Source organism: Onychomys torridus, chromosome 8, assembly GCF_903995425.1.
Source record: "Onychomys torridus chromosome 8, mOncTor1.1, whole genome shotgun sequence".
Classification (NCBI taxonomy): Eukaryota; Metazoa; Chordata; class Mammalia; order Rodentia; family Cricetidae; genus Onychomys; species Onychomys torridus.
The window spans coordinates 43,222,769-43,510,361 of record NC_050450.1 but is presented as its reverse complement, the minus strand read 5'-3'; the positions used below and the strand labels follow the sequence as shown (position 1 = coordinate 43,510,361).

Genomic DNA, 287,593 nt, shown 5'->3' with positions numbered 1-287,593 from the left:
GACCCTGTTTTAAAACAAACAAACAAAAACAACTGACTTTAGATAAACAACTTTTAGGGAATTCAGATTTGTTTTGGCTCCTGGTCTTAGAGGTTTGTTAGCCCACTGCCTCTGAGCCTATAGTGAAATAGCATGGTGGTGACAGGTCGGGGATAAAGCAGAAACACAGAAAGGGGTGGCCCCAATATCCCCTTCAAGAGCTTGTGTCCAATGACCTAACCTCTTTATACTGGGCCCTGCCTCCAAAGCATGCCACCCCCCTACCCTATAGTTCAACGTGTGAGCAAGCCTTTAGCATATGGGCCTCTGGGGGACCTCCTGACCAAACTGCAACCCTGGATCATCAGTAGTAGCCCATGGACCAGCTAACATAACTGAAGATGGAGATTGGGACCAGGACAAGATAGGTAAGACCCAAGGGGCACGTGATAATGGGTCAAGACAATCAACACATCTTTGTTGATTCCTTATAATTTTTAGGCATCTTGCATCTTGTGATGGCCATGAGATTTGGTTCTACACCATGACATGTAAGGGGAAATCAACCAGGAACATACAACACAGTCGACATCACCCTGCCTCCTGCTTTCTGTCTTGAAAGTGAGGAGAGAAGTATCTGGAGCTTCAGTAGCCATATTGTGAGCATGAGGCAGAAGCCAAAGGAATTACAGGGACCAAGTCCTGACATTATGTAGCCACTGACAAAATTCCTATAGCTGTCTGCTTGTGTACTTCCTGTACTTTGATAAAAGCAAATTCCTACTGGAGGCCATGGAGCTGGATGATCTGGTATTTACAATTAAAAAAAAAAATTAGCCAGACATGGTGACACGTGTCTTTTATTCCAGTACTAGGGAGGCAGAGGCAGGCAGATCACTGAGTTCCTGGAGAGCCTGGACTACAGAGTGAGTTCCAGGACAGTCAGGGCTACATAGAGAAACCCTGTCTCAGATAGATAGATAGATAGATAGATAGATAGATAGATAGATAGATAGACAGATAAATACATAGATATAGATAGATACATAGATACATAGATACATAGATACATAGATACATAGACAGACCAGCCAACCAATAAATACTTAAATACATAAACCCAAAAACTTCCTGGGGTGGGGGCTGGAGAGATGTCTCTGTGGTTGAATGTTCAATGCTCTTGTAGAGGAGTTCATTTCGCTTATGTGGAATGTCGTGATGTCACTGACCCAAAGAGCAGATGGGAACAATAGCAAAGAAGACACTGAATAATGTTTACTATAGCAAGCCATGCCAGGGGTGTGCTTAGTTACTATATGGTAACAGCAAGGAGTAGGGGCCAGAAAACTGAGCACCAGAGGCCTTTTGTCAAGACCACACAGCTGATCACACTGCAGACACAACTGTTTCCGAGTGGCCACCATGTGTCCCACTGTGTATTTTACTTGTGGGAGGGCATCTTGCTAGAAGTGACCTGTTCATTTCATACACCACACAGGCTCAGTTATTCAACAGTCACTATCATAAAAGAGAGAGACAGAAAGGCCCCTGAAATAAAAGACACCCAACACCATCAACAAGGGAAGATAAAACACACAAAAAGAAAAGACATGGTTTTTCCATACAGCTTATCATAGGCCAGCTTCTGTTGCTGTAACAAAATACCCAAGGCCAGGCAATTTATACAGAACAAAAGGTCCCAAAGGCTAAGGAAGTCTGAGAGTGTGGCACTGGTGTCTGGTGAGGGTCTGCTGTGGAATAACAGGACAGAAAGCCTCAGGCTAGCCTGGAACTTGAGCACCTGGGAGTATCTGTATGCTCTTTCATTCTAGTAATGAACTTGGGGTGACACCTTCAAACCATAGCAGGACTAAGGCCTCTGTTGACCTAAAGCTGACTCCAGTCACGGCAGTTTTATAACGGCCAGTATGATCATGAGACTGGGATGTGGCTCTGTGGATAGAGGGCCCACCAAGCCTGTAGAAGGCCCTAGGTGACACATCCTGAGCATCACATAAACAGGGTGTGGTGACACAACTGAAGTCCCAGAGCTCAGGAAGTGGAGGCTGGGGAATCAGTTCAGTCTCAGCTACAGAGGAGGTCGAGGCCAGCCTGGGCTACATGAGCCTCTGTCTCAAAATAAGGTAAGAGACAAATACACGAAAGGCCATTCATGTATTTATCTCTTACCTTATTTTGAGAAAACAGAAGGAGGAGACACAGGGCAGAGCTTGAGAAAGTTGAGCCTGTCAGTCAGCATCTCCCACTGACAAGACCAGCTCACAGAATGCTCCAGAAGCTCAAGGCAGCTGAGGACTGCATTTTACATTCTAGTACATTCCCCCCACCCCCATGTGTGTGTGTGTGTGTGTGTGTGTGTGTGTGTGTGTGTGTGTGTGTGTGTGTGGTTTGCAGCCCCTGCAGAAGCCAGAAGCGTCCTGAGCCACCCTGCCTGAATCATCCTTCTGTGCCCCCAGCTCCCTCCTCCTGGTTTCCTCAAGGCCCAGTGCCCTGAGTACCAATCCCTGACTCACTCACCCTGTCTCAATCCAGAACTGTGGTTTGCGCAAGTCAGGGCACAGCCTGAGGTGGGGATGGGGGGTAGTGGTGGTGGGAAGAAGGAGGTCACTTTCAGGTAAGGACCAGGAAGTGATTCAGGTGTGGGCTGTGTGTCTGGACTGAAGTGCCAGGACTGTGTACTGATCAGAAGCCACTCTAGGCTGTTTGTAACCAGGACCCCCTGACACTGAGTTCTGTTTCTTCTCCATTATGTTGTCCCTGGGGGTGGAGAACCTCTGGCATTCAAGACAATTACCTTCATTTCTGGGTCATAGTCTGAACCTCCTACATCTCAGTTTCTCCTGCCACTGTCAGCTTCCTAGGCCCTTCCTTGCCTGGGGTCTTTCTTCCACAATGGCACACTCACCTGAGGGTGGCCTGCAGGGGCCAAGGCGATGCTTGTCAAGAAAGCCTAAAGGTATTGCAGGTTGGAGTAGTGCTCTGTGAGCTGCTAGGTATAGCCACTGTCCCTGAGTGGGGAGGAGGGGGAAAAGGGGAGAGGAAGCAAGGAGAAGAGAGGAGAGGGGAGAGGAGAGGAGAGGAGGACCAGGCAGGTGGCTGGAGCCATAGGCACCAATGCATTCTGTCTGTGCCCCATGGCATTTAGATGCAGTTGCCCTTGTTCAAGAGTGTATGAGTCTCCAGAAGGCCAGTACCAGGCCAGGTTATGACAGTGTCTAAAGCATGAGACTAGACCATGCACCAGAGAGCCTGGGTTCAGGCCAAGCCCTCCCCGGATAGGAATGTCAGCTCTGGGGTCAGCCACCTGGCTTCCAAAACTCAGGGACTTTCTAGTTGTGTCGATCACTCAATGAGCGTCAGCTCCTTCAGCTCACACATGAGGCCATCCTCCAGCCCTGCCTCCCTGTGGAACAGCAAAGGGCACACCAGCAAACTTCAGGCCAGAGTGAGTCTGGGAGAAGAGGGCCTCAAGACCCAGAATCCTCTGTGGCAGATGGGAGCAGATACATCTGACACCTACCCAGCACCAGCCTTAGTCATGAGAGGTACCCAGGGCCTTTACATCACCATCCATCAACTGCCTCTTGGACTACACAGTCAATCAAATTCCACTTCCTCAGGAGGCTCAACATCTGTTCCCCTACAACCATGCTGACATCTGGAAGGCTCTATCAATTCTCATGCCCTTCTGGTCCACTCCCATAAAAGTCCCACACACATTTCTCACAGTCAGAAATCCCATAAACTCCAGTTCAATGTACAGGGACAGGACAGATGGATTGTTGTCCTCTCTTAGAGGCGACAGATGATGACAAGTGTCCCGACTGTGTGTTCCCACCATGCTTATGTTGACTTGGTCCACAGCTGCACCCACCCCTAACAGGTAGAGCACTGTGGGGCACCTTGGAACAAACAGTAATTGCTTATCTCCCCACTCTCCATTCTCTTCTGTAATCTCTCTTTCTGTGTGTCTCTCTCTGTTTTTGTATCTTTGTCCCTCTCTCTCTGCCTCTGTCTGTCTGTCTGTCTGTCTCTCTACACACACACACACACACACACACACACACTCCTGCTTTTACCCTTGGTGCCTGTGACTATGGCCAGAAGAATGGGTGAATGAGGAACTTCTTCAGAGCTGAGGCTCTCAGGAACTAAGATCATGTCTTCAATGAACAAATGAGTGAGTGAGTATATGAATGAATGAATGTCTCTGGAGCACTATGGCCACAACTCCCAGAAATGTTGGGGTGCAGAGATTACAAAAAGCTATACAAAAACTTTGATCCGGAACTATTTTCTTTGTCTATTTTTAATTTATATTATATTATATTATATTTATTATTTATTTACTTCCTTCCTTCCTTCCTTTCTTCCTTCCTTCCTTCCTTCCTTCCTTCCTTCCTTCCTTCCTTCCTTCCTTCCTTCCTTCCTTACGGGAGGGTACTCAACCCACAGTGCACATGTGGTAGTCAGAGGACAAACTTGGGAGGAGAGCTGGTTTTTTCCCTTCACAGTTAGGATCAAACTCAGGTTGTCAGGTTGGTGACAGGTATCTTTACCCATTGAACCATTTGCTGGCCCCTGGTGCCATTTTACAGAAAGGAAGTCTTAATGTCACCAGCAAGGAAAAACTTGACACATGACCTCTCCTGTGTAGCTCACAAGGAGGCCACCCCTCAATGAATCCCCAACTCTGACATTCTATGACTGGAGACAAAGTTTCATATTGGCTTCTTGTTTCCAGGACTTGTGACCCATATCAGGTCAACCCTGAAGATTTCAAGGCAAACGAGGGCTCTATCTGTGAGGCTCACGCCTGATTTTTCCATGTCTCTGGCTTTGCTCCTTGCTTAGCGTGACTGGCTGTCACTGTGTTCATGGAGTCACCTGTCCCACCAGCCTTCTGTCCACTGGGCTTCTGGCACGCCCTGGAACTGGGCCATGGGGAAGCTGGTAGGGGGCCTGGCATGTCACTGTGGGTGCCCTGGAGAGCCTGGCTCTGCAGCCCAGGCTGCAGCCTTCTCCTAAACCCACATACAATTATTGCAGCCAATAGATTTTGGAATGAGTCAGACCTGCCTTGTCATTCTGTCCTTGTCCAGCTTTACTGTGGGCATTTGGCCTACTTTCTCATTACCCTGAACCAGAGCCTCTCTAGTCATCAAACTTCAATGGTAGTAACTATCCACTTATTTATCTGTTTTATTTGTTCAGCAATTCACCTCTGTTAGCTAGGAAATAAACATTCAGTACCACCCCATGCCCCCACCTACAAAGGATTCAGCTGTCAACAAGCCAACGTAGTCCCTCCCCTCATAACACAGTGTAACAGAGTGTTGGCATGGCCCACACCATGGCCACTTTGTGCTCACAGCTGTCAAGCATTAGAAATGTGACAAGAACAACCGAGGAACTAAAATTTAAAGTTCACCTGATTCAAATTAATTTAAATTTTATATTATTGTTGTTGTTTGTAAGATATATTTATTTATTTTATGTGCATTGGTGTTTTGCCTGCATGTATGTCTGTGGGAGGCTGTCTGGTTCCCTGGAACTGGAGTTACAGACAATTGTGAGCTGCCATGGGGGTGCTGGAAATTGAACCCGGGGCCTCTGGAAGAATAGACATGCTCTTAACCGATGAGCCATCTCTCCAGCTCCTGTTGTTGTTGTTTAAAAAACAGGTCTCAAGTAGCCCAGGCTGGCCTCAATTATTATATAGCTGAAGCTTCTGATTCTCTTGTCCCCACCTCCCTAGTGCTGGAATTACCTGATTTATTCAATGCTAAGGATGGAACTAAGGGCTTCCTGCATCCTAAGCAAACACTCTACTGACTGAGCAATATTCTCTGCCTTAATTTTAAGTTTTTGTTTTGATTTGGTTTGATTTTTCTAGACTGGGTTTCTCTGTGTAGCCCTGGCTGTCCTGGAACTCTCTCTGGAACCAGGCTGCCCTCAAACTCAGAGATCCCCATGCCTCTGCCTCTGAAATGCTGGGATGACAGGCGTGCACCACCATGCCCTTAATTTTAAATTTTCAAATAGATATTGACTCACTTTTAAGCCTGCTTGAAATGACCTGAGGTGAAGCTACCTTTTCAATCATGAATTTTAGGAAATCTAAATATGGATCAAGTGTGGCTGACAGGAGTTTAGTATTAGAAAGCAGATATAATTGAAGGATATTGAAACACACTGGATTTTAAAGATAATAAGGAAAAGAAATGGAAAAATGTCTCACCAATAAATATTTAAATATCAATGATATTTTGAAATAATAAAAGTGGGTGCCTTAAGCAAAAATAATTTCACCTTTGCTTTTTTTGTTGCATTGTGTAGCCCAGGCTGACCTTGAACTTTAGGTTGTCTTCCTGTCTATGGTTCTGTAGTGTTGGAATTACAGGAACGTGCTACAAGGTTTGGCTCTTTTTATTGATTTTTTCTTTAACTTATTATATATGTGTAAATAAATAATATAATATAATTAATTAATAGTTTTGAAATTGGCTTAGAATGTCCAATATTAAGCAAGATCACACAGTCTCAGAAAGAAATAAACTGCATGTTCTCTCTCATATGTGGAATCTAGCCAATAATATCTGTATGTATGTAAACAAATGCACAACTCCACCAAACGTAAACTCACTGTCTTAGGGTTTCTATTGCTGTGAAAAGACACCATGACCACAGGAACTCTTATAAAGTAAAACATTTAGTTGGGATGGCTCATTTACAGTTTCAGAGGTTCAGTCTATTATCATCATGATGGGGAGCATGGTGGTGTGCAGGCAGGACATGGTGCTGGAGTAATAGCTGAGAGTCCTTCATCCTGCAGGCAACAGGAAGTCAACTGAGACACTGGGTAGCATTCTGAGCATAGGAAACCTCAAAGCCCATCCCCATAGTGAGACACTTCCTCCAAGACCACACCCACTTCACCAAAGCCACACCTCCCAATAATGCCACTCCCTATGAGATTCTGTGGGCCATCACATTCACACTACCACTCCCAACAAATGTGGGTGCATTATAACATGAAGAAAATGGAACAAGAAATGTTAAATGTAGGGGGACAAGGAAGGACTGAATGCAGATAATGAGTATGAATTAGGAAAAGGAATAATTGCTAATTGCTCTTCTGGTTCTAATTCTGTCATGGTTTTGGTAGTAGATAATTACCTAAAAATATATTGTACACTGAAAGTGTACAATTTAATGTGAAGCTCCACAGCTTCCATTCTGAACGCGTACTCTGACTGTATAGGAGTTCATCAAGTTGTATAGACTGGTATAGGCTGGTTATTTTTGGTTTGTGATGTATTTACTTATCTGCAACATTTTTATAATAAAGTTTGTTAAAAATGATAATTTTTAAAAAAGTTTTGTGTTTAATTGTGTGTGTGTGTGTGTGTGTGTGTGTGTGTGTGTGTGTGTGTTTATATGCACAGGTGCCTGTAGAGATCAGAGCTTTGGAGGTCCAGGAGGAGCTGGGGCTACAGGTAGTTGTGAGGCATCTGAAACAAGCGCTGGGAACTGAACCTTTGTCCACTGGAAGAGCAGTACATGCTCTTAACTGCTGAGCCATCTCTCCAGCCCCAAATTATTATTATTTTTGAGAAAAGGTCTCATGTAGCCCAGGCTGATCTCAAACTACTTATACAGCTGAGGCTGACCTTGAACTCCTTATCTTCCTTCTTATCCCTTCCCAGTGTTGGGATCACAGGCATGCACTACCATGCCTAGATATCTTTTTATCTTTTAAATGTGGCTCCTGGTAGTGTCAAATCACATGTATGGCTCTCAGACAGTTTTGTGTTGGGCAATGAAACAGGCAATTATAGTGTTAACTCAAGGGACCGTGGGGAGCATTAAGTGAGATGCTACAGGCCAAATGCTTCGTTCAGTTAGTATTAGTTTCAGCCATGCACTGGAGTCTCCTGGTCTTTTATACAAACAGAGCAAGCTGTTTATATAAGCAACAGGTTATACAATCCTGACCAACTCTCCCCCACCCAGTTGTTTAGATGTTCTGTGGTGGATCTACTATAGCTCAGACCCAAGGGCACCCCCTGGCACCCCCTGGCACCCCATTCTAAGCAGTGCATGATGCTTCTTCCTGAACTCTGGCCACTTTCCAGGGACTTCTAGAACACTTTCAGGTTTTACAGATAGGTGAAAATTCCCTGTGATTTTAGAGATTAGATGCCCATCCCTACCCCCCACCCCTGCCCGAGAAATGCCTTTAAGGGTAGAGGAGAAGGGAGGAGGAGGAAGAGGAGAAAAAGAGGAGGAGGAAGAGAGAAAAGTAATGAAGAGAGTGTCTAGTCAGCTTTAACCGCCAACTGTTTACAACCTATAAATCATCTGAGAGCCTCCAGTGAGGAACTGTCTAGATCAGACGGTCCTGTGGACATGTCTAAGGAGAATTATCTTGGTTGTTAGTCGATGCAGGAGGGCCAGAGGGCAGCATCCTCTGTGGGTTCTGCTGCATTTTGTTGGCTGTGATGGAGTTCCGGGTCAGAAGTCATGTGTGGCATAGCAAACCAAACTGCCTCTGTTCCTGCCCTGACTCCCCTCGGTGACAGACTGTGATCTGGGAGTGTCAGACAAATATATCCTTTCCTCCTCTGAATGGGTTTTGGTCAGAGTGTTTTATCACAGAAACAGAAAGCTAACTAGAACAGAGGAGGGATGGAGAAAGGGAGGGGAGGGGGGAGGGAGGAACGGATGGAGGGAGTCATCACCAACCTCTAACACTTTATTTTATAAGAACACTTGGAGAAGGGCCTGATGTGGCAGAATTTGGCAAGCTAATTTTATAATTCACATATAAATGTAAAGGGCTCAAGAAAGTTAAAGCAATCTATTTTTTTTTCCTTTGTTTTGGTTTGTTCATATGTTTGTTTGAGATAGGATTTCACTATGCAGTCTTGGCTAGGCTGGAACTCTTTATTTAGACCAGGCTAGCCTACCTCTGCCTCCCAAGTGCTGGGATTAAAGGCATACGGCTCCATGCCTGGCTTATTCTTGTGCTTGTGTGTGTGTGTGTGTGTGTGTGTGTGTGTGTGTGTGTGTGTGTATGACAAAATTTCTTGTAATCCAGATCAGCCTCCAACTTGTTATTTAGCCAAGGATGACCTTGAACTTCTGATCCTTCATCCTCCACCTCCCAAGTTCTGGGGTCACAGGTACGAGCCACTATATCCAGTTTGACTAAAAGTAATCTTGGAAAAAGAGCAAAGTGGAGGACATGTTGTTCCTGATTCCAAAGCTCACTACAGAGTTCTGTGCTGACATAAGAAGAGCAAACAGTCCATGGGACACACCCAGAAGCCCAGGAGTAAACATTTAAATCTGATTTTGACAAGGGTGTCAGGACGATTCAATGGGAGAGCTTGGTCTTTTTCAATAAGTCCCTCTGGGACAACTGCATACACAAATGGAAAAGGACTATTAGGACACTGTTAAGCTCAATAAGGAGCTGAGCACAAAAGAGCAGACTGGGTGCATCCATTTCTATGAAATGTCCTGAACAGCAAAGCTGTAGAGAAAGTGGATTAGTGGTCACCTAGGGTTGGAGTGAGGGATAGAGGTTGTGTAGTGACTACCAGCGGAGGTGGAGTTTCTCTCTAAGAAGATGAGAACGTTCTAAAATTAGCTGTTCTGTAATGATTGCATAGCTCAGAGTAACATAGAGTCCATTGAGTCACTTACTTTAATGGGCAGACTTTACAGTGTGTAAATTATACCCCAACAAAGGGGTTAAACATCCAGGGGCATCACACATAAGAGCAGGGCTCTGGTGTCCCAGGGCTTCAGTGAGTTCTGGCTATCTAGCACTTTAGCTGTGGTGCCTTGGGCAAATTCATTGACCTTGAGACTGAGGAGATAGTTTATATGATATAGCACTTGCCTTGATAGCTTGAAGACCTGGGTTTCATGTTCAGAACCAACATACAAAGCCAGATGAGATGGTCCATAGGTAAGGGCCTGTTGCCAATCTCGAAAGCTTGAGTTCACCATCTTCTGACCACCACATCAGTGCTGTGGCACAAGTGATCCCTAGGGTCTCTCTGTGTAGCCTTGGATGTTCTGGAACTTGATCTGTAGACCAGGCTGGCCTCAAACTCACAGAGATCCACCTGCCTCTGCCTCCTGAGCACTGGGATTAAAGATATGAGCTATAACTGCCCAACATATTTTTTATTTTTTTAATTTTTTGATTTTTTTCAAGAAAGGGTTTCTTCATGTAGACCCAGATATCCTGGAACTACATAATAAATTGAAACAGAACAACAATAAAATGCCAGGCGTGGTGGTGAGAAATCCTAGCATTGAAGAGGCAAAGACAGGCAGATGGATCCCTGGGCCTCACTGGCCAGCCCCCACTCAGTGACGTGCTGTCTCAAAAAAAAAGAATGTGGACTGTTATTTTAAGGTGTGATACTCAAGGTTGGCCTCACACATGCCACAGGTGAACACACACAGACACACACAGACACACACACACACACACACACACACACACACACACACACACACACAGAGTCTTTAAATTTTCACTGACCTTGACAGACAGCAGTTTTCTGAGTTAAAAGATTGCCCCTCCCCCCAGGGTGTTGTCAGAGTGAAATGAAACGCAGGTGGAACGCCTGGGGTGCAGCTGGTGGCAGCCTAGGAAGACCTCACTTAGCGTCCAGCTCCACCTCTGGCTCAGGTGCAGTCCTTTAAACTAAACAAAGTGAGACTACCTCTCTGCAGCTCACCCTGTTTCTCATTTCCTAAGAAAGAGCAAATGTGACTTAGCTGGCCAACGGCATGCTGGGGTGTCAGGATGCTACCCACCCAGAGTCTGTGCTGCCTGAGAGAGAAGTGGGGGGGAGCAGGTCTGGAGGGTCACATGGGTCGCCAGTCCAGCCACCAAACCTCTTAGTAGTAGATCCTCCATAAAATTAAAATCACAATTATGAGCCAGAGGTGATAGCACTTTTTTTTTTTCTTTTTCTTTTTCGAGACAGGGTTTCTCTGTAGCTTTAGAGCCTGTCCTGGACTAGCTCTGTAGACCAGGCTAGCCTCGAACTCACAGAGATCTGCCTGCCTCTGCCTCCCTAGTGCTAGGATTACAGGCATGCACCACCACTGCCACCCGGCATTTTTGTTTGTTTGTTTGTTTGTTTGTTTGTTTGTTTGTTTGTTTTTCGAGACAGGGTTTCTCTGTGTATCTTTGCTCCTTTCCTGGAACTCACTTGGTAGCCCAGGCTGGTCTGAACTCACAGAGATCCGCCTGCCTCTGCCTCCCAAGTGCTGGGATTACAGGCATGCGCCACCACCGCCCGGCAGCACATTTTTGATCCTAGCACTTGGAAGGTAGAGGCAGGTGGATCTCTATAAGTCTGAGGCCAGTCTGGTCTGCAGAGTAAGACCCTGTCTCAAACAACAACAACAACAACAAAATTACAATAGTAGGAATAGCTGAGCATGACCGTGTTCCTTGAGTAACTGGGAACACCAAAGGTACTTAGCATCTCTCTCTCTCTCTCTTCCCCCCCAGGAAAAAGAGCTCATGTAGTCCAGGCTGGCCTCTAACTCAACATATAGCTGAGGATGACCTTGAACTCCTGATCCTCCTGCTTCTACCCAGGGCTAGGATGACAGGCATATACCACCACACCCAGTTTACCTGACACGGGAGATGAAACCCAGGGCCCCATTGCATGCTGGGTAAGCACTCTACCCACTGAGCCGCATTCCCCATGGTACACCTATCCTCTTGAGGCACATAGGGTGGTAGTTAAAAGAGATGGTGTGGAGATCACGCACTTGCTCCTCCCTCCTCTCTAACTTTGGAAAGTCTATAAGCAGCCTCCTCTGGGAAGTGGAGAGTCCGGGAAGGAGAGCACACTAAGGTCCTCTGGAGTGCTTTGTTAGCTCCTGTGATCCCCACAGTGTGGGAGGGCTCCAGCTTCATTGTCACTGACAGCACACCTCCTCCCTTCTTGTCAGAGGGCCAGACGCTGAGCTGTAAGTGAGGGCCTTGTAGCTAGAGACAGGGCCTGAGTCTTAGTTGCCTCACCTGCTTGCCTGGTGGCTCTGTCCCCAGGGCAGTCCCAAGAGGCCCCTCTGCAGAATTCTAGGTCCCTGTGCAACAGCCTCGCTCCACCACCTCAGCTCATTCTCCATCGTCCATCACACAGGGAGATATGTGACGCTGCTCAGAGTCACAGTCACTCAGAGGCAGGCACAGGACAGGGACTCATGTGTTTCTGTCATGTTTGGGGTCCTGAGGTGTCCCTTTGGCCTCAGGGGATTGTGCAGCTGCCAGGACTCCCAGGTGGTGCTCCCTTCCTCCTCCCCTAGTCTCAGAGATAATCCCATAATGAATTAAATGGAGCAATTATGAGGGTTGGGGAGCCTGCGCTGCTTTTGGGGAACCAGTTGGCATCTCACTTACGTTCAGTGGTGTACTTAAGCATAATCCTTTTTATGCTCTCCTCTCCAGTTCAAGTCTGCAGTCCCTGAGGCTGAAATGTGAGCCAGATTTACCTGCCTCTGCCTCCTCTCCGAGGACAGTGCTGCAAAGAATCTCTGTCTAGTTCAGGAGGGACACTGGGCCTCTGTCTACTGCTCCAGGAACACCGTCTACTGCGGCACAGGTCACAAGCAAAGGTCACTTTGTCGTTCTCTTTGTTCTGATTGAAGGGCAGAGTGCAAGATCTTTTGAAAAACTCAGTCCCAGCTGCATCCTTCCAACTGGAGTGCCCCTCTCTGATCTGTCTGTATGTCTGTCTCCTTATTCGTTACGGTCATCTGCTCAGAAGAGTCATCTGTGTAATAATCTGGAGTTTTGTTTTGTTTGTTTGTTTGTTTTTGAAAGCACATTACATCCAGGACTGGGGAGGGATTTGTAGGAGGGGTTTGTAGGCTGTGAAGTCCAAGATAACGACTGGGCTGGTGTCTGCTGGGATTTGATGAATGACCCTGTTATGATGCAGATCAGAGGCCCATCACGACAGGTCAGCATGACTACATCCCCTGAAGCAGCCTGAGGCAGGGGTCTGTCTCGCTGAGCTAATCGTGTGCTTATTCTTAGCACCCCACTGTCTGTGACCTGAACCCCACATGTATTTGAGAACATGTTGTCCAGAGTACCTAAGCCTCAGTTTCCCTATCTGGAATGCTTTTGGGTTCTAAGCCTGCCTCTCCAGCTATGGAGAGCTCCTGGGTAAGGAATAGATGCCTCTAAGCATCAATTTCCAACCTCACTCCATATTGACATCACCTAGGGAGGCTTTGAACAATCAGCTGCCTAGGCCTTTGCCACAGCGCTGTTCATACAGACTCTCTAGGGTGAGTGGACAGCAAACCCTTTTAAAGCTTTCGGCCTGGGCTGGGAGCAGTTGCTCAGAGCACTGCAGGGTTACAGTGTGGTGGGTATTGTGTTCCCTGAAATATTGTATGTTCCCCGAAATAAACTTATCTGGGGTCAGAGAGCAGACAGCCACTAGAACAAAGCCAAAAATGGTGGCTAGAAAATGGGTCAGAGCAAGCCATAGCAGAAGTTGGGCGGTGGTGGTGCACGCCTTTAATCCCAGCATTTGGGAGGCAGAGCTAGCCGGATCTCTTAGTTCCAGGCCACTTTAGAAACAGTTAGGCATGGAGACACAGCCTTTAATCCCAGAAACCCAACCTTTAATCCCAGGGAGTGGAGGCAGAAAGGCAGAAAGATTATATAAGGCGTGAAGACCAGAAACTGGAAGCATTTAGTAAGTTAAGCATTTGGCTGGTTTAGCATTCAGGCTTTGGAGCAACAGTTCAGCTGAGAGCCATTGGGATGAGGACTCAGAAGCTTGCAGTCTGAGGAAACAAAGCCAGCTGAGGAACTGGCGAGGTGAGGAAACTGTGGCTTGTTCTGTGTCTCTGATCTTCCAGCGCTCATCCCAATAACTGGCCTTGGGTTTGATTTTATTAATAAGAACTTTTAAGATTCTGCTACATTACAGCTCTACTCTGTTTGCACACCCCCATAGCCTCAGGCCTGGGACACCCCTGTGTGGACAACACAGCAGCCTCTACCTGGGCAGCAGCCAGGTAGGTGGAGCAGCAAGAATCAGGTATTTCACCTCAGGTTCTAGAAGGATCCCTGCTGAAGCATGCTGGAAGCCCGGCGGCTTAGCACAAAATCCTCAGGCAATTTGAGCGACTTGTATCTGGGAGCTGCTGAGGAATTGGCAAGCTTAGGGCATAAGGCCACGGAAGGGTCATTTGGACTGTGTCTTTGCCTCTGGGCAGAAGGCATTGATAGGAGCCTCCAAACAGGCAGCGGGAGAGTTGAATCAAGTTTCAACCCTGCCAGGCACCAGTCACTTGAACATGGATGAGGGGAAGACTGTCGTGGAGTCAACGGGTATGCACTGAGCAGCCCTGGTGTACCAAACATCAAGCCAGCAGGCCTCTGCCTGGATACAGCGAAGCACTCCCCTGACTGTTTCTGAGACACGTCTCATTATGTAGTCCTGGCCATCTCAGAACTCACTATGTAGACCAGGATGGCCCCAAGTATAGTGATATTTTATTTGTATTGAAATGTGATTTTATTTGTATGTCAATAAAGTTGCCTTGAGGTCAGAGCAAGCCAGAGCAGAAGCCGAGCAGTAGTGGGGCACGCCCTTAATCCCAGCACTTGGGAGGCAGAGCTAGGCGGATCTCTGTGTGTTCAAGGACATAGCCAGCATAGCAGACACACGCCTTTAATTTCAATACCAACCATAGAAGACCTGGAGGTCTGTACAAACAGGCAGTGACGAGGAGGTCATGTGGCTGGGTTACAACCAATGAGGGAGGAGAACAGAAAGTCTTTAAATAGACAGGACGCACAGAAGTAGGTCTCTTGTGGAGAGGAGGAACCGCAGAAGCAGTGAAGGGTAAGGTTTTCCGCTTTGGCTCTGACCTCGTGGTTTTTAACTCTGCAACTGGCTCTGTGTTTCTTATTTAACAAGCAGGATACATCTACACCCAAGCTTGCAGAGATCTGCTGCTTCTGCCTCCTGAGTGCTGGGATTAAAGTCAAGACCACCATCTGTGGAGATGACTCATGAATTACACTCTGAGGACAGCTGCCCTAGCCTGACCTCTCATTGTACAAAACAGTAACCTGAGGGTCAGAGAGGGTAAGAAATTGTCTAGGATCACACAGCATGGCAGCGTAAGAGACAGGCCTGTATCCCTGTCTGGCTCTAAGATGGTGTCCTGTCTCCTATACTGAAGGGAGAAGGAAACTAGGAGACTAGAGGCCGGGGTGGGTGGAGACAGAGTGTGAGGGCCTAGGGCACCACTGACTTCTCCAGTCCTGGAGACAGAGTGCAGTGGGGTGAGAAAGGAGAGAGATGTGGGCGGTGATTCTGCCTTTAAGGTTCCTCTGCTCTGTCCAGTTCTCCCTGTCTGGAATTTCCCACAGTGGTGTGGTTTGCCTCATGAGTCCCACTTGGCTTTCCAGCTAGGGAGCGTCTGGGAGAGAATCCCGCAGCCTGGTGGCTTAGTGACCTTGGGCCATCCCCATCCCTCTCTTCACCACAGCTTCCTCATTGGCACTGTGGGAGGATTCAGCACCTTCCGGACTTGGCTTTGAAAGGGTTCAAAAGTTTGTTTAAAAATGCGGAGTCCAGGCTGGGTGGTGGTGGCGCACGCCTGTAATCCCAGCACTCAGGAGGCAGAGGCAGGTGGATCTCTGTGAGTTCAAGGTCAGCCTGATCTACAGAGCTAGTCCAGGACAGGCTCCAAAGCTACAGAGAAACCTGTCTCGAAAAACCAAAAAAAAAAAAAAAAAAAAAAAAAGCAGAGTCCAGGGGCTGGAGAGATGGCTCAGAGGTTAAGAGCACTGACTGCTCTTCCAGAGGTCCTGAGTTCAATTCCCAGCACCCACATGGTGGCTCACAACCATCTGTAATGAGATCTGGTGCCCTCTTCTGGCCTGCAGTCATACATGCAGGCAGAACACTGTATACATAATAAATAAATAAATCTTTTTTAAAAAATGTGGAGTCCAAGGGTTGGGGAGACAACTCAGTGGGTAAGGTGCTTGCCCTGAAAGCATGAGGATCTGAGTTCAAATCTCAGAACCCATGCAGAAGTCAGGGAAATCCTCTGACAAAAATAAAGTGGAGGGGAATAGAGGCCAGTATCTGCTATTAACTTCTAGTGTTAATACTGGTTCACACTGGTTCACACATGTATATACTACATACCACACCATACATAAACACACACAATGCATCTATGACTGTGAAATGCAATCTATGGACTGTGTAATAATGAAAACCTGAATTTTGTCCTCAGAACACTCATCATAAAGCTGGGCATCCAGTCCCAACAGATACATCTGTTAATATAACACCCACACCCAAGCCTCAGGGACCATCTGGGAAGAGGGAGTTGTAAGAGCTAGAGGATCAAGAAGTTTGCTGTAATATGATGTCTCAGAAGTGACATCCATAAAGCCTCACCAACATTACCTCCTAAACATGAGCTGAAGCAAGGGTGACATCAATAGACAAGCCAGTGGGTGGGGCTTACCAGGCCTCAGCCCTAGACAGAGAATTACGGGCAACTAAGGAATACTAAGATTGGGAGGAAAAATCTTCCCCAGGGAGGAGCACACCAATTGGTTATCCATTACCTAATGGTCAGCTCTGGAAACATGCATAGAAATAACATTATACAGACTGAGCAGGTTGTATTTATATATTTAGGAATATATACATACATATATACAAACGTGTATGTGTGTGTGTGTGTGTGTGTGTGTTTATAACAACAATTAATTTAAAAAGCATTTGAGAAAGCATTGTCTTAGGGTTTCTATTGCTTTGACGAAACACCATGACCATAAAGCAAGTTGGGAGGAAAGGGTCTATTCAGCTTATACTTCCACGATCAAATATTGCTGTTCATTATTGAAGAAAGTCAGGACAGGAACTCAAACAGGGCAGGAACCTGGAGGCAGCAGCTGATGCAGAGGCCATGGAGGGGTGCTGCTCACTGGCTTGCTTTCCCTGGCTTGCTCAGCCTGCTTTCTTATAGAACCCAGGACCACCAGCCCAGAGATAGCACCACCCACAATGGACTGGGCCCTCCCCCATTAATCATGAACTGAGAAAATGCCTTACAGCTAGATCTCATGGAGACATTTCCTCAGCTGAGGCTCCTTCCTCTGGTGACTCTAGCTTGTGTCAAGTTGACACGAAACCAGCCAGGACAAGCATGGATGAGTTTGGAGGAAGGAAATAGAAAGGGGAAATAATATAATTAAATTATAATCTCAAAAAACAAAAGAAGCAATAAAAAAGGCTGGGCATCATGGCATGTGTTTATAATCCCATCTCTGGGAAGGCAGAGACAGGCAGAGCCCTGGGGCTCACTGGCCAGGGAGCCTAGCCAAATTGGCAAGTTTCAGGTATCAGTGAGAGACCCTCACAGCATCTGAGGCATGACAGTAAAAGTTGTCTTTTGGCCTCCACACACACATGCACGCACATGAACACTCACACACATGCACACTCACACATACACACAAGTGGGCCCCTTCTTGGTGGGGACAGGGACTGGGAACGTGCATTTTAATACCCCTACACCAAAATATACACAATTTGTGGCCAAGTCCAACAAACTGTGAAGGTAGAAAGCCCTGGGCTACTGAATTTGCTTCCCACTAGGCCGGAGGCTAGTCTGCACCCAGGAGGCTTGCCTCTGAAGTTTCCCTCCTTGAGGGAAGGCTCTTCCTAACCAGACAGAATATGTGGATGTGACTCAAGGGAGACAGGGCAAGCAAGGTGGTGGTCCTGCTTCCAGGACTCAGGGAACAGAGCAATCAAATGAGGGTCCTGGGGCTCTGAGGCCGGGGAATCTTCACATGCCTCAGTTTCCTAATTTGTAGGGCCGTGTCCTACAAGGTAAAGATTTGAAACCTGCAGAGCCATCTCGGACCTGCAAACCCTCATCTGCTGCAGTGTGTGAGCACTCTGTGAAGAGCTGTGGAAGCCATAGATGGTTACCATGCCAGACACGGGCGGATTCAGAAGATGACCTTCTGCTTCGTCTTGTTGTTGTTTTTTTTTTTTTTCCCTCAGGCTTGACGCTTAGAGTTTCACCTCCTTCATCTTCAGGACAACTCTTGTAAGATAAGGACTGTAATCATGCCTGTAGCTGACAGGAGAGGAAATGGCTTTCTAGCGAGGAAGCCTTGTCCCACACAGCGGCAAGATGGCGCAGCCAGGTACGGCCCTCGTCTGTCCAACTCTGGCAGGTCCAAGTTCCTCTCAGGTCTACTTTCTGGACAAGCACATCAAGGGGCGAGGCTTTCCACATCTCTGGGACCAGTTTATGTGACAGGTTGGCAAGAAATCCCCCAGCTGCTCCTGGGGAGTGGTGCTAGAGGTTGGGGGGTGGTGCTGAGCAGGCAGCCTTGGGGTGAAGCTGTTGAGGCTGGGGGATGATGGTTCAGGTGGACAACCAGTGCAGGCAATGGGTTGATGAAGGATGCTCGACTGAACCTGGGAATAGTGGGCCATCCTGATCACAGAATGAGTCAGGCGGTGCATCCAGAGACACAGGGTTTTTCTGGACAGAGTCAAGGGTAGGGTCATTGTCAAACTGTAGGTGTGGGGCTGGAGAGATGGCTCAGACAGAGAAGCTTGTCATGCAGTCATCAGCGATGTGGGATATGTGTACACTGTGTGAAGATATATAGCTGTGATTAGTGTAATAAAAAGCTGAACGGCCAATAGTTAGGCAGGACTCCAGGGCAGAGAGAGAACTCTGGGAAGAAGAAGGCGGAGTCACCAGCTAGATGCAGAGGAAGCAGGACACACAGAAAGAGAGGTAAAAGCCATGAGCCATGTGGCAGCATGTAGATAGATAGAAATAGGTTAATTTAAGTTATAAGAGCTAGTTAGAAATAAGCCTAAGCTAAGACCAAGCTTTCATAATTAATAAGTCTCTGTGTCATTACTGGGGAGCTGAAGGTCCCAATGAAAAAGCCTAACTACTCATCAGGACTTGAGTTTGGATCCCAGCAACCACATCTCAGTGCTGTGAAGGCAGAGACAGGTAGATCCGGAGCCCAACAACCAGCCAGCCAACCTTATTAGTAAACCCTAGGTTCAGGGAGAGACTGTGGAGACACCTGACAGTGACCTCTGGCCTTCATATACATGGGTACACACATACGTGCTTACATGAATGCACAAATTCATACACACAAACACATGCCCAGACACACAGAATATAGGTGTGGGGTCTAGGGAAGCAGTTCAGTAAGCAGATGCACCTAGCATTTGTAAGGCCCTGAGTTCAATCTCCGGTACTACAATATGTAATTTAATCAATAGATTGGTTAATAGGCAGATGAGTCCTGCATGTGATTTGGTTGGGGCATAATGTAAGGGTTTGGAACTAAAGAAACACATTTTAAGCTCTGACCGCACTGTTTGAGGCCACACTGACCTCAGACAAGCGGCCTCCACTGGTCTGAATCTCAACTCCTGCAAAATGGGAATGGCAGTGACAGCCCCTCAGCGGGGGCCATAGGGTCAACATGAGGACCATACACAGTGGCTTAGTCCATTTTAAATCTTTGAGTGTGTGAGTGTGTGTGTGTGTGTGTGTGTGTGTGTGTGTGTGTGTGTAGATCTGAGGACAACCTCAGTGTCTGCCCTTACTTTCTGCCCTGTTTGGGCAGAGTCTCTTGTTACTTGTTGCTGAGCAATACCAGGCTAGTTGGCCCATGGGCTTCTCTGCATTCCCCTGTCTCTGCCTTCCATATCACCAGAGCAGGCCTGTTATTTAGAACAAGGGCTAACACATGTGCTTTTATGTAGATTCTGGAGATCCGAACTCAGGTCCCCAAGCTTATGCGGCAAACCCTTCACCCACCAAGCCATCCTCTACAACCTGATGCTTAGTTCTTAATGAATGCTAACAAGAATTAGACATTACTGAAGTTACCAATGCTGTTGATACTACGAGATGGGGAGAAGCAGGAGATGATGTTGGGGATATTGCTCATAGTACCAGTATTTACAGTATCTCCAGTGCCTTAAGTCAGGATCACCTCAGAGTCCTAAGAGAAAGGGAAGGCGGAGGCAGAGAGCAGATCATAGGTCCTGTTTCAGGTCCCCAGAGTGGCTTGCTAACTCCCAGGCTTCTAGGAGGGTGACCCAAGCAAGGCTAGGGCCAACAGCCCGACAGCCCGGCTCCAGCAGCTCTCAGCGGTGGGGGCCCCACCCACTACACCAGCCTGGGGCAGGAGGACCAAGGATAGGATTGGTGGAAGATGAGCTCATGCCCACAGGCCTGGCCTACCAGGCTGGCCGCTTCTCACAGCAGGAGCCTGTCAGCCTTGTTGGCTGGGGGTGAGGATGAGCTGGTGCCCAGATGCCCATGGCCAGCGGGTCTGCTGAGTGTTTGATTACATTCCCGGGCACCCCACGCAATGCCAAGGCTGGCTATTCCCACTCCTGCTGGGGCCCGTCTGTCTGAGGGAAAGCTGGACTTCCAGGCCCAGCCCCCATTGCCCACCTGCCTTCTCCCTTCTGTTTCTTCCTCCTGCCTACAGCCCTCCTATGACCAGGTGGCCTCATCCCCTATGACTTCATTCTCCTTAAAGGCATCAGGTCCCTTTAACAGTCAGGCCCTGGACTCTGTCCTGTCCTCAGGCCCATAGGCTGACCAGGTCTTTGCACTGTACCTGTCTCCCAGTTCCACTTTCTTCCCATTATACCGAGAGGGACCCCAGCCCTAGAAGGGACAGCCTGAATTTCACGTTCATTGAACACATTCCCCAAGATGACCAGTCTGACAGACAACTGTCCTTAATCAAGCAATCTTCAAAGGCAGCAATTGTCTCACCTGGCATGTCCCAAGAGCCGAGGTTTCCTTGACTGTCCCTTTTACTGAAGGTGTCACATTTGGAGAAACCCCTTAGTCCCGAGACAGCCAGGATTTTGGACAGCCACTCAGCAAGGGCATCTAAATCAGTGGTTCTTAACCAGTGGGTCGCGACCCATTTGGGGGTCACATATCAGATATTTACATTATGATTCATAACAGTGACAAAATTACAGTTATGATGTAGCAATGAAATCATTTTATGGTTGGGGGTCACCACAACATGAGGAACTATCTTAAGGGTTGCAGAAGGTTGAGAACCACTGATCTAAGTCACATTGCCTCTGGCTTGTACCTCATTTGCCATAAATGAGCTTGAGCCTAGCTGTTAGCTTGCCCCAGAAGGAATCAGAGGGATGAAGAATATTAAACTTGGAAGAAAACTTTCTATGCTTCCAGACTTCACCAGTACCCTGAAATTGCCAACCATTACTCACATGGGGAACATGACCATGTTCTGTAAAAGAGACAGCCAAGGAGGAAGAAAAGGTGTGAGGGAGGGAAGGAGAGAGAGAGAAAGCTCTCTGATCCATGAGAGAACACACAATGACTCCTCCCTAGGTCTGTCTTGAGAAGTCCCTGCTAGGGCTTGCCTTCCTTTTAATATTACATCACAGTGGCGTCATCTACATAGTTCACACTCAAGAACCACAGAATCAAGTTACATAGAATAGTTGCAAAAATCATCTCATAATACTTTAAGTAAGTGTTCGATTTTGTGTTGGGCCATATTTGTAACTGTCCTGGGCTGCAGGTTAAGGGTTAGATACCCATGTGGACCAGATGTCAAAGATCTCAGTTCAGCCTTGGCCTCACTGGCTTGGAGACCTGGAGTTTCAGGGAGGGCATGCAGAGATAGGCCCTGTACAGGGAAGCACAGGCATCTGGACTGTGGTGATGCCCCGTAAGGTGTTCTAGCTATGAGTCCCTGTGTAGTACCACTGTGTAGCCTGCATACAAAAGCATTTTCAGATACCCATAAATCCCCAAGGAGCTCAAGACAAGGAAATCAAGAGTCAAAGTCAAGAGAGGCTCATACAACACAAAGGACCACACAGGAGGGTCAGCAGAGGATCATGGGGCAGAGAAAGACACATGCAGTGCAGCCCAGAGGTTAGGAGGACAAGGGCTCAGACAGACAGACCAGGGCTTGCACATCAACTTCATCTAAATCACTGACCTTGGGCAGGTAATTAAAGCTTTTCTGAGATTCAGCTAAGCTACTGTAGCCGTGACCAGAGAAACAAATCATCTTGGGAGAGAGAGGGAAAGCCATGGTTAGGAGCTTTGGAATGAAAAGATTCAGTGCACTCTGGGGCACATAGAGACCTATTTCCTCAATGCATAGAACTGAAGCCAGAGATCTTCCAGAAAAGTCTGGGGGCAGCAGGGAGATGCACCAGACCAGGGAAGACAAGGCAATGGGAGAGAAAGGATGGATGCCCGATGCCTATGACAGCACAGAGCTCTGTGGTTCACCCTTACCCTCACACCTCCTTCCCTGTCGCACTCAGACCAGAGCCCAGCCTGAGTCAGAGGGGGCCCCAAGGAAGACAGCTGACTGCCATTTTGCACATGACTGGTCAAAGGGCTTGCGGGGGCACCCTGTCCTGCCTCTCTGGTTAATGTGTAATCGTATCAGATTTGGAGACTGGATGACAGACAGCCAAGAGAATTACTGTCCAGAGTGGCCTCCTGCCATGGTGACCACAGGGGCCTCACACTGGAAGCCCCTGGCTCCTCTGTCCATCAGATCTCGGAGAGGAGACTTCAGAGACTCTCTTGTGACACTCTGCACTAGTGATCTGTCCCTGAAGACATGACCCACTGTAGCTGCAGTGGATCATTGGATGAATTCTCACCTAGAGCCAGGAAATAACAGAAGGCCTCCTTATTCCCCCATTTTCATATGTGTGTGGTGGGCATATGTATGTGTGAATGTTTTGCATGTGTGTGTGTGTGCATATATATGCGTGCATGCACATGTAGGCTGGGGTTGATGTTGGAAACCATCCTTCATTACTCATCCACCTTATTCATGGAGTTAGGTTTCTCAATCAAACCCAGAGCTCACTAACATGGCTAGTCTTGAGAGCTGGCTTGCTCTGGGGATCCCGTCTCCACTCTTGGAGGCCACCACATCCACCTGATATTTATGTCAGTCCTGGGAATCTGAACTCTGGTCCTCACATTTGCACAGCAGGTGTTTTGGCCATTGAGCCCTCTCCCCAGCCCCAAACAATGGGTTTCATTATGACATTTCAGAGGTGAATCCTTGTACTTTCCTTTATGAGCCCCGCTGCCACTGCTTCTTCCCTATCCCCACAAACAGTTCCTTCCTGCTCCCATACCAGACACACATATTTATGCATGTCTACATACCACATAGAAAAGAAAGCAAGCAGAATTTGTTGCTGCCCTATTGCTCTTCCATTGGCCCTCTTCCTTCCCCCTCTTCTCTTCATCCTGCACCTGAGAGGAAGCGTGTGATAGCTGCTTTTCAGAATCTGCTTTTCTTTGTTTAATGTGGTTGACTTGATTAGTTTTTATTGTCAACTTGACACAGCCTAGAGTCACCTGGGAAGAGGGAATCTCAAATGAAGAGTTGCCTAGATCAGATTGTCCTGTTGGCATGTCTGCGGGGCATTGTCGATTATTAGTTGAGGTAATAGGGCCCAGCCCACCGTGGGCAGCACCATCCCTAGGCTGGTTGACCTGTGCTATAAAAGGAAGCTAACTAACTGAGCGTGGGTCTATGAGTGAGTCAAAAAGCATCGTTCTTCTGTGGTTTCTGTTTCAGTTTCTCCCCCGACTTCCCTCAGGGATGGACTGTGACCTGGAAGTGTAAACTGAAATAAATTCTTTCCTCCCCCATGTTGTTTGGGTCAGAGTGTTTCATCCCAGAAACAGAAAGCAAATGTAGACAGTGGTGGTCTCTCGTTTCATCTGTTTTCCTGAAAATGACATGATTTCATTCTTCATGGCTCACTAAGGGATCGTAATATTCTAGCTCAGAATCCTAGCCAACCAAACCCTAGCCATGGGATCAGGCCTCAGCGCTTGTCATATCTGTCCTGGGTGCCCTCTTCGCAGGTGGGACCCTATTTGACAAGCAAGACAAAGTGGCTGGGGATGTAGCTCAGTGGTAGAGCATTTGCCTTGCATAAGCCAGGCCTTAGGTTCAATATCAATATTGCAAAACTGGAACAAGTGACCAGCAAGACCTCAGTGAGTAAAGATGCCTGCCTCTGAGCCTGACCACACGAGTTTGATCCCAGGTCTCACATAGCAGAAGTCGAGAAAAGAATAAATGATTTTGACCTCCAATCTTATACCATGGTACATGAACACACACACACACACACACACACACACACACACACACACACACACACACGACAAATAAATAAATATGAAATACTTTAAAAAAACAGAGAGAGAAAAGAGAGGGAGAGAGACAGCGCTCTGTGTGATGACTCAAACTTATAATCCTAGCACTCAAGAGGTTGAGATAGGAGCACCAAGAGTTCAAGACCAGAGTGGGCTACATGAGACCTTGTCTCAAAACAAAACAAAATAATAATAATAAGAAGAAACAAAAACAAACAAACAAACAAGAAACCCAAGATAGACACTAAGCAGATTTAAGCCATTTGCTCTGGATCATGTGAGCTAACTGATGGTGGGAACAAGGAGGGTCTGAAGAGCTTTTGTTTATCAGCCAGGTTCAAGGTCACTGGTCAGCTGAACATCAGTTAAGACTGCTGTGTCTGAGCAGGTTGCTGGGGAGGTAAGTTTCTGTGATCTGAGGTATTTTCCAGGGATGCTGGAAAGGGGGCTTTATGACTCACCGAGTAGGGGGAAGGTCGGGGGTGCCAAATGTGGATAGGATGATTGCACAAGACTTTTCCAGCTGTGTGAGGAGGGACTATCTTCCTCTAGTTTTGAAGGGCCAGTGGCCCATCTCAAACAGCAGAAGCACAGGACTTCTTCAGTGAAGGGTGGCAGCAGCCAGGGATGGGATGGGGGAGAATGGTAACTCCTGTGAGTCTTTTGTTTTCCCTCAAATATGGGTCCCCCACGTAGGCTGTATGCCGGACTCATCCAAGTAGCCAGAGCAGAGGGGTGCCCTGTAAAGATGCTTCAAAGACAAGCTGTCTTGTGTCTGGGCAGGTTGTCAGACAACTAGGTCCGGAATCGTACAACTTTCCCGACCAGGATTTCCATGACCCCCCGCTTTACAGATGGGGATCCCAGGTTTGGAGGGATTAGCTCATGCAGCCTCGTAACAGTAAGAATTACCTTTTCTCAACCTCTGCCTTTTTTGTTTTAGGAGGGGTTGAGACAGGCTCTCCTTCTGTAGCTCAGGCTGGCCTGGAACTCACAGCAATCCCCCTGTCAGTCTAAAAAGTGCTGAGATTTTCAGGTGTGAGCCATACTGCCTCATTACAACTTTTTTTTTTTTTTTTTTTTTAAATCTTATTTAGTTCTCAAAACCCATCCAGAGAGGTAGGAGCTATGGAAAAAGAAAAGAAAAAAAAAAAAAAAAAAAAGGAAATTGAGGCTCTCGTTAGTAGCTCCAAGGCTACTAGTTAGTAGCAGTTGGCAGTGCCGAGGGGTGTGTGTGTGTGTGTGTGTGTGTGTGTGTGTGTGTGTGTGTGTGTGTTTTCTGACTTTGAGGGGGCACAGATAGAACACTGACCTGAATCCAAACCACCTTTCCCACCCTAGTAGTCTGGGGTGACTTCAGGTAACACTACCTGCCCAGGGACTCAGTTTCCTGAGCTTCGAAACCTAGAAGAGAGGTGGCCAGGGGCCATCATCTTCCCTGACTCCATCCCCACCCCGTTGTGAGTTCTGGGCGGCAAACCAGTTGGCTTCCTTGCTTTCTCTCCCTGCAGTGAGCCAGAGAGCTGGCAGGAGGGGAATGATCCGCCTCCCTTCTCCCACCTCTCTCCTCCTCTGTGGGCCTGGACACACCTACTCCAACTTTCTCGGCCAGCCTCCGGGCTGGGGCTGTGCTGAGAGCCTTCCTGCTCGGCTCCTCTGTACCTCCCTCTGGAGCCTTCAGCTAGGCCCTGGGGACTGGGACCCCCAGCCCAGCACCCCCTCCTTTCAGGCACCCCTCCCTCCCTGAGGAGCACAGGTAAGAACTAGGAAGGGACTGGGAGGTCGGGGCTGGGATTATAAAGTGAATTTGTTTTTATGTCTGGTCTCAGAGCAGGCTGGCACAAGCTCCTGGGAGGTGGGGAAGGAACCAGGAGCTGGCAAGACAGACAGACATAGAAGGCTGGACAGGGACTCACGTCTCTGTCTCCCTAGGTGTACTGGTGACAGTGATGCGGCATTGGTCAATAGGACCCTCTACAGGATTGTCAACAGATTCTGAACTTGAGGAGGAAGAGGAAAGTTATCTTTGCACGTGGGGATGGCTGGACTTGTATCCCCTGCCTGGGTTTTAAGGATGAGGCTTTATGTTATATGGACATATCTCACGTAGTTTTAGAAAGTGAACTGAGGCAAGGGACTAGCTTCTTATGGGTCTGAGGGGCACAGAGACCCTACGGCAGAAGAAGCTACCTGGTAAAGTGGAAGGAAGCCTCAAGAGGGGGGACAGACAACAGGGCCACCCATGCTTCACCCTGTATTCCTTAAGGGTGCCTTCCCAGACCCTTGGCTCTCCTGGCTGTGCCGTAGGGGCGTCTGTTATGACTAAATACTGGTGGTGGTCTGAGAGGCTCTGGTGGTAGAGCTGACTCAGAAGACTGCAGAGATCAACTCTGCGCTCTTGTCTTGGGGGAGCAGGACCTGAGGCCGGAGAGCCCAAGTGGAAGGCTGAAAAAGGGGTCTCATTTCAGCCCTCCATGAGAGAAAGATGGTATGTTCGCCTGGTGTAGGGAGCGGCAAGGCTGTGCTGGGGCTTGCCAGGAGCTCCCGAGGCCACCTCTGCCCCAGTTGGGATCCAGAGCCCATGTTTGGGCTCAGGGAAGAAGAGGGAGGTGGAGAGAGAGAGACTCAGGGCTACGAGCTTTCTAGTCTTCAGCTTCACTAGTCAGGTAGGGGGCAGGGGACCGGAGGTAGAGCTGATTTACGTGCCCGTAGCCTGTGATGGCAATGATGGTCATCACAGCCAGCATGTACTGTGCTCGTACTGTGTGCTGGGGTCTGTGCTGAGCATGTTTGCGTGGTCTTCTGAGCTTTCCTAGCAGATGGTATGGTGGTATGAAAAAAGAATTTGTTCATCATGCTCCCGTAATTTTCATGCTGTGTGGCTTGGGACAGGGTTGTGCCTCTCTGGGTCTACATCTCCACAGATGCATTCAAGGTATTGAAGGGCCATGAAGATCTCATTTGTTTTACTTAAAAATTGATTTACATTAGGGGTGTGAGGGGGGAGATTTGCATGTCACAGCATGCCTGTTAGAGGTCAGAGGACAACTTTCAGGAGTTGATTCTCTCCTTCAACCATGTGGATCCCAGGGATAGAACTCAGGTCAGCAGGCTTGGCAGCAGGCACCTTTATCTACTGGTTATCTTGCCTATCCTGTTGATTCCATTCTCCATTGGTGCTAGGAATGTAGCTCAGTGGGTAGAGTGCTTACCTAGCATGAACAAGGTCTTGGGTTCTGTTCCCAGCACTATATAAACTGGCCATGATGACACAGGCTTGTCACCCCAGCATTAGGGAGGTAGAGACGGGAAGATTGGAAGTTCAAGGTCATATTTGGTGACATAGTGGGCTCAAGGCCAGATTTGGCCCCATGAGACCATCTATCAAAGATAAATAAAGATTGTTTGTTTTTGGGTCAATTAGCCCCACAACCCCACTGGACAGACTGGACAGAAGAGGAGTCTGCTGGCTGAACGTCCCGTGTTCCTGTAAGAGGCAGGTGTGACACTTCCCAGAAAGCTCTGCATGGAGCACCTGCTAGAATTCTCTCAGGAAGATACTGAATCCCCAGTGCTAGCTAGTCCAATAGATGGAATCAAGCAATGAGCCTCCTCTTCCTGTGCCTCAGTTTCTCAGCTGTGATCTGAGGAAGACTGAAGAACCAGAATAAATCTGGTCTATTGTCTGCGGTCCCTGTGATTCTGATTCTCAGCATCTAGTCCTTAGGGACCTGGGGAGCCATATGCAGGGCACCTGTATTCTCCAGCCATTACCCCGCAGCCATGTCTGACGTCTGTGGGCTGGACCTCCTGGCTCCCCACACCTGTCCTTGGGAGTGGGGTTGCTGTGTCTCACACCCAGCATCTTCTGCCCTGGTGATTTAACTCCCTTCAGCCTGGTGGGGGAGAGAGGACTTCTGTGGTAGACTGAGGCATAGTAGCTACTCCTGGCCAGACAGGGCTCCAAGGAAGAGGCCAGCAGCAGGTGCTGAGCCTCAGGGAAAAATCATTGTATGCTCAGGGTGTGGGTGATGGGGACCTTCTGGTACCCCTTAGGTGGGCATGCCCTCTGCAAGCTTCATGGTCTTGGGTCACCAATACCAACCAAGCTAGGGCAGACCAGAACTCCACTGCTCCGTCATTGTGCTAATAATTTCATTTACAGTGGCAGATTGAAGGTAGCTTTAGAGAGAAAGGTGCAAATCTAAATTCTGAGTGTTATTGGTTGTGTGATTGACCTTAAACTTCTCTCAAAACCTCAGTGTCTGTATTTGAAAAGTAGGGACAGTCATGGTTCTTTTCTGTTCATTCCTGTGTGTTTATGGAGTGTGTATACACAGGGATGCACATGCATGAACAGGCCAGAGAACATCCTTGGATGTTGTCCATCTTGCTTTCTGAGTCAGGGTCTCCCACTAACCCGACACTTTTTAATTAAGCTAGGCTGCCTGGCGGGTGAGCCCTCATGATCTGCTGGTCTCCACCCACTCAGTGCCGGGATTACAAGCATGCACCAAGCCCAGTATTTTATAGGGGTTCTGAGGATCGAACTCAGGTCCTCATATTTGCAAGGCAAGTATTTTACTGGCTGAGCCATCCACCCAGTCCAATATATCCCTTTCCTCGGAGACTTGGTGTGAGGAGTCAATGAGGGCCCTCTGATGGCTCGTCTCTCCTCCACCTGGGTCGGGTCATCTCAGGACACCTTGAATCCATCCTACAGCCGAGCACAGTGCAGGCTGCAAGGTGGGAGGTTGTCTCCTAGAGTGACAGTCGTGGGACTGTGTTGCTGGAGGCAGAGCCTGGTGCATTCTGTATGGGATGTGTGAGCAATGAACTCAGGAGAGCAGACACTATGATCTTTGTTCTGCTCGAAGATGAGAGGGTCTGTGAGCTAGCACAATCACAGACAGCTTAAGGACTCTCAGAGACCATGAATGAGACAGACATAGCACAGAAGGCTGGTGACTGCACCAGGGTCACACAGTAAAGCAGGGAAGGCCTGAGCTGGACCACATCTTTGCTTCCTTCTGACTCACTCCGTCTCAACCAGTCTGGGGATATTTCTAGTCCTGGATACGAAGTCCTGGGTCAGATTTTACCCAACAGCAAGCCATTTGCAGTCATGGGATGTGAATGAGGAGGAGAGGATGCTGGCTCACTAAACCCTCGGTGTATGTCTCCAGGCTAGACCACCAGATACAGTCCTCAGCACAGTCACTCTCGCTGCCCTCTCCTGCCTCTTCCTGCCACCTTTGTTTTCACTCTGGGGACAGACCTTCAGACAGGTCAACTCCTTCCCGTACACCACACAGTTTCTGTAGTCTAAGCATCACTTCATAAGGCTGAGGAGGCTAGCCTGGGCTACATGAAACCTTGTCTCAAATAAAACAAAATGACAAGAACTGGTGGAGACAGGCCACACACAGATGGTTTAACATCTCGAGGTAGGCAGTAAAACAGGTAAACTCAGGGGGGCATGGGGAGCAGAGGGACCATTGTACCTACACTGTTACAATGTAGCTTCAGATTTGATGGCGGCTTCACGGCTTCACGCAGTTGACAAGGAAAGGCAGAGGAGAACACATCTCACAGAGAGAAAGCAGCCCATGCAAAGACACAGCAGGAAGCCTTCAGGTGCGAGACCCTTCATGCTATTGGGGAGCACTGGGCAGCTGTCCCGGGAAGTAGAGTGGGCTGGACCGAGAAGGGACTGAAGCTTGCTTGCTTGCTTTTATGTGTTGAGACATGGTCTCTCACCATAGCTCAGGCCATCCTGGAACTCACTATGTAGCCCAGCCCGGCCTCAAACTTGCAGCAATCCCCCTGCCTCAGTCTTCCAAGTGCTGAGATGATAAGCACGTGCCATCATTATTGTTTTTGAGACAGAATCTCGCTATGTAGCTCAGGCAGGCCTCGAACTCCTGACCCTTCCACTTCAGCCTCCCAAGTGCTGGCATGACAGGAATGGGCCACTATTTTAAATATAGATAGTGAGAAAATTTTCATATATACAAAGGCCCCTCATCCTCAGCCTGTAACAACCATGCCTTGCCCAAGCTTCTGGCCCAGGTTATTTTGATGCAAATCCATTTGGCTGAGTCCACCTGGATCTTTGCATTACATGTTTATGTATTTATTTATTGTGTGTGTGGTCAGGGAGTGCCACTGTGCACATGGTAGTAGAAAGATAACTTTCGGGAGTCAGTTCTCTCTCTCTCCACCATGTGGGCTTTCGGGATTGAACTCAGGTCATCAGGCTTGGTGGTGGGTGACTTTACCCACGCACGAGTCATCTTTCGGGGTCCCATCCCCACAGGTCTAAGAGAAGGAGGATGTTATGCCGCAGGGCTGTGTATGACTTACACTCTATAAATACTGAGAGATGATGAAGGAGCTCAGGTCCCACAGTCTTGCTAGGCACTTCTCTCTAAGAATGAAAAGACTCAATTGAGGCAGCGGTCAGAGTCAAAGGATCAGGTATCTTGTCTCCCCTTTGGCTAGTCCAGGGCCTGACATGCCATGGTCACCCATGGATCAACTCAAAACTTGTCTCTAAATCTGTTCCCTTCCACAGTCCAGAAGAATTCAGTGTGAGCATTTAGTAGCTTTGGAGGACAGCAGCTCCTTCCTGCCCCGCTCCCAATTTTCTTCCTAGTTCTGAGGTCACAGTGGCCTATGCAAGGCCACCAGTGTGGCTAGAGCACAGTAGGGCTCTCCCCACACAGGCTTGGTGGGAGCTGCTGCTGCTGTGGGAGCTCCACCAGCTCCCCGGGCTTCCATGCCCACGGCCAGGCTGAGCAGGATGGTACACGCCAGTGTGGGATAACGTCAGCCTGCGAGAGTGTGCTGGCTTGCCTGTATTCACGTGCCTAGACTCAGAGCTGCTGTCTGTCCCCTCCCCTGGGTTCTCTTGACACATTTGGGACTCAAGGGGCCTAAACTGCATTGCTCTGGACCCCTGGAAGGTCAGCTGGGGAAGCAGAGAGGTGGTGTTGGAACAGTCTGTGTGTGAGCTCTGCAGCCACTCCTGGCCTGATCATCACTGTCCATCTGTAGTCCAGGACATCCACTTTCACCTCAATGGTGGGGGACACACTGCCATTACATTCACATGTTACAGGTAATAGTCACCAGCTCATGCTAATGGAACACCATGTGTCAGCAGCTATAGGCAAGGAGGAGATCCCGAAGTCTTGGGAATTGATTCAACTCCCAGCATCTCAAATTCTTGGATTCAGACCAGTAGCCCAGCCCTGCTGGACCCTTGCATGGAGTCCTGGCACAGGGCCTAGCCAGTGTCTATTATAACTTTTTAAGTTCTCTACGTAAACTTTCAAAAAGGGCACACGAAGCCCATGCTGTGGTTGCTGAGTTTTTGTAAAGTAAAAGCTCCCAGAGGCTAGGTAGAGCCAAAAGGAGATGTCAGCCCCCAGGAGCCCTCCTGAGGTGCCTTGCCATGCTAGCTGCCTCTTTGTATTGCGTGACCCATGTCTAGCTGGCCACCTCAGGATGACAACACCCCCCTTTTCAGGCTATGCACTCTGTCTCAGTGCTAACAATGGGGGAGGCCCAGTGAGTGTATTTAAAGTTGCTAAACTAAACTTGATCTTTGGATTGCTTTGCTGTGACCCTTATTCTGTGGCCCCAAGATGAGAGTGGAGCTCTCCAGATATTTAGAAAGGCTGCCAGTTCTAAACGTAGAGGAGCGAAAACGTGGCCAGGGCTCAGGAAGTAGATTTTCATGGGCTGTGAGACTCTAGACATGGCACTGTGGAGCGTGAGTTTCCACAGCCCTGCCTTGCCTGCCTGGCACTGTTCCCATACAGCTTGACTTTGAGAACCACCTCCTTCCTCGTTCCTGGGGGGTAGGAAGAGTCCAAGATCCCCAAGTTAGAGAATGCCACTTGGTCCACAGCCACTCAGGACTGCTGTCATCATTTCTATGGCTTCCGCCCGATCAAAGTCACCCCTGAAATTCTTACTAGGGCTTAAAAACCTTTCTAATGAAATGCGATATTCACATAGAAAAGAGCATGAACCGTAAGCACTCAGTTCAGTGAAAATAACCAACTCCAAGATAAACAGAACATAGCTTCCACCCAGAACCCCCCCTTCTTTCTGTGCCTTTCAATCACCAACTGCCCCCACACCTCTGAGGGTAACTTTATCCTAATCTAACCCATACCTTCAATTTGCCTCTGTTAAACTTCATGTACTAGTTGTACTACAGCGTACACACACACACACACACACACACACACACACACACAGCTCCACATCACAAACAAGATCCATCTATACTGTTGCCTAGAACAGCAGTTCCCCCTTCTTTACTGCATAGTACTCCATTAAAAAACCACACCCCAAATGATTTAAGCATTTGGCCCTGGTTCTTTGGGCTGTTGGATGGAGAGAATGATGATGAGTCATGTCAATCCTGTGAGGAATCTCAGGTGAAGGCTTCTTCATGCTTTTTGTTGGGCCCTGAGCTGTGCATTCCTGCGCAGAGGGCTTCCATTTTCAGGCTCAGTTCTACTTATAGCAAGCAGAGCATGCGTGGTTCATGGGCTGGGACTGTCTGAGGGTGGGCAGACTCTGTCTGCCTCAGGGAGGTAAACAATTGCACCTGGGGCCTGAACATGCATGGATGCAACAGGTACAGGCTCAGAATCAGGGGGAACTTCAGATGCATGAGGCAGGCTACCTTCTCCCACCCGGCCACTCTTCTGAGCCACCCACCATGTCTGCTCCACAAGGTCCTATACCCCCCAAGAACACCCAGAAGATCACTCATGGAGATGTGTCTCCACTTGAGCAACCCTAGCCCATGCCCCTAGCCAAATCATGCTTCTCAAAGCCAAGGCCAAGGTCTCCAACACACCAATACTCAAATATCTTGTTTAGCCTCAAAAATCAAAGTCTTTCACCTCCTCACATGGCCCCACCTCACTGAGGCCCTACAGGGAATCTGGACTCTCAAATGAGGCACGGCACAATGAAAGACCCTAATGAAAAAGCCATGTGTCTTGTGCAGTGGATCTTCAACACCAGCCACACCAAAATCATCCAAGAAACTTGTTAGACTCCTGTTCCTGAGCCCCACCCCTAAGGATCTTGAGTCAATAGATCTGGGGTGTGGCTGGAATATTCATGTTTTAACCCCTGGTTGATACAGCAGCCTGCTTCTCGGAGCACAGGCTTGCCCGGCAGATCTGTTGAGTCTTGTGTCTGCAGATGACCAAAAAGAACATTCACTTAGGGCGGACAAGGGAAATTAGGGTGTAGAGTCTTGGGATAGAGGGGGTGTAGTCAGGGGTCCAGCACCTTTGGGTCAACGGAGAATCCTCCAAAGTCACTCCTCATTCACCGGCGTCTGGCCCTGCATGCAGTCTTTTCTCGTTGTTAAAAGACCGCTCTCTACTTGCTGTGACCTGCCTGCCTGCCTGCCCGGCTCTTGTCCTAAGCTGCCCTGCTCAGGGAAAGGACAGGACAGATGGACCAAAGGCTGGGCAGGGCCAGGCTGGAGAAAAGGGAGCTCAAGAGAGGATTGGACATAGAGCCTTGGCTGAGAATCAGCTGGTGTGAGCAGTCCCATGGTTTTAGAATCCCTGGTGTGGGGGAGGGACCACAGAACCTCTCCCTTCCTGGTGGCTCTTTCCAACCCATGGGCATGAACAGACAGGCCGGGCAACTGTTAGACACATAGGCAATGTGAGTTTTACTCCTACCTTGGCTGTGGGATCGAAAAGGTGGGTCACCTGATTGAGTCCCATCAACGTCTTTTGTATGTCTGTGTTTGCACATGTGCACCACTGCCTACACGTGGAGAGGCCAGAGAACAACTTGCAGAAATAGTTTCTCTCCTTCCACTGTGTGGATTCTTGAGCTCAAGCTCAGGTTGTCGGGCCTGGCAGCAAGCACCTTTGCCTGACGAGCATCTAGTTGGCCCTCATCAATGTCTTTTCCAAAACAAAGCTAAGCTCAGGGGTGCTGGAGATGAAGTGGGTCACATGCTCACCACAGTTCTAGCTCAAAGTAAACGTTCAACCGATGCCATCTTCCTCTGAGAGCTGCATATCTCTACCCTTCACTGGTCCTCAGTGCATCACTAATGATGGCTTAGGGGACAGTTGACTCAGAGAGTAGGAGAACAGGGGTTCATCCTACGGATGTTGGAGTGTACAGACTTAGGGACTCTGCTCAAGGATCATTCAATCCCTCTGATGACAGCCATGTCACTGGAGTCAAAACAATGACCTCACAAAAGTCCCAGACATGGCATTGTGATGTCCACATTCCATCCTTCTTTGGTCTCCTAACAGCTAGATGCTTATTTCCTGTCTGATGTATAAAAAGACTGAGGCCCAGTCTGGTCCCCTCATTGGCTGAAGGTCACCCACCAGCCATGGGCCAAGGCAGGACTTGAGTCTATACATGACCACCACAGTATACTTCCCTGGCCCTACCTGGCACATATGCCAGAGTTGAAATGAGAACCTGGCAAGGAGTGGCCACACCACCAAGGGGCTTGTGGGCAAGGAGCAAAGACAAGACACAGCAATGGCTGTAGGATTCTGTGTCTGGGTGGGGGTGGGGGAGTCAGTGGCTCCAGAGCACATTCTGTTCTGGACATACAGTGGGATTGTACTGTGTCAGCTCACTTACAGATGATGGAAATGGACCAGAGAGGGCACCCTGCATATCCACAGAGAACACACAGGGTCAGGAGGGTTGTCACTGGAAGCCAGAGTAATATTCCTCCCCTCCCTTGCCCTCCCCTCCTCTCTCTTCCCATTTTCTTCCCCTCCCTCCTCCTTTCCTTCCCTTCTCTTCCCCTTTCCCCTCCCCTTCTCTGCCCCCTCCCTCCCTCCTCCTCTCCTCTCCTCCCCTCTCCCCCCTCCCCTCTCTCCCATTCTGCCCCTCTCTTTCCTTTCCTGTCCTCTTCTTCCCTCCCCCTTTCCCTTTTTCTTTCTGAGGCTGGAATTCAGGGCTGTGCACATGCTCATCAAGGAGATGAGACCCCAGTCCGGGTCTAGCACCTCCTCTTTTCATGCCCTTGATTTTCTGTTCCCTCTGAAACCCTAGAAGAGTTCCTATCTCTCAGGCTGCATCTTCACCTTTGAAACAATTCACGACAAAAAGAGGAGTGTCGTCGGCCTGCAGGTGTGTGTGCGCGTGTGCGTGCACGCATGTGGGCGAATGTGTCTAAGACTGCTCCCACAAAGGGCTCCTGGGCACATTGACGGCCAGTGATGTGCAGAGAATTCCGAATTCCACAGATTTTTAAGCTTGTACTGTGATAGTTCTGACTTTACCCTGTCAGCTGCTTCAGCAGCCTGGCATCTTGCCAAATGCTTGTCATGCTAACCAGTCAGGTCCCCAACCCCCAGGGACGTAAGTGGGAAAACGGAGGCTTGGGATGGCAGAGACTGAGGAATCAGAGATGCTGAAGAAGGCAAAGAGGTCCACTCTCCCTCCGATTTCTTTAGCATAGTCTTCCCAGCAGTTTACAAATGCAAAAGACAGTATCCCGACAGCGATGTCAGTGTCACTCATGTACGAAGTTCAATGTGAGTCAAAGTTCAATGTGAGTCGTTCGTGTGTGCACTGAGCACTCCCATGTGTGTGAATACGCTTGCACATCTGTGTGTGTGTGCACCTGGAGGCCAGAAGAAGATGCTGTCACTCTCCACTTTATTTATTGAGACAGAGTCTTTCACTTGAACCCAGAGTTTGCTAATCCAGGCAGGTTAACTAGCCATCTTGCTCCAAGGATCCCTCATCAACCTTCCAAGCACTGGATTACAGGGGGAGGGGGCTGTCACATCTGTTGGACATTTATGTGGGTGTTGGGGATCCAAACTCAGGTCCTCACATTTGCAAGGTAAGCATTTTACCTGCCTAACCATCTCTCCAGCTTGGATCTATTTTTCTAACGCACACACAAACACACACACTGTGTTTTCTATTTAAAAGAAAATTCTGTGCCTGTGGGATCAAATACGGTACTTTGTGCATGCCAAGAAAGCACCTAAGTCCTATTTTTAAAAAAAATCAATAAAACTAAATGAAGCTATTTAACACATGACATGTTTTTGTAGTGCGAACACGTGAAACCTATTCCTAGTAATTTTCACGTACATAATTTGTGTGTGTTGGGGCACTCTATCACTGAGCTACACTTCAGCTCACTTTTTATTATTTTGAGACAACGTCTTGCTAAGCTGCCCTTGAACTCTCTGTACTCCAGGCAGCCCTGGAACTTGTGATCCTCCTGCCTCAGCCTCCTTAATAGTTGAGAGTACAGATGTGCATCTCCACAAACAGCTCTAGTTTATTAAGAGTCACCCGTTGCACAGTGGATCTCCAGAACTCACTCCTAGCTGGTGTCTTCTGACCAACATTTCTTTTTTTTTTTCCCCGGTCTCGCACTTCATTGCTCCCCATCAGGCCTTGACTGCGTACTTGCGCAGTGGGTACAGCCTCGCCTTCCGCTGCTGCTTCTTGGTCTTCAGCTTCTCTTCATGCTTAGTGAGCCGGTGGCGCATGGCTCTAGTCCTCTTGGGTCGCAGGTCCAGAGGCTTGTACTTCTTGCCCTTGTAGAATTTTCTGAGGTTTTCTTTTTGAGGACACAGGCAATGGATTTGCTGACGACTCGTATCTTGGAGAGCTTGGACGCGGCGCCGCCTGTCACCTTGGCGACGCGAAGCTGGGACAGCTCAACCTTCAGATATTCCAGTCGTTTTAACAGCTCCTCCTTCTTCTTGCCGCGCAGGTCCCGAGCCTTAATCTTGGCCATGGCTCAGCTGCTCACCACCGAGGCCAACTGGTCCGAGCTGACTAACATTTCTTGCCTCCCACACTCGGGGCTTTTGGGAACAGCCATATTCCACTCTGGGAGTCTGTTAGTTCAACCTTTCTAGAGATTCCTGGTGAGAGAGAGTGCTTCACTGGCCTTCATGTCTACTTTATTTCACCTAGCCCCATGTCCTTCAGCTTTGTCTGCCTTGTTAGGAAAGATGGGGCTTCCTTCTTTGTTTAAAAAAAAAATTGTTTTTCAAGACAAGGTTTCTCTGTGTACTCTTGGCTGTCCTGGAACTCATTCTATAGATCAGGCTGGCTTCAAACTCACAGAGATCCGCCTGCCTCTGCCTCCTGAGTGCTGGGATTAAAGGCGTGTGCCACCACCCGGCAAAATCTTATTTGTTTTTTTAATTTGATTTTTTTTTTGAGAATTCCGTGTGAGTACTTTATTGATATCATTTCCACCCTCCCTCTCCTCCTCCGACTGCTTCTGTACCCCCTCTAACTCCCTCTCAGATTCACAACCTCTTCTTTAATCACACACACACACACACACACACACACACACACACACACACCCTAGCCAGTCCATCTAGTGTTGCCTGTATGTACATGCATTTAAGGCTGACCACTGGGATTGGATAACCTGTCAGAAAAGATAACCTGGAGAAAAACAATTCTCCCTCACTCATCAGCCATTGATTACCTGTAGCTCTTCATCTATGGGTGGGGCCTCGTGAAATTTCCCGTATCCCTGTTGGTACCTCAGATGGTGTTGTCATTATGCAGGTCACACTTGCAAGGGGACAGAATCTTCTAGACATCACAGGGAGGCTGCACCCATGAAATATCAACAATACAGTTCCGTAAAATTTTATCTTATCTATTTATTTTTTCATGTTAATTTCATATTTATTTATTTATTTATTGTGTGTGTCCATGCATGCCGCAGGAAGCATGTGGCAGTCAGACCACAACTTTGTGGAGTCAGTTCTCTCCTTCCACCACATGGGTCCTGGGGATAGAACACAAATCTTCAGGCGTGGTGTCAAACATCTTTATCTGGTGAGCCAGCTTGCCAGTCCGTCCCCACTCCCTCCCCCTCCCTCCCCCTCCCTCTCCTACCCCAGCCCTCCTGCCCCACATGCTTTTTAAAGTCTGAGTAGTATTCCATCATGTATACAGACTACATTGTCTTTATCCACTCATTGGATGATGGACATGTGGGTTGTTTCCATTGGGCATCGCAAACGTGCTGCGGTGAACGTGGGTGGGCAGACTGATTTCATTTCCTTTGGATGCCCGCCCAGAGGTGGGATTGCTGGGCCATATGGTAGTTCTATTTGTAGTTTTTTTTTTTTTTTTTTTTGAGGAACCTCCCTGCTGTTTTCCATCACGGCTGTTTCCATCACCGGCAACATGCACCGGGCTTCTCTTCCTCCACGCCCTCCCCAACCCTTGTTGTCTTCAGTCTTTTTGATGACAGCCTTCCTAACAGATGAAGAAAGACAGGCCTACCGATTAAGTTATCCAAGGCCACCCAGGTCGGAAGCTGAGGTCTGTGTGTCTGAAGACTCAACACGTTTGCCGAGGGTTCTGCTGAATCAAAGAGGCGAGAAGCAGAGGATACATGGCGGCCGGTTCGGCAGGGCTGGCCCGCCTCTGTTTTACTCTGTTCTCTCACTTTTTTTCTCCCCTCCCTCCCATCTTCCTTCTTTTCTTCCTCTCCTCTCTCTGTTTTGTTTTGAGACAGGGTCTGATGTAGCTCAGGTTCGCTTTGAGTTCTATGTAGCCAAGACTGACCTTGAACTCCTGACACCCCCGCCTTCACATCTCAAGTGCCGGGGTGCCACTGTGCTGTGCACTAGATCCCCTGGACTTAGTCTTTCTAGCTGAACTTTGTGTGTGCCGTCACAACTGGCCTCTGTGCTCTTTCTAACAAAGCTCTCAGTGAATGCTGTTCATCCCAGCACTGGGAGGTAGAGGCAAGCAGCTCTCTGGGAGTTCGAGGCCAGCCTGGTCTGTGTAGTGAGTTTCAGGCCAGGCCTGGTTCCATAATGAGAACCACATTCTCCCCCGAAATAAAGCTCTCCTACTCCTACATAACTGGTATATCTCATTATTTCAAGGGAATTATGAGACAGACCTCGGCGTGTCCTGGGCCCTCTGGTCATTTCTTGGTCAGATGCTGCACAGTTGAAGTTGCAGATGTGTCTTTGAGTCCAAACTCAGACCTCAGAGGAGAGGCTCTCTTCATAGGGCCTTGGTTAGCACATCCTAGGTAGGCCTCTGCAAGGCATGACCTCAAAAATAACTGTCAGTGGAGTTCCACAGGGACCTGAAGGGGCAGGGATGGCCAGAGGAATCTGGAAGGGCATGGGGGTTGGTGGCCAGTGAGTGGGGTGGGTGGCTCTCCGGGGTCCTTCCCCCTCTCCGCAGACCAGCTAGTCCAGGCTTCACCCTGGCTCAGAGAGGTTTAGCTCACACACAGATGCTCCTCTCTAAGAGGCAGTAATCTCAGTTGGGCTCCTGGGCCAGAGGGTGTCTAGCTGCTGCAGGAAAGTGGGTGGCCCTCCTGGGCTTGGCTTTCTCCCATTCAGGTCTGGCCCTGCTTAACTTCCATGATCAGATTTGATTGGGCATGTTCAGGTGGTGTGGCCATAGCCAGGCTCTTCCCTCTGCTCTAGTTGAAGGGAACACAATTTGCTTCTCTTCCACATGCAAACTGGCTTTAAGGAGGAGCGCCTGTAAGTGGTCCCTAGAAGCATTCACCACTTAGTTTCAGCCAACTGGAGCCACCCAAGAGCCCAAGGCCATGTCTTCCGGTTTTGAAAAGAGCAGCTGAAGTCGAGGTTTGGGGGAAAGTTTCCTAGAGCTGTGTGAATAACTCACCATAAAACAACAAAATGGTGGATTATAAAAACCACAAAACAGCAGGATGATCTGTCACAGGCCAAAAACGGGACTGGATCCCACCAGTTGGCTTCATGGGGTACCTTTGAAGGTTGTTTATTTTAATCTCTCTCTCTCTCTCTCTCTCTTTCTCTCTCTGCACTGCATGTTTGTTTATATGGAAGTCAGAGGATGATCTCAGGTGTCATGCCTCAAGACATCATCTACATTGTTAGAGACAGGGTCTCTCAGTGGCCTAGAGCTCACTGATTAGACCAGGCCGGCTGGCCAATGAGTCTCAGAGGTTCATCTCCCTGCCTCTGCCTCCCAGGGCTGGGATTCCTGGTGTGCTCCCTCAGGCCTAGCTTTTGAGTTCAGGGCTGAGCTCAAGTCCTCATGATGGCAAGTACTGAACCATCTCCGCAGTCCATGCATGGTGCCAAGGCACTAGCCCACGGCCCCATCCCTGCTTTTTCCTCTCTGTGTAACTGCCACTCAGATCCCACAGTACCATCCCCCTCTCTCATATCTCTGGATTCAAAGGCTTTGAGCCACCTCTCTGCTTACATAGACATTCTCATTCCTTGATCCCTCCAGTGCCCCACAGGACCCCTTACTCCTGCTCGGGTCTGTGCATGACCTGTGTCTTTGTCCAGGAACTCTCTTCCTTAAGATAGCCACATGGCTATCTTCCTCACTCTGACAGCATCCCACACCCAGGTCACTTGTCCTTCCAAGTTCCCTTACCAGGAGAAGACTTCTTCCCCCACCCCACATGGTTTCTCTGTATCTCACTTTTACAAAACGACACAGTGAATATCATCTCCCTGTACCCTTTCTACAAGAAGGCATTTGCCCCCACAAGGATGAAGTCCCCCACGGTGGAAGATCAGTTTCTCTCATCCTTTGTTCTAGAACTCCAGGTAGAAGGTTCTTCTTTATGAGCACTGAATGAACCAGTCAAGGAATCTAGCAAAGCAAACCCCACACAAAAACTCACATTTGCACCACCTCCCATTTATCCTTTTTCTTCTCCCAAACTCACATGCCTGGGAGCACTTAGCATCCTTTATATCCCCCTTTTGCATTCTGACTCTTGAGGCTCCCAGGTATAAAGCCACTGGAGGCCTTTTCTGTTAATAACAATTAAAATAACTATACAGTTATAAACTAACTGTTGTATTTTTAGCATAACATTGGTATAAGGATGGGTATTTTATTGTCTATGAAAACACTATTTTGGGGCCTGGGAATGTGGCTCAGATGGGGAGTGCTTGCCTAGGATTTATGGAGCTCTAGGTTCAATCTCCACCATCATATAACCAGGTGTGTGTGTGTGTGTGTGTGTGTGTGTGTGTGTGTGTGTGTGTACTCCCAGCACTCAGGAGAGGGAAGCAGGAGGATCAGAAGCTGAAGGTTGTTATATTCAGCTAAATAGTAAATTTAAATCCAGCCTGGAATACATAAGACCCTGTCTCTAAATAAATAAGCCCCCCAAACAAAACAAAAACCTGCTATCTTCAACCTAAAAGTTGATTTTTCTTTTCCTTCAAACTCTGAAGAAGCTCATTTGTGGTTCTGGGGATGGAACCTAGGGCTCCTTACAAGCTGGGTGAGCATGCTACCCACTCTGGCAGCTTCCTTTCGGGTGCTTCTTCCTTCCATTCTCAGGGGTGGGTGGATCTTATCCTGAGACAGCCTCTGGGCATGCTGCAATCTCACACATTGCTGGTCCTAGAGGGTGCCACCTGCCCCTTCCCTCCGCACATCATCTTGTCATTTTATCTGTCCTCCTGCAGCCCTGGGAAGTGGGTCAGAAGAGCTCTTATCATCACCAGCTCGTAGGTAAAGTAAGGCCCACGACAGGTCCGGTGGCTTTCTCTAGGTCATGTGACCCACCTGTGTGGTTTCCAGCCACTGGCTGTCTGCTGTGCACGTGCACCGAGGGCCTTTGGGTTTTATGAGAACACTCAGGAGTGGTTGCCTGCAAACTGACGGATGGATGGAGTGTTCCTCTGGGGCTTGCGGATGAAAATTGCCTTTGGCTCAGGTGACAAAGCAGGAGCTCCTGCCCCTCGTGCAGAGGAAGGAGAGTCTTGGTCTGGTGGTAGATTGGTTTCCCTAAAATGTAGTCCTGCTTCTTCTCAAAAACATTTGATGGTTCTCTACTGCCAAGGAAAAGAAGGAAGGAAGGAAGGGAGGAAGGGAGGGAGGGAGGGAGGGAGGGAGGGAGGGAGGGAGGGAGGGAGGAAGGATGAAAGAAATTAGCCTTCCTAGCCAACAACTATGCAGAACTCAGAGTCTCCAGTCTGTTCTGAAGGCACACTCCCAGCTCATCGTCCCCACCCCACAAACAGAATACAGTCAGGATTCCCTCTTGAATGCCGCTAGAACCATCCCTAGCACGGACCGTCCAGAGCAAAAGAGACAGGAGGAGGAGGAGTGAGGGGTGAGGATGTGGCAGCCCCGAGTTCGCTGCCGTGGCACTGGCTTTGGGGATAGGGAAGATAGTCTCAATGGTGCTGAGGAGTGAAGCCAGGGACCCATCCTTTCTTGAAAGGCCCTTCAAGTTCAAACAGCACCTGAGCAATCAGCCGGTACTCCTGCAGCTTCGGTACATAGATAGACCAGGTTCCAGAAGTGGGGAGTCTGTTCAGGGGTCAGCCCCTGTTACAACTGGGGAAGGGTGTCCTGGGCAGCCATGCTAGCTTTTTTCCCTTCCCTGAGAGCTGGAATAAAAGGCAAGTGTCTTCCTATTTCCCTTCTCTCCTTCCTTCAGTTCTTAACATTTATTCCACAGCAGGTGTGTGGAAGTCAGAGGTCAATTTATGGGAGTTAGTTTTCTCCTTCTATTGTGTGGGTCTCAAGGATCGAACTTAGGTTGTCAGGCTTGGTGACGAATGGCTTTACCCAGTGAACTGTGTTTCCTTAGGAGCTTTGGGACACATGTGCTGAGTAAAGGGAGCTGTTGGCCATTGGAGGGCTACTCAAGAAGTCTCTGCTTTTGTCTAGGTCACAACACATTTTTCCCTCTCTCCTCCATAATGATTCAGAGTTTCGGGTCTTAGGCTAAGGTCTTTGATGCATTTGGAGACAATTTTCACGCAGAGAGATGGCGAGAAACGTGGTATCACCCTTCTGCATGTGGATATCCAGTTTTCTTTTTCACATGACCTTTTTACCCCTCCTGTGATTTACCCAGAGGACTGAGTCTGTATGTCACAGACACTTTCACACCATGATCACTGCAGCAATATTCACAGGGGCTGAGATGAACCAACCCAGACATCCATCAACAGAGAACAGACAAGGAAAATGTGTGCACGCAAATGCATGATTTTCAGCCTTAAACAAGAACAAAGTTATGTCATTTGTAGGGAAACAGATGAAATTGGGGATAATCATGTTAGAAAGTAGGGTTTTCTCTCACTTGTGGCTCTTAGATTTTAATATAGTCATAGACTATATTATATAAAATAAAAGTAGGAATGAAATTGTCTAGAAGTCAAAGGGAACAAATAGAAGGTATGAAAAGGGAAGGTGGGAGGTGTGGAGGTGAGGGCCACATGCTTGACATAGACTGCATACATGTATGCAAACTTAAAGATTAAAGTTTAAAAAAGGGAGGTGTTGGCCGGAGGACAGGTGTCCCTCTGCTCCATGCTGGGGTGTTTCTGGGAAAGACAGGAGCATTTCCTGGTGTTCCTTCGGCTGAGGCTTGGTCTGGCTTTGATTCCTTGATCTCCTCATAGGAAAGACATTCATCAGAGCCATAAACTCCTGGGTTTAAAGTGGCACACCACACACGGGCTGCTGCATATGTTGTCACAGGCATGAAGGTCACAGCACACCTGACCAGATGTCCCCAGACCTCTTCTGACAGGACCCAGGATGTTGTGCGAGCAGAGCCAGCTTGCCGGAGTGGAAAGGACTCTTAGGGGTCCTCCGGCATGCTGCTCAGCCCTGAGTTCCCTATCGGGTGATGAGCAGGGCTGGGGGCAGGGCACAGGCACCAGCCCTGTTTTTAACGACGCAGTCATCTTCAGTCTGTATGTTTATCACAAGTCCAGTCCTATTCTATTGGTTTGGCCTTCAATGTAAGAGACAGCTCTGGAAGCACTGAGCCACCCCCACCTCACTGCCCCTGATAGACACACCACTTACAGAGACATCTGTGGGGTGGAGCTTATGTATGTGACTGAGACCACACAGTGGATGGGTGACCTCAGACTCCAAGCTGCTGGGGACCCTCTCAGGGCTCTGACCTAAGTATTGTGCAGTGTTGGTAGGTGTACAGATGGGTCCATGGCCAGGGACATCTTTCAAGACTCTGGGAGATGCTTTTAACACTGGATGGAGCTGCCTCTGTGTGTATAGTTCAAAGAGCCATGCCTGAATGAGCCAGAGGGACTTTACTACTCTATATCTCCCTGGAATAGAACATCCTCCACAAAGTGTGGCTCAGACTGCTTGCTTTCCCCAGGGACAGGAATCACTCCATTTTCTGGGACACTCTGCATCAGTGGTGACAAGTTTAGTGCCACTAAGTTTTTGAATACTAGAGCAGTGTTCTGAGGACCTGGGAGCTGAATCACAGGATGACCAGAATCAGGACTTCTTAAAATCCTATCCCAGCAGGGCTGGGGGTGTGGCTCAGCTGGCAGAGTGCTGGCCTAACGTGCACAAGCCCTAGGTGCCATTCCCAATACTGCCTAAACCAGGTGTGACGGCGCATTCCCATGATCCCAGAATTTGGGAGGTAGAGGCAGGAGGATCAAAAGTTCAAAGCCACCCTTGGCTACAGAGTAAGTTTGAGGCCAGCCTGAGCTACACGGGACCCTGTCTTATAAAAACAAGCCAGGGCAGGTGAGATGGCTCAGCACGTAAAGACACTTGCTGCCACACTTGATAACCTGACTTTGTTCCCCAGGACCCACATGGCTAGAAAGAACCGGCTCCTAAAAGTTGGCTTCTAATGTCCGAATATGTGCTGTAGCCTCTTCTATTCCCTCCCCTCCCCCATTTAGTCAATCAATCAATCAATCAATCAATCAATCAGTGTAATAGAGAGATTGGAAATTTTAAAAATAAAACAGGGGTTGGGGATTTAGCTCAGTGGTAGAGTGCTTGCCTACCAAGTGCAAGGCCCTGGGTTAGATCCTTAGCTCCACAAAACAAACAAACAAACAAACAAACAAACAAATAAATAAAACAAGCAAGCAAACAAACAACCTTGTGGCATTATGCTGCATGCTGCAGACGCAAATTCAGGATCAGTTAGGGCAAGGCAGGACCTAGTACCTAAAGTCTTCCTTATCCACAGACCATCGTTACTGGGATGAGCCTGTCACTGAGACATGCTGGCACTGAAAACCAGGTCTCACATCTATGCTCTCTCTGACTTCATTCTCATTCATTGGGAAAACTGAGGCTCAGCGAAGGCAAGCGTTACCTGAGGCCACACAACTGGTCCCTCTTTTGCGAAGCAAGGCTGGGATTCATACATAGATCCTCACAGGGTTTTATTCATGAACAGGTGTGTATGACTTGATGATCCCCATGTGATAGTCCAAAGTGGGCCCCTCAGCCTGTGTTCCCTTCCTGTCTGTCTGGGCCTGGGCAGCTGGGGAGTGTCAGGCCCCACCCCAGACAAGTACCTGCTAGCAGTCTTCCAGAAGAGCATGGAGTGGGGCCAGCAAGCTGAGAGTTGAGCGCAGACCTGCTTCCTGTTCCAATGGGGCACAGGCTGGACTCTCTCCAGAGATGCCAGTGGGCCCCAACCTCACCCTAGCCCAGGCTTTGTTTCATTGAAAACTAAGCACTCACCAGGTTGTACGCAGGTGCCAGGCACTGTGGTCAGCGTGTTCATGTTCACAATTTTTTTTTTTTTTTCATTTTCATAAAACCCAGTGGGTAAGAAGCTCTTACCAGCTCATCTTCCAGACAAGGAGAACAAGGTTCCCAGAGGTTAGGTAAAAGACCCAAAGCAACACAGTTGGCTGAGAGATGGTGCTGGGACTGGAGCCCTAAGAAAACACAGCATCACTTTTTGATGGTGCAGATGGAGGAAAGTCCCTGGCTGTCACCTGCACTTTGGGACTTTTTTTTTTTTTAATTTTCCTCCCTCTCCAGAAAAAAAAAAAGCCATCTTATTTTTAGTTATGTGTATGTCTGTGTGTCTGTGTGGGTTTGTGCTCATGAGTTCAGGTGCCAGTAGAGGCCAGAAAAGGGTGTCGGATCACCTATAGCCAGAGTTACAAGTGGTTGTGAGCCACCAGCTCTGAGAGCCAGGAACCAAACCCTGGTACTCTGGAATTCTGGCAAGTGCTTTTAACCTCTGAGCCTTCTCTCGAGCCCCATGCTTTCCTGCTTATGGAAGGAGGGGACCATCTCCAAAGGTTAGTTCCGTTTTCTTCTCTCCTGACTTTTCCTAGGTCCAGAACCTTCCATTTTCAGCTGATATCGATTGAGCTGGGCGTGCACCCAGTACTGATCCCTGCACACAGCGGGGATCCCATCGTGAATAAGGAACACAAAGCCCTTGGCTTTGTGGAACCCAGGGTCCAGTGGGTGAGGATAGTCATTGGACAAACAGGGTGCCGAGAAAGACCCTGAAGTGACACAGGAGGTATTGGGTGGGTGTTTGAAACGGCTTAAGTAGAATGAGAGGCTTAAGTAGAGGAAGCCACAAAATCACGGGTCTTGGGGCAGCTCCCATTCAAGGCGTTTGCCGAGGGAAAAGGCCGCTCCAGGACAGTAGCAGCTCAGAGAGTGATGTGACGGCATCACCAGGTGGTTCCAGGACATTTTACGCCATCCTAAGGTGATTAGATCACAATCTAAGATTTATGGGAAACTGTTAGAAAAAATTTAACTGGTAAATGATAGGAAGATATGAATTGCTGTGTATTTTTACAAGAAGTCTCATGTAGTGCTCCTGGGTGTGGGAGGCTCGGAGGGTGAAACAGGGAGGCCAGGGTGCCTCTACGCCCTGCGAGCATGCTCACCTGTTGGGACCAGGTCCCAGGAAACAGCCCTGTAGGCACAGAGTCCTCCTTTCGCAGGCTGCCTGCACACTGTGGCTCTGTGGGTCCTATACTTTGCATGTGGGCACATGCATCAAGCTACCACCCCACGGTGCATCTCTCTGCCTCTCATCCCCCAGGGAGACCCTGTGGCCACCTCATCCCTACAGAGCATCTTAACGGGTCGGGTTGGCGCCTATGCCGGCTGAGCCTGCTCTTGTTGGGACCTGCCCATTGCTGGTGCTGACCCAGGGGAACAGGAAGCGCCCTGCACAGCGGGGCAAGCAGAGCAGCCAGGGCGGGCTGCAAGCACCTGGCTCGCAGAGCTGAGGATAGGATCCGATACTGGGGTAAGGGCGCTTTCCTTCTGGTATTTCAACTTCAGGGATCACGCCATCCTGTGAGAGCTGGGGCCTGAATGATTTGGGGTCGACTCCTGCTTGTGGGGCTGGAGGGGTAGTCCTGTATGGTTTCTGCCTGGGGCTGCAGGACAGAATAAGGTAAGAACGGGGGTGGGCGGCGCGAAGGGTGAAGAACACTGGTTTGGGGACCCCCAAGTGTGGGTGTCTGCGCTTGTCCGGTATCCTTTTGCTGAGGTGCTTGGACTCTAGGCACCCCAACAAGGTCTTAAGTGACAGACTGGGGTGGTGAAGCTCAAAGGGTGGTCTAGATTCTGCCCCTCTTCTGCCCCAGGTTTCCAGAACGCGGCGCAGGTGGGCTTTTCCGTTCCCGCCTCCCATCTCAAAACATTTCCTGCAGGCTGTCAGGGAACTCTGTGCCCTGTTCACAGGGACTCTGAGAAGAGGTGGCGCCCTGCTCCTTTCTCCCTTGCCCTGGAAGTTTAACTATTCGGTGCCTTTGAAGAGCGAGATAACCAGAAAAACGAGTCTGTCTCGTCTTACCCAGGAATGCTCCACACATGGCCCACAGCCAGGGTGTTCCTGGGAATGGGGTTCCCAGGGGCAGAGCCAGCTTCAACCCTCTCAGTGGACTCCCAAATCAGCTTCTACCCCTGGTTCTTTAGCGCAGGCTCAGCTCTAAGGGACAGAGCAAGCCAGCGGAGAGGACAGAGGAGCCAGGAGGTTAGTTCAAGGAGAACCAGTTTCTTGGACTAGTTCAGACCTGGCCACTCACCATGTCAGCTGGGGGCAAGCAGCATCCCCAGAATGGGACTCTGCCCGTTTGCACATGAAGACAGAGTCCCTTTGAGATCCATTTTGGCTGTGACATTCCCAGAGTCTAGGAGCTGTGACATTCCCAGAGTCTAGGAGTTGCCTATCTGGAGTTAAGCTCTGTCTGCAGTGGGTAGGGGTGGCCTAGGTGTCCTTAGGCCTGGGACAGGGGAAGCAGCCCAGCTTGTGACTACAGAAGCTCCTTTCTAGTTCCCACTTTGCCTACTGATGGGTGCAAGGCCCTGGACTTACACTTCCCATTAATAATGGCTAATCTTTTAAAAACTTACTACCATACTGGATCCCTGCTAGATCGCTCACCCTTATTTTCCCCTTCGATTTACACAAGATTGCTGTGAGACAGAACCACCCCCACACACTGTTTTTTAAAGATGGGGTTGCCCAGCCTGGCCTCAAACTTTCTAGGTAAACAAGGATGACCTTGAACTGATCCTCTTGCTTCTACCTCTTCAGCTCTGTGATGCCAGGCATGCACCACCCCACACCTGAGTGTTAGTAACAAATCCAGAGTTTCATGCATGTTCAGCAAGCACTCTACCTGCCTTAGCAGTATCTTCAACTCTAAATAATAACATTAACATATACATTAAATGTTTTGTTTTTAATTATGTGTGTATGGATGCATGGGTCTGTGTGTGGGTTTATGCAAGTGAGTGAGGGTGCCTGCAGAGGCCAAAAGAAGGTGTCAGATTCCCTGGAGCTGGAGTTAGATGCAATCGTGAACTGCCTCCTGTGCACGCTGGGAGCCAAACTCTGGTCCTCCAGAAGAGCAGTACATACTCTTAACCACTGAGCCATCTTCTCCAGCCCCATCTAGATACTATTTTTATCCCTGTGTTATGGAATAGGGAATCAAGGTTCACAGAGGTCAGAGACTTGCTGGAGGCCTAACCACTTAGCAAATGGGGAGCTGGGGTTGAGATCCAGGCAGCCTGGTGCCAGGTCTGAGATATTGACGACAATGCTTTCCTGTAGTCCCCGTGTGCATAGATACAGTACAGTTTGGCTCTGGCTCAGCACCAGTGGAGAGGTCTCACCAAGAGAAACTGCTAACCTTGGATCCTTGGCTAAGAGTTGGAACAATTTTACTTTCCACAAGGTATCCGCAGAGGTTTCTGGGGGGGAAGAAAATAAAGGAGCCAATGAGTGATCAGAACTAGAATATGTCCACAGGAGGCCCAGAGAGGATATTTCCAGCTGTCTGTGTTCTGACACAGGATAAGTCAGACGGCAGCTCTGTCCACAGCAATGGGTGGGGAGCGGGTATAACTATGCTTTTCATCCCGCATCCTCCCTTGAACTATTGAGGAAGGGGATCTGGAGGAATGAGAGAGGAGGAATAAAAGAGGGTAAACATGATCACATACATTATACTTATGTGTGCAAATGTCATAATCAAGCCAGCTATTAAATACAATTAATATATGCTTTTACAAAAGAAAGAACCACAGTGATAGGAGCTGGTTCCTCCCTTACTTGAACCCTTTCCCTTTTTTTACTCAGGAGCTTTTCACCATGACTCTTGTCCTGCTGGGTCTAACCATTCTGATGCTCCACCATGTGGCCTGTGAGAAGGCCCTAGAAGAAGCAATTCCTCCCTTGGCTTGGCGCTTCACACATTCCCTGTACAATGCCACCATCTATGAAAACTCTGCTCCCAAGACCTATGTGGAGAGTCCGGTGAAGATGGGCATGTACCTGGCGGATCCCCAGTGGGTGGTGAAGTACCGGATCATCTCTGGAGATGTGGCTGGAGTGTTTAAGACTGAGGAGTACGTGGTGGGCAATTTCTGCTTTCTCAGAATAAGGACCAAGAGCAGCAACACAGCACTTCTCAATAGAGAGGTGCGAGACAGCTACACACTCATAGTGCAAGCCTCAGACAAGAGCCTGGAGTTTGAAGCAATGACCCACGTGGTGGTCCACATCCTGGACCAGAACGACCTGAAGCCTCTCTTCTCCCCACCTTCCTACAGAGTCACCATCTCTGAGGACATGCCCCTCAAGACCCCCATCTGCAAAGTGACTGCCACGGATGCCGATCTGGGCCAGAACTCTGAGTTCTATTATGCCTTTAATGCCAGGTCAGAGGTGTTTGCCATCCATCCCACCAGTGGGGTGGTCACTGTGGCCGGGAAGCTGAATGTCACTTGGCGAGGGAAGTATGAGCTCCAGGTGCTGGCTGTGGATCGCATGAGAAAAATCTCAGAGGGCAATGGGTTTGGCAACTTGGCTGCATTGGTAATTCATGTGGAGTCTGTGCACAGGAAGCCCCCAGCTATCACCTCCGTGGTCTTGACTCCACCAGATGATGATGAAGGTGCCATCTATGCCACTGTCATGGTGGATGCAAATGGCTCTGGAGCTGAAGTAGAGTCCCTGGAGGTGGTTGGTGGTGATCCTGGAAAGTACTTCAAAGCTCTCAAGTCCTATGCCCAAGACAACAAGTTCAACTTGGTGGCAGTCAGGGACATTAACTGGGCAGAGCACCTTCATGGCTTCAACCTCAGCTTCCAGGCCCATAGTAGGAGCAGACCTCCTGCCCACTCCCCCATTAGGGCTTTCCATTTCCCACCCTCTAGGCTGACCAACCTCAGATTCGAGAAGGCTGTTTACAGAGTGAAGCTCAGTGAATTCTCCCCTCCTGGAAGTCGTGTGGCATTGGTAAAGGTCACCACTGCCCCCCCTGCTTTGCGATATGCTCTGAAATCATCCTCTGGGAACACAGTATTCAAGCTCAATGCTCGCACAGGCCTGATCACCACCATGAAACTTGTGGACTTCCACGACGGAAGCCAGTACCAGCTCCATGTGAAAACCTCCCTGGGTCCGGCCACCGCCACTGTGATCATTGACATTGTGGACTGTAACAACCATGCCCCAGTCTTCAACAGGTCTTCCTATGAAGGTACGTTGGATGAGAACATCCCTCCTGGTACCAGTGTTTTGACTGTGACAGCCATAGACCAGGACGATGGGGACAATGGACGTGTCACCTATTCCATTGTTGACCCCAAAGCTGTCCCATTCTCTATTGACCCTTACCTGGGGGTCATCTCCACCACCAAACCCATGGACTATGAACTCATGAAAAGAATATATACCTTCCGGGTCCGGGCATCAGACTGGGGGTCCCCTTTTCGCCAGGAGAAGGAGGTGTCTGTTTCTCTGAGGCTCAAGAATCTGAACGACAACCAGCCCATGTTTGAGGAAGTCAACTGCACTGTGTCCCTTCGTCAAGATGCGCCAGTCGGGAAGTCGATAATGGCTGTGTCCGCCATAGACATGGATGAACTTCAGAACCTACGATATGAAATTGTGTCTGGCAACGAACAGGACTACTTCCATCTCAACCATTTCTCGGGGGTGATATCTCTCAAACGCTCTTTTATGAATCTCACAGCTGTTCGACCCACCATCTATTCTCTGAAGATGACAGCCTCTGACGGCAAGAACTATGCCTCCCCCACAACTCTGAAAGTCACTGTGGTGAAGGACCCTCACTCTGAGGTCCCTGTACAATGCGATAAAACAGGAGTGCTGACCCATATCACAAAGACCATCCTCCAGTCTGCTGGGCTTCAGGGCCAAGAGTCGGGTGAAGAGGAATTCACCTCCCTCAGCAACTATCAGATCAACCACCACACCCCCCAGTTCGAGGACCACTTCCCCCAGTCCATTGACATTCTGGAGCAGGTTCCCATCAACACCCCCTTGGCCCGCCTGGCAGCCACTGACCCAGATGCTGGCTTTCATGGTCGTCTGGTCTATGTGATTGCAGATGGCAATGAGGAAGGTTGTTTTGACATTGAGCTGGAGACAGGGCTGCTCACAGTGGCAGCAGCCTTGGACTATGAGACCACCAGCTTCTACGTCCTCAATGTGACTGTGTACGACCTGGGCACTCCCCAGAAGTCCTCCTGGAAGCTGTTGACGGTGACTGTGAAGGACTGGAATGATAACCCACCCAGGTTTCCTCCGGGTGGGTACCAGCTCACCATTTCTGAGGACACAGAAGTTGGAACCACAATTGCAGAGCTGAAGACAAAAGACGCCGACTCAGAGGACAACAGGAGGGTCCGCTACACCCTGCTAACCCCCACAGAGAAGTTCTCTCTCCACCCACTCACTGGGGAGCTGGTTGTCACAGGACACCTTGACCGGGAATCCGAGCCTCAGTACATACTCAAGGTTGAGGCCAGGGACCAGCCCATGAAGGGCCACCAGCTCTTCTCTGTCACTGACTTGATAGTCACATTAGAGGATATCAATGATAACCCTCCCCAGTGCATCACAGAGCACAGAAGCCTGAAGGTGCCAGAGGACCTGCCTCTTGGGACAGTTTTGACATTCCTAGATGCCTCTGACCCTGACCTGGGCAGTGCAGGTGAAGTGAGATATATCCTGGTGGATGATATCCATGGAACCTTCCGGGTGGAGCCGATGACTGGAGCTTTGAGTCTGGAAAGAGAGTTGGACTTTGAGAGAAGAACTGGTTACAACCTGAGCCTTTGGGCCAGTGACAGCGGGAGGCCTCTAGCCCGCAGGACCCTTTGCCACATAGAAGTGTTAGTCCTGGATGTAAATGAGAATCTCCATGCTCCTCGCTTTTCATCCTTTGTATACCAGGGCCAGGTGCAGGAGAACAGCCCTGCAGGGACCCAGGTGATGGTAGTCACAGCCCGGGATGATGACAGTGGATTGGATGGAGAGCTCCAGTATTTCCTACGGGCTGGCACTGGCCTGGAAGCCTTCAGCATCAACCAAGACACAGGTACTGGGGTGAGGTACATGGGGTGCTGGGGCCTGGAAAACAGTGGGCTGAAGGGAGACACAGGAACAACAAATATTTTAAATTTGTCTTTATGAGGATTTTCACTGCAGATTTTTTATATAGGTTCACACAAATATGCACATGTATGTGTAAAATACATATTATATGCATGTAATAAACATACACATTCCATTTTATGAAAGTTATACATGATGGTTATATATTTTTCTTTTTTTTTTTTTTTTTACAATTTTTTGAGACTATAATTTAATTATATTTCTCCCTTTCATTTCCTTCCTCCAAACTTTCCCATATACTCTTCTTTGCTCTTCTTCAAACTCATGACTTTTTTTTAAACTAATTGTTATTGCATGCATATATGTATGTGTACATACATGTATATTTCTAAATATAACCTATTCACTCCATATAATGCTACCCATATGTATGTGTATATGTTTTCAGGGCTGACCATTTGGCACTGGACAACCAATTAGTCTGCTCTTCCCTAGGGAAGACCACCTCTTCCATTCCCAGCCTTCTTTAGTTGCCTATAGTTCCGTGTGTAGAGACCTCATGGCTTTCTCTCCATCATTTGGCATGTATGTTCATTGGTGTCCTTGTTCAGCTCACATTTAGGTGGTCACATTGGTGAGACACTGGGTGTATACTTCTAACTTCTAGTATACTACTAACTCAGTCTCACTGCAAACTCCTTGACCTCTGACTCTTATAATCTTTCTCCCAATCTCCAACAAAGTTCCCTGAGCTTTAGGTGCAGGAGTGTCTTGTAGATGTATCCAGTGGGATTGGGCTGCACAACTCTGTGTTTTGTTTGGTTGTGGTTTTCTGTCGCAAAGAGAAGCTTTCTCGGTGAGGGAAGAAGGCTATACATATCTGGGGATGACAGGACAAATGCATAGATTGTTGTAGGGGATTATGTTGGATTAGTAAATTAGTGGTTGTCAATTCTCCTCCAGTGTCCATGGCTTCACTAGCAGTGAGTAGTCAGCTTGGTTTCCAGTACCAAGCACTGTCTCCCTATTGTTGAGCAGGTCTTAAGCCCCATTAGAGAGCTGCTGGTTACCACCAAGGTATGCTTGTCACTACTAGGGTTATTGTGCCATGATGTTTGCTGCTGTGGTTCAGAGGAATTGTAGCTGGTTAGGACTTGGTTGCCTCCCTCCTTTGGAAGCTTGCATGGTGCCTTCTGGTACTATGAAAGCTAGTTGTGAGGGAGGAGGCTTTCAAGTCAGTTCTAGCTCAGGGGGTCTCTGGGCCCTGTTTCGGAAGTGCGTGGTGTCTTCAGTAATAGGGACTCACCTTCCACCTCCAGGAAGTAACCAAGGGCAACAGCAATAGAGTGTGTGTTTTGAGAGTCTCTGGGACAGTCCTGGCCAACAACTTAAGAGAAGGCTTCTCATGTCTGGTGTTGGAGTTTTTGTTTAGATGGTCTTGGCTTTTAGAGGGAGCACTGTCAGCCCAGATGACAAAGGGTCATTAAAACTTTACATGAATATACATATGGTTATTTTGTTTGTTTTTGGTACATAGTTAAGGGTGTGATTCCTTGTGGCTTTCCAGACGTCTTTACTCATTATTTTATCCGCTTCCCTCTTTCTTCTGAATTAATCCCCCTCCTCCCTCGCTAAAAGCCCCTCTTTTCCATTTCCCCAGATCCCTTGCACCCTGCTATTCTCCTTTGCCATTCTCCCACCTTCTTCTATATTTACACCCCACCACCACCCCCAAGAAGCCTCCCTTTCCCGTTTCCCGGATCAGACCATGTATACACTACTATTCCCCACTCTATTGCTCCCCAAGCCCTGTACTCTGGCAATGATCTGGGTTCGCTCTCCCAGTTTCTGTGGTTACGACAGGCTATGAAGATTTGGAGCTAGGAGCCTCCAATAAGAGAAAATGTGTGACATTTGTCTTCCTGGGTCTCTGTTACGTCACTCAATATGGTCTTTTCTAGTTTCATCCATTTACTTGCAAAGTTCATTATTTCCTTTTCCTTTAAAGTTGAATAGTTTTCCATAGTGCATACGCACCACATTTTCATTATCCACTCATCAGTTGTAGGACATTTAGGCTGTTTCTATTTCCTAGCTATTGTGAACAGAGCAGCAATAAACACAGCTGAGCAGGCATCTGTGGGATAGGATGTGGTGTCCTTTGGGAATATGCCAGGAGTCATATACCTGAGGCAGAGAGTAGATTTATTGTAGCCTTTTGAGAATTCTCCGTACTGATTTCCATAGAGGCTGCACCAGTCTGAGTCCGACCAACAGTGAATGAGGGCTCCCTTTCCCCACATGCCTTCAACGTTTGTCATCAATGGTCCCGGTGAGCTTTGCCATTCTTGCTGGTGTAAGATCAAAACTCAAAGCTGTTTCAGTTTGCAGCCTTCATTGCTAGGGATGATGACTATTTCCTGAGCATTTCTTAGTCATTCTCTCCCATCCTGTGGGCCTCCTCTTCACCCGGCTGACTGTTTCTTTAGCTGTGCAAAAGCTTTGTAGTTTTTTTCAAGTCCCACTTGTCAGTTCTTGGCCTTAGTTCTTGGGAAATGGAGTCCTATTCGGGAAGCCCTTTCCTACACCTGCATCCTGTAGGTACTGCCCCTGTTTTCTTCTAGCAGTTTCAGTGTTTCCGGTTTCAAATTTAGGTCTTTGGAGTTAGTTTTTATGCAAGCTAATAGATATGGGTGTAGTTTCATTCTTTTGTGTGTGGACCCCCCCTAGTTTTCCCAGCACTGTTTGTTGAAGATGATTTCTTTTCTCTAGCATATGTTTTTGGCATTTTTGTCCAATATTCAGTAGCTGAAGTTATGCGTATTTGTGTTTGAGTCTTTGATGTTGTTTCTTTGGTCTACATGTCTGTTTTTGTGCCAATACCATACTGTTTTACTACTATGGTTCTGTAACATATCTAAAGGTCTGGAATTGTAGTTTGTTTCCAGAGTGAAAGGCAGGGTAGTATGGTGGGAAGAGTTTCCCATTTAGTAGACTCTAGACCCAGCTCTCTCAATCTCTCTTTCTTTTTCCTCCTCCTTTTCCTCTTCCTCCCCTCAACCTTCTCCTCCTTCTCTCTCCAGGGTTTTTCTGTGTAGCCCTGGCTTGCCTGGAACTCTCTATGTAGACTAGGCTGGCCTCAATCTCACAAAGATTTACCTACTTCTGCTTTCTAAGTATTGAGATATTAAAGGTGTACATGATGCTCAGCCCAGTGCTTCCTCTTACTTGCTATATAATCTTGACCAAATTTATGCTTCCTATCTGGGCCTCAGTTTCCTCACTTGTTACCTCCGGCCTGCTCTGCTCTGATTGTGAGTCTAGACTCTGCCCCCTTGTGTAGACCCTGTCAGCTGAGAGTGATCTGTGAGAACTTAAGGTACAGGCTTCTTGTGCCCACTGTTAGAGCCTCGTGTTCTAGAACAGAGCTGGCCCTTACAGGCAGTTTGTCGAGTGAATAAACTAAGCACCTAAAACCACGAAGTGATGAAGTAGAGAACAGACATATATTCCTCAAACCTCTAACCTTTAATGTGAGGGTCCACCAGGATTGAAGGACTGTCAGGATCAGGTGAAGGCCAACTGTAGGACATCCTACTTACAGACTGTGAGGTGACCAGCTGGAACTTGGGTTGAAGGTGTTGGGGACAGCTGACAAACTTCCACTGTCTTCTGGAAACCTTGTATATGTCTGCATGTCAGAAGCAAGGGCCTGTTTTAGCAAAGGCTGGGAGGTTCTACTGTATGGACATCAATTGCCCCTGTGTTTAACTCAGCATCTCCCACCTCATACTGACAGCCCTATTCTCTTTCCCTGGGTTGTCTGTCAACATCCTTTTCACAGTACCAATAAGTGGATGTTGGGTAGGGTGATTTTTCTTTTTATTCAGTGTGTGTGTGTGTGTGTGTGTGTGTGTGTGTGTGTGTGTGTGTGTGTATGTATATCTGAATACATGTTCCTGTATATGTGCATTGTATATACATGTGTGAATGTGCCCATAGACATGTGAGCAGGCACATAGAGGCCAGAGGTTGATGTGAGGTTTCATCCTCTGTTGATCTCCACTTAATTGTTTGAGACAGTCTGATACAGAGCCTGAAGGCTCACTGATTCAGCTAGATTGGCAGACAACAAGACCCACAGACTCCTCTGTCTCTCCCATCCCTCCTCCCAGCGCTGGGGTGATGGGCACACTCTGCTATACCCAGCTTTTCTGTGGGTGCTGGAGATTTGAACCCAGGTCCTCATACTTGTACAGCAGGCACTTCAATGAGCCCTCTCCCCAGCCCTGGGTAGGGTGGTTTCTAAAGCCTCTCTGAGATCTGAGTATATTTGGTTTGGTCACTTGCTGTCCCCAGGAATGCTTGAGACTCTGGCACCTCTGGACCGAGAATTCATGCCCTACTACTGGTTGACGGTACAGGCTGTGGACAGAGGCTCCGTTCCCCTCTCTGCTGTCACTGAAGTCTACATTGAGGTTATGGACATCAATGACAACATACCCTGCATGTCTCGACCAGTGTTCTACCCCTCTGTCCAGGAAGATGCCCCCTTGGGTACTTCCGTGCTTCAGCTGGAGGCCTGGGACCCAGACTCCAGCTCTCAAGGGAAGCTGACCTTTAACCTCACCAGCGGGAACCACATGGGGTACTTCGTCATTCATCCATTCACAGGTGAGGCCTGGCAAGCTGGATGGACAGGGACATATAAATCTACAAGGTGGTTCTTGGAGTGTCCCTGGGGCATCATCTGCATCACCTGCAGACAGGTCAGAAATTCCAATTCTCAGGCCCCTCCCTAGACCTGCTAAATCCATATTCTGAGGGCAGACTCTGGAAATGTATGTTTTAGCAGCTCAAGCATAGCTTTCTTATGAGTGTTAAAGTTGATATACTTTTCGACCGTTCCTATATAGACAAGAAAACAAGAACATTGAAATCTTTCTTGCCTTGGGATCCAACAGGTGACCCAGAGGTCAAGCAAAGATTAGTTTAGGTCTTCGAATGCTCTCAAACTGACTCTTCTTCCCCCAAGTCAGTCATGGCCAGAGCCATCATTAGCTGCTCTACTTTCTTTCTGTTGCTGTAGTAAAAAACATTCAGATCAGAAGCAACTTAGAGGAGGAAAGGGCTTATTCAAGAAATGTATTCTATTGGCTTATACTTCCAGGTCATAGTCTATCACTGAGGGAAGTCAGGGTAGGCACTCAAGGCAGGAACCATGGAGGAATGCTGCCTGCCTCTCTGGCTTGCTCACAGGCTTCTGCTTAGCTAGCTTTCTTATGCAGACCAGGACCATCTGCCTAGGGAATGGTGCCACCCATAGTGAGCTAGACCTTCCTGCACCAATTAACTGTCAAGCCAACCCTCCACAAACATGCACACAGGCCAATCTGATTTAGGCAACTCCTCCACTGAGGCTTTTCTTTCGCATGACCTCAGGCTGTATCAAGTCAACAGCTCAAACTGACTAGGCAGCCCTTATTGCAGACTGGTCTCAGATGTGCCCATGAAGCAATAACAATTGTGATGCCACCCATACCCCATCGGCCTTCTCACAGGCCAAGGATGAGAGACAGTTCAGAGGAAACCAGGGGTCATCCCGTGGCAGCAGTGAGCCAGGGAGAGCCCTCCAAAGATATTTGGTTTGACTCACACAAACTTTAAGCACACATTTTCCAAGTTATAGTCCACACTGGCAATTCCACAGAACATTCCAGATCTCTGGATGCTCTTCAAAAGGAGCATGCTCTGACCACATTCTCCTCCACATTCCCAGAGGGCCACAGTATACCAGAGGCTGACCCAGATCACACATTCATTCTTTGGTCCCCAGAGCCCCTCCCCAATCCCTGTGGTCTTAGTCCCAGCCTGCTTCCTCCAGCTATGTGGACTACCACCCTTGTTCTACAGGATTTGAGAGCTGCTACAGGCCTACTGTAGGGAAGACTGACATTTCCACGTGACCCCATCTTTCTGACCCCACAATGTGCTCTTGCCCCAGAAGGACAGACTATAGAGGGTAAAGGGGGGTTACTGATAGGTTTTCCCAGGATCCCTGAGGCAAACAGTAGGCAGGGAATGCCAAGAGTCTTTGACACTGAAGACTGGAGAGAGTACCTTGGGTTAACTTTTGACCTCAGGCTGTAGCTACATCCTCTTCTCTCTGAGTTGAGGGAGCTTTTCTTCTGGAAAACACGCCTAAGCAAGTTCACCTCTCAGGCTCACCCCATGTCCCCAGTGTCCTGCCCCTACACTGCTACTCCTCACTCCTCTTTTCAGAAGAGCAAGGAGATCCCTCACCTAAGGCGTGAACTCCACAGCTTCTCCCAAACCCTCTTCTACTTACTGTCAAGAGCCCTCTGGCAGCGGGCCTGGCAAGATGCCCTTGCGGGCAGAGGCACCCCCAGCTTCCCTGCAGCCAGGCAGAAGAAATCGTGACTAGCGTGATGAGCGTGAAGCCCCACTTTTAACATAATTATATCCGCCATCAGCCCCCAGCCCACCTTCTTCACGTGAGTCATCATATCATCCATGTCTTCACCACAGAAGCCTGGAAGGTTTCTCGGTGTCCTTGAGATGAAGTCAGGGTCCCCTGTGCCCCACAAGCTGGTGCCTAAACTGGCGCCGCTGACCTCTCTGGCTTCACCTTACCCTCTCACGGGACCTCTTGTGGCTCCAGCCACATGGTTATCAACATAAAAACCACAGTTCTCATCCTAAACGGAATAAGAGATGGTTTCTTCTGGAGCCATTATGAGTGACCACAGCTGGAGAACACAGATTTAGGTTACACCAATCAAATTCCACATTCCAATGTGGATGCAGTTTCACTTGTTTGTTTGTTTGTTTGTTTTGTTTTTTTTTAAATAGTTTTACAGAACAAAGAAAGCCATAAACCTAGGCAACTATAAAATATATTGGGTACACCAGAGAGGCAGATATATTGAGATGGGAAAACTTTTTTATAAACCCAAGATGCTGTCTGACAACATTCTTAGCTCTTGGATTGGTGGGAGCTAGTGTTCTGCTAAGTTAATAGCTTCTAAGAGGTTTTTCTTTATTATCACAAGGTGTTATAGTTCAGATACAGAGTGAGGCAAGGAAGGCTAAAACCTGTCCAAGATCAAGTAATTCATCTCTGAACCTACAAAATTCTAGTTTCTCCACAGGACTGAAATTCCAATTGGTCCATCAGTCTCCACAGACACAGACTCCTTCCAGGAGATTTTGTTGTTGTTCTTCACACCCAGACACTGTTTCTTCAGGAATTTTCTTTCATAGCTGCTTCGGACTATAGAGGCTCTTAACATGGAGTTTGGTACATGCTACTGTCCCAATCAGGAGTCACTACCCCCTCTCTCACTGTATAGTTCTGGTTGGCCTGGAACTTGCTGTGTAGATCAGGCTGGCCTTGGATTTGAGAGATCTGCCTGCTCTGCCTCCTGAGTGCTGGGATTAAAAGCTTGGCTGCATATCAGTCTTCTCCTTTCTTTTTTTATCTGTGTGGCCTCTAGTCTCCCACAGAGCCCAGCCAGCTATATTTCCTACTATTGTAACACAATTGCTGGTACTGCTAATGTACCACACCGCCCACTGTACTCATTCAAGTGATTGTTCTCCTAACTCCCCATGTCCACTGGACTTCCACAGGCCCCTAAAAAAGGAAAGCTGACTGCTTTCCCCTGCCTTAGTGTCTTCAGTACCTGGCAGTACCATAGAGTACAGTAGAAGCTCAGTAAGTAATTGTTAAATGGATGGATGAGTTCTTGTTTGTGATCCATGCACTTACCCAGCAAATGCTTGAAGAGGTTACCCCCATGAGGCCTTAAAGCAATGTGTTTGTAGAGAGATAGAAAGAGAAATCTGATCTTGTTCTAGACCTTGGGAAAAGTCAGCCCATCGGGAACATGAATATTTAGGGAGCACAAAAAAGTAAAGTATATACAGGTAGATAGGTCCTGGGGCTGCTCATGGGAAGGAAAACTCTGCTGGGTATAGCCAAGCTATAGAGGCCTAATGAAGGTGCGGGGCGGGGGGTGGGATAAGTAGCAGTCTAAGAGGGCACAGGACAGGGAGGGTGGCCTGAGAACCTCCAGGTGGGAGAAGATGAAGATCTCATTGTGGATAGGGGTCATGGTCTGGAGACAGCCCATTCCCACCGTGTATACCTGGTGAGGTCTTGGAAAAGTTTCTGGCCTGCTGTCTTAGACCATTGGACATTGCTATAACTGAGTGCCACAGGCTGGGTACTTGATAAGGAACATAGGTTTATTTAGCTTGTGGTTCTGGAGGCTGAGAAGTCCAAGAGCATGGTGCTGGCATCTTTCGGGGGCATCTTGCTGTGTGACATCCTAGTAGAGGGCATCATCTGGCAAACAGAGTAGGTTAGGTCAAGTCTGTCCTCTTTCTAGAAAGCTACTAATACCCTTAGGGGGACCCCACTCTCATGACTTCATCTAACCCTAATTACCTCCTGAAAGCCCATCTACGAATCCCAGTCAGCTATGGATAGGGACTGGGTATGATGTCACATGCCTATAATCCCAGCATTCAGGAGGCTGAGGCAGGGAGATCAAGAATGCAAGGGCAGTCTCGGCTACAGACAGCCTGGGTTATACAGAAAGGTCCTGCCTCAAAACAGTCAAAGCAAATCATAGACAATGATATAGGGATCGTGGTTCGAACACAAACACTTTTAAAGGTAACATCTGCACCACGCCTTGGCCTGTGTCTAAGTCTCCACCAGTAAAGCTTGGTGGTTTTGGGTCCCTGATGAATTAGTATGTAGCGCTACAGAAAGAACTTAGAAGAAAGCCTGGCATGTAAGGGGTCATCAGTGTTGACTCTGTGATGTTAGAGAAGGGAGGAGGAGGGATATTTGAATGAATACCTCTCTGGGGAGAGACCTAGGCTGTGGTGGATCAGGGAGTGAAGGAGTAAGAATCCTCAGAGGAGGGCTGAAGAGATGGCTGAGAGGTTAAGAGCACTGACTGTTCTTCCAGAAGTTCTGAGTTCAATTCCCAGCAACCACATGGTGGCCCATAACCATCTGTAATGAGATCTGGCGCCCTCTTCTTGTATACATAATAAATAAATAAATCTTTAAAAAAAAAAAAAAAAGAATCTTTAGAGGAGACTCAGCATCTGTGGATAAACTATCTGGGGGCAGATGGAGAGGGAAAGGGGTGACCTGAGGTGGAGTGACGGGAACTTGGTTTGGAGGAAAAGGAATACTAGTTAACTCAACAGAGGGTCACCTTAAGCTGGGAGAGGTAGGGGCTTCCACCACACAAGTTTCGTGGGTGCTTCCCATCCCTATTCAGGGCCTCAGCCATATCTCACCTTCATGGGTATTCCCTGGGAATCCAGGCACAGACGTCAAAGAGAGACTCAAGGGTAGACAAAAGGGCAGCAACTCAAGATGTTACAGGGCAGCGCTTTCAGGAACATGGGCCCTTAAAGGGTCAAGGAGCCATGGGAAGAGGACATCCAAAGCCAGAGACCAAGCAAGGCTGAGCACAGTGGTTGTATACCAACACTCAAGAGGCTGAAGCCCACATCTGGATGGACAAGCTGATGATACTGTGTGGTTGCTGAGTTTTGGGCCTATTACTCCTGCCTCAAGGTGAAAGTGGGCTTTAGTTAGCAAATTCTCTGTTCATGTCTCCCACCTCCTCACCATCTCTTCCATTTCTCCAGAGCTCCAAAAGTTTCCAAAAAACCCAGGGTTCTCATCTGAGAGTTGTGTGTGATATTGGGCCTTCCCCTTTGTTCATATCTCTGTCCACCCACCCCTTTCCAGGTCTCCTGTCCACTGCCAGACAGCTGGACCGAGAGAGCAAAGATGAACATGTCCTGGAGGTAAGTGGTGGAGAGACTGGGCAGTGCCTTCGGAAGCCCCGGAAGGATGCTGGGCTATAGGCAGCCAGCTGCGTGGCTCCAGTGCTGTGGCTGGGGTTGGGTGTAGGGCTGAGGTGGGACAAGATGACCTATCTCAGTTGAGTCTTGTGACTGATGGTAAAGATCCTGAGGTCTTCACTGGCTCTTTAGTACTGAGGAGGAAAGGATTCTGAAGCCATCCATACCCCTGCAGGGCAGAAGTCTGGGTTAACTAGGAATACCTGGAGGAACCTGGAGTAAGAATATGTGCTTGTCAAGTCTAGTTTTCTAGCCCATCCCTCCTGGCTTGGGGAAAGCAAACCACTTAAGGGTCTTCTGCTAGGTTCGATGCAGGGCCAGGATAAATGTTTTTGTTTTCTGATCTGTGTCTTTCTAGGGTGTCTGATCTGATCTTTCTAGGGTGTCTTTAAGAGTGCCTGGGCACCCCAGGTGTTCACCCTACTACAAGGTACCCACAGTGCTCTAGAGGGGAGTAAATTAGCAGAGGTTACAAATCTAGTTTACTTCCCCTCGTGAGCAGTCATGACCCACCCACAGGCATCCCTTCTGGGCTTAAGGGTACTGGGAGGGCAGGACGCATATTCCTTAGCAGGTTGGAGGTTATATTTGCTTGTCTATGCTACAGGCCCTGAAATTCTCTTTCCCTGTGATCCCAGCTGTTAGGAGGAGAATCTCAAGTTCAAAGCCATTCTGGCCTACAGAGGAGTTCAACTTAGTGAGAGACCTTGTCTCAAGATGAAAACAGAGAAAAAATGAGGGTGCAGCTCACTAGGAGAGCATGCATGTACACAGCGTGCCTGAGGCCCTGGGTTGGCATCCTTGAACAACAACAACATCAACAAAAATAAAAGAAAGAAAGGAAGGAAGGAAGGAAGAAAGAGCAAAAAAGAAAGTAAAGAAAGAAGGAAGGAAGGAAGGAAGGAAGGAAGGAAGGAAGGAAGGAAGGAAGAAAACAAAGAGAGAGAGAGAGAGAGATAGAGGGGAAGGAAGGAAGGAAGGAAGGAAGGAAGGAAGGAGAGAGAGAGAGATAGAGGGGAAGGAAGGAAGGAAGGAGAGAGAGAGATAGAGGGGAAGGAAGGAAGGAAGAAAGAAGGAAGGAAGACAGACAGACAGACAAAGGGAAAACATTAGTCACTAAGTGGCCTTGAGTTCCCAGTTCAGTTATCTTTAAAGTCTAGAACAGCAGTTCTCAACCTGTGGGTCACTCCCCCTTGGAGTCAAATGACCCTTTGTCACCTAAGACCATTGGAAAACACAGACATGTACATTGAGATTCATAACAGTAGGAAAATTACAGTTAGGAAGTAGTAACAAAAATATTTCATGGTTGGGGTCGCCATAACATGAGGAGCTGTGTTAAAGGGTCACAGCATTAGGGAGGTTGAGAACCAATGCTCTAGAAGTACTTTTAAACTGCTTCTTTCATGTGCAGAGTAGGGATCAAACCCAGGACCTCATACATGCTAGACAAGTGCTCTACCACTGAGCCATGTCCCAGCCTCTGAACTACTCTGAGTGGAAACACCTTGTCTCATATCATTTCCTCAGGACTATGGATGTGTCAGGTTAGGTCTCTGTGCCAGTAGAGCATGGTTCTGAAGTTAGATTTTATATCATGTATCGGGTGGTGTGTCTGACCCAGGTTTCACCCATTCCTGCAAAATGCCTTCTAACCCAAGCAGAGAACAAAGCTTCTATCAGTCACAAGCCAAATAAAATGATGATGATGATGATGATGATGATGATGATGATAGCGATAATGATAATGATAATGATAGAAGAGGCCCTGGGGTCTTCTACACGAAGGCCAGGCTTTTACAGGAGTTTCTAACAATGACTTCTTCTGCTTCTCTGGTTCCTTTCTGTTCTTGCTGTTCCAAGGTCAGATTATTGCAGTAAGAGCAATCAGCTCTAACAGTGGCCACTGGAGGGCTGGTGGAAGCCATGGTAAGACTGTGGTAATACTAGGCACCTCTTTCCAGTGGCATCACAGGAGTTCACACACCATTCTGTCTACAGGTGACTGTGCTGGATAATGGGGAGCCCCCACTAAAGTCCACTTCCAGAGTGGTGGTGTGCATCTTGGATGTCAACGACAACCCACCTGTGTTCTCCCACAAGCTCTTCAATGTCCGCCTTCCTGAGAGACTGAGCCCCTTGTCCTCGGGGCCTGTGTACCGGCTGGTGGCTTCAGATCCAGATGAAGGTCTCAACAGCAGCATCACCTACAGCATTGAGGAGAGTGACGAGGAGGGCTTCAGAGTTGACCCTGTTATGGGGACTGTTTCTTCTAGCAGCACTTTTGCAGCAGGAGAGTACAATATCCTAACGGTGAGTGGCTGAGGGTTTGCAGAGTCGAGGGGGGGGTGGGGTGGCTGATGACTCCCTCCCTCCCTCTCTCTCTCTTTCTTCCCCTTCCCCTTCTTCTTCTTCTTCTTCTTCTTCTTCTTCTTCTTCTTCTTCTTCTTCTTCTTCTTTCTTCTTCTTCTTCTTCTTCTTCTTCTTCTTCTTCTTCTTCTTCTTCTTCTTCTTCTTCTTCTTCTTCTTCTTCTTCTTCTTCTTCTTCTTCTCCTCCTTCTTCTTCTTCTTCTTCTTCTTCTTCTTCTTCTTCTTCTTCTTCTTCTTCTTCCTTTTCTTCTCTATTTCTGTCTGCTTTATCTTATAAAGAGGTGGTAGAGGAGCCAGGCTCACTCCTGAGAGACACTCACAGCCTGCTCTGCTGAACCAGCATTAATACATTCCTGAGAGATGCACCTCCAAAGACCATCACTAAACTTCACTTTGTGCACGTGTGTGCGTGTGTGTGTGTGTGTGTGTGTGTGTGTGTGTGTGTGTGTGTGTGTACTTGTGGAGTTATATGGCTATGCATCCATTATCTCTCTTCAGGTACTGTCTTATTTCTTTTCTTTTTTTTTTCCTCCTTATTTATTTATTTACTTACTTTTTGAGAGAGCATCTCTCACTGACCTGGAACTCACCAAGTAGGCTAGGGTGGCTGGTCATCGAGCCTGTGATTCACCTGTGTTTGCCACCCCGGCACTGGGATTACAAACAGGCATCACCATACCCAGATTTTTTAAATTGGGTTCTAGGGATAGAATTTGCTTCACGTGCTTGCAAGGCAGGCACTTTACTCACTGAGTCATCTCCCCAGCCTCTAGACTCTACCTCTTAATAAAATGTTATTTATTAATTTAGTTTATGTATATGTATATTTTGCCTACATGTATGCGTGTGCACCTTGTGCATGCCTGGTGTCTGCAGAGACCATAGAGGGCATTGGATCCCCTGGACCTGGAGTTACAAATGGTTGTGAACCTCCATGTGGGTGCTGGGAGTTGAACCCCAGTCCTCTGAAAGAGTAGCCAGTGCTCTTAACTTCTGACCCATCCCTCCAACCCCTTGGACCCCACCTCTTGAGAAAGACTCCCAAACCTCAGCACCACTTCATTAGGGACCGAGCTTGCAGTACACAAAGCTTTGAGGGACACACACAAAACATCTCTAGCAGGGGTGAAGCAGGCAAGGAAGAGCCTGGAGGGTAGTTGTAGACCACTGTAGGGGTAAGGAAGATGAAGAAGAGCCTGGAGGGTAGCTGTAGACCACAGCAGGGGTAAGGAAGATGGGGGCAAAGAAGAGCCTGGAGGGTAGCTGTAGACCACAGCAGGGGTAAGGAAGATGAAGAAGAGCCTGGAGGGTAGCTGTAGACTTTTTGTGAGGGTGCAGGAGATGGGGGACACCAGTAACATGAGGGGAGTGTCTCCTTTCTTGCCTTCCCTTAGAGAACCAGGGAGTCCCCACGTTCCCCCTTGGGACAGAATTGTAGACTGTGGATTTTCTCTTTGAGGACAATATCCTTTGTTCTTACAGGTAACAGTCTAGCAAAATTAACCATGGTCTCAGAATCAAGATACACCTGTTGGTTGTTTTGTTTTGTCCTTTTAAGATTATTTTGTTTTTAATTATAAAAATGGTTTTTAGACGGGTCTTATTATGTAGCCTTGACTTGCCTAGAATTCACTAAGTAGATTGGGCTGGCCTGGAATTCACAGAGCTCCACCAGTCTCTGCCTCCTAAATACTGGGATTAAAGGCAGGATCTACTTTCTCTGGTCTAAATTTATTATTCTTTTTCAAAGGTATGTGTCCATGTGTGTGGTTGTGTGTACCCGAATGCAGGTACCTGTGGAGGCTAGAGGCATCTAGAGCTGGCCTTACAGGTGCCTGTGAACTACCTGAAATAGGCCCTGAGGGCTGACCTCAGGTCCTCTGCAAGAACAGCAGGTGCTCTTACCTGCCGATCCATCTCTCTGTCCTCCAGTGCCTGGGTTTTCACCCAACCACAGCCATATGGCATCTGCTAGGCAAGTGGTCTACCACTGAGCCACAGCCCCAACTCCTAAAACCCTTTTAAAATCCTGAACCATTTCGAGTGAAAATGGCCTGTCTGATAGCACACACCCCCTTGGGGCTGTGGATTCGAGGACCAGTTGGCCCTCAAGAGAGTACACAGAGTAAGTTCTCATTCTGAACCTGTCTTGGTGCATTTTCCTCACCCTGGATTTTATTCACGTCTAACCCAGAAGGTTCCAACCATTTCTGTATAAGCTTGAGGAGAACTGAGGCAAAGGCTTCTGGGAATCATGAGCAAAAGTAAACAAGTTGTCTTTTATACATGGGCCTTCCTGGGTGAAGCACAGCAACTTCTCCTTGTTAATTCTGACCTTGACTTCTTTTCCTTCTTTAGACAAGTCATTTCAGTCTTTTGAATCTCTATAAATTGAGGCTAAGATGCCAGTGTGTCAAAAGGCAGGTCATGAGTTCTCACACCACACCACTAAACTGAACCTAGCCTTGTTGCTGGCGGGTCACATGACTCAGGGTATGAATTTATTACATGGAGTCCCCATTTCTCCCTACAAAGGGAGACAAATTATTGTAATATGTCTCCCAGGGATACAGCGAGGGTTAAATGCTTCACCCAGAGCTTTTAGAGTGAGGACTAGTCATCGCAGAGCTTAGTGAGTCTGGCTCATTATGTTTGTGTGTTGGCAGCAATATGAGGTCTGTGAGTATAAAATTCAACTTAGGAATTAGTATGCAGTAAGATACAGTGGATGTCTTGGTTAGTCCTTCTCACCACCATGATCAAATCCCTGATAGGAGCAGCTTACAGAAGGAAAGATTTATTTGGGTTCACAGTTTAGAGGATCTTGTCGGTGATTTCTTCACCACGCCCATTTGAGCAAATGTCATGGCGGTAGGGTTATGTGGCAAAGCAGAAGTATTCACTTCCATGGCTGACCAGGGAGCTGAGAAAAGGAGATTCAGGTGGGGACCAAGGCAAGATATAGTCCCTAAAGATGTGCTCTCCAACTCAGTCCACCCCTACCTCTCACTAGCTCCCATCAATCCATGCTACATACCATGAACCCAACAAGGGACTGGCTTATTGATTAGGTAAGCTCCTTTGCAATCTAATCCTTTCTGGAACTGCTATCAAAGATATGCCCAAGGGCATGCCTTACTAATCTCCTAAGCATTTATCAATCTAATCGTATTAGTTACTTCTGTTGCTCTGAAAAAAATACCACGACCCAAAGCAACTTTCAGAAGGGTTTGTTTTAGTGTATGGTTCCAGAGGGATACAGTCCATGGCAAGGAAGGCGGGGGCAGCAGGAACAGGAAGCAGAGAAATCACATGTCATCTACACACAGGAAGCAGAGAAAGAGAACAGGAAGTGGGACAAAAAAACCCGGTAAAATCTCAAAGTCCACCCCCAGTGACATACTTTCTCCAGCAAGGCTGTACCTCACAACCTCCTCAAACAGTGCTGTCTACTGGAAATCAAGTGTTCAAATACCTAAGCCAAAGGCAGACACTTCTCATTCACGGCCACATCAGTCAAGTTGGCAATCAATAGTAACTGTCCCAATGGGTTTTTCCCCCCCACTAACCAAGAGATTCTAGAACACAGGCTAGGTGTTTTTGCCTAGTAACTAACAGAGCTCTTGTCTGTCACTGTCATTCAAGTGTGTGCCCTGTGGATGAGTGAGTAAGGGAAGGCCACTTCCAAGGTGACTCAACTTGACTTTCTGTGTCTTCTTAGATCAAGGCAACAGACGGTGGGCAGCCAGCCCTCTCCACCAGTGTCCGGCTACACATCGAATGGATTCCCCAGCCTCGGCCATCCTCCATCCCCCTGTCCTTTGATGAGCCCCACTACAGCTTTACAGTCATGGAGACAGACCCTGTGAACCACATGGTAGGAGTCATCAGTGTAGAGGGACGGCCTGGTCTCTTCTGGTTCCACATCTCAGGTGAGGACCAAGGAGGGCAAATCCCTCCATTTTTATAAACCCCCCCAACCTGGTGCAATATTCTCTCCCTCTCAAGGTCATACTCCCTGACATCTCCTCCTTTTGTTCTGAGTGGTAATTGCTTCTTCCCTGGTTGTCTGGGACATTGTGTAGAAATAACAGCACATCTGCCAGGTCTCTTCTGTTATAGTTAAGACCTCAGCTGGACCATCTGGGATCTTACGGGTGACCCTAGTTATTCCAAAGGCCCAGGAGATCTCAAATGAATAGTCCAGCATGACTCAGAAGAGAAAGCGCTGAGTCAGTACAGAGCTAACTGTATTGACTGAGCCTGAGGTTAGCATGGTGCTATTCTCCTTCTGCTTGTCCCATGCACTGTTCTTACTGGTGTGTCTGCATGAGTTTGAACCCAAGACCTTATTCTCTGTCCATGATCCACATCCAACTGCATCAACTCTCAGTCATTCTAACTGGCTCTTGGATCCAGGCTCTGATGGGTGGCTCTGCTCTAGCATTCCTTTTTGTCAAGGTTCTGGTGTGTGTGTGTGTGTGTGTGTGTGTGTGTGTGTGTGTGTGTGTAAGGAAAAAGCCAGAACCCTTTGGGAAATTGAGGAATGCTTGGGTCTCACTTTCATATATATGTGCATACTCACCAATCTGTATATAAATATAGAGGGTTTTTAGACTCTCTGACATCTGTCCAGAGATTTAAATTCTAAGATCTCCATTTCAGCACTTGCATGGACTACGGAGTCCTGTTGCAGTGTGGTCCAGCTTGGGTCAGGGGCAGAGGAGGACACTCACTTGGCCCAAGACCTTTGACATCTTCTTAGTCTTGCTTCTAGTTCTTATTCTTGGCTCTTTTCATTGTTTTTTTTTTGGGGGGGGTTCCCTTTCAATATGTAATTAATGCATGAATCAAAATAACGTTTTCAAACAGCAATGCATACAGAGAAGAAAACAAACACCACTGAAAGTTCTACCCATCCAAATGTGATCCACTGTTAGCATTTGATGCATTTGTAATGAACACACACATGTACACTGGGGCTACATTAAAATATGACTTTATATTTAAGTGTAATACATTGTGAATATATTTTTACATATCTAAACAGAATTCTGTTTCGGAGATGTTTAAAGAGCTTCAAGCTGTTCTATAGTTTATTTATTCATTTGATCATTTTATCAATTGATTCATTTTATAAATTTTAATATGTTAAAATTCATGCTTTGTAACTTCACATCCTTCTTAAAAAATATTTTGTGTATTTATGGCATTTTCTTTAACTTAAAAGTCTTTAACTGTTAATTATGTGGATGTGTGTGTACATATTTGTGGATATGCCATGTGAGTGTGGGTGTCTGCCGAAGCCATTCGGCTTCTAAACCCTGAGGTTGGAGTTATGGACAGTTCTAAGGCATTCAGCACTGGGATCTGAACTTGGGTCCTCTGGAAGAGCAGCAAGCCCACTTAACTGCTGAGCCATCTCTCCAGCCGTCCTGGCATTTCCATTCATGCTCAGTTTTGTCTAGCCCTTTGATATACCCCATCTTTCTCCTCCACCCCTAAACCTTTCTATCTGGATTTTTAAAGAAAATCAATTTCTTCTTGTTAAGCAGACTTGTTTTCACTTTCGTCTGTCACAGGCAGTTTGCACAGTCTAGTATGAAGCTATGAAGTCTGGCTTCATTGTCCCTGTGTCTTTTTTTATACCCCCGCCCATGGATGTCAGGTCCCCTGGAACTGGAATTACAGACAATTGTGAGCTGCCATGTGGGTGCTGGGAATTGAACCTAGGCCCCCTGGAAGAGCAGTTAATGCTCTTGCCCACTGAGCCAGCTCTCCATCCCCATCCCCGTGTCTTACTCCCTATATTAGTTCCTTTCCTGTTGTGATGAAATCTCAAGAGGAAGGAATTATTTTTGGCTCATGGTTTCAGACTCTTCAGCTCAGGATGGCTTGGGCCCATGGGCTCCAGCAGACTATCATAGCAGCAGGAATGTGTGGTGCAGGGCTGCTGTTCACTTTATGGCCGGACAGGAAGCAGAGGGCGAGACAATAAGTACCCAGGGATTCCCCTAAGGACCCATCTCCCGAGTTTCCACACCCTCCCAAAAGAGTGCTACCATTTGAGAACCAGACATTCAAATCGTGAGCCATGGAGCACACTACATGTTCAAGCCATAACACTTAATTAAAGATAGTCTGCCACAAGGGCTACAGTGGTTATGGGTCATGGGGCTTTCAGCTTCTACTCTGACTATTGTGTAGTCATTTTGCTTAAAGAAATGACCCAATGAAATTGTTCTGGTTTGTTTGTTTGTTTGTTTGTTCCTTGGAATCTTGCCAGCTAAAGTCAGCGAAGGTTGCATTTACCATGTGCTCTAGGTCTGTGGCCAAATCCGGGTTAGGCTACAGCTGCCTAAGTCTCTGATGTCATATCTGCTCCTTCCCTCCTCCAGATGGGGATAAGGACATGGACTTTGACATTGAGAAGACCACGGGCAGCATTGTCATAGCCAGGCCTCTTGATACAAGGAGAAAGTCAAGCTATAACTTGACTGTGGAGGTGACGGATGGGTTCCACACCATTGCCACCCAGGTGAGAGGCCTTAGTCAAAAGCTTCTAGTTTGGGAGGAGATGAGAGGTGAACTTGGAGTAAGGCTATCAATGGCTGTAAGATTCCTCAAAGAAGTTGGAGTCTGAGTTCTGGATGCCAGTCTTACTTGATACACATTCCACTTGGTGGTTGTGGGAGAATTCTTCCCCATTCTACATCTCCATATATTGAGAGAATTTATGCAAACACTTTTAATTAAAGATAGTCTGCCACAAGGGTTACAGTGGGTATGGGTCATGGGGCTTTCAGCTTCTACTCTGACTATTGTGTAGCCATTTTGCTTGAAGAAATGACCCAATGAAATTGTTCTGGTTTCTTTGTTTCTTTGTTTCTTTGTTTCTTAGTTTTAGACAGGTTCTCTTCCTATGGCTGTGATAAGATACCCTAACAAAATCAGCTTAAGAAAGATGGGGTTGATTTGGCTCCCAGTTCCAGGTTCCAGGTCTTCAGTGAAGGGAGCTCAGGCTTCAGGAACTTAGGAGCAGCTGGTTACATTCTATCCAAGTCATGAGCAGAAAGCGATGAATTAACACATGCATGCTAGTGTTTGCTTGCTTTCTTTACTCTTACATAGTCCAGGATCCCTTGCCTAGGGTATGGGTTGGCTTTCCTACCTCAATTGATATAATCAGAATAATACCTCCCAGACATGTCTACAAGACAGCTAGTCTGGACAACACTCCCTTGAGACTCCTTTTCCAGGTGATTCTAGTTTGTGTCAAGTTGACAATTAACACTAACCATCACAGGGACTTACTCTGTAGCCCAGGTTGGCCTGGAACTCACCATGTGGCCTCAAACTCATGGTAATTCTGCTTTAGACTCGCATCTATTGGAATTACATGTGAGCACCACCATGTCTGGTTTAAATAATAATCTCAACATTCAGGAGGCAGAGACAGGGGTTTTCTGAGTTTGAGGCTAGCCTGACCTACAGAGAAAATTCCAGGACAGCAAGGACTGTTACACAGAGAAATCCTGTCTCGAAAAACCAACCAACCAACCAACTAAACAAACAAACAAACAAACAGAATCTACTAGGCAATTTGGTATTGGAAAGCCTGTTATTCTGAAATGCTACCTTGTCTTCAATAGCTATTTACTGACTGGAATGGCTGCTTTCCAGACACTGCCCACATGGATGGGACAGTGAAGTCCCAGCAGGTACTACCCCTGGGCCTGTGCAGTTCACAATCGGCCTCTTTGTGTCTCGTCCCCCTTCCCAGGTCCACATCTTTATGATTGCCAACATCAACCACCACCGGCCTCAGTTCCTGCAGGATAACTATGAAGTAAGGGTCCCCCAGGACACACTGCCTGGGGTTGAACTCCTCCAAGTCCAGGCCACGGATCAAGACAATGGCAAAGGCCTCATCTATACCATCCACAACAGCCAGGACCCTGGAAGTGCCAACCTCTTCCAGCTGGACCCAAGCAGTGGCGTGTTGGTGACAGTGGGGAGATTGGACCTGCGCTCCGGGCCTTCTCAGCACATTCTGATGGTTATGGTGAGTAAACACAGGAACGGATGAGGACTGGACTCTTGCTGGGTTCTTGTTATTGTAATGAAATACCCTGACAAAAGCAAATTAAGAGAGAAAGGTTCAGTCCTTCATGGCAGAGAAGACATGACCTCAGGCAGGGAAGGGAGACAGCAGAAGCAGGAGGCTGGCTGGTCACATTGCATGTATAGGAAGCAGAGAGTGAACAGGAAGTGAGGCCAGGCTATAAAGCCCCAAGTCCCACCCCCAATGACCCACTTCCTCCAACATGCCTTCACCACAACCTCCCAATCTAGGTACCAAGTATTCAAACACATTTCACATTCAAACCACAATGAGCTTGCATGCACATAGACAGAGTGGCAGCATGCTGGCCACCTACTGATGGGCCAGGTATGTAGACATTCATAACATAAACCCTGGGACAGAGGTGCAATGTTTCACAGCTGGCCAGAGGCACCTTCTCTGAGGGATGCCTGGATTGAAGATACAGTAGAGAAGTGGGTTGGAAGGAATCTCCTGCCAGCCTCAGCTTTCTCTGGACTCATCCCAAATATCTACAGCAGATCTTTGCCCATTCTGTCATTTTATGGCTGCCCTATAGATTCATGTATTGTCAGACCTGGGAGAGACTCAGAGACGCTCCAGCCCAAGGCAGAGACAAGAATCAAGCAAGCCTGTAGGATGTAACATTTCAGGAGGATTCACTGTCTGGGTCATATGCCCATCCTTCTGTGACTCTGAGAGTGAGAACCTCCTTGAATTTTGCACCCTATACTCCCCATTTATCCAAGGTCTGACCCTGCCCATTCCTCTTACCTATACCTGCGGCCCACAGGAGAAGAAAAATTTGCTAACTACTACATAGTTAATCTTGAGAAAGCTGGAGTCAGGATTCACCTCCTGTCTCAGGGTCAGGATTCTTGCATACTAATTTATTACCCTCTGGGAATATTAATGTACATTGAAGGATTTGCGAAGTCTTGCCACCAAGAAAGCCCTTTGGGTCCACTTAGCCCAGTGTTCCCCAAATCTGTATGACCACAGAACATGTTAATGTGTTAGCATCCTAAAGAGCTCCAAGCCTGAGACCTGCTGTGTTTCTGCCTGTTGTGCCTTTCTCCTAAAGTGGAAGTATCCATAGAAACAGCGAAGACCAACAATCAATAACTGAGACATCTCTAAAAGCATAGACGGGAGAACCGTATCAAGGAATCCACAGACATTAGGCAGCCTGTTCATTGGCATTCTGTCTCTTTGACCTGACTCTGACTCTTACCTCCTTCCATTCTGTTTGTGGCTCACTCTGCTAAACCCTGTGTTAGGTCCGAGACCAAGAGATGCCCATCAAGAGGAACTTTGTGTGGGTGACCATTCATGTGGAAGATGGAAATCTCCACTCACCTCACTTCACTCAGCACCATTATGAGGCAAGTGTTCCTGACACCACTGCCCCTGGTACAGAGCTACTGCAGGTCCGAGCTGTGGATGTTGACCGCGGAGCCAACGCTGAAGTCCATTATTCCTTCCTAAAAGGTGAGGGCCAGGCTGTGAGCTTAAGGGATGAGAGAAAGGTCTGGGATAAGGGTCAATAGGAGAGGCACAACTCTACAGATTACTCAAGTACCAGCTCTCTAAGCAGTGACAGATGACCATTCTAGAACATTCCGTGTATCAGTCTTCTTCCAAAAATGGTTAAAAAGAGCAAAGGTGCTCTCCAGTTATGGAGAAATTCATGAATAATATGACATAAGCCACCAGAGACCATATAGAATGTGTTTATAGAGACTGTAAATGTGTTAGACTGTGATGACTTCATGCACCTGTGTGAGAAGGGATATGAAAGTGTTTCATCTGGTTCAGGACATCGTTTTAGGAGTAATCTTTATTTTTTGCTCAAACCACATATTGACTTGGCATCTGTTATATGATTTTCTTTCTCTAAAACCTGGGAATATCACCTTTGTTATAAGGCTGTAAGAATCGAAAGGAAAATGTGTATGTGTCATAAATAATGAAATGTGCAAATGCCAAGGGTTTCACTGTCATTGAGAAGTATCAATTATTTGTTAATGTGGGGTGTACTGTTCTTGCAGAGGATCCAAGTTTGGTTCTACCCACATTGACTTCTCACCTGTAACTCCAGCTGGAGAGAGGGTATCTGATATTCTCTTGTACACACACACACACACACACACACACACACACAGAGTAAAAAAAATAAATCTTTAAAAAATCCATGTGATGTGACAAAGTGATAATATCCAGTATCCTACAAATTGCTAGTGATCATTTACAAGATAAAATGTATAATTAGTGATACTTTAATCATTATTTTTCATGATGCTATTTCACAGAAGTAGACACTATGGAAAAAGAAAGATAATCAAGACTTACTCACTACCCTCTCAGAGCCGAATGCTGGCTGAGTGGACTTCCAAATATCAGAGATTTTTAAAAATCCCCTTTTTGGGAGATATTATTACCCACATGACAGACGTCCATCATAAAGAAGAATATAAATTATGATACATTCATTGTTCATTTTCTGAAATAAATATTATTTATGGAATATAATCACATAGTTTATCTCAATTCATCTCATTGGCATCCTTCATGATGGAGATAGTAGTTTTATTTCACAGATAGAGTAGTTTTAAGGAGCCAGTGAGATGGCTCAGTGGGTAAGGGTACTTGTCTATAAACAAGATGTCCTGAGTTCGCTCCCTGGGACCCACACTGTGGATGAATTAATTGCCATAAGTTGTCCTCTGACCTCCACAGCATGTGATGACCTTCAAGTATCAGGCACATGCAAAATGAATAAACGTAATAAAAATTTTAAAATATTAGCTTTAAATAGTCTTTGGATTATAGAAACCACTCAGGTTCATTTTTGAAAACACAGGAGATACAGGAATGAATAAAGAATATCAGGTGCATCCCTAAATGCCAACACCCAGAGGTAACTACAAATGTACTTCCTGTCCATCTCTTCTGAGCATCTTTGGTAGCGCTGAGGTTATAATGAGTCTATAATTTTGTGCCTTGACTTTTTTTTTAAATCTCAATAGTATAGTATGAGAAATAGCTAGAATTATATTTAGATAGTTAACTTTTTGTTTGGTTTCATTTTTGAGACAGGGTCTTAAACTCACTATTGCAGCCAAGGACGATCTTGAATTCCTCATCCTCCTGCCTTCATCTCTGAAGTGCTGGCATTGCAGGCATGTGCCACCATGCCTCACTAACTTAGCTACATTTGATGGGGCTACCTAAGCCTGCTGTGACTCCTGCACCCCATAGCCACTAACCATCCTGGGAGAAGGATCTGAAGAGTGGAAAAGTCAGCTGGGGGGGTTTATGATGAAGCTCAGCTATTTGGCCACATAAAGCATATTTGATATAAAGAAAGGGAGCTGCCTCTCTGCCTCCATGTGGGACCTGTGCTGCTGCTGGTAGTGACCAAGCCAAGCCCCTGTCATTCAGGTGTTCTTGCAGAGAAGAATCACATTTTGCTGGTTCCTACTCATACTTCCTGATTAAATTCTGATACAAGCCTTGTTTGTTTGTTTGTTTGTTTGTTTGTTTGTTTTTTAACCAAAGACAGAAGATAGGTCTCAGGCCATATACTTTATAGTAAGGAATATCTTTTATCTTTTTCTTTTTCTTTTCTTTTCTTTCTTTCTTTTTTTTTGGTTTTTTGAGGCAGGGTTTCTCTGTGTAGCTTTGTGCCTTTCCTGGAACTCACTTTGGAGACCAGGCTGGCCTCAAACTCACAAAGATCCGCCTGCTTCTGCCTCCCAAGTGCTGGGATTAAAGGTGTGCGCCACCAACGCCCGGCAGAATATCTTCTTTTAATAGAGTTTAGTACGACTTTTTCACTGACTAGCTTTTATGATAACCCTCTGAGTTACAGCAGAAATGGTTTTCTTTTTAAAAAGATCTATATGAGGTTGCCTTCTAAAAACATGTCAAATCTGGAGTGAATATATCTAAAGGAAAGCATTCATGAAACACTATTATAAAATAATTGACCAATGGCTAAATATTGAAAAGAAATTATCAAGATGATGTGAGACTGGCAAAGATTAGGAGACATGGGTGTGGTGGGAGGCACTGACGCAGAAGCCTCTTGGTCTGGCTACTGGGCATTTCCTCCCCACTCACCTCCTGATTCATTCTTCAAGCATGGTGAGAGACTCTGCAATGGGAGGCCATAAAGGGAAGAGTTGCTTTTAAAGCCCCTGTCAGTGTTGGCAGCCCGACTCCATGTTTGCAGATCCACCTTTTGAGTATGTAAGCAGAGCTATTGAAAGCCATTCAAGGGATGCCTTTGAGTGCTCAACCATACAATTGAAGCTCTTCCTGCAAAAGGTGTCAAGGAAATTCAGGGTGAAGTATGCTTTCCTTGCAAAGTGTAAGTCCCCTTTCTTGGCTTCAAAGACATATTGATGACAGCTTTGGTTTGTAGTTCAAGTTGTATCCCAGGGACTTTCTATCCTTGACACTTCTATTTAGAAAGCAACTATGGTGGATGGCATTCAGAACTGTGTAGTGTGCATTTACTATATATATGGTATACTAAATCCAGGGTAACTGAGACGCAGATTTTTATCTTGTCCCTGTTTGGTCCCATGGCCTCTTGACTGACCTAAGACGCCTGGCTGGTGTCTCTTGAGAGTGTGGCAAACTTCAATTTGTCCTGTTCTCTTTTTTAGGTAACAGTGAAGGTTTCTTCAATATTGACGCCCTCCTAGGCACCATCACAGTAGCCCAGAGACTTGATCATGTCCATCACACTAGGCATACATTAACTGTGAAGGCGGAAGACCAAGGCTCCCCACAGAGGCATGACCTGGCTATGGTGGTCATTCATGTCCACCCCGCAGACAGCAGCGCTCCCATCTTTTCAAAAGAGGAGTATTTCATAGAGATCCCAGAATCAGTTCCTGTTGGCTCCCCGATCCTCCTCATCTCTGCTACAAGCTCCTCTGAAGTCACCTATGAGTTAAGAGAGGGGAACAAGGGTAGTGTGTTCTCCATGAACTCCTATTCTGGCCTCATCTCCACCCAGAAGCGCTTAGACCATGAGAAAATCTCATCCTACCAACTGAAAATCCGAGGCCGCAACACAGCTGGTGCGTTCAGGGATGTGGTGGCACTTGTCTACATCATCGATGAGAACGACAACGCTCCTGCATTCCTAAAGCCAATGTTCGTGGGGCACATCAGCGAGGCAGCTCCTCCACACAGTATGATCCTGGATGAAGACAACAGCCCCTTAGTGATCCGTGCCTCTGACAGTGACCAGGAAGCTAATTCCTTGTTGGTCTATAAAATCTTGGAACCAGAGGCCTCAAAGTTTTTCAAAATTGATCCCAGCATGGGAACTCTAACTATCACATCAGAGCTGGATTATGAGAACACACCCTTGTTCCAATTCAACATCTATGTTCACGACCAAGGGACACCCATCTTATTTGCACCCAGACCTGCCAAGGTCGTCATCCATGTCAGAGACGTGAACGACTCTCCCCCCAGGTTCTCAGAGCAAATATATGAAGAGATGGTTGTGGGACCCATCCACCTTGGCATGGAGCTCCTCACAGTACAAGCCAAGGATGATGACTCAGAAGTCACCTATAGCATCAAAACTGGCAACACCGATGAAGCTGTTGCCATTCATCCTGTCACAGGCCAAATATCTGTGGTTAATCCTGCTATTCTGGGGTTTTCTCGGAAGCTCACCATTAGGGCTTCTGATGGTCTGTATCAAGATACTGCGCTGGTAAAAATATCTGTGACCAAAGTCCTTGACAAAAGTTTACAGTTTGATCAGGACATCTACAAGGCAAGAGTGAAGGAGAATATGCCACACAGAAAGGCACTGGTGATTCTTGGTGTCCATGGAAACCATTTGAACGACACCCTTTCCTACTTCCTCTTGAATGGCACAGACTTATTTCACATGGTCCAGTCAGCAGGTGTGTTGCAAACCAGAGGAGTGACATTTGATCGGGAGCAGAGGGACACTCACGAAGTGGCGGTGGAAGTGAGGGACAACCGGGTCCCTCAACGGGTGGCTCAGGCTCTGGTCAGGGTCTCTGTAGAAGATGTCAATGACAACGTCCCTGAGTTTCAGCATCTACCTTATTACACAGTCATCCAAGATGGCACCGAGCCGGGGGATGTCCTCTTTCAAGTATCTGCCACTGATAAGGATTTGGGAGCCAATGGGACAGTCACATACGGGTTTGCAGAAGATTATGCCTACTTCCGGATTGACCCCTATGTTGGGGACATATCACTTAAGAAGCCCTTTGATTATCAAGCTTTGAATAAGTATCACCTCAAAGTCATTGCTCGGGATGCAGGTAGCCCACCCCTCCAAACCGAGGTTGAGGTACATGTCACCGTCAGAAATAAATCCAACCCACTGTTTCAGAGTCCTTACTACAAAGTAAAAGTCCCTGAAAATATCACACTCTATACCCCGATTCTCCACACACAGGCCAGGAGTCCAGAGGGACTGAGGCTCATCTATAACATTGTAGAGGAAGAGCCTTTGATGCTGTTTACCACAGACTTTAAAACTGGTGTCCTTATGGTGACAGGACCTCTGGACTACGAATCCAAGAATAAGCATGTATTCACAGTAAGAGCCACAGACACAGCTCTGGGGTCCTTTTCTGAAGCCACAGTAGAAGTCTTAGTTGAGGACATCAATGATAACCCTCCTACTTTTTCCAAGTTGGTATATACCACTTCAGTTTCTGAGGGCTTACCCGCTCAAACCCCCGTGATCCAACTGTTGGCTTCTGACCAAGACTCAGGACAGAATCAGGATGTCTCCTATCAGATTGTAGAGGATGGCTCAGATGTTTCTAAGTTCTTCCAGATCAATGGGAGCACAGGGGAGATGTTTACCATCCAAGAGCTAGACTATGAAACACAACAATACTTTCACGTGAAAGTCAGGGCCATGGATAGAGGTGATCCCCCACTCACTGGTGAAACTCTTGTGGTCGTCAATGTGTCTGACATCAATGACAACCCCCCAGAGTTCAGAGAACCTCAGTATGAAGCCAATGTTAGTGAGCTAGCAACCTGTGGCCATCTGGTTCTAAAAGTTCAAGCCCTTGATCCTGACATTGGGGACACCTCCCGCCTGGAGTACCTGATTCTTTCTGGCAACCAGGATCGACATTTCTCCATCAATAGCTCATCAGGAATCATTTCTATGTTCAACCTTTGCAAAAAGCAGCTGGACTCATCTTACAACTTGAGGGTAGGTGCTTCTGATGGGGTCTTCCAAGCAACTGTGCCAGTTTATATCAATACCACAAATGCCAACAAGTATAGTCCCGAGTTCCAGCAACATGTCTATGAAGCCGAATTAGCTGAGAATGCAAGAGTGGGAACGAAGGTGATTGAGCTGCTAGCCATAGACAAAGACAGTGGCCCCTATGGGACGGTGGATTACACCATCATCAATAAGCTAGCAGGGGAAAGGTTCTTCATAAACCCCGGTGGTCAGATCACCACGCTGCAGAAACTGGACCGGGAAAATTCAACGGAAAGGGTCATTGCTATTAAAGTTATGGCAAGGGATGGAGGGGGGAAAGTGGCCTTCTGCACAGTGAAAATCATCCTCACTGATGAAAACGACAATGCCCCCCAATTCAAAGCATCTGGGTACACGGTGTCCATTCCATCCAATGTCAGCAGAGACTCCCCCGTCATCCAGGTACTGGCTTATGATGCAGATGAAGGTCGGAATGCAGATGTCACCTATTCAGTAGACTCAACAGAGGAGCTTGCTGAAGAGATCATTGAAGTCAACCCAACCACTGGTGTGGTCAAGGTGAAGGAGAGCCTGGTGGGGCTGGAAAATAGGGCTGTTGACTTTAACATCAAAGCCCAGGATGGTGGTCCTCCTCACTGGGACTCTCTGGTACCGGTACGACTGCAAGTGGTTCCTAATGAAGTACCTTTGCCCAAGTTTTCTGAACCTCTGTATACTTTCTCTGCATCTGAAGACCTTCCAGAAGGTTCTGAAATTGGGTCTGTGAAAGCAGTAGCAGCTCAAGATCCAGTCATCTACAGTCTGGTTCAGGGTACCACTCCAGAGAGCAACAGAGATGGGGTCTTCTCCTTGGATCAAGACACAGGAGTCCTGAAGGTGAGGAAGGCCATGGACCACGAGTCCACTAAATGGTACCAGATTGACCTGATGGCACATTGCCCTCATGAAGATACTGACTTGGTATCACTGGTCTCTGTCAATATTCAAGTGGAAGATGTCAATGACAATAGGCCTGTATTTGAGGCTGATCCATATAAGGCTTTCCTCACTGAGAATATGCCGGGAGGGACCACAGTCATTCAGGTGACAGCCAATGACCAGGACACTGGGAGTGATGGACAGGTGAGCTACAGACTGTCAGTGGAGCCTGGTAGCAACATCCATGAACTCTTTGCTGTTGATAGTGAGAGTGGTTGGATCACCACACTCCAAGAACTTGACTGTGAGACCCAACAGACTTATCGTTTCTATGTGGTGGCCTTTGACCATGGACAGAGCATCCAGCTGTCTTCTCAGGCCTTGGTTGAGGTATCCATCACAGATGAGAATGACAACCCCCCTCGGTTTGCTTCTGACGACTATAGAGGCTCTGTGGTAGAGAACAATGAGCCTGGTGAACTTGTGGCCACTCTAAAGACTTTGGATGCTGACATCTCTGAGCAGAACAGGCAGGTCACCTGCTACATCACAGGTAAGGATGCCTATCATGGGTTGGAGGCATTACGATACATGAGAAAGCCCAACAGGAGGCACTCTGAGATGAAGGTGACACTTTTTAGTCACGTGTTCCCCTAGGATCTCAGTGGTCCCATTGAGAGACTTGGCATGCCTGTTATCACTCACCTTGCAGGGATACTGGAAAAACTCAACTGGGGGAATCTCCTAAAGTCACCTATAAGTTAGAAAGTACTTTGTAAAGAGGTGGTCATCATTCCTTTAGGTGAGGAGATGGGATGAAAGGATCATGCTATACCTACCTGTCTTAGTCATTATTCTATTCCTGTGAAGAGACACCATGACCAAGGCAGTTCCCATAAATGAACACATTTAATTGGGGGATGGCTTGCAGTTTTAGAGGGCTAAGTCCATGATCATCATGGAGGAAAGCAGACAGGCACAGCACTGAGGCAGTAACTGAGAGCTTTGCATCCTGTTCTGCAGGTATCAGGCAAAGGGAGACTGGACCTGATGTGGGCTATTGAAAACCCAAAGCCCACCCCCAGTGACATACCACTTGCAACAAAGCCACACCTCCTAGTCCTTTCCAAACATGTCTACTCCCTGACTAAGCCTGTGGGGCCATTCTCATTGAAACCACATTACTGTTGGGTGTCCTCTGAAGGTGCTGAGCAGTTATGACTCATAAAAACTCTGGCAACTGCCTGTCTTTGTGGAATTGTATCATGCCAAGGACAAGTTTGAGACAGGGTTCTCACCAAGAGTATATTAGTCACATCCCTCATTACTATGACAAAAATATGTGGTCAAAGCAACGGGAGTAAAGAAAGGCTTATTTGGCTCGTGGCTTAAAAGATGTAATCCACGGCGGCAGCAGGAGGACATGACAGCAGGCATGTGAGGCAGCTGGTCACACTGCATCCAGAGAGATGGATGTTGATACTCCACTTGCATCCATTTTTTTACTCAATCCAGGCCCCCAGGCCATGGGCTGGTGCTGCACACGTGCAGGGTGGATTTTCCCTCTCCAGTTAGACCTCTGTGAAAATGCTCTCACAGATACTCACAGAGGGTCATTCCCTGGGTGACTAAATCCAGCCAATATGAAAATGGAGATGAACCATCACACGAATGTCCTTGTCTTCTCCTTCCCAGCACTATGTCCCTCTGTGCCATAAACATTCTGCCAGTACAGCTGTTCAGGGGAGCATTATGAGTCTGACATTCCAACCAAGAAACCCAGACTTCCTAAGACAGAGTCAGAACCACTTGAAACAGCCAGAAAAAAAAAAGACAGTTACAATCCTGTGACATCAGACAAAGTCTTAAAAACCCAGAGTAAGAGAATAATGGAGGATGACAGTCAGCTCTTATAAGAGCAGAATCATGGGGAAATCTTAGAGTCTCCATCTGTCCACACTCTTGTTGGGAGATGATCATATGCCCTCTACTTAGTGTGTGCCTTTAGCTGTATAATAAACCTTAGAGTTAGAATCACTGAACCCTTCCCTCCATGAGCTGCAGCATTGCAGCAGAGTCCAGACATTTCTTGTACTGATTGAAATTTGCCTCCCTCGGACTTCCCTCAGAGATTTCCTGATCACAAGAAATAGACGCCTTGTTCCCCCTACCAGCCACATTTGTACTGGTGCTTCTTGTAGAAATCATCTCACTTCATAGAAGATCTTTAAAGTTGGGAGAGACGTCCTAACTTTGCAAAACAGACCCAGTATAGAATTGTGGGTCCCTAGTTTAGAGATAAAAATTCTGCCTTTCCCAGCAATCCTAAAAGAAGAGTCAGGGGTGCAGCCATGTAGGACACAGAGTCCAGTTCATTCCTGTTCTTGGTTCCTGATAGCTGCACCCCTTCTTTTTAGAGGGAGACCCCCTGGGTCAGTTTGGCATCAGTCAAGTTGGGGATGAATGGAGGATCTCCTCAGAGAAGACTCTGGACCGAGAGCACATAGCCAAGTATCTACTCAGAATCACAGCGTCAGATGGCAAGTTCCAGACTTCGGTCCCTCTGGAGGTCTTTGTCCTGGACATCAATGATAACAGCCCGCAGTGCTCACAGGTGAGCCCTGGGAGTGTTGTCATGGGAGGTGGAGGCAAGGAAGGTCAGGAGAAGGTAGAAAAATAGAGACAAAGCCTTGCTGGCAGTGCAGGACAACACCTTTAATTCCAGCACCCGGGAGGCAGAAGCAGATGGATCTCTGTGAGTTCAGTGCCAGCCTGGTCTACAGAGTGAGTTCCAGGACAGCTAGGACTATGCAGTGAAGTCCTGTCTTGAAAAACCACACACACACACACACACACACACACACACACACACACACACACACACGGAACAAATCTGCATTGGCCATCCCTGTCCATGGCTGCCTTGGCATCTTCTGAGCAGACCTTAGACTGGTGTCCATGGAAAGGAACCATTCTGGACAACTCCTTGCTCCTAACCTTATCAATACAGCAAACTCTTAAGGAATCGTGGTGCATTTTGGTCTCTTTATACATCATACAAAGGCAACTTATCTGCAACACAAACCCAAAGGTAGAGTGACAGTACATCTTCTTGCTGCCAAGCATGACAACCTGAGTTTGATCCCCAAGACCTAGATGGTGCAAGGAGAGAACCAATTCTTGAATTCTGACCTCTACACAGAAGCTATGGCACACACATGAATACACACATGTATGCACATGTAAATAAATGCAATACAATAGCCAGAGGGTTTTCCCTTTAAATCTGTGTTTTAAACAATAACTAATTTTTAACTTTCAAGGGAATTTCCAAAACTGTAAACATTTTGACTTTATAACATCTCAACTTAGAAGGATTTGTGTCTACCGAAAATCTAGCCAGTCATGGTAGATACATCAGTGCATACTTATACATACAGATGTACATCTGCACAGTGGGCCAGCTACAACGCCCTCACACACAGGCAAATGCCTGTACGAACGTACTCATGGACACATAAGCACACAGCTGCATAGCTGCCACATTCACCCACCATGTCCGCCAAGGTGCACATACGTATTTCATGCCGCTGCGCTCATGTCTGTACTTGCCTATGTGCACACTTCAACTTACTTGCACACACAAATGCACATTAAGTGCTGTGCAGCAGACATGAGCACATGCATCCTGTCACTCTTCCTTCTCTCTTCTCTTCTGTCACATAAAATACAGCAGATGTGAGCCCGGGACATTTGTAAGCAGGGATTCCAGATGAGCACATGTTGAGTGGTCTCAAAAACACAGCTTCTTTCTTGGGGAGAAAGGTGGCCATTTTTTTCTCTTTCCCATTTGATCATGCTTATTACCCTCACCCCTCTTCTCCTGTGTTAGAAGAGGTTAGGGTCAGGCACAGCCTAGCCTTTTCCAGGCAGCCCATGACATCATCAAAGTCAGGGAAGAAAGGGCTGAACACTGGTCCCACACAGTCCAGTTGGGCATGATGTGTCCACTCAGAGAATACCCCAAGCTGTAGCAGGAATCCTAAAGGGTCTTATTAATAAAAAATAAACCTGGAGCTGGGTATTGGGGTGAATGCTGGAAGATCAGAGAAGCAGAACAAGTCATAGCTTCCTCATATCGTCAGTTCCTCAGCTGATCCTGTTTCCTCAGACTGGAAGCTTCTGAGTCCTCATCCAAATGGATCTCAGCTGAACTGTGCTGTTCAAAGCCTAAAAGTTTAACCAACCGAGTTCCTGGTTTTCACGCCTTATATGCCTTTCTGCTTTCTGCCATCATTTCCTGGGATTAAAGGCTCACTTTGTGGGATTAAAGGTGTGAGTCACCATGCCTGGCTGTTTCTAGTGTGGCTTTGAACTCACAGAGATCCGGATGGATCTCTGCCTCCCAAGTGATAGGATTAAAGGTGTGTATGCCACTATTTTCTGGCCTCTGTGTCTGTCTAGTGGCTGTTCTGTTCTCTGACCCCAGATAAATTTATTAGGGTGCATGATATATTGGGGGACACAATAGCACCACACCATGCCCATGCTTGCCTGCATCCACGTGGTGCAAACGAGGGTGGCAAAGGGACACCAAGCTCCCAGGGCCCCAGCTGTTTCCCAGGACCCAGCCCCTGTTTGCCCTGCAGGGGAGGAAGGGAAGGGTGAGGCAGTGGTCTATCCTGGGAATATGAGCAGGGAGGTGAGCTTGGCAGCCTGGTCTCATGACCGAGGCAGGGGTGGAGGTTGGCAGGGCTTGACTTGGGACACTGCATTATCTACTGCCAGACCTTCCTCAGCCATCCCCCCCTCTCCAGTGGCCCCTCCAAGTGGGCTGTGGTAGGTTCTAGCCCTGGGCATTGACTTCCCAATGGCCGCTTGAAGGCCATATCCTGACTTATTCTCTGTCACTCCTCTTCTGACTGTGTGTGTGTGCGTGTGTGTGTGTGTGTGTGCGTGTGTGTGTGTGTGTGTGTGTGTGTGCGCATGCGCGTGCGCGTGCGCGTGTGCGTGTGTGTGTGTGTGCGTGTGTGTGTGTGTGTGTGTGTGTGTGTAGTGGGTGTCTTTCCTCAGAGACAGAGTCTTTCGGTGATCCTGAAGTTCATTGGTTCAGCTAAGCTGGGTGATCAGCGACCCTCAGGGATCCACCTACCTCTAACACCCCTCCCCAGTGCTAAGGTTGCAGGAGAGCCGCTTCCCACTTTTTATGTGGGTTCTCAGGATCCAGCTCAGAGCCATATGTTTTTGTGACGGGTGCTTTACCGTTGATCCGGCGCCTCAGCTCTCTCTTCTAGCCTTAAAAATAATTATTTTATTCATTATTATTGTGTTTGTGTGTATGATGCCGGGGGAGGGAGGTGTTGGGAGGATATTCACGTGGAGGCCAGAAGACAACTCTGTGGGGTCAGTTTTCCCCCTTGACCTTGCTATGGGATCCAGGGACAAAACTTGGGTTTTAGGATTGTATAGCAAGCGTATTTCCTCACGGAGCCATCTCGTCAGGCCTCTGCCCTTTAATCTCCGGTTTCTTTAAATGTCTCTTTAAAACAAACAAACAAACAAGCCAGGGAGTTGTATAGACCAGGCTGGCCTTAAATCCATTATGAAAACAAAAATGAACTTGAACTCCTGATCCTCCAACCTCTGCTTCCTCAGTAGTGGGATTACACGATGATCTATCCTGCCCGATGCCTCTATCTCACCCCACCTCACTTTCCCTCTTTGCTCCTTTCTCTGACTCCTTGTCTTTGTCTGTTTTCTCTTGAGTCAGCTCCCTGCCCACCCACTTCTCTCACTCCTCCTCTTCTGGATCTAAGTGCCATTTGCCTCAGACTCCTCATGCTCACCTCTCTGTCTTCAGCTTCTCTACACCGGCAGGGTCCGTGAGGACGTCACTCCTGGACACTTCATCTTGAAAGTTTCTGCCATAGATGTGGACATGGACACCAATGCTCAGATCACATACTCTCTGCATGGACCCGGGGCCCAGGAATTCAAGCTGGACCCTCACACAGGTAAGTCTCTGAGATGTGGATTGAAGCCAAGATCCCGTGCCCGTGGCATGGTGGGCTCTTCCCCAAAGCAGGAATTCACTCACCCACCTGTCCACCCACCGGCAGACACCAGCAGCTGGGGACATAAGAAAAAGATGAGTGAGTTCAGACCCAGCTTTTTATAACCCAGAGGGAAAGATGATTGCTGCGTCAGTGGCTTGCAGTGTGCCAAGTTAGGAGCAATACCAGTCGGGTGTGATGGTTCACACCTGTAACCTCAGTGAGGCGGAGTGAAACTTTAAGCCTAGCCTGGGTTACATAGTGAGTTCAAGACAAGCCTGGGCTATGGTATGAGACCTGTCACCAGACATACAAACTGGAAAGAAGGAGGAGGCTGACAGAGGGGAGACAGCAATGTTGACAGAAGTTAACTTAGGCTGAGGAGCCAGGTTAAGGAAAATCTTTTTGAGGAAATGCCATTTTATGTGAGCTTGACCATGCCCAGGAGTTAGTCAAGCATATGGGGAAGGTAGAGACGGAGGATGTCATCGGGGTCTTATTTGAGGAGGAAGACACATGGCTGACTGCACAGAGAGTACAGAGAGACAGACGATGCCCCTGAAGACAGATGGGCAGATGTCCTTAGGAACCAATGAAGGATTTAGACTAGTAACTGCCAAAGTTGAGGGAGCAACAAACCAGGATCCTGGCTCCCAGGACTTCAGTAAACACTACAAGGAGCAAAGCTCCTGAAAGCCTGGCCCGGGCTAAGGAAGAACTCTGTGAAAGGGGACATGTTGTCATATGACCAGCTAGGGACAAAGCAAAGAAAGTGGAGGAGTTGCAGGGTGAATCTTCAATAGCCAGGCTGAGGCTAAACTGTGGAGGACTGCTGGAGAGATGGGTGGGGAAGGGCAATACCCCCAGGTAAGACTGTCCTGCTGCTGTGGAAACAGGTGGCTAGTGGCAGCCAGGCACAGGGCCCAGCTGTCGACCCTTGGCTTGAATCCACAGCTCCAAAGATGAGTCAGACATTCCTGAGCAGGGAGAGGTAGGTGGTGGTGGTGGTGGTGGTGGCAGACAGCCTTGTCCCAGGAAACCATCTGGGTGGGTCAGAGACCACATTGTCCTTCCTGACCCCAGTCCAGCACGTAAAGTGACTTGGGAAGTTTGTCTTCTGCTGCTGTTTGCTCAGCTGCCGGACTGCCCACGAGGACTTAAAAGAAAAACCAATTGGGAGGGTGTTTTCAGAATATGAAAATGCTGCATGCTCAGTTACAAATTAAAAACCACTGCAGGGATCCTCTGGGATCCTGCAGGAGCCAGAAAACCGACACAATAAGCCCTCACCAAAGCCCATTCGGTGGGTATCCAACCAGCCTGCCTTCCCACGCAACTCTCAAATCTCTCCGGAATCACCCCTCTGATGTGTAATTTGCTCTTCTCCCCTTAGTGATAGCTTGCAGGTGTTTGCAAATGTCAAGTTGTCCTCAGTCATTCCTGATTGTACAATACATCTGTTTCATTTCTGTTGCTGTGATAAAATACCCCAATGCAAAGAAACTTGGGGAGGAAGGATGCGTTGTTTCAGCTCACAATTCCATATTACAGTCCATCATTGTGGGATATCAAGGCAGGGGATTCAAATAGATAGTCATGGCACGATCACAGTCACGAGCAAAGAGAAATGAATGCATACATGCTCATTTGGGCTCAGCCGGCTCTTCCTACTTTCTTACAAAGTTCAGGACCCCTTGCCTAGGGAATGGTGCCTCCCATAGTAGGCTGCGTCTTTCCACAGCAGTTAATTTAAGACAATCCTCTACAGACATGCCCATAGGTAAACCCTTTGTGGACAGCCCCTCATTGAGACTGTCTTCTCAGGTGATTCCAAGTTGTGTCAAACTGAAATTAAAACTAACCCTCACATATTACTTTACTGTATGGCTAAACCATAACATAGTAATCAATTTCTACTTGAAAAGCATATAGGATGATTTAAATATGCCACTATTATAAACAATACCTCAGAGAACATCTTTATACAGATATTTATAACTGTCCTAGAATTCAGTATGTAGACCAAGCTGGCCTCTAACTTACAGAGATCTGCCTCCCTCTGGGATTAAATGTATGTGCCACCATACCCACATATACAACATGTATTTTTACCATTGGGTTAATTATTAATAATGAATATATATACATTCCTACAAGTGAAATTTTGTTTTTGTTTTTGTTTCTCAAGACAGGGTTTCTCTATGCAGCCCTGGATGTCCTGCTCTTGAATGCTGGGACTAATGAATGCTGGGACTAAAAGCATTCACTACCACACCCAGCACAAATGAAATTTTGGGCCAAGTTTTATATATTAAAACATTTTTTCTATTATATAAATTGCCTAAGTGACCTCTAAAAATCTATCTATTTGTATCTTATTGATGGTGACCTCAGGTTAGTGATGATGGTCATGGAGTGTTGTGGGAGAATGAGAAAGGTAGATGGGTACTAGGGTTCCTTCCTTGACAGCATGTCTGGAGACCAGCCTCTCTCTGCTCTAATAGAACTTGTGGCTAGGACTGTCACTGCAGCTCTCCAGAGAGCATGTGTGTCCTCTAGAGGAAGCTCAACATCTGTCATTTCTCCTGGCAGGGGAGCTGACCACACTCACAGCCCTGGACCGGGAAAGGAGGGACGTATACAACCTTGTTGCTAAGGCAACAGATGGAGGGGGCCAGTCATGCCAGGCAGATGTGATAATCCACATTGAGGATGTGAACGACAACGCTCCAAGGTTCTTCCCCAGCCACTGCACTGTGGCTGTCTTCGACAACACCACAGTTAAGACCCCCGTGGCTGTGGTCTTTGCCCGGGACCCTGACCAGGGTGAGTACGTGAAGGACTGGTGGCCACCTGCACTATGGAGCCATGAGGTGCATCCTTTGAAATGGGCATAGACTAAGACTCCTCGATAAGTCTGTGGATACTCCAGGATGGAAAAAGTCTGTAGACAGCTACATACCTGAAGCTGTGACAAGTGGTTTTAGTGGCATCTGAGACAGGCACAGGGATTATAGACAGTTTCTCCTTTGGCCCTTAGACCCTCAGAACCTACATGTTGCCACTGATGTCCTAAAGTACTCTTTTCTCAAGGTCATCTTGAATACAGTTCATCAGAAATCTACAAGTCAATCACTCAATTCATTAGTTTATAGAAGAAAGAAACTTCTGGCCCCTAAGTCCATTATGCTTATTAAAATCCTCTCATCAAATTTTAGACGGTAAAGTTGAACCATTTACACTGTTTTCCTTGATGTTAGGTACTGGGGTTTGAACCTGGCAGGCTAAGCAAGCTGCCTACCACTGTGTCAGCTCCTTTTCTGTTGCTATGACAAAAGCAGCTGAGGGAGCAGGAGCTGACCTTGGCTGATGGTTTGAGGAGGGATTGGTCCACTCTGTCAGTAGGACATGAGATGGCTTGTCACACAGAGTCCACATTCAGGAAGCAGAGAGTAGACAAGAAGTAGGGCCAATCTAGCCTCTAGAGCCTCAAGGCCCACCTCCAACGACCTACTTCTTCTAGTGAACTCTACCTCCTAAAGGTTCTTCCACTTTTCAAAACAGCTCCACACGGGGTACCAAGTGTTCAGACACATGAACGTATGGCAACACATTTCACATTCAAACCACAGCCACTGAGATATATCCTCAGCCCCAATAGTCTACATTTTTATTTCAATAACATTGTTTCTTTGTCATGTGGTATTTGCAAAGTCCTGTAGTCTGGTTTCAGTTGATGTGATTGACTACGAGGGCCTAGGTGACTAGTAAGGAATTGATAAGGTTCGTGGCTGGAGAGATGCTTGTAATCCCAGTGCTGGGAAGGGAGAGACAGGAGGATCTTTGGGGTTTGCTGGGCAGATGACCTCCACACCAATGGGACTGTGTCTCAGAAAAATGATATGGATGGTTCCTGAGAAATTACACATTAGATTGACTTCTAGCCTCAATATGCACATGCATGCATGCACATCTGCACCCAGAGAAATATGTACACACCAAAAAGAAAATAAAAGTTTATCTGTCTTACAGTTACAGAGTTTGGGAAGTCCAAGAATGTGGTACCAGCATCTGGGAAGGGTTTCTGGTAGTATGAAAGTACAATGGAAGGCATTGCAGGAAGACCAGGGACAACTATGGCATCTTGGCTCAGTCTTCTGCTTCTTATGAAGCCACTAATGCCATCCTGGTAGCTCCACCTTCATGACCTGGTCTAGTCTCAGTGACCTCCCAACATCATCCACACATGAATTAGGGGTTGAGTTTTCAATACATGAACTATGAAGGTCACATTCAAACCAAGGCACACAGTGACTTAGATCCATCATGGTGTGTTTGTCCCATATTGTGCCAATTATAGCATCTGCCATCCTGAAACATCCTAATTTGGTCCATTTTCCTAAGTCAGATTCTTTCATTGATAATCTGAGTAGGCTAAAACATGTCCTAAGGGTCAAAGCAGCCAGATTAAGACAATGATGGTGGTGGTGGTGATGGTGGTGGTGGTGGTGGTAGTGGTGGTGGTGGTGGTGGTAGTGGTGGTGGTGGTGGTGGTGATGATGAAGATGGTGATGGTGATGGTGGTGATGATGATGATGGTGATGATAATAAAAATGGAATCATACTCTACCAGCAATGTAAATTGAACATCTCCTAGATTTTAGGTTGGCATTGCAGGAGGCAAGATTTTGAAGAAATACAGTGAAATACAGTTCAAGGGAGGGTAAACTATCAATCCAAAGACAGAGAAGCTGGACCTGGGAAACCTTCACACATGTTCATGATGTGGGTACACATGTATGTGTGGGTATGTGTGCACATGTGTGCATATATGTGTGGAGGCCAGAAGTCAACTCAGGCATCATTCCTTTGGTGACATCCACTTTGCTTTTTGAGACAGGGTCCCTACTTGGCATAGAGTTAGACAATTAGACTAGGGTGGCTCTTCCACAAGCCTCAGAGATCTGTCAGTCTCTTCCTCCCTGGTGCTAGGATTAAAAGCATGCACTACATGCCTTGCTTTTTGCATGCATTCTGGGGATCAAACTCAGGTCCTCATGCTAGGGTGACAAGCACTTTGTCAAACAAGTCATCTATCTAGCCTCATTTTCTTAACTTTTTATTAACTATAAGCTCACAGGAAGTTGCCAACTAGTTTGTGAATAAGCCCGTCATCCTGCCAAGAATTTTTTTGTGAGGGCCTGGAGTGGCTGACAGAGATTCTCACTCTTGACATGCCCTGGGCACATCAACTTTTATGAGGCTCTCCCAAGCCCTGCTCTTGGGTGTCCTCAGTGTGGCTCTCACCCCTGGTCTCTACAGGCACCAACGCCCAGGTGGTGTACTCGCTGACAGACTCTGCTGATGGCCAGTTCTCCATTGATGCCACCTCAGGGGTGATTCGTCTGGAGAAACCTCTGCAGGCCAGATCCAACCCAGCTCTGGAGCTTACGGTCCGTGCCTCAGACCTAGGCATCCCAATACCACTGTCCACCTTGGGCACTGTCACAGTCTCCGTAGTGGGCCTGGAGGACTACCTTCCCATCTTCCTGAATGCGGAGCACAACACACAGGTGCCTGAGGATGCTCCGATAGACACGGAGGTACTACAGCTGGCCACCCTCACACGCCCAGGCTCAGAGAAGACTGGTTACCGCATCACGGGTGGGAATGAGCAGGGGAAGTTCCGGCTGGATGTTCACACAGGTGAGATGGGCAGGAGCCAGCTCAACCCTCCATTCGTGGGGTATATTAGTTTTTCATATACAGGGAGCATCCGTCCACACAGCCTCCCCAATCCCTGCAGCTGGCATCCTTTGATTATTAATACACTGTCAGCATTTCTTCATAGACCCATAATCTGGGCCCTTTCCCCATGTGGGCTTAGCTTACCTGAGAGGGTCATTATTCCCCCATATCTTCACCTAGAGCTCTGTCCAGGATCCTCAGTGATCCACTCCTCCCAGTTGGTGGCTTCTTGGTCTCAGCAAAGCCCAAGAGGCTTGATACGCCTCCCTCCTTCCGTGAATCAAACACTTGCTGAAATCCAGCATTCAAGCAGTGTGGGACTCACTGCCTATCTTAAAACCACGCTGTATACACAGCCAAATTCCTGACACCCTGAGTTTTCCATTATGATCAGGAGGAAAGACAGAATAAGAAAACCATCTCTCTTTTCTCCTCCTAGCTATGGAGCCCGAGTCAAACCCACAGGACCCATGGAAGGATCTCACTGCATGTCATGCAGACTCCTCCCAGGCACCTCAATGCACAGGAGCTAGCCCCCAACCTCTCCAAACTCTGCCTCATGGTCCCAGCTTCTCCATCACTTCTTCTCTCCTCAGGAATCCTATACGTCAACGGCAGCCTGGACTTTGAGACAAGTCCCAAGTACTTCCTGTCCATCGAATGCAGCCGGAAGAGCTCTTCTTCCCTCAGCGATGTGACCACCATTGTGGTGAACGTCACTGATATTAACGAACACCACCCCAGATTCACCCATGACCTGTACACTGTGAGGGTCTTAGAGAACGCTGTTGTGGGCGACACCATCTTGACAGTAAGGAACCCCAGGTTTACTCTTTGTGGGGTGTGGGCTCTGGGGTGGCTCTTGCCTCACTCTCCAAAAGGTCTCCAAACATCGAGCCGATGCTCTTTACTACATGACTTGTGGCTCCTCAGTAAAGAGTGACGTGGTGAGGACACAGGATTGGCACTATTCGATATAGGAGGAAAAAGAGGTTGACCTCAGAGATCTGCCCAATGCCTATGACAGGGAGTGACATGGAGAGCCAGTGGATGAGAGATAGGGACAGAGGATGTACCAATTATACTTTTTTTTGCATTTAAATACACATGTGCGCCCTCCTTCCATGAAGCGTTTTCATGTTTAGTTCTTCAGGACCCTTCTCCATCTTCCTTCTGGTCTCTGCACACACCCTGTGCCCCTAAGGCACATCAAGATTTGCCTTCCTGAACACACCTTCACATTTTACTTGCCTGTACCATGTCCTCTGCCTGGAGTGTTCTTTCTATGACCAGACCTTCCTTATCCTTCAAAGCTCCCTGAATCCTCTTATAACCTTCCTGGATGTCACTCCAATCTGTAATCCCATGAGAACCACCATGATTAGACCCCCCCATAACATCAGACACAACACTTTCTAAGGGTGTATCATTTTACATGGTCCTCACATCCTGGCCTCCTGGGACCAACACTGGTGTACCCTGTCACTGTGAGAGAATGGGTAAATAAGTGAATCCATGGCGTGCTGAGATCACAAGAGATTCTCTTGGAGTGGGGACTACCAACTCGGTGGCAGCTGTTGGGGTTCATAGCCTTCACTCTCAGAACTAAGATTCCTTTCTAGTCACTCTTGTGCCTGCATTCACAATCTCCCTCTGCTGCAGGTATCAGCATCTGATGATGATGGACCAGTAAATAGTGCCATTACCTACAGCCTGGTAGGAGGGAACCAGCTTGGACACTTCACCATCAACCCCAAGAAAGGGAAGCTTCAGGTGGCCAAGGCGCTGGACTGGGAACAGGTGAGCCATGTCCAGGCTGAGCAGACGTATGGCCCTATGTAGGTCCAGAGGGTAAAGGCAAACACACCCCATCCCAATATCCAGGATGATTCCTCTGTGAACTCTGAGTCAAGAGGCAGGCTGACAAGGGATTGATCCAGTGACAGCTACCGTGGACTGAGATCCGCTACCGGCCCTTTGCTAGATGTCTTAGGTACATCTCACTACCTGATGCCCACAGCCACCCTAGGAAGTATGACCTGACTGTGCCCTCTCCCCGAGCTCAGTCCCCTTCCCAAGGTCTCATCATGAGGAGCCGCTGGGTTGCAAATCACTCTCTGTCTTTCTGATTCTGACACCTGAATGCCAGTGCTATGGGTGGACCATGGGAGTAGACAATACATCAAGAAGCAGACACCAGGGGCTTTATCTCTAATTCCCCACTGTGCCTCTTGCCACAGACACCCAGCTACTCTCTGAGGCTCCGAGCCACAGACAGTGGGCAGCCCCCATTGTATGAGGACGCAGAGGTGGCCATTGAGGTGATTGATGTCAATGACAATCCTCCCAGATTCTTCCAGCTCAACTACAGCACTGCTGTCCAGGTAAGGACACCCTGAGCCCACCCTCCTCATGTGTCCCTCTCATGGGAGGAGCCTCCTGGGATATCAGCCCACCCAATCAGCTGTGATTTTTTTCCCTCTGCTGTCCCTAAAGTCAACACAGGGAACCAAAGGGGGCTGTGGGTTATGGGATTGAAAAGAAACAGGCCCCTTGTTAGGTTTTTACAGGACCATTATCCTGTCCTATTTGGGTTTCACCACGGCCACTGAAGTAGGCAGTGTCTACCACAGAGATTTCAGACATGAAGGTGCATGGGGGAAGAAAGGTGACATACTGCATGTTAACTCTCATATGAGAATCTAGCTTTAAATATGTACATATATGTAGATGTGAATACATATATATTTATACACATATAATGAAAACAGAAAGGAGACTATTTGGGGACAAGGAAGACCAGTGAGATGGGGAAAGAAGGACTAGAAGGTAGTGAGGAGGTGTGTAAAAACAAGGTAAGATTATATGTGTGTGTGCCTACACACATGTATATATATAAATGTCAAATGAAACCCATTATTTTGTATTCTAACTATAAAATCAGTGATTAAAAGTTGGAAGTGCCACCACCATGCCATGCACCCACGGACTCTAAGAACTAGCAATCTGTCAGCTGTGGGGTCAGGCAATGGCCTCCCTCTTCTGTAGGATAAGGGTTTGACCTTCAGTGTCTACAACCCCTCCAAGACCTGGTGCTGTCCTCATGGACACCAAGGGAGGAATGACTACCAGGCCAGCTTTCAGCCTGGGCCCAGTCTATGGGCCGAGGGGTAAGTAAGGACTGGTCCCTGGAAAATGGGACCACAAAGGAGGGATCTGAGGGGCTGTGGCTCACACCACTCTCTGGCTTCCTGTCATTCTTGGTCACAGGAGAACTCCCCCACTGGCATCAAAGTCCTGCAGCTGATCCTGGACGATCCTGACTCCCCACAGAATGGGCCCCCCTACTCCTTCCGCATCACTGAGGGGAACATTGGATCTGTGTTCCGGGTGACTCCGGATGGCTGGCTGGTGACCGCAGCAGGCCTGAGCAGGAGGGTCCAGGAGTGGTATCAGCTTCACATCGAGGTGAGTGCTGTGTTGAATATGAGCTGGTGTGTGCGGTGTGTGACATCTTTTGGGACAGGACGCCTGCTGGTAGACACACTGGTGGTGCTTCCGCTGTGAGGAAACAGTGTGTGGAATGTGTATGAACCTGGCAGTGAGCTAGGGACTTCACACTGAGCTCTGATCTCTGTGTGAATCCTCATCTCATCTTTGTGTTCGAGAGTGCGTGCGTGCGTGCATGTGTATCTGAATCTGTGTGCATTTGTGTGTCTGCATGTGCATGTGTAGATATGTCTGTATGCATGTGTGTGTATGTGTGTACATGTGCTTAACTATCCACGTGTGTACATGCATTTGGAGACCTGAGGACAACCTTAGCATGGGATGTGAAGGGAATGGCTCCTTTTCTTGCGGGCTTTCTGCTTTGAGTATGAAGATAAACAATGACATGATAAAGAGGGGAGTCACACCTTATGACTGAAGATAAGTAGATAAGGCAATGAGGGACGCAAGGCAGGGCACACACGTATTTGTCACACAGGTGACACCTGACTGGAGACCTGGGGGACTGTGGGAAGAGTAAAGTGGACAAGGAGTTGAGCTGGATAAGAATTTGAAGTGACCTGTGATCAAAAAGTAGGAAGTGACGTCAGGAGGGAAACTGGGGCATAGGTGAGGCTGGTCAGTCACGGTGGAGCAGGAGGATTGTGTATTTTATGGGTGACTGACAGCTGAGGTCCAAACTGTGAGAGTTTGAGAAGCAGAAATGCTGCCTAGCTCAATCGGCGACTATAACAGAATGCTAGGGACTGGACAGGCGAAAGGTCAGACCTTTCATCATCCTGGGGTCTGAAGGCCAAGATCAGGGTGAAGCTGTGGGCAGACCCTGGTGAGGGACCTCTTCCTAACCTGGCAGAAAGACAATAGGCGGGTGCTGACTGCTTCTAAGGGCACTGATGTCCCTTCAGCTAGAGTAGTGTCACATCCCTGTAACCCCAGTACTGGGGGGGACTGAGGTAGGAGGATTATAAGTGTGAGACCAATCTGGGCTACAAATTGAGTTCCAGAGCAGTCTGGGCTACATGTCTAGACTATGTTTTAAAACAAAGCAAAGGAGTTGTACACACCTGTAAATCCAAGACTCGGAAGGCTGAGGCAGGAGGATTGTAAGTTCTGAGGCCAACCTGAGCTGTATATAGCCAGATCTTGTCTTGTGAAATTTAAAAAAAAAAAAAAAAAAAAAAAATTTAAAGCCACTAACCATCTTCACAAAGGGCCCATGGCTATGCTCTTATGTCTCAAAGGCTCTACTTGGAAACAATGGGGATTGTATTTTACCATTTGAATTTTGAATGGACAGAAACACTAAGCATTGGTGACCAATTGATCCACAGTAGAGAACACGCTAAGCTAGCCTTGGCAAGCCAGGTTGAACAGTCACCCTAATTTGTTTGACATTTATTTATATATTTGTTTAGATCCCCTGGAACTGGAGTTGTAAGCGGTTATAAGCCTCTCATTGTGGGTGCTGAGAACAACGCTTGGGTTCTCCACAGGAGCAGCGAGCACTCTTAAGCCCTGAGCTGTCTCTCCAGCCCCCTGGTTCTCCTCTTTAAGGAGGTCATTCCACCCTTGTTGGAAAGCCTTCAGGAGCTTTGCGCAAATGGGACATGAGAGCCAGCCAGTGCTCCTCAGCCCATTGCGAAGCCAACATTCCCTCCATTGCTCCAGAGCCTTCCTGTTTAAGTGGGCATGCGGCTTCTTCCCCACCCCAGGAGCCCTGCCGTGTTCCTCTCCCTTCGGAGATGCCTTCAGTCTCTCCTAACCTGAGTCAGACCCCTCACTTTTTCTCTGTCTGTCTGCTTTCTTCACTTTGTCCAAGCTGATAGCCTCTTGCACGTTTGACAACTCACCCTGCCTGTCCCCTGACTACCGCAGAGGGCCCGCCACAGAAAGTACTCATCTGGCCCAGAGAATGAGTTCTCAACTCCCACTCTGATCGTGTGGGAAACGGAGCCCCAGAGAGGCTCTTCTTCAGCCGGGTAGCAGCCTTGGAGGGGTGTGAAGACTGCTCAAAAGTGTCTGCTGACTTACCAGAGTCCAGGGCGGAGAGTGCGGGTAGAGGGCTCAGAAGGGAAGAGGCATAAAAAGATGGGCCTGGCTGGGCGGTGGTGGCGCACGCCTTTAATCCCAGCACTCGGGAGGCAGAGGCGGGCAGATCTCTGTGAGTTGAAGGCCAGCCTGGTCTACAGAGCCAGATCCAGGAAAGGTGCAAAGCTACACAGAGAAACCTGGTCTCGGGGGGGAAAAAAAAAGATGGGCCTGTGCTGGAGAGCTGACTCAGTCAGCACGTGTATGTACACACACATGAGCACCTACACGCATGTGCATATACATGTGGAGGTTTGGTTGGAGGAATTTTGGAAGAGGCTCAGAGCCCATAAGCTTGGGGAAGTTGAGTTGTTTTACTGTTTCCCTATTTTCTACAAAACCTTAAGAAACCCTCCAGCATATCCTCTCTTGGATCTGTTCTTTTCCCAAGAGTGACTGACAGCATGCGACATCTGTGTCAGTGGGGGTGGGGAAGGGAGACTAGGCTGGTTGGGAAACAGCCTCAGCTGGGCAGAGAGGCTGCGGCCCGTTAGGGCTCACACTGTTTGTCTTACCCACAGGCATCAGACAGTGGCCTTCCGTCCTTGTCGTCTTCCACATTGGTCAGAGTGCACGTGACCGAGCAGAGCCGTTACCCACCCTCCACTCTTCCGCTGGAGATCTTCATCACAGTGGGGGAGGAGGAATTCCAGGGTGGCATGGTCGGTAAAATCCATGCCACAGACCGAGACCCACAGGACACACTGACCTACAGCCTGGAGCGAGAGGAAAGTCTAGGCAGGTACTTCTCAGTGGGTGCGTTGGATGGCAAGATTATTGCCTCCCAAGGACTGCCTCGTGGCCGATATTCACTTAATGTCACAGTCAGTGACGGGACCTTCACCACCACCACTGGGGTCCACGTCCACGTCCACGTGTGGCACATGGGCCAGGAGGCTCCTCAGCAAGCTGTGTGGCTCGGCTTTCACCAGCTCACCCCGGAGGAGCTGGTGAGTGATCACTGGCGCAACCTGCAGAGATTCCTCAGTAATACCTTGGACATCAAACGGGCCAACATCCACCTGGCCAGCCTGCAGCCTGCCGAGGCCACAGCTGGGGTGGATGTGCTCCTGGTCTTTGAGAGGCATGCTGGAACCTCCTATGACCTCCAGGAGCTGGCATCTGCCATAGCTCGTGCAGCCAAAGAGATGGAACACTCAGTGGGAATTCGGATGAGGTCAGCCCTGCCCGTGGTACCATGCCAAGGGCCAAGCTGCCAGGATCAAACCTGCCAAGAGACAGTGTCCCTGGAGCCCAGGGTTGGGCCCACTTACAGCACAGCCAGGCTCAGCATCCTGACGCCACGGCACCACCTGGGAAGGAACTGCTCCTGCAGTGGTAAGGCCTGGGGATGTATTGCTGGGCCCTGGCTGCCTTGTCCCCATGTGAACTCCCACAGAGGCCAGGCATGGCTATAATCAAACTAAATGCCACAGACCAGCATACCACTGGGGGTGACATCCCAAAGTTTAGTCATGGGGTACTGACCGAGTTCTCTCTACTTCCCGGAATTTTGAAAGCAACTGTCAATCACAAAAGACACAGTAGCTAAAAGCATGGGCTGGGGTGTCAGGCTGCTGGAGTTCACATCTTTACTCTGCTACTTTCCAGCCGGAAGGCTGCAGGGAATTCTTTGCTCCCTCTACGCCTGTGGGCTTTGCTATTGTAAGGACTGAGTTATTGTAAGGATACACTAGTGTATCCCACTCAGAGCCTAAACTCTACACTAAGTAATCCCAGGAACTCAGCTTTCTGAAAAGACTCACCTAGTACCCCTGGCGTGAAGACCCACACCCTGAGTCAGCTCAGCTTTGTCAAAAGAAATTGACATAAGCCCCGGAAATGGGTCCATTGGTAAATTGCTCACCATTCAAGTATGGGGACCTGAGTCTAGATGCTTATCTTCAAGTACAGTAGTGTGGACCTGTAATCCCAGTGCTGAGGAGGTGGAGACAGGAGGATCTCCGGGGCTCGCTAGCCAGCCAGCCTAACTAGATCAGCCAGCTCTAGGTTCAGCAAGAGACACCAGATTAAATAATAAAGTGGAGAGCAATTGAGGGTGAGAGCTAATATGGACCTCTGGCTGTCATATACAGAGGCACCAATACACACACACACACACACACACACACACACACACACACACACACACACTCATTCACTCACGAAGTGACATGGTCTGGCCTACCTTTGAAGTACCCACCCAGCTTGCGTTAGGGAGACTGTGGCTCAGATTTAGAGACTGACAGGGAGCAGTGGGCGTAGGCTTGAGGGTAAGGCCTGTCTGCATTGTGCCCCAAGGCTAGCTGCAGGGAAAGCTGGGAAGAGTGAAGGCTCTCTTTGGACCACGTGGCAGCAGACAGCAGAGGTTCTAAAGGCCAGTCCTACTGCGCACAGCCCCGGGAGGGCATGCTCCTAGAAGTTTTCATGGGAAAGCCTTGGGTGAGCCCTTCCTTTGGCATTCAACAGGAAGCATGTGGTCCCAGGGCTACACTTTGAGAAACCCTGGCTAGGCTTGCTGATGGTCAGAATCACTGGCCAGGGTGGCGGGTGGGGGTTGTTTTGTTAACATTTTAGAAAAATAGGACACACAGGAAATTGATTCATGCATCATATGTAAGCGCCTCAAGGTGCTTCCCAAAACACAATGTATCAGTGTAGCCTGAATTTCAGTCAAGGCTTAGAACGTGCCCAGCATCTTGAAGCCTCCCTTAGGCCCTTTTCCTCAACACTCACCATGGGAAGATTTTTTTAAAAAAAACTCTAGCTGGCCTTCAGCTGGCTGAGTAGCCAAGCATGACCCTAAACTCCTCATCCTCCTGCTCCCACCTCCTAAGAGCTGGGACTACAGGCATGTGCTACCAAGCCCAGTTTTGCTCGAGATGGAACTCTGTGGGCACTCTACCAACCGAGCTACATCCCCAACCCCACCTAGAGCATTTGAATCAGATTGTGCAACAGGGGCATCTGGGATGCTGTTTTAAGTGAGTCCCCAGCCAATCCTGATACCCAACCACATTTGGGAACTCTTAGTCTGAACCAGTTTCTGTCTCCTGTCCATTAGAGCCCACCACAATGGAAAGACCAGGTTGAGGAGTTTTAGACTTCCATGTGATAGGATCTTTGTGTCTTGGGATTCCTTGTACCTGAAGCTGCAGCTCACCCCCCTGCTTTATTTCCCTCTTCCCTGGGTACCAGGAGCCTATACCATCTGTTCTTTGTCTTGAGGATGAACAGCTTCCTCACACTGGGGGATTAAGGGCATCACGGCTGAGTCCATGTCTAGGGAAGGGTGGTACTTACTCTGACATCTTATTCCCCAAAGCACACTACTTCCAAAGATCACCACCTAAGGGCACAGGGTGGTCAGACAAGCCAAACTGGAGACCCCCCCCACCTCGCTCCCCTGCTCAGGTGGAACCTCAGTCTCTTGCCCATGCAACTCTGCACTAGAAATCAGTAACAGGGCTGGGGGGATGCTGGACTCATCAGAGGTTTGGACCCTTCCACTAACCACTAACGCCCGCCCCCCCACCGTGGCTCTTGACCCTCAAGAGTATCTTGCTTGGGAAGTTACCTGCTCATACAAGGAAAATGCAGACCCCTGTGGTCCTGAATGAATCTCACACAGCTGCAGAATCGTCTTCAATTCTACCTCTCCTCTTCCAGTGATGCAGGATTTAAAAGCTTGACTTCACACATCTGATTAGTTTCCTTCCCCCCACCCCCACCCCACTGACATTTGCTTTCATTGCTCCTGACCCTCAGGCTGAGAATGATCCTGTGGAACCTGTACCGAGAGGGAGGCATGCAGGGTGACAGCTCAGCTCCCTGGGTGGCTCTGGAAAAGTAATCCACCCCACCCAGTCTGGGCTCTTCATCATCAGATGGGAGAAGTGGCCTGTTTGCCACCCAGTGGTTGAAGGAGACAAAGCCAGTCTAAGGGGTCAGTGATACTTCAAGGATGGTGACACTTCGGGTTCATTTGCAGGTACCACCTTGAGGTTCAGCGGTCAGAGCTACATGCGGTACAGACCCCTAGAGGTTCGGAACTGGCAGGTCCACTTCTACCTGAAAACGCTCCAACCATGGGCCATTCTAATGTTCACCAATGAAACAATCTCCATTTCCCTGAAGGTAAGGTGACTCCCACCCAAGTGGTTGCCATAGGCACCCCACACTGGGAAGATGAGGGGTGCTGTAAGGATGTCTTCTGAGCCAATTCCTGGCAAAGCATCCCCTGGCATTTTTCAAGGATGCTGGGTGTGACTATCAATCAGAACACACAGGACACAGGACTGTCTGCCCCACAACCATTCTACCTGGAGATACACACCCCGGGCCATCCAGGGGTGGGGCTGCTTGCTCACTGGGATGAGAGATCTCTGGAAGACAGTGAGAGGGATGTGAGCCCGCACACTGCTGGCCCTGTGAGAATGTTTTTAGTGTGTGTAGAAACAGCCAGTGTGTCTCACAGTATGTGTGTGGGGGTGGGAGGATGGCTTCCACTGGGAGTACTCAGGTGACAAACCCAAGGTAAAGCCTTGTGGAATCACCAGGAAAACATACTATTTTAGGCTCAGTCCCTCGGTGCTTCCTATTACATCCCATGGAAGTCTCGTCTGCTGCCTGGGTGAATACTTCCATCCTAACCACCAGGGGACTGTTTCCACAATTTCAGTTTGGTCAACATGTGGAGCATTGGCACCGGGTGACCGGTCCTGTTCTATGCATTTGGGTCTCATTGTTGTTTGGGACTGAAATCTCTCCTAGAGTTTTCATGAGGCACAAGGGAGGCTGATGATAAAACCCAGAGATTTCAGAGTTAGTTTGAATATGAGAAATCCTGAGGGCCCAGAGGGTGGGAGGGGGCGTAGCTAAGAGGTGGTCAGGGAGGTAGTCACTGAGCAGTGATTTGAAGAGGGTGAAGAAATGTATTAGATACATTTCCTATAGCTGTGACAAAATGTCTGACAGAGCCACTTCAAGAGTAAAGGGCTTATTTTGTATTTTAAAAAGGCAGGAAAGGCCTGGTGGCAGGAGTGTGAGGCAGCTGGCCGAAATGCATCCATAGCCAGGAAGCAGGGAGAGAGGGAGGCTGGTGCTCAGCTCTCTTCCTCCCTTTTCCAGCCCAGGACCCCAGGCCCACATTCAGGGTGGGTCTTCTCTCCTCTGTTAAGCCTTTCTAGAAAGGCCTTCACAGACACATCCCCGTGTGTGTTTCCATGGTAATTCTAAATCTCAAGTTGACAATGGGGGAAAACATCACAAGGAGGTAGCTTCATGGATGTGTCGGGAGTCATGACCAGTTAGATGAACAGCAGGAGACTGTTGGCATTCTTAATCAACAGCCCAGAGTCCCACGTGGCTCCAGTGACATCAACAAGGTGGACAGACCTCATGGTTGGGAATGGAAGGGGCACATCATTAAAGGTCTCAGCGGCCCTTGGAAGGGCTTTGCTTTCATCTGGGCAAACACAATAATCTGACTTATTGTCATCAGGGCACCTAGGTTAAGAATAGAGTTTAGAGGAACAGAGACAGAGACAGAGAGACCCAGACAGGAGGCTGAGGCACTAATAACCCAGGTGTTGTGAGGGTGATTGTGGGGACCAGGCTGATGGCACCGGGCTGTGAAGAAAGTGTCAGATTCCAGAGGGAATTTGAAGCCAACAGCCTTTCTCAGTGCAGGGGACGGGGAGTAGAGAGAGCAGGGGGTACAGTTTGGCCTGAGCCACTGGAAGGATGGAGCTGCTGCCAAGAGACCTGGGGAAGAGTATGGGTGGAGAAGGTCGGGGGATATTGGAAGCTCAGGTTAGACATGTAGCCTTGAAATGCCCATGAGGCTTCCAGAAGCTAGCAAGACCAGTTGAGAGTTGTGAGAGAGGTCTGGACTGGGGCCGGAGAGACACAGGGTCAACTGCACATGTATGTTACTGAGAGCCACGAGCCTATGAGAGTAAAGCTAACTAGCATGTTCTAAGCCAGAGGCTCTCCGTCATTTTAACTTCAGGGATTTGTGTGTGTGCATGTACACGTGCAGAGGCCACCAGGCAACCTTGGGTGTTGTTCCTCAGGCACCACCTACTTTGGTTGTTTTAGTTTCTTACAAGTCTGGAGTTCAACACCTAGGCACAATCTTTCGAATAACCAAAAACACAGGGTCCCATGAGTAAGGTTTCTTTGGGCCTCAGTTTCTTCATTTGTCAAATGGGATTTTGATCATTCCATGGAATATGGTGAGGACTGGATGGAGTTTTGGAGGGCGTTTGAATGCTTCAGAGGCAATGTCAGAAGCGTTTGAAAATGGGGACTTGGCTCTCTATTACTGTAATTAACGAGGCAATTCCATGTACTTGATCTGGTCATCAAGAGAGGTTTATTTCTGGGATAACTTACAGCTAACAGGGGTTGGTTACAGGATCCGGGAGAGATGTGGTATCATCCAGCAGAGAACTCTGGCTTGGTGTCCCATCCAGCCTCCAGGACCACGGGGTATCCAGAAGCACCAAACACGCATGCGTCTTCAGTCTTAAGGGACTCCCTCTCAGCCACGCCCCCGGGGCAGGTCATAGGCAGGTGTGGCAGTTACCTGCTGTCACTCTAGGGGCAGCATTTCAAGGTCAAAGCTGGACCAGCTACCCACTACAGCTCTCAATTGGTAGAGCACTTGTCTGGCATGCACAAATTAGATTCAATCCCCAGCACCATGTAAATGAGATCTGGTGGTGAACAGCTATGATTCTAGCAAATTAGGAGCTAGATGCACGAGGATCAGGAGTTCAAGGTTATCCTTGGCTACTTAGCAAAGGAGGGGAGAAAACACCAACAGCATTCTTGCAATTGGAAGCCTGTCAGCAGAATTACAGAAATCTTTGTTTTTCTGATGACTGCTCTGTGCCCTCTTTGCAGCTGGCCAACGGCTTCCTCCAACTGGAATACAGCTGTCCAGGTGGTTTCTATGGAAACCTTTCTTCCCGGCATCCTGTGAATGATGGGCAGTGGCACTCCATGCTGTTGGAGGAGAAGGACACTTCTGTTCATCTGTTGGTTGACACCACAGACAACACCTCCCTTATCATCCCAGAGGAATGTCGGGGTCTGAGGACAGAGAGACACCTCCTGCTGGGTGGCCTTGTCCCCTCAAATCCTCCCTCAAATGTTTCCCTGGGTTTTGAAGGCTGCCTAGATGCTGTTATGGTCAATGGTGAGCGGTTAGAGCTGCTTGGCCATGGAAAGAAGATGGTGGGCTGGCTGGAGAGACAGGCCCTCACTCAGTGCTGCTGGCCTGGCACTGCCTGTAGCCAGAACCCATGCCTCAATGGTGGGAGCTGCTCACCTGCCCTTGGATCAGGTAATGACTGAGGTGGTGACCCCAAGGTTATCCAAAAGCCCCCTGGATGTGATGTAGTCCTTGTGTCTCATTGTAGAGTTGACAGGGTAGGGTCCCTCACCACAGCCCAGGGTGACATTGGGCAAGCCACTACTATCTAGTGGACAAATGATTCTTGAACTAGAGCACAGACTCGGGTTTTACTGGGGCCCCACACACTGGCTGGTTGCTCACTCATCTTCCTCTCTCTCCCAGGCTACCTGTGCAGATGCCCCGCTCCATTCTCTGGCAGGAACTGCGAACTTGGAAGGGAGAATTGTACTTCTGTGCCCTGCCAGGAAGGTGGCACTTGTGTCTCCTCCTCTGAAGTCACTTCCTGTAACTGTCCTCACCCTTACACCGGTGACAGGTAAGCCCAGAGAGACTGCACGCTCTCACCTCTTGCTTGCCCTGGAGCATTAGGGAGTTGTCTTTGCTTTCTGACCTCTAGAGAGGTCAATGGGAGTCTGGAAGCCAGGCCTCTGGGCCTTTTCCTCCTATGACTTCCCTGCACCAGGCCACTGTGGGAAGGGTTGCTTGTGAAAAAGGTCATTTCCCAACCCCAGTTCCCATCTTTCTGAATTAGACCCACACAAGAGGGACCAGGAAGCCATACATCTCATCAGCTTCTTTTAGGGTGTGCAACCCTGGCTGACATCGCAAAGAAATGGCTGCACTTACTTTGTACCATGTGTCCCAGGCACACTCGGGGAAACTGATTCTCCTGGGCCCAGGAACAGCTATGTCTCAGATTCTCCTGCAAAACTCTGCCCCTCGCCCCCGCCTAGCCTAGGCCATGAGGGTTGCTGGGGAAGGAGATACATTCTAGAAACCTAGAAACAAAGCATTTGAACATGTATCTAGTGTTGGAACACACAAGCTTGGGAGCCTGGGCTACAACATACCCTGCCTTAAAAAATAAAAAAAGTCAATGGCATAGTCCTAGCACCGTTTTGTAGATGGAGAAACTGAGACCCAGAGATGGAAAAGGCTTGTCCAAGATCACCCAATGTGTCAGTGCTCAAGTCACATGGAGACTTAGTTCTTTTTCCTGTTGCTGTGATAAAAACCTCCGACAAAAGGAACTTAAGGGAGAAAGGGTTTATTCTGGCTCACAGTTCACAGGTACAGTCTATCACTGTGAGGAAGCCAATGGGGCAGGAGCTTGAAGCAGGTGGTCACATAACCTCCACGGTCAGGAAGCAGAGAGAGATGACTTAAGTGCTGATGCTCAGTTCCCTTTCTCCATTGGTACAGCCCAACATCCTAGCCAAGGAATGGTGCCACCCAGGTGGGCATCTCTTCCCACCTCAGTTAATATAATCATAGTAATTCCACACAGGCATGCTCACCCAGCCATCCATCTCCTGGATGATTCAAGATTCTGTCAGGCTGACAATGAATACTTTCCCCAAGCAACTGTAGCATGTAACGTGTAAAGCTAAGCAGTGCAGAACTCTGCTGGCTTCTTAGGGCTCACTGAAGAACAGCAGTGGCATTCCTGGGGCAGAGCTGACATACATTCTTCCTAGGGGATAGCTAGGTAGACCAGATGCCTCCACAGCAGTAGCATCTGAGAATATCCCAGGCCTGGATGTCATTGGTGAAAATGGACATTGCCAGGTTCCATGATCACAAATGAGGCTGTTTCTGAATCTTGTGGGAAGATGGCTTCATTGGTAACATGTTTGCCATGCAATCCTGAGGATCTGAGTACTCTCCCCAGCACCCATGTAAAAAAGTCAGGTGTGGTGGTGCACACTTGTGATCCCAGCTCTAAAGAGGCAGAGATGAACAAGTTCCTGGAACTTCCTGGCCAGGAGGCATCACCTGGTTGGTTGGTAAACTTCAAGTGAGTGAGAGACCCTGTTTCAAAAACAAGGTGAGGTTGGGGATTTAGCTCAGTGGTAGAGCGCTTGCCTAGCAAGCACAAGGCCCTGGGTTCGATCCTCAGCTCCAAAAAAAAAAAAAAAAAACCAAACAAACAAAAAACAAAAAAATAAGGTGAATGGTGCTTGAGGAATGACATTCAAGGTTGACCTCTGTCCTCCACATATATGTACACATCTACCCCCCCCCAATACTTGCACACACATTTGTGTATGAGGGGGTACATGCACCCAATACCATGAAGAGTCCAGATATTGGTGAAATTATTAAGGCCACTCCACGTAGTTAAAAGGGAGGTTTATTTTGTAGGGTAACTTACAAATGAAGGGGTAGGTTGCAGGGTCTGGCAAAGGTATAGCACAGTCCGGCGGTGTTCTCTGGAGAACTCTGCTCGGTCTACCTCCTGCGTCCAGCGTCCCCAAACCAAGAGAGCGACCTCCTCTTGATCCTCGGTCTTCCGCTCCCTCCTCTGCCCCGCCTTGTGGGTGTGATCATTACTGAAGCCTCAATGGGGGTTGGAACTTCCAGGCCAATGCTGGGATGGCTATCCACTACATCCAGAGGAGGCTGCCTAGTGTTCTACTCTATCACTCTCTGCCTTATTCTCATGAGATGGTCCCACTGGACTGGGGGCGGGGGCAGCCAACAATCCTCAGTGATCCGCTTGTCTCTGCCCCCCTACAGTTTGGGGCTAACAGCCCCAGCTTTTTATGTGGATGCTGGTGATTCAAACTCAGTTCCTCATGCTTAAACAATGAGTGTCCTCACCCACTGAGCTATGTACCCAGCCCTGGACTGCACAAAGACACACTAGTGGGGGTGGTTCTGATATCAATGTGTTAGTGTGTTTGACAATTCCCTTTGACTTTTGGTGGGAAGTCAGAGGATTGGGGGTGAGGGCCTATCCCATAGGACTTTGGAAGAGGGACCTTTAGGGGGCTGGAACAAATAGCTCAGTGGCTAAGAGCACTTATGGCTCCTCCAGAGGACTAGGGTTTGATTCCCAGCACCCACATGGTGAATCACAGTCTGCAGGATCTTATTCCCTCTTCAGGCCTCAGAGGGCATCAGGCACACATATGTTACACAGACATACATGCGGAGAGAACATTCATACATTAAATAAATAATATTTTTTAAAAGAGGGGTCTTCAGCTGGAGAGATGGCTCAGAGGTTAAGTGCACTGACTGTTCTTTCAGAGGTCCTGAGTTCAATTCCCGGCACCCATATGGTGGCTCACAACCATCTGTAATGAGATCTGGTGCCCTCTTCTGTGTACATGATAAATAAATAAATCTTTAACAACAACAAAACAGGTTGGGCATTTAGCTCAGTGGTAGAACACTTGCCTAGCAAGCGCAAGGCCCTGGGTTTGATCCTCAGCTCAAAAAAAAAAAAAAAAAAGTGGGTGGCAGCCTTCAAAAGTCCACTAAGGACTTCTCAATCCCTGCAGGTGTGAGATGGAGGCCAGGGGTTGCTCTGGAGGACACTGCCTCATCACTCCTGAGATCACGAGAGGGGACTGGGGACAGCAGGAATTTCTGATCCTCATAGTAGCCTTACCTCTCATCATAATCACCACCGTGGGGCTCCTCCTCTACTGCCGTCGATGCAAATCTCACAAGCCAGTGGCCATGGAGGACCCAGACCTCCTAGCCAGGAGCGTCGGCGTCGACACGCAGGCTTCACCTGCCATTGAGCTCGACCCCCTGAGCACCAGATCCTGCACTGACCTGAGCCAACAAGAGCCCAGCAAGACTTCAGTTCCAAGTGAACTTCTCACCTTCGGACCTAGCTCGAAACAGCGGCCGATGGTGTGCAGTGTGCCTCCCAGGCTCCCACCAGCTGCAGTCTCCTCACACCCTGGCCACGAGCCCATCATCAAGAGAACCTGGTCAGGTGAGGAGCTAGGTTAGTATAGCCAGAAGTCCTGTGGCTCAGGGATGGAGGGAAAGGGGTGGGAGGCCAAAACATTCTGTTGGTATACACATTGGTATACAATGGACCAGCCACTGGTCCTAATCTCTAGGTACGGGACATAAAGGGATGCATTCCAGGTCACAGTGCGCAGATGACTGGAGAAGATGCCAAATCTCTTGACCCAGAGTTTGTGGCTCATCATGCTTGTTCCATGACCTCTAAATTCCAAGTCACACCATGAGACTGATGTTAACGTCACGAAATGTAGATGTGGATGGTCTTGGGTAGACTTGGGAATGAAGTGTGTTTGGGGGGGGGGGGGGGGGGATGTCTGTACCTTTGTGCTGTTCTGGAAATGGAAAAGGTTCTGACCATTCAATCTGGAAATGAGACTTGGCTGGCCAGGAAGGAGGTGGATTTGTGAAGCACTTTCTATTTATCTGGTGAGCCCCCCAGTAGCTACAACAGGTGCTGTCATGGTATGTCACTGAGGTCACAAAGATGAAATGAGGTACTCTAACTCTCTCAACTTCTCAGTGGCAGAGATGGGGACTCCTTCTAAACCTCCCCCTCATTCCACCACCCACTGTGACAGACACCATGCCACACTGTGCATCTGTTTGCTTCAGTTCAGAAATGAAACTCTCCAGCTGGTCTTGGGAAGAGCTGCAGCTGTCCAAAAGCAGTGTGGATGGCATAGATCTGCCCATGGTTCCCTCCACCCCCACTTAGTCCTTTCTTCTCGCTGACACAGGTTGGCAGTAGGGATTTGCGAGATGGGCTGGCTTTGAGTTTAACCTCGGGGCTTCACTTGCCCTCCTTCACTCTAGAGCCACCCAAGCTTCCGGAGGCGACATGCACAGATGGTCACAAGCCCACCAGCTCCCAGAGCAATCCCTACCAAATGTCAAGTCATCCATAGCCCCTGTACAGCTTGCTGTGATGACCACCATGGAAACACAGACTCACCAAGTCTTACTGTTCTCTTTCAGTATACCCAGGCGGAGCTGCGGTCTGGCCCCCAACCTACTCCCGGAAGGAGCATTGGGAATACCCGCACCCCGAAGCAATGCAGGGTCCTCTGCCGCCCTCTCCTCATCGCCATGTCAGCCCTGCCGTGATGCCAGATCCCACTGGCCTCTATGGGGGCTTCCCCTTCCCCCTGGAACTGGAAAACAAGCGGGCACCCCTCCCACCCCGTTATAGCAACCAGAACCTGGAGGACCTGATGCCTCCACGACCCCCCAGCCCCCGAGAACACCTGCTCGCCCCCTGTCTCAACGAGTACACAGCCATCAGCTACTACCACTCCCAGTTCCGCCAGGGAGGAGGTGGGCCCTGTCTGGCAGAGGGGGGCTATAAGGGAGTGAGCATGCGCCTCAGCAGAGCCGGACCCTCTTATGCTGACTGTGAGGTGAACGGTGGGCCCACCACAGGCCGGAGCCAACCTCGAGCACCCCCCAATTATGAGGGTTCTGACATGGTAGAGAGTGACTATGGGAGTTGTGAGGAAGTCATGTTCTAGCTTCCAGCTCTCAGAGGAAGGCACGGGGAGTCCCAGGCCCTGCACTGTCTTCTCCTCTCGTGGGGAGTAAGTTGGGTGTGGCTGGGAGAAAGAGGGAAGCCACCACATCCCCAGTCCAGATGGCCATCTCTTCAAATGTGCTCTTCGGGTCCTCAGCTTGTCCTTAAGGGGTAGAAGGGAAGCTGGGGGTAGAGCTGTAAAAACAGCAGTAGGGCCCCAGGAAAGAGGGGATGCCCAGACAGGTGCATGCTGGGATGAGATCTAGGAAGGCAGCCCCTCAGACTGACAGCCTCCCAGGCCCAGCAGGAAAGAGCTCCAGCCGCTGGCTCAGCATGTTTGGGCCACATTCTTAGAGCTGCTCTCCAGCCCATTGTAGGGCAGGCAACCATGCAGTGACCTCCAAAGGGGCTGAAAGGTGAGCAGCCTTCCAGCAGGTACTCCAGTCACCTGAGTGTCTGCTTTGAGCGTCCATTTGGGATGTCTACGCCAAGCACATCTTGTTGGCACCATTCTGGGCTCTAGGAGTGATAGCATTCTTGGGAGATGAGTCATTTGGCCCTCCATCTCCCAGAAGTCTTGTTGCTGAAGCTTCAGAAGGACTTGTTCCACCTCTGCCAGTGGGATCTTGCCCGGAACCTTCTGTGTTGAAGGATTTTGATCTTGTGTAATGTTAAGTTAATCGTCTCAAGTTTCCTGGGCACTTTTGGCCAAAAGCGAGAAGGAAGTAGTTCATTTGAAAAATTCTTAGGCACTTTTCAACCTTGCTGTCTGGATGTATTTTCCCAAAGGGTTTCTTCTTGTCTAGACACAAGGAACTCAATTCTCATTCAGGGCCAGGTGGAGGTGGAGAGCCAGCCAGCAGATCCAGGCCAGACACCCTGCCCTCTCCCTCCCCTTCATTACAGATGCCCGCCAATCAAGTGTTACCCACACTGGCTCAGCCCTATGCATGGAGGGTCAGTGTGGGCACATGTCTACACACGTGCGTACCCATGGACAGTGTGTATGTGCACATGTGTAGAAAGTTATGTAGCTCGGAGTAGCAGAGACTGGAAGTAAGGGAGGCCTGTGGTGGCCTGAGCACTCCGTCCTCTGCCAATCCCTCTCTGGTCCACTGTCTTTTCATGTGTGTGGTTTGACAGTCCGAAGTCAAAAGAAGAGCCGCAGAGACTCTCACCCACAGAGCTGCTCACAAAGACAGCTGTGTGGAGAGAATGCATTAATGTGCCGCGTGTGACTGTGGGTATGAGTGATTGTACAAAGTGGCTTTGTTGGCCATTTGATTTTTTTTTTTTAACAATAAATATCTTTTTTACTGTTACTTTCTGAGTCACTTAGAATGCTTCAGACTGGGTCAGGGTCGGGTCAAGAGAGTGTCCAAGTCCAGGTTCATAGAGAATGTAGGAGCTGGAAGGGTTCATCACCTGATATCTGCTAAGCTAGACTCATGAGCTTAACCAGACATGAAGTCAGAGGTCTGAGTGGGGCCCAGGACATTATTTTGGAGAGATGCCTCTGATTCCAATACCCATTCTCAAGTTCTTCAATTAAAAAAAGATCCTCATTATTATTATTACTTATAATCTATCTGTATGTGTGTTGAGGTCAGAGGACAGCTCGTGGGAGTTAATTCTCTCCTTCTAGCACGCAGCTCCCAGGGACTGAACTCAGACTATCAGGCTGGGTGGCAAGTGCCCCTACCAGCTGAGCCATCTCACCCACCCCAAGATCCTCAATTTAAAGATGGGAAAACTAAGGTTCTGGGGCACAGGCTGCAAGCAGTAGGCAATCCCAAGGCTCAAGACTTCTTTTGGCACCACACGAGATGGCCACAGTAGGGGCCTCTTATCATAAGTATTGGAGAACCAGCAACTGCTGTCCTGCTGATGAATGAGACTTTTGGGAGCTGTTGTCAACTGGAAAGGCCAGTCAGTCAGAGATGGCTGGTGTGAAACATCCAGGTGGCCTGGGGACTCTGGAGTCAGGCAAGCAGGCTTCTTGCCCAGTTCCATTGCACACAATACATCCTGGAGCAGCTTTCACCTGACTCTGGTCTTAAAGACTCATTTTCCCCCCAGCTTTTTGACCCCAGGTTGCCCAGGAGCCCAACTCACTATGCAGCCAAGGATGTCCGCAAACTTTCCATCCTCCTGCCTCCGTTCCCTAAGTGCTGGGTATAGGTCATCATGCCCGGTTTATGCAGTACTGGAAACAGAACTCGGGGCCTCATGCATGCTGGGCAAGCACTGCACCAACCAAGCCACATCCCCAGTTCTTTTCAGAGAGGATCTCAATAGACCTTTCACAACACAGCTGAGTGGAAGACACCAAGTTATTGTCCAAGGCCCTTACACATGCATGGGCATCTCTTGACAGAGTGAGGCATTTCTTTCTTTCTTTCTTTCTTTCTTTTTTTTTTCTTTTTTTTTTTTTTTTTTGAGCTGAGGATTGAACCCAGGACCTTCCGCTTGCTAGGCAAGCACTCTACCACTGAGCTAAATCCCCAACCCGAGGCATTTCTTGTATCAGTGACCAGCATAGGCACACCACTAGCCAAAGTCCACAGCACACACACAGTAGGACTCATCCCTGGTGTTGTAATGGAACACCCATCATAATGGTATCATATGGAGCAACTTAGTTGCTCCAAGAGTTGCCTGTGTCCTGCTAGTCACCCCTTCTCCTAGCCCCTGGCAGCCACTGACCTGTCTCCACAGTTCTGCCCTTTACAGAAGGCCACAGAGTCAGAGCCACGCCATAAGCGGCCATTTCAGGTTGTCTCATTTCACTCTGTAACATGCATCCATGTTTCCACCGTTTCTCTATGTGGCTAGATGGCATGTTTCCTTTTAACATAGATGCCATTATTTGGATATGGTAGTTTGCTCATCCACTTGCCGACTGAAGAACATCTTCGTTGCTTCATGTTTTAGCCCCTAAAAACGCTCATGAGTTGGTGTTTCTGTAATCAGGTTTTCAGTCCCTTTGGGTAAATGCCGGAGTGTGGTTGTTGGTTCATATGGTGAAATGGTAAGGGTAGGTTTAGTTTTATAAGAAGCTACTAAAGTATCTGTGCCATTTTGCATTTTCACTAGCAATGAATGAGCGTTTCCTGCCCCCAACATTCTTACCAGCATACACAGCATGGCTCTCCTGCCCTCGGTTTGGGCCGTTCTTCTAAGCGTGCAATGATGTCTCAGTATTGTTCCAAATATCTGCTTCCCTGGTGACACAATGGTGTATGGTGCCATTGTGTTTATTTTGTGCTGTCTACAAATCTCCATTAGTGAGATGGATGTTCAGGTCATTGGCCCAGTTTTAAAAGTCGGGTTGTGGCTGGGCAGTGGTGGCACATGCCTTTAATCCCAGCACTCCAGAGGCAGAGCCAGGCAGATCTCTGTGAGTTTGGGGCCAGTCTGGTCCAATGCTACACAGAGAAAATTTGTCTTGAAACACCCCCCCCAAGTCAGGTTGTGTATTTTCTTCTTGTTGAATTTTAAGAGTTCATTATCTATTTTGGATAGACAATGCTTTGCCCAATAAGTTTTTTTTATATAGATATTTCCTCCAAGCCTATGCCTTTTTTCTCCACCAACATTCACCTGACAACCTGACAGTGTCTTTCCCAGAAAATCTCTCCCTTTCTCTGTCTCTGCCCCTATCTCTCTGTCTCTTTGTCTCTATCTGTCTCTGTCTCTGTCTCTCTCTCTAAGATAGGCTCACCATTTAGCCCAGCTGGTTTTGAACTTACCTACATATCACAGATTGGCCTCAAACTCCACCCCTCTTGCCTCGGCTTCTTAAATACTGGGATTACAGTGCACATTACAAAACACAGCAGTTTTAACCCTAAAGCTAACTTAGAAATTCTTTGGTGCTGTACCTAACTGCCGAGATGCACACATCTGGGTGGATCAGAGGGCAGAGAGATTAGAATGCTGCCTCACTGGCTTTCTGCTTCCCCCATTCTCTTCAGTCTGAGACTACATCCTATGGGATGATGCCATCCACAGTCAGGGTGGGTCTCCCTGCTTTAGTTAAACCTCTTTGGAAACCCTCATAAAGACATGCCCAGAAGAATGTCTGCTGTGTGACTCTTAAAGTCACTGTCATACCAAAGATGATCTGTATTGTTTGTATATCTTCTATGGTTTTATGGTCTCCTTTACAGTTTCATGTCTCACTTATTATGGGCCTGAATCTCACTCAGCTTTCTAGATGTGGAGACCCAGTCTTCCACACCACTTGTTGAGTACATCACCTTTGTACCAATGATTCCCTTTACTTCTTTACCAAAACCCTACCCGGGCTTCTGATTTTTTCAGTAAACAGAGACAATAAATAATATCACCTTGGTTCCTGTGATGGTTAATATTGTCAACTCAATGGGATCTGGAATCAACTCAAAGACACCTTTGGGGTGGGTTTGCCCTCCCCAGTTAAGCCTCTTTGGAAATTTCCAAGGCATGCCCAGAGTTGTATCTCCTCAGAAATTCTAAATCTTGCCAGGCTAACAATGAAGGTTAACCATTGTGAATCTCAATGGTAGCTAGTTCATAATAACTGTCACCTAAGGACATCAAGAGTTATTATTTTCGCTTTTAATTTTTTAGACAGGGCCTCATGCAGCTTAGGCTGAATTTGAACTTGCTATGTAGCTGAAGGTGACCTTGAGCTTCTGGTCATCCTACATTTTTTTAAGAAATCTTTTTTGTGCGGTTTTGTTTTGTTTTTTGGAGACAGGGTTTCTCTGTGTAGCTTAGCAACTTTCCTGGAGCTCGCTCTGTAGACCAGGCTGGCCTCGAACTCACAAAGATCCGCTTGCCTCTGCCTCCTGAGTGCCGGGATTAAAGGTGTGTGCCAGCACCGCCGGGCGGTCATCCTACTTTACCACCACACTCGTTTATGCAGTCCTGGGGACTGAGTGTTATGTCAGCTGTCCGTCAGGTGAGCTACGTCCCGGCCACCAGTTACTTTCTCCCAGCACAAGCAAAATTTCTATTCAGATAAAAAGAACTGTGTTTTGGAAACACTGAAACCTTGGACCTTACTCACAGAGGACACCCCCCAGCCCAAAGACCTAACAGCCTCCCTTCCTTTGTGCACCTGCCCAGATTGGCCACGAGAGGGCTCTCTGACCTTAAGAACCATCCTTCCATCAAACTACCTGGGCCTACAGGGCTTCAGTGCAAAAGGACAGTCTTGTCACCACAGGACACAGAGACTTAGCAGGCTGCCATCCTGTTGGGGCACTAACCTGGTGCTCATTGACAGCCTGGGCTGCCTCCTGAGATGCAGGAGTGCCCTCTGGGACCCAGCTTGACAAAGACAAGCCTAGCATTTTCTCAAATTCTCCAATAAGCCTCCAAGGTCCGGCAAAGGAAACTGCTTGGTGAGATTAATGTGACACTAAAAAAAAAAATATAACAAAGGCAACTTACCTGTCTGGGACACCACTCGCTATAGGTAACACTGAGTCCCTACCAATGCAGGGATAGGCTTACCAACCCTAGGGCATACGAGGAGGAGAGGAGGCAGGTCTCACTTAGCCAATGTTCTCAGCAGCTTATGAGTTAGGCAAGGGGCCAAGTGCAGAGACCCTCGTTATTCATGGGACATTGGTTCTAGGGCCCACCAAGCATACCAAACTCAAGAAGCTTCAGCCCCCTGTATAAAACAGTGTCCTGTTTGCCTGTAGCCTACACAGGTCTTCCTACATACTGTACACCCTCTCTAGATTATTTCTCATATCTAAGATCATGTGGATGAGAGGTGCGGGGACCAGGAAATCTGCACATGCTCAATATTAAATGTAGCTTCTCCTAGTATGTCCTATGTTGAGTTGGTTGAATCTGCAGCTGAGGTACCCATAGACCATGAAGGGTTGATGGAACCACATCTCCCTAGCACAGGTAAGTAAGTATAAGGCTAACCAGATAACAGCACATAGCTGAGGAAGGAGCCATAGATTCCCACCAAACTAGCCAGGGAAGATTCCAGAGACAAGCGGCCATTTGGTCTGCGTGTTAAGCATAGATGAGGGCAGCCAGCTCGGTCAGAAGTAAATAGTGTGAAGGCCCAGGAGCTAATATGGACAGCATGGGCACTCTCACAGATGACAATGGGAGAATAATGGGGTGGTGTGAACAGAGCAGGCTGGGATCAGAGCACAGTGTAGGTGGCCTAGGTACCAAGCAGGCTTAGGGGTGTAGGGAGGCTTCTCTGTGCACACTGGAGGAGAGATGAGAAGGGATGAGAGCAGGAGGCAGGAGCCAAGGATCTCAGGGGCAAAGACATGAGGTAAGAGACCTGGCCAGTTAGAAGATACAGATCTTAAGTTTTTTAAACTTCTTAATGTTTGTTTGCAAAGGACATATGACCAGAAGTTTCTTTTACTGGCTCTAGTATTAAATACAATGCTATACAGAAAACTGTTGACTGCCAAAAAAATAAAAGGCAGCCTCTGTGTAGTCCCCACAGCCACACACCCTTGTTCCAAGGACAAGTGCAGACTATTATGGGGAGTGGGGAGATTGTAAAATGCTGGATCTGGGGAAATGGCTCAGTGGGTAAGAATGCTTGCTATACAAACATGAGGACCTTAGTTCAGATCCCCAGATCCCACATAAAAACCTGAGGTAACCATCTATATGCTTTTAAACCCAGCATCACAGAGGCAGAGACAAGAGGATCCCTGGGTCTGGCTGGCTGCCAGCCTAGCTCCAAGTTCAGTGAGAAATCCTGTCTCCAGGGAGTCAGAAGGATGGCCAACATCCAGCATCCAGGTGTTCATACTTGCACACACACACACACACACACACACACACACACACACACACACACACACACACACACCCCACATACACAATAAATAAACATTTAAGATCAAGGCAATGTTCTACATTTTTTATTGGGATAGTCTCAACTCATCAAGTTGTACACTGAAAAACAGGCAAATTTTTCTAACTATAGATTAGAATCCATTTTTTTTTTAATTTATTTTTAGAAAGGTGAAGGAAACTAATGGTCGTGGTCTAGGAAAGTGTACCATTCGAGGTTCCCAGTCTCCAAGCACATCTACAAAGGGGAAGCTGTCTACCCAGAAAACCTGGGTCAGTGCACTGTCACATACATGTATGACTCCATCAGAGCACCAGGCTTACCTTGAGAGACCTGGAGATCTGGGAGTGCGGACTATGGCCATTAGGCATGAATGACATCTTGATGTGGGTCATGGAAACATGAGCTTTGACTTCTTCCAACTAGTATTTCCAAATATATTTTCTAAACCTGTCATCTGTTCATGATATTCCCTTTACCCTCAAAACAATCACTCACAACCATCCCCCACCCTCAGGCTGTAAGCAAAGAGAAGAGGCAGGTACCTTGAGAAGTGCTTGAATTCTGGTACCAAAACCCACTGTTACGGTTCCTTGTGCCAGCTGGTGGCCTGAAAAGACTGAGTCTCGGGGACTTTGGGTTGACTCAGTCTATGTGCACACACAGAGCCATGCGTCAGACAAGCACCATCAGTGACGGGATACACATGCAATGGGGAATTAGTAGCCACCCCAGTTAGTGTAAGCAAACTCTTCATGTGTATAGATATGTGCATGCATAAAAACAGATTTCAGCTGGGCAGTGGTGGCGCATGCCTGTAATCCCAGCACTTGGGAGGCAGAGGCAGGTGGATCTCTGTGAGTTTGAGACCAGCCTGGTCAACAGAGCTAGTCCAGGATAGGCTCCAGGGCTACAGAGAAACCCTGTCTCAAAAAACCAAAACAAACAAACAAACAAACAAACAAATTTCAAAGAACTGGCTATGGCTGACAGGGTGGGCTGGCCTCAGTCCGGCATGGAAGCGCAGAAACTGGCACTGTGGTTTAGAGACAGAATTCCTTCTCAGGGAAGCCCCAGTTTAAGAACTCTCAGATGAGATGAAGCTACCCACATGAGCAAGGGCAATCTTTATTTAGTCAACTGCTATAAATGTTAACATTTGTAGACACCTAGGCTCCTATTTGACTGAAAACCAATTTGACGCCTAAAACTACCCACTGAGATATGCAAAGGGCATTGGAAATGCTTACCCGGGATTTCAGGGGAATGCTGAGGTGGTTTAAGGAGGCAGGACTGTTTAACAGAATATAATCCCTAGTCCCTTTCTCCCTTCAACAGATGGTCCGACCCCAAGAGATACTGTTTTGTTTTTTAAGTATGAAAACAAAGACACAGATTACAATCTCTCAAAAATAAAAAATAAAATTCATTTATTGAACTGGAAATTTAACACAAGATCCATGTGTTCAACCCAACTGAGACCTAGATGCTCTGGCACGCCCCACATGCGTACGCTTACCCTACTGAAATCACACCCAAGTAGACACACAACACACAGTGCTGTCTGGCTATTAAGACTCTCTGTATGATAATTCTCTTGTTCCTTGATTCGCATATCCACTGGCAGTTTACAATACAGACACAGGAATTCATTATTCATTAAAAAAAAAAAAAAAAGAAAGAAAGAAAACAGCTTCTTCAACATCACCTTGATTTAAACCAAAGAACAGGCGAACACCAGGCACCTTCCAGCCTCATTTTCCACTTTCTTTTTTCTGATAACTACCTCTGAGCACAGGTTAATGCCTCTGAGCAGGGAATGACTTGGGCTACATGGAAAAGGAAGAAACCGACCAGGTGGAAGCTGGTGCAACCAGCGGGACTCAAGTGCCTTCAAGTATTGACCAGTTTCAAAGCCGAGCCAGACGGCTTGCTCTCCCTTAATGGTCTCTCATTTGTAATGTGCTTTAGAAGATGAAATTCTAAAGTCGACTTGGCGCCACCCTCCTGATGGCCATGTCCCACCACTCTGTCTGGTTCCTGTATCAGGTCTCAGCAAGTCTCAGGGTCCCAATGGGAGTGGTGGCTGGGGCTGGCCAGTAGAGAAAGCAAACCCACATCCAGAGTCCTCAACCTACATAGAAGACAGAAGAATGCTGTAAACATGACCAGAGCTTGGTACCTTCCTGGAAGGATCAGGTGAAACAGTAGTGTCCCGAGGCATGATACCGAAGACAGGGATGAATCTGAGGATGAAGGTCTAAAGACAGGCTCTGGGATCTGTCTTCAGACCACTGATCACACCTAACCCATGTCTTCCAAGGGTGAACAGCAGACAGTGAGCACCTGCCCAGAGGTGTGGCTGGAGAGATCAGGTGGGTGGGGCTAAGCTAACCCATACCCCTCCTGACCCAGACCGCAGCACCTTGCAAAAGATGTCACTAATAAGGGCCGGGTGAGCTGCACAGGTTGGATCACACTCTCCCCAGCAAGTGCTCACATTCAAGTCTGGGATAACGGGTCTCTGAACTGCGGGTACAGACAAGCAGCAGGCTGGCAAGGATCAGGCAGCCTGTCTGCCCTTGGTGCATCTGGATGAAGGCTACTCTTCACAAAGCCTTGCCTGTTGTTCTGATCAAGCTTCCATTTATCTGAGTGTTTTCTCACCAGGGGCCATCTGGCTCCCAACTGAGAGCTGGAGAGACCAGGAAGGGCCCCGACTCAAGGCTCCTGTGAGCCCTTAGGCTGTGTGCAGCAGAGGGCCCGCTTGCTCTTCTACTGGGAACTATATGCTTAGCAGCTGCCTGGGGGCCATCCAGAAAGGCCCTGATCTTCCTGAAAGAGTCAAGCCACCAAACTGCCAGTGCCTCAGGAGCACAGCAAGGAAGCTGCCACTGGCCTAATGCTAAAGAAGCCACTCCCCACAGTCTCAGGCCAGGGGCTCTGAAGAGACAACTGGCCTTGTGCATTGGGTCTTGACTTCCAAAGCCACCTTGATAGGGGTGCCTCTAACAATTCTGAATACACTGTCCCTCCAACCAGGAAGCCATGCTCAGGTGGCCTCAAGGAGAGAGTCTGGCTCACAGTTGGGTTACTGGAACCCAAGCCCAGAAACAGCAGGTCAGCGTCTGAAGCTACTTTGGTCATTTTTCAGCCTAAGACTTCAGAAAACAAGTTGTCTGTGAAGCCCAGCTGGCACCTGGCCGCATAAGCAAGCACCTGTAGAGATGCTACGGAGCAGAAAGGGTAAAAGGCGCTGCTCTCCTGGGGGCGAAGGGCCAGCAAGACAGCCATGCCTCCTCTTAGCATCACTGCTTTGACCAGCTGCTGCTGTAAGCCAGCAGCCACCCTTCCCACCCCTCGCCCTGGAAGTCACTCGGCAGGCTCTGGGCAGAAGAGCAGGGGAAGGCTTTAGCTGCAAGGTTGGGCCACAGCCCTTCTAGCTTCTATAAACCACAAATGCAAGGCCCTGTTAAATTCTTACTCCTTTCTCTCAACTGAGGTTCAGGGCAAATCCTATCTCTAGGTAAGAGCCTGGTAACCAGGGTGGAGGAGACAGAAAGCACTCTGTCATGTATGTATGTGTGCATGCACACATATGTGCGCAGTCACACACACACACAACTCAGAGATGGGGAGCTAATGACTGGCCTTTGGAAATCCTTCTTCTGGGTTGGGGATTTAGCTCAGTGATAGAGCGCTCGCCTAGCAAGTGTAAGGTCCTGGGTTCGATCCTCAGCTCCAAAAAAAAAAAAAAAAGAAAGAAAGAAAAAAGAAAGAAAATCCTTCTTATATCAACAGGGAAGTAGTGGCAAGCCATGGCCTTTCTTAGCTGCCTCAAAGGTCCACCCCGAGGTGACTGACCTAGAAGCCATGTGACTGACTCGGAGGTGTGATGGGGGGGATACAGGTCACAGTTAGTGTCTAGTGGTTCCTTGGAAGCCCAGGATACACAGGCAGCCTGGGGCAAGGTGGGGCGTCTGCTCTCTCCCCAGGAACTGTAAACAACGACCCTTGTGCGTAGTGTCTATGAAGAGAAAGTCAGAACCCACACCCCTGTCCTCAGCCAGCATATCACAAGTACTTCCGATGGATGTATGGATTCAGTCTCATCAATGGAAGTCTGGGCATGCATAGTGCATGCCCACATGGTCTGCTTAAGGTCTCTGAGCCAGCTGGGTGTGGTAGCTCATGCTAGGAATCTCAATACTTGAGGCAGAGGCAGGAGGACCAAGAGTTTAAGGTCTTCCTTGACAAAGCAAGTTCAAAGCCAACTTTGGTGACAAGAGACCATGTCTCAAAAAACAAAAACAAAACAAACAAACAAAAAGAATGGCCCCTAGGCCACTTAGCCAAGAGGGTGGAGGACATATACCGTGGTCCCCTGGAGGAGGTTTCTTTGTGGCAGGAGAGGCCAAGTGCAAGCTGCTGAAGAAATAACCCACCATGATGCCAGGTCTGAAGTCAGATCCCAAAAACCTAAGCTTAAATAAATTATAAATACCTCCAATCTGAGCAGCATCTCATCATCTTTAAGAGCTAAAGGAATCAAGAGTGCAGTATTGTGACCTACACAGAGGAAATGAGAGAGGAGGCGGTGTGGCCTGCGGGTTTGGAGGGCCAGAGCCTCTCAGGACTCAGCCCAGTGAAGAGTGAGGTACAGCATTTGGGAGCCTGATGAGAGAGAGGCCTGGCTCTGTAAAAACGTAAGAGTCCCCCTTATTTCCTCTAGACTTGGCCCTGGAAAGGAGGAGACGTCAGGAGCAGGACTCTACCTTTTAAATAAAGTGAGCTGTGCTATGGGAATAATTTAGGTGTGGCGGGGCAGATGAGGGGGGCCGGTGCTGGGGGAGGAGGCATGATGAAGGAAAGCAGTGACTGTCCCGTCACAAGTGGAGTGACTGCACCCCACCTTCCTCCCAAACTCAGTCTCACCTAGTTCAGGGTACCCAAGGGTCCAATGCCAGGTGGAGGAGCGCCCAGGCAGCATCCTGCCTTTCTCCAGAGGCTGAGCCATACCTGAAGCTGTGGGGACACTACCGGGAGACACATAAGGGTGGGCTGAGCAGGTGCAGGGAACACACCCAGATCCTTATATGAAGGCACTGGTGGAATTGGTAGAGATGTCGACTTGGTTTGGCTGGATCAGCTCAAACAGAGATTGGTAGGTCCCCACCACGAAGCCCACGAAGCCCAGGATGCTGATGAGGGCATCCTTGATGATGGTCAGGGGGCTCAGGCCCTCCTCATAGTAGGTGGTCACCTCCAGCAGGGGTGGGATGATGAGGGCCAGGGCGCTGCTGCTCACGGAGCCCACCAGGGAGAGGACCAGGTCCAGGCGTGGGATGAGGATGGCCAGAACACCTGCAGAGAGAGGGGACATCTTCGGTCAAGAATGCCTGGGACTGTGCTCACTGGTCAAAAAATTCAGCCTGGGTCCACATTTGGAATAGAGAGCTTGAAGGAAAATCAAGATGCTATTTAGTCCAATCTCTGGGCAACATGTGACCAGAGATGCAGAATTACTATGGTCTCCTGGATTATGACAGCACCCCCACAAGTTACTATGTCATGATTGCCTGTTTGTGTTCTAGGCTGCCACTGAACTGGAGATCTTCCTGCCCCAGCCTCCCTAACGCTGGGATTACCCGAGCTGTTCTTCCATTGAGTCTCTACCCAAGGCGGGTGGGGGTGGAAAAGAGTGCTGCGCCTTCCTGAGAGCCCACTCACTTCCCTACACTGATGGAACCACAAATATACCAGTCGTCAAGTGCCAAAGAGAAAAGAATAAACATTCCCAACACTTCCTTTTCCAGAAGACACCATGAGAAAACCCATGATAATTTCATCAAGTGCTTTCATGTTGTGGGGGCATGGTTCTGCCTGAAAGACTGTCTTCTAGGGAAAGCCCACCATATCAACGAGCCGCATTGGTCTTGAGACGGTGTGTAGTGTAGATTTTGAACTTGTCTTGCAAGCGGAAACTGGGCTGATGAGACAGTTGGTGACGTGTCATGAGCCTTGCAATGGAAGCGGATGAGAGCTGGAGGGGAACACAGTAGACTGCTCTCACCACAGGGCACATCGGGAGCTGCTGGACTGGAACCCTGGATTGTGGAGTCTGAGTCTCCCTCTGCCCGTGGCAGCCTCACAGTAACTGCTCTGTGAGTTGCAGGGTGGAAACACAAGCAGGGCAGCAGTCGGGGAGTTGAGCCCAGCGAGGGCAGCAGGAATGAGGCTGGGGGTGTAGGCTCTGGACTTGGAGTGCCCAGCCTCTCAGCTCCAGCACCAGACAGTTCCTTCTTATGCTTCCCAATTACCAAACAGTGACCAAAGTGGGGATCACTCACATCAAGAACTTAAGAAGGCTTAAGTGCCGAATGAATGAATGAATGAATGAATGAATGACCTTGGAATAAACATAACCAGGTGAGAGCCAAGAGAGAGATCTCTACAATGAAACTTATAAAATAACAAAGAGCCTGGAGGTGGTGGCATACGCCTTTAATCTCAGGAGGCAGAGACAGGTGAATCTCTGTGAGTTCAAGGCAACCTGGTCTACCAGAGACAGGTCTACTTGTCTACCTCATTCCATGACATCTAGGACTACACCGAGAAACTCTATCTCCAAAAACAAAAATTATGATGCTACAGAGGCTGGAAAGGTGGCTCAGCAGTTAAGAATACTTACTGTTCTTGCAAAGGACCCAAATTCAGCTGTTCTGCGCCCAGCACCCATTCATTCATTCATTCATTCGTCAGGTAACTCACAACTGCCTATAACTCCAGATCTAGACCTAGGAAACACACACACACACACACACACACACACACACACACACACACACACACACACAAATTAAAAAAGAGATCTTTTTTTTAAAAGGAAGCTGGGGACTGGAGAGGGCTCAATGGTTAAGAGCATTGGCCACTATTCCACAGGACCTGGTTTGATTTCCAGCACCCACATGATGTTTATAATTCCAGTTCTAGGAGATCTGATGATCAGGCACCAGGCACACATGTGGTAAAACATCCATACACATAAAATTAAATAAAATAAGAAGGGGAGGGAGGGGGAACTGGACTTGGTATGTAAAATGAAAAAAAAATTAATAAATAAATATATTTTTAAAAAATTAAATAAAATAAGAGGCTGGGCTGAAATCTCAACCATTTTTCTTGGATGTGTAAATTGATGAAGGGGAAGAAAAGTAAAGAAAACATTAGAGACAGCAATAAAAACAGGCTGCTAATAAAATGTGCAGGTATAATTGAAAACAGTCAAAGATGGAAAGTGATTCCTCAATCAACTTTGCCACAAGAATTGAATAAACAGGGCTGGAGAGATGGCTCAGTGGTTAAGAGCACTGGCTGCTCTTCCAGAGATCCGGAGTTCAATTCACAGCAACCACATGGTGGCTCACAACCATCTGTAATGAGATCTGGCATGTAGGCAGAACACTGTATACATAATACACAATAAATAAATCTTTTTTTTTTAAAAAAAGAAAAGAATTGAATAAACAGAGAAGAAAGAATGAAAGGGACCCACACAAGTACATCTGAGTTGGTGCTACCCTGAGAGGCCTCTTCTGCCTCCCACAATGACTTCAAAGTCTCCAGGGAAGCCAGGGAAAGCTTTGGAGCTGGCGAAGATGAAGGGGCTGCCTCCTTTTATAGGACAATGAACCAGAACAGCTCACAGGAGATGAGAGAGCAGAATATGCTCTCAGAGATCAAACCCAGGCTGGCCCAGTGAGTGTCCTTCAGTACAAAGGAGAGCCAGGCACAGACTGAACCAGGGGAAAACAAAGCATTTAAACCAAGAGAATCTAAGGACAGATGATGTCTGGGGCCAGGGATTGCCCCTTCCTGCAGGATAGGGTAGGAACAAGCCTGTGGGGAAGCAGGTCCTATGCTTCGGGACATTTTACAGAGACTTTTTCTGGAGGATCCACACTGGGAAGGCAAGTTATTTGAATGTTCCATATCCTGTCTTGCAGAAACCCTTTAGACTCAAGAAGCAGGCCCTCAGAGCTGACGAGACAAGCCACTACGCACACAGATGCAGTCTCCTTGACGCTTAAGCTAATCAGTCCTTGGAGGACACACAGGCGAGCAAGCGTGCATCGGGAGCTGCTGAAGGTGAGATCAAATTGCAGCCCGTGGGGTTGGTTGCTCCAGACCCTCCCGATCTTATCTGTCTCAAGGGCTGTTTCCACCAGGAGAGGGGCTGCAGTCTGCCAAAGAGCAGAAGGAGAAGCCACAGTTCTCAGTGCTAAGCCCTCCAAAGGGCTGGGGAACCCATGATGGCCAGAGCCAGCCTTCGAGAAATCCTTAGTAGAGCTACCCAAGGTGATGGGAGAGGATCAAGGTCACCTCCTTAGTTCTGGAGAATTCTTTCTACATAGATGCCAAGAAAGCTGGCCTCCTTCTCCCCACCATCCTTGCAGGAAAACAATGGTTAGCCAAGTGTGGTGGGTCAGTAAGATTAGAGTTCTAGGTCATTTAATACCAGAAGTTGTCCTCTGACCTCTACATGGATCCTGCCATCATGTATGCAAATAAGAGTAAATAAAACAAAAAACATTCAACTCCAGTTCAGTGGTTTACAAATATATACATACACATATGGAAGTGCCCGAAGGAGGAGAAAAAAAATCATGTAGACCCATCTTTATTTCAAAGGTAGAGGCTTGGATTTAATAATTTAAGGACATTACCAGGGAAGTCTTAATATAATAAGCAATGAGATGCTTGCCCAAAAACAATAAAACTAACATAAAAGCCTAATTTAGAAAACTGTGAATCTCCTGAAAATCCAAATCAGAAATTAGGGACCAGTTGGTTAGGGATTCCCCAGTTTAACTCACAGAAGCAATGAGGAAACGTTAATTTTTAAAACTTGACCTTGCTTTCAACAAAGAGAACATAAGGTAATGTTCTGATTTTAGTATTTAACTTGTACTCCATGGCTCAGGATAGGGGGAAGGGGAATTGGAAAAAAAAAAAAAAAAGAGGTAAACAGTCAGGTTAATCTTAAACAGATGTTTAAAGATGAACATAAAAAAATAAATATCTAGTATCATCTCCCCAGCTCAAGATGGACAGCTATTTAAAACAACAAACACATACTTTCTATCAAGTCTTCGTTACAGACAAGGTAAAGTGGCTAGCTATTGATTGGTTGAGAAAGGCAAGGTCTTGTTTATCCCAGGTTAACCTTGAACTCTTGACCCTCCTGCCTAGGCATCCTAGTGCGGGGATCTTGGTGTGTGCTACCATATCCATTTATGTGGTGCTGGGGATGAACCCAGGGCTTCATGCATGCCAGGCCAGCCCTCCACCAACTGACCTACTACCCCAGGCCTCTGCAGTGCCTTTTAGATATTTACCTATTTTAGATAGAATAGTAACAGTGCCTTCTATTAAAGCTTCCAGTCCTCACTATGGATGTGGATGAAGTGGCTGTCCATTTATCCAACCATCAATTCATATCCATCCATCTATCTATCCAGCCAGCCAGCCATCTATTCATTTATCCATCATCTATCTACCTAGGCCATCTGTCTGCCTGTCTGTCTATTTAATCATCTATTGAAACAGAGTTTCATATCTATATATCAGATTTTCGTATCTACCTATCTATCTATTGAAACAGGGTTTCATATATCCCAGGCTGACCTCAAATTCCTGATTTTCTCTCTCCTCCCTCTCCCTCTCCCCCCCCTCTCTCTCATATCTATTGAAACAGGGTCTCATATATCCAAAGATGACCTCAAACTCCTGATATCTATCTATCTATCTATCTATCTATCTATCTATCTATCTATCATCTATTAAAGCAGGGTCTCATATACCAGGATGACCTCAAATCCCTGATCCTCCTGCCTCTACCTCCCCAGTGATGGGCTTGTAGGTGTGCACCCCACCCAGTTGATTTGGTGCTGAGGATGGAACCCTCAGTAAGCATGCTACAAACTGAGCTATATCCCTAGCCCTCTGAAGTGGCTTTTAGATGGTTACTCATTTCAGTTGGGACAGTGACAGTGTGTCTTTGTTCTCGATTGTACTTTAGACCTCATCTATAAACTACTGTCCTCACTTCTGAGTTCTCTGGGGTCACTGAGAACCAATTCTTCATGCCCTGGTTTATGCCTTGACTCCAGCAGTATGGCTGTGTACCAAGCTCTCAGTGGGAACAATGCAGATTGTCCTCCAGGCTTTAAGTCAGAGGTTCTCAACCTTCCTAATGCCGTGACCCTTTAATACAGTTCCTCATGTTGTGGTGACCCCCAACCATAAAATTATTTTGGTGCTACTTCCTAACTGTATGAATCATAATGTAAGCATCTGATGTGCAAGATATCTGATATGTGACCCCTGTGGGGGTCATGACCCACAGGTTGAGAACCACTGCTTTAAACATATGCAGAAACAATCTCCTCTACTCACATGTTATGCAGACCAACGCAGTGCGCACACCAAAGTCCACCATTGTCTGGTAATGCTCAGGTACTCGGGACGTGATGACTGGGATGATGATCTCGGCAGCGACATAGAACTGGAGAGCATACGTGAAGAAGATGCCTATGGAGTACAGCAGCTTCACGGACTGGTACAACCTGCAGAGAGTGGGTGCTCTCAGGAGCCCGATGGTGCACTCTGACAGCCCCAGACATAGGCCAAAGCCGCCCTGCACCCTGGAGACGACGGGAGAGGTCACCAACCCACATGGCTTCAAACTCAGAAGTTTTAGGCCTGGCTTTCTCTCTCATTCATTCTGTCTCTCTCTCTCTCTCTCTCTCTCTCTCTCTCTCTCTCTCTCTCTCTCTGCCTCTGTCTCTCTCTCTCCTCTCTCTCATCTCTCCCCCCCACCACACACACACAATGCAAATTGATTTTTTAAAAATCAATACCTCATAGCTTTTATGTAAGGAAAGCCTACAAAAATGAAATGTTAATTCACAGAAAACTGGCTAAGTCAGTCACAATGCCGCCACATAGCTCTTCAAAACAAGGAGGCAAGCCAGGTATATTATAACCCTAGCACTCTGGAGAAGGAAGCAGGAGGATCAAGAGTTCAAGGTCAGCCTCTGCTACACAGTGAGTTTCAGACAAACCTGAGCTACAGAACTTAAAAAAAAAAAGAAAAGAAAAGAAAAGAAAGAAAGAAAGAAAAGAAAAGAGAGAGAACAAAGAAAAGGGAAAAAAAAGAAAGAACTCCTCCTCCCCCACACACAACACATACTTACACACTGTGAGCACAGAGACTGTCCCCCCCAGGGTGTGGTAAAACGTTCTCTGTATACCTGCATATCTGAAATCTTCGCTCTGTGCACAGGAGCAAATACCTTTCAAAAATAACTATTAGACTCCAACAAGACTACTTCTGCCCTTCCCACGCAATTCAGGGCATCTTAGAATCATCTAGTGGCCAAGGGGTCCCCTGGAATGGAGCACAGGTCCCTCCTCATCCCAACAGGGAAGTCTTTTATCTCAGATCTCTGACACTCCACATGGAGGCCCCTGACATGCCAACTTACCACCCCAGAGCACAGTGCTTTCTCATCTTGACTTAGTACATACAGGAAGGGCCACTCTGCTTTAACAGAACTCCACCTTCATCAAGACCTGTGCATATAGCAGCAAGAGCCACTGGCCACTATTGGGATTGATTTAAATGTCTTATGTGTGTAATGAGAACAGGTCATCTCTATAATTGAACTAAACACCAAGATGAGGTTCTTAAGCTGTGAGAACACCCTGGAAAAGACTGGTATGGGTAAAAAGTCTCACTTGCTAAGTATAGACAATAAAAACTCTTTGGGGGGGGAATAACTCAGCTGGTGGTGCTCTAAGATTCTGAGCCCTCCACAGAGCAGCTAAAGCTGGAGTCAGGAGCGCCCCCTGCAGGGACATCCAGGTGAATGCACCTGGACGGAAGCACAGGGGTGAGTTGAGTGCACCTGAGGGAAGACTGCTGCTCACTGGGGTCAGAAGGCATGGGCTAGCTGTGTCAGGAGTTCCTGACTAGTCACCCTTTGGGAACAGGGACACAGCCCCACCCAGCATTCGCAGGCACATTCAGTAATTTAAAAGCAGCCCACTTGGTTGGAAATGCGGTGAACCCGACCCTCAGATGCCTGCTGGCGAGGGATCCTGTGCTGCACGCTGACCCTACTAAGCCAGCATTTTTCTCTAGCTGTCCTCACCCCATAAAACAGGCTGCATGGGAAGGCTGCTCTAGGTCCCTGGGTGTTCCTCATGTGAGCAAAACAGCTGCTCTCTACAATGAGGTTTTCAACTTCCAAACAGAGGCTGCTTTGCACATGCTCTGGGACATCCAGGCACTTCTGCAGGTCTCAGCTTTTCCCTATGGCATGTCCAACGAGGCAAGACATTTGAGGAAGGACTCCCAAGAGCCAGCAGTCCACAGGGAGATGTTCCCACCTGCACAGCACATCTGCTACTGCCCAGTCAGGCCTGCCCTCCTCCACAGGTGTCTGGAATGGCTTTAGGCACAGAGAGGATACTCAGTCCTTCTGGGCTCAATATTTCCCAGGAGAAATGCCTTAACAGATTGGAGATTCACACATGAATTCAGTACAAGATGCTGCAGGAATCACAAGCCCAGGGTAGCCAAGTGACCAGGAAAAGCGACATTCTGACCTATCACCTTCTGGAAGTTTCCAATGCCCCCATCCCCGCCACGTACCAGCAGTTGGGCAGGTTGAGTGTGATGCTGCCCTTAATACTATCCTCAAATTGCAGGTACCCCAGGGTCCCCAGGCTGATATAGAGGGCAGTGATGATGGTCATCCCCAAATACAGGATGAATGGAAACTTCTGGGAGTCCTTCATTTTGTTCTCAAGGGGAAGAACCTATAAACACGTGATAAGGGGAAAGAAAGCATGTGAGAAAGAAAAGTGGATGTAGCTAGAGTTTTCCTGCCTGGCCCAGAGTCAGGACAAATCTCTCTCACCCACCAGTCCCACAGTCTCTCAGACCCAACCAAGTAAACACACAGAGATTTATATGACTTACAAACTGTATGGCCGTGGCAGGCTTCTTGTTATCTACTTTTTTTTTTTCATCTTAAATTAACCCATTTCTGTTAGTTTATACTTTGTCACATGGCTTGTGGCTTACCAGTGTGCCGGCTGGCGGTGTCTCCTCCCAGCCTTCCTGTTCCCAGCCTCCTCCTGTTCCTTGTCCCGCCTACCCTATCCTTCCTGCCTGGCTACTAGCCAATCAGCACTTTATTTACAGAGTGGTATCCACAGCAAGTGGACACACCACGGAAATGGCATTATCAGTGGCCTGGGGAGACTTGCTGCACACACATGAGAACCTGAGTTCAGATGCCCAGAACCCACAAAAAAGCCAGGTGTGGTGGCATGAATCTGTAACCCCAGCACCTGGCAGAGGTGGGGTGGGGTGGGAGGACAGGCTGATCAATGGAGCTCAATGACCAGACAACAGTCTAGCCAAAGCAGGAAATTCTAGGTTCAGTGAGAGACGTCACGTCCAGACAGTGCCAGGGGGAGACACGTGGTGTTGACTTCTGGCCTCCAAACACAAAAACATAGACACACACACACACACACACACACACACACACACACACACACACACACACGCACGCACGCACACATACACACACACACACACGCACACGCACACACACACACACACATGCACACACACGCACACACACACGTACACGCACGCACACACACACGCACGCACGCACACACGCATGCACACACACACACACACGCACATGCGTGCACACACATGTGAGCACATGTACATGAACACACACACACACAGACAGAGCATCTTGAAAGAAAAGAGACTCTTTATTGCCAGACCCCCAAGTATTCTTTCCTTCAGTGCACAGTGAAGTCAGTCATTCTATCAGCAACTACACTCACAGGCATACAAAGGGCTTCAGAACCCACTGTCTAACCAGGAATGAGGAGAGGGAAGCCGTCAGAGGCTGGGGGTGCCCTTTACCTCATAGCAGTATGACCCCCCACAAGACTCTGATGCTTGTCCTGAGATTGCAGCCTCCAGCCAATTTTTCTAAGCACGAGCTTCCTTTCTTCCATTTTTTTTTTGTGTGTGTGTGTGGGGGGGTGGAGAGGGAAGGGTCTCCTGTACCTAGGCTGGCCTCAAACTATGTAGCCTGTGATGACTTAAACATCCACCTCCCGGGTGCTGTGACAATGGGCATGTGCCACCGCATCCAGCTCAAGAGATAATTCCCAATGGGATTTCCTAAGCATTAAAGCAGACAATGGGGATGCTGAGGGACCAGAGAGCACTCAGGCCCAGTCCACAGTACCCCTCTTACCATGCCGATGCCTTCAAAAGCAAAAATTGCAGTGCCAAAGAACAGAGGGTAGGTCTTCCATGGAGCCACCAAGGGGAGGTGGCTGGGGTCTGGGATCCTCTGGAAAAGATGAACAAAGCCAAGGGCTATTCAGAGATTCAGACTTTGAATCACAAGTCAGGGCACACCTTCTCCTAAATCCAAGATTTCAAAAAAGGAAGAAGCTAACAAGCAAGCTGGAACAGTCCACCTTTCTCCCTCTTCAGGTTGGGAAGCCTCCCCTTGCTGTGGATAAACATCTGCCCAGTATACCAGACGTTCACATGCCAATGCCTGCATAAAGCCTCACTTTTTCACTGGGTGAGCCCAGCCCTAGACATTTGATATAAAAGAAGAAACTCAAGAGATAAAAGAAACTGAGCAAAGCTACTTAGCAAAGAAATGGAAAGCCATCTTAAGTACTCTAAAAGAAGAGATCAATTAACCACATGCGGAACATATCACAGAATATTACACACTATATAAAAAGTAAAAGTTAAAGGCAAACATGGGAGTGTATGTCTGTCAACCCAGCACTTTAGGAGGCTGAGGCAGGAGGATTAGGAGTTCAAGATCAACTTGTGATATAGTGAGCTGGAGGCCAGCCTGGGCTACCTAGTCTAAAAAAACGAACAAACAAACATCACCACCACAAAGTTACATAACAATCATGCTGCAACTATGCAAACATCAGCAAAGATAAAGCTGGAAGACGTAATTTCTAGATGGGTCTCTTCCTCCCCCGCCTTACTTTTTTTTTTCATCAATTAGACTGAGCACTTTAAAGATATCAAGAAGCACATGAGAAGAATGCCAAGGAATGCAGAGGAAAGGAAGCAAGACAGTCTTTTCTTTAAACATAAAAGTCAAAGCCGAGGACGAGGGTGGCTCAGTCACTACAAGTTCAATTCCCAGCGCCTACACTGAGCACCTTACTACTATTATGAGACTCCAGGAGACTCTGACACCCTCTTGAGACCTCTATGGGACCTGTACTCATGGACACATACCCACACATATATGTACAATTTTAATTTTTAAAATTTGACTCTTAAAAAAGGACATTTTGGTATTCAGGATATAGACAAATAGGTATCTCTACTCTAAAATGAAACCTGAGCACAAGCTCACTAGTAATTATTCCTGAGCCACAGATGAAAAGATACTGAAAACAGGTGCTGCCCGTAGGTAAGTGACTGACAGCTGCCAGGTTTACCTATCAATCAGATGGAGCTGTGAGGAGGGAGTTTCACAGTCCACAGCTATGGGTGCTGTGTGACTGAGACATGAGGATAGGACAGCCATCATTCCATCAACTGAGTGATTGATGTTGACGATACTGATCTACAACTCAGTGAAGTAGAGAAATTTCCCCATCCAAAGGAGCTTGTAAATTATAAACACTAGCTCCACTCTACAACAATACCAATAAAATAAAAGCTCAAGAAAAATGTCATAAAATACACAGACTGAAAGACCTAGGTGGGATGATCTCTTTGGTCTGTCACTGGAGGCCTATCTGGAGTCAACGTTTGTCCCCATGTCCCCGGGAAGTTGTGCAACATCTAATCTAAATATGCCACATGCCATCACTCCATTTGATTTCTCATACTCCACAGGATGGGGGAGGGCTGGGGTTGTACCTGGATGATGAACTGGTAGATTGTGACGAGGCTGACCAGCATGCTGATGTTGGCCAGCAGGGAGAAGATGGATAGGACGCGCAGGTTCCTGATGAAGGTCAGCAGCACCAGGAAGGGCAGGAAGACAAGCATGTAGAGTCGAGAGTCCATGGTGGGCGTCAGGACCACAGTCTCATTGTTGTGGCAGTTGGTGGTGGTCCCATTGGCCGCCTCTATCACCTGGAATGAGAAGAAAGGAGGAAAGCTGTAGGTAACGAGGGCCAGCAGGTTTCCAGCTGGAGAGAGTCCTGACGGAGGGTCAGGTGTGTGAACTCGGCACTTTATGTAGGCACCGATCGATGGCTGAGGAGGCTTCCTAGGAGCCTTCACTGCTGCAAACCATCTGAGCTGCATTTGATCATGTTTCACCAAAGACAGAAGGATGTGGGAGACAGATGAGCGGAAATTTAACGGTAAGTTCTTCCCAGTCTGGTCCTAAGCATTTCTGCTGGTGTTCAGGAAGCAGAGAAGCCTGCAGGCCCTAGAGCCAGCTGTAGCTGCCGTGCCTGAAATGAAGGGGGACACTTGAGTCCCTCGTTCTGGTTATCTGGACTCTGGAACCCTAGACAGCTGGAATTCCCCCAGTAATCTAATGCTGAGAAAAGGAAAAGCCCTGGAGCCAGCCAGATGGGGAACTAGTCTCCTGGGAAAGGGCAGGGATTCCACACAGTGCCAACAAAACAACCTGTCCAACCACCTTGCAGGAGAGACTAGAGCAAAAATGTGATGGGCCAGTGACAACAGGACCACACCTTGACCAGAGCTACTTCAATATATCTTTCTCTTTCCTTCTATTTAAACCTTAATTTCCTGTTGGGACCCTGGAGACGCACTTGGTGGGGATCCACGGATCATTCCTCTCAGTGAGGCCATACTGAATAAGTCTTTCTCTGCTCTTCATTCTCAACTCTGCTCTTTTAATTGACTTATTCAGGACAGGAGGCTGAACCTAGCTTATTGGAGAGCTAGGACACAGGCTCTGACCCTAACTCCATTAACGGAGCCTTTAGGGCCAAGGGTTTCACACATCCCATGTCTGAGCTACAACTCTGGCTTCTGTCAAGGACTGAAGGATCCTGACACCTAAGCCTGCCCAGCAGCCTCTACAGAGAGCTATGCATGTCTACAGATAAAGGTTCCATTACTAAAGGCTTCCACAGGAATAACACTAGAGGGCGCCACCTGCTGAGGCTTTCCTCTGCCTACTGCCAGGGATTACAAAAGCTACCAAGCCCAGCCCTTGAAGAGCTTCTCCTCCTTATGTCAGGGGTGACTTCAGCCAGGTAGAGTCCAAGGACCTGGAGCCAGCTGATGGCCACACAGGCAAGGCAAAGTCTCTTTACATCATGGGTTTTCAGATGAGAAGCCAACACCAAAGGCTCAAACCAAAACCATTTTGACTTGGAAGAAGCCTTGAACAAAATCTACTCGATTCTCACCCTTCCCTGTTTTTCAGAAGAACTCTACCTGTTTAAAATTGTCAGCCAGAAACACAAAGTAGACACAGCAGAATCCCAGCTGAGTGACAACGAGGAAAAAGTCCACAATGTACCTGCAGAGGGGAACGAGAGAATACACAGACCATCAGATCCCAAGGCTTCCCGGGAGATGAACCTCTGAGCACCAGGTGATAAGACACACGGTAGTGACAGGACAAAGCATGCCAGTGTCACCAGAACCGTTTGGGAAGGAGGGTGCAGAGGGGCCATCTATACTCTGCAAGTCCCCTTCCTTGGCTCTTGTCTTTCTGCATGAGCTCAGGGCATCACCAGAGCTCAGCCTGGCGCCTGGCCTTCTCCTGCCCATCCACCACACTTAACTCTTCTTTCCTAAAGCTACAGAGAGCCCTTGGCATGAAAGACCAGGAAGCAGGCCCTTCTCAGCCTCTTCCTACAACCGGGACCCAAGAACTGACCTAGTTTAAGTGAATGAGCAGAAACAGGTATGCCAAAGCAGACGGCTGTTAGAGCAGCGTGGCCACAGCTGGGGACGATCTGAAGCCCCAGCAAGAGGAAGAGGGCTACAAACCCTTCTCAAATGGAACATGGCATGGCACTTGGAAAGAATGGGTTATATATGGAACCATTTCTGGAGGAAACTATCCAAGGCATCCACGGACAAAAAGCGAGTTTCCGAACAGCACACACAGGAAGAGCCACTTGCCAAAAAAGGATAAACATAAGAGCACAGGCATGTTTCTATGTATACAGAAAGTTCCAGAAGAACCAGAAGGGTACCCATGCCAACAACTATGGCCAGTATTTATTTCTATTTTTCAAGCTGTGCCCTCTTGCCAAATGCAAAGTGTTCTTCCTATGAGAACAAGGAAGGGTGTGCTGGAGAATGGAGGGAAAGGAGGGAGGGAGGAACAGACAAATTATGACCTGGCTGCTCCTCAACAGATCATTCCGCCAGGGAAGGAAGGAAGGAAGGGAGGGAAGTGGGGGGGGAGGAAAGGCACATGCCACGTTATAGGGTGGAGCGATACATGATGGTAAGCACCCTCCTCACTGAAACGAAAGTCAGGATTCAGACCCTTGACAGTGTGAATTCTCTCCGTCTACACAAGAACAGAAAGTGGGTTGTTTCTCTCCAGTCACCTGGAAAGTCAGGAGAAATTCCCCAGACCTCCCCACCGGCTCTGGACACAGCCCTTGCCTACCCCATGCCCTTCACCCCACACCGCCAGCCTCAACCCTTGGGCCTCTCGTCCGCACACTCCATTGTTCCAGGCTTCTCTTCCCTTCCCACGCACCTTTCACCCTATGAAGCCCCTGCAGGGTGGGGACAACACCATTTCTGTCAAGGAAGCTCCTTTTCTAAGCTAGAATAATTTTCGTGCCATTTATGAGAGACGGCATAAAATATATTTGTTGAACAATCAGAGCCTTCAGGGGTCCTCAGAATGCACACTGCCTCAGGCTCTCGGGGCTGGGAAGCCTTCAAGGCCCTTCAGGTCAGGCACCAGATATATTAAAGATCAGGAAACTGAGACCCAAAGAAGGCTGGGCTCACGGCCTACCGTTTGTCGCTAACCCCAACACCACCCTTGGTCAGGAGGAAGGGGGATGTCAGTCACCTTCCCCAGTGGGAGTAGCTCCGGACCCAAGCACTGGGGCTGCACTCCAGTCCATACATCACTGTGTCCCCATAGTCCAAAAAGGGTTTGTTCAGTCTGGAAAAGCAGAATGTATGGGTTAGACGACCGTAAAAGAAAAGATGGAGACACTGAGACACAGGCCAGTTCTCCGCCTGTCATCCTAGGGGAACCTCTGAGTCCTGCAAGGACCACACGTGGGGTGCACGTACATATGTGTGCACATGCATACATGTTCATGTGTGTACATGTGCACATACAGAGAGGCCAATTGTGGATGCTGGTGTCTTCCCCAGTCACTCTCTACCTCTTCCTGAACCTGGAGCTTGCCCACTATCAGAATGGCTGTCCAGGAAGCTTCCTCTGCTGCCTCTCCAGGGCAGCCACTGCAGGAGTTCACCTCTGCACCCGACTTCTTCTTCTCCTACTCTTTAACATGGTCACAGGGTTTCTGAACTCAGATGCCCATGCCCACACATTAAGCATTTCACCAAATGAGCCCTCTTCCAAGCCAAGTCACGGGTATTAAGGAAATGGCATGGAATCCTCATCATAATCCACAAGCACCTGGTAGAGATATTTCAATGCGATAAACTAACAAGCACAAAAATCAGAATGTGGTCTCTGCCCATTGGACATACGTAAATTTAACAGATGAGCCCCAAAAAGGCTAAAAAAATAAAAATAAAAGCAACACCATGGTGACAGCGGCCATCCCCAGCTAGGTGACGAAGCCAGAGGAGATAGCTGTACAACCCACACTCAGACTGACAAGGACCATGCTGGCAATCTCCGCCCCCCAAGACGTGGCTCGGGGCTCTCACCTGCGGCATAAGTGATGAGCGCACTTCACCAGGATACTCATGCAGTGCACGGCCACGATGCCAATCACCAGCAGGCTGAGAGGACCCAACTGGGGACCGAGGTTGCAGACAAAAGAAAGAGAAGCAGCAGAGTTAGAGCCCAAAAGAGACTGGATGTGTGGATGGCAAAATGCTATTAAGAGCACAGCAGGAGAGAGACATGATCCAGGAGACTGGATCTGTGTGTGTCCTCAGCCCTGGGCTAGATGGCCACTCTGTGGACAATGGATCCACGGGGCTGAAGTTCCTGGCGGGCTCTGGGATGTATAGCAGGGGTAGTTATCCTGAGGGCGATCAGCAAGGTCAGCACTTGGATGGCCAACTCCTCTGAAAGCATGATGGCGCTGGGCAATCAGCTTACGTGTGGTGAGTCAAAGGGAGGGGAGGGGCTGCCAGCTAAAGTCACTGGCTCAGGCTCCGAGCCTAGGAAGTGCCTGGCACACAGAGAACCCTAGTGCACAGCTTTCGATGCATGAATGTCTAAAACCTTTACCAAGAGGCCTGCATTTTTCACTGCCAGGGGCAGCCCCAGGAGTCCGGTGCCAATGTTGCCTTTTAGCAGGTGGACCAAGGTCTGGAACCATCTGAGTAGGAAGGCAAGGGGGAAACAGTTACAATTTGGGCCGATGCATATCTGCATGTTATCTTATCTGATTTCCCAAACGATCTTGTGATGTCTTATTTCATAGATGAGGGACCAACTTGTTCAAGGGGCATGCCTCCCAAGAACAGCACTTCCTCTCTTAGAAGCCAGTTCAGAGGGATAATGGAGGCTCTCTCTAGGCATTCCATCTTTTCTGGCTGCATTCAGGGCTGGATTTGACCACTGAGTGAACCACCCTGACAACTCCCAAAACGCCACAGAGGATGACAAGATGTAACTCTGAAGGGTAGACCTCAGTGAGGGAAAACAGGGGTAATCAAAAATAAATAAATAAATAAAGTCCAAGCTGGCTGTGGTGGTGACAACATTTAAATTCCTGCACCTAGGAGGCAGAGACAGGTGGCACTTCAAGAGTTCAAGGCTAGCCTGATCCTCACAGCCAGTTCCAGGCCAGCCAGGACTATATTGTGAGTGTCTGTCTTAAAAACTAAAAACAAATAAACAAAACTACTCAATAAATAAAATAAAGCCCAACTTCTCTAACAGTCAGTCACCCAGTACCATGAGGGACTCAACATTCCTACTAGGCCAGGCATGGTGTCACACACCTTTAATCCCAGCCCTTGGGAGGCAGAGGCAGGAGAATCTCTGTGAGTTCAAGCCCAGCCCTGATCTACATAAGTTCCAGGACAGCCAAGGCTAAATAGAGAGACTCTGTCTTAAAACAACAACAACAAAAAGTTTCTATTGGACTTTGTGTTTGAAAAAATAGAAGCCAACGGCTACTTTGGGCTCAGGACTAGAGAAGCCCTCTTTAGGGGTCCTTGGTTCACCCCTGTGCCTTAAGGACAGAAGTCCCTCTAAATTTGTACAGATTACCCCCACTGTTTTATGACTTCATATAAAGCCTCTCATGTGTTCTCATTCATTTTTTTTTTCCACTCAACAAATACTTGGGTGGATACAGATGAGTCAGATGTGGATGTCAGCCTCTAGAGCTATGTAATATCTCAAGGGAAAGAAGAGATGAAGAAGGGGTAGGGGACAGACAGAGCCAGGGGGAATTGAGGCAGGTGAGTGGAGGGCAGAGACCTGAGGCCAAAAGGTGAAGTGTGTGTGGTGGGATGAGGAAGCTCACTGCCACAGGCAAGGGGAGGCTACAGGTCCTGGGGAGGAACAAGGATCACCTGAGGAATGGGTTGTGGTAACAGCAAGGGTGAGTCAGGAGTTTCCCCTTCTGCAGGGAAGGCAGAGGCAGCCCAGACCACACAGGAGTGTGCTGGTCATACCTTTCTTTGCCTTTTGTTCCCCCACGACAGAGTAGGAAACAGCTCAAGTGACGTGCCTACAATCCCTCAAGACTTGGCCCTGGACAGAAAAAAATCCTTTTGCACAAAGAGCCCTCAAGAGCCTTCAAAACTGACATTTGCACACAGATCTGCATTTGGCAGAAATCACAAGTCAACGACATTGCTGCCCACAAAGGCCACTCTCTCAAGTCTACCAGGAAGGTCATCTGATCTACCTCCATTCTGCAGGGTGGACCATCGAGCAAAGGCCTTTGATTCCCAGGAGTCCTGCAAGGGTCCAACCGCATTTTCAGCAGCCAGGAGCCAGGAGACAACGGGCTATTAAGTCTCCGTCCTGGCGAACAAATGTGTGACCCGCTGAAGCACAAAGGTAAGTGTGTACCACGCCCTCCCTCCTCCCTGAAGCCTTCCCCAAATGCCTCTGTGCTGGGCTTCCTGGCCCCGACTTGGCTGTCTGTCGATCTGTGGGGCCACTCCCTTCCAGTCTGGGAACTGGTATCTGACCTGAACCTCGAGGTAACGGGACCAGGACAAGGTGATCCCAAAGTCCCTTCCATTCAGAAACACCAGGATTGTAGGCCGAGGGTCAAAAATGTCCCTTCAACACCAGGTAGGCATCACAGTATCACCTCCAAGGCTGACAGTCTAGCCACAGGGTGGGTTAGCTTCTGAAGACCTCCCAGGCCCCTCTAATCTTCGTTTGTGCTGTCAGTGGCTCTGAGACTTTTCTTTTCTTTCTTTTTTTGTCCCAGGTCTTCTTTTATTCTCTGTGAATTAAGGACCCCTGATCTCTTTGCCTATGTAGGTTCTACCTACATAAGTTATATTACTAAAACCCAAATTTTAAAATTTACAATTTAAAGTAACAGTAAGTCTAATACATACTAATAGTTTAATGATTAAAGCTAAATATGGGAATGGTATTATATTACTTTTTTTTTTAAAAAAGAGTCACTTAATTTTTTAACTTATGTGTATGAGTGTTTTGTCTACATTCATGTCTGTGAACCACGTAAGTGTAGTGCCCTCACAAGCCAGAAGAGAGTGTCGGATCTCCTGGGACTGGAGTTATGGACAGTTGTGTGGTTGCTGAGTATCGAACCTGGGTCCCCTGGAGGAGCAGCCACCATCTAGACCTCCAGCCACTCATTTGTATTTATGTGTGTGCGCACTCATATGAGTGAGAATGCCCTCAAAGGCCAGAAGATCCCCCCCCAAGCTGAAGTTATAGGTAGTTGTGATCTGCCCAAAAATGTGGGTGCTGAGACCAGAACTCGGGTCTTCTGCAAGGGCAACAAATGTTCTTAACCACTGAGCCTGCGCCCCAGCACCACCTCCCCCATCACTGTTTAAAATATCTCCTAAATGTCTCACCTAACAGAAGACAGCTGGGTTTCTGTTTCAACCTTCAATCTATCTGTGCTGCTTTGGTGAAAGTCTATGAGAAAGCGTGCTCTCCCTAGACACATAGCTGGAAAAAGAAGGAACATTTTAACCGCCTCTTCAACGGTGGCAATTCTTTTCTGACATCACTCCAAAATGAAATGCATGGGTTCTTTTTCGTTGTTGTAAGCTGTTGTTTTGAGGCAGGATTTCTCTGTATAACAGTCCTGGCTCTCCTGGAACTCGCTCTGTAGACCAGGCTGGCCTTGAACTCACAGAGATCCACCTGCCTCTATGCATGGATTCTTTATCAGTTAGCTTCGACGTGGACTCTGAACCTCCCGTGATCCGTTCCTTTAATCCACTGTTGCACCTGTCTGCAGCGCCCTTTCCCTCACGCACAATTGCCTAACGTATGTGGAGGTTCCAAGGTTCCGAATACCAACCTCTGTCATGACAGCGGCTCGAAGTCACGCTTTGACCTCACCAGAAAGCATGTGTGAGCTCACAGTGCTGGGTACAAGAGTGACTTGGATGTTCTGCTTCTTTGACTTTGTTTTGTTTTGTTTTTTGTTTTCTAATTTTTCTTGAAAGCTCAAATTTCATGTGAGTCACAAAAACACTGTTGATGGTTTTTCTTGAGTTAATGGGGTCGTTTCTTTCATTTTCAAAGGAAATGCTTAAATACTAGGGTATGAGAAACCTAGTTAGCTAGTTGTTCTTTCTAATAAAATAAAAATTTTCTGTTAAAAAAAAAATAATGAACAAAAACTCCAGTTAGTTCAGTTGGCAACTCCCAATACTCACACTCTGGGATCTGGTGTTTTATATAGTGACTACCAAGAGACCCATGCTAAGGGTTGCAATTTAATAGGAATTAATGGTCTCACTATCTTGCCAAGGACTTTTTTTGGTTATTGCAGACAGGGTCTCATGCATCCCAGGCTGGCCTTGAACTCCCTATGTAGTCCAGGATGACCTTGAACTTCTGATCCTCTGGCCTCCGACTCCCAAATGGCACCACACTGAGTTTATGTGTTGCTGGGAATGAGACCCAGGCCGAGTGCGTGCTAGGCAAGCACTCTGCCACCTGAGCTGCGGCCCCAGCCCGCGTCGAAGATGATCTCAAGTGAAACTGGCCTTTTCCTTCTACTCACAGGTGACTAGGATAGTGGAGATGTGGGGGTGCATGGGGAGGAAGCTGCAGACACACACTGTTCCAGCGTCCTCATGCACATGTGAACAGAAGGAAAGGCAAATGACACCTTGGCACTTTTAGGAAGAGACACGGTCCCCAAAAAGCTTGGGACCCCAAAAGCTTTGCAGAGCTATTTGGCAAATGGCTGTTCTAAGTCAACCAAGACCGGGAGGTAGCTAGCTGGTGTGTAAGCCTGCTGGCCCGGGGAAGCACCGCTGAGGTGGCACAGAGAACTGTTCCGAAGTACTCAGCAGGGCAACAAGAAGGAAAATGTGCCCTACTGTGTGTAAACTGTCCTACTGTGTGTAAAGTGCCCTACTCTGTGAGATCCGCCCTACGGTGTTAATAGAGGCTGCTGTCAGTGCAGTCAACAGCTCCATGGCCCCGAATGTTAGGGGGAAATCACAGCACACTGGCACAGAAATGTCTAAGATCTCTATTTTATCGCACTCACTATTCTGGGCTTTTAACTGATCTTTTAACGTCTAGAAGAGCCGGGTATGGTTAAGCAGCTCTTCCAAGGAAGGTACTTTGCTCCTGGATAAAGTAGATGACAAGGAAGGGTGAGGGCTTCAAGTTATGTCCCTCACGCAACCTAGGAGAGATTAACAAGGGTCCCAATCAGCCTTGGCCCACCTGGCATGTTTCTCAATAAATGCCTGGGTAGATCCTGTCCCCGGACTGGAGTGACCTATACTCTTTGCCCTGTACCTTAGAAAACATCCTAACACAAGCTGAAGGAGAGAACTGTCTGCTTGGCTTGATTTCCAAGAGACCAGGGAAAGTGATAAAAGCAACCTTGAGGACAGTCCAGGCACGCGTCCTTGAACGGCTGACCTGGATAGGCCAGCCAGCTAGTCTTGAGTTTCAGAAAGACCTCTATAAAAGTGAAAATTTAGACTGCGTACAGAAAGAGCTGTGCAAACAATTGACCATTGGAATAAGTATTTCACAAACCCTGAAGGGAGTTCCTTCTCCCTGGGAGACACTGATGGGGCGGATGAGGACAGAGGGAAGACAGGAAGGAGCATCTTAAGTAATCTTTTCCACCACCTCAATTTGCAAATAAATCGGGACTCTATAATAATATGTTGCATGAGTAATATGCTAAAAGCCAGAATCTTTGTGCTAGCGGTGGCAAGGAGCCAATCACGTGCATGGATCATTCTCCAGGCCCGGCTCAGTTCATAGGGGGAAATGTCCCTCCCAGGACAGAGTGCAGGCAAAGAGCATGTCCCCACAACTTCCACAGTCCTCTGGAGCAGTCACAGAGAGTGGAGGCATGTAGCATTACACTAAGGCACAAAGCAGCCCTTGGTTAAGTCACAGCCAACCCACAATGGGACACAGGAAGGGTGACAGCTGAGACTGGGGATAAAGGACAGGGCTGCCAAGGGCAGGGTCCTGGGACCTTGGAAAAGGCCAGGGGCATGCTGGGAAACCCAGCATGGAACCCCTCCCTCTGAAGTCTGCAGTTCAAGGAGTAAACCTCCTACAGCCAGCCCAGTTTCCCAGTGGGCTTCTCAACCAGTCCTCCTGTCTGGAGAGATTGAGAACCAAAGAGGGCCAGGCTGTACCAGATGGGACTGGTACCGCTTCCGGGTTGGAGACCGCAGCCTCCTTAAGGGACGCACAATGTCTCTTCCCTACAACTCTGGAGGGTTCTCAAATACAGCTGCCACTCCCTCCCTCCACTTCTTCAGCCAGGTGATGGATGGGACAGGGGCCCCAGGAGGCTCTGCCGAAGCGCTAATGGGGCCGGGAGGTATCTGACACTTGGTTCAAGCCCACGAGATTATCCTCTAGAGGCTTTTAAGTCAAAGCTCTTCCTGGCCACCAGCCTCCTGGAGCTAATAAGGAATAAGAAATGACTAGAGAGGGGAGGAGCCCCTTGCTGGTCCTGCCGGGCAGGCAGATCGCCTGCTTTCCCCTGTCAAGCAGGGTATACACAATGGGAAGATGGAGGCCCACACTGCTCCAGGGGAGACTTGGGGACAGAAGAGCCCACTCCATGGCAGGAAGTCACAAGTACTCACGTTGTGCTACTGTTCTCCCCTAAGCGTTGGTAGGAGCCGGGAGAGAAGTTGCCAAGGCCTTCAGACGGGCTCTCCTCGGGGCTCACGTCAGTGGAACTGTAGTCGTGATAGTCTTCGTTCCGAAGTCTCTGCGTGGACATGGTAGCTGGGGGGAGAGGGGCAGCGCTTAGACCTCCGGCAGCTGGGGCCTTCATCTCCAAGTGCGGAGTGGGCTCAGCCGCAGAGGTAGGCATTGTCACAGCTGCTCCCAGCGATGGATGCACTACGGAGTGGGTCTAACCAGAATGCCCAGTGCCAACCAAGGAGAATGCAAGAGGCGCAAAGTCCACAGGGCAGGCTGGGCCTGCTTGGACTCTGCCTCCCCACCTTCCCACATAGTGCCACACTCATAAATTTCTAAATTCATTCTAGGGCACCTGAGCAACACATAGGTGAGGCAATGCTGGGCAGGGCAGGGGAATGCAAGTGTGTACTTCCAGGAAGCCTTCCCTGGTCTTCTGGTTTGGTTCACCCCCACCCTCCTCCGAGCTTATCTCTTGGACCTCAAACAGTAGTTAAATCACACACCTTTCCCAAGAGTGAGCTCTCATGAGGTGACATGAACCTGGATGTTTCTTCAGATGTCCTCTTTATCCTCTGCCCTCAGCAGAGAGCACGGTTATTAGGCATGAAATCCCCTCTGGGTCACCCAATTCTGCTCCAGCTCCACAGGGTCTCAGAGCACAAACAACCCCCTCTTTCCCACCATGGGCTCAGTCCATCTCCTACGCTTTGGAAGCTGTGATGGTTAACTTTAGTTGTCACCTTGACACAACCTACAATTGTGAATCTTAGTGAAGGTCTGTCTAGATCAGGTTGGCCTGTGGGCATGTCTATGGGGAAACTGTCTTAAGTTAGCTGATGTGTGGAAAGACACCGCCCATTATGGGCAACACCACTCCCTATAGAAAAATCAAGCTGAGCACAAACAAGCAAGTGAGCATGTCTACATCCATTTCTTTTTGCTCTTGACTGTGGGCACAATGAACTATTTCAAGTTTCTGTCACCTTGACATCCCCGAACTAAATGGACTACTGCCAAAAATTATGAGCTAAACTAAACCCTTTCTCCTCTAAGCTTGTTTGCATCAGGGCCTTTCAGCACAGCAACAGGGATGGAACTAAGATGGAGTGGTCGGGACGGCTAGTCTCCTCACCCAGGGCTCTTTTCTTGCCACCGACCTGAGTGCTGGAGTAGGGTGGCTGACCACAGCTCAGAGGAAAAGGAATAGGAGCAGGAGAGACCATGAGATACCCCATCTTTGTCTCAGCAGCTCCTCTCCACGATGCTGTGTTAGGGCTCATAAAATGATACCCCGAAGTGCAGTACACAAGTACGGCGTTGGCATGCCAGGCACTTTGAACTACGGGAGACCTGAAAGCCACAGAAACGACCCCAACAGCAAAGTCCGTTGACCTTCTCCTGTCCCATGCCTCCCTCCCAACCTTTGTCCCTGAAGTGAATCTCAGAAACCAGAATTCCCCCCGATTCTGCAAAGCAGCCACAAAACCTAAAATGGCCATTCTGTCCCTTCTGCCTTCATAGACCTGTCCTGGGAGGAGAGAAAGATCCACTCAGAGACGGAAAGGACTGAGTGGTCAGACTGCCGGGGTGGAGCTCAGCTGGCTTCCACTACCACACACTCTGTGACACTACCACACACTCTGTGACACTCTGTGACACTACCACACACTCTAGCTGCCCACACTTCAGCAAATCAGAGCATACAGATGGGCATGTGAGCTCAGGGTGGACTGTTCCCCCTGGATCCTTCCATATTCTTCGCTGAAGGCTCCCATGTCACACAAAATGACTGAATACACACTTGCACCCTCATTAACCTGTCTTGTTACAGGAGTGTTGGCCGTGATCTTTATGATGGAGAGAACAGTGTCACGCCTTTCCAGCCCTCTGCCTTCTCTAACATTTTTATAAATTTGCTCATGTTTAAAAGACGGTGAGGGGTTGGGGATTTAGCTCAGTGGAAGAGCGCTTGCCTAGCAAGCGCAAGGCCCTGGGTTCGGTCCTCAGCTCTGGGGAAAAAAAGGAAAAGATGGCAAAAGAAGTCACCCTCCCTGTTGTGTACTGACGAGGGATGGGGAGGATGCGGCCTCTCCACACGGCTCTGGGGAGGAGAGGAGGGCAGGGCTTCTCTCAGCCAGGTGAAAGTTGTGGAAGCCCCTAGTATCCTAGCTCAGTGCTAAGGAGCCTTCACAGGGCACCTCAAGCCCCTCATTGCATAGATGAGGGCTCTCCCCCAAAGATGGAGGAGCCTGTCCTGCTAAGCGGTAGCAAGTCGGAAGTATATGTCCCTCCTGACTGCCTCCTGGTGTGAAAATGTCTACTGATGACAGTGCCAGGTGCTGTGGAAACTAAATGGGAAAAGGTCAGCTCCATAGCCTTCAAGAATCCGCAGTCAAGTAGGGGTGGGAAAGGATAAAACTGATCGAGGGAACCCATCCCTTCTCCATCAGGCTCTCCCCCAGCATGCAGACACCAGCCTGGCTCTGAGATGCTATCTCAGGGTGAGAAGATGGCTCTCCAACTGCCACCCCAACACCAGATGCCCAGAAGATGTCTCTCTGCTCAGGGCTCCCCCCTGGGTATGCCTGAAAACCAGCCCTGCCTCCAGCACAAGAGTGATCCAGGGACACATCATCTTTTACCAACTGAAAGTCCGGAAAGGATCTGTGCATCCTCACAAAGGAACTGCATAGTGAAGAGTCAGTTACGGGCCTCTCCATCGCCATAACAAACTATCTGAAGCTAGGTAATTTATTAAGAAATGAGCAGGGTCTGTCCCAGCGGTTGAGAGCACTGGCTGATCTTCCAGAGGTCCTGAGTTCAATTCCCAGCAACCACATGGTGGCTCACAACCATCTCTAGTGAGATCTGATGCCCTCTTCTGACATAAAAGTGTACATGCAGATACAGCACTCATGCATAAAATAAATCTTAAGAGAGAGAGAGAGAGAGAGAGAGAGAGAGAGAGAGAGAGAAATGAGCTCACAATTCTAAGGTTTCAGGTACCTGCTGGCTTCCCTCAAGGGTCTCACACTGCTTTAGGCACAGCAGAAAACCAGAAACTCATGAGGAAGTGAGGAAAGAAGGTCACAAGCATGAAGAGAAGAGGTCACAAGGTGAGAAGAGACCGAGGGGAGGAGCCAAGCTCACTTCCTGTCTATTCCCATGGTTACTAACCCACTTGCTGGGCAACTACATTAATCCCTCCATGAGAGTAGGGAGGGTCTCATGGGTCTCTTAAAGACCCCAACATTTCTCAAGACCATCAACTTGGGGTCAGAACCTCAACATGACTTGCAGTGTAGATAAAGGACATTCAATCCACACAGTGCCTGCAACCCCATGGAGGGAGGTCCCTGTTCCACTGCCCGGGCTCCCACTGAGAATCTAAGGGTTCCACTTACTCATGTGATGCAGAGATTCAAGCATATCTGGGGAAAGTAAACTCATACGTGGACCAGGAAAGGAAAACCTACATTGATGTAGAGAGCCGAAAACCTCTTCATCATACAATCAAAAGCTAATAATAAGTCGAGGAGGCCTGGGTATGAAGTCAGCCTCTGTCTCTGACTTGCTTGGTAACTCTGAACAATTTTCTTTCCTATGATCTTAGTTTGCAAATGCAAACAGCAGTGTAGGGAGTGCAGACTGGGGCTCCTCTGTAGCGCTGATGTTCCGATCAAAGGATGTAATTACCTATGTGAATATCAACTTATTTCTAGTCTCTTCCAACACACCCAATGCATCTAAATAGAACCGTGTATGTGAACTGTGAGTGTTTCTGAAGGCAGAGACAAAACAGGACAACGATAAATCCCCCAACCCCAACCCAACATGAAAACCGCTGTGGCCAGGGTGTGCTGGCACACCCTATAATCCCAGCAGTCAAATTACAAATTCAAGGCCAGCCTGAGCAATACAGTAAGACCCTGTCTGTCTCAAAAGCCTAATTAAGCCAGGTATGGTGGCTCATCCCTTTAATCCCAGCCCTTGGGAGACAAAGGTAGGTGGATCTCAGCAAGTTCCAGGCTAGCCAGGGCTACATAATGAGACCTCATCTAAAAAAAATTTTTTTTAATTTAATCATAAAATACAGAAAGTTTATTTTAAAGAAACTGCTGTAGCAGTTTATCCCTGACACTGTAAAGAGGTCTCTCTATGTCCTAGGTAAAAAGTGAAGTTCCCCACAGGAGGATGAAGCTAAGGCAACTACTCAGAAGTAAACTGAAATCTCTAGACCCGGTGACTACCGACAGGGGACATGTGGCTTAGCAACTGTGTGCATATCGATAAGGGGGTGGGGGAGGTGCCACTTATAGGTGCTGGTTAATGAGAAACTTAAAATAAATCAATAACACACGTGCTAAAGAAGCAGGTGATTCTGGGCTGCCCCAGCAAGGGGAAGAAGCAGGCAGACAACGGTAGCACGTGGCTTGGACATATGTTGTACTGTGTACCCAGGAATTCACTGAAAGAAGCATGAAGTTACAACACACTGTACATGCAGGGCTCAAGGCCAGGACCACGAAAGGGGTGGAAACCTAATAACCAAGGAGGCAATGAGAACATCCAACCTTGTGACTCAAGAGCTACATTTGCTTTGTTTTGCCTTGTTTGTTTCTGTTTTTGTGATGGGGATCAAATCCATGGATGCTCTACCATTGGGCTGTATCATTGGTACCCACCCCTCTTACCCCCATTTTGTTGGTGGTGTTGAGACAGGGTCTTGCCCTTGAACTCACTCTTGAGATCTTCTGGCCTCAGCTTCCCAAGTAGCTGGGACTACAGGCCTTCGCCCCCCAGGCCGGGCCACAGAAACAGTGTCTAAGGGCTGACACACACATTAGCCCTTTTCTTCGGGATCTTAAAGGATCCTTCAACGCTGAGATTGACAGGTGGGAAGGAGGAGGGAGGTGCTTGCTTGTTCGGGAAGAACCTTATATTTGCACAGTTGTCCAAATGGACAAGACCAGTCTGGGAGAAGGCATGTTTCCCAGGGCTGGGGATAGGGCCCAGCTGGTGGTAGACGGTGGCTTGCCTAGCATGCACAAGGCCCCTGGTTCCATCTCATCTCCAGCACCAGTGTGGGAGTACAGGTCTGTAATCCAGCACTCAGGAGATGCAGACAAGAAGGATCGAAAGTTCAAGGCCATCCAAGGCTGGCCCTGGTTACAAGAGACCCTGTTTCAGAGACAGAGAAAAGGAGGGAGTGGGAGGGAGGACAGAGAGAGTCCATCCCCAGCAAGGCTGGGCAGCAGCCCGTCCTCAGCTGGTACACTGGGGAGGGTGCACATAGCCACCCCAATCTACACAGGGCCTCCTCTTCCTCTTCCCGTTCCTGCTCCCCTGCTGTGCACACCCCCAGGCTCCCCTGGGGAAGCCAGGCATCCACACCAACTACAGCAACTGCCAACCCCTGCCCCCTCGGGAGATTTAATGGGGCCTGTTGATGTGAAAGGAGGATTGTGTAATATGAGAAAGTTGAAGCCGGCTTGTCTTGCAGGTTCTTGAGGATAGCCGCAGTTTATAGATGATGTGTGGTCCATCAACGGAGGGCAAAACCTCCGCCCGGCAGTACCCATGCATGGGGAGGCTGAGGCAGGATTGCAGGATGGGCTACAAAGTGAGACGAGACAAACTCAGCAGCCAAAACTGAACCCTGAACACACTAGGATAAAAATGACACAATGCCTTGTGAATTTGTAATTTTGTGTTGCCTATGTTACAGTCATATCACTTTGGAATATATTCAGTTAAATATTAAAATGCAAAAAATTACTTCTTGGCTTTCTGACTAAGATCAGAAGTAGAAATTGCAAAGAAAAAAGATTTTTTTGCTGGATCTTAATGCCATTACATTAAATTTAGAAATTAGACAGAATGTACATTCTTACCTATTGGCTCTACTCAGCCAAGTCTAGGATTCCTTATTTGAATTTTTTTTTTGCTTTCTTTCAGACTCAGGGTCTCCTTTCTCTGTAACCCAGACTGGCCTCAAACTCTCCACTGTCCTATGTCAGCCACTCAAATGCTGGGTTACAAGTGTGCACCCCAACACTTAGCAGTTTGGGTTTTATTGGCCTTCCTAAGTGACCCTGGTCACAGTAATTCACATAAAGGGCTTCAAAACACACAATCTTATTGTGATGCCTATACTTCAGGCCTTACCTCCCACCACAGTCAGGAACTGGTGGTAATTTTTAAAAATAGTTTTTAAGGTTTAGTTTACTTATGTGTATGTATGCGCATTTTGTGAGAATATGTGTCAGAAAAGGGCATCAGAGCCCCTGGAGCTGGAGTTGCAAGCAGCTGTTATCCCTCTGGGGTGGGAGCTGGAAACCAAGCTTGGCCCTCTGGGTAGATGATGCTTATCTCTGAGCCATCTCTCCAGCACACCATGGTGATTACTTGCAAGCTAAATACACAGTCTATTATTTCCAGGCCATGAGTTGGAACCCAGAGCAAGCAGCAAATCTTTTTCTCTGGTGCTAGAATTCTAAAGACATGAGCAGAGACACAGACGGAGTTGCCCAATGCGGTCTAGAGGAAGTGAAAATTTGTTACATCTACAAGAACAGTTCGAAACAGCATCGGGAAGCACTCCACCATGCCCGAAGGAGCCCCATGCAGCGGGCAGCCACAGGACAGCTGCTGTGGTCCACAGTGCACGGCGATTAAGGGACAGGCAAGCACGCTCAGTTTTTACACACACACACACACACACACACACACACACACACACACACACCAAGTGCCAGCGCCAGGCGTGACTTCAGAAGAGCCTACTCCAGCTTCTCACCCAGAGGCAAACCAAGGCTTATGCAGAGATGGCCGCATCCAGCCACCAGATGCTGAAAGATCACTTGAGATTCCAAGCCGGCAAACCACAGTCCCAGACCAATGCCCTTCTATCACCAGATGGTACACGCTCTGACATGCCTAGCCCCAAACTGGTCCCAGAGCTGGGTAGGCAGGGGGTATTCTGCATGATCTCTACAGGCTGGCATCAGGAGTGCAACTCCAGCTAAGTCATTCACTCTGCTGTTGTCTGGCCTCCTTCACCTGAGAGATGTCCCCAGTACACAACGCTAAAATATTGTTAGGAAGATAAGATAAACGGCAGGCACGTTGTCTGGCACACAGTGGACTCTCAGTGATAGTAGTGATTGTTACCATGGAGACACTCTGGACCAGACAAAGATTCTTTACACAAACTTTTCAGTGCTTTTCCCAGTTAACACTCTACAGGAGTGTCCAGATTTTTTTGACAACTTGGCACCTCAAGCCAGGGTCACTGTATTAGTTGGGATTCTCTAGAGGTTGTTCAGGCCACAGGGTTGGATGTCTCAGCTGATCTTCATTCATCTGGTACATGCCAGAATCCTGAAGAAGTAGGTTCTAATTACAGTGAAGGAATGGGTTTACTAGCAAGAGCAAACAGGCAGAGAGAGAGATCCTCCTTCTTCCGTGTCCTTTATACAGACTGCCAGCAGAAGGTGTAGCCCAGATTAAAGGTAGATCTTCCCATCTCAAAAGATCTGGATTAAAAGTGGGTCTTCCCATTTCAAATGATTTAATTAAGAAAAAAGAATCCCTCACAGATGTACCCAGATGCTTGGGTTTTGGTTAATTCCAGCTGTAGTCAAGTTAACAACAAAGAAGGGAATCTCAATTGAGAAAATGCCTACTTCAGATTGCCCTATAGGTACATCTGTAAAGCATTTCCTTGATTAGTGATTGATGTGGAAGGGCCCAGTTCACTATAGGTGGTACCACCCGTGAGCAGGTGGTCCTGGTTGGTGTAAGAAAGCAGACTGAGCAATTGTGGGGAGCAAGCCAGGAAGCGGTGTTCCCCCATGGCCTCTGCTTCAGGTCCTGCCTGGCTGATTCCCGCCCCAATGCCCTTCATTATAAGCTATAAATGTAATAAAGCCTCTCCTACCCAAGTTGCTTTTGGCCATGGTGTTTGTTCACAGCAAGAGAAAGCTAACTAGAACTGAGATGGGTCTCTAACTCGGAAATGTTGAGCTAAGTGCCAAAGCCCTGCAATGCCCCCACACAGGCAGACTGCCGAATTCACGGAGGAAAAGCAGCACAGAGGAGCATCCCTCCTGACCCGCCCCCAGGAACAGGCCATTGAGTTCTGGCTTGGGTGTCCAGGCTTCCAAGAGCAGTGTGTTTGGGGGTAGCCTCAGATTCAGCATTCTGTGGTTTCCATGCTAGCTAGGTACCTGACGTACCAATCTGTGAGGCAAAGGTCGGCATTTTGTGTCTGGCCAAAGGAAGGAGGCATGAGATCTCCAAGGCCTGAGTCCAGGTCAACAGAATAAATGTGACTCTCCTTCACAGGAAAAAGAAAACTCACTTCGGGAACACGGTTCTAGAAAGGGTTAGCAGAAGCATCGGGGGCTGGTGGAAACAGAGACAAAGCCATTCCCCAGCCCAGGACAAGGTCGGGCTTCAAGACCGAGAAGAAGCAACAGCAGCCAGGAAGCTTAAGAGCTGAGACCCTCATGAGGTGGAAGTTGGGGCAAAAAGGAAGAAAATGGGGTGCTGGCAAGACAGCTGTCAGTAAAACCTGGCCTTGCAAACACAAGGACCTGAGTTCAATTCCCGAATCTAAGAGACAAAGCCAGCACGATGATGCCCTCATGATCCTGGTGCCGGAGAGGAGCAGACAGGTGAATCCATGGGGCTCATGGCCAGCCCGACCTAACCAATCAGCAAGCTCAAGGCCAAGGAGACTCTATCTCAGCAAAGGCAGATAGTGTCTGGGGGACATCACCTGAGGGGGTGCTCTGACTTTCACACACACACATGCATGCATGCACACAAACACAGAGAAAGGAAGAGGGAGGGGGATGGGGGACAGGGAAGAGAGGAAAGAGAGGGTTTTTTTTTTGGGGGGGGAAGAATTGGGAAAGGGGGAAAAGGAGAGAGAGAAGGAAAACATGACTATGTAGGTCAGCTCTCCATCTAGCACAGCCATTTCACCTGCAACATCCCCCAAGGTAATCAATTAAATGCCCAATGACAATTCCGAGTGGCGACAAGGAACTCCACACGGTGTCCCAACACAAGAGACAACTGATTCCTTGAGAGTTTTCATGCTCTAAACCACTTCCATTACTGCAATGATCTCAACTGTACCCTCCAGAATAACAAAATAAACCCCTCTCTCCCAGACTCGGGGCTAGACAAAGACAGCTAAACACAGATGAGGCCGAACCAACAGCCACAGGGTTTAAAGAGAAAAACAAAGAGCCTGCAGCGAGCACATGCGTCACCAGGGCAGACACAACCTCAAGTAAAAGCTAAGTGCTGAGAGCCGCGCCTCTTACTTTCAACCTCAAGAACATCTTTAAAGGAACATGGTCCATAGCCGAACATTAAAGGCTGAGATGTAGTCCAATGGAAGAGTGCTTGCTCGGTGTGTCCAAGGCCCTGGGTTCCAGCCAAACAAAAAACCCTATATGCTAAATAGACCTGTTAGTTACTGTATATATTAGAATTCAAACAGGAGCCGAAAGACAATCAGGAAATAAGTACAGGTAAAATCCCTTCCAGATCTAGTCCTTGTATTGAAGGAGTGAGAAATCTCTCCGAATAAAAGCAAACAGACCTCAAAAAGAACCCCAGGGAACTCTATCAGCCCTATTACCGTACACTGAAGAATGTAAACCCAGCTGAGGAGTCTGAGTCACCTAAGGCGTCAAGCCAGAGGTAGAAGCTAAAACACACTATGCGATTCCCCAAGTGTCAGTTTCTTCCAGGACACTATGTTGCTATCCTGTTTCGACAAGCTCCTCCACCCCACCCCCCACCCCCAAATCCATCCACATAAGCAGTCGCTACCAAAAGCTGCCAAATTAAGGAAAACAAAACAAAGCAAACGGTCTTCAGGTTCACATGAGGGCTTCTCCACGCCCTGGCCCCTCTAGCCTGTTTCAGCTCCTCCTTCCTATTTTCCGTGTGACTTCCACAAAACTGCAGAACTGCTAAAAAACGAAGCCTACAGACTGATGAGTGTGCAAAAAAAAAAAAAAAAGAAAGAAAGAAAGAAAAAACCATCAGCTAACAGAACCACACCCAGAGCCCAAGCCTGGCATAGAGAACCCAGGCACAGCAGAGCTAAACAAGGACGCGACCCAGGGCAAAAGGGACAAGTAGCTCTTCTCGGAGCGAGTTTCCCCCGCAGGAGACGTGGCAGAAAGCAAACAATTGCTGGAACTGACACCCTGCCGCGGGGATATCTCGGAAGCCCCACACACAGCCCTCAGCCTCAGTTTCCCCTCCTATTGGAGGAGGGGAGTTGCAGTCTGGTACCCTGTGACCCAAGGCAAGGGCATACATAGCTCGTCTAGCCGCATGGGGGTTGACCGGAGCTGGGCATCGGTGAGACCCTCTCCATCGGGGAACCGCGACTGCACACCTGTCCAAGGGGCTCGGGAGACCCCACCCCACGGGTGACCTGTCCCTGAGCAGCAGCACTTGCTTAGCGGGAGGAAGCCGCGCCGGGCGCTGCAGCAGGAGGTGACTCCGGACTGCAGCGCAAGTCGTGCACTACTCACCACTCGGCCCTGTCAGGCCCGGGCTCCGGCTCCAGCTCAACCCACCCCGCGCAGCCTCAGCGCCGACCCCTAGCCATGGTTTCTTAGGCGCCTGGACAGCCGCTTCCGGGCCCCGTCACGTGATGCCGGCTCCCCAGCCCGTCACGCTCCTCCTCCCAGGCCCTTGTTCCGCAGCGCCACCTGGCGGTCTCTAGCCGCTGCTGCAGAAAGGGCCGAGCCACACTCCTGGGACCACCACAGCTAAGGCGACCTTGACTGAGGGTGGGGGCGAGGGGGGGCTGTCCCCATTTTTGCAACGTATATCAATGAGCACGGACCCGTTTATAATCACAAATATGCACCTTTGGGGGGCGGGGAATAATGAGGCCAGGCCTGGTGGTACAAGATTGCTATCCCAGAGCTGGGAAAAAGGAAAGTTCAAGACCTGTTTGGGTACAGAGTGAGTTCAAGGCCAGCTTGGTTGACTTAAAAATACCTTATTTCAACTCAAAATTTTTTAATTTATTTATTTTATGAGAATTAGTATTTTTGCCTGCATGTATGTCTGTGTAAGGGTGTCAGGTCCCCTGGAACTGGAATTACAGACAGTTGTTAGCTGTCATGTGGGTGCTGGGAATTAAACCTGGGTCCTCTGGAAGAGCAGTCCAGTGCTCTTAACCGATGAGCCATCACTCCAGCCCTCAATTTAAATTTTTTTTAAGGAGAGGTGGGAATGCTGGAGAAATGGTTCACTGGGTATAATGAGGACCTGAGTTAAGATTCCCAGTACCCACATAAAAAAGGCAAGCATGGCAATGTGTGCCATAACACCAGGGCTGGGGGCCAGAGGCAGAGAGATCCCTGGGCCTTTTCAGCAACTAACTGATCTGGACAAAACAGTGGACTCCAGGTTCAGTGAGAGACCCTGGCTGAAAAAAAAAGATGGAGGGAGCAATGCATGAGACAAAGAATGTCACCATCTGATGTCCCTCTGCCCCATCCCCACCACACACACATATGCTCCATATACCACACACATACAGAAGCACATACATACACATGCATGCATATACTCCATACACCACACACACATATACTCCATACACCACACACACATACTCCATACACCACACACAGATACACACACATACATATACTCCATACACCACACACACATATACTCAATACACCACACACACATACAGAAGCCCACACCATACACATGCATGCATATACTCCAATACACCAACACACATAACTCCAATACACCACACCATACTCCATAACACCACACACTACATTTACTCCCATACACCACAACACTACTCCATACAACCACAACACACACTCCCATTACACCACACACATACTCCATACACCACACACACATATACTCAATACACCACACACACATACAGAAGCACACACATACACATGCATGCATATACTCCATACACCACACACATACTCCATACACCACACACATACTCCATACACCACACACATACTCCATACACCACACACATACTCCATACACCACGAAACCATACTCCATACACCACACCACACATACTCCATACACCACACAGATACACACACATACATATACTCCATATACCACACACAACTCCATACACCACACACACATACACACACATGCATATACTCCATACACCACACACACATATACTCCATACACCACACACATACTCCATACACCACACACATACTCCATACACCACACACATACTCCATACACCACACACATACTCCATACACCACACACACATACTCCATACACCACACACATACTCCATACACCACACACATACTCCATACACCACACACACATACTCCATACACCACACACAGATACACACACATACATATACTCCATATACCACACACACATATACTCCATACACCACACACACATACAGCACACACATACACACGCATGCATATACTCCATACACCACACACACATATACTCCATACACCACACACACATACTCCATACACCACACACATACTCCATACACCACACACACATACAGAAGTACACACATACACATGCATGCATATACTCCATACACCACACACAGATACACACACATACATATACTCCATACACCACACACACATATACTCCATACACCACACACACATACTCCATACACCACACACATACTCCATACACCACACACACATACAGAAGCACACACATACACATGCATGCATATACTCCATACACCACACACAGAGACATACACACACACAAAAATAATTAACAAATAAATGTGAAAGACTATTTTTTAAGAGAAAACAATACAACTTCCAGAGTCCCTCTCCACACTGGCTGGTCCAAGATCCCCACCCGGGAGTGGTATCTGGAAAGACATAGGGAGATTTGGATTCCCCTCCTGCTGAGAGCCCCCCATCAGTGGACTGGCTGGAAGTGCTGAGTGTCAGTCCAGCACTTCCTGCAGTATGGCAGAGAGTAACCCCAGGCCTGTCTGTCACCATCACTTCCCGGTGGGCGGCTTCTGAGCTCCCTGTGGGTTCCTCATCTAGAAAGCACCACTTTTCCCCATCTGGAAGCAATGCTCAGCTCTTCCCCTTCCCTGGTCGTTGGCAAGTCACGTAACATCTGTCATTTAAAGGAGCCTCCTTCTGCACCTAACAGTAGGGGGGGGGTCATTTCTATTCTCCCCTGAACCCCACCCATGCCCCACCTTCAAGGGTGATGGGTCCTGCAATGTCACGAACTCTGCTCAGATCTGCTCTCCTTTGCTGGTACATTGTCTTCTGTTCCATTTTGGGTACACTCAGCTTCCATCCCTTGTGCTGAAGGTCTTGTATCTTACAACGTGCCTGGGCTCATGCAAAGTTCCCTTGTATGTTAACTGATTCAGTGACCATGTGGACCTTCAAGATACATGTCTGAACACTGGCGGTGGCCAATCCAGCATCCACTTTCCCAGAGGCGGCTTCCAGGCCCTGGCTGCAGTGAATGCCATGCTGCTAGTGCAGGATAGTAACCATGGAGCCTGGGACACAGAGAGCCAGACCCTCTTTTGTCAGTATCTCAAGAACAAAATGTCACTGTTCACGGACCTTTGCTAGAGCAGAAGCATTCAGCACTGCTAGAGTTTCAAATATTTTGGAAGCCACAGCAACACGATTCAAGAACCCATTAAGTAATGTGAATGATGTAGACACACTTCCATTTTGGAACCACAATTAGGAAAGAGAAAATTGCTGTGAAGAAGGCTAGGCACCATGAGGACACCATGAGCTGGGCTACAAAGAGGCGATCAACAATAGTGAAATGGCCTTGGAGGCAAGAGAGATACTTGAGGGAGCAAACATCAGGAAAGGACAGGCGCCAGCTCCGCGGGACTGGGAGGTGTCTGCCCCGTTAGCAGCCCCGCCATTCTGCCAGCCCTCACTGTGTTTTTTGAGAGAGAGTCTCTCACTGGCCTGGAACTCACCAAGTCCACTGTACTGGTGTGCCCTGAGCCCCAGGGATTTGCCCGTCTTCACCTTCCCAGCACTGGGGTTACAAGCCAGTGGCACTGTGGCCAGCTTTTTTATACAGGTGCTGGGGATCAGACTGGAGTCTCCGTGCTTGAGCCATCTCCCTAACCTGCTTTGACTCTTTTCTTATGGTTTTTGAGACCATGGAAGGAGACCATGCAATTTTTTGTTTGCTTGTTTGTTTTGTTTTGTTTTTTGAGACAGCCTTTCTTGGAACTTGCTTTGGAGACCAGGCTGGCCTGGAACTCACAGAGATCCTCCTGCCTCTGCCTCCGGAGTGCTAGGATTAAAGGCATGCGCCACCACCACCGCTTCCCCCTCCCCCAATCCCCCCAATCCCAGAGCTGAGGACCGAACCCAGGGCCTTGAACTTGCTACGCAAGTGCTCTACCACTGAGCTAAATCCCCAACCCCCAATTTTTTTTTAAATACTGCAAATAATATTTTTGCAGCAAAATATTTGAAGATACATTATGGCAAAGTATTAAAGATATAATCAAGGCTGGAGCTACAGCTCAGGGGCAGAGAGCCTGCCTGGAGTGAGAGAGAGAGAGAGAGAGAAGCATCATTCATGTCATGTGATGCAACACAGGTGAGTGTCACCAAAAGCATCTGGACTCCATTCCCAGTTTAAAAAAAAAAAAAAAAAAGCTATTAAAGTTACAGACACAGCAATTGAGGTCCCAGGAAAAATGTCTGCAAACTATTCAAGAATCCATTTGTTCTGGGGTTAAATCTGACTGTCCCGACAGCAACACTAGCACTCCCACGCTTAGTGTGAAGGAGAAGTGGAGGATCCTGTAGGAACACAGGGCTGGGGGTAGGGAGCATGATGCCAAAATGCCAAGGGGTGCACCAGCTTACAACATGCACCAATCCAGGCAAAATCAAATGATAGGAGTGTCAGAGCCCGTGGACCCAGGTGAGGCACAATCCTGTCCTTGGTACCAAACCAAGGTTGGCACAGCTAGGCAGGTCCTAAGGTAGCTGGAGCTCCCGAGACAACATCAATCTTGTTCTCTTATATCAAGAGCTTTCAAAATGTTATCATTTTCTGTCTGCTGGGTCGTTGACAAGTCGGGAAAGCACTGGGTAAGAGAAGCATTCTAAGTATGTTTTGTTCAGCTGGAGACATGAGAACCAAAGAGGCTGTGTGACCTTCAGGCTTATAATGGAATTATCCTAGGCTATCAGGGCCGTATGGGATAAAACACAGCTACTTCAACTGTGGGTTGTGGCCCTCTATGGCAGCATATAACTAACTGTGGGGGGTTATGAAAACTTAGTACTAGTCAAAGGTTTCTAAATGTGCAATGACAAAAAAAAAAAATGCTTCAAAATCAAATTTACCCTGAATCTGGGTCATTTCTATGAGTGCTTACCATAGTTGTATCAAATGGATTGGCTCTGAGAACATGACACACATGCTGTGTACATGCTCATGGCCACACAACACCAAGGAATGTAGCATGAAACACCTCAGCTATATTCCAAATGTTAGCATTATATGTTATAAACTGCAATATTTTCACTGTATGTTCACTTCCTACTCTTACAGAAACATAAAGCTGAGTTATGAAAAACAAAGACTTTTAATATTTTCCTAGGGTCAGTCCTCAGCATGTGAGTGTCAAATCAGTCTGTCTTTGGATTGGATTGGATTGGATTAGGAGGTTTAATTTTTAAAATTGGGTTTTGGAGACTGGAGAGATAGCCCAGAAATGAAAAGTCTTGCTGTTCTTGAAGGGAATCCAGGCTCAGTTCCCAGCACCTACACAGAGGCTCACAACTACTAGTAATTTCAGTTCCAGGGGATCCCATGTTCTTTTCTGCCCTCTGCTGTTGTGGAACAGAATATTTGTTTAACTATGTAAAGATGTGTTGCATTTTTTTGTGTGTGTTGCAGAATAATTAACTATGTAAAGATGTGTTGCTGTTTTACCTTGCCTGCCTAAGGCACCTGACTGCTCTAATAAAAAGCTGAATGGTCAATAGCTAGGTAGAGGAGAGATAAGCAGGGTTGGTGGCCAGAGAGAAAAAAAGTGGAGCAACCCAGCCAGAAGAGGGCCAGCCAGCTGGGGGCCAGATAGACAGACATGGAGGAAGCAGGAAAGCAGGATGGACAGTATGTAGATGAGGTAAACAAGCCTCAGGGCAGCACATAGATGAAGAGAGATGGGTTAATTTAAGTTAAAATAAAAAGAGCTAAGGCTGGAGAGATGGCTCAGAGGTTAAGAGCACCAACTGTTCTTCCAGAAGTCCTAATTCAATTCCCAGCAACTACATGGTGGCTCACAACCACCTGTAGTGAAATCTGGCTCCCTCTTCTGTGTACATAATAAATAAATATTTTTTTTTAAAGAGCTAAGTAGAAGCAAGCCTAAGCTAAGGCCAAGTATTCATAATTAATGATAAGTCCCATGTCATGATCTAGGGGCTGGTGGTTCAAGAAAGCCTGCTACATTTGATGGCTCCTGCACACATGTGTGGTGCACACATAAGCAAGCAGGTGCGCACACACACACATACATATAATTCTCTTTAATTTTTCAAATTGTGCTTAGTTGCTGACCTGAGTGTCATTTTTAAAAACCATTGTCTTAGATAAGACAAATTTTCCAACAATTTCTGAGATGACCCTACACATACTTCCACCATTTCATACTATGTATTTATGCAAAGCAAACGTTCTCAGAATTGATTAAAGATTGACAGAACAATTTGCTTTGTTTTTGTCTCTCTGTGTCAGTTCTCAACCTTCCTAATGCTTCAATCCTTTAATACAGTTCCTCATGTTGTGGTGACCCTCCACCATAAAATTATTTCTGTTGCCACTGTTATGAATTGTGATGTAAACATCTGATATGCAGGACATCTGATATGCAACCCCTGTGAAAGGGCTGTTCAGCCCCTAAAGGGGTTGCACCCCACAGGTTGAGAACCACTGCTCTGTGAAGTCTGGGCTGTCTTGGAATTCAATATGTAGGCCATGCAGGCCCCAAACTCACAGAGATCTGCCTGTCCCTGCCTCCTTAGTGCTGGGATTGAAGGCATGCATCACCATGCCCAGAAACAGTTTTTAAAGTAAATGTAGTTATGACTTGTTACTAGTAAAAATTTGATGCTTATATCTATTTTAGAAACCTGTATATCCAAATTCACACACACACACACACACACACACACACACACACACACAAAAAAAAAAAACCAAAAAAAAACTTCCTCAGGCAGAAAGGGGTCAGAGTTGGGAAGAAGTTTAAGAAACTCTAATGTAGACAAAATGATGATGGCCTCCAGAGACGGCTAACCTCAGAACCTGTGAGAAACTCCTTTAGATGGCAAAGGGGCTTTGTGGATGTGAGTCAATTAAAGAACTTGACGTGAGATTATCCAGGACTAGCTGGGTATCTAGGAGGAAGGAAGGGAGGAGTGTGGGATAGGAAGATGGTCTCCCACCAGTCGGAAGGATAGGAGGAAGAGCCATGAGCCTAGGGTCTACAGGAGCCTCTAAAAGCTGAAAAGCAAAGAAATAGCATCTTCCTTAAAGCCTCAGAATGACCGAGTCCTGAGGACACCATGGCTTTGGGACTCCTAACCTCTGGTGCTGTGAATGAATAAACTTTTGTGTTTTAAAAAAATCTGTGTGTAGTTATTATAGAAGGAACAGGAAACTCAGACAAGTGCTATTTATGATTTATAACAAGTTTGGGTGCTGGAGAGACAGCTCAGTCTGTAGGTGTGTACTTCTCTTGCAGACAGCCCAAGATTAGTTCCTAGGACCCATGTAAGGTGGCTCACAATACTTAGCTCCAGGGGATTCAACTTGCTCCTCTGCCTCCAGGGGCACCTGTACTTAATGCGCGCTCACGCACAACACACACACACACACACACACACACACACACACACACACACGAATAATACAATGCATCTTTAAAGTCAGGTTGTGCTGGGGGACAGCTCCAAGAACATACTGTGGGTCTCAGGGTCTCCACGGCTCTAGCCACACCATAGCTGACTTTGTCCCTCCTTCTGTCCCTCCACGTCCCTCACCTCTTACTCAGCCCACAGCTTCCAGACTCAGTCTTCAGGGCCAACTAGCAGAAGAAGACACTGGTGGAAAGGACTATCCCAGGGGGCGGGTCCAGGCAGATTATGAAACATAGAGCAAGCCCTAAATCCCCAGCTGTGGGTTTGGCAGACCTGGCATTACCTCACAATGGCGACAAAGGGCCCTGGTCACTTAGATGAGGGCAATGCTTCCTATGCTGCATCCACGCACTAATGTAGGAGCCACAGGGAAAGGCAGAGACAACTCTGCCACTTGCTGGCAGTACCCTCCCCTGGGGCCTCCAACTCCTTCCTCATAAAATGAGTAGAAGGAAGCTCATTTTTCTCAGGCTTCCTCCTCTCCGGGCCTTTCTTTCCCCCTGCTTCAAGAACGGTCCCTCTCTGAGGTGATGGGGTGAACACCTTCCCGAGTTGCTTTCAGACAGCCTGCTGCAGCACCTTCACCTCAGCCCTGGGAAGCCGGGCCTTCAGGGAAGAGCTCTGTGCACAGTCATGCTTCCTGACACTGTCAAAACCTGGGGTCTTCCCGTGATCCCTCACTTCAGCCTGAGTTCTCTGGTCACAGTTTATCATGTGCTCAGGTGAGAACGCATGTCCCCTTACTTAGACCGGAGGCGTCCTTGCTCACAACCTGCCCTAAGAAGGGACAGAATGTGAGATGTGGAGAGGCTGTCAACACCAATTCCAACTGCCCTCCATGTGCCTTCCGGTACTACAGGGGCTGGAAATAATAAAAAGAGCACAAGAAACTACCTCATTAAGGCAAAGTTCTTAAGACGGGGCGCAGCCTAAGGTGACAAGAAGCTAAGGCGTGTCACTGAGCCTATGTGTCCAGGGTGATGACAATGAGGAACGAAGTCATCAGCTTCATAATAAGAGCACTGGAGACTCGGAGAAGCGACACTGCGGGTGTTTATTTTACATCTTTGCAAGGGCAGCTGTCGGGGCAGAATGATAGGGCTTTGATAGCACACAGAGCAGTTTCTACAGCCCTAATACATACAACCTCTTCCTCCATTTCCTCATTGCCTGAGTAATCAGGAGGATACAATGATGCACGTCACGCAGGTCTTATCTTTCCCTCTGCCACCTGTTTGTGTCATAGTGTTTTATCACAGCAGCAAAGAGTAACTAATGCAGACTTCTAGAGACTAGGAAGGATGTTGACTGGGGGAGGAGGGGGAAGAGGGATTGAGAGTAGAAGAGATGGACAAGATCCACACATGCCGTGTGTGTGTGTGTGTGTGTGTGTGTGTGTAAAAGTGTACCCCCAATAGCTTGTATGATTAGTGGGGCATTAATAATAAAGTCAGGGAAGGCTGTGGGATGCTGGGAACATCTTTTCTTAGTGGTCCTCATTCCATCCGTCTGTGAATCAGGAGAATGCAAAGGCCCTGTGTGACAATCCCCGTTTCTATAGACTTTGGAGCATCTTCAACTGGTGGGTGTGGATGTTGGCATGAGAATGTTAATTAGGAAGTCATCACTGGAAGGCAGGCAGTTCGAAATCAGCTTCAAGCCTTTTTCATCTCCTGAACCTATGGAATGAAAGTACAACTGGGAAGCCTGTAAGAGCCAGAGGGTGGGGAGGGGTGTTGTAAAGCCCTGACTTCCAGACATGACAGGCCACTACACCCAGGGCCACAGTGTACCTGCGTGAGATCAGTCAACATTCCAGCAAGCCTCACTAATTGGATTTAGGGGATTACCAAAGAAGAAAAAAGAGAGAACATGAAATTAGTGAGGTATCATGTTGGGGGAGGTCAGGAAGTACGCAAGGGCAGTTAGGGGGAGGGGGAGGATTAAGATACGTTGTATTCATATATGAAATTATCAAAGAATAAATAAAGATTAAAAATAACAATGATTGGAGATTAAAGAACTGGCTCTGAGGTTAAGAAAGGACCTGAGTTCAGTTACCAGTACCCACGTCAGGTGTCCACGCTGCCTTTAACTCTGGCTCCAGAGGGATCTGATACCCTCTCCTGGCCTCTACAGGTACCTGCACTCACATACATATCTGCACACACATACACACAAGTAAATAAAAAGATTTTAGAATGATAGTGTAGATAAATTGGTTGCAAAATGTGAGCTTTGCAACTCTGTGGGTTTGGTGTCCCGCGTTTCGGCACCAAAAATATAAGTAAATTGTTGTATATAAGTAAATATACAACAACTCTGGGTTTGGTCCTGAATTTTGGCATCAAAACGTGAGTTTTGCAATTCTGAGAAAGGTGTCCTGACTACCTGAGAGTCAGGCAACACCTTGAGCTGCTTAGGACAGCTCTGATGGCTGAAATGCAAGGAGACAGTTCAGCCCTGGAGAGGGAGGTGTATCCCAGACACCTCGAGCTGCTCAGAACAACAGCTCTGTCCTGAAGATGTCCCAGACACCTAGAGTTGTGCTAACAGCTCTGACGGCTGAAACTGCAAAAAAGCAGCCCAACCCTGGAAGAGAAATTTTGCTGACTTCTCGGGAGTCAGGCCTGGAACTGCTTCAGCAGGGAAGGGTATCCTGACTCTTCAGGAAAGTCAGGGTATACCTGGTGTGATGGGGGATGGTCTCCCCGCAGGATATAGTAATCCTGCTCCTCTCCTGGAGAGCCGCTACAGCTGAGCTTTGCTCAGTCCCCACTTTAGGGGGCTTTCTAGCAGAGCTCTGCTTCTCTGGCCTAAGATGTTGCTTCTTTTGCTTCACTCTGCAAAACGGAAACCCCAGCAGAAATGTAGCAATCTCCTCTGGCTCAGGAGAAAAGCGTTACTTTTTAGCTCTCTCTCACTTTGTCCACTGAGGGACGTCTCAGCAAAGATCTTCTTCTGTTCAGCTCCTCCTTGCTCTGCTCTTTCAGCTCTTCCTTGTTTTGTCCACTGGGGGACACTCAGCAAGGATCTTCTCTACGCCAGTGAATGAAGATCTTCACACCCAAAACTCCTTTTGAGAAAGAGATTTATTTGGGAAGGAGTCGTCCAGGAGAGTAGCTGCCTCTACCAGGGCGGGGAGAACAGCCTTTTTTTCTAACTGTCTAGGCAGGACGGTTTTCACAGGAAGTCTTGGGGGTGGAGTCAACCAGGGATTGACTTTGGGCCCAGGGTTCTACTGTCCTGCTCTGTGATTGGTTGGTTTCACAAGTCAGTTGGCCAGGGGCAGAAATGGCTCTGATCTGACTGAGCCAAACTGTGTTTCTTTCTGCCCTGATCTGAGAGCCATCTTTCCCTAGATCTGAGCTCCAGGGTCAGGATGGATTTCTTTAGCCAGCCCCTTTTCCCTACAGATAGTAAATGAATAAGTAAGTCAGAGGTATTCTTGCATGACTCAAAAAATACTAGACATAGTCAATACATATGAGAATATATATTAATATATATGAACATATGTAATATCAATGTATATTAAAATGCATACATACACACAGAAACTGTTGAGTACTGATAGAGGGAATGTGGGATCACACATGGTCAGAACTGTGTCTCAGGAGGCTGCCCCGTCCACACATAAATAACTCCAAGCAGTGCACTGTCTACCACAACAAAGCTGTTCAGTTCCAAAACCAGGGCTTATACAGTCCCACTGTCTGGCTGTGGGCCTTGTGCTCCCTCTGGCAGGGTCCTCACACATCCTCCTCTCTCTCCTTCTAAGGCCGGGCTGGGGACTGAACCCAGGGCCTCATGTGTGTCTCACAAGTGCTCTGCTGTGTCAGCCCCTCTTGTTCCTTTCTAACAGCTTCATTTGAGTCCTCCATCGGCAGCAGAGTGTGAGCCAGAGTCGTGTTCCAGGTCTCCTTTCAGGAACTTGTGCAGGCATCCAAGAAGAAAGATGAGCACAGTGAGTTTTCTAAACAACCAGCAGCATGAACGAGGACTGTAGGGTTTTCTTTAGTCTTGGGGCCAGGGCAGCCTCTGCTGCTTTTCCATGCTTTGATACGGAGATGCTATGTATTCTGGTGGCTAAGATAAGTCTCTCCACCCAAGGCGGGTGAGTCACCTTCAACATTAACCATCATGGTGCTCCCCCTGCTGGGCCGAACACAAAGTGCAACCCCTGCAAGGAGGCTTGCACAATTGTAGTTGTCTTTTTATTTTATTTTTTACATTTATTTGTTTGTGTGTACATATATATGCGCACGCGCGTGCGCGCGCGCGTATGTGTGTGTGTGTGTGTGTGTGTGTGTGTGTGTGTGTGTGTGTCCCACTACCTCTGCTCTTCTAGCCTCAAAGACTTCTTAGAAGGAGGCTGGCCTGGCCCTGGTTTGTTGAGCCTTCAGCCCAATGAGCTAGCTTCTTGAGAGGAATGTTGGCACCCTGGCTGAAGATGTCCTAAGTGCAGTTCCATAGTATCTGTCACCTGGGTAGCACCCTGAGTCAGAGGGACCAGCATTGAGCACACCTGTTTCCCAGAAGTTCCCACCTCTCTTGGGCATGTTGTCACACCTCTCTCTGGCTTCATGGTCCTCCTCTGTATCGGGAACACTATACTCCCTACCTGTCTTCTTCCTAGAGTGGATGTCCATGGGATTCTGGGTGAGTTGCACACTGGAGAAATTGGAGACTAAAGACTAAATTGAAGTCTGCCGTTTTCCTTACATCCCAAACAGCACTTCTCCCCAATCTGCCCCCTTATCAGTCCGTACCTTTAAACAAGGACACTCAAAAGTAAAAGGGAACATTCAGTCTATGCTTAAAGCCGAGGAGGAAATGCCTCCAGCTGCCTATCCCTTACTTAACTTCATGGAGCTCTGTGGCCAAGAACATGCTTCTCAGCCTCGACCTTAGACGTGGGAGGATTTTCTGAACTGCTTCCATCTTTGTCTCTGTGAGTGGGTGGGGGGTGGGGCTCACATCTGGGCTTCAGTGTTTGACATCCCCTTTGCGAATTTCAGAACGACAACCAGCTCTTGAAAGAGTCAATTCAGGAGAATAATAGAGCACATTAAAGGCACGCAGTGTGTGCCAGACACAGCACTGAGAAGGAAACAGGCTGGGGGTGGAGCTCAGTGGGTCATGTTCCCTAGCACACACCAAGCCCTGAGTTACTTCCCAGCTCCTGAAAAAAATCTTCCACCAGGGAGGCAGAGGCAGGAGGAGCAGAAACTTAAGTCATCCTCCACTGTGGGGGAGTTCAAGGTAGCCTGGGCTAGGTGAGACCCAGTCTCAAAAAGGAAAGGGTGGGAAAGAAGAGGGGACCAGAGAGGAGGAGGGTGTGGCAGAGGAGGCAAGCAGGGGTGATCAAAACATGTCTCATCTCCTGCAAACATCAGCGGCTCCCCGGGGAGGCCTGACAAGAGAAGTCCCTCTAGACCCTCTCTTTTTCTTACAGTATTTTCTTGGGCCTTCCTGTAGTCTTAATCTGCCCTTTAAAGTTTTTGGTTGTGTAACAAAAAACTCTATGTGGCTTCAAAAGTCAAAAGTGTCGAAGTTAATGTGAAATTTCAGCCTAGCTCTCCACTAAGTCCCGGGCTTCTCCAGCGCACATATATATGCATGTGCACAACTGATACCCTAATATGCATTTGTATTAAGCTGGTGATTGTTCAAATGTATGGGTTTTTTTTCTTTTTTTTAAGTTTGTGTGTGTGTGTGTGTGTGTGTGTGTGTGTGTGTGTGTGCCCACGTGCATGCTGCAGAGCATACATGCAGGTCAGAGGACAACTTTACAGAACTGATTCTCTTCTTTACCACCTTCCTGTGGGCTCTGGAGAGCAAACTCAGGTTGTTGGGCTGGCGTAGCGAGCCCATGTATCTGACAAGCAATCTTACAGATCAGAGGTCTCTGGGCTTGGCAACAAGCACCTTTATCCACTGAGCCATCTCACTAACCCTACCATGTAGCTTATGGCAATAACAGTTATCAACCTTGCTCTATGGAGTCGCAAAGGCCATTTTTGCCTAAATAACAACTTTATGTTTTGGCCTGCAGAAGCCCAATGAAGAAATAGAACAAGAAAAACAAACAAACAAACAGGAAAAAAAAACCACATATATCATATTGTATCTGTCTCATCGAACTTAAACTTCACATCAGAGCCTTCTCAGCCCTGCCTGTAGACATGATGGCCATTTGAGAAATATCTTGTCCCAAAGTACAATGTAGGGTTAATTCCACCTAGATTTGTCTAACGTCTTACCTCCCTCCCTCCAAGGCTCAAACCACTTATGGGCTACCATGACTGGAAACACCAGGAGAGAAACAAGGAAAGGTAGCACCCACCTCCTAGAAGGTCTCCAGCTCTTCCCAGAAGGAACATACATGTCCCTCCCCTTTATTAGTCTGGGCTCCCCCTCTTCTCCCCTGTCTGTAACTCCCCGGTCTACCGGCTTAGAAGTTAACTCATGAGCAAGGCCCCTGCTTCTCCTCCTTTGGCTATTGAACAAAGTCCTTTTTGACCTCAGTTCTTGTCCCTTGGATACTGGGGCACTGGCTTTCCTTTGGGATGAATTTTTGGACCCGGGTTTGAGCACACAGACATTTCCCCCAGAGTGGTTGTTCCGGAACCCTGACCTAACAGCACAGTACCATCGGTATCTCCCCATGAAAGTAGACAACATACATCAATGCAAAAGCACCCATGGAGGAGAAGCAGAGCAAGATGGGCACAGCACAAGCCCCTCCTCCATCTTTCCCCACAGAACCCTATCCCTGCTCCCAAACTACCCCACCAGACCTACCTGAGGGATGTCAGGCACCTGATTTCCAACGTAAGAAATATGAAAAGCTAAATTGGAAAAAGCAAGAAGAGACATCCACACAATTCCATCCCCCACTCCAAGCTGGGGAGACTCGGTCAGTACTAGCTGAATGGATGAGCACATCATCCCATCCTGCAGCAAGGCAGCCAGGCATCCTCATCGCTTGGGTAGTAGGAATGGGCCCAGGGTTGGGTCACAATGTCCATGGTAGAAGGACAGGAAAACACTATGGATATGAGAAGGAAAGCACAGGAAAGAGAAGAGCCCATCATCCCTGAGGGGCTTTTCTGCTGAGAAAGGCAGGAGGCTTTGAATGTTGCTGATAATGCCCTAACTACCCAAGGACGTAGTGTATGTTTCCCAGAAGACATCTTGTCTAAGGCAATAAATAAACTGAGCTCACATGGAGCCCAAATGATGTAGAACCCTGAATTTCTAGCCTTTCCCTAAACCTAAACAATACCCTCTGATAAATTCATCTTAAGATATTGTCGCCAGGCGGTGGTGGCGCACGCCTTTAAACCCAGCACTCGGGAGGCAGAGGCAGGCAGATCTCTGTGAGTTCGAGGCCAGCCTGGTCTCCAAAGCGAGTTCCAGGAAAGGCACAAAGCTACACAGAGAAACCCTGTCTCGAAAAACAAAACAAACCAAAAAAAAAAAAAAAAAAAAAAAAGATATTGTCTACAAAAGGAAAAAAAATGCTTTCAGATGGAAGCGGAAGCAGAGACCTACAGCTAGACATTATGCAGAGAGAGAGTCTAAATTGGAGGTCCCCATCAGGTCCCTCCCCTCAGAGCTCAGGGAACCCCAGACAAGAGGGGAGGACAGATGGTAGGAGATAGAGGGGATGGAGGACCCCAGGAGAACACAGCCCACTGAATCAGCGCTGCAGGGCTCCCATGGGCTCCCAGAGACTGAGGCAGCAAGCACGGAGCCTGCAAAGGTCTGCACCAGGTCCTCTGCGCATATGTTCTGGCTGTGCGCTTGGTGTTTTTGAGGGACTCCTAACTCCTTTTGTGGGAGCAGATATGTCTCTGACTCTTGGCTCTTCTCCTCCTTTTGGGTTACCTGTCCAGCCTCGCTACCAGGGCTTTTGCCCTGTTTCCTTGTATCTTGTTTCCCATGTTTGATTGTTTTCTCTTGGAAGCCTGCTCTTTTCTGAAGGAAAACGGAAGGGAAGTGGGTCTGGGGGAAAGGGGAGATGGGGACAGCTGGGTGGAGTAGATGGAGGGGAAACTGTGGTTGGGATGTATTGTATGAGGGAAGGGTCTATTTTCAACTAAGAGAGAGAGGAAGGAGGAGGAGGAGAGAAGAGGGGGGTCCCGAACCACCTCTGGAGATATGACTTAAGAGCTACCAAAGACCCATTATAAAGTGACTTCATGGGCTGATTGAGAGCACTGGCTACTTTTCCAGAGGACCTGGGTTCAATTCCCAGGCACCCACATGGCAGCTCACAACTATCTGTTACTCTAGTTCCAGGAGGTGCGACACCTTCACACAGACATCCATGCAGGCAAAACACCAATGTACATAAAATAAAAATACATTTTTTTTTTTGGTTTTTTGAGACTTTGTAGACCAGACCGGCCTTGAACTCACAGGAATCCACCTGGCTCTGCCTCCTGAGTACTGGGATTAAAGGCGTGCACCACCACTGCCTGGCAAAATACATTATTTTTAAAAAGAAAGAGACCTCATTGTAACTGCCCCTTAAGAGAGCACAACCCTGACACCTGTGTTCTCTAGGACTCCCTTCTTTTCTGAGCCCCTTTCTCTCTATTCTTAACAAAACCAAACTCTGCTTTGTTTAGTTAGCCTTGAAGTTCTTCTCATTGAAGGCACAGACCCCTGTCTCAACTGCATGGAGGTCTCTGAGGAGAACACAGAGACTATTGCTGCTGTGAGCTGTCTCCATCCCAGTCAGCACTGATAGGCCATGGAATCACTCTTCAGTCACTGTGTCCCTTCCCGTCTCTGGACCTCAGTTTCCCCAACACAGGACAACTCAACAAAATGCCCTCAAGTTCTCTCCAGTTGCAAGTGATCTCATATCTCTTATTACTGGGTGAGGATGTAGCTCGGTGATTAGACCCTGACTGTGTAAGCTTGAAGACTGGAGATGGGATCTGTAGAAATCACATAAATGTGGGGGTGGACATGGGGGTCACCAGAGCAAGCTGGCTGTGGAGACTAGCCATACTGACCAGCTCTGGGTTAGATTGAGAAACAATGCCTCAATAAGGTGAATAGAAGAGTGATCAAGGTTGATTCCTGACATCAATGTCAGACCTCTGCGTGCATACACACAGGCAAACATGTATCCACATGTTCACATTACACACACACACACATACACACACACACACACACACACACACACACACACACGCGAAAACGGAAAAAACAAATCAACTAAACAAACAAGCAAACCTCAGTGACCTCTGTGGGCAGGACTGTGACCCAGGAACAGTACCTGCTCTTTTTCTCAACCAATCTCACACATGCTGACAGACTCACCCATTGGTACTTTATAACTGGCAGACACATGGCACAGTGGCGACCCCCAAAGGGAGGAACACCGCTGGCTAAGAGCATCATTCTTCAGTGTCAGCTCTCCCTCCCTACCTCCCTACCCCCCTCCTCTACCCTGCCCACCCAGCTCTGGGAGACTGAAATAGCCTTCCATTTTTTTTGAAAGATTTTATTTATTTATTATGTATACAGTATTCTGCCTGCATGTATGCCTGCAGGCCAGAAGAGGGCACCAGATGTCATTGTAAATGGTTGTGAGTCACCACGTGGTTGCTGGGTATTGAACTCAGGACCTCTGGAAGAGCAGTCAGTGCTCTTAACCTCTGAGCCACCTCTCCAGCCCCCAAATAGCCTTCCTTTAAAGAAATAATAATAGTGAGACTAGAGAGGTGGCTCAGCAGTTGAGAGCTATGGCTGTTCTTCCAGGGTTCAGTTCCCAACACCAAAGGCAGCTCACAATGACTTATAACTCCAGTCCCAAGGAATCCAACACACTCCTCTGGCCTTCATGGGTACCTGTATGCACATGGCAGACACAGATGCATACACAGACCTATAAATAAAAATTAGCCCAGCATGGTAGTACAAGCCTAGAATCTCTTGGGGCGTGGGGGTGATAGGACCAGGAGGTCAAAGGCCAGGAATGGCTACATAGCAAGGTGGAGGCCAGCCTGGGCTACACAAAACCCTGTGAAGGAGAACAGGAAGAGGAGGACAAAGAGGAGGAAGAGGGGGAGGAACAAAAGAAATAATGCAAAGGCCCTTAGAGAAAGAAATGTGAACGTGACCATCTATGCTTCCCTTAAATTTTATTTGGAGAATTGAGTGATACCCGAAATCCCTAAGCTTTGGATCACAAAGGCCAAGGTTGCAGGAAGGGTTTTAGAAATTGCTGAGTTTCTACAAGGTGCCAGGTAGACACAGAAATAATTAAAACAGTGTCTTCCAAGACATATCTGAAGAGTTATACACTCACACCAAAGCTCTACCTGGAGTCCCTTGGTCTCTTTAACCATAAAATAACTCCTCTGAGACTCAGTTTTCTAGTCTATCAAATGGGAGATGGAACCACCTACTTCAAGTGACTCCCTTGGTCTAGAGCTTGGGGTGTAGGATAAAATCATGCACAAGATTGCTATTGTCATTCTGGTGCAGAGAGAGAGGGGGGCAGCTACACTCAGCCACAGGTCAGAGGAAGTTCCTGGTGGAATATGGATGGGGTAATGAATTCACTTTTAGGTACTAATGTTTGGACCAGATTCTATGATCTCAGGTAAGCCACTCCCAGTTCCTCATCTGTTTTCTAATCCACTAAGAAGCTACTTACTGCAGCATTGTTCACAAAAGGCAAGGTATGGAGACAAGGAAGGTGTCTATCAAAGAATGCATGGACATATATATATATATATATATATATATATATATATATATATATATATATATATAGTCATAGACATAGTGGAATTCCATTCAGCCATTAGAAGGAATGAGATTGTGTCATTTGTGGCAATATAGAGATCTTAATGTTAAGTAAAACAAATCAGACACAGAAAGGTAAATACCCCAAAACTCTAAACTAGAGACAGAGGAGATGTCAGGGGAAGTCAGGAAGGGTAGGGGGCTAGGCAAGGGAAAGACATTGGTTAACAGGTAACAATGTAACCTCAGAGGAGTACAGCAGATAACAATGTAACCTCAGAGGAGTACAGCAGTAACAATGTAACTTCAGAGGAGTACAGCAGGTAACAATGTAACCACAGAGGAGTGCAGCAGTAACAATGTAACCACAGAGGAGTACAGCAGGTAACAATGTAACCACAGATGAGTACAGCAGTAACAATGTAACCACAGAGGAATACAGCAGTAACAATGTAACCTCAGAGGAGTACAGCAGTAACAATGTAACCGCAGAGGAGTGTAACCACAGAGGAGTACAGCAGTAACAATGTAACCACAGAGGAGTACAGCAGTAACAATGTAACCACAGAGGAGTACAGCAGTAACAATGTAACCGCAGAGGAGTGCAGCAGTAACAATGTAACTGCAGAGGAGTGCAGCAGTAACAATGTAACCGCAGAGGAGTACAGCAGTAACAATGTAACCGCAGATGAGTACAGCAGTAACAATGTGACCTCAGAGGAGTACAGCAGTAACAATGTAACCACAGAGGAGTACAGCAGTAACAATGTAACCACAGAGGAATACAGCAGGTAGCAAGGTAACAGCAGAGGAATAAACTTCTGACTCTATTACAGAAGGCTATTTATGGCCAGTCATCCTGTACCTTGTAAAATAAGTACAATTACTTCAAAAAATTTTGACAGAGCCTCAGTAGGTAGCCCTAGCTAGCCTGGGACTCCTATATAGAACAGGCTATCCTCCATCTCAAGGATCCACCTGTCTCTGTACCCCCAAGTTCTGGGATTAAAGGCATACCAGGCCAGAACATACTTCTAATATCTTGTCACAAAGAAATAATAGATGTTTGAAATCATGAACAATCTAAGTGTCTTGATTTGATCAATATGGAGTCTATACATATCCAGAACACCACATAGTGACTATGAAGATGTATAGTTATATTAGTTTAAAAAGAAGAGAGATGACTCTTGCCCAGATGAACAGTGTAACTCCAAGGCCAGGTTCAAAATAGTCCAGTGAATTTAGAAGACATACACACAGCCCATATCTGAGGCCCCTTCAAGCCTGCATGCCTACATTCCTTAATAGCTCCCTAGACTATTCAGTATACCTCTAAGACCTACACCTCGAACTGCCATACTAGAATGAAAGAAGCCCACACACCACCTTAACTCTACGTTGTCACAAAAAATATATTGTCATCCAGGCAGTGGTGGTGCACACCTTTAACCCCAGCACTTGCAGCACTTGGGAGGCAGGAGCAGGCGAGTTCAAGGCCAGTCTGGTCTACAGAGTGAGTGCTAGGACAGCTAGGACTGTTTTACAGGGAAACCCTGTCTAAAAAACCAAACATATACATCATCATCATCATCATCAGAAGATACTTCAGAGGGTAAAGGCACCTGCCACCAAGCCAAAAGGCAAGAATGGAAGCCCAGAACCCACATGTGGAAAGAGAACCAATTCCTACACGTAGTCCTCTGACCTTCACACTTAAGTCATGGCACATTTCTTCACACACACACACACACACACACACACACACACACACACACACACTTTTTTAAAATGTAACTAAGTTGTGTTCACCTCTCCCACCCTCTACATAGCTCTCAGCTGGGCACACTGTTTTCACACAGAGTACATGGGCCCCACCATGAGGAGCCAGGTCTGTTGGTCAGCTTTAGAGAGCCCCCCATCCATGTCCCTATGGCCCTCAGGCCTTTAGAAGTCTTGTGCACTGTTACCTTCTTCATGGTATGGGGTGAGACTCAGAGACGGACAGTGTGTTCCCAGGGTCCCAATGGCTTTGTGGTGGCACTATGTTGGAATCCAGCTCTCCAAATGCCTGACTCCCACTAGCTTATATTGGAGTTCTCATCCTCTTGTCTGACCAGTGGTGTCGCAAGTTAGGAGTGTACACCTTCACGCCACCCAACAAGGTTTCTGTGGGCTGTGATGTCCATGAAGGGCCCTGAGTCAGACACTGATTCTGGTCACCCCTATCTAAAAGATCTGAAGATTAACACCAGGTTCTTAATCAGTCTGGAGAGGAAAGCAAAACCAATTTGACCCTAAGCCCCTGACACTCTGAATTTACAGATCTCATTGCCTGGAGGGAGCTGAGCTCTATCAGCAAGATGAAATCTAAAATTAGAATCAAACTGTGGAATTTCAATTGCAGGCCCCAGAATGCAGCCTGCCGCTCCACAGACCAGGAATAGCACGGTGTGATGGTGCCAGACAAGGGAAGACAGGACATTTCGCAAACCACAGCCAGGGCCACAGTTGACTCAGCACAAGACCATGAAGGGTGGGGCCCAGCATTCAACCAAGGGGCTGTGTGGTGATCAAATCTGCAGGTAGCAGCCATACAAGGACCTGGCTGGGGTGCAGCAGGGACTCTGCCAAGGGATGTGACCTCTGTCCAATTTGCCTTTTAGAACAAAGCAACAACACTTCCCAGAGAAGTGGCCAGGCTTTGTGGAAACTGGCACATGCCACCGGGATGGAGGGAGGAACAGTAAGGAGTTGGGTGAGCCTCCTCTTTGTAGTTTTTAAAATTACACTGTTTATCTATTTGTGGCTGGGATGAGCATGTGGAGGTCAGAAGAGAGCTTACAGGAGTCAGTTTTCTCCTTCCACCAAGTGGGCCCCCAGAGAATCAAACTCCCGTTATCAGGCTTGCCAGTGAGCACCTTTACTGATGAGCCATCTTCCCACCTGGGGTGAGACTCCTTAGAAAAGTGGGGGGGGGGCGGAGGGGAAGGAGCTGGGAAGATGGCCCAGTCAGTAAAGCGTGTGCTGTGCAAACAAGGTCTTGAGCTTGATTCCCCAGAACCCACAGAAGAGCCAGGCACAGCTGCACATGGCTGCATGTGGCTATAATCCCACTACTGGAGGTGGGGGTGGGCAGAGACATGTTGGATGCTGAAGCTTATTGGCCAGCCAGATTTGTTGAACTCTAGGGTCACTGAGAGACCCTGTTTCAAAATAACACAAGGTTTCTGGAACTAGGTGTAATGATGTGTGTCTTTAATCCCAGCACTTCAGAGGCAGAGGCAGGCTGATCTCTATGAGCTCAAGGTCAGCCTAGTCTACATAGTTCCAGGACAGCCAGAGCTACATAGTGTCTCAAAAAAAGGGGGGGGGTGATTAAGGAAAACACCTCAAATCCACCTCTTACTTCCATAGGTACACAGACACACCAAAATTCAGAATCCGCATGGGATCTCAGAAAGAGAGCTGGTAAGGGATCGGCCCTTCAGAATCTGTCTCCACTGTCCCTGTTACCAGTGAGGTGTTTTAAGTTACACTGTTGGCACACAGGCCTCAGTCAGTGCTGCTTTCTGAAGATGAGACAAAGCGCGAGGGGGGGCAGGGATGGGTACGGCTTGAGAAAAATGCTATAATTTGTAGAAGGAGGAAAATTTGGCTGGTTCATCTGCAAAGAGCAGAGATAATGACAGAGAATGGAATCCCAAGAAGCTCCTAAGACTATCCTTAGCCCCAGAGCTCTAATCTGAAAGCCGCATGCAGCTTTAAGCAAATCACACCCCGTCCCTGCCCAGGAAAATGCTTCTGGGAATCATGTAGCATTTGCCTCTTCTTGTCTCCAAGGAAGCTCTGTCCGTCCATGGAGCTTCCAGTGATTCTCAACCTGTGGGTCACGACCCCACGGGAGGGGGGGAGAGGGGGGGTATTCAGACATTTACATTACGATTCATGACAGTAGTAAAATTATATCGTAATGTTATGAAGTAACAACGAAATTATTTTATGGTTGCGAGAGCATCACAATGTGAGGAACTATGTAAAGGCTGAGAACCACTGCCCTGGGTAAGGTGTCCTTCCCACTTCTTATCGCAGACAGCAGGCTGGTGGCATCTGGGAAGACTGTCATGAGATGGGAAATGTAGGAGTTTTCTCGGAGGCAGAAGTGGGTACCCCTTAGGAGAGTGTGTAATAAATAGTTCAGCTCTAGTCATGAAAATCATCAGGCTGGGTTCGAGATGTCTAGTAAGCAGGAAGCCCTAGATCCTGTCCCCAGCGCTGTATAAAGACAGGTATGGTGGTGCACAAGTCTGCAATCCCAGCAATCAAGAGGTAGAGGCAATGGGATCCAAAGTTCAAGGTGATCCTTGGCTACCTAGTGAGTTGGAGGCTACTCTCTGGGCTACATGAGACCCTGTCTCCAAAGGGGGGAAAAATAGCTGCATTGGAGTTGTCTATTTTCCTAGGATTGGGAAATACCAATACAGCTCACAACTCCCTCCCCGCTTCCCTCCTTTCTCTCCTCCTCCCCTGAGTTTCTTCAAGCAAGAAGAGGTGGGGCACCCATGCTTGTGGGCGTGGTCTCATTCCAGCCCAGCTAGAGAGCAAGCTCTGAGGCCAGAGCAAGCTCTGAGGCCAGATCCACTGAGCCCAACTTGCACCTGCACCTACTCCTCCCCGATTGCCCCCTCCCTACCCTGAGCTTGCCCGTTCCGAAGCCATCATGTCCGTGACCAAGAGTGTTGGGAGTCCCCAGGTAGCCACCACTGTCAAGCTGGACCTTATGTCATCTCCTGAGAGTACCAAGAAGGTGGAGAGCCAGGATCCTAGTCTCATGAATGGCAGCTCTTCAGAGACACCGAAGAAAACCAAGGGCATCACGTGAGTGCGGCTCCCTGCCACCCCATGTCTGCTCCCATCAGCTTCCAGCCTGGACCCTGAGGTGGGTGTGTCTGACCCTCAACCCACTGTGCTGCCAGGAACACTAAAGAGGGAAAAGTGGCAGCCACGGGCTGTGTCAAATAGGAAATTCTAGCTGAGGCCAGGTTTAGAATCTGAGAAGTCCTGAGAGGGAAACTGAGGCCCAACGGCTTTAAGCCGCATGCTAAAGTTTACAGGCAGAGAAGAGACTAGAATGTAGTGCTGTTGCTGAAGTCAATTTGGGGCTCTTGGTGTCTAGGAAGGGAGGTGGGATCAGAGCATAAGACCACAGTGGCCTCGCCAACCAACAAGCAAGCCTCTCACCGTGGCAAAGCTGGGCCCTGCTACCACTAAGTTTGCAATGATGCTACTCAAAAGAACAGCATGTAGATGATTCTAGTTTCTTCCATTTCCTGGAAGATGGATTCTGGAGAAGGGGACATGCACAAAGGTTTTGAGAACATGACAAGCTGCGGGGCTCTAGCACATTCCCCGCCTTTAGCTTTACCAGTGCAGCAGCAGTCCAGCGAGCTCAGACTCATGCTTTAAGAAGCAAGCTTGGCACCTTCAGGGTAAAATGGCACTTAACAGAGGACCAGAAGAACTGGGTTCAACTGGAAGCCTGTCCTTCTCTCCTACAAATTGACTTCCCTCATATGTAAAGCAGGGAGGATCAGATGTGACCCAGTACATTAGAGTGTGTGTGTGTGTGTGTGTGTGTGTGTGTGTGTGTGTGTGTGTGTGTGTGTACTGAAGGTGAATGTGGAGGAGGAGAATGTGTGGCAGAGAGGGAGAAGGTGCTGAAGAGATGGACTCCATACCACCTACAAGACACTGCAGGAATGGACTCCATGGCTGCTGGCAGTGTGACATGGCTCTTTCATCCCTGGAACTGGTCCTGGACCTTCTAAGTGCTAGAGATCACTAGAGTGAGCTGTTGAGGCCCCTGGGTCACCCACAGCAGTGCAGGGATATTTCTCAACTTGGAGAGAACCAGCTGACTCTTGTCCTGTGTCCCTGGTGGCTGAGGTGGCAATTTCAGCCACTTAAAAATCAAAAGAATAATGCAAGCATGAGCTAGAGAGGACCCTGTGGGGCTTGGAGACAAGCCATACAGGCTGGGCAAGCAAGCAGCTGATGATGGCTGGCCTCCTGGGTTCAGTTCCCGCTAACCAGCTGGAGACAGTGGCAGAGTCTAGAAATGATGGCTTGCTCCTCCCCAGGGTGGCTGTGCCTTCTGTGTGAGCATGAAGCCCCAAGAATAGTACCTGTGTACTCTTAGCTGCTTAAAAATATCTGTGATGGTGGCTCTAGGTCACCAAAGGAGTCAAAGACAGAACCCAGGCCTCCTGGATGCTGGTTCAGAATTTTGCATGGCTTACCACACTGCAAGCTGGCTGAATGGCTGCAAGCTAAACTCTGATTTCCTAAGTCCTTTAGTTAGAAATTTCCTAAGTGACCTGTTGACCCCTTCCCAGTTGCAAAACAAGCCCATCACTGGGGGCCGGGGGGGGGGGGGTGTAGTTCTCTGTCAGCAATGTTGACACCCACAGGGAAAGGGAAAGGCATGCAGGGCTCTCCACCCCCTTTCTCCTCCGATTGTTCTTTAACTCCTACCAATCCATGGGTAGATCTTCTGATGCTAGAGGACTTGGGGGTTCATGCAGAGACTGGGAGTCGGGTGAACTCTTTCAAAATAGCATTATTCTTAACATTCACAGAGGCCCTCCAGAGCCAAACATGTGCCCCCACAAAATGACAGAGCTGGGTAAGTAGCAGCCTTGGGTTGGAACCCTGGTTTGTCTGATTCCAAAATTCAGGCTCCTTCCAGACTCCTGTCACTGATTTAAGATGATATGCTGGCTGCAGGGGTTTTGGGGGAATTTCTAAGGCTTCTAAAGGGTTAGATAAAAGCCCAGGACCCTGTTTCACAAGGTCAGGACACAGATACATCCAAAAGAAAGCTAGGGTTGACATTCACTGGGAGAGAAAGTCCCAACTTGGAATTTTTCTCCCCAAATGACCTTGTCCTCTGGATCAACCCCACACCTCTCTTAAAGGAAAATAATTGAGGCTGTGGACACAGATACGTTGGTAGAGTTCCTGTGTAGAGGGCACAAGGCCCTGGGTGTGACCCCCAGTACTGAATGAAGTGGGCATGATGGCTCACACCTGTAGTCCCAGCACTGGAGAGGTGGAGGTGGGACAATCAGAAGTTAAAGGTCATCCCTGGCTATGTAGTGAGTTTGAGGCCAGCCTGTGCTACATGAGACCCTGTCTCAAGAAAGAGAGGAGGAGAGAGATGGAGAAGGAGAAAGAGAGGAAGGGAGGGAAGGAAAGAAAAAAAGAAGAAGAAATCACAAGTGAGTGCTGAGGGTACCACTCAGTAGTAGACCACTTGCCTGGCATCTACAAGGCCCTGTGTGATCCCCAACCCCGTAAGGAAACAATAACAGAAAGAGTGGGAGTCCTTAGTTTGGGTTTTATTGGGTTAGGGGTCATGCCATTCCCCAGACTTAATGTTCTGGGCTAGGAAGGAAAGAAAACCTCTCTGGAGACCAATCCCCAGATGACCCACATCACCTGACCTATTACTGAGAAGTTGCAGGGACTATTTTCCTGTCTGCCTTTCTCCCTAGTTTTGGAGTACAGTCCTGTCTCTGCCACAGCTTGGGAAGTCAGGTTGGTCCCTGGGCCTCAGTTTCCTCTGTGATGACTTGGGGCTGCCCCTTTCGGCCCTTGTCCTGGGTCTGCCTCCTAGAGTTCAGCAGAGGTGAAAACCAGAGCTTGGCTTCCAGCCCCAGTGTATCCATGGACAAATCATTTAGGTACTTTTATGCCTCCATTCCCCATCTGTAAACTAAAACCCACATCAGCCCACATCAGTGCCTACTTCATTGTCTTGCCAAAAGGATGAAAGGAGATGTTATATATAAACTATTTAGCACAGGGTCTCATACAGTTAGTACTTTGTGGCATAGACTGAGCATGAGTTGCTAAAGCTGGGACAAGCCTGGACAACTTGGGATGGGTGGTCACCTTCCAGGAGACCCACATGTGCCAAGCGAGGATACAGGAGCATCAAGGTGGCTGCGAATCTACCTGCCCAGTTTAATTGAGGTGTTGACATGCTATGAGGGAATGGCTGCGAGATTCTCTCCCATCCCCCCTCCCACATCCTCAGACCTCCTTCTTCTCGTGCAGAGGGTTCCAGACATTGGTTCATCTGGTCAAAGGCAACATGGGCACGGGGATTCTGGGACTCCCCCTGGCTGTGAAGAATGCAGGCATCTTGGTAAGAGGAATGGAGGCAGGGCGGGGGTGCATTATAAAGAGCTGTGGGATGGGGGAGGAGACAATAATGGGTTCAAATACCCTGTAGCAGACAGTGCCTCTTGCGGGGGGAGGTCACTGACATGGACCTAGAATCCAAACATCAAGCCTGGGTCTAAGTTCTGCCTTAGCCATGGGCACTAGGAGTCAAGTCAGTACATTGTATCTACTCTCAGGCCTCAGCTGCCTTTTTTTTTGGAGCCGAGGACCGAACCCAGCGCCTTGCGCTTGCTAGGCAAGCGCTCTACCATTGAGCTAAATCCCCAACCCCAGCTTCATTTTTGGAGAATGTAAGGGCTGGAGTTGGACCAGTTATCCAATCTGGCTTTACAGAGCCTAGGTGTCCTTGGAACACTTCAGAGGCCACCAAAGGGACATGTGGTCAAAACTTTGGGTCCCCTGATTCCAGCCCAAGCTTCATCATGATTGCTATGTGTACTCTTTGGACATTACTTGAGATTGTTTATGGAAAGAATAGCAAGGTAGCTTTCAACTCAGTTTTCTAGAAAGTCCTTTCCGAGCTAGCAAATGGCTCAGTAGATAAAGGCACTGTCTGACAAGTCCAATGACCTGAGTTTGATCTCTAGGACCCGCATGGTAGAAGGAAAGAGAAAGGACCTCCTCTAACTTCTCTCCTTTAACCGCCACACACGTACTGTGGCCTGCTGGAGTCCCCACCCCCAAACAATGAGGGAGAGATCTCTGAGTCCTCAGCAGGATTTGCACTATTAAGCTGTCTTCTCTCCCACCTTGTTCATGTCTGCCCTGCCTGCAGATGGGCCCACTCAGTTTGCTGGTGATGGGCCTCATCGCCTGCCACTGTATGCACATCCTGGTCAAGTGTGCCCAGCACTTCTGCCACAGGTGAGGAGTGTCCCCTGTGTGGGTCTCAGGGACACCCCCAACACATCCTACATTAGAAGAGCTTCCTTCTCCACAGTCCCCGTGATTACCATGAGCTGCACCAGTATCTCATAGACTTGTCCATTCAGAGTCCTGTGCCTCCTCTGGAGGGTCTCATTCACAGGATCTGGGAACAGCCAAGAGTATGCATACATTCCTAAGATGATCCAGGACAATCTGATGCTGCTGGCCCAGGGTCCGAACTTGGAGAATTACCCTTAGAGCCAGTAAAGCAGAGACCTCTGATTGAATTATGCAACTTCTTCCCCCAGGGTGATAAACTAGAATTAGGAAACACTGAAAATCTGCCTTCACCAAGATAACTGGCGGTGGGTACAAATCAATGCGTGCTTATACTTTAGGTCCCCTCTGAACTGCTCCGATACTGGGTCCTCTTAGCTCTATCCAGAGAGGAGGAGCCAGGTGGATTTCACATGGTGATCACATGCCACAGTGTAATCTATGGGATTGCTATGACAGTGGGGAGGCCAGCAGGTACCAGAGGTGACAGAGCTTGGGAGTGGGCTCTGATCTCATGATGGCACTCAAGACTGTGGCACCTATTCAAGAATGGGGAGACCACAGGGGAGGTCTGGATACATGGCTGCTTGGCTGACCTCAATCTGGCCTTTCAGCTTGTCTGGTCGGCCCACCTATATATTGGGTGTAGATAACTCTTGCCTGTCCCTGCCTCTGAGAGTCGAACCCAGTTCAGTGAGAGCCATGGGTTTAGGCACCACTACACCTATGCCAGGCGTGTGCTGTTACTCATGCTGTGTGGTAACTCCTCAATTTCAAGGTGAGAAGAAAGCACAGTAGAATTATAACCGCCTCCATTAGAACCTGCTGTGTGGGCTCTGTGTTCCTTCCACCCTGTATCTGTGCGGTCTGGGTCTGGATCTCTTGACTTTTTTTTTTAAACCTGCAAGTTGTGAGGAGCAAAGGGAGCCCTGAGTGGATGTGCCATTTTGACATGAGCACAGCATGTCAAGGACCCCAATGCCCCCAAAGCTTTCCCAAGGTGAGGCTCAAAGAGATAGCAAAACCTTCCTCTGCTCCTAGTGTGACTGTTGACAGTGTATGTAGCAACTATCAATCACAGCTGCTTCTTCTGGGATGACTGCAGCCTGAGGCTGTTCCCGTACAGAGACCTCCTACCCAGATTAGGTAAACCTGCCTCCTTGTTCAGCTGCGCACACTAAGCCTGCCTCCTCAAGTCAGGGGCATACAGTAAATGCACTGGGTTCTGGGCTGCTGCAGCTGATGCCTTGCATCAGAGTGAGCACAGCCACACTGGATCCCAGCTTTTCTGTCCGTGTGTCTGTCCTTTTCTTTTCTTCCTTCCCTCCTCATCCCACTTAGGTCCATCCCTGGGGTGGTGCAGAGCATGGCCAGAAGTGCATGCATGTGTGCATGCATGTGTACACATGACACAGAGCACGCTGTGAAGGTCAGAGGACAGCCTTAGCTGTCAATCATGACCTTCCACCTTGTTTGAAAAAAATGTCTTTTGTTTGCTGCTGCACATGCCAGGCTATACAGCTAACACAGAGCCAGGGGTTCAAGGATTCTCCTGTTTCTGCCTTTCATTCTGTGGGAATTACAGACCTGGGCTACTGTGCCTGGCTTTTATGTGGGTTAAGGGATTTGAAGTCAGGTCCTCATGCTTACACAGCATCTGCCCAGCTTGGCCTCTCGTCTCTCTAAAATCATAATCTTAATCTGTCTCTTACAATGTTGTATGTGCTTTGTCTTGCAGACTCAACAAGCCCTTCATGGACTACGGGGACACAGTGATGCACGGCCTGGAAGCCAGTCCCAACACCTGGCTGCAAAACCATGCCCACTGGGGGAGGTACCTTGTTCTCCCTTTGTTTACAGTAGGTTGGGATATGGAAGGAGAAAACAGTATTGTCAGGGAATGTCTTCTTTCCTGACAAGGTGGCTCTGAGGTCAGACTCTCCACAGGGAGGGGCATCACTGCCAACATCACCTATCCAGTTCTAATGTAACTCTCACGAGAGGTGTTCATTTACCATACATTCTTAGGAAATCACACTTACCCCTACAAACAGCATAGGAGACAGACAGCAAGGCTTCGCCCTTGCATTACCCATGGTCCATTGGGAAGGACAGACAGCCTAGAGCTTCATTATGCAATACCCATGGGATGCACATGAAAGAGGTTCTGGCTACTACCAAACGGGTGGAGGGTTATCAGGGCCAAGGGAAAAGGCATGTTGTCAGGACGGGGTGTGGCTTCACTGGAACAGCTGAGATGGATTCTGCAGAAAGTAGCCTTGAAGGATTAGGAGGGAGAAGGCATGGCCTGAAGGACCTTTTGGGAAGAGGGCAGAGCTGGGGAGCAAGCCCACATGGGGATGTGACAGGTTCATGCTACAGACCAGATGGCATGAAGGCAGAGCCAGGGTGGGGAAACTGAGGAAGGTGTCCAGTCCCATGGTCTATTTTATTTTTTTAACTGTTTAATATGTAGTTATTTGTTTGTGGGAGTGGGAGGGGTTCACAGAGAGGTCAGAAGACAACCCATGGGAGTCAGTTCTCTCTTCTGATCACGTGGGTCCCAAGGATGGAACTCAGGGTTTGGCAGTGAGCATCATTATTTACTGAGCCATCTCATTGACCCATATTGTATAGTTTAGACCCTCTCTAAGATTTTATTATTTTCTTTATAAATGTATTTATTTGTATTACTTTTAATTAGGGAGGGGAATATGTGCATGTGAGTACAAGTGCCCCCAAAGGCCAGAAACATTGGATCCCCTGGAGCTGAAGTTACAGGTGGTTGTGATGTAGGGGCTGGGAACCGAACTCTGGCTCTCTGCAATAGCAGCATATGCTCTTCACCACTGAGCCATCTTGTCAGCCCCTCTCTTAAGAAAACAGAAAGCCAAGAGAGCTTTTAATTGTAAAGCATGTGTGCATTCTTGGAAGGTTTGTCCGGGCTCTGTGAAGAGAAGAGATTATAAGGGAGCAGAGGGCAGACTTACAGACTCCTGAGGAGGTTTTAGTGTAGACAATGTCCATTCTGATGGTGACAAGGGGAATGAAGAGAGGTTGTCTTGGTAAGAGATTAGCTGAACAGAAAGGAGAGAGTTGGGGCTGGGGGATGGCTCATTGGTCAAAGCATTTGCCGTGCAAGCATAAGGACTGGAGTTCAGATCTCCAGAACCCACATGCATGTCAAGTGGGTGTGGTGGGCCCTCTACAATTCCAGACTCAGAAAGTGGAGACAGGGGATTCCCAAGAGCAAGCTGGCTAGCAAGACCAGCCATATCAGGGAGCTCTGGGTTTGACTGAGAGACCCTACCTCAGTGAATTGGGTGGGAGAACAATGGAGAATAATGATTCTGCCTCCACATGCATGCACACACATGTGAACACACATGTAAAACATGCATGTGCACATGCGTGGATGCATAAAAACAGCAAAGAAGAATCATATTGACTCAGACGTCTACCCACTTCTATTTTGGACAGCCTGGGTCTGTGGTGACATTTGAGCGGAGACCTCACTGGGTATAAATGCCAGACTTACAGAACTGAAGGTGTTAGTCAGGAGGCCAGGGAGAGAAGTCTTAGGAAAGAATGGAAAACGAAAAGAACAGAAAGACCCAGATTTAGGACACTTGATTGAGCTGAACTGTTCCTTCCTGAAGCCCACCTGTTAGCTCTCAGGAGCAACACCTGTGTCAACACCGCTGTCCTTGGTGCCTGAGTTTAAGTCCACTCCTCCGGTCTCTGTTTTCAGACCTCTCCCACCCCATCTGCCATCTGTTTTCTGATCACCTTCGGATATGCATATTCACTGGTGTGGGCCTGTTCTTTCAACATTTAAATGTGGCCATGCATCACTTTCTTACAAGTTGTGTAGGCTTAACCATGTGGCTTAACCATGTGGCATAGCCACAGTCTAACATTTCATACACTTATCCATGAGATATCTACTAAATGCCTGCTGTCTTAGTTAGAGCTTCTATTGCTGAGATGAAACACCATGACCAATAGGCAAGTTGGGGAGGAAAGGGTTTCTTTGGCTTACACTTCCTCATCGCTGTTCATCACTGAAGGAAGTCGGGACAGGCACTCAAACAGGGCAGGATCCTGGAGGCAGGAGCTGATGCAGAGGCCATGGAGGGTGCTGCTTACTGGCTTGCTTCCCCCGGCCTGATCAGCTCACCTTCTTATAGAACCCAGGAGCATCTGCTCAGGAATGGCACCCCCCACCATGAGTTCGGCCCTCCCCCGTTGATCACTAAATGAGAAGATGCCTTACAGCTGGATGTCATGGAGGCATTCCTCAACTGAGGCTCCTTCCTCTGATGACTCTAGCTTGTGTCAAGTTGACACACAAACACCAGCTAGTATAACGGATCCCTTGTCAACTTGACAAACACATCACTATTAAGCCACAACCCTCCCTTTCTTATTCATCCCCAAGATCTCACATTAAAAACACAAATAACGTTAAAAGCCCCACAGTCTTTACAATTCGAACACATTAAAATTTTAGTAACCAATCTTTAAAAATACAAAGTCTTTCAAAATTCAAAGTCTCAACTATGGGCTCCAGTAAAATATGTTCTTACTCCAAGAGTCAGCCACAAATCAAAGCAAAACAAAATTCCAACCGTCTAATGTCTGGGATCTACTCACTATCTTCTGAACTCCTCCAAAGGGTGTGGGTCACTTCTCCAGCTCTGCCCTCTGCAGCACACAGCTCATCTAGGCTCCAGCTGGCTTTGCTCCACTGCTACCACTGTTCTTGGTGGTCATCTCTCAGTATTGGCATCTCCAAAACACTAGGGTCTTCTGCTGCAACTGGCCTGCACTCTCACCAATAGCCTCTCCTAGGTTCTCTCATGGTGCCAAGTCTCAGCTTTGCCTGACCCCTTCAGTCCTGGGCCTTCAACTGCCACTGAGGCTGCACCTTCACCAATATCCTCTCTTGGCCTCTCATAGTGCCAAGCCTCAGCTGCTCTCCATGACCCTTTCATGCCTTCAAAATCAGTACCACCTGGGTGACTCTTACATACTACCAAGTCTGGCTGCCAGTAAGAGGCACATTCTTGGCCACCTTTGGAACACAACAACTTCTCTGTGCTCTCAGGAAACACTTCCCAGAAGATTGCACCAGGGATGCTGGTCTCTTCTTAATCATCACTAATTTCTTGGCTCCAGCTGACCAGCGTCAATTGTCCCAGTACCATTAAGGTTTCACTTCAGCAGTTCTGGTATCTTGTTAATCACAGCCCATTCTTCAGCCCCAGCTAACCAGAACCACAGGAACTTAATTCAAAATAACAAATAGCTCTGATGGAGTCTTTAAACTTCCCTCTGAAACTTCACAAGCCTGGTCTCCATCTTCTACACTGCTCTCAATATTCTTGTCTTTCCAAGTTCCCACAGAACATCCCACTGAGATCTCTCAACATTCAATGGCTCTCCTAGCCCAAAGTTCCAAAGTCCTTCTACAATCCCCCCCCCCCAAAACATGGTCAAGTCTGCCAAAGCAATACTCCACTATGCTGGTACAAATTTGTCTTAGTTAGGGTTTCTATTGCCGTGATGAAACACCATAACCAAAAAGCAAGTTGGGGGTGGGGGGGGAAGGGTTTATTTGGCTTACACTTCAGCATTACTGTTCATCACTGAAGGAAGTCAGGGCAGGAACTCAGCAGGGCTGGAGCCCAGAGGCAGTAGCTGATGCAGAGGCCATGGAGGATGCTGCTTACTGGCTTGCTTCCCCTGGCCTACTCTATTCAACTTCTTGTAGAACCATGGGCTGGGCTCTCCCTCAATGATCACTAAATGAGAAATTACCTTACAGATGGATGTCATGGAGGCATTCCTCAACTGGACCTCCTTCCTCTGATGACTGTAGCTGTGTCAAGTTGACACACAAAACCAGCCAGCACACCTGCAGTGGGTCAGGTGGTAGTTTTGACATTGCATTCAAACTTTGAGCCAGGTGTGTACCACTGCTTGGGGCTTCGCTGTCTGACTTCCTAAAAGACTGGGCCAAGAACTGGGGAGATGGCTCAGTGAATAAAGTGCTTACTGCACAAGCATCAGGATCAGAGTTCAGATCCCTTCGACCCATATAAAAGCCAGGCAGGCATGGTGGCCTACCTGGAATAGCAAGCACTGGGGAGGCAGAGACAGGATTGGTCACTTGGGGGAGCTGTCATAACCAGCTTAGCAGAACTACTGAGTTCTGAGTTCAACAGCAGACCTTTCCTTGATAAAATAAAGTCGAGAGTGGACACTTGACATCAACCTCTGGCCTCTGCATACACATGCACACACACAGTGTACATGCCTACACACACACACACACACACACACACACACACACACACACAGAGTAAACATGCATACACACACATGAGCACACACACAGTAAACATACATACACACCCAAACCAAAAAAAGGAAGGAGGGAAGGGGAGACAGAGGGAGAGAGGGAGAGAGAGAAAGAGAGAGAGAGAGAGAGAGAGCGAGCACGAACTCTAATTACTTCCTGGCATTGTGTTCACGCTTTCTTGTCTCTGCTGCCTTTCTATTTACACTGAGATTTCTTTCACTATGGTCCTTAAAGACCTTCTTGTTGAGCCTTCCCTACCCTAGGGACACCTCAGCAGCTGGAAGGGCAATCATTTCATCTTTTCCGCTTTGCTCTGCCTTTCCCAGTTCTCCATCACATCCACTGGAGGTCTCTGTGTCTATCAAACGGTGTTCTGAAGGGTTGGTGTTTGGAAGAGTTTCAGCTCCAGACGTATGTGAGAGGGACGCAGTAAAGAAACTGCCAACATCACTGCTCGGTGATATGGTTAGGAGGTTTTTATAAGAGAGAGAGAACAGCCAGGGGCATCTGGGAGTGTCCAGAGCAGAGAGAGAAAGTAGACTGAACATGGTTGGTGCTATCTGTGAGAGAGGGGAGAAGAACAGAGGGTAGAGAATAGAGAAAACATAGTAAGAAAAGCAAGAGTGGACTGGAGAGATAGCTCAGAGGTTAAGAGCACTGGCTGCTCTTCCAGAGGTCCTGAGTTCAATTCCCAGCAACCACATGGTGGCTCACAACCATCTGTAATGAGATCTGGTGCCCTCTTCTGGCAGGCAGGGGTACAGGCAGGCAGAACACTGTGTATATAATAAATAAAGCTTAAAAAAATAGCAAGAGCAGAGAACAGTACGGACAGCAGAGTTATAAAAAGGATGAGTAGCTGGGGGTAGGGAAGTTTAGGGTAGAAGAGGGCCTGCAATAACACATATATAACACAGGATCTCTTGTTCTGGTAGTTTATAATAGAATGATTCATAAGATGGACAGAAATTAGCATTACTGGGGCTGAAAAAATGATGCAATTTCTTGCTTGCTCTCAAGCATGAGGACCTGTATTCGGATCCCTAGCACCCACATAAAAAGCCAGGCATGGTGGTGCACACCTGTAATCCCAGCATGGACTTTGAAGTATGTAACAGGTACTGGTGATACTGAGGAAGCCTGAAGGCCAGTGTGTGCTTTGATATGCAGCCACAGGTATGTGTCAATGGAGAGCCATATGTCCCTTCTGCCAGAGGAAAGGGAAAATTACTCTTTTGGCAGATGCAAACTAGTTACATAAGTTTCTGAGGAATGCTGGTTTTTATCTAACCCCCAGAAGCCCTATAGTCCAGCACAATGAGCACGTTCTGGATATATGGACTGCCTTTTGGAGTTTGGGGAATTAGAGTTTCCTTTGGATCTGACAGTTAGCACCTCTGCCCTTTCCTCTTCAGACTCTGCATGCTTTTCAACCTTGATCTGCCTCCTCAAGGCTTTGTCCCTTGGCACAACCCATCATCCCAGCTGCTGAGGCACATGTAGTGTTCAGCTTCAGATACCAAATGGGTGTGTCCTATCCTCTTCTCCTCAGGCCCGTCCTTCCTTCTGAGTGCTCCAAGTCAAAACCAGCAACATCATGTAAGATTATCTGTCCCCCTGCCCGGTGGTCCATGGTCAGGGTCTGTACATTCCAGCCCCCTTGAACTTTGAACAGGCCTTCATCCTCCCGCCCTAGTAACCACAGCTCCATGCAGGCAACTGCTCTCTCACTCTTATGGAGAGAATCTGCTCTCACACCCCTGGCTAAGTCTTCCTCCCCCGAGTGAATGCTGAACTTGGAAGGTAGTGAAACCTGTCCCCTCTACATAAGTCCTTCCTCATTCCTCCTCCTCTACTACCTCCTCCTATTTTTCCTTTTCTCTTCCTCCTTCTCCTCATCTTCTTTCTTCCTTCCTCTCTCTTCCTCCTTCCAAGGGTGCCTTTCTCATGTATTATTTTTCCCATTTTCCTATGTATGTGCGATGTGAGTACTTTTGCATGTGTAGGAGCACATGCTGGGCACGTGTGTGCTCATGCATGTGGAGTCCTGAGGTGGATGTCAGAATCATCCTCCATCACTTTTGTACTCACTGAGGCTGGGTCTCTCAATCAAATCCAGAGCTTGCTGATATGGCTAATGCCATTAGCCATCTTGCTATGGAAATCCCAATCTCCATCTTCCAGTGCTGGAAGAGCAACATGCACACCTGGTATTTCTGTGGGTTCTGGGGACTGGACTGCACTTTGACTACTGAGCCATCCCTCCAGCCAATGGTGGTCTGTCTAGGAATGCTTCCTTCTATCTCCACAATTCACTAATATTATCCCTCTCTCTCTCTCCCTTATTCTCCTCCCTTTAGGATTAATGATCATCTTATTAAGGGAACAAAGGCAGATTGGGGATAAATTATTGGGATTTACACATTTATTAGGACTTTTCTCAGGAGACAGCCTTTGATATGGATATGTTTGATTGCATATTTATGCAAAGTAATGGGTTTCATTATAACACTATGTTTCTTTTCACTATGGCCTCTAAAGTCATAGTATGATGCTAACTTCTTTGTGTGCCTATGTGTGAGTGCATTTTTATGTGTCTGCATGCACATGTCTGTGGTGTGGATTTTCATGAACATATATGTGCATATGCTTGTGTATGTGGAGGCCAGAGGTCAACATCTGGTGACTTTCTCATTCACTTTATGTATACATGTATATTTATAAATATATGTCTACAGACACACACACACACACACACACACACACACACACACACACACGCAAGATCTCTCACTGAATCTAGAACTCACTGATATGGCTACACTGGCCAGTCAGCAAGCTCCGGGAATACTTGTCTCCACCTTCCCAGCACTGGGATTACAGGTATGCACCACCATGCCTATTGGTGAAATTATTAAGGCCACTCCACGTAGTTAAAAGGGAGGTTTATTTTGTGGGGTAACTTACAAATGAAGGGATAGGTTGTAGGGTCTGGCAAAGGTATGGCGCAGTCCGGCGCTCAGTCTACCTCCAGCGTCCAGCGTCCCAGAACCAAGAGAGACCTCTCCTCTAGATCCTGGATCTTCTGCTTCCTCCCTCAGCCCCGCCTTGTGGGCGTGACCATTACCGAAGCCACAATGGGTGTTGGAACTTCCAGGCCAATGCTGGGATGGCTACCCACTACACATGCCTGGCTTTTACATGGGCACTAGGGATTCAAATACAGGTCCTCATGCTTGTGAGCAAGCAAGCAATTGCATCATCTCTTCAGCCCCTGTAATGCTAATTTCTGTTCATCATACAAACCATTTGATTATAAACTACCAGAGCAAGAGTCCCTGTGTTATAAATGTGTCTTCAACACCCAATGAAGTGTCTGACACATGTTAGGAAAAATGTTCTATGTGTTCTGGGAAGCTAATAAATGCTGTGTGTTTGTTATCAGTCACAGTGAGAGGCAGGGGTGAAGAATGTCATGGAGCCAGTTGGGACACAGGGTCCCATTCCTGGGAACTCGATCACTTACCCTGCCGTGAGTGTTCAACTGCTGTTTACAAAGAGTTGTCGTTACCTCTTGCTAGTGGCTGAAAGACAGGGGTTTTTGTGTAGTGCACATGTGTGCTCATGTATGGGGGGCACCAGCCCTTGGGGACAGAGAGCAGAATGACAAGAAATGGAACACAGAAATCAATTTCTCTTATAACAAGTCTCTCTCTCCTCCCTCCTCCCTCCAGGCGCATTGTGAGTTTCTTCCTCATTGTCACCCAGCTGGGCTTCTGCTGCGTGTACATTGTGTTTCTGGCGGACAATTTAAAACAGGTACTCTAGACAAGGTGGGAAGGGGAGGACACAGAAGGAGGCTTCTCTACCAGTTTTTTTGTCTACCGCATTCTTCATCTGAGTCCTCAAAAACTCGTCAATACAACATGGGAAGGGAAAAGCATGCTATCAGGTAGCTTGGCCTCCCCCACCCTCCAGATAGCTACAGATTTCTGAGCCATTACCCTGTGTGTGTGTGTGTGTGTGTGTGTGTGTGTATGTGTGTGTGTGTGTGTGTGTGTGTGTGTGTGTGTGTGTGTGTAGATACTCATGCCATCTTAGGAGCCCATACTTTTTCCTTTTTAAAAATTAATTATCTCAGGTGTTTCATTATAGCAATGGAAAGCTGACTATCATAACTGAGTCACATTTTGCCAGATTCTTCCATTTTAAATAGTTTGGAGCAGGGGTTGGGGATTTAGCTCAGTGGTAGAGCGCTCACCTAGTAAGTGCAAGGCCCTGGGTTTGATTCTCAGCTCAAAAAAAAAAAAAAAAAATTCTGGGGCTGGAGAGATGGCTCAGAGGTTAAGAGCACTGGCTGCTCTTCCAGAGGTTCTGAGTTCAATTCCCAGTACCCACATGGTGGCTCACAACCATCTGTAATGAGATCTGGTGCCCTCTTCTGGCCTGCAGACATACATGCAGGCAGAACACTGTACACATAATAAATAAATAAATCTTAAAAAATAAAGACATTTTAAAAAAAGAATTAAAAAAATAGTTTGGAGCAATTGATCACTAATAATGATCCTAACATGATCTATATTCTATTGTTGAATATTTCCACTGTTTCTTTTATTCCTTTTTGCTTTTTTGAGATGGGGTCTCATGTAGCCCAAGCTGGCCTCAGATTTATTATATAGCCAAATATGACCTTGAATTCCTGATCCCCCTCCCCCCGCCTGTACCCACCAAGTGTAGGGATGTCAGGTGTGTGCCAACATGCCTGGTTTATGCAAAACTTGAAATCAAATCCAGAACTTCATGCCTGCCCAGCAAGCACTCTACTAGCTAAGCCATATCCCCAGCCCAAGGATAGTATTGTTTGTATTATCTTTATTTTATTGCTTGAGGCAGGATCTCATGTAGCCCAAGCTAGCCTCAAACTCACCACGCAGAAGCTCTTTAGAAAACAAGCTGCTATCTGCAAACCTTTACTTATGATCCGTTGCTCACAATCTGCATTTTTATCAGCTGCCTATCAAAGCAAGCACTCTCTTGAAGGGGTTGCAAGCTAAGTGAGCAGTTCTAGAACACAGTGGGCAAACTTCCATGTGACATCTGGGAGGCAGCTCAGGTGTGAGGAATGCACACTGTGGTTGAGAAACATCATTGTGAAGCCCCTGGCATCAGAGAAGGCTGCCTCCAGGAGCCATATGCAAGCGGGGGCATGCTTGGGCACCTTACAGAGTGGTAGTAGCCAAGCTAGGGAGATAGACCATGAAAAAACTTCCAGGCAGGAATACGAGAGATTGGCCTAAAAGAAGCAATTCTACTGGTTATAGAAGACAGTGGTGGCTGCCTTGAGGAAGAGTCCTGACCCCTGCATAGAGATCTTTTATGGAGGTCTGTGAGTGCCTGGCTAATTGTCTCAGTTAGGGTTTCTATTGCAGTGAAGAGACACCATGACCATGGCGATTCTTATAAAGGAAAACTTTTAATTGGAGTGGCTTACAGTTCATAGACTTCGTCCATTATCATCATAGCAGGATATGGCAGTATGCAGGCAGTCATGGTGCTGGAGAAGGAGCTGAGAGTCCTACATCTTAATCTGCAGGCAACAGGAAGTGAATTGAACTAGATGTAGCTTAAGCATAGGAGACCTCAAAGCCCGCCCCCACAATGACACACTTCCCCCAGTAAGACCACGCCTACTTCAACAAGGTCATAGCTCCTAATAGTGCCACTACCTGTAGCTGGAGTTTTCTTGTGGTTGTCTGGCATCAAGGTCCCACAGCCATTTATAAAATTCCTGTGTCCCGCCTGGTCCTGTGATTGCTCAGATCCAAGTAAATACAGAGGTTTACACTAATTAAAACTGCTCGGCCATTAGCTAAGGCCTACCATTAACTAGCTCCTACATTTAAACTCAGCACATTTCTATTAATCTATAAATCACCACATTTTCCACGGCTTTACCTGTGCCATTACACACTGCTCCCTGGATGGCAGACTGGCATCTCCTGACTCAGCCTTCCTCTTCCCAGAATTCTCCTTGTCTGCTTGTCCTGTCTATACTTCCTGCCTGGCTACTGGCCAATCAGCATTTTATTAAACCAGTGTACAAAAGCATTATCCCACAGCAACTCCCTATGAGCTTATGGGGACAGTTACATTCAAACTACCACACTAATCATCTGGGGATGTTTCCTACTATAGGAAAGAATCACTAAACAAACAAAAAGGCAAAGGTCGAGAGCTGGGATGTAGCTCAGTTAGTAGAGTGATTGCCTAACATTCCCAAATCTCTGGGCTCAATCTCCAGCACCTCACAAACTGGGAAGGTGGAGGCAGGAGGATCAGAAGTCCAAGGTCATTCTCAGCTACATAGTAAGTTTGAGGCCAACCTAGGCTACATGAGATCTTGCCTCCCCCCCTCCGCCCCCAAAAAAAGCCAAGCCAAGCAACTCAGTGGCACAGTGCTTGCTCTGCATGCCTGACCCCAGGGTTCCACCCCTAGGACACACATGCAAGAAGTAGAAAAAAAATTCAAGGGGCAACAACTCATATTTATATATCCATGATATTTAAGTTAAAATAAGATTTCAAAATAAGAATGGATACAGTGATTGCCATCTTGCAAAATAAAATGAATCTTCATCATGTAACTTGTGACATTGTGTAGAAAATGCATGGATGGATATATTGGAGATGACTCCATGCTTCTCCGCCAGTACTGATGTCAGCAAGAGCTTTACGCTTTCTTCTTGCATGATTCTACATTCTAATTGTTCTGCCGTGAATCCTATTGCCTGAACAGCTGTACTGTTTCTATTAGAGTTGTGCCGATTTTAAACTTGGGGTGGACCATTCGTTCACCCTAAGCTTATAGGGAAGGGGCGTGTATACTGTGTGTTTTGGGAGATTGTTTGAGTCTCATTTTTGTTGCTGTGGTAAAATATCTCAACAGAAAGAAATCTAAGGGAGAATGAGTGTATTTCAGCTCACAATTCCAGGTGATGGTTCATCATTATAGGGAAGTTGTGGCGGACCCACCATTGCTTACCCCAGGGACTCTTGAGGAATAAGTGATAAGAGACTTAGTTAGAAATAAAGAAGGGAGAGAAAACACAAGATAGACCAAGTGGCCCTGGATCCACCAGCCCAGAACTTTATTCCAAAGGTCTATTTATAACAATGTCAAGGGGTGGAGCAAAAGACCTCCCCTTTGCTAGTTATAGTCAAGTGTGGACCCTTACAAACACCTGACACTCAGGCCCATGGTCCAATCACCTTCTTATGCAGTCCTGCTGGGTACAGCCACTAGGAAACCTGAAAATGGTCTCCCACAGGAAATCAGGGTGGCAGGAACCCAAAGCAATCGGTCACATCACATCCACAGTCAAGAGCAGAGAGAAATGAATGCTGCATGCTTACTCCTTCACTCATTTTCTCCGTGATTGCACAGTCTAGGACCCAATTCTAGGGAATGATGTTGCCCACAGTGGGCTGGGTCTTCCCACCTCAGTTAACCATCAAGATAATCCCCCAAGGACATGCCCACAGGCCAACGTGAGCTATGCAATTCTTCACTGACACTCTCCCCAGGTAATTCTAGATTTATAACGAGCTGACAATTAAAACTAACCACCGTCAGAATCTTGTTTACATGTTTGAGTGTGTTAATGGTTTTCACTAAGTATGGTTCAAGGATGTCACATTCTTCTTTAAGGGGGCCAATCCATGCAAAAGAAAAAAAAATTAACCCTGACATTCGAAATGCTATTACCAATCCAGTCAAGAAAGAACTGAGCTTGAGAGTTAGCTCAGTGGTTAAGAGACCTTGTTGCTCCTGCAGAGGACCTGGGTTCTGTTTCCACCACCCACATGACAGCTAACAACTGTCTGTTAACTCCAGTCCCAGGGATCTGACTTCCTCTTCTGACCTCAGCAGGCACTAGACATGCACATGGCTCACAAACATACATGTAGGCCAAACACTCATACACACAAAATAATAAAATAAATGCATCTATCGTTTTGTTTTAAAGACAGAGAGACTAACTCTCCAGGCCAGTTACAGAGCAATAACTAGGGGGATTTGGGGATTATGAGTGAAAGGAGACTCTGGGAAATTTTTAGACAGAAAATATGTGTAGTAGAAGGATCTAAGCTGACTTACAATGTGGAAGAGAAAGCTAAAATGCAAGTCTCAGAAAAGACCAGAAGCCAGAGCATGGTGTGTGGGGGAGAGACGCTGCAGACACCAGAATGAGTGAGTCATCCTTGGGACCCCACTGTCAGGGCTCTCTCTCTCACCTTCTTTAGTTGGTCTTTGTGTCACTTACCTTGAGATTCCCATCTTTATTTCTGAGCACAGAGCCTGACTCACAGGCCAGCCCTCCAGTTCTGTGACCTTCTGTTTTCCCAAGGCTGCATTCAACAGCAAAGAGAATTCAGTACGAATAATCAATACCAGGAAATGGATGCCAGGGAGCCACGGCACCAGACCCCTCACTATAATGCAGTTATCTGTCATTAAATTTGCTGTTTTGGTAGCTTCCTTTAAAGTAGTCTGATGAAGAGGTTTTAGAATAAGACGTTTCATGAGCTGGAGAGGTGACACTTACTGCCAAGCATGATGACCTTAGGTCAAGCCCTGGGTCCCATATAGTGCAAGGAGAGAAGAGAACCAACTTCCACGTGTGCACCATGGGGTGCACACATGCACACACAAACACATAAATGAATGTAAATGTTTCCTAAAATTAAAACCAAAAAGAAGTTCTCAGCGCCCTACACTTGCTTAAGAGCCCCTGACTTTTTAATATGAGAGCATGGATCTGGGGAAAGCACTGAGTCCACCATGTACTCAGACTTTTTCCTCCTCTTGCTTTCTCATCTCTTCCTCAGGTAGTAGAAGCTGTTAATAGCACAACCATCAGCTGCCACTACAACGAGACCCTAGTTCTGACGCCCACCATGGACTCACGACTCTACATGCTCGCCTTCCTGCCCTTTCTGGGGCTTCTGGTCTTCATTCGGAACCTCCGTGTCCTCACCATCTTCTCCCTGTTGGCCAACATCAGCATGCTGGTCAGCCTGATCATCATCGCCCAGTACATTGTCCAGGTTGGTGCACAGCATCTGCTAACTCCCCAGCAGACAGGGCCCTTGTAACCATACGAGACATCAGGCCCCAAGTCCTAAGATGGGTGGGTGTGTTCCTCACCCTTCAGCCTAGGACCCATCTTGCTGTGACGTTCCCTCTTTGTACCATCTCGTCTTTTTAGCTCTCTCATCCCTTCTTTGTCTCCAAATGACTGCTTTTAATACCATTGCTTTTTAAAAGGCTGTATTTGAGGGTTAGGGAGATGGCTCCATTAGTAACCCGTTTGCCACATAAGCCTGAGGACCTGAGTTGAGATCTCTGGAACCTGTCTAAGAACCAGGGTGCTGTGGCACATGCTTGTAATTCCAGCACCAGAGTGGGGGAATTGGGGTGAGCAGAGCAGGAACAGGAAGATCCCTGAGGCTGACTGACCAGCCAGGCTAGCCAAATGGATGGACTCCAGGTTTAGTGAGAGACCCTGACTCAAAAATTAAAGTGGAGAGGGACTGATGAAGACACTTGACATTGACCTCTGGCCTCCACACATGTGTAGATCACACCTGTACACATATATGCTACTTCTGCTTTACACTGGGGCTATCCCAGGAATCCTCAATTATAAAAACAATTCTGTGTTTCTTTTAACATCCTGGGCCACGGGCTGAGTAGAAGATTTACTCCACCCATTCTGTTCTCCCTTTAATCTACGGCTCAGAAAGAGAAAAGCAGACTTTCAGATTCAACTATGTAGGGCTCCCTAAAATATTCTATAACTATATTATGATAATTTCTAGTGCTCATACCCAGTAACCATCATGGATGTTCTTGGGGGCTATTGGGTGTCACTAATCTGTAATACATACAATATTTTTTAGAGACTTCTGGTAAACCTGCTCCCTTCATGAGACACTGATCTTCCATGCTTTGACAATGCCTGTATGTTCCTGCCCTCTGGCTCTTTGGTACTGTGTAATATTAAAGTCAATATTTATCATTTTACCTCATTCTAAAGGCTGGCTGAACTTTGTGGCATTCAATGTTCTCAAATTCAGCTTTCCTTTCAGAGTCCTTCTTGCTTAGAGAAGCTTAAGCATGCCCATAGAGTGACAATCTTGTATTTTTCTCTCCTGTAGGGAATTCCAGACCCCAGCCAGTTGCCACTGGTAGCAAGCTGGAAGACCTACCCTCTCTTCTTTGGAACAGCCATTTTCTCATTCGAAAGCATCGGTGTGGTAAGGTTGGAATGAAGGTGGCCTTCCCCTGGACCTGTGAACCAGTTTCTGGGAAGGAGCTATTAGCTCTGGTTTTCTGTGTGTTCTTGGCCATTGGGTTGGACCTGTGGACATCACCCATGGGATAGAGCAACCTCTGGTCTCATTTGGATTGGTTGTCACCAGCAGACAAAAAGTAGGTCATAGCAGAGAAGCAATCAGGAGATTATTTTTGTTAATATGTCTACTCAGTGTTTATCTTCCCAGCTATATGAGTTTCCTAGTCTTCTTAAAATCAAGACTGTGATGATGCATGCCTTTAATCCCAGCACTCAGGAGGCAGAGGCAAATGGATCTCTGTGAGTTTGAGGACAGCCTGGTTTACAAAGTGAGTTCCAGGACAGCCAAGGCTACACAAAGAAAGCCTGTCTTGGGGAAGAAAAAAAAATCAAGTTTAGTCAAAAAAAAAAAAAAAAAATTAAGAGGCAGAGCCAGGTAGAGCTCTTGAGTTCAAGGTCAGCCTGATCAACAAATCGAGTTCCAGGACAGCCAGAGCTACACAGAGGAACCCTATCTGAAACCACCACCACTCCCCCAAAAAATGCGTGTTTTAACCTGAAAAAGATATGTGTGTTTGCGATTGATTATGGGCTGGGATGTAGCTTTGCCGGTGAAGAGCTCCCCTGAGTGTACAAAGACCTGAGTTCCATCCTCAGCACCACAAAAAGTGGGCATGATGGTGCAAACCTGTAAACCCTGCCCTCGGGAGGCAGAAGTAGGAGGATTAGAAATTCAAGGTCATCCTTAGTGCCACAGCATTTTCGAAGGCAGCCTAAACTACATGACACCCTGTCTCAAAAAAAAAAAAATAAAGGTAATTCCTTTCCTCCCTGCATAACAATATTGAGATGAATATATTCTCAGCTTCATTCAGCCGCTCCATTCTCTGCTACCGCCTGCGTCCCTCACTCAGTGCTCGTACAGCAGAGCAGCCACTGAGGGGTCAGGTCGGTGCCACCTCTCATCGGCTCACCCACTGAGGGCACCTGAACTGTCTCTAGTCTGTGACATCTGTGAGCAATGCTCCTTACTCCGAGAACTCATATAAAGGTCATTATGTAGATTTAACTTTTTCTTCTCTAGGAATAGGCTTCTGGGTCTCATATTTATAGAGGTTTATAAGAAACTGCCCAGCGGATTTCAGAAATACAGTAATTTTGGTCGGATGTTTGTCTGTCCTTGCTCTGAGTGCTGGGGGCTGAAACTGGACCCCAGCTGGCTAGGCAAGTGAGTCTACCACTGAACTCCACCCCCAGTGCTGACTGGCATTTTTCACTTGGGCCAGTGCATGTGAGCATTCTTGCCCTTCTGCATATGGGATAGCGCTTGTCTGGACTGTCAGTTCAGAGAGGATGTGGGAGGATGCTGGGAATTGAACCCAGGACCTCATGCATGCTAAGCAGCACTCCATCACTGAGCTGTGCCCGCAGCCCCAGTATATTTTTATGTCAACCATTCTAATGGATATATAATAGTATTTGATTGTGGTTTGATTTGCATTTTAGTGATAACTGGTTATGAGTATTACTTATACTTTTTTTTTTTTTTTTGAGCTGAGGATCAAACCCAGGGCCTTGCGTTTGCTAGGCAAGCTCTCTACCACTGAGCTAAATCCCCAACCCCATTTATACTTTTTTTTATACATCTTGGTTTGTTTTTAGTAGTGTGTGCGTGAGAGTGAAGGTGTGCATGTGGGGTCAGGGGTCAGAGGTCAGGGGTCAGTTCTCTTCACCCTTTGAGGTGTCTCTCTTACTGCCTCAGCTGCTCTTAGGCCCTCAGGCTAGCTGGCCTGTGCGCTTTCTGCCGATTCTCCTGGCTCTGCCTCCCATCTCACCTGAGGAGTGCTGGGATTACAGCTGTGTGCCACCACATCCAGCTTTTTGTGGGCTCCGGGGAATTGAACTCAGGTCATCAGGCTCTCCCAGCAAGTGCTTTCCCCACAGAACCATCTCACTGGCCCTCTTTTATGCTCTTTAGTTAGCATTTGGACGTCTTCTTTGTGAGCTATTCAAATCTTATTTTGTTGTATTTTGTTTTTTGAGGCATGGCCTTGATGTTTCCCTGATTGGCCTTGTACTTATGGGAATCCCCTTGCCTCTGCTCCCAAGCTGGGTGTATGCCACCATGCCCAGCCTGTACAAATCTTTTTTTTTTTTTTTTAAAGATTTATTTATTAATTACACATACAGTGTTCTGTCTACATGCCAGAAGAGGGCACCAGATCTCGTTACAGATGGTTGTGAGCCACCATGTGGGTGCTGAGGATTGAACTATGGACCTCTGGAAGAAAACAGCCAGTGCTCTTAACCTCTGAGCCATGTCTCCAGCCCCAAATCTTTTATAAGTACTTCTTTATCTGAGTTTACCAGCTTCTAGCCAATCTCCTTTTAATTATCCTCTGGCCAGAAAGCCTGGCTTTTGTCTCCCTATGCTTGCATGTACTCCTTGTGTTTCTTCCATGTGTTTCTCGGTGGCTTAAACACACACACACACACACACACACACACACACACACACACACACCAGAATGTGGCTCTGTGGCTGGGACTTGTCTTTGGGGATGTGGCCTAGCAGAAACAGAGAAACAGGAAATCAGGGTTCCTGTCGTACCCTCTGTCCCACAAGGGTCCCTTTTCAGATCGCCCTGCTAAGAAGAAAAGGTGTCCCATGGAGTGGTTTCCATCATCTGCCACCAAATCATCCCAGAATTGGGGTCTCCCTTGAGTTTAAACTCGTGGAGATAGGAAGAAAAAATATCCTGAAACTCAGCATTATGACATTTATTCCCATGCCAAAACTGGAAACTTCACCTTGCACAAAAAGCAACCCAAGGACCAGCAAGATGGCTCGGCTGGTAAAGGTGCTTGCCTCCAAGCCTGACGACCTAAGTTCAATCCTTGGGACCCACATGGTGGAAGGAGAAAACCGAATTTCTGCCAGATTGTCCTCTGATCTCCTCACACACATGAAATAAATAAATAAATGTAATTTTTAAAATCTTAAAAAAAAAAAAAAAAAAAAAACAAGCCGGGCGTTGGTGGCACACGCCTTTAATCCCAGCACTCGGGAGGCAGAGCCAGGCGGATCTTTGTGAGTTCGAGGCCAGCTTGGTCTCCAAAGCAAGTTCCAGGAAAGGCGCAAAGCTACGCAGAGAAACCCTGTCTCGAAAAATCAAAAAAAAAAAACAAAACAAAAAAACAAAACCAAAAACAAAAACAACAACAACAAAAAAAACCTCAAAATGGATCAAAGACATTAACGGAAGACTGGAAAGTCTCAACTTCTAGGAGAGTGGAGGGATGGTCAGACACAGTGGTGGGTCAGGGACTGACTTTTCTGGGTAGAACTCCAAAGGCACAGAGAACAAAAGTAAACTGGCAAACGGGGTTACGTCTAACTAAGAAAGAGCGTCTTCAGAGCATAGGAAGGAGCGGAGGGGAGACAGCCTTCAGAACAAGAGGCGCATGCTCACCGGCAGAGGGCTGACACCCAGGATGTATAAGGGACCTGGCCAACAGCAGCAAAGTAATCCAGCTGCAAAACAGGTGAATGCCCCAAGTGGAGACTTCTAGAACCACAAATGGCCATCAAATACATACAAACATGCACCTTCTCCTTAGCCATTGGGTGTGACGGTGAGGTATCTCCTCACCCCTGTCCAAATGGTTATTGTCATAACTCAGAGGCGCAAAGAAGGCTCTGTAGTTAAGAGCACTGGCTGTTCTGGGAGAGAACCAAGATCCGCGTCCCAGCACCCACATCAGCTCCTGGAGATCCATCGCCCTCTTCTGGCCTCCACAGACATAGCAATGAGTGTCAGAATTTCCTTCATTTTAAAACAGATTTATTTCTTTTTATTCTATGTGTATGAGTGTTTTGCCTGCATGTATGTATGTATGTACACTGCATATGTGTCTAGTGCCCACAGGGGCCAGAAGAGGGTGTCAGATCACATGGTGCTGGAGTTACAGGTGGTTGTGAGCTGCCTGATCTAGGTGCTGGGAACTGAACCTGGGTCCTCTACAAGGGCAGCCAGTACTCTTAACTGTTGAGCCCCAGAATTTCCTCCTTTTTAAAGAATGTATAATATTCCACTGCATGGATGTGCCACATTTTGTTTACTCATTTTCTAGTGGTGGATCCTTGTCTGCCTCCCACCTTCTGATCGTGAATAATATTGGCATGCACGAGAGCATACAAGCATTTTTTCAAGTCCCTTCTTTGATTCATGTGGGAACATGCCAGAGGCAGCAAGGCTTTCTCTTCTTTGTGCTCCTGGCTGATACTGCTACTGCCATTGTTATTGTTCTCCTATCCTTACAATGTGGTGTTCCTGTAGGTCCTGCCTCTGGAAAACAAGATGAAGGATGCCCGCCGCTTCCCAACCATTCTGTCTCTGGGGATGTCCATCGTCACCACCCTGTACATTGCCATCGGGGCCTTGGGCTACCTGCGGTTTGGAGATGACATCAAAGCCAGCATCACTCTTAACCTGCCCAACTGCTGGTACCTTCACGGCTCTTGGGTGGTCGGGATTGAGAGATGTGTAGAAAGGTGTTGCTCTCTTCCTCTCCCTGTCAGAGCAGGGAGACCCAGGTCCTGAGACACTCCCACTGGGAGAGATGGAGCCACCATTGGAACCTTGGGTTCCAATGCTACAGAGGTGTGTCCGCAGCAGCCTCCAGGTTGAGTCTGGTCTTGGTAGCTTAGTGCTAAGGAAACACAGCTAAGAGGACAGGACAGAAGGAAAGCGAGAGTCCTTGGTCACCTTGGGGGAGGAGATGGGAGTGCTGGAGGAAAACCAAAGGCTTCTTTCTGTGGGTTGGAACCTTCTGGTTTCCCCTTCCCAGGCTCATGACTAAGTGTCCATTGCCACTGGACACCTCCCCCCAAGCCAGGGGAGCTAGTATTGAAAACTTGAAACAGGGCTGCAGAGAAGGTTTAGCAGGTAAGAGAATTTGACATGCCAGCGTGAGCATCCTGAATCTGATCATAACACACACACTCCAAAAAAAGCCAGGCATGTGCCCGTAATCCCAGCACTGGGAAGGCAGAGCCAGGAGGACTCTGAGGTTCACTGCCCAGGCAGCCGGGCTCCAGGCTCAGGGAGAGACCTTGTCTCCAAAAATAAAGTGCAAAGGAACTGAGGAAGACATCTGACATCAACCTCTGGCCTCTACATGTGTGTGGCATACACACTCACATACACACGTATGACACACACGTTTAACTCCCTTGAAGCCTCACCCTTCCTCCCTGCCCTCAGCTTCAAGCCCGCCCACGACCCAGCTGCTCCTTTCCTGTCTCCGCATAACCCACAGATAACATCTTTCCCTCTCAATTATTCAAGTCTTGGCAGGTCTCCAAACTAAGCTGAACACTTATTGAGGGCTCCTGATATACTGAGTACCTGGGGGACACAGACAATTCCTAGACTCTAATCACAAAGGACTTTAGACCCAGGCTTTAGGACCCTGGCCACTTACCTGCTGAGTCTTCCTGGGAGAAGTGTCTAGTGTCAGCCTGTCTGTCCTCACTTCACAGAGTGGTCTGTGAAGGCACCACGTGTGCACATGCTCAGGGCTGCTGGCCTCTCATCTGCACGGCCCTTCTCTCTGCTGCCGTCAGATCCTCCATGCTTCTCTGTTCTCTCCACTCTGGTGAGACTCCTCTGTACTCAGAGAAGGAAACACAGACCCAGGGGACTGTCCCAAAGTCCAAGGCTGCTGTCCCTGGGAGGCCAGGTGTGGGGGTGTCAGGCCATGGAGAACATGGCTGTATGTCTTGCAGGCTGTACCAGTCAGTCAAGCTCCTGTATGTTATCGGCATCCTCTGCACCTACGCCCTGCAGTTCTACGTCCCCGCCGAAATCATCATCCCCCTTGCTGTCTCCCAGGTGTCAAAGCGCTGGGCACTGCCTGTGGATCTGTCCATCCGAATCGCCTTGGTCTGCCTTACATGTGAGTAGAACAGAGTCTCAGGGAGCCTCCTGACCATTTCCTGAGAAGTGTGTGTGTGTGTGTGTGTGTGTGTGTGTGTGTGTGTGTGTATGCGCGCACGCGTGCACGCACATGCGCACACACCTTCGTATGTTGGCATCCATATAGAGGCAGAGGATGACATTTTTCAGATACTACCACCTTTTTCAAAATTTTTTAAATATGGTCTCTAAATATTGGCCTGGAACTCACCAGTTAGGCTAGGCTACCTAGCTAGCAAGCCCCAGAGATCAACTTGCCTCTGCCTCCCCAATGCTGGGGTTACAAGTGTACCCCACCATGCCTGGTTCTTTTTAACATGCATTCTAGGGATCCAGCTGAGGTCCTTCTGCCTAGAAGGTAGACACTTGACTGAGCCACCTCCCCAACCTCCATTTAAACCATTCTTACATGTGCCCTAATTAGACAGGTGTGCTGATGCCCAGCCAAAGGACAGATTCATTGATATCCAGTGTGTTAAATAATAATCATGATACAGAGTGTGCAAGGCACTGTGGGAAACCCTTCCTAGGCTGTATTTCATAGCGTTTATTCAGTCCCCATGAGAATGCTTGTGAAGGAAGACGCTGTCAAATAACTGGCCAGTGAGTGTTGGGGACATGGTTTAGTTTCTAAGTATTTGCCTGGCATGCATTCATTCTTCAGAACCTCATAAAGAGGGTGTGTTGATACAATCTTGGGATCCCAGCACTCTGGAGGTGGAGTCAGGAGGATCAGAAGTTCAAGGTCACCCTTGGCTACATAGCAAGTTCGAAACCAGCCTGAGTTACATGAGATGCTTTCTCAATAGTTAATAGTATTAGTAAAGGCCAGTGAGATGGCTCAGTTGGTAGACACTTGCTCCCAAGCCTGACAACCTGAGTTCAGTCCCCGGAATCCACATGATGGAGGGAAAGCATCGGCTCTTAAAAGTTGCCTCAGACTTCTACACATGTGCTGAAGCGCACATTCCACATATATACACTGAACAAATAAATGTAACTAAATTAAAGAAATATATTAGTGAAGAAAAGCAAGCAGGATTCAAACCTAGGTCATCCAAGTCCAGAGCCAGCACCTCCCACCTCCAAGGCTGGCACTGAAGGTGGGAGCCAGGAAGAATGCTCAGGTAACAAGTGTTATTGGTCTCCCAGGACTTCGTGTAAATTTAGGCCAACATTTCAAACAAGCTTCATACCCATGCTCATGCAGACAACCCTAATTAAATCCAGAGGGTCGTTTTTAAAAAGACATGAATGTGGGTGGAGGCTTGTTGAGAAAAAGAGGTCAGGGACAAGTAGAAGGGGGGCAAGAGAGGTAGTGGGGGGGGGAGTATGACCAACTACAGTATATATCCACAGGAAATTGTCGAAGGATAAAAAATGGAAAGATGGACAAAAATCATTTGACAGGGAAAGAGATAAGAACACACATGCACTGGGCGGTGGTGGTGCACACCTTTAATCCCAGCACTCGGGAGGCAGAGGCAGGCGGATCTCTGTGAGTTCAAGGCCAGCCTGGTCTACAGAGTGAGATCCAGGAAATGCGCAAAGCTACACAGAGAAACCCTGCCTGAAAAACCAAAAAAATAAAAAAGAACACACATGCATGAAATAGTAGTAACAGAAGATCATTTGAAGCTATTGACATTTGAACAGAGGTTGAGTAAAAATCGTGATCTAAACCTGTTTAATGACAAGCTAGGGTGTTCTGGAAACACAGCCCCCCACACACACACACACTCACACACATACATACACACATACATACCTGTCTGCAAGGCCAGTCCAACAGAAGGCTAGCCATTGTCATATTGGAATTAAGGAACCATCCGAAACTGGCCTGCCTTCCATTCCTTTTGGTTTGGGGGGATAGTAAGTATTGCTAGGACCCTGTGCTTATGAGTCAAGCCTGCTTCCTTCATTACCTGGGTATACGTTGCCATCACTTGGACTCTCCTGGGATGCAGCTCACAAATGAACATTGTGTTTTCTCTTGATAATCTTTCCATTTTCAGAACCCCAGACACTGAACCTGAGTGAGGACAGGAAATCCCTCCCCATCAACAACCCAACAATATGAACACGTAGTGTTGTGGGGAACCCACCAGGGATGGCCACTCAGTCTGTAGCTGATTGGAAGTCTTTATTCCAGCTGGCTGGGTCTATACACAGGTATTCAGGGACCCAAGTGTAGCCCCAAATACTTAGAGCAAGAGTCCTTGAATGGCAAAATCCACATCTCGGTGCCTCACTCTGGAGCTGAAGGGGAGGTGGGTGGTTTTACAAGCAGATGGTTTAACAGAAACTAAGGTGAGTTAGCTAGGACCATCTTGACCTCAGGTTCCTAGAATAGAGTGGGGTCATTTTCCACAGAATTCTCCATCAAGGAGATCAGATTCAAATTAAACCTGAAATGGCCTCAGCAAGAACACAAGATGGAGACACCTCTGCTCTGTCTTGACCTGTCACACTCGATTCAATCTGGACAACAGGAATGAGCTGCATCAACCATTAATATGTCACCCCTGAGACAGGAACAGGTGCCCTAGGAGCTCTCCACCTTTTCCTTCTTTTTAATTTTTTTACATTTATTTATTTTATGTATTGTTCACATGTGTATAGGTCAGAGGACAACTTTTACCACGTGTGTCTGGGCATCAGAATCAGATCATCAGACTTAGCAGCATGTGCCTACACTCACTGAACCATCATCTCCCATTTGTTGTTGTTGTTTTAAGGAGTTTTTTTTGTTGTTGTTGTTGTTTTTACGGGGTCTCAGTATGCATCCCTGGATGGACTAGATCTTACTATGTAGACCAGGCTGGCCTGGAATTCATGGATTCACCTGCCTCTGCCTCCCAAATGCAGGGACTAAAGGCATGCAACACACACCCTGACTTTTTTTCTTTACTTTATTTTGTCCCTTTTATACGGTCTCAGGTTGGTCTTGAACTAAACTAGGTAGCCAAAGGAAAGCTTGAGCTCCTGATCCTCCAGCCTTCACCTCCAAAATGCTGGGGTTGTAGGCATGTGTCACCATGGCAACCGGGGGTAGATGCTGGGATAGAACCACGGCTTCCTGCATGCTAGACAGGCATTCTTCCAACTGAGCTACATCCCCAGCCCCCAACTTTTATTTACAAAATTGAGCGTCTGAGGGAGGTTTGGTTTCTTTTAAAGATGACTTCAATAACAGCCTCTAAAGGCATTGTTTTTAAAGCTGGGATTCTCCATCTGTCCCCCTTCCTCTCCCATAGGCATGCTGGCCATCCTCATCCCACGCCTGGACCTGGTCCTCTCCCTGGTGGGCTCCGTGAGCAGCAGCGCCCTGGCCCTCATCATCCCGCCCCTGCTGGAGGTGACCACCTACTATGGGGAGGGCCTGAGCCCCCTGACCATCATCAAGGATGCCCTCATCAGCATTCTGGGCTTTGTGGGCTTCGTGGTGGGGACCTACCAGGCCCTGGATGAGCTGATTGAGTCCGGGAACTCTCTCCCCGTGTCCAACGCCACTATGTTTGTTCAGTGACAGAGCCTTCCCTCACCCACGGTGACTCACGGTGTCTATTGTTTCACTTTGCCTTTTCTCTGGTCCAAGACGTGAGAAAACAGGACTCACCAGATACAAGGTGTAGCGTGTAGCTGGTCATTTAAACACACACACACACACACACACACACACACACACACACACACACACACACACACACACACACACACACACAGAGCAAACCTTGCTGCTTATCCTCTAATCTTCCTCACAGTGGAGAGGCTCTCCTATGGAAGCTTTCAGGTTCCACCCTCCTGTTTTTGATCATTTATCTAATTTCATACTTGGGTTGGAGCTATGCAAAAAGCAGCCACTAGGGGGCAGCAAGGGCCATCTCTGCCGGGTCACTCTTTGGTAAATAAGTCATGTCCTTTTCCTGGCAGTGACTGGGAACACTTATGATGCTCACCCCAGCATCAAGATGGAGGGGGATGAGGTGAGTCACAATGCTCAGGTAAAAAGGCACCGTCTGTGTTACAGATAAGGGCACTGAACTTTCTAAACCACTGAAGTTTTAGGCCCAACTCAGAAATCCAACATTGAATAAGAAAAAAGCGGGGTCAAGCCGATGAGCCAAGGGCGGCAGACACAGACATCACTGGAGTAGGTTTTTATTTCTGAATTCTTGCAATGAACATCCTTGATTACCTACTGGGCACAGACATAATACACGGTTCTTATAGAATAGTTTAAGGAAAAGTGTTATAAATACCCCGTGACAATGCAATGTGGTAGCTTCATCTACCAAATGGTGGTCTACATGGCACCCCTTGAGTCTTGACCTTGTAACTGGCTTTGACCAACAGTAAATGTGGTACAAATGGAAATTTGGTGATGTCTTCTACCCTGAGACTGCCATCTCTTTCAGCTCTGTGGAGCTGACTTTTTTAAGGGTGTGTGTGTGTGTGTGTGTGTGTGTGTGTGTGTGTGTGTGTGTGTGTATGTGTGTGTGTGTGTGTATGTGTGTGTGTATGTGTGTGTGTGTGTGTATATGTGTGTGTGTGTATGTGTGTGTGTGTATGTGTGTGTGTGTGTGTGTATGTGTGTGTGTGTGTGTGTGTGCGTGCGCGCGCGTGCGCGCGCGCGCGCACATCCTCAAAGGCCACTGGACAATATCGGCTCTCCTGGAGCTGGAGTTCCAGGTGGCTGTGAAGGAACTCAGGTCCTCTGCAAGAGCAGCAAGCACTCTTAACCACTGAGCCACCTCTCCAGCCCCTAATCTTATTGTTGAGACCTAACCAGCTATAACTAAATCTTGGAATGCATAAAATAAGAAACACTGGTGCATGAGGGACAGATGCCGGCTCAGGCTCATTAGCAATTATCCACAGATGATGACAGCTCTATTTTCAAGTTGTTGGTATGGTCTGGTTATTCAGACACAGCCATGCATGTACACGTGCCTTTTCCCCATCTCCACTAAAGAACCTTTCCTCCTCCTCTTCCTCTTCCTCCTCTGAGGCAAGGTTTCCTTGCAATGTGGCCGAGGCTGTCCTTGAGTGCCTGATCTTCCTGCTCTCCTCTCCGGGGATTATAAATCGTGCCACCACACCCAACTCTTAACTTTTGGGGCCGGCTGTTGGTTCAGGGAGTACAGGAGATCATGTATAACCACCTTGAAGACATACCCACACACAGGTGAGGTGTGTTTCCAGACAAGGTTGGCTGAGAAGCGAAGACCCATCTTGGATATGGGTCTGGGCTGTGAACTGAATAAAAAGGAAAAGAAAACAAGCTAAGTGTGGGCGTTCCTCTCTCTCTGCTTCCTGACTGTGAAGGCCACGTGATTGGTGCCTCATGTTCCTGCCACCGTGCTGTCCCCCCATGATGGACTGAATCCTCAAACTGGGAGCCAAACTAACCCCTTCCTTCCTTGGGTGGCTTTTGTTGGGCCTGTGGTCACAAGTAGTGAGAACAGTTCCTGAGGTATGTATATATACCGCTGTTTTCAGATGAGCCAGGCTCAGAAACACCAGTTAGCTGAAGACCCATCAGAGAGAGAAGAGGGTGTGGAACCCGGGCATCTATTGTCACGCTCCCTGCTGCTCTGCCAGACCTGAAGGTCCTTGAGCAAAGTGAAAATGAAGTCAAAAAGAAAGTAGAAAAATTACATTGTATTTCTTTATTATGTGTGTGTGTGTGTGTGTGTGTGTGTGTGTGTGTGTGTGTGTGTGTAATTCAGAGGACAACTCTGAGAATCTGTTCTCTCCTCTCTCCATGTGAGTCTCGGGGATTGAACTCAGGTCATCGGGCTTGGTGACAAGTATTTTACCCACGATCCATTTCACTGCCCCCCCCCCAAAAAAACCAAAATCAAAACAAAACAAAAAAACCCTGAGACAGGGTCTTGCTCTATAGCACTGGCTAGCCTGGAACTTCCAGTGTAGACCAGGCTAGCCTCAAACTCACAGAGATCAGGTTGCCTCTGTGTCCCACTTCCACCCCATGCACTGCCATGCCCACTCATCCTAAAAGAAGTTTCTGGAAGCATCTTAGAAACTGCACAGCCCTGTGAGTGCACAGTTACCCCTGTGCTTAGTGATAATGGCCCACACGGTGATATTTCTGTAAGTTTTCTCATACATATACTATTACCATACTCTTCCAAAAGCCGAATTACCACACGGTGTCGGTGGCTGTTGGGGGGCAGGGCGGCAAGCGTGCCAGCACTCAGACACTCCGGGGAAGACTGTTGACTCTGGGGTATGATTTCTACCTCCTCCTTCCTCATCTGAGTTTTGCCTTCCTGAAACCTGTGAGGGGAATTTGTGACCTGTGACCCTGTTCCTTTGTCTTCTTAGCTGAGTGTTTATTGTGCCCTCCTACACGCTGCTCAAGTTCAGAGGCCTTAACACAGAACCACAGGAAAGAGGAAGGCTTAGTCACCACAGGGGGGACTGTCAAAGGGTTCTGCCACTGAAAACAGGCATGTTTGGGTTCCTCAGAACAGAAGGGCAAAACTACCATGCGACCCAGCCAGACTCTTCTATTTTTTCAATATAATATTTGCATTAATTCCTTGAGAATTTCACACATGCATACAATGTATTTTGATCATATTCTCCTTTTCCCTCATGACTTAGTTGGGGTTTCTACTGCTGCAAAGAAACACCACGACCAAAAAGCAAGTTTGGGGAGGAAAGGGTTTATTTGGCTTACACTTTCATGTCATAGTCCATCATTGAAGGAAGTCAGGACAGAAACTCAAGCAGGGCAGGAACCTGGAAGCAGGAGCTGATGCAGAGGCCACGGAAGGAAGCTGCTTACTGGCTTGCTCTCCATGACTTATTCAGCCTGCTTTCTTACAGAACCCAGAACCACCAGCCCAGGGATAGCCTCACTCACAATGGGCTGGGCCCTCCCCTGTCAATCACTAATTAAGAAAATACCTTACAGCTTGCCTACAGCCCAATCTTATGGAGGTATTTTCCTAATTGAGGCTCCCTCCTCTCAGATGACTTTAGCCTGTGTCAAGTTGGCATAAAACTATCCAGCACATCCCGCTCAATCCTTCCAGACACACCCTCACTCTCCACTTCCTCCCAATCTTGCTTCTTCTTCTTTTTAATTACCCACTGAGTCCAATTTGCACCACCCATACACTCATGGGGGTGGAGCCACCCATGGAGCATGCGCATACTATCATGGCCTTAAAACTGGCTCTTCCTCCCTTAGACGTCATCAACTGCCAAGTAGCGACTCAGCTAAGGGTGAAGGCTTGTGTGTGTGCGTGTGTGTGTGTGCGTGTGTGTGTGTGTGTGTGTGTGTGTGTGTGTGTGGAGAGAGAGAGAGACAGAGAGACAGAGAGACAGAGAGAGACAGAGACAGAGAGACAGAGAGAGAGACAGAGAGACAGAGACAGAGAGAGAGACAGAGACTGAGAGAGAGAGAGATTTCCTTTGCCATTGAGGAGTAAAAGGGACTCACAGTTGCCTTCTGCGGCGGGATTAAAGGTTGCAGGGAACAAGTGTCTCCTCAAGGCTGTCATAGCGAGGGTACAGCTCAAGGATGAAGTATGTGACAGTAGCACCATCATCAGCAAAGCATCCAGACCACCCCCAGGGACACACAAATCACAGTGCACCAGCTCTGAGAAGGCAGCTTCAATACTGTGCTGATGCCCTGCCCATTCTTCCTCTTCCTCGGCCCCCAAAGATCAGGGTGATCCTTGACTACTCTCTTTCTCGTATACCTCACGTATAAAGTCTGTCAGCACATCCTCTGGGCTTTCACATTTAAACAGTGCTCACCAGCCAGGTGTGGTGGCGCACGCCTTTAATCTCAGCGTTCAGGAGGCAGATGCAGGTGAATTTGTGCAAGTTCGAGACCAGACTGGTAAGAGAAAGAGGGAGAGAGAGAGGAGAGAGAGAGAGGGAGAGATCCAGGTCAGGCAGGGTTACTAAAGAGACCCTATCTCAAAATGTCATGGTAACAACAACAGTAATAATACAGTATCCAGAAGGGATGGGGAGATGGCTCAGCAGGTAAAGGACTTGCCGCCAATCCTTACAACCTGAGTGGAACTGCAGGACCCGCATGCTGAGAGCTGACTCCCACAAGTTGTTCTCTGACCCTCCACACACTGTGGCATGTCCCCAAATAAATATTAATCGTTTTACAAAAAGAAAAAGGAGGTAAATTTAAAAAAAAAAATAATAATAACTGTTCAGAATTAGCCCACTTTGTCTCCCTACCGTCTCGCTTTAAATCACTGCTCACTGCCCTGGACAGGAGCTCCCTGGTGATTCCAGAGGTTCCCTTTTCATTGTTAAGACCAGAAATAACTGACTGAAGTAGTCTACACTAGAAAAGGTTCCTTTTGGCCTGTGGTTCCAGAATGCTTGCAGTTCATCATGGTGCCGATTTCGAGTGTTCGTTTGCTTGTTGAGACAGGGTCTCACTATGTGGCCCTAGCTGGCCTGAAACCCACTATGTAGACTAGGCTGGTCTCGAACTCACATAGATCCACCCGTCTCTGTCTATTGAGTGTTGGGATTAAAGACATCTGCTACCATGCCCCAACCAATCTGTGTGTGTACGTGCGTGCGTGCGTGCGTGCGTGCGTGCGTGCGTGCGTGCGTGCGTGCGTGTGTGTGTGTGTGTGTGTGTGTGTAAAGCTCTCACTGGCCTGGAGCTTTCCAAGTAGTCTAGGCTGGTTAGTGAGCTCTAAAAATCCTCCAGTGTCCACCTCCCTAGCACCATGATCACAAGTGTGTACCATCACACCTGGCATTTTTTTTTACATGAATTCTGAGGATTGAACTCAGGTCCTCATACTTGAACTGAGCCCTCTCTCCAGCCCACAAATAGCTTTTTAGAAGTATCCATTTACCCCTTCCTAATTAGGTGGCGGTCCACACTGTCTTCCTGTGCAGAGGATCTGAGCAGTTGGCATTTAAGCTGGCACAAGCCATTGTTTACTTCCAGCTAGAGATGCTGGTACAGGTGGCACTCTGCATCCTGGGCAGCAGCTTATTGCCTGGGCAGCCTCCATTGTGAGGTAGCTGGGGCTTGTTCTTGCCAGAGGCAGCGAACCCTGAGCCTGAGCCCACAGAGAGGTGCCAGGATTTCCAGGCTAATGATCCCTTCCTCCTCCCAGTCAGTGTTCCCTGTGGACCTGTCATCAAGGGCTGAGCTGGGAGACAGGCTGAAAATGTGTGAGTCCTGTCAAGGCAATCTTGAGGGGGATCCATGACACTGTCCTAGGTGCCTCAAGAGCCCAGAGAGGCACCCTCAACTCCAGCCTCTCCAGCCACTGTCCTCTGGCTCCCACACTCAGGACTTCACCTGGGTACACCCAGGCGTCAGGAGCCAGCACGGAGGGCTCATTCCAGCCTGCTGTAGCTGAGTGCCATACCTCTGCTACCTGCTCACCATGGGGAAGATGTCGCTGCTTAGAAAAGATGACAACTGTGAGCCAAATTTGTTCAGCGTGTGTAAGACTGCCTCAAAAAGCAGCAGCAGCAGCAGCAACAGCAGCAGCAGCAACAGCCTTGTCTCCCCACAGAAGGACCCTCCAGAGGAAGCCGATGCACTATTGTGAGTGGTCCCATTACCCTTCCAGGGCAAGCACAGCCGGACTTCAGCTCCAAAGGCCTTCTTCATGTTCCCCATGACACAGCAAAGTTCTAGAACCTAAGAATATGACTGTAGCTCTGGGGAGTTGTCAGGGAATACCATATTTCCTAATTCTTGCAAAGAACCCTTATAGATTAGCTGGCTGGCTGTAGCCTGAGCTGCAGGACATAAAGAGCACATCCCTGACACAGGAAGGTGTTCCCCTCTGCCAGGTCTCTATCCCAGTCCCTCCCCCCACAGACATAGATCTTTCTGTAAACAATTACCCCATGTTCCATTTTTATTGCCCCAAACTCAGACATATAAAAGATGTTCTCTAGACAGAGTCTCACTCTGTATCCCAGACTGGCCTCAAATTTGCAATTCTCCTGCTTCAACCTTCTGAGTGCTGGGATTACCGGAATGCCTCAACCCTGACAAGCAATAGTGATCTTTTACATCCAATCCTAAAATGCCGTTTATGTAAAATCTACAACTACTTATTTGCCATGTCTTTGAAAGTACATAGACAAGGTAGAGCTATAGTTCAGGGCTACAGCCCTTGCCCATTATGCATAAGGACCTGGGTTCCAGAGATGGGGACAAGGGAGAGAGAGAGAGAGAGAGAGAGAGAGAGAGAGAGAGAGAGAGAGATGCTGGGGGGGGGGGAGCCAGCCCTGCCTCACCTCCCTCTCTAGTCCCTCTCCTCTTCCTTTCCCTCCCCTCCTCTCTCCTGCCCTTCCCCTATCCCTTCCACACAATATTCTCTTCTCTCACCTTCCCCACCACAGGTTTATGCAAATCTTTATTCACCTGTTGAAAAGCAACATTGGCACGGGGTTCCTGGGGCTTCCCCTGGCCGTGAAAAATGCTGGATTGTTGGTAAGAGGCACCAGGGGCTAGAAACTAGATTCATCCAAGTTGTGGTGAGGGAAATAAGTCTCTAGACCTCTGTGATGGTGTGGCTCCGGGGGACTGGGCTCTGCAACAGCATCTGTGCCCATCAATTCCCTGGCACCAACCAGGAAACACACTGAGCACTCCTGGAGAGGGCAGCTCAGAGTCCAGCTGCACGTGCAGAATCCCCATTCAACACCCTGCTCTCCAGACCTTGGGGAATTATGTCTCCCGCCTCCCCTTTGACACTGCAGATCTCGTCCCTGTAAACGTGTGTGTGTGTGTGTGTGTGTGTGTGTGTGTGTGTGTGTGTGTCCTGTTTCACACCACCTCATGAAGTGCCAAGTGGTGCTGGAAGGCTGTAGCAAGAGGCTCTCCAGGTCAAGGCCAATTTAGACTATGTGATGAGTTTTGAGGCAGTCTAAGCTACATAGCAAGACTATCTCAAAAAGAAAACAAAACAAAAAACCCACAAGGGTTGAGAAGATAACTTAGTTTCAAGACTGTTGGCATGAAACCCTGGGTTCAATCCTAAGCCCCAAGAAATAAAAATCAGGATAAAACCATCTGATGGTGTATGAGATAGGATGTTCCCATCAATCCCCATGTCCCCTTCACCCAGCTGACACTATCTCCTGGCTTATGCCTCCTTTCAAAAACTGTACTGTGTCCTACAGACATGAAAGCTGTCCCTTATATATGTCTCCCCTGGAGTCCTTAGGACGCTTGCAAAAGTCTGGCATACTTGCTCTGAATCTGTGACAAACACCCCCACATCCCCCGCCTACCCCCAGCCTTACTCTCCATCGTCCTGCTCTGGAGACCCGCACACAGAAATCCCCAGTGGTATCCATGAGGACCACTAGAATTTCTCTTTGGTCCGCTTATCTTCTCCAGGCCTGAGAAGTGGTCCCTTGCTTCCCGATTTCTGATGACTAACAGTCCCAGCCAGAGGGGGAGCCTCTCCTTGGGAGCCAGCCCTCTAGGTTCTAGATAGATGTCTGCAGAAGAGTGTTAAACGCGTGTGGCCTCAGCCAGACTGTCTTTGCCAGCAAGCTCCATGATGTCCTGCTAGCTCTTTAGCCTACCTTCTTTGCCTCCAAAAATTGTCGGGTGATGTGGAGACCCTCCATCCCCTTCTGACAGTGATCCAGCTGATGAATGCTTACTGGGCCATTCTAGGAGTGTGCCTGGCCCAAGGGTTAAAGGTTGCAAACAAGAGAGGTTCTGCCATGTGGAGGCTGCCTCCTAGTGGGATCTGACAGCACTCTTGACCCCTCATTCGTTGTTGGTTTTGTGTGTGTGTGTGTGTGTGTGTGTGTGTGTGTGTGTGTGTGTGTTGTGACAAAATGATGTCACTCAGAACATATCTATAAAGTCTCACATCGTGCCCTTTGGTCACATCCAGAAGACTGTGATTCACAATCAACCTTACTTCTTAAATGGGGTTCTGTACCAGCTCCACTCCCTCTCCCAACAGTCTGCAATGTCCAGGAACAGTTTCACTTGTCAAATCTCGGGGGATGGTCCCTACCCATGGGTGCCGCACCCCCCCCCCCCCCCCCCCCCGCATCCCCCCTCCTACATCCTGTATCACACAAGATGGCTCTTCCAAACAGACTCACCTGCCATAGCGTCCCTGGGGCCTGCTGATTAACTATCCTGAGAGAAGGGCACTACATCACAAAAAGAACCTTGGTCTTTCTTTAAGGGTCTTAGGAGAGCTGGGACTAAGCTGTATAAAGGAATTACGTTTAGCTTGGGGATTCTGGAAGAGTATACCCAGAGGCTGATGAAAAAGGCCTGAGCTGTGTGGGGTGGTGGGCTTTTTGTCCTTGGAAGAATCCTAGCCAGTGTGGGGCAGTGTGTCAACAGTGACACTAAAATAGGATGTTTGAACAGGGGCAGCAGACATTGAGCTAGCTGCTCGTCATGGACAACATCTGGTTGGTTGGTTGGTTGGTTGGTTGGTTGGTTGGTTGGTTGGTTGGTTGCAGGGACTCATACATAGCTCAAGTTGACCTCAGCCTAAGTGTCGGCATTCTTGGCACGTGCCTCCATGTCTAGCAAGTTTTCTGCCTGTTTGGGGGCAGTGCTTGGATGGAATCCAGAGTGTCACACATGCTAGGCAAGCCCCCATCACTGAGCTACAGCCTAGCTAGAGACCTTCATTCTGCAAAGAGCCTAGTGTCTGGTAGTAGGCTGGGCTGTGGATGTAGCTAGATTTCATCTCACTGTCTTCCTGTCTTGTCCCTCTAGGTGGGGCCTATCAGCCTCTTGGCCATCGGGGTCCTCACAGTGCACTGTATGGATATCCTGCTGAACTGTGCCAGCCACCTCACTCAGAGGTCAGAGTTCACATCTCTCACCCCATGGCCTCCATTCCAGGGCCACTTCTCCAGGCTACCACCTCTGCTGCTCTGGATCCTCCAGAGGTGGCAAAGGGATTGCAGAAGCGTGTTGTGGAATAGAATATTTGTTTGTTTAACTATGTAAAGATGTGTTGCTGTTTTACCTTGCCTCCCTAAGGCACCTGATTGGTCTAATTAAAACAATGAATGGCCAATAGCTAGGCAAAGAAGGGATAGGCAGGGCTGGTGGTCAGAGAGCAAAAGGGGGCCAGCCAGCCAGTTGGGGGCAAGCTGGCTGGTAGCCAGCCAGCAGTGGTGGGGGTGGGGAGCAGCGGACATGGAGGAAGCAGGAAAGCAGGATGGACAGTATGTAGATGAGGTAAATGAGCCTCAGGGCAGCACATAGAAATGGATTAATTTAAGTTTTAAAAAGCTAGTTAGAAGCCTGGCGGTGGTGGCACATGCTTTTAATCCTAGCACTTGGGAGGCAGAGGCAGGTGGATCTTTGTGAGTTCAAGGCCAGCTTGGGCTACACAGCAAGATCCAGGAAAGGCACAAAGCTACACAGAGAAACCCTGTCTCAAAAAACAAAAAACAAAAAGCTAGTTAGAAACAAGCCTAAGCTAAGGCCTATCATTTATAATTAATAATAAGTCTTTGTGTCATGATTTGGGGGATGGCAGTCCAAGAAAGCCTGCTACAGAAGAGTCTCAAGCTGTCTTATAGTCTGAGGAGAACTGGCCACACAGGCTCACATGTTTGGATACTTGGTCCAGCTGATGTCACTGTTTAGGGAGGCTGTAGGAAGTTAGGAGGTGGAACTTGTGGGAGGAAATGAGCCTTGTGCTTCCTGTTCACACACTGTTTCCTGATTTGTTGATGTGGGGGAGCTCTAGTCTCACACTCCTACCCCATGAACTCTCCCCCTTAGCTTTCTCAGCATGGCGGACTGTGCCCCCTCAAACTGTGAGACAAAATAATCCCTGCCTCCCTTAAATTGCTTTGTGTCAAGTGTATGGTTACAGCAGAATAAGGTCAGGCCAGTAGATCTGTGGTAGAAGCTTACTTAGTATTTGTGAGCCCCTGGATCCCATCCCCAGCACCTCCAAAAGAAGCTAATGTAGTATCTTGGTGTGGGCCCAATTCTGCAGCTAATGAGTTGGAAGCCACCCTGGCTCCCACACCGCTCTGAGCCCTACTCTCTTCACATGGAGCCACCAAAGGTAACAAAATGTGCAAAAGTGCCCTTTGAACTACTGGGTGTGTGCAAGACCCTCAGACAAGCCTCCTGGTTCATTTGAGGATTTTTTTAAAATTTTTAAAATCTGTATGTATGCGTGTACCTTCACGAGTTTATGTGTGCCATGTGTGTGCAGGAGCCCCCTGAGGCCAGAAGAAAGAATCAGAGCCCCTGAAACTGGAGTTAGATAGTTGTGAGCCACCATGTGAGCGCTAGGTACTCTGTAAGAGCAGTTAAGTGCTCTGAACCACTAAGCCATCTCATGAGCAGCACTACCTTTTATTTGAGTCAGGGTCTCGTGTAGCCCAGGCTTGCCTCAAGGTCACTATGTAGCTGAAAGATGTCTTTGAATTCCTGGTCCTCCTATCTCCACCTCCCATATTCTAGTAAGAAAGTCATGTGTGTCCATGCCCCATTGATACAATACAGGGGAATCGAACCCAGGGCCTGATGTCTGAGAGGTACTCTATCAAATGAGCTACAGTCCCATCCCCTTTTTACTTTTCATCTCCCCAACCCAATACAGGTACATTGTCAGGGCCACTTGTTCCAGGAAAACCCTTTCTAGGCAAGTAAATAAAAGTGCAAAACTCAGTTAGCCTCACTGTGAGTGGTTTACAATGGTTTCAGTCATTAAACGCACATCTAGGGGAACTGAAGCAATAACTTAGCAGATGGGAGAGCCTGCTGCTCTTCTAGAGGACCCAAATTCAGTTCCAGCACCTACATTATGTAGCTTAAGGGGATCCAAGGCCCTCTTGGGACTCCTTCATTGGTACCTGAACTCACATGTGCATACTCACACACAGATACAGGTTTATACATCTGAAATCTTAATATAAAAATCACTGAGAGCTGGAGAGACAGCTCAGTGGTTCTTTCTCTGAAAGAAAAAAAAAATACAATAAAATACAGAATACTGAACTCCGCAGGACCCAGCTACTTGACTTACATTCAGTATGTCCTTGGAGTGAGGAAAGGCCTTATATAGAAATCAAAGCAAGACAACTCAGAGGCTGAGGCAGGAAGATCGTCAGTTCCAGGCCAGCCTGGGCTATATGCATTTTTGAAGCAAGGATAATAAGTAAAAGTTAATATAATGGGTGAGGATGTAGCTCAATGGTAGAGCACTTGCCTGGCACACAAGAATAGTCTCCAGAACTCATCATAAAGCCGAATAAACACAATCCAAATAGTGGATGTGCCTGGAGTATGTGCTGGCCACACTCAACCCCCAGAACCCTTTCTGCTTGTGAAACAAGTCATCCATCAGGGTGTGTTTGCTCATTCAGCAGTCATGTAAATGGTGTGATTCTGTTGAGCCAAGAGATTTGCAAGATTTCTGTACTCCTTCCAGGAACCCCTGGGATAGAGACTGTTTTTATTCCCATTTTACAGGTGAATACATTGAGGCTTAACTACCTTGCCCTGGGTCACACAGCTGGGAAATGGCAGTGCTGGTCTTTGAAGACCTGCCTAACTTCATTCTTTTTTTTCAATTAGTTCTTTGAAAATGTCATTCAAAGTAATTTGATCATATTCAGCCCCTCCCCAGTTCCTTCCAGACCTACTCCCTCCCTCCCACTCTGTAGTGCCCTTTCCCTTTTTCTTTTCTCTTTCCTTCTTTCTTTCTCCTCCCTTCTCTCTTTCTTGTTATTACTAGACCCATTCCTAACCATCAGGGAATCTCTGGGTGCCCCTTCCCAAGCTCTCAGGGCCCTCACACCTCCTGCAGGCACCAACCTGCCCACAGTTGCATCAGTCTGGCTTTGCCCTTTGGCTGAACATGTCTCTCCTTTTTCTCTGACATAAACGTTTTAGGACAATGGTCTTTTGTCCAACTAGGGCCTTCTGCCATTTTTGGTTGGGTTATTTCCCAGATTGTCTTTAACTCTTTATGTAGTCCAGAATGAACTTGATCTCAGGATCTCCTGTGTCTACCTCCACAGTCCTGAGATGACAGGCACACACCAGGTCCAGGGGCATGCTGGGTTAGATGGCTCCATAAAAGTCCTGAGCCTCAGGGTTGGGGATTTACCTCAATGGTAGAGTGCTTGCCTAGCAAGCACAAGGCCCTGGGCTCAATCCTCGGCTCCAAACACACACACAAAAAAATTCCTGAGCCTCTCTCTCTCCCCCAGCCCTGTAGTTAGCACTGTGCAGGTGGCATCTGGCCAGCAGCACCTGCTCCTCTCTGTTCCCACTCAGGACCAGAAGGGTCCTTCTGCAGAACCACCCATTCCCCCTTAAAAACTTAGAGATCACCTTCTTGAGGGCTCCCAAATTTAAGTGTAAAGTTTACTTTGTAAAGGAAAACAGTCATTGGCTGGCCATGCCCACTCCTCCTTTTCCTCCACCTCTTCTCCTGCTTTGCTTACTTAAACCAATGCACTGATACTGCTTATTCCAAAGGACGAAACCAAGGAAATCTACTTAAATATTGTGTTGAAAGCATGCTGCTGAGTGTATGCCTGCAGGAAGGTCGGGGGGAGAAGAATCAAGAGTTCAAAGTCATTCCCAGATGCACAAATCCACCCTAGGCTACATGAGACCCTCTCTCTAAAAAAAAAAAAAAAAAAAAGGCTGGAAAGATGTTTCAGAGGTTAAGAGTGCTGACTGCTCTTCCAGAGGTCCTGAGTTCAATTCCCAGCACCCGCATGGTGGCTCACAACCATCTGCAATGAGATCTGGCACCCTCTTCTGTATACATAATAAATTAAGTAAGTAAGTAAGTTAAAAAAAGCATAAGTTCATAAAAATTGTATAAGCTAGTACCTAACTTCTGAAAGTTGCATTAATGGTACTATTATTAGAAAATTCACAGAACACTCTACGCTATCACACAAATGCACAGCAGTCACTAGCTTAGGCACGTGCTGTACCTTTAGCCAAAGTGTTTTAACTTATACATCATTTGTCCTTTCACCCTAGACTGCAGAAGAGTTTTGTCAGCTATGAAGAGACTACAATGTACAGCCTGGAAACATGCCCAAATCCTTGGTTGAGGACACACTCAGTGTGGGGCAGGTACTGGTCACAAACACTCACAGTGATGAAACCATGATCACATTCCCCCACCTACCCTGCCTTTATGTCTGCTCCCACAGTTTTTTTTTTTTTTTTAATTTTAAGTTTAATTCTATCTATCTGTGTGTTTATATGTGAGTGAAAGAGGCCGGAAAAGAATGTCAGATCCCCTGGAGCTAGAGTTACAGGTGGTTATAAGCCACCTGATGTGGATGCTGGGAACTGAACCTGGGTACTCTACAAGAGCATTCGCTCTTACTGAGCCCTCTCTCCAGCCCCTGCTTGCATAAGTTTTTAAGCAGAAAGGCTCTTTTTGTAAACTATCAAGCAAGGCAGAAGATCTCCCCTTGGCCCCAACCCACCTCCTTCTTCACCCTGGTTTATAAATAGCCCTTCCAAGGCTTTCTCTTTCTGTGTGTATATATATCAAGATGTGTGTGAGTGTGAAAGGTATGTGTTAATTGCTTTTTTTTTCTCTGAAAGAAAGACAAGTGAGAGGACCAGGCAGACTCTGTAACAGGCTGTTCAGTCTTCTCTGAGAGATCAGGCCTCATTTTCAATTTCCTGAAACTGAATAAGCAGTTTCTGAAAGAGTCACAAACAAAGGACAATCAATTTCTAGCACCCCTAATAGCAAAGACATGGAGGCCTGATACATGCAGTCTAGACCTGAGCCACAAACAGCTCAAGGTGATAACCAAAGAAGAACAAGCTTGGGACTCTCTCAGGCCTGCCCCAAAATGGGAAAACCATAGCCCTGATCATCCTCTGACTAGCCAATCACAGATGTACTAATATGATTGCCACTTTCTTAAGCCAATCACAGATAACTAATTGACCTAACTGCTCTAAGACCTCCCCTTGGCTATGCTTAAAAGGAGTCCACACACCCCTCTTGGGGGTCTTCACCATCTTGCCTTTGGGTGAGATTGCAGGCCCCAGCATGCTGGAATAATAAGTGCTCTTGTTGATTGCATACTTGGATGGTGCCTTTTGTGGGACTTCTCCAGGACCCTAACATCAAGAACTCACAGAGGCATGGTGACCTTGAACTAGCTAAGAAGCCAAGGATGGCTTTGAACTTCCCATATACCACCTAGCTCGGTTAATACAGTGCTAAGAAGTGAAGCTTCATAAACACTAGACTAGAACTCTACCAACACAGCTACAGCCCCAGCCCTAGATCATTTTACATTTTCTTGTATGTTGCTTAGAATCGTGTGTAAACTTGAAGTTCATTTTGCTTTCTGCCTTGCTTATTTGTATGTTTGAGACAGGGTCTCCTGATCATTAGGCTGGCCTCAAACATGCTTTGTAGCCTCAAGACAACCCTGAACTCCTGACCCTCCTCCTCCCCAAGTGCTGGCCATGCACCCCCACAACTAATTTCACAACCTGAAATTAGATGTTTTTATCTAACAGTGTAATAGTTACTTGTCCTGTTGCTGCAACAGAGTATCTAAGGGAAACAACCTAAGGAATGGAGGTTTATTCCAGCTCACAGTTCCAGAGGATTCTATCTACAGTGTTAGGGAAGGCATAGCAGCTGGGACAGGAAGCAGCTGGTCACGTTGTATCCACAGTCAAGAAGCAGAGAGATGATTACTGGTGCTCAACTCACGGTTTCCTTTTTTTATTTAGTCTGAGCCTGAGCACATAGAATGGTGTTGCCCATATCCAGTTTGGGCCTTCTCACCTCAGTTAGCCTATTCTTTTTTTTTCTTTTGGTTTTTGTTCTTTTGTTTTTTGTTTTTCACTTTTTTGGTTTTTTGTTTTTGTTTGTTTGTTTGTTTGTTTGTTTGTTTTTTGTACAGGGTCTCTCTACATAGCCCCGGCTGTCCTGGAACTCACTATGTAGATCAGGTCAGGTCAGGCTGGTCTCTGCCTCCTGAGTGCTGGAGTTGCAGACATGCATCACTAAACCCAGACACCCAACTCATTCTAGAATGTCTCTCACAGACATGTCAAAGATTTGTTTTCTTTGTGATTCTATATCCTGCCACCCAAACAGCAGAAATCAATCATCAGAGACAATAATATCCCTCTTTTTTTTTCATCTTGAGACATGCAGACACGTTTCATCATTTAAAGGCTCACAGAGTTCTCTGGTGCAGAAGTTTACCCTGTTTTTGTTGAACATTCCCCTGGGGATGGACATTTAGCTTGTTTCCTTTGTTATGAGGTAAAGACCCAGAGACCACTTGCACACCCAAAGTTCTAATTGAAAGTCCGTATTAAGCTGGCCTGTAACTGCCTGGAGAGAAACACTTCTCCCAGAGCAGCCCCGGATGCATATTACAGGGAGTTTTTAAAGATGAAGAACACAGAAAAACTACATCCTGGCTGGCAGTTGCAAGGGGAAGCCAGCAAGCAGTTTAACAAGAGCCAGGAACATGCAGTTAGCTGGGGCATTTCGACCGAGTGTCTAGAATGGAGTTGGATGCTTTCCCACGGGACTTTCCAGGGCAGGGGGTAGAGACCAAATATGGCTTCAGCTGAGACAAGATGGAGAAATTTTTACCCTGCTACACCTTGTTTGATAAGAAGTTAATGGTAGCATAGACCTTCATGCCACTCCCCTAGTTAGCTTTACTTGTCACCTTGACACAGCATAGAGTCATCCAAGAGGAGAGCCTAAATTGAGGAATTGCCCTGATCAGATTGGCTTATGGGTAATTATCTTGACTGTTAATTGGTGTAGGAGAGTCCAGCCCACAGCCCCATTCTCTGGGTCTACATAAAAAAATTAGTTAAACATGAACTCGTGAGCAAGCCAGTAAGAAGCATTCTTCCGTGAGTTCTGCTCCAGGTTCTTACATAGTGCTCCGGTCCTGACTTTCCTCAATGAAGAACTGTGACCTGGGGGTGTAGGCTGAATAAACCCTCTCCTCTCCTATGTTGCTTTTGGGCTGAGTGTTTTATCACAGTAGCAGAGGGAGCCAGCCACCCTCCCTGAAGGCTGTCAGGAAAAACCCTGAGCTCAAAGCCTCCCTGAATTCAAGACATAGTGATGTAGGGAGACCCCTGAACCAGGATTTTAAAACAGCTAGGCATGCCGGGCAGTGGTGGCACACACCTTTGATCCCAACACTCAGGAGGCAAAGGCAGGTGAGTCTCTGTGAGTTTGAGGCCAGCCTGATCTACAGAGTGAGTTCTGGGACAGCCAGGACTATACAGAGAAACCCTGTCTCAAAAACAAAACAAAACAAAACAAAAAAACAAAAACAAAAAAACAAGGCATGTAGCTCAGCAGCACAGCTAGAGGCCCTGGCTTAGATCCTCATCACCACACACTTGAACACACACACACACACACACACACACACACACACACACACATTGATGGTGTGCTCAAAATGCTTTTCTATTTTCTATGTGAGCATCTCTGGTCATCTTACCAATCTCGAATAGGACCCAGGGTGAGATTTCACTGCCCTAGAAAAATGGGGGTGACCAGGGCTCTCACAACAAAATAACACCTCAAAAGTACAGAAAGGCCCTGATAGTGGAGGAACTGAGACACCCCGAGGCCCCTCTGGGAGACCTTTTCTGACAGTTCTTCTCCAGGCAGTGAGTCAGCACTGAGGCAACCACAATCCCTTCCGTACCACCTACCTCAGGCTCCTCAGGCCAGCACTGATCTCCCAATCAGAAATTGTTCATTATCAGCCAGGTGAGGTCAGGATCCATGCTGATGGTATCTTAAGTAGTTATGTAGGACAAAAACAGCCCTTGGAGTTCACTGTACCCATGCCTGTAGAGATGGAAAAATTATACAGCCCAGAGAAGACAAGCAGGTTGCTGAAAGCCACAAGGAATATCGTGCCAGGGCAAGCATTAGAACTCCAGATCTCTACTCTCCACCCACCAGGATTCCCTTGTCCCATTGCTTTGGAGATCAGTAACTGAGGAAAGTTGGAAATACTTGGAGGGAAGTCTCATTTCCACCAGCAATTCTTCATCTTCAGGGCACTAAGAGGAAGTCAGTGGCTTGAGAAAGAACTGCCTGCCCCCCATAGGTAGCAATCATTGATGGATGCTCAGCCTTCAGATGGACAGTCAGTGGGGACTTTATAAAGCAGGGTGCAGTGGTGACCCTGCCCAGGGTGCCAAGTTAAGCCCACACCGCCCATGCTACAGGTGTCTTGTGATAGAATAGAGATCTAATTTGAAATCCTCTTGCCAGACCAAAAAAAAAAAAAATCAGTGAAGAAACTTCACCTAATCAAACCTCCTGGTCTGAGATCAGCTCACAAGAAACCCCCAAGGATGAGAGACCAGGATAAATGGTACACAAGAAAGTCAGCAGGACCCAGAAAATAGTATATGCCGACTGGACAAGCTAACTGCCAACACAAGCTACCACCAAAAAAGTTGAAGGCAAAAAGAAAAACAGGACTTGGCTGTAGCTCAAGGGTAGAGCACCTGCCTAGCATGCCGGGTTTAAACCCCAGTATCAGAAAACAGGAAATAACCAAACAAAGAACAAAAACCCACAGAGCATGAAGAAACATGATGATTTTTCAAATTTAAGAGTTGTAATAGTGCATAGGTTTGCCTGGAACCAACTTTATTAAAGGGCTTCATTAAGTTCTAAAGCTTTGGGTGTGAGAGGGGTACATGCGTGAAGAGAGATCCAAAACCACAGGACAACAGGCCATTGACCCCCAGGGTTCTGAAGGAGGAACGGGGGAGAGGGTGGGGTGCTGGAGAGATGGCTCAACGGTTAAGAGCACTGAATACTCTTCCAGAGGACCCAGGTTCAAATATCAGCACTCATATGGCAGCTCACAACTGTCTGTAACTACATGATCTGACATCCTCACAAAGACATACATGCAGGCAAAAACACCAGTGTACATAAAATAAGAATAAATTATTTTTAAAAACAGAAAGAAAGGAAGGAAGGAAGGAAGGAAGGAAGGAAGGAAGGAAGAAAGAAAGAGAAGAAAGAAGAAAGAAAGAAAAAGAAAAAGAAGGAAAGAAAGAAGAAAGAGGAACAGAGTTGATGTTTTTGTCGTCCCATCCTCCAGAAGTCTAATCTGGAGGAAATGGTCACACAAACACAGCTTGTGGGCAGTTTACAGAAGGCCAGCCCGGACTCTCCAAAATAACCTAGTGTAAAACAGCTGCGCACGCCTTTAATCCCAGCACTCAGGAGGCAGAGGCAGGAGGATCTCTGTGAGTTCTGACCTGCAGACCTAGTTCCAGAGCAGCCAGGACTATGAAGAGAAACCCTGTCAAAACAAAAAACAAAAACAAACAAACAACCAACAGGTGCACATGCACACAAAATATTCCATGTTGGGAAAAAAAAAAAAGATTAAACAGGTACAGCTAAGTAAAACACACAGCCTTGGAAATTAAAAAACTAAATAAATAAAAGTTAAGTCAGGTGTAGTAGTATACTTGGGATTCCAGCACTTGGAAGTAGAAGCAGGAGAATCAGGAATTCAGAGGCAGCCTGGGCTACATAGGGAGTTTAAAGCCTTGACTACATGAGATAATGCCCCTCTCAAAGAAGAAAAAGACACTTGTGAGATAAAATATCTAAAATATAGATTATATATTTGATGTTAAAGTTGGTTTCTGTTTGTCAAGGATTAAGAGAAATCTGCTTGAGGTATTCCAGGTAGATGTTTCATGACCTCTGAAATTATCATTGAAATGGTTCTAAAAGAGTGTGTGTGTGTGTGTGTGTGTGTGTGTGTGTGTGTGTGTGTGTGTCTGTGTGTGTGTGTCTGTGTGTGTCTGTGTGTGTGTCTGTGTGCTGTGTTTGCTTTGTGTGCTGTGTGTGTGTATGTGTATGTGCTGTATGTGTGTGTGTGTGTGTGTGTGTGTGTGTGTGTGTTCAATATATATACCCAGAATGTAATCAGGGCAAAGGTAACTGCTCAGACATTTATGAGAATGTGTGGATGTGGATGGTTGTGATGATATCAGCACTGCTGGGGTAGAAGCTAGAAAATCAGGAGTTGAAGGTCACACTTAGCCACCTGGCTAATGAGAGGCCAGCCTGGGCTACCTGAGGCCCTATCTCAAAACAAAACAAAACCTAAAGCCAGAGTTCATGGCTGTTAATTCTACCATACTATCAGCGTTTTCTGAGGGCCTGAAATTTCTCAAAATACAATCATCAGAAATAATTGTTTTGAAAATGAAACCCATTCTAAACAATAACTTCTTTTCCTCATCCTCTTCCTTCTAGGTACATTGTGAGCTTCCTGCTGATCATCACTCAGCTGGGCTTCTGCAGTGTGTATTTCATGTTTATGGCAGACAATTTACAACAGGTAAAGAGGGCTCTTCTGGGCAGAGGGAGAGGAGAGGAAGGAGAGAGAGGAGAACGAGGAGAGCAAGAGAGTGGGCCTCCAGATGCCAAGGCTGTTAGTGGGACCATAACATCTGAGCCAGTCTGCCCCATATTAGACCACAGTTGGGACCAGAGCAGAGCCAAAGCCCCACATCTTCAGTCTGGAAAGCATAGATGAAGTCGACCTTAGGCATCTCAGGTTGTCACATCCAAGATGTCTAACAAGGCTGTCACCTTCCCCTCATCATGTTTCTAACATGAGACAAGTCAGTGAGAACATTCTTTAATGGCTTTGTGGGACGGAAGGGCACACCCAGCCATCCTGGAAGAACAGTGAGCTGTGTGATGGAGGGACTGGTGGAGGAGCGACCGACCACTCAGTTCCCAGCCTTGCCCAGAGGATGTGCAACTGAAACCTTTTCTCTAGTCATGTGAGGGGGGAGGGGAACAAGAGATTGTCTATCAGATGAAAGGACCGTTGGGTCTTTGGGTTTTATGATGCCCACAGTTTCCGGTTGTCAGAATCACACGCACTACAGTTAAAGGTGGCTAGGCTTGCCAAATAAAAACACAGGACACCTAAAAACCAGGTATGGAGGCTCACATCCGTAATGCCACACTTGGAAGGTAGAAGCAGAATAACCAAAAGTTCAAGGTCAGTCCCCGATACATAGCACGTCTGAAGCCAGCCTCAGATACATGAGACCCTATCTCAAAAAGTGTGTGTGTGGGGGGGTGAGGATGAGAGCATAGCTCAGTCAGTAAAATTCCTGTCTTTGCAAGCATGAGGGCATGGGTGCCATCTCCCAGGACCCACATATAAAAAAGCCGGCTTGATGGCATGCAGCTGTAATTCCGATGCTGAAGAGACAGAGACAGGTGACTGCTGTTCACTGGGTGACCAGTCTAGCCTAATGTGCCCAGTACACAGCTAATGAGAGACCCTGTGTCGAAAACCCAAGGTGGACAAACCTGAGAAACAATACTGAGTTGTCCTCTGCAGGCCCCAACCCCCAGGAACACACATGCGTAAGTGCACAGACTCCTAGAAGACACTCACCTATGGAGCTGGAGAGATGGCTCAGCAGTTAAGACCATCTGTTGCTCTTTCAGAGGACCCAGAGCCGGGTTTGGTTCCCAGGACCACACGGTGGTTCACAGCTGTCTGTAACTCTGGTTTCGGGAAACCTGACTCTGTCTTTTGACCTCTTCCAACACCCGGCATGTACATTATCCACTTACATATATACAGGTAAAACACACATACAATAAAATTAAATAAATCTAAAAATGTTTTAAAGATTTATTTACTTTATTTTTATGTGTATGAATGTTTTGCCTGCATGTGTGTATGCACACTACAAGCCCATGGAAGTCAGAAGAAGGTGTTGGCTTTCCTGGAATTGTGAACCACCATGTGGGTGCTGGGAATTGAACTCAGGTCCTCTGTAAGAGCAACCAGTGTTCTTAACCACTGAGCCACCTCTCTAGCCCTTTAAAAATGTTTTCAAAGGCATCTTGTTATATTGAAATTTCACACAAGTCATGAATAATATCTTTTCTGCTGGGGCAGTAGGTCATCAGCCATTCAACTGAAATCTTAATTGAAACGGTTCTTAGTGATTCCTGATTGATGCCCCAGCTTTCATTGTGTCCCTTTGGCAGATTGTGGAAGAAGCTCACTTTACCTCCAATGTCTGCCAGCCCAGGAAGAGCTTGGTGCTGACCCCCGTCCTGGATGCTCGCTTCTACATGCTCACCATCCTGCCCTTCCTCATCCTGCTGGTGCTGGTCCAGAATGCACAGGTGTTGTCCATCTTCTCCACCCTGGCCACCATCACCACCCTAGGCAGCCTGGCTCTGATCTTCGAGTATCTCATTCAGGTCTGTGTCTGACACCACACAGAAGGAGGTCAGGGTCCAAGGCTTCTGAGACATGACAGGGTTACAGATGCTTTGGGAAAGTGATCGGTCCCCTGTTCTGAGCCTAGATGATTTCTAGAAATACTTCTGTCCCACAAGCTGTAGAAGTTAGGCATCATTATCATCAACACCCTCATCTTCAGTATCGTAAGTCATATCCAAAAATGGAATTGCTAGGTAATTTAGTTGCTTAATGCCATCTGTGATCAGGTGTTGTTTGAGAAGATGGGGATTTGGGGCTCAATAATAAGAGATAAAGAAGGATGTCACACTCTCCATCATTTCAGTGAAATACCAAGAAATTGTGTGGAGATTGGGAGAGGGCTCAGTGGGTGAAGTGCTTGCTGCCCTAGCAGAGGAACTGAGTTCCCATGCCCAGTATCCACATGACAGCCTAGCACAGTGGCGCACACATGTAACCCCAGAACTGAGAGAGTGAAGGCAGGTGGGGGTTCACTAGCCAGACAGTCTAGCTAAAATGGTGAACTCTAAGTTCATTCAGAGACTCTTAAAAGTAAGAATAGTCGGGTAGTGGTGACACATGTCTTTAATCCCAGCACTCAGGAGGCAGAGGCAACTGGATGTCTGTGAGTCTGAAGCGAGCCTGGTCTACAGAGTGAGTTCCAGGACAGGCTCCAAAGCTACACAGAGAAACCCTGTCTCAAAAAACTAAAAACCAAAAACAAAACAAAACAAAACAAAACAAAACAAAAAAACAAAAACAAACAACAACAACAACAACAAAAACCCCATAAGAACAATAGAGAAAGACGACAGAATATCTCTGGCTCACACATACACACTGGCATGGGTACATGCACACAAATGTATGAGCATGCAAGTGCACACACACAAAACACACCGGGGATACATCATTGGTCAGTGGACAGGAAATAGGTAGGGCTGGCTAGATAGTTCAGACGCTTGCCTCCAAGTCTGAGGACCTGAGTTCCATTCATAGAATCCACAGAGTGGAAGGAGAGGACTGACTCCCTCAAGTCATCCTTTTACCTCCACAAGCACACTGTGGCACATGTGCCCCCTCCCCCAGTAATATAAATGTATTAGAAACATTTTAAAGTTATAGATAGATAGATGGACGGACGGACAGACAGACAGACAGACAGACAGACAGATAGACAGATAGATAGATAGATAGATAGATAGATAGATAGATAGATAGATAATGAAGGAATTAGATCTACTTGGTAACAAGGACTTTACACAACTTCTCCTATCTTTGAAATAAAACAACTACAAAATACTATCTCTATCCCAGTTCCAGAAAAAGACACAAAGGAGCAGGGGCAGCAGGTGGGCAGATCTTTCTGAAAGGTCAACTGGTTTACCTCCCACCATTGGTGCTACCATTCCACCATTGTTGCTTCATTTCTTTGATCATGGAAGTCTTTGGATTTATATTACTGTCCTGTTGCTGCTATAACAAAAAACCACAAATCTGCAAAGATAAAACAACAACAACAAAAACCCAGGGTCTTATGTAGCCCAGGTTGGCTTTGTAGCTAAACCTGACCTTGACCTTCTGATTCTCCTGTCTCCACTTCTGAATGCCAGACTTACAGACATGCACCTTGACACCCAACTTATGCAGCATGTCCTGTGTTAGGCAGGCACTCTACAAACTAAACTATAACCCAGTACAGTTTTTGGTTGTTTTTGTTTGGGCTTATTTTCTTTGGTTTCAGGGCATTTGTCTTGAAACAGGGTTTCACAAAGCCCAGGCTGACTTCAAGCTCTTTAAGTATTGGAGGATGACCTTGAACTTCTGGTCTTCCTGCTTCTTGCTCCCAAGATCTGGGTTTACAGGCATGCGCCACTGCATTTGGATTTCTAGAGAGTTGGGGATCAAACTCAGGTCTTATTGTATGCTGGGCAAGCATGCTACCAATCAATTTACATCCCTAAAATGGAACAGATTTCCTCTACGGTGCTGGAGGTCTCACTGACTAATCAGAGATCAGCAAGGCTATAGCTTTTCTAGAAGTTTCAGGAGAGTCCTTTCTTGCCTTTCCCAGCATGCCTTAGCCCATGGCCCCTTCCATGGTCAAAACCAGCAGCACTAGGCTGAGTCCTTCCTTTCTGCATCCTTGTTCCCTCTTCCACTTCCCTCTTTTAAGGACTCTTATCTGACTCAGATAATCCAGGTTTGTCTCCCTGTGGAAAGTCATCTGCTTTAACATCCTAAATTCCTTTAGAAAACTCAACACTCTAGCCAAGCATGGTGGTATGCACCCATTAATCCTAGCACTTGGGAGGCCAAGACAAAAAGATAGGTTGGTCTCCATAACAAGAACCTAACTCAAAAAAATAACGTAATCCACCCAGTTTTGGTGGCACATGCCTTTAACCTCAGTACTTTCGAAGTAGAGGCAATAGGATCTCTGTGAGTTCGAGGCTAGTCTGGTCTACATTGAGCGTGAGTTCCGGGACAGCCAGGCCTATAGAGAGAGACCATGGCAATAAATAAACAAGTAAATGAAACAATCTGCTCACAGGTTCCTGGGATTAGGATGAGGATATCTTTGAGAAACCTTTATTCATCCTATCCACCACAGAAATCTATTATAATCACTCCTTCCTTGGCTGCAGAACAAGTTTGAGGGCATCTTGGGCTACCTGATACACTGACACAAATAAATTATCACTCTCTTTATCTACAATGGCTACTGTAACAGCTGGCAGGGGAGGGGGGAAGGGGGTAGAATATTACTGAGCACTAAAGAAAATGAGAGGGCTTTTAAAAAATCTCTCTCTCTCTTTCTCTTTCTCTCTCTCTCTCTCTCTCTCTCTCTCTCTCTCTCTCTCTGTGTGTGTGTGTGTGTGTGTGTGTGTGTGTGTGTGTGTGTGTGTCCGCGAGGCCAGAAGAAGGTGTCAGAATGCCTGAAGCTAGAGTTACAGGTGGTTGTGAGCTGCCTGATGTGGGCGCTGGGAACTGAACTCCAGTCCTCTGGAAGAACAACAAGCACTCTTAACTGCTGGGCCATCTCTCCAGGCCCGGGAATGAAATTCTAATGAACGCTGCAACATGCATGAGCCTCAAGAGACACCGAGCTAAGTGAAATAAGCCAAGCACAAAAAGACAAATGTTACAAGCTCCTGAGCACAGGAGGCCCTTAGGCGGCCCACGTTTATACAGACAGAACAGACACAGGCATTGCTAAGAGGTAGAGAACAAAGAATTGGAGCTTCAGATTGGGTTGATAAGAAAGTTCTGCTGATGAACAGTAGTGACAAGAATGTCACGGAGTGAATACATTCAGTGGGTAAAATGACCACATGGAAAGTTTGATGTTACTCTGCCACAGTCAATGTAAATAAACTAGACTGCGATGTGGCTAAGTGGGTAGAGTGCTCATCTAGCATACAGGAGGACCTCGGTTCCAACTTCAACACTGTATAAAACAACACCTGGTGGTGCACACCTGTAGTCCCAGCACTGGAGATGGAGACAGACAGGAGGGTCAGGAATTCAAAATCGTTCTCAGGGATATATTGAGTTCAAGGTCAGCCTGGGCTGCAGGAGACTCCGCCTCAAAATAAATTAGCTGATTGATTAGAACACTTTTTAAAAGATAAGACAGTAAGTAACAGTGCCCTTTACACTATCTGTCATCGGACATGACCCGAGATGACCTCCCCATGGCAGAGCCAACACCCTTCCTCTCTTTCAGGAGACCCCACGTCACAGCAGCCTGCCCCTGGTTGCAAGCTGGAAGACTTTCTTGTTGTTCTTTGGCACAGCCATCTTCACCTTTGAAGGTGTAGGGATGGTAAGAATGATGAGGTACCCCACAGGGTGGCCAGCTGTGAGTCCCTATCACCCTAGCAGTGCTGAGGGCAGGGCAACATGATTCCCTCCTGGGGACAAAAGTCTGCACTCATGAGGGCACCTCCCAACCCAGACCGCACCTCAAGTTCCCAAGACAATGACAAAGATGGAAAATGGACTAATCAGCCTACACTGAGCAGGGTGTTGGGGCAATAGCAAGCATGAGACAAGATGGAGGAGGAGTGAGCATCTGGAGGAGGTGTGGCCACGTGGAGGGGTGTGGCCATAAAGCTGATGTGGCAATGTGGAGGGGCATGGCCATTTAGAGTGATATGACAATATAACAAGTGTGGCTGTGCAGAGGGTGTGGCCTTGTGGAGGGGTGTGGCCTTGTGCAGAGGGTGTGGCCTTGTGCAGAGAGTGTAGTCTCCTGGAGGGGTGTAGTCATATGGAGGGGTCCCTGCTGACTCAATCCACTAGGAGAACACCTGTGTCTATAAGGGAACCTGCACCCACACCATGGCCATTCCTTCCAACCTTGTCTTTACCAAACCGTCTGATTCCAGGTTCTTCCTCTCAAAAGCCAGATGAAGAGCCCACAGCAGTTTCCTGCCGTGCTGTATCTGGGGATGTCCTTTGTCATCTTCCTCTATATCTGCCTGGGGACCCTGGGCTACATGAAGTTCGGCTCAGACACTCAGGCCAGCATCACCCTCAACTTGCCCAATTGCTGGTAGGAACCTGCCTGCCTCAAGTGGGACAGGGAGGCGTGGGCGGCGAGCCTTGATGGCAGAATGAGCATGCATGAACCGGTTACCTTTAGGAAGCAATGAACTGTTGTGAACTGTTGGCATTCGTGTTAATAATGATTACGGTGTGTTTGATGACAAGGCATTGTGCTTCCTCTCAGTTTCCCACAGCAGCCTTAAGCATTGTCACTGAAGATTCCATAGAACAGATGAGGACGTCAACATCAGAGGCTCTCAGAGACCTTCCCAGCTAACACAGTCTAGTGGGAGTGCAGACTTGACTTCCAAGTTTGACCCTAAAATGCAAAGGCCCTAAGATGAGCAATGTGGGGCCATTAAGGAAACAGAACGTGAAAACGCCATGGTAGGGTATTTGTGCAGATTATCTGAGGACCTAGGTTGGGTAAAAATAATAGCCATGGGGTGGTGGTGCACACCTGTAGTCCCAGCACTCGGGAGGCAGAGGCAAGTAGATGTCTGTGAGTTCAAGGCCAGCCTGGTCTACAAATCGAGTTCCAGGACAGCCTCCAAAGCTACAGAGAAGAGAAACCCTGTCTCAGGAAGAAAAAAAAAAAAAGAATAATATCTTTTAATTTTTTTTGGTTTTTCGAGACAGGGTTTCTCTGTGTAGCTTTGCGCCTTTCCTGGAACTCACTTGGTACCAGGCTGGCCTCGAACTCACAGAGATCCACCTGGCTCTGCCTCCCGAGTGCTGGGATTTCTTTTAACTTTTGAGATAGGGTCTCATGTAGCCCAGGATAACCTCAAACTTCCTTTGTAGACAAAGCTAGCCTTGAACTCCTGATCCAACCTGCCTCTGCTTCCTAAATGCTGGGGTTATGGGCATGTACTACCATTAACCAGGTAAAAACAAATAACAAATAATTTCAGATATGTACCACAGATGGACTGCTACTTAAGGTATTGAGTATCGCCAGTTGGAACTCAGCCTGCAGTCCTTACCCTCAATCATTCATTCTTTCATCCATCCATCCAGGAGACATCTGTAAGAGGGATCTTTACAGGAGGTGTTGGGCTCCCAGTAACTAAATACATGTTCTAAAGCTAACTAATAGAATCCGCATTCTGGTTCTTCCATGCCCGTGGGCGAGCCTCCCACCCTTCTGCACAGGAAGGCTTACACACGTGCCTCTTGGTATCAGTCAGGACAGTTTCATGATGCTTCAGTCATGAACCATCACCGTGGCTGTCACACAAGTGCTTAACTCTTTGTTCACACCAACCCATTATGGGATGGCCCAGGTTCTCATTCTAATGAACCAGCCACACTCCAGAGTGTTCTAGTTGTCATGACACTGAATGCCACCTGGCCTTCCCAAGCAGCTAGAGCAGCAGCGTGAACTTCTAACTTAAGCTAGCAAAGGCAGCCCTCCTGTCAAGACTCCACACCCTGGCAGGGAAGGGCCTAAAACCTTTGATGAACAGCACTCTGCTGCACTTACTGGCAGTGTGTGCTGGCAGCAACTGCTTTAATACACAGAAAATGTTAGAAAAAGGTTTGGCATGCAGCAAGCTCTGCGGATTATCAACTGTTACCATTGTTATGGGTCCTTACAGCCTTGGTCTTTCTGTTGGGTGGGGTAATGGTGGCATTCACTTCCCCAAAGCCAGAGCAGTAAAATAAGGAAAATGTCACCAGCTCCACCCTCCTCGCTGTGCCCTGCTAATGACCAGATGAGATCATGAATGTGGATGCTTTGATGTTGTGCCTTATTTTATGCAAGCGAGATATTATCTTAATATGTGGGTCTTATTCTTGGCTGATTGCACTTCCTCTAGCTATCCTGGGCAGAGCCTTTTCATTCTGAGGGTGGCAGCTAAATACATGGGCAGTGAGCTCCAGTCACTGGTGTAAGCTGGTGTAAGCCAGCAGGTGAGTGGAGGAAGAGGAACTCGCTCTTGAGGGAAGTCTTGAATAAACAACCCTTCCCAATAAAAACACCAACAATTCCAGAAAAGAAGGGAGGGTAAATACATAAAATAAGAATTTTATACATAAAAATATCCTCCAAACATATAAAAAGAAGTGCCAGTTTTAAAAATCACAGTGTTGCCTGGGAGTGGTGGTGCACACTTTTAATCCCAGCACTCGGAAGCAGAGGCAGAGGCAGGTGGAACTCTGTGAGTCCAAGACCAGCCTGGTCTACAAAGTGAGTTTCAGAATAGCCAAGGCTAAACAGAAACCCTGTCTCAACGTCCCCCTATGCTTGCTATCCTAGCACTGGGGAGATGGAGACAGGCAGATCCCTGTGCTGGCTAGCCAGCCTAGCCAAATCAGTGAGAGTTCCAGGGCCCACAGAGAGACCTCTCATCAAAAACAAGGTGGCAGCTCCTGAAGAAGGACACGCTACATGCCTGCATGTAGGAAGACACACATACTGCAATGTCGGAGAGCGACATGAGTCACATCATGTTGGCACTTAGAGCCATAGACTAGGACAAAGGGCAGTATGTCAATAGGCATCAAAATTTAAATTCATGGCTGGGGTCTGAGGCATAGCTCAGTGGTTGAGTGCTCTGGGTTCAATCCCCAGCATTGCATAACCCAGAGTGGTTGCTCATGCCACTAATCCCAACACTTTCAAAATGGAATCCAGAGTTCGAGGTCATTCTTGGATGCATACCAACCTGGAAACCAGACTGGAACATAGGGTGAGATCCAATGTCAGGAAAAAATTAATTTAAAAATCAGTTTTACTTCTGGAGTTGATGTATAGATAAGGAATATGGAGGTGTGTGCTATATATGCTGAGATATGCAAGACGTGAGCTATGTGAGTGCATTGTATGTGCTGAGATATGTGGATATATGTAGAGATAGTCTTTGCTGCATTGTTTTCTTGGCAAAAGACAGAATAATCTAAGTTTCCGATTAGTTAAAAAACTAAAAAAAAAACAAAAACAACAAAAAAAATCTCTGTGCTGTTAAATAGAAGTGCCAGACATATGTCGGATGGTGGTGGCATGCGCCTTTAATCCCAGCACTCAGGAGGCAGAGCCAGGTGGATCTCTGTGAGTTTGAGGCCAGCCTGGTCTACAGATCAAGATCCAGGAAAGGCACCAAAACAACACAACACAGAGAAACTTTGTCTCGAAGAAAAAAGAAAAAAAAAAGTGCCAGACATGTATTCACAGGGAACAACCTACAAGAAATATTTTGTTTATTTATTGTTTTGAGACAGGATCTCACTGTCTAGGCCTTGTTGACTTAGAACTCACTATGTATACCAAGCTGGCCTCAAACCTATGGCAATCCTCCTGCCTCTGCCCCCCAAGTCCTGGGATCACAGGCAAAGTGCCACCACATCTAACTTTATATTTGACGAAATAACAAAGGTCAACAATTCCTGGAGACGTGCTCCGTGCAACTGTGGGTGTATGTATGGCTCCCCTAGTTTCTGTTTAAGATTGTAGGCACAGGGCTGAGAAGATGGCTCAGTGGGTAAAGTGTTTGCCACCCGAACATGAAGACCCAACTTAGAACTCTCAAAACCCACATAAAAGCTGGGCACAGTGGTGCACATCTGTGATGCCAGTGTTCCTGAGTGAGACAAGAGTCAGAGACAGGAGAGCCCGTGGGGTGCAGCCAACCTGGCATGTGCAGCATAACAGGAGAGATGCTGTTCCAGATGTGGAAGAAGGCGGTGATGGACACTTGAGGTCGTCCTTTGACCTCGCGTGGGAGTCATGGCAAATTCTGAGGGAACTGCAGTGAGACTCGGGTGGAAATGGTCTTGGCTGTATGGCTGCTGCACTGTGAATTTTACTGTACATAGATACGACATTTATAGTTTTTTGTTTTTTACCAGAGCTGAGGACCGAACCCAGGGCCTTGTGCTTGCTAAGCAAGTGCTCTACCACTGAGCTAAATCCCCAACCCCAATATTTATAGTTTTTTAAATAAAATATTTAAATGAAATACCTGGAGGTTCCTATGGCTTCAGAACCTCCACAAATGCATGCTTCCATGTCCCCTCTGAGACAGTCTGACCCAGGTCGGTGACTCTTGACCTGTGAAGCTTCCCATGAGTCCTGAGCCACCTTCCTGGAAGCCCAGTGGCGTCTCAGATCCTTTCAATGTTCTGTCTGCAGGTTGTACCAGTCAGTCAAGGTGATGTACTCTGTTGGCATCTTCTTCACCTATGCCCTCCAGTTCCACGTCCCAGCTGAGATCATCATCCCCTACGTCATCTCAAGAGTGTCTGAGAACTGGGCTCTGTTTGTAGACCTGACCGTCCGCACCGCCTTGGTCTGCCTGACCTGTGAGTTGGGGAAATGGTGCTTATTTACATAAACCCTTGGTGTGCATCATACCCAAGTGGAGTGCCCACCCCAGCAGCCTTGGCTCTGCCACAGGCCTCTGTGATCAACAAGATGTTTGTCTCCTTGTTCTCATCTTTCCACCTGAAAACGGGCTTCGAGAACCCACATAAAGAGAGCCACCCCCAGCCCTATTGCCTAGGGAGTGGGCACTGACGCATTCACAGGGGAAGGCAAGATCTTTCTTCCTGCTGGCCGCTGTACTGGTGTGTCTACCACTCACACCATCCCAGCATTCCTGCTAACTGATGGGGCCATGGCCCAGAGAAATTAAGTCACATCCCCATGTCACACAGCTCCATGACAGAATGGGGGACTTGGTTCCCTAGGGCCTCTCTCCTTCCCATTTCATGTAGGACCAAGTCCCTGTGTCCTCAATTATTTAATTGTAAAGAAATTTACAGGTTGGGGATTTAGCTCAGTGGTAGAGTGCTTGCCTAGCAAGTGCAAGGCCCTGGGTTCGATCCTCAGCTCCAAAAAAACAAAAACAAACAAACAAACAAAAAAAAAAAGAAAAGAAAAGAAATTTACATATATTAACTGTAAAGAAACCCCCAAAAGGTTGATTTGTTAAAGACTTGGGGGTATTTCAGTAATTTCTCCCCTCTCTTTTCTCGTCATTCATCCACCCTTTCGTTCGCAGTGAGCACTGTTTAGGAAACACTGGAAGAAGGGCTGGGCAATCCTTTCTCTGGAACATTCTAGGAAGAGAGAGACCTTCAGAAGAGGTGCCCAAGAGGAAAGATCGAGGGAACTGGAGATGTTTGGCCTAGAGAAGCAAGGCAGCTGGACTTCGGGTGTTTATTATAGTGCAAGGCAGAAGAGACTCAGTGTGTGTGTGGTGTGTGTGTGGGGGGTGGTGGTGCTGGCTCTCAGCCTAGCTCCAGATTCAGTGAGAGACCCTGTCTCAAGGGAATGAGGCACAGAGTGCTAGATGATGGAACAGGACACTTGAATGCTTCCTCTGGCCTCCACACTCACACAGGTGCACATGCATACACACACACACACACACACACACTTTTTTTTTTTCTCTACAGAAATGATAATTTTAAAAAAGGATTGGGGGGCAGGCAGGCAGAGGCATGGTGCCTGGCCTAATCCTTAAACTCCAAAGCCATGCTTGTTGGGGACTCGCTCTCTGAGGCACACTCAGTGAGTCTACATTCCTCTCTCTCTGCAGGTTTCTCAGCTGTTCTCATCCCTCGCCTGGACCTGGTCATCTCCTTGGTGGGCTCTGTGAGCAGCAGCGCCCTGGCCCTCATCATCCCGCCCCTGCTGGAGATCACCACTTTTTACTCCGAGAACATGAGCTGTGTGACCATCGTCAAGGACATCATGATCAGCATCCTGGGCCTCTTAGGGTGTGTTTTTGGGACATACCAAGCCCTCTACGAGATGACTCAACAGGCCTACTTTTCCATGGCTAACTCGACAAGAGTCTACCCATAATTGCCTATTTTTATTTGAATAGTTCTTCCTTCCTCCTATCCTCTGTCAGATTCCCATTATATGCATTCATCAAAACCCAGCATCTCCATGTTAATTAGTGGCTTCTTTATCTTCCAAGAGGAACGTGGGTGCCCGTGCTGCAGGTCGGGATGGATCCCTGAAAGGTGCCCTGTTATTGGTTCTGGGTTTCTTGGACAGTTCTTTTCTACCTTGAAACCCAAATCAGAGCAAGTCTTTGATTCCATCAACCTCAAAAAGCCAGGCAAGGCTGTTTATGCCCATAGTCCCAATGCCAGAGAGAAGGGGAGGCAGGTAGAGACAAATGGAGGTCTAAAGCTCATTGGTCAGCCAGTCTAGCCAAATCAGTGAGTTCAGATTCACTGAGAGACCGAGTCTCTCAAAAATATAGGTAGAAGCAACTAAGGAAGATACCTGGGATCAACCTCAGCCTCCACATGCATGTCCATGTACACGTACACACACACACACACACACACACACACACACACACACACACACACACACTGATAAGTACACATACACACACACATAACCAAAATGGGAGAAACAAAAAAAAAAAAGAAAAGAAAATGGGCTCGGGTGTAGAGATGACTCATTGGTTCAAAGCATTTGCTGTCCTTGTACAGGACCAGAGTTCAGCTCCCAGGTCGGACAGCTCACAACAGCCTATAACTCTAGTTCCAGGCATTCTGACACCCTCTGCTGGCCTTGTGGACACACACACACACACACACACACACACACACACACACACATCTATAAATTAAAAGTACCTGGGCGGTGGTGGCACATGCCTTTAATCCTAGTACTCGGGAGGCAGAGCCAAGTGGATCTCTGTGAGTTCGAGGCCAGACTGGTCTCCAAAGCGAGTTCCAGGAAAGGCACAAAGCTACACAGAGAAACCCTGTCTCAAAAAACAAACAAAAAATAACAATTAAAATAAAATAATAATAATAATAGGGGCTGGAGAGATGGCTCAGTGGTTAAGAGCACCAACTGTTCTTCCAGAGGTCCTAAGTTCAATTCCAAGCAACCACATGGTGGCTCACAACCACTTGTAATGAGATCTGGTGCCCTCTTCTGGCCTGCAGGGACACATGCAGGCAGAACACTGTATACATAATGAACAAATAAATCTTTAAAATAATAATAATAATAATAAAGTAAATATTTGATTTTAAAGGAAATGGATGGCACACCCCACCCACATCCCCTGATGCCCTGAAAATCATATAAATGCCCAAATGGTTGCTTTCCCTATGTCCAGAAAGTATTTCTGAAGCACCAGGCTTGGAAAGTGCACACAAAGGAATACAAATCTCCTATTCAGTAAGAGTCTCAGGAAGAACATAGCCTTAACCTTGTCCCACCACTGAGTCAAAATTTATCCCCCAAACGTTTACAAAATAATTTCCCATAAATTAGTTACCCTGCTATCCTGGCGATCTGAGAAGAGCCAGAGATAAAAGTTTGCTTCTGTGGAAGTTTTCATTACATGTCCATCTGTCAGGGATGGCACGTTCACGTTCTCATTAACACCTGAAAGGAGCCACTGCCCCAGCTATACAGTTTCTTTCTTCCTTCTTTTCCTCCCTCCCTTCCCTTCCATCTCACCCCTCCCTTCACCTCCCCTCCCCCCTCCCCTCCTCTCCCCCTGCCTGCCTACCCCTCTTTTCTCCCAACTCTCTCCTCTCCCCTCCTCTCCCTCCGGTGGAGAAAGAGATTTTTATCCTCTGCAAGGATTACTGACCTACTTTTTAAATAACCGTCAGCTGGGGGAGGGTTTAAAGAGACAGCCCTCTCTGCAAGCACACAGCTACAGTGTTTCTAGTTCAAGGACAACTTTGTAACGCGAAAGTCTCGAATGTAGCATTCCTGGGCATTTGTCCCAAGTATCTTGTGTTTGAAAAGATTAACTAAAGTAGTAGAAAGTTAGAAATACACATCCCCACGGAAATTAAAATGATGAGTCCAGAAAAACTAGCATGCCACCTGACTGAGAGCACACTGCTGGGTAACTGTGACTTAGCAGTGAGCAAAAGCGCTTTAAAACACACAAAACAAAAGACAGGTGAGCCAGCCAGGCTTGGAGGTGCCGGCCTGTAATCCCAGTTTCACAAGAGGCTGAGGCAATGGTCTACAGAGCTAGTCCAGGACAGGCTCCAAAACTACAGAGAAACCCTGTCTCGAAAAACCAAAAAAAAAAAAAAAAAAAAAAAGAGGCTGAGGCAAGAGAATGACAAATTCAAAGTCTACTTGGACTATCTCGCCCGGGGAGGGAGGCCGGTTCAAGGTCAGCCTGAGCCACAACTTAGTGAGAGCCTGTCTCCAAACTAAAAAGGGAAGGCAGAAGAGCTGGAGCATGGCTCATCGGCAAAGCTGTTGCCTGGCATGTGGAAGACCTGCGGTTAAATCCCCAGGAGAGCAGAAAGCAAACTAACAGAAGGATGTGAGCCCCACATGGATGGAAGGATTATGGGGAAGTAACGCTACAGAACAAGCTCCATTGTGAACACAGCCGAGCACTGGGACTGGGGCCTAAGGTCTTGTGCATCCTAGGCAAACACCGTACTAACGGAGCCACCATCCAGGCTTATGGTGACTCTTATGGTGACACTTTTAAGTCCTGTCTAGCGTTTTTCCCCTTGCATTCCTAACCTAGCTAAGTGTCTGTTGCAAGAGGCCTACTATCTGGCCAGCCTCTGCTTGTGACATGCCTCCCCACTAACCACAATCACTTCCCGCTAGATTTAAAGGGAGACATGTGAGTCTTCACTTTTGCTTACACGCTTAGAAATCATTGTGTAGTTATGAGTGTGTAGTGGTTTAAATGAGAAGGCCCCCCACAAGGCTCATAAATTTGAATGCTTGATCACGAGGGAACGGAACTGTCTGAGAAGGATTAGAAGGATTAGGAAATGTGCCCTTGTTGGAGGTATGCCCTTGTAGGAGGAGGTTGTCACTGGAAGCCAGCCTTGATGTTTCAAACGCCTATACCAGACCAGCCGTCTGTCTGTGTCTATCGCCTTGTAGGGATCTCAGCTATTTCTCTAGCACCGTATCTGCCTACTTACCACAACACTCCCTGCCGTGATGATAATGGTCTAAGCCTCTAAAACTATAAGCAAGTCCCCAATTAAATGTTTTCTTTTATAAACGTAGCCTTGGTCATGGTGTCTCTTCACAGTAGTAGAACACTGATAAGACAAGCTGGCTATTTTTTTAAGTCTGTGTGTGTGTGTGTGTGTGTGTGTGTGTGTGTGTGTGTGTTTACACACGTGAAGTCCATGAGCTTCCCAAGAGTTGCCTGTCTCTTCCTCTCTTCTCACTGTTGGAGTAGTGAGATTACAGACACACTACAGAATACAACTTTATGTGGACTCTGGAAAGTCAAACTCCATTCCTCACAACTGCTCAGCAAGTGATTTACCATACCCCTAATGGGCTTAATTGTGGCACCTTTGTATACCAAAGAACAGAGAGCTGAGGGAGGATGATACAGGAACAGCATACCCCTTAATGAATGAGTACAAAGGAGCCCTCAAAACAATTACAACAGTAACACAGAGGATCACAGACAGCAGGCACAGTGACCTCAGTGCCTGGGCCTGACATCCCAACACTGGAGAGGTAGAGGCAGAGGGATCACATGTTCAAGGTCACCCTCTGCTACACAGCAAGTTTCAGGACAAATAAGCATGTAGAACCTACCTGTAACTGTAGCACTCAAGTGGCCAAGGCCAGTCTGGGCTATGTAATGAGGCTTTGTAAAAAATAAATAAACAAACAAACAAACAAACAAACGAGCCTGTACTACATGAGATCCTGTCTGAAAAAATAAAGACTAGGCCAGCAAGAAGGCTGCCAAGCCTGACAACTTGAGTTCAATTCCCATCACCATGTGGTAGAGAGAGAGGAGAGGAGACAGACAGATAAATGTAACAAATGTCGAGTCATTTTTGGAAAAAGAAAAAGAAAAGACCAGAGTCTGGAAAGATGCTCAGTGGTTAAGAGCACATCCTGTGCTTGCAAAGGACCAGAGATCTGTTCCAAGCACCTATATTGTATAGTTCACTGCCTGTAATTCTAGTTCTACGGGAGTCTACACCCCATCTGGCCTCCATAGGCATTGCATGCATGTGCACATGCATACATATACACATACATAAATAAAAATCTTTTATTTACTGACTGACCACAGGTTGAAATAACAGAAGTGATAATTATGAAAGCTTTAAAAATGTACAAATTACTAAATATGATGGACACAGAATGGGCCTGTGGTGCTGAAAATGTGGCCCCAGTAGACTTGCTTGACACAGGGTTGCCTCAGGGCTTCAGGTTGTAAGAAAAATGGCAATATTCGTGCAGCATAATAAAACAAGATCTTCCTAGGATTGGCAACCCAGTGTGGTAGGGTACCCCTGTGCTCCTGACACTTGGACTTAGAAGGTGCAGGCAGGAAGATTAAGAATTCAAGGCCATCACTGGCTACATAGTGAATTGAGGCCCAGCTGGACTATCTGAGACCATATCTCAAACCTCCTTCTGGGGCAGGGCAAGGCTGGGCAGGGTGGGGGGGTACCTATTTGTCAATAATAAGATTTTGCTTTACTGTGCTAGTGCAGGAGCCTGAGACTCAGAAACTTTGCCGAATGTAGAACAATAGAGCAAAGGGCATGCTATTTGCTCAGCTGGCTCTTTCTTTACTCAGTACTTTCCACAAACAATTAATGGTTCCAAGAGCAGGCAAGAATGCCATTCCATAGCTCAGGACTAAAGAAGGGAAAATGTAAGCATGTAGAACCTACCTGTAACTGTAGCACTCAAGTGGCCAAGGCCAGTCTGGGCTATGTAATGAGACTTTGTAAAAAATAAATAAGTAAACAAACAAACAAATTTAAAATACAAACCATACCAGGTGTGGTGATTCCTGCTCTAAAAGTAGAGGTAAGAGGATCAGGAGTTTAAGATCAGCCTTGGCTACATAGTTTCAGGCCAGCCTGGGCTAAGTGAGAATCTCAGATAGATAGATAGATAGATAGATAGATAGATAGATAGATAGATAGATAGATAATTAAGCAAGCTGGGCATAGTGGCACATGCTTTCAATCCCAGCATTTAGGGGGCAGAGGTAAGTAAATCTCTGTGAGTTTAAGGCATCTTGCTGGGCGGTGGTGGCACACAACTTTAATCCCAGCACTCGGAAGGCAGAGGCAGGTGGATCTCTGTGAGTTTGAGGCCAGCCTGGGTTACAGAGTGAGTTCAAAACAGTTTAAGGCATCTTGATCTCTGTGAGTTCCAGGACAGCCAGAGCTACAGAGTGAGACCCTGTCTCAAAAAATGGATAGAGGGGCTGGAGAGATGGTTTAGAGGTTAAGAGCACTGGCTGCTCTTCCAGAGGTCCTAAGTTCAATTCCCAGCAACCACATGGTGGCTCACAACCATCTGTAATGAGACCTGGTGCCCTCTTCTGGCCTGCAGTTTTACATGCAGGCAGAACACTGTATACATAAAAATAAATAAACCTTTTTAAAAAGTGGATAGATAGATATCTAGATAGATAGGTAGATAGGTAGGTAGGTAGATAGATAGATAGATAGATAGATAGATAGATAGATAGATAGATAGAATAGGAAAAAAACCTGACAATTTAAGAGGAGAGAAGTGTCATCCCCCACTCTACAACACCTTATGCCCAGGAGCTTGGGGTTTTACCAGGACTGAGCTACAAGAGGATGTGGCATGTATCTTGTGCTCAGAGCATGCCATGGGAAGGGGGAAGATTCCAGGAATCAGGATGCCACCTCTTGTGGGATTTCACTGAGAGTGTGGCCCTTGTTATTATTATGAGATTGTGATAAGCCCAAGGTTATCAGGAAGGACAAAATAAGTGAGGTGAGATTGAACCAGTTCCCGCCCCCACCCCCACCCCCTTGGGAGGATAAGCTGATGCTATGCACCCTGGGAGCACACATTTATCAGCATCCAGGACTCAACCTCTGATTAATAGCATCTCTGCGAAAAACTGGGTACTGGAAGCAAGAAATTTGGGAAATAAAAGATGGGGGAGGGGTGAGTCCTGATCCCCAAGGCTTTCAAAAATCATTCTCATTGCATTTTTCTACCGGGCGAATGTGGCGTCGAGACGTTGTTGGTTCTGAGCTGCACTGGGTTTCAGTCACAGAGAGGAATGATGTCCCATCCAGCTGGATCTGGATCTTCACCAAGTTTACCCAAAGAAAAAGGAAGCGGTAGTTGAAATGGCTGAATAATGTGAACCTGTGAGTGGGAGGCGGGGGAGTTGCCCATGAGAGGATGAGCATGGAGGAACAGCAGGAACTGGTGGACAGACAGTGTCGGGACTGGAGATCAGGCTGCTGAGCAAAAGGAGCCAGACTTAGAAGGCCAAACGTCAAATGGTTTCTCTCAGCCATGCAATCTAGATTGTCACACACATACACACACACACACACACACACACACACACACACAATGAAAAGTGGAAGGCATAATAGTAAATAAGGCCAGTACACAAGATCTTGCATGACAGGTTGTTATTGTTAAGTCAACACTTTATACAGGGAACACAAACTAATAAAACATATCTTATCATTTTTGGAGAACGGTGTGGTCCGGGCCAAGAGTGCCACCATGGCTGCCGGGCTGTGAGGGACTTCCTGCCTCTGAACCGAGTGAGTACAGCCCCTCTTCCCTTGAGTTGCTCTTTGCCAGATATTTGTTCAAAGCTAAGAGAAGAGAAACTTGGGCTGGAGCGATGGCTCAGCGGTTGAGAGCACTGACTGCTCTTCCCAAAGACCCGGGTTCAATTCCCAGCACCCACATGGCAGCTCACAACTGTCTGTACTTCTGATTCCAGGAGACCTGACATCCATGGCAAAACACTTATACACATAAAAATAAAAAATAAATTAAGAACAACTTGTAAAAATAAAATAAATTTTAAAAATTTTTACAAAGAGAAGAGAAACTTAACGCACCCACCATGGAAGTTCAAGTGTGAATGACACACCCAGCGCTCTGGTTGAAATATTTACGTAGTCTTCTCAGCTGGGCCTGGTGCTCCGCCCAAAGTCCCAGCTACTCAGGAGATTAAGGTTTACAAATTTACTTTTTTTTTTTTCAGAGCTGAGGACCGAACCCAGGGCCTTGTGCTTGCTAGGCAAGCGCTCTACCACTGAGCTAATCCCCAACCCCAGGTTTACAAATTTACAATGGAGCCCTGAAATGGTGGTGCACGCCTCTAATCCCAGCACTAGGGACGAAGAGGCAGGAAGATCTCTGTGAGTTTGAGGCCAGCCTGGTCTACAGTGTGAAACCCTGTTTCAAAAAAACAAACAAACAAGAAAGTATAATGGGCATGGTGGTGCACACCTTTAATCCCAGCATTCAGGAGGCAGAGGCAGGGGGATCTCTGTTAGTCCAAAGACAGCCTGATCCACACAGAGAGTTTTCAGACTAGCCAAAGCTACATAGTGAGAGCCTGTGTTTATGTGTTTAAAAGCAAACAAAAAATTCAAAGAGTCTGTGTATGAGTGTGTGTGTGTGTGTGTGTGTGTGTGTGTGTGTGTGTGTGTGTGTGTTTACTACAGTGTGAGTTTAAGGCCAGCCTAGGTAACTTAGCAAGAGCCTATTTCAAAATAAAATGTTTTAACGTTCTAGGAGGGAGCAGCAAGATGGCTCAGTGGGTAGGGAGCTGCTACAAATCCTGACAACTCTAGATCAATCTCCTGTACTCACATGGTGGAAGGAGAGAACCAATTTCTAAAAGTTGTCCTCTGACCTTGACACAAACACTGTGACACAGGCCTGCACTCAGGAGCGTATGGCATGCACACACACAAATTAATTGTTTATTGATTTTTAAACACTTAGCGGGGCTGGGAAGAAGTTTCAGTGGCTAAGCACAAGCCTGATGAGCCAAGTTTAAATGGCCAGCACTGCATAAAGCAAGCATGGCTGCAGGAGTCTGTGGCAGTGTGAGTCTGTGACTGCATGAGTCTTCAATCCCAGTTCTTCTACAGACAGATGGGAGGTATAAACAGAAGACCCCCAGAAGCCCAAGAGCAGGGAACTGAACAACAAAGACCCTGTCTCAAGGTGAAAGCAAGGACATGGACACCTAAGGTTGACCTCTGACCTCCACACATACACTGTGGCCCATGTGCCCACACTCACCTGCGCACACATCATACATCCACAACAAAGAAAAAAAAAAAGACTTTAAATTAGCTGCCAAGCTAAAGCATAGTGGCACATGGCTGTAATCCCAGAACTCAGGAAGCTGTGACAGGGGGAACCATGAATTGGAGTCCAGTCTGCACACCACAGTAAGACATAGTCTCAAAAACAAAAACACATTAGTTACCAAGTGAACATACATAGCATAAAGGCAGCAACTGGTTTCCAAACTGTATGATGAGTAAAGCTAGCCCGTAACTCTCTAAGAATGACAATATTTATTGTTGGTACTTTCCAGGGTGTACCTGACTCAAACCTACACAAAGTCCCCATAAGCTGGTACTTGATGCCAGGTAAAACCTCTGGGGCATGTATGCCACTGCATTTGCAAGTAACTGACTGATTGCAAATAACTCCAGAAATTGGATCTCCATGGTCTAGGGAGCTAACAGCCTCTCCCATCTTCCCAGCCTCTTCTGATACACAGAGCACCTCCTCCTTGTAGCCATGCCAGCCTGTCCCATCCCCGAAGTCCCATGCCCCCCTCCATCTATTTCATTCCATTTGGGCCTCTCTGTTCTCCCCACCGACATAAGCCTTTCTCATCCTCAGATCTTGTGGCAGAGCTACCACCTTCCCCAGAGCCTGTATGTTGCAACACATCTGGGTATTCTCTTTCCCAGGGTGAAGTGAGCTAAGAGCAGGCTCAGTCTGTGGGTCTTCTTCCTCTTTAGAAGGATCTGTGTGCATCGTGTGGGTACAGACAATGAAACTGGAAAGAGACCGTGAGACGGAGAAATCAGTGTTGTGGGGGAGGCCATGGAGGAGGGCACCATGTGTGATATAGACACAGAAAGGCACTTGCTAGAAGAGGAAGGGCTCACAGGAAGGGACATGGGGTCGGGGGTATCGGCGGGGGGATCAACAAATGTATTTGAAAATGCAACAATGGAATGGTGTGTGCTAAATAAAAATAATTTTTAAATTATATGGGTTTGGGATGGTTCAGCAGGTAAAGGTATTTACCACCCAAACTGACAACCTCTGTTTAATCCTCTGACCTCCATATACGCACCATGGCACAAGTGCCCGAATACTTACTCTCTCCTCTCTCGGGCACAAACACACTAAATACGTGTAAAAGAAATTAATAGAAACTTCCCCCAAACAGTCTCACAACCTTTTATTCTGAAAAACTTCTAAAGCAAGACAGAATAGTTTGTGCGTCGCTTCCCCTACCTGTCACGAATACTAACTGGCCACCCCAACCACGGCCAGAACCATGTCATTAACATGGCTAAAATGCTATTCTAATCCAATACATCTTTTATACTTTATGGGGCTGTTTCAAGACCCTCCTGGCCTTGACAACCTTGGAGAGTTGTTCCAGGCTGTCTGATCATGGTTATATTGAAATGACATACATCTAAAGGGAATCGTAGAGAAATGACCTACGTCCTCCAATAATGTTCATTTTACAGTTTTTTTGTTTTGTTTTGTTTTGTTTTGTTTTTGACACAGGGTCTCAACTATAGCCCAGGTTAGCCTTGAATTTAAAGCCCTCTAAGGGCTGAACTGCAAGTGTGGGCCATTGCACCCTGCCAAGTAAGCATGTGGATACTCGCTGTCTGTGTTCTTTTATATCCCCAGGCTTAGCATCCACATGGGATTCTTGCCTGTGACATTTACTCCTGAAGCTGCTGGTCTGTCTCTATTTCTGTTTTTCCACGGGATTCCACTGTATACAGGACTCTAACCTGTGGTCTTATTTAGAAGGCTCACATGAATTATTGTCATTTTTCTGTCACTCAAGTTGACCAAGACCTGGTCATCAAGTTGGCTCCTGCATTCTTTTAATGTGTGTGTGGAGGGGGGGGGTGGGGGGGTGTCCATGCCTTTGATCCCAGGACCCTGGAGCCAGAGACAGGTGGTTCTCCGTGAGTTCAAGGCCAGCCAGTGCTATACAAGGAGACCTTCTCTCAAAAAATTATATACCCAGAACTCTGAAAGCTGAGAATGGAGGATCAGTTAATCTCAGCTTCAAAGAAGGTTTGAAACAAGTGAGGGCTACATTGAGACCCTATCTCAAAACGAAGCAAGTAAGAGGAAAAAAAAATCCACACACAAAAATAAAAACCCCCCTTCCAGACTGGGCATGGTGGCACACACCTTTAATCCCAGTATTCAGGAGGGTGTATGTATGGCAAAGCAGAGTAGTATAAGAGGATGATGTATGCAGGGATGAGAAACAGAGTACCATGAGGGAATGATACATACAGGGTTGGAAGAGTATCGTATCATGGTGGGATGTAGGCAGGTATGCTCACCTAATGGGGCCAGGAAGCAAATAGAGAAACAAGAACGGGCTGGTGTGCCAACATCCTCTTCAAGTGCATGCTCCCAAAGACCTCACTTCCTTCTTACTAGGTCTCAAAACACATCATCCTACTTTGTTCCATGATCTGATCTGAGATGTCACCTTTAAAACTAACCTCCACCCCTCAAGAGCTATTAAGGCACATTTTTTTCTTTCTTTTTTTTTTTTTTTTTGTTTGTTTGTTTGTTTTTGTTTTGTTTTGTTTTCCGAGACAGGGTTTCTCTGTAGCTTTGGAGCCTGTCCTGGACTAGCTCTGTAGACCAGGCTGGCCTCAAACTCACAGAGATCCACCTGCCTCTGCCTCCTGAGTGCTGGGATTACAGGCGTGTGCCACCACCGCCTGGCACAAGACACATTTTAATAAGTATGACATACATAAAAAGATTTCCTGAGTTGGTAAAGTTCTGTTCTGAACTTGGATGCAGATTGGTGGTACATGCCTATAATCCCAGCAAGCAGGAGGCTGGAGCAGGATTGAGTTCCAGGCTTAACGAAAGCTATTGGGGTCCTGCCCCTTGACAGCCTTCACCCAGAGTTCCAGAAGAGATGCTACCAGTGGCAGATTCATCTGAGCAGCTCACTAATCTACGTACACAAAACTCTTTAGTGGATATTCTTTATTCTTCTGAGTCAGTTTTCCCTCTACACACAGCTTCTTTTCTGCTCTCTTACTTAGCTAGTTTCTTGCCCGACTCTCTCTACCTCTTTCTGCTGTCCCCTCTAAATTCTATCTTAATCCCTTCATCTTAGTCTGCCCCATCTTGGTCTTTTCCATCTCGTTCTTACCCACCTAGTTCTTCCCCATTAGGCTCTTCCTCACCCCCCATCTTGTCCATCTAGTTCTCCAATCTAGTCCCCAAGTCGCTGAGGTTTACAATTATATATCCATGCTCTAGCAATGCTCTGGCTAAGGCAAGGTCACCAGGCTTGAATTCTCACAGGGTCATAAAAGCAGATAAATCTTCCTCAGACAGTGACTGTCAGGCGTTCTTTTACAACCCAAAAGGGAGTGGTAAAGGAGGAGGTCAACTAAGAGCTAAAATCGGTTAATATATCAGAAAAGGGGAATTTATGTGCTCAAACTACATTCCTAGGGGTGGTGAGGTAAATGTTAGGAGTCTATAATGTTAGTATAAATACCACTAGGGCTGTATAAGAAAGGAGGGTCTGAGTTTGATTTGCACAAGAAACAAAGCTATGTACCTAAGACACCTGTAAACAGGCAGTGTCTCCAGTGTTTACCTTAATTCAGGAGACTCAGTGGTTGGTTTGAAATGCTTTATCCTGTCTGCCTTTTGGCTTTGGATGCTAGAGAAGTATATCAGATAAAATACCCTTGTTAGAAGTTCTTGGGGAAGGTATGAGAGCGCACAAGAAATTCATAGCAGGGAACAGCTGATATGTTAAAAACCGAATAACACTGAATACTCTTTGAGATTTGGCTTAATCTTCTAGAAGGCCCTTAGCTTGTCATAATCAGCTGAATTTCTACTTCATATTTCTGCTGCAGCCCACAGCACAGGCTAGTCTATACCACCTTGCAAAACCTAACAAAGCACAAAAGCAGAATGCAAACTAGAAATCAAAAGAAAGCTAGATGTGGTGGTACAGGCCTGCAATCCTGAAAGGCATAAGGACATGGTCAAGTTTAGGGACATAGGAGTTTGGTAGATAAGAAGTTGGAGGCCAGCCTAGGCTGGAGTGAGAGCCTCTCTCAAAATTAAAGGGTGTGGGAGGGGCTGTCAGTAAAGTACTTGCCTTACAAGTGTGAGTTCAAATCCCCAGAACTGTGTAAAACACTGGGCATGATGGAATACGTTTGTCATCCCAGTAGTGATAAGATGTGAGGTGGAAGCAGGTAGATAGATACCTAGGACTCACTGGCCAGATAGCCTGGCTTGCACAGCAAGTTCCAGGTTAATGAGACCCTGCCTCAAACAAAAAGTGAAAATAACCTGAGGAACCACACACACACACACACACACACACACACACACACACACACTAAAAAAAAAAAAAAATGCGGAGCAAAGAAAGATGGGATGGCAGGAACCCTAGGTTAAGGAAAGTGGAAGCACATCAGACCCAATCAATCAGAGCAGAGCAGAAACCCCAGCAACTGTTGAGATAAACACAGCACCCATGTTTTGAGGTGCCTGGACCCCCCTGTACCACCCACCAAAGTCCTTCCACAGAAACAGCCCATCACCAACAAACTTCCAAAACACTCAGCCATGCCCAGTGAAGCACGCAGCCAAAAAAAAGGAGGGCGATCAGCAAGTTAAAAAGATTTATTGCCAGCCTAGGCTTCCAGTCCAGAGCCTGGGCTGTCTGTCCGAGGCTCAGGAAGGTGTCTTGGTGCATGCAGCCTGACGTAGGATCCACTCTCTTCATGGGATCCCTGTTTCCGTATGGTGGCTTCTGGGGGCCCACTCCACTGTGAGCCCCTGGACCCTGATGGTGATGTACTCTGAGGTTGGCACAATTCCGAGCTCTCAGAGGCCACCTAGACCTGGTACAGGCTGAGCCCTACTTTGAGGCCAGGCACCATGGACTTGACCCTGAAGAGGGAAGAGGTGGTGCCAGATAACTTGAGACTGAGAAAACAGCCACCTGTGAGCCAGAAATCCCCCAGACAAGTCCATGTGGCCCCTTTGGCCTGTACAGTATATAAAAAAACAATTTGTTACCAATAGTTAAAAATTCTAAGATTTCGTATAAAAGTCTGAGTTTGGGGCCTAAGGGAGAAAAACACTGTGACTATCTGGCAACATTCTTACATGGCACTTACTGGTCACATTAGACTCCACCTCCCAGGACTAGATGCGCCATTCCAGACCCCGGCCACCTGGCACCAGAGCACGTGTGCTATTGGGTTTGGGGTTTTATTCCTTGTCTAGTATAAGGAATGCCATCCCATTCCTTTTATGTGTACCATGCCAAAAAAAAAGGAAACATGAAAGCCATGCCTGGAAGCGACTGCCTTGGCTCCCTAGGTCTTCTTCTTGGCCCTGCAGGCACCTGGGCTTTTGTGGAGCTTAGTGGGACACGCCCATCCTAACTCCTATGGGGTTTCTGCCATACACTGCCCTGTCTCTCCTGGATCCATCAGCCCCTGAGTTGGCTAGGCAAGCTGAGAAGAGAGTGCAATTAATCGTGGAAGTTAATGGGGGGATAGACTAAGAGGGATTACCTACGCCTCTTTGTAGGAGATGTTTAGGGCAGAATGAGAAAGGTTAATACTGTTATTCTGGTTTTAAGTCGGTGACTAAAAAGAAGGGTTAGGATAGGGAAAACTTCAGGAGGCCAAGGTTGGGTCAGTTTGAACTTAAGATTCCCCCAACATGTTGGTTCCCATTCCTGGACTGTTTTGGACAGGAAAGAAATGCTTAGAAAGAGTGGGGAGGAGCATGGCTCACAGCCCAGCAGATGTCGGGACCCGCCTGGTCCATCCTCCCTCAGGTCAGGTTGTACAGTGATTTGCAGAGAGGGTAGAGAATCATTTGGAGAACAGAGCTTGAGGCGGGAAGGTCTGGGCCTTGGAACACAGAAGAAGAGGCATGCCTTCCTGGTGCCCCTTCTTTCTGTGATGGCTGCGGCCAGGCTATCTGCCCTTGAGAGAGGCGGCGATCTTGATGCAGCCCAGGCGCTTCCCACTGCTGCTCAGGATACCCTGGATGCGGTAGTTGCCGGTGCTCAGCCAGCTGGGCAGCTCCAGGTCAGGCACTGTGAAGTTGCTCGTAGGCAGTGAATAGGTGCCCTGAGGGGAAGAAGTGAGCCCAGGTCAGGGGAGCCTAGGGCTGTGATCTGCCCCTCCCTCCCATTCTGCTAAGAGCCAGGAGTGCTGCCAGGCTGAGTAAGTATAAAGGGCACCAGTGGTCACATGTAAGCACCAAGTTGCCCCATTTCACAGATGGATATACCAAGGTCCCTGGCCTCCAACACAGCAGTTCTCATATACCCATAGAAGCACTATGCAAAATGGGAAGACCACACCCTCTCTCACTCTTCCACAGAGGAGTAACATCAGTGCCCTGACACCCCAAGTACTCACTTCCTTGAAGGGACAGTGGCAGGGCAGCCCATAGCTGTGCAGGGGTTCTGGGCAGGGCTCTCCGGGGGGAATGTACAGGTTCAACAGTTCACAGCCGTCCTCGTACGTACAGCTGCCTAGCTGTTCTACACAGGGGATCTTGACCCAGAAGCCAGCCACTTCTTTCTCCACAGTGAGTTCAACCTGCGATAGGATTTGACCAAGGTGACAGTGTGAGCTCCAGGGCACATCCCAGTTCCAGCCTCTTGAAGTTTCAGCTCATAGCCAGCTGCAGTAAGGCTCATAGACCAATCTCAGAGTAATCTCCTATATATTTCCATTGCTGTTTGAGACAGGGTCTAGATATGTAGACCAGGCTGGCCTTGAACTAACTTGCAGTTCCCCTCTGTCTCTTCCTCCAGGGTACCATGGGGGGGGTGGGGACAGAAGGTTTGGTTGAGGGAGTGTTCTCACTGAGTCCCAATATTCTCCTTTCCTGAGCGCTGATCATCAAATGTGAATGTCCCTTCTCTGACCCACAAATCATCTTCCAGTTGTCACTACCCAATGTCACTGTACACCAGCTGGCTGCCTGTGGCACATGTCCAGGTGGGCCTGCCTTCCATGTCCAATCTTAACTATAGAATCTTATATTGGTCGTTCCTGGCTCATATTTTCTCTGGTGCACCACAGAAGGCAGAGTTATAAATGGAAAGGTAGCTAGACCCAGGAGTGCATATCTGAAATCATGATACCCTGGAGGAAAAGGCAAGGAGACTGCAAGTTCAAGGCCAGCCTAGTCTACATATCTAGACCCTGTCTCAAACAAACAAACTAATGGAAATGTATGGGGAAATTACCCTGAGAATGGTCTATGAGCCTTACAGGAGCTGAATGACCTCCCCAGACTCATTTGGATGAGAAATCTAGAATGTTCTTCCCACTGCCAAGCTACCCTGATCCCACTCCTGTTCTAATGACTGCCAACCTGACTGAGAAGACACAGCCAGGACCCCCCCCCCCCCCCCCCCCCCCCCCCCCCGGCAAACAGCCCAGTTGCACTTGGCACAAGCAGAAGATTAACTAGGTCAGTTGACTTGCATGCCAGTTGTCTCTCAGCCAAATCTGTGTTTCACCAAAGCCAGCTAGCCAGGGAGAAGTGCAGAGTGGACAGCAGGAAGTCGGCACTCTATGTGTGATTCCTGTGGATGTTTCAGGATGGTGTGTGTGTGTGTGTGTGTGTGTGTGTGTGTGTGTGTGTGTGTGTGTGTGTTGTTGTTGTTGTTTAATTTTATTTACTTATTATGCATACAGTGTTCTGCCTGCATCCCTGCAGGCTGGAAGAGGGCACCAGATTTCATTACAGATGGTTGTGAACCATCATGTGTCTGCTGGGAATTGAACTTAGGACCTCTGGAAGAATAGCCAGTGCTCTTAACCTCTGAGCCATCTCTCCAGCCCAAAAGTACGTTTTTTAGCATTTTTATTTGTTTGTTTGGTTGGTTTGGTTTTTTGAGACAAGGTTTCTCTGTGTAGCTTTGCACCTTTCCTGAAACTCACTCTGTAGCTCAGGCTGGCCACAAACTCACAAGTGATCTGCCTGCCTTTGCCTCCTGGGATTAAAGGCACGTGCCACCACCGCCCGGCACCCAGTTTGTTTTTTAAGTCAGGGTCTCTCACTGATTCATCCAGGCTGCTTTGCCAGGGATCCCCCCATCTCCACCTCCTCAGGTCTAGGGTTGCAAGTGCTCACTAACTACATCATGCCTGGATTTTCACATGGGTTCTGGAGATTGAACACAGTCCTAATGCTTGCACAGGAAACACATTATCAGCTAAGCCATCTTCCCTAACCTGGAAGCCACGGTTTTCAGATCCCCTTCTGCTCAGATATGCTAGCAACCTAGTCTCTGCCTCACTTTATTTGGGGGTTTCACTTTTGTGTTGTTTGTTTGGATTTTGGTGTTCTGAGACAGGGTTTTATGTGGCCCAAGCTGGTCTCAAACTTGCTGTGTAGCAGAGAATGACCATGACCTCCTAATCCTCCAGCCTCCACCTCCCAGATGCTAGGATTAATTGTTGGCCAGGGTTCTGCTTCTGAGAAATAAATCTTGGTATGGTCCTTATTCCTCCAGACTCCACTAGACCCAGGCTCCTGCCTGAATCTTCAAATGGCCTTGTGTAAGGCTGTCTTCTTCAAGGCTGAGAGACGGTGACGTCAGCATGGGGTGAATCCTGTTGGGAGTTGAAACTGCTCGCCTCACAGACCTGCTCTGCTAACTAACATGAATCCACCCTGATTGCACAGTACCCTTTCCTCCAGCCTGCCTCCTCTGGACAAGCCTACTCCTCCTCCTCAGATCAGGAACAGCAAGAGGCGCTGGGTTGGAAGGTAAATTCTGCCCCTGAGGGAGTTAAATCAACTTCCTTCAGTCTCCACTTCCTCAGCTCCAAGATATAGTGCCTACCTCGGTCCTGATGTCCCATGAGGAAGATAACACCCGCCCCAACACTTCAGAGTCTCACTAGACAAATCTGACAGCTGCTTTACTTCCCTGCTCCCCTCACTTAGCTAGGGTCCCAACCTAAGCAGGAGTAGCCAACTGACAGTATGGATGTCTGGGGGTCCCCATCACTGTTCCTGCCCAGCCCAGGACCAGCATAGCACTGGAAGCCCAGAGAAAAAGTCACTATTGTCAACGGCTAGTCCTGAGGCAGCAGCCACACCTACCATTAGGGATCACAGACACTGTCTCCTGTCTGTCTCTCACCTACAGCCAGCAGAGCTCAGAAAGATGTCACCCCCCATCCTCTGCCTCAGTGCTTGTTCACCTGGCACAACTAGACCAGTTCATAAAGTCTGTAGTAGTGCACTATAACATTATAACATCTGGACCTGCACACTCACATCTGCTTTCTGACACCCAAGCAGCTGTATGCCTGTCTGCAGACTGCCTTCATAGGGTCTGCCCTGCATAGAGGTACCCCAATTTTTTGTTTTTGTTTGTTTTTTTGGTGGGGAGGGGGGTGTTTCAAGACAGGGTTTCTCTGTGTAGCTTTGCACCTGTCCTGGAACTCACTCTGTAGACCAGGCTGGCCTCAAACTCAGAGATCCACCTGTCTCTGCCTCCTGAGTGCTGGGATTAAAGGCATGTGCCACCACTGCCCAATGTTTTTTGTTTGGTTGGTTTTTTTCTTTTTCTTTCTTTTTTTTTTTTTTTTTTTTTTTGAGACAAGGTCTCACTATATAGCTCTGGCTGTCCTGGAACTCACTACAGGTTAGCCTCAAACTCGCACCCATCCGCCTGCCTCTGTCTCTCAAATGCTGGGATTAAAGGTATGTACCACCATACGCAGCTCTAGACCAGAGAGACAGAGACTACCATCAGGACCTGAGCCCCTGTCTTGGGTTGGCAGGCACTTGCTGATGTCCTAGGCTACCCCTCCTAACATGGGCCATTATTCCTCTACCTGGACAGGGCTGTGTCTGGATTTCATATCACAAAGAGACCCACTAGGGTCAAGAATCTAATAGTCAGCAGGGCTGTGGTGGTGCACACCTTTAATCCCAGCACTTGAGAGGCAGAGGCAGGTGGAACTCTGAGTTTGAGGCCACCCTGGTCCACAGAGTGAGTTCCAGTACAGCCAGGGTTACACAGAGAAACCTTATCTCAAATAAATAAATAAATAAATAAATAAATAAATAAATAAATAAATAAACAAACAAACAAAATACACAAACAAAAAACAGAGTTAAAAATAATCAGAGCTGAGCAGATGGTAAAGTGCCTGCCAGGCAAGCATGAGGACCCGAGTTCAGATCCCAGTGCCCAGGTAAAAGCTGGGTGAAATGACGCAGGCCCAGCACTGGAGAGACAAACGCAGGCAGACCCTGGAGCTCACTGGCCAGCTACCTAGCTGGACTGACGAGCTCCAGGCAAGGCACATGAGACCCCCATCTCAAAAACTAAGAGTTTGTGGAGAATATCTAACACTGACCTCTGGCCACCACTTACATGCACACACACATGCACACATACACACACACACACACACACACACACACACACACACACACACACACACCCATCCACTCCAGATGAGAAACGGCATTCACACCACCCCGGCAGACTCACAATCCAGTCTGCCTTTCCGATTTGGATACATTCTGTCCGTGTATCCACGGGGCTTGGCTCCCTACTACTGGGTAACAGCCGAAGTAAAGGTACTGGCCCAGCAAGGAGAAGCCATGGGCAGAGGTGGAGAGGCACTGAGACTCTTACAGGTCTTCTAGCCCAAGTGGCAGCGGAAGATTGGCAGTGACTGAGACGTCAACAAATGCCGGCATGGCCTGAGCACATCCTGTGTGCTAGGTTCTCGGCAAAGCACCGGCCACATTACTGATCAACTCAATGCTTCTGCAAGAGATGCCTAAGATGCAGGAACTGTGATTGAGCCCGACAGCCCAGGCTGGTCTCGAACTGGCGGTGAGACTGAGGATTGCCTTGAACACCTGAGTTCCCTGAACTAGTGCTAGAATTTACAGGCATACATCACCATGCTCGGCTCCCAAGAATCTTTTGAATGATCAAGACTAAGCTTGTTCCAGAACAGGTCTGGACCAGGAAGAGACTGCAGAGCATATAAGAACATCCTAGAAAGGTGACAATTCCAACTAGAAAGTAACAAACTACAATACCATAAGAAAATATATAACCACATGAAAAATGGGTGGGGATAAGCTAGTACTCCCAAATAAATATGAAAAGCAAGTGAATCATAAAAGAAACATCTGTACTTATAAGGGACAATATTGAAGACTTTGGCAAGTCTCTTTGAACAAGCTTAGTGTCCAGGCGATGGTGGCACACACCTTTAGTCCCAGCACTTGGGAGGCAGAAGCAGGTAGATCTGGGGGAGTTCGAGGCTAGCCTGGTCTAAAAAGCAAGTATCAGGACAGCCAGGACTGTTACACAGAGAAAACCTTGTCTTGGAAAAAAAAAAAAAGTATGTGTGGGAAACATAGCTATCAGTTTAGCAGTACAGTTTGACTGTTTGGAGACACTGAACATCAAAAGATCTTTAAAACTGTGCATCTGGGCCAGGCGGTGGTGTCCATGCCTTTAATCCCAGCACTCAGGAGGCAGAGCTAGGCAGATCTCTGTGAGTTCGAGGCCAGCCTGGGCTACAAAGCAAGTTCCAGGAAAGGTGCAAAGCTACACAGAGAAACCCTGTCTTGAAAAACAAAACAAAACAAACAAACAAACAAAAAAAAAAAAACATGCATCTGAACCAGCAGGCTGGCTCAGCAGGTCAATGTGCTTGCCATCTAAGTCGGGCGACCTGAGTTCCCACCCCAGAACTCTGAATGACACCCAAAGGGACTCTGCCTATTTCGTGTGGTGCTCCAGCATGTCCAGAGTTGGTACTGCAGTCCTATCCAGTGAAGGCAGGGCCACATGGGCAACCCCTACAACCAGTGGGAGCAGCCACAGCAGGAATGACCTCTCCTTTCACTATGCTATATAACACTGAGCAAAGAGTCTTTCCTCTCTGATCCCATGCTTGCATTTATGTGTGATGAAGGAGAGTTTATTATGAGAGGACCATTGGGTAAGCTATGCTGCCTAATTAATAGTGATGAACCAATGTCATGTTCTTAATTATATAAAATGTATTTCAATATGAAAAAAGGAGAAACTGGAAGAGTTCAGGCCTATTTGCAGCTGTAAAAAATAAATTTAAGGGCTGGAAAGATGGTTCAGAGATTAAGAGCACTGGCTGTTCTTCCAGAGGGCCTGAGTTCAATTCCCAGCAACCACATGGTGGCTCACAACCATCAATAGTAAGATCTGGTGCCCTCTTCTGGCCTATAGGCATATGTGTAGGCAGAACACTGTATACATAATAAACAAACAAACAAATATCTCCTGTTTTAAAAAAAATTAAAGTTAATACCAAAAGGAAGTTTATTTATATTATTATTATTATCATCTGTTTTTGAGACAGGGTTTCTCTGTGTAGCCTTTGCTGTCCTGGAATTTGCTCTGTAGACCACGCTGGCCTTGAACTCACAGAGATCTTCCTGCCTCTGCCTGCTGAATGCTGGGATTAAAAGTGTGTGCCACCATTGCCCGTAAGCAACAAAAATTTGTTGTTTCAGGCCAGTGAGAATGGCTTATTGTGTTAAAGTGTTTGCTCCAAGCCTGCCGATCTGAATTTGATATCTGGGACCCACAGGATAGAAGGAAAGAACCAAACTCCCTCACAGATTGTCCTCTGACTCCCCCATACAAGCACAAATAAAACAAAAATGTAACTTAAAAGACACTTTAAAGTTGACAGTTCTGTCAGGCACTGGCTATTCATTCGTAACTAAAAGCTACAATCCTACTTCTTATGGTGATTTGAAGGAGTATTTCTGAGGCAAGACAAAGTAAGAAGCAAGACCCTCACTCTATAATTACAAACCCAAGAGATTTGTGAAAAAGAAGCAGTTTAAAAACCATTCTGCAGAAAGGGGCACAGAGAGCAAGCAAACATGGCTGGGGTGCTGAATGAAAGACAGTGGTTTGAAGTCCCACATAAAGCATTTCTAATTTGGGACTCAGAGGTACAATTGTTGCATTCTTTTAGCATAGCTCCTTCCTGAAATCGTCCATCCTATTGGTTTAGGACGGTCTTATCTAATGAACATCTTTGGGCTTGATTGAGGCTGCTCCCTTTCTCCTTCTTCGTCTTCTTCTTCTTCTTCTTCTTCTTCTTCTTCTTCTTCTTCTTCTCCTTCTTCTTCTTCTTCTTCTCCTTCTCCTCCTTCTCCTTCTCCTCCTTCTCCTTCTCTTCTTCCTCTTCCTCTTCTCCTTTTGGTTTTTCAAGACAGGTTTTCTCTGTGTATCCTTGGCTGTTCTGGCCTCTGCCTCCTGAGTGCCGGCATTAAAGGCATGCACCACGATTCCCGGCAGCCTGCTCCCCTTTTTAATGGTGGCCTTAGAGGACTGCTTATAGCTTTCCAAGGCTCACAGTTTTCAAAGAAACAGGTGACAGTCACCGAATCAGGGGAGAGAGGTACCTTGAACCCCCTGCTTATCAGTGACTCTGAGAAGTTCTAAGGGTACCTCAGACTGAAGACAGACCACACTGATTTATTTCTTAAAGAAGAAAGAAAGGGAAAAATCGGGGGAGATAAGAAGGAAAAAAAGAGCCCCTTCACCTGGAATCTCGTTGGAACAGAAAAGCAAGTATCCCAGCACAATTACCTATTGCTTAAGGCGCTCTCCCTCATTCCTAGTTGTAAATCTACAATTTTCTCACAATCTTACAAGAAACTCCGTTGACCTAAGAAGCACGCGCACTCGCCCCCTGAGCAAGTTCAGTGGCTTCTGGTTTTAGCTGACCAGCTTGGAACCCTGCCCAAGATACCTCTGGAGCCAACCTGTAACTTTAGTTATCGAATAAAGAAACAGGGAGAGTGTTCCCAGAAACCCGTGGAGCAATGGAATTCCAAAAAGCTTCCAGAACCTTGTAGACAGTCAGACTCCGAAACTCGAGTCTCGGAGAAGGCCCCCACCAACTCTCCAGTGTGTCTCAACTTTGTTCTGAGCACCGTTTTGTCCCATAAGCCTCATGCTTAAACCTATATTCAAATGTTTTTAATAAAACCACCAACTCTGCTTCACCATACGGCTAGTCCTGAAATTCTTTTCCGCGAAGTCCATGGGGTTTGTCACTAGTGGAGGTTTCGAACTCCTTGGGCTGCTGCAGTGGCGCTGTGTGCTATCTCTGTCCTCTCAACGCTGACATTTCTGGTATTTTGTTTGTGCTTTGGAAAGTATATGGTGGTGTCTTAAAGATCGCGGATCCCGATAAGCCACCGCCCTCTCTGCTCGGCCCCAGGCGGAGGTGCTTCCTCCGGACTAAAGAGGTCAATCTCTGGACTCTCAAGAAGCCTCAGGGGCCTCGGAAGCGGGAAACGGCCAGAGACCTTTGCATTTCTGCAGAGAAGGAGGAGGGAGGGGTAAAAAATCAGAACCTCCCGGGTTCCAGAAGATAACCTCCGGGAGTTTAGGGACCAGTCTTAGAGCTTCGCCCCTCCCCTCCCAACAAGCCCCGCCCATTCCCCCCCTCGCCCCGGCGCTCAGCCCCGCCCCATCCCGCGCTTTGATACCAGCTTCTTCTGCATTCAGCCCCTCCCTCGCGCTCGGCCAGGCCCCGCCCTCCTCTTAGCCACACCCCTCACGCAGCCCCGCCCCCCGCGCTCGGCCCTTCCCCGCCCTCTTATCTTCGCCCCTCCCTCAGCTCCGCCCTCAATCGGCCCCGCCTCTCGTAGAGCTTGTTTTGTCCTCAGCACTCAGCTCCGCCCCTTGCTCCGCTGGCTCTGCCCCTGCAGTAGGCCGTTGAGGGTGGGGCTGAAGCGGGCGGTACTGGGGGCGTGGCCGGAGGAGTCCCTCCCCGGGCCTGCAATCTGGGCAGCACAGGGAGGAGCGCTGAGCGTGGCCAAGCTTTGCATTAGCAACCTGCGGGCTTTAAAGGCACCTGTGAGCTTCAGTGCTTAGACCCACCACGACGACCGTCGTCATGCATCGTGTACTGCTGCTGCTCGTGCTGGGCTTGCTGCTCGCGGGTCCCGCCGCCCCTGCGCGCCTCGGCCCGAAGCGCGTGAGTACCCTCGACCCTGGAGTTTCTGAAACAGACCCTCAGCTGCAGCAGGGGCTGCTGGGTCCGATTATCCACGGAGGGACTCGTCTTCTCCGATTCGTTCTGTACCACACTTTCTGGGTGCAAAGCAGCAATGCCATCGCAGCGGCCAGAGGCCCAGGTTCTCAGCCTGTGACTCGCTGCATTATCCGCTGTTCCCTTTCCCTGTTTTCTGCTTGGCTCTGAGGTCTTTCTGAGGGTGGGACGGTTGATCAGGCCCGGAGGTCCAAACTTGGCCACCAAGAGACTAGGGCCAGCCGTGTGATCCGCTGCTCCTGGTTGTTGAGCCACTGAGGCTCCCTCCACCCCCAATCTTTCACTTCCTGGTCTCTCTTCTGCTGGCTCTGCCCCTGCAGTAGGCCGTTGAGGGTGGGGCTGAAGCGGGCGGTACTGGGGGCGTGGCCGGAGGAGTCCCTCCCCGGGCCTGCAATCTGGGCAGCACAGGGAGGAGCGCTGAGCGTGGCCAAGCTTTGCATTAGCAACCTGCGGGCTTTAAAGGCACCTGTGAGCTTCAGTGCTTAGACCCACCACGACGACCGTCGTCATGCATCGTGTACTGCTGCTGCTCGTGCTGGGCTTGCTGCTCGCGGGTCCCGCCGCCCCTGCGCGCCTCGGCCCGAAGCGCGTGAGTACCCTCGACCCTGGAGTTTCTGAAACAGACCCTCAGCTGCAGCCAGGGGCTGCTGGGTCCCGATTATCCACGGAGGGACTCGTCTTCTCCGATTCGTTCTGTACCACACTTTCTGGGTGCAAAGCAGCAATGCCATCGCAGCGGCCCGAGGCCCAGGTTCTCAGCCTGTGACTCGCTGCATTATCCGCTGTTCCCTTTCCCTGTTTTCTGCTTGGCTCTGAGGTCTTTCTGAGGGTGGGACGGTTGATCAGGCCCGGAGGTCCAAACTTGGCCACCAAGAGACTAGGGCCAGCCGTGTGATCCCGCTGCTCCTGGTTGTGAGCCACTGAGGCTCCCTCCACCCCCAGTCTTTCACTTCCTGGTCTCTCTTCTGCTCCCACGCTGCAGACCCCTGGGAAAGAGAAGTTCCGTCATTCTGAGGGAAAAGCCCAGTCCCGTTGCCTTTTGCTGTGGCCAAAAGGTGCAGATCCTCCACAGCCCCTGCCTCCCTCCCTCGGGGCGGTTCGTCTAAGCCAGGACGGACGGTAAACGGGAAAGGGATGAGACTGCAAGTGGTGTGTGGGGGGGGTGACGTCGGATTCCTCTTCCGTTGTCGATTGTGGACGACCTGAGCCTTGGTCTGCTGTCTGTAAAATGGGTGTGATGTCAGCACAGGGTGAGGGCTTTCATGAAGGAGGTGTTTGCAGAAGCCAAGAGAATAGTGTGGTTGAGGCCAGTATGGCCTTGGCCTTGTTTGGTCTTACACGTGGGAGGAAGGACCTTTTGACTTCCTTTGCCCAGAGGCTAGGCAACTGGTCTCTTGGTGTCCTGGTGAGTGGCCTGAGAAGGCTAGTCTTGGCTCCACATCCGGCCTTGTTGAGGTGGAGTCCAGTTAGAGACTGTAGGCCTGAGGATATTCCTCATTCTCCCTTGAACTTTGCCTGTGGGTACCATTCAACATCAGGGGCTCAGATAGCCAATCTGGAGGGACTCAGGCACTGTAGGCACCAATCTCCTTCTGGCCATGAGGGACCTACTCAAGATCTCTCAGTGAGTGACACTTCTGAGCCTTACATCTATTCTGTGTAGGCTTATGTGCTCAGAACCTGGCTCTGCAGTCGGGCTGAGGTGGGGGACTGTGGCCAGTTGAGTGAGTGAGCCTCCGGAGATCTGGCTTCCTCCTTGTATTGTTGACTGGTCTTGTGACCCTAGGCTGTGGTGACTCAGATAACAGCAGAATGGCTGACTCTGTGCTGGGCAGATAATGGGCAATTACTAGACTCTATGTTGTATAGTGTGTGCCATTTATTGTATACCTACTGTGTGCTATGTACTTTTGTACTTTTCCTTGTTAAAAAATTTTTTTTTGTTTGAGACAGGGTCTCTGTAGCCCCAGTTAGCCTAAAACTCTTTATGTAGCTAAGGATGATCTTGAACTCCTGATCCTCCTGTTTCTATCTCTCAATTGCTAAGGTTACAGGGAACTTTTCTTCTCCCCTCCCCCCCCCCCCTCTCCTCCCCTCTCCTCCCCTCCCCTTCTCTCTCTCTCTCTCTCTCTCTCTCTCTCTCTCTCTCTCCCTCTCCCTCCCTCCCTCCCTCCCAGTTTTTCGAGACAGGATTTCTCTGTGTAGTTTTGGTGCCTGTCCTGGATCTCACTCTGTAGACCAGGCTGGCCTCGAACTTATAGAGATCCACCTGGTCCTGCCTCCCCGAGTGCTGGGATTAAAGGCCTGCGCCACCATCGCCGGGTGTAGAGAACTTTTCTAATGATTTTAATTTTGGAGTAATTTATAAGGATAGTATAGAATTCCATGGATTTACCTAGTTGCCCTTGTTATATTATCAGTATATGCTTGTTAAAACCATGAAGCCAGTGTGGGTCCGTTACTGTGAACTAAAGTAGGCTTTTTTTGGGTCTCATCAGTTTTCCGTGAATGTTCTCTTTCTGTTCTAGCACCTGCTCTGGGGTGCCATATTGTCATCCCTGTCACATCTTCCCACTCTTCTCGGGCCTGGTACAGAAAATTCAAACGAGCAGCTTGGCTGCTCTTAGGAGCTGAGTCCTGTTGCTCTTAGTGTACAGACTTGTTACTCTGGCCATCGTCCTGGCAGAAGACGTAGTTATGCCCCTTTGGCAAAGGAAGAAGTTAAACCTCCAGGGGTCAGTTAACAGGCCCGAGGCACCTGCTAGTGAGAGGTATGTGATTTTAACCTATGCCTGTAGCTGTCACTATATTCTGCCTATGTAGCCACGTCTTTCCTGTTGTCACATTCTGGCTTGGTCTAGGCTGGGGTTGGCATCTGCTAGGTAGACACTGGTGATCCCTGTGCTCCCTTTCCCTAGGGACCTAGACTCAGCTGCTGGGATGCCACATAGCTGTAACTGCCCACAGGCCCTGCTAGGGGGAAAACATCTTGGGAGAAGTTCCCTAGGGCTGGGTGAAGAGGTGCTCAGGAGAGGGTGGAGGATTCTAAAACGGCACTCTGGAAACTTCCCGAAGCCCAGAGTCAATCCTCCGTGTGAATCAGGCTGCTGATTTGGGAAAAGCAGCCCCCCATTTCAGCCCAGGTTACTACTCAGCCGTTCTTTCACTTGGTCTTATGACCCCCCCTCTCCCCAATCCATCCTTCTCCTCCAAGCATAGCACTTCCTTCTGAAGGTGTTCTCTTGGCTGTGACCTGTGAGGGCCTATGGCAAATGAGTCTGCTATCCCTCCAGTGTCGGCAAGACCCCTCATTCAACATGGCTGGTCTGTTCGTCTTTCTGCAGTGCCTGAACCGGCTGAGTTTCCACCTCAGGACCTTTGCTTGTGCTCTGTCTGTATCAATGGCTGACTTCTGATCCTGAAAGAATGTCTTAAGTGTCGCCTCTCAGCCACCCTAAGACCCGAGTTACTCTCCGAGTCACCTTCTGGTACTCAGATTACAGTGGTGGATTCTCCTTCCCTCCTTCCTTCCCTCCCTCCCTCTCTTCCTTTTTTTCTATCCTCTAGTACTTGGGTTTAAACCCAGGGCCTCAGGCGTGCTAGGCAAACTCTCTACCACTGAGTTAACACTGCCAGCCTGGGTCATGCTTATTTGCATTAGACTATTATAAGCCCCACAAGGCTGGCCAGGACTGCTTCCTATTGTTTATGTAGCCCTGCATCCAGGGCCTGAAATAGTTGCTTCACAAATACTTGGGGAATGAAGTTTGAGTGAAATACCTGCTGGTCCCTACCCTGGCCCTGCCTTTCTTAGTCACAGTGTGGCCTTTCATTCCAGGATCAGGAGCCCAGGCCAGGAAGCTTGAGCATGGGGTTTGACAGGCTCAAAGGGATCTCACGGTGGCAGGAAACAGGCCAGGGAGACACATGGCTGTCATTTAGTGAGCCAACTCATGCTTGGTGTCAGACCACCGTGTCATGAGCTCTTACTTATGTGTCCTCACCTTTGCAACAGCCCTAAGAGGAAGATAAGAGCACCCCCACTTAAAAGGTGCAGAAACCAGGGCTCCAAGGCAGTATGTGTGCCAGGCTGTGACTTCAACCCGGGTCTGTTTTCCCGAGTGTCACCCCAAAGCCATACTAGTCCCTGCTCCCTGTAATGCTTTTTTTTTTTTTTAAAGACAGGGTTTCATCCCAGGCTGGCTGTGAACTCACTCTGTATTTGAGGATGACTTTGAACTTCTGAGCCTCCTGTGTCCACCTCACAAGTGCTGGGATTACTAAAGGCACTGTGCCCTGTGCCTGGCTTTATATTGCTTTTTGTTCTGTTGTGAGGACAGGGTCTTACTGTGTGGCCCAAACTGGCTTCAAACTTGGAGTCGTCCTGCCTAGGCCGCCCAGGTGCTGGGGTTACTGGTGTGTGTCACCATGCCTGCCTCCTTTAGTGGTGTAGTAGACAGCATGGGTGACTGACTCTGTGTCCCTTTTCCAGAGGACAGAAGAGGCCTTAGTCTTACTTCTTCAACTTGAGCTTGGTGTTGAGTCACAGGTGTACAGGTTTGCAACCCGGATTAAAACTTTTGACTCAAGACAGTGCCAAGTCTCCTGTCGTAGGGTCTGACACAGCTTCTTGTGTCTTAATTCCAAAATCGGGCAGAGAGAAGCTGCGGCCCAGCTTGGATCAGGTGTTCCCTGGGTCCAGGTGGCTACGGATGTGTTAAGAGATGGAGGTCAGGCTGGGCTGCAGGATTGACAGGTTTTCAAAGACCATGTGTGGATAATGACAATGCTGGGGGTCCTTGTGGGTGGCCTTTGAGGCACTGAGTGGGGGGGGGAGGGAAGGGGGGTGTAGAGTGAATTCCAGATCCTGAGTTCCTGGGGGAGGGTGGTCACATGAGTTGGATTTAGGGCACATGGAGGAAGATTAGGGAAGGGCCTCTGCAAAGGGGTGGGTGACTCAGATTGGGGATATGGCGTGGTGGTTCATGATATAGGGAGTAAGAATGTGCTTGCAAGACAGGAAAGTCATTTCCTGGGATTGCTAATCGTTTGAGGGACCCCTGTAGATCTCGTCCTGTGGGTCCTGTTCCCTGAAGGGTGAGCCCCAGGTTACTGTTGTTCCCTGCCCGCCCTGTGTTAATGTGTTCCCCATTGTTGCTGGCCTTGGATTGGACACGGGGTGGAATATGACCAGACTCAATACAAGGGTGACTCTTCTAGGAGCTTGTCCTATGTGACCTAAAGCTGGAGAGAAGTGGGTGGCAAGAGGGTGAGAAATCAGAGGAAGTACCCCCAAAGCTAGGTGGGGTTAATTCCACTTCTTAAAAGAATATTTAATTTATTAATTGACAACTTGTAGACAATGTATTTAGACCTTCTCCAGTACAATCCTTTCTCTCCATTCGCCCAGCACATCTGCCCACCATCCTCATCTCCTCTTCCTTTTAATAACCCATTGAATCCAATTAGTGCTGCCCATATGAGCATGATTTAGGGTGTGGGCTGTCTATAAGTAACCTCCCCCCACAAATAATAAATCCCCCTCTCTTAGCTTGCCAATACTTCCTTAGTCAGGGGTGGGTTCTCCCTCTCTCTCCCCCTCCCTCTCAGTTCTTCCTCCCTTCTTCCCTCCTTCCCTCCTTCCCTCCTTCCCTCCCTCCCTCCCTCCCTCCCTCCCTCCCTCCCTTCTTTCCTTGTGGCCTAGGCTGAACATTATTACATCATCTTGCCTTAACCTGAGTGCTTACATTACAAACTTGCACCACCACACCCTCCCCTGCCCCAGACAGGGCCTTGCATATTCAGACTGGCCTGAAATGGGTTATCTAGTTGAAGATGACCTTGAATTCCTGAAGTTCCTGCCTCCATCTCCCAAGCACTGCCTGTGCCGCATGCTGGGTTTGTGCAATGCTGGGGATAAAGCCCAAGGTTTCCAATATGTCAGGCAAGCATTCCAAACTGAGCCACATCCCAGCCCCATTAGTTTTGAAGTTCAAGGCCTGTTTTAATGGACCTTAGCCTCTCACTTGGGGAGACTGTCACTGGAGTCCCCCCTGAAGAATGGGTCAGACAAGTATAACTTACCATGGGGCTCAGAAGGGCATGTGCAGATATCCAACTCTGCTGTGCCTAAACGCTTCTTTTCCTCAACTTCCCCCTTTGCTGTGTGGTTGTCCTTAGCCTTCCCGACTCGGCGGCTTCTCCTGGGATAACTGTGATGAAGGAAAAGACCCTGCAGTGATCAAAAGCCTGACGCTCCAACCTGACCCCATTGTCGTTCCTGGAGATGTGGTTGTCAGTGCTGAGGGCAAGACCAGCGTCCCGCTTACATCTCCTCAGAAGGTGAGCCCGGGCTAGGGACCAGAGGCAAGGGGAGTGGGCAGCCAGCAGGCGCTGCAGGAGGTGCGTGCTCATGGGTTGTGAAGGATTTCAGATTTCACAGACTTACCCAGGTTCATAGAGTCTTGGGGTCAGGGGATGGAAGGGAAACTCAGCAGAAGAAGCAGTCAGATCTCTGTCAGGCTAGCCAGCCTAGTATACATAATTCCAGGGTAGCCAAAGCCGTGTGGAAAGAGAGAGAACCTGTCTCAACAAAAGCCAAAAAACAAAGACCACCTCCCCACCAAAAAGAAAAAAAAGGTGGCGGGAAGAAAAAGAAAATGCAGGTGACCGCAAAAGGAAGAAAGCAAAACATATCTCATGGAAGCTCATAGCCAAATGACTGATGCTAGGTCCTTTAGCCATACTGTGTATACTTTTTTTGGGGGGAGGGCGAGCTGAGGGCCGAACCCAGGGCCTTATATGAAAATATGAAGTGCTCTGTGTGTGTGTGTGTGTGTGTGTGTGTGTGTGTGTGTGTGTGTGTATGTATATATGTATTAGTTTTGAGGGAGGGCTTCATGGAGCCTTAGTTGACCTTGAACTTGCTATGTAGCTGAGAACACCTGGCCTTCCTGCCTCCCACCCTGGGTGTGCTAACACATCCAGTTTATTACCGGTTCTGGAGATGGACCCCGGGGCCTCTCCTGAGTGTTAGGTGAGCACTCTGCCAAAGCCACACCCCCAGCCTTGTTTCTGTCCTTTTGAGCCAGGGTCTTATGTAGCTCAGGCTGGCTCAGAATTCAATGTAAGTAATTGAAGATGATGGCCTTGAACTTCTGATCCGCCTGCCATCACCTCCTGAGGACTGGCATTAAAGACATGGGCCACCATGCCCGGCTTCTTATAGATGTCTTCTTTTTTAAAATTTTACTATATATATTTGGTTTTTTGAGACAGGGTTTCTCTGTAGCTTTGCGCCTTTCCTGGAACTCACTGTGTAGCCCAGGTTGACCTTGAACTCACAGAGATCCACCTGTCTCTGGGATTAAAGGCGTGAGCCACCACTACCCGGCTATAGATGTCTTTGTTTTGTAGTCTGCTCTTCAATGGCTACCCATTGTTGGCTGTTATGAACCCTGTCAGAATCTTCACACATTTGTACTAATGAGACAACATGATCAATTTGGAGACACCGTGCAAGGCTAGAATTTGTCCTTACAATCATCTATTTATACTGTCGTGATTATAGAGCTTTGCATTAATTTTATTTATTTATTATTACTGTGTATGCATATGATATATGGGGGGAGGCACACATGATACAGTGAGCATGCACAGGTCAGAGGTCAAAGCTGTAGTTGGTTCTCTCCTTCCACTTTTTTGTTGGAGTATTCATCCATACAGTTACCTGTGGAAGGACTTTCTTTGGATCGATAGCTTCCCAAAATGACACGGAGATTATTATTAATTAGGAAAGCTCGGCCTTAGCTTAGACTTGTCCCACTAGCTCTTATAACTTCAATTAACCTGTTTCTATTCATCTAAGTTCTGCCACGTGGCTTTTTCCCTCGCCTTCCTTCTGTATGACTCCCTCTGTCTCCCTGGCGGCTCACCTCTCTTCTTCACAGAGTTCCTCTCGCTCCCCAGAAGTCCCGCCTATCCTCTCCTCCCTCGCTATTGGCCATTCAGCTCTTTATTAAACCAATCAGGTGCCTTAGGCAAGCAAGGTGAAACAGTGATACATCTTTACACAGTTTAAACAAATATCCAGCAACAGTTGCCAAGTCCATACACCCTGGGCATCACCCATTTTCTCCTGACTCCTAACCCTTCATCCTCCCAAAATCTAGGAGGTCTGTGGCCTTGGGCAGTTGGTTGCTTCTCACAGCTAGGGTTGCTAGATGAGCAGATACATTCCTTCAGGTTTGTGTAGCCATTACCTTCCCCATGATGGCCTTGAAGGAATTTCTAGAACCCCACAGACACAGTGACTGAAAAGCAAGGCAACAACATGATGGAAGGACAGATGGTACAGAGGTTTGTTCACAGACTTGCACTCTGGCCCTGCCACCTACTACAGACTTCAATTTTCTCAATTGCAAATGAAGATTTTTAATCATAAGGATGGAAGTGAAGGTGTAGTTCATTTGGTAGTGTTTGCATAGTATGCACAAGGCCCTGTGTTCCATCCTAGCACCACATAAACTAGGCATGGTGGTGCATGCCTGTAATTCCAGCACTTGTGAAGTAGAAACAGGAGAATCAGAAGTTCAAAGTCAACCTCAGCTCCCTGTGGAGTTCTAGGCCATCTTGGAATGTATGAGACCTTGATTCAAATAAATAACCAAGTAAATAAATAAAGGCAACCATAAGGAAAATAAATCAATAATAAAGTTATCTAATCACTGACAGATTTGACAATGGGACAAGATGAAGGCCCTGTCCACATCCCCCAACACACATCCCATCCTCATCAAGCCTAGAGTCTTAGTGATGAGCAGTAGCATGTAAAGAAATAAACAAGCCGGGCAGTGGTGGCATACGCCTTTAATCCCAGCACTTGAGAGGCAGAGCCAGGTGGATCTCTGTGAGTTTGAGACCAATCTGGTCTACAGAATGAGTTCCAGGAAAGGCGCAAAGCTACACAGAGAAACCCTGTCTCGGAGAAAAAAAAAAAAAAAAGGAAATAAACAAGATGATACCAAGCAAGAGTCCCCAAAGACAAAAGCTCCCATGAAAGTAATACAAAGTGGGAACACTCACCTTCCTGAGTCAGAAGAGAAGGCTCTCAGGAGGCTGACTTTCTTGGGAAAAATGAGGAACATGGAGAGAACAGCCAATTTGAAAGCCAGTGTCCCGGCAATCAGGCCATGGCTTCCAGCCAGGGCTGCACAATACAACTGAGATCCCAGAGTGGAGTGTCACTGCAGGCCAGAATCCAGACATCTACATTTCCAGAGATGGGACTTACTCATTAACACACACAAGAACTGGGGAATGTAGCCTAATGGTAGACCACTTACCCAGCATGCCTGAAAACCTAGGTTTGATTCTGAGCACCACAAAAATAAGCAACCATTAAAAACAAAATGGGAGCCGGGCGGTGGTGGTGCACGCCTTTAATCCCAGCACTTGGGAAGCAGAGCCAGGCGGATCTCTGTGAGTTCGAGGCCAGCCTGGTCTACAGAGTGAGATCCAGGAAAGGCGCAAAGCTACACAGAGAAACCCTGTCTCAAAAAACAAAACAAAACAAACAAACAAACAAACAAAATGGGATGGGGATATAGGTAGGTGGTAATACAATTGCCTGAAGTCCTAGGTTTAATCTATAGCCCCACAAAAAAGGAAAACACAAATGTATATGCTGGGTGTGGTGACGCATTGTGAGAGCCAAAGTTACATTTTAAGTTTTAAATGCCTTAAAGATCCATAAAACAAAAATGTCTCTGATCTGCAAGCTCCTTGCCCAAGGGCAGAGAGTTCCTGGAATGTTGGAATCTAATTTTTATGGGAGATAACAAGCCACATGTTCTCACTCCCCTAAACAAATCTGTCTAACCCATCTGCACTGGGTGTACTTGATCACATGTGGGCAGAAGGTTCACAGATAGGAAATACATCAGGATGTATGCTTGCCCCTGATTGGACCTGATGAGAAATGCAGTGAATTATAGATGTTCCTTCTTCTTTGTTGTTGTTGTTGCTGTTGTTGTTATTGTTGTTGTTATTGTTGTTTTTCGAGACAGAGTTTCTCTGTGTAGCTTTGCGCCTTTCCTGGAACTCACTTTGGAGACCAGGCTGGCCTCGAACTCACAGAGATCCTCCTGGCTCTGCCTCCAAGTGCTGGGATTAAAGGCGTGTGTCACCACCGCCCAGGCGGATGTTCCTTCTTAAGCCCTTGCAAAATTTGGGTTGGGACCATTTCCCAGGAACCTGAGTATAGACTGGCCAGAGCCCATCCACCTGGCCAGCATTTAATTAAAGCTTGCTTCAATTTTGGCTTTAAACTGTGGTAGTGGTCTTATTCTTGATCTGTGGGATTAACATCATGCCTATAATAACTCCAGCACTCTTAAGCCTCCTGCTTCCATTTTCCAAAAATTTTACTTCATTTTGGTTTTTTGTTTTGTTTTGTTTTGATCTGTTTTTTTGTTTTGTTTTGTTTTGTTTTGTTTTGTTTTGAAACAGGATTTCACTATGTAAGTCTAGCTGTCCTCACACTTGCTATGTAGACCAGGCTGGCCTTGAATTCACAAAGATCCACCTACCTCTGGCTTTTCAAGTGCTGGGATCAAAAGCATGCACCACCATGCCCAGCTTCTTTTATTCTCACTCAACATTTTGACTTAATCTTTCAAGATTAGATAACAGCTCTTATCTCTAGGTCTTGTGTTCATAGGCTTTTATAATCCTAGCACTCCAGAGATGGAGGCAAACTGCCAGGAATGTGAAGCCAGCCTGGGCAGGCCTTCGACACTGAATATTTCCGCAAGCCACAGTTGTTCTGTTTGTGGTGATGGCGTTTCTGACTTTAAGCAAAGTTAGGGAAATTAAGTGTTGCTTTCGTATGTTTTCTTTTCCGTTTCATGTGAGTGTTTGCCTATATGTCTCTACGTGCACAAGGTGCCCGTAAGAAGAGGGCACTGAATCCCTTGAAACTGGAGTTCCAGGTGCCTGTGAGCCACCATATGGGTGCTGGAAGCCAAACCCTAGTCCTCTCTCTGCAAGAGCAGCCAGTGCCTTGAACCACTGAGGCATCTCTCCCTCCCTGCGTTTTGTTCTGTTGATGTTTTAGGATTTTACTTTCTTTTTGAACAGTGCTGATTATACCTACCTTCTTATAACTGTGAAAATCCAAAGGATGTTTCCCACCTCTCCTCCCACCGTTTATTGGCAGGGGGTCGAGGCTCTTGTGTGCCACAGCACACATGTGGATGTCTGAGAACAGCTTGTGAGAGTTAGTTCTCTCCACCAGGTGGGTCTTGGGAACCAAACTCATGTTATCAGGTTGGCGGCAAGCACATCTAACCACTGAACCATCTTGCTGCCCACTCCTTTTTTGTTGTTTGTTGTTGTTGTTGTTGGTGGTGGTGGTGGTGGTGGTGGTGTGTGTGTATGTGTGTGTGTGTGTTTGAGACGGTCTCTCCATGTAGTTCTGGCTGTCCTGGAACTCACCATGTAGACCAGGCTGGCCTTGAACTCACAGAGATCCACTTGCCTCTGCCTCCCAAGTGCTGGGATTAAAGGCATGGTCTCACTATATAGTTCAAGCTAGCCTAGAACTCAATACATAGCCCAAGCTGACCTAGAACAGGAAACAATCCTCCCGTCTCAACTTCGCAAGCACTGCATTACAGACAGGAGTCACCACACTCAGCCACTTAATCATTTTTGGGTTATTTTGTTTCTGGAGTTCCTGTTACATTTATCCACTCATTTATTTATTTATGTGTGAACACCTGTGTATGTGTGTGTGTTTTTAACATTAGAAGGGAGTTGGAGCGGATCTCAGTGGTAGAGAGCTTGCCTGGCATGAGCAGACGGTGAGTTATAGGTGGGTGACCACTAGGATTTATTTCAGTGGGATGTCGACTAGTTATCCAGTTTTAGAGAAAAAGAAACCAAGGAACAGGAGAGTCTTGCCCAGGGCCACTCAGCAGCAGCTCAGCCACACCTGGGGGCCACCACAAAGCAGATAAGAGAACAAGTCCCCCTTCATCTCAAAGAATAGCCTGAACCCTGAGAGCAGCTGGAGGCCTGACAGTGCCCCTGGGAACAGGCTTGGGTCTGGTTGGGCAGGCCAGACTGGGTAGGGAAGGAGCCTTGGGAACAGCACCCCTTGGTCTCAGCAGCCATGATGGGAGGTGTCTGTGCCATGGGACATGGCTTTGACCGAGAGAGTCCCATCTCACTGACACTGTCCTTCTTTGACAGAGCCTTCCCTGACACTGACAAACTCACTTCGGGGTATACTCTGCCATCGCCTGGGGAGCCCCGGACAATTCCCTTGCCCAAGCTGTACCCTGGGGTGGAAACCACATAATAGCACCTTTTCTAACCCCCCCCCTAGAAGATTCCAGCAGCTTCCTATCCTTATGATCCACCGTTCTATAGAACTAAAGTGGGTACAGAGCACCATGATCTCATTAAAAGCACAGTGAGCCAGCCTGGCAGTGGTGGCAATGCACGCCTGTAACCCCAGCACTCAGGAGGCAGAGGCAGGCAGTTCTCTGTGAGTTCAAGGCCAGCCTGGTCTATAGAGCGAGTTCCAGGACAGCCAGGGCTGTTAAAGAAACCCTGTGTTGAAAAACCAAACCAAACAATCAAACAAAAACGACATACCATTGTGCATCCCTCAAGGGTTAATCCAAATGGGCCTGTCAATCACCCAAACAGAAAAACACCCTTCAGAGTACCTGTTCCAAAAACTTCAATGACAGTGGTCTTGTGGTGGTGTCCATTTGGTGACCATCCACTCTCAGCTCTCAAGGGTGCCTTGCTTTGCTGTAGTAAACTATACGTCTTCTACACTGCTCTATGACATGGGTGCCTTGTGAGTCACCATGTGGTTGCTGGGAATTGAACTCAGGACCTTTGGAAGAACAGTCAGTGCTCTTAACCTCTGAGCCATCTCTCCAGCCCCTGAATTCTTTCTGTAGACCAAGGAGCTGGAGAGAGGCCAGGGCAACGTCCTGCTGACATTCCAGGTAGGGAGTTCCATTTTTGTCCAATCACAACTCTATAATGGCTTCACAGCTCTCCATTCTTTTTTGTTTTTGTTTTTGTTTGTTTGTTGTTGTTGTTTTTCCAGACAGGGTTTCTCTGTGTAGCTTTGTGCCTTCTCACAGAGATCTGCCTGGCTCTGCCTCCCGAGTACTGGGATTAAAGGCGTGCGCCGCCTGCGCCGCCCCCGCCGCCCCGCCGCCCTGCCGCCGCCACCACCACCACCCAAACCCAGTTCTCCATTCTTTACCCCAGTCAAAGCAAAGGAAGGACAGTTGTCCCAGGACCTTTTTTATAGAGGATGAGGGGTTTTGGTACCAGAAATTAAACCCAGGCCTCACCTGCTAGATGAGCTCCATCCCACACTTGGCCCTTTCCTGTGATTTTTTGGTTTAAGGCAGGATTTTGTTTTTAAGACTTATTTTTATTTATGCAGATGGGTGGGGGGGGGTGCCACCTGTAGGCAGATGCCCAAGCAGACAGAAGAGGTTGTCCAGTCCCCTGGAACTGGATGGAGTTATAGGAAGTTGTGAGCCTCACAATGTGGGTGCTGAGAACTGAACTCTGGTCCTCTAGAAGAACAGTCACTGAGCCATCTCTCCAGCCCTGAGACAGGCTCATGTAGCTGATGTTTTTAGGGCAAACACCCAACTTTAGCAGCCCCAACTCCCTAGGCTCTACCACCTGCCTCACCAATTAAGAGTAACATTGAGCTGGGCAGCAGTGGTGCATGCCTTTAATTCCAGCACTGGGGAGGCAGAGCCAGGCAGATCTCTGTGAGTTCGAGACCAGCCTGGTCAACAGAGCAAGACAGGCACCAAAATTACACAGAGAAACCCTGTCTCAAAAAATCAAACACACACACACACACACACACACACACACACACACAAACCAGTAACAGTGAAAAATAGTTTATTCAGTGAGACCACACTAAGAAGAAGAAAAGATAGAGGGGTCCAGTGACCCCAAGTCCATTTGGGAGGTACTTAAATGAGCTTTAGGTATAAGTAGATAGAGCTGGGGTGGGTGACACCCTGGACAAGGTGTTGCCATTGTCTCAGCTCTGGTTTTTCAAGGTGGTCCAAAACTCATCCTTGAGCCAAGCATTGGTGGTGCACACCTTTAATCCCAGCACTTGTGAGGCAGAGGCAGGTGGATCTCTGTGAGTTTGAGGTCAACCTGGTCTACAAAACAAGTTCCAGGACAGCCATGACAATGCAGGGAAACTCTGCCTCAAAAAACAAAAAGCTGGATTGAGCGTTAAGAAGCCCCTTCTTTTGGCAGTGGTGGTACACGTCTTTAATCCCAACGCTCAGGAGGCAGAGGCAGGTGGATCTCTGTGAGTTCTAGGCCAGCCTGGTCTACAGAGTGAGTTCTAGGACAGTCAGGATGGAGTTTTCAAAAAAAAAAAAAAAAAAAAGGAAGGAAGGAATAAAGAAAGAAAAAGAGAAAGAAGTCCTTTCTTGAGCCTGGAGAGCTGGGTTCCAAGACGGACTATATCAATTTACCAGTGATAAACCCTTTGAGAACCCTCTAGAGTTTCCAGAGCACTATACAGCCCGTCTCATTCATTCATTCCGCACTCATTTGCCAGGCAGGGCAATACCAGGGCATCCGACTCTGAGATTGCACAACAGTGCCCCAGCAGGAGCAGCATCCTCTGTTGACCTCGGGGTTCATGTCCGCTCACAGCCGCCTGCAGTGAACATCATTTTCCAGCAGGGGGCGGCCGCGGCCCAACTGGTTCCTTCTCTGCAGAAGCACAAGCCTAAGGAGGAAATCCGGACTTTTATATGCACTCTCCGGGCGAAGGGTGAGCAGCTAATTACAATTTTTATGAAAGACTTCATGAACTGAAAAAGATCCATAGGACAGACGGACCCTAAAAATCTCAGTGAGGGAAAGAGATGCTTACTCAAGTTCAGCAAGAGACCCTCAACTCCTGATTTGGGTCCTGGTCCTCTGGTCCTCTTGCCTCAGCAGTCCTCAGGGAGACCTGGTTCTACAGCTCCTGCAAGGTCGGGCTTCAGAAAGCTAGTCCTACTGTGAACCAGAGCAGGGGCTGCATTGCTGTTAAGGAGCCACGCTATTGTCCCCATACCCTACAAGAGTAGGTTTCTGTTTCTAATTAAGAATAAGTTTCTGTTTCATAGACCTAGTGTACCATGAAAAACATGTTTTCAAACTGGGCGGTGGTGGTGCACGCCTATAATCCCTGCACTCAGAAGGCACAAGCAGGTGGATCTGAGGCCAGCCTGCTCTACAGAGTGAGTTCCAGAACAGCCAAGGCTACACTAAGAAGCCCTGTCTCAAAAAACCAAAACCGAACAAACATAGTTTTAAACCTACACTGAACTCATGACCCCATGATGTATGACTACATTTTGCCTTACAAAATGTTTTCAGGATTCCTTGATCCACACCGGTGACCACCTACCCCATGGTGTATGCATGACTCCTCACCTACATGATGTATGTTTTGCTTTTATTCTTGCGTTTTCATTATACTTTCCTAACAGCCAATTATCTCACCCTTGTAAACACACTTACATCTGTTTCCTATTCACCTGGTGGCTCTTCCCTGTAAAAGGGACCTCAAAAAGCTAGCCACAGGGCTGTTCTCTCTAATCCCAATTTACGGGTCACCCCTATACTAAAGCTTGCTCTAGTTGACTAATCTGGAATTGGTCTTTCTCCTCACATATTTAGAATTAACACTACCACCCAGAGCCCTGTGGGCTGGGGAGGTCGCCAGGCAGGACTGGAGTAGAGTTTATTTTTAGCTGCTACAGTGAGCCTCAACCTTATTTAGACATCAGGCAGGCGGGCAAGCCGATGACAGGGTGAGCTGGAGGCTGCAGGCTGGAGGGGTCTCCAGCTCCTCTTACCATTGCTCTGCCCTGCCCACCCCTGCTTACAATCCTTTCTGGAAGGCTAGAAATAACAGCCCTTGCTGGCTGTCCTTAGTGCCATGACGCCGTGCAACCTGGCTTCCTTCTCCACGGACACTGGCACTCCTCTTTTCCCCTGGGTCCCGCAAAGAAACATTCAGAGGACCACGGGGTGCTGTCCCTTCTTATTTTGGTGGCTTAGAGCTCAACTCGTGGAATACTACAGATCTGGGTTCAAATCCCCCGGATGACTCTAAATGACTTACCCTCTTGAAACCCAAGCTAAGCTGGCCTCTCCCCCTCCTCCTCCTCCTCCTCCTCCTCCCCTCCCCCTTCTCTCTCTCTCTCTCTCTCTCTCTCTCTCTCTCTCTCTCTCATTAGACAGTTTCTGCTGGGAACCAAACATAGTACATGATTTGACTATGATTTGACTCTGAAATGTCCCCAACTGGATCAAATGTTTGAACATTTGTTCCCCAGCCGGCAGCCCTGTTTTGGGATGTTGTGGACCTTTCAGGCTGTGAGGCCTGGAGGAAGTGGCTAGCTGGGGAACAGGCTTGAGGGTTCTAGCCTGGCTCCACCTTCCTGCGGGAGCTTTTGTTGTTCCCTGCTTAGTCCTCACGTGAGGTGTGCCTTGATGTGCTGAATTCCATCACCAGCGCTCTCTAAAATGAAAAGGAGGGCGCTGGAGAGATGGCTTCGTGGTTAAGAGCACTGGCTGCTCTTCCAGTGGACCGGAGTTTGGTTCCCAGTACCCACATGATGGCTCACAATTCCTGTAACTCCAGATCCAGGGGATTTGATGCCCTCTTCTGGTCTCTGAGGACACCAGGAATGCACATGACGCACAGACATACATGCGAGCAAGCACCCATACACATGAAATAAGTTAAATAACTCTTTAGACAATCTTTTTTTTTTTTGAGACAAATAACTCTTTAAAAAGAAAGAAAATTAATTTTTTTTGGTGTTCATTTTTTCAAAACAGGCTTTCTCTATATAGCCCTGGATGTCCTGGAACTCGCTCTGTAGACCAAGCTGGCCTCAAACTCACAAAGATCCACCTGCCTCTGCCTCCCAAGTTCTGGGATCAAAGAAAGGTATGCAGCACCACTGCCCAGCAGAAAAGCAGTTTCATTAGGTATAATTGGTACACAAAAAGCTGCATACATTTAGTGTATGCAACTTGATAGATTCCATCCACAACCTGCACTCAGATCCCCACAAGTACAAGGCCCTGGGTTCGATCCTCAGCTTGGGGGGGGGGGGGGAGCTGGGTATGGTGGGTTATAATATAATCCTAGCACAAAGTGGGTGGAGAGATGGGTGGATCCTAGCCAGCCCAGCCTCCTTGGCCAGTTCCAGGCCAGTAAGAGACCCTGCCTCAAAAAGCCAGGTGAAAAGTGATTGAGGAATGACAGCCAAGGATGCCATCTGTTTCCACAGATGGGCACACATGGGCACAGACACACAGACAAGTGTCTTAAAGCGGCAGGGTTGGGGCTGCTTCTTGAAACCCTGCCCAGTTTTCAAACTGGGGTCCCCTGGCTACCCGGGATGCCAAGGCTTCCTCCCTGTTCAGTGACTTCATTAAGAATTGCCCCAGGGGGGCTGGTCCCTGCTACTGTCCTTAGATCCTATCCAGGGCCCTGACTAAAGAGATACTGCAATGTTTTTTTAAAAATAGACGTGTTGTAACCAGAGGCCCCAGTAACCACAATATCCTGGCTGGCTACGCCTCTCAGGCTCAGAGGCAAAGCAAGTGCTCTAGCACCTGCATTCTGGGAGCTTAACCACTAGGACAGGGTCTGAGTGGACCTGGGGGAGGCGGTCCTTCTGCACCCTCACCCACTTCCTCTAGAGCCATTCAAGTTACTGCCCCACCACTCAGAGCCAGTACTTTCCGTCCCCTCCTCCCCAGTGACCCTGCATAGTACCCATCTGACACTTCTTGCCCTTGCCTACAAGATAAAGTCAAAACAGCTCACCCAGATCACCAAGGCCACTGGGTGTTTGCTTGTGTGTCTTCCCCACATACCTCGTTCACCCAGCACTCTGGCCACACCAAGCCACTGAGACCCCTGAAAATGCCTCACCGTGACTGGCTGAGAAATGCTCTTTCCCAGATGGTTGAGAAGAGCCCAGGCTCGAACTGCAGACCCAGTGCAGCCATCGCACGCTGGGGCAGCTGCCCAACCTTCACGCTCCCAGACAGGCTTAGTCATTCCTTCTGCTTCCATGGTATTTTTCCATGCCCTGATCCATCATCTGTCCACCTGGACCAGATGCAACAATACTTCCTCCAAGCATTTTGTTCAGCTTGCGTGGTGGAGACAGAGATGGAAGTGTGCACGTGAAAGACAGACAGACAGAGATGGAGACCATTATTCTACATTTTACATGAAAAATTCCCAGCTTTTGTTGACAAGGTAGAAGACTTGGGAGTCAAATATGATGGTGCACACCTGTCAGCCCAGCAAGTAGAGGCAAGAGGATCAGAAGTTCAAGGTTCTCTTTGGCTACATAGTGATTTTAAGGCCAGCCTGGGACACATGTCTAAAAAAACCAAAAAAGTGTGCCAATGATATGACTCTCTGGGTAATGGAACCAAGGCTGATGACCTGAGTTCAATCCCCAGTACCCACATGACTGAAGGAGGAAACTGGCCCACCCACTCACGTTTTTCCATGACCTACACACACACACACACACACACACACACACACACACACACACACACAATTATAAAATTACATTTATTAAAAGTATTGCATTTATCATTATAATAATAACTCTTTATTATAATAATATTTATGATAATGATGATGATAAATACAATGCTTTCAGGGGGACATTCAAGACAGGGTTTCTCTGTGTAACAGCTCTGGCTGTTCTGGAACTCTCTTTGTAGACCAGGCTGGCCTTAAATTTACACAGATCCACCTGGCTCTGCCTCCCAAGTGCTGGGATTAAAGGTGTGCACCACCACCACCCAGAATGCTTTTTTCATAGAAAGAAAGAACGAGGCTTGAGAGATGGCTCAGCTGTTAAGAGCACTTGCTGCTCTTGTAGAGAACCCAGATTTACTTCTCAGTGTCCACACCATCCCCACCTCCAGGTCCAGGGGATCTGATGCACTCTTCTGACCTCTACAGATACCAGGCATGCAAGCAGTCCATATACACACATACAGGCAAAGCACTCATACACATAAAACAAACATCTTTTTTTAAAAAAAGAAAACAAAACAAAACAGCATGCAGTAGGTCAGTCACTAGGGCGTTCTGAACCATAAGGTACATGTGGAAGTCAGAGGACAGCTTATGGGGGAAGTCAGTTCTCTCCCTCCACTGTGTGGTTCTGGGATTGAATTTGAGTTGTCAGGCTTGGTTTCAAACTCCTTTTGCCCTTCACTTTGCCTACTGTGGTGAGCTGAATGAGAATGACCCCCATAAGCTCCCATATTAGAATAGTTGGTTCTCAGTTGCAGGACTGTTTGGGAAGGATTAGGAGGTGTGGCCTTGTTGGAGGAGGTGTGTCACTGGGGGTGGGTTTGGAGATTTCAAAAGTCCATGTCAGGCCCAGTCCCTCCCCCCATGCACACACCAAAGATTAGTATTGAGAGCTAGTAGTAGCAAAAGACCATGGTAGTATACAGTAAGTGACAACTAGAGTTCAGAAGATCAACCTATCAGAACTAAGCGTTCTGTTAGAGGAAACCATGCAAGGCATTATGGAATTACTGCCTTTTGAATGAATTGGCTGTTCGTTGCTGTAAATTTCTTGTGCAATAACAACTATGATTCTCCCCATGTACCATTCATTTCCATGTAATGTATACATGTAATCTCATGATTACATCTCAATCTTTTATTATTATTATTATTATTATTATTATTATTATTATTATTTGTTTTTTCGAGACAGGGTTTCTCTGTGTAGCTTTGCGCCTTTCCTGGAACTCGCTTTGTAGACCAGGCTGGCCTCGAACTCACAGAGATCCGCCTGGCTCTGCCTTCCAAGTGCTAGGGTTAAAGGTGTGTGCCACCACACTCAGCTTTTTTTTTTCTTTTTTCTTTTTTTTTTTTTATGTATACAGAAGAGGGTGCCAGATCTCATTGCAGATGGTTGTGAGCCACCATGAGGGTGCTGGGAATTGAACTCAGGACCTCTGGAAGAGCAGTCGGTGCTTTTAACCTCTGAGCCATCTCTCCAGCCATCATTATTATTATTATTATTATTATTATTATTATTATTATTTTAGTTTTTTAGAAACAGGGTTTTTCTGTGTAGTTTTGGCGCCTGTCCTGGATCTTGCTCTGTCGACCAGGCTGGCCTCGAACTCACAGAGATCTGCCTGGTTCTGCCTCCCAGAGTGCCGGGATTAAAGGCGTGCGCCACCACCGCCCAGCTGAACATAAATTACTATTTAGAATTCCCTAATTAGTTGACCCTATCTGAGAACTCCCCTTTTAGTCAGCCCCCTTTGTGTTGTAATTGGAAGCTGACAGTTACTGCTTTATGTGTGGATCCTTATCACCTCTCTCCGAGACCCTTCAAACCTCGTGTTGCATCGCCAAAGAATTATTGCTTGTGTATGTATACTGGTTTCCTCACAGCATGGGGAGAATTGACTTAGAAGATCCAAGATGAGGGTGGTGGTGGCGCACACCTTTAATCCCAGTACTAGGGAGGCAGAGCCAGGCGGATCTCTGTGAGTTCAAGGCCAACCTGGGCTACCAAGTGAGTTCTTGGAAAGGCGCAAAGCTACACAGAGAAACCCTATCTCGAAAAACCAAAAAAACAACAACAAAAAGAAGATCGAAGATGAGGACAGAAATGAAAAAACTAGACAGACATGAGAGAACAGCAGGAGGGACTGAGAGGAGCTAAGTATGAGAGCAGAAAATAAGCAGTGTAGATATAGCTTGACATAGTAGAATAAAGTGAATGGACTAAAAGAACTCGGTATGCTTAGATTCATTTGATATCCCTCAGATTAGTATCCTAGCCCTTGTAGCTTCTGTTCTGGACCCTGGTAGAAATCTCCTCAGGGCAGGCACCAGGGCAGAATTCGATGGATCAGGATGTAGCACTCTCTGCTACTGCTCCAGCACCATCAAGCTTCCTGCCATGATGATAATGGACTAAGGCTCTGACGCCCTCCATTGTTTGATTTCTTTTTATAAGAGTTACCTTGGTCATGGTGTCTCTTCACAGTAATAGAAGACTAAGACACAGGGTTTCATTATGTAGCACAGGCTTGCCTGGAACTCACAGTGATCCCCCAGTTCAGCCTCGCTGGTGTTTTATGCTCCGTGGAGGGGCACTGCCTTGGGAGGTCTTGTGTTATTCATCATGTTGAGTCTCTTTTATCAATACACCTTTCAAAGAGTTTGCAGCCCTGACACTAATTTTCTAACCAGCATCTAGTACTCTTCGGAAGAGCTGATTGTCAACGCTGTTATTGTCTTCCCATACACTGCCCTCAGAATCTCAGGGAGTAGCTCAGAGGAGGCAGATAAGAGTTCCTTGTCCCAGATTCTGACCCTATTGTCCCTGTTCCTGCTACACCCAACAAGTCTGCTGGCAAGGTTGCTGTGTCTGTCCCGAGGAGAGAAGAACATGTCACAGATCTTGTGAGCTGGGAAAAGCTATTGACCTAGACTTACAATGAAAGTGGGTGTCATTGGTTTTCAGAGTGTTACAAAAACCAGGTTTGGTAGAGCATGCTACCTGGGCTCTGGGCCTTACTAACACTGTCACTCTTGAGTGTATTTTTTTGTTGTTGTTGTTTTTGGTTTTTTTTGTTTTGTTTTGTTTTTTTGTTTTTTTTTGTTTTTTGGTTTTTTTTGTTTTTGTTTTTGTTTTTGTTTTTGTTTTTTGAGACAGGGTTTCTCTGTGTAGCTTTGGTGCCTGTCCTGGATCTCACTCTGTAGAGCAGGCTGGACTCGAACTCACAGAGATTCGCCTGGCTCTGCCTCCTGAGTGCTGGGATTAAAGGTGTGTGCTACCACTGCCCGACTTGAGGTGTATTTTTATTCCACTTATTTACTTATTGAGTGTGTGTGTGGTGGGGGGAGGTGTGCATGGCCCACCTATGGAAGTCAGAGGACAAATTTCAGGAGTTGGTCCTCTCCTTGCATGATGTGGGTCCTGGGAACTGAACTCGTGTCATCAACTTAGTAGCAAGCAATTTTACTCACTGAGCCATCTTGTCAGCACACTTTTTAATTTTAATTAATTTTCTTTTGAGGCCAGGTCTCACTCTGTAGCCCAAACAGACCTTGTGGCTATCCGCTTGCCTCAACCTCCCAAGTGCTGGTACTACAAATGTGAGCACCTTGATTGATCTTTTCAGTTTAAAAAAATTATTTATTTGTGGGGAGAGGGCAGTGTATGTGCTGCGGCATGCATGTTCATCCTCTCCTTCCAGGTGTGGGTCCAGGCCAGGTTTGGAGGCAACTCCTGTTACCCTCTGAGCCTTATAGCTGGAGTTACACACAGTTGTGAGCCACAGGATGTGGGTGCTGGAAGTTGAACCATTTTGCGCAAACAACATGGCTATACCTCAGGGGCAGGGTATCATATAGCCCAGCCTGACCTTGAACTCCCTATATGCCCCAAGATTGTCCTCAAACTTGTGATCCTGCTGACGGCACCTCCCCAGAACTGGGATTACAGTTATGCACCACCATGCCTGCTTTAACTGTTTTCCTTTCAGCTCTTTCT

The 287,593-nt window shown here is 47.9% G+C and overlaps 6 protein-coding genes and 1 pseudogene across 8 annotated transcripts; 4 read left to right on the top strand and 3 right to left on the bottom strand.

The window, feature by feature from the left end:
- Positions 1–36,779: 36,779 nt before the first annotated feature.
- On the bottom strand, positions 36,780–37,151 carry LOC118590402 (annotated as a pseudogene).
- Positions 37,152–49,762: 12,611 nt separating this feature from the next.
- Positions 49,763–111,722, top strand: Fat2 (FAT atypical cadherin 2). Its single transcript, XM_036198406.1, has 23 exons — positions 49,763–53,021; positions 57,398–57,712; positions 62,844–62,902; positions 64,961–65,272; positions 69,051–69,261; positions 71,728–71,867; positions 73,113–73,394; positions 74,714–74,924; positions 78,110–82,168; positions 84,033–84,229; positions 87,476–87,629; positions 90,261–90,494; positions 92,991–93,374; positions 94,013–94,227; positions 95,079–95,216; positions 95,657–95,800; positions 96,687–96,884; positions 99,536–100,352; positions 103,006–103,151; positions 105,927–106,368; positions 106,603–106,756; positions 109,731–110,188; positions 111,190–111,722. The coding sequence occupies exons 1-23, from the start codon at positions 49,763–49,765 to the stop codon at positions 111,720–111,722; spliced, it is 13,062 nt and encodes a 4,353-aa protein (XP_036054299.1).
- Positions 111,723–122,847: 11,125 nt separating this feature from the next.
- Positions 122,848–155,869, bottom strand: LOC118589130 (proton-coupled amino acid transporter 1). Of its 2 annotated transcripts, XM_036196091.1 has the most exons (11): positions 155,755–155,869; positions 145,120–145,264; positions 139,082–139,172; positions 138,550–138,638; positions 137,708–137,803; positions 136,096–136,180; positions 134,590–134,808; positions 132,929–133,027; positions 131,284–131,450; positions 129,021–129,190; positions 122,848–123,926 (listed from the first exon to the last, which is right to left on the bottom strand). In XM_036196091.1, exons 2-11 carry the CDS (start codon positions 145,257–145,259, stop codon positions 123,655–123,657), a joined length of 1,428 nt encoding a protein of 475 aa, XP_036051984.1. In that variant the 5' UTR covers positions 145,260–145,264; positions 155,755–155,869; the 3' UTR covers positions 122,848–123,654. The 2 variants fall into 2 exon arrangements, with proteins under 2 accessions (XP_036051984.1, XP_036051985.1); XM_036196092.1 differs by lacking the exons at positions 139,082–139,172; positions 155,755–155,869 and having other exon boundaries at positions 145,120–145,180.
- Positions 155,870–178,708: 22,839 nt separating this feature from the next.
- Slc36a2 (solute carrier family 36 member 2) lies at positions 178,709–209,400 on the top strand. Its single transcript, XM_036197657.1, has 10 exons — positions 178,709–178,866; positions 182,110–182,200; positions 183,014–183,102; positions 184,901–184,996; positions 193,264–193,348; positions 198,422–198,640; positions 199,754–199,852; positions 204,231–204,397; positions 205,682–205,851; positions 209,129–209,400. Exons 1-10 carry the CDS (start codon positions 178,709–178,711, stop codon positions 209,398–209,400), a joined length of 1,446 nt encoding a protein of 481 aa, XP_036053550.1.
- Positions 209,401–215,296: 5,896 nt separating this feature from the next.
- Slc36a3 (solute carrier family 36 member 3) lies at positions 215,297–241,560 on the top strand. The gene is made up of 10 exons (XM_036195226.1): positions 215,297–215,460; positions 216,270–216,360; positions 218,635–218,723; positions 222,898–222,993; positions 229,202–229,286; positions 230,972–231,190; positions 234,925–235,020; positions 235,586–235,752; positions 239,881–240,050; positions 241,292–241,560. Exons 1-10 carry the CDS (start codon positions 215,297–215,299, stop codon positions 241,558–241,560), a joined length of 1,446 nt encoding a protein of 481 aa, XP_036051119.1.
- Positions 241,561–254,436: 12,876 nt separating this feature from the next.
- On the bottom strand, positions 254,437–256,819 carry Gm2a (GM2 ganglioside activator). The gene is made up of 3 exons (XM_036195225.1): positions 256,758–256,819; positions 256,215–256,458; positions 254,437–255,920 (listed from the first exon to the last, which is right to left on the bottom strand). Exons 1-3 carry the CDS (start codon positions 256,817–256,819, stop codon positions 255,765–255,767), a joined length of 462 nt encoding a protein of 153 aa, XP_036051118.1. The 3' UTR covers positions 254,437–255,764.
- Positions 256,820–264,604: 7,785 nt separating this feature from the next.
- On the top strand, positions 264,605–271,309 carry LOC118589708 (ganglioside GM2 activator-like). 2 transcript variants are annotated; one of them, XM_036197215.1, is made up of 2 exons: positions 264,605–264,848; positions 271,104–271,309. In XM_036197215.1, the coding sequence occupies exons 1-2, from the start codon at positions 264,768–264,770 to the stop codon at positions 271,278–271,280; spliced, it is 258 nt and encodes an 85-aa protein (XP_036053108.1). In that variant the 5' UTR covers positions 264,605–264,767; the 3' UTR covers positions 271,281–271,309. The 2 variants fall into 2 exon arrangements, with proteins under 2 accessions (XP_036053108.1, XP_036053107.1); XM_036197214.1 differs by lacking the exon at positions 264,605–264,848 and adding an exon at positions 265,273–265,512.
- Positions 271,310–287,593: the final 16,284 nt, after the last annotated feature.

Bases quoted from the DNA above. Each gene is read 5' to 3' on its own strand.
- Fat2 (XM_036198406.1), top strand. From the start codon at position 49,763: ATGACTCTTGTCCTGCTGGGTCTAACCATTCTGATGCTCCACCATGTG. The intron at 71,868-73,112 runs GTGAGAGGCCTT...CCCCCTTCCCAG, and splicing joins TCCACACCATTGCCACCCAG to GTCCACATCTTTATGATTGC. The intron at 93,375-94,012 runs GTGAGATGGGCA...TTCTCTCCTCAG, and splicing joins CCGGCTGGATGTTCACACAG to GAATCCTATACGTCAACGGC.
- LOC118589130 (XM_036196091.1), bottom strand. From the start codon at position 145,259: ATGTCCACGCAGAGACTTCGGAACGAAGACTATCACGACTACAGTTCC. The intron at 129,191-131,283 runs GTACGTGGCGGG...CACTCTCTGCAG, and splicing joins CTCAACCTGCCCAACTGCTG to GTTGTACCAGTCCGTGAAGC. The intron at 123,927-129,020 runs GTGAGTAGAGGA...CTCTCTCTGCAG, and splicing joins TGCGTTGGTCTGCATAACAT to GTGTTCTGGCCATCCTCATC.
- Slc36a2 (XM_036197657.1), top strand. From the start codon at position 178,709: ATGTCCGTGACCAAGAGTGTTGGGAGTCCCCAGGTAGCCACCACTGTC. The intron at 183,103-184,900 runs GTGAGGAGTGTC...TTTGTCTTGCAG, and splicing joins GCCCAGCACTTCTGCCACAG to ACTCAACAAGCCCTTCATGG. The intron at 184,997-193,263 runs GTACCTTGTTCT...TCCTCCCTCCAG, and splicing joins AACCATGCCCACTGGGGGAG to GCGCATTGTGAGTTTCTTCC.
- Slc36a3 (XM_036195226.1), top strand. From the start codon at position 215,297: ATGGGGAAGATGTCGCTGCTTAGAAAAGATGACAACTGTGAGCCAAAT. The intron at 235,021-235,585 runs GTAAGAATGATG...GTCTGATTCCAG, and splicing joins CCTTTGAAGGTGTAGGGATG to GTTCTTCCTCTCAAAAGCCA. The intron at 235,753-239,880 runs GTAGGAACCTGC...TTCTGTCTGCAG, and splicing joins CTCAACTTGCCCAATTGCTG to GTTGTACCAGTCAGTCAAGG.
- Gm2a (XM_036195225.1), bottom strand. From the start codon at position 256,819: ATGGAAGGCAGGCCCACCTGGACATGTGCCACAGGCAGCCAGCTGGTG. The intron at 256,459-256,757 runs GTAGTGACAACT...TGAAACTTCAAG, and splicing joins CTGGTGTACAGTGACATTGG to AGGCTGGAACTGGGATGTGC. The intron at 255,921-256,214 runs GTGAGTACTTGG...TCTTCCCCTCAG, and splicing joins GCCACTGTCCCTTCAAGGAA to GGCACCTATTCACTGCCTAC.
- LOC118589708 (XM_036197215.1), top strand. From the start codon at position 264,768: ATGCATCGTGTACTGCTGCTGCTCGTGCTGGGCTTGCTGCTCGCGGGT. The intron at 264,849-271,103 runs GTGAGTACCCTC...GGTTGTCCTTAG, and splicing joins CGCGCCTCGGCCCGAAGCGC to CCTTCCCGACTCGGCGGCTT.